This window comes from Ursus arctos, unplaced genomic scaffold, assembly GCF_023065955.2.
Source record: "Ursus arctos isolate Adak ecotype North America unplaced genomic scaffold, UrsArc2.0 scaffold_12, whole genome shotgun sequence".
NCBI lineage: Eukaryota > Metazoa > Chordata > Mammalia > Carnivora > Ursidae > Ursus > Ursus arctos.
This window is the reverse complement of record NW_026622786.1, coordinates 73,230,691-73,519,048: the sequence shown is the minus strand read 5'-3', so window position 1 is coordinate 73,519,048 and position 288,358 is coordinate 73,230,691. Positions and strand designations below refer to the sequence as shown.

Below are 288,358 nucleotides of genomic sequence, written 5' to 3'. Positions count from 1 at the left end.
CTCCAGTCTTCTGCCGGGATTCCCGTCCTGCGCTCTCTAGTGCCCCCTACGGACACAGCCTGCCGTGGAAACAAACGTCTCTGGACAGAAGAGAGAGGTGGGTTTGGGGTTAAGAGCTCACAGCTTAATAATTGGCACCGACTGGGAAGGGGCGGGACGTGGCGTGGAGCTGGGCAGAGTGAATGTGAGGTCTTCTCCCTAAAGAAGCCTCGCTGCCTTTGCACAAGCACGGCTTCCATGTGGGCCCCGGGGCCCTCTGTGAGGCCATGTCCTCTCCTGCACCAGGGGAAGCCTCTTGGCTCTGGGCTCTTCTATCTGCTTCCACTGGGTGTTCAGCGGGGCAGAAGATTCGAGAGGCCGGCTCCAGGCTCGAAACCCATGCTCTTGCTCTCCTGCCTCTCAGGTTTTCAGCCCAGATAGGAAGAGCTCCCTGTCTGACTCGAGAAACTGCCTGCTCTCTGACTTCAGCAAAACTTTTATTCTCTGGGTCGTCCGAGTTTTACTGAAAGTTTTCTATGAACGTTTATTTCAAGAGAAGAGTCTAGAATCCTGGAAAAAAAAATTTTCCCTCTCCTATTTATGTTGACTCTTGCAGTTGAATGCCTGGCTCTTCAAAGCAATTCTGCTTCAGACTCTTTCAAGAGTCCAATTTGACATTCAGCGGCGAACAATGACTTCTTTCTCCAAGGCTGTTCTCCGCCGCCCCCTCAGACAATGAGTGAAGGGCCGTTAAACGGCAAGAAACATTTGGGCGAAGAAAAAAAAAAAAACCTCAATTTAAAAATTCCCAATATTATCCTGCTCTAATAACACAGACTGAGCACCAACTACGTGCCTGGCCCGCGCTGAGTGCCGCCGGCGGCCTCCCGCTAGTCCTCTCAACAGCCCCGGGAGCAAAGTACAAAGGTTTCTCTGACTGCAGAGCCTGAGCCTTTCCCCTCACCGCGCTCACCGCCCTCTGGGGCCAGTGCTACCCTCTCACCTCAGGGAAAACGGTGACTGGAGGGGGGGGTGGCTGAGCAGACCGGGAATGAACACAGGTCTGGAACAGTCTAGCCCTGGGCAGGTCACGTAACCTCTCTGCATGTAAAGTGGGGATGTTGTCAGGATTTAAGGTAATACCTGGGAAGTTCTGGGCCCAGGGCTTACAAAACAACAAGTATTTGATGAATGGTAATGGCATTACGACTGCTACTAATAAAAACAATAATAAACAGTGTTTCCTGACACAGGGCCGAGCGCTTAACATGTGTAATTATTTCAATGCCCGCCATCTCCCTCCATTCACGCTGGCAGACGCTCCCTCCTTCCCACCCAGCCCCACTGGGAAACCTCACAGTTTCCGCGCTCGTGCTGGGCTCCAGCCCGAGGTCACAGCTCGGAGGGGGACTGAGGCCAGCCGCAGGAGGACACCAACCGTTGCGCTGGCCTGTGCATCCGTTGGGATGGTTGGAAACATGGACGCAGCCCATGGTGTTTCGTGAGTGGTTTTTCTTTCATTCAGCTCTCTGAGTGCTGTGTAAACTACAGCTCCCAGTCTTCGTGAGGGGGCACTTCTGTTGTGTCACTGAGCAATTGGAAGGCTTTGTGAGTTTTGTTATTCTGTACACCAGTATTTTAGACCTACCCACGAGTTACAGAAATGGTACAGAGTTCACCAGCTTCCCTTACGTGACGTCGTGTTTCATAACCACGGCTCGTTCATCAAAACTGAGAAATTCACATTGGACAGCACTATTAATTACAGCTTTTATTCGGGTTTCACCAGTTTTCCCACTCATGTCCCCTCTCGGTTTCAGGATGCCATCGAGGGTCCCACACTGCATTTGGTCATCATGTCTCCTTAGGCTCTTTCAGTCGGTGACTGTTTCTCAGTCTTTCCTTGTTTGTTTCTCATGATGTTGGCTTTTGAAGAGCACGGGTCAGGTCTGCCGTGGGATGTCCCAGAGGCTTTGTTCCAGGTTTCTCATGATTAGACCGGGGTTGTGGACTGGAAGGGGAAGAATGTCACGGAGGTACGGTGGCCTTCACCTTGTGTGCTAGCTGGGGCTCTATGATAGCAAGGTGTCTTATTACCGGGGATGTTAACCTTAATCACTTGGCTAGTGTCACGTCTGCCAGGTTTCTCCCCTGTAAAATTGCTATTTTTTTTCTTTTCCATACTTTAGAGGTGAGTCATTAAGTCCGGTCCTGGGGGAGAGAATTTAGCTCTGCTTCCCAGAAGGAGAAGTATCATCAGAGCATCTGTGCACATCTTTTAAAGCCACTACGGTAATTAATATTTTGAAGAAGATACTTTGAGGCTTAGCAGATATTTCATTTCTCCTTAAACTTGCCCCTACTGTTGTGCCTGCACCCGTGACCTTGCCTGCAACAGTTAGTAACATGCTATAGAGGAATACTTTCAACATAAAAAAAAATACCGTGGTATCCATTGTTTGTGAAAATTTTTTAATGTCAATAAGCTATTGTGAAATCAGTTTTTATATTGTATAAACCACAAGAAAATCTACACGATCTAGCTGGATTTAAAACATATTGTATTCAGGGCTGACTCAGAGCTGGGACCCACCAGTGAGGGCACATTGGTTTGGGATTATTGAAATACTTCTGCCCTCATTGGTAAATAATGACTGCCTCCACCCTACTCCACGTCCCACCCTCCCCCAGCCTTTGGAAATTTCTCCTCATGTCTCTGCAGTTAAAAAAGAAAAGAAAAGAAAAGAAAAGAAAGAAAAGAAAAGAAAAGAAAAGAAAAGAAAGAAAAGAAAAGAGAAAAAGAGAAAAAGAGAAAAAGAGAAAAAAAGCCAAACAAACTCTCCAGACATTTCAGTTATGAGTACATATGGAAGTTTGTTATCATCTCGCTGCAAGGGGAAAAGTCTCTGGCAGGGCGATTCACAGATTCACCCTTGGGAGAGACATTTTATGGGAAAAGAGAGGACTAGCATAATTTTTGTTAGATTAGCAAGAAATAAGAAAATAGTGTCTGATTGTCAGTAAGGAGGGAGCGTGGGTTAATTGCAATGGGTTTCGGGAGGATTTTGCAGATTTGACACCATTCAGCACCTAAAGCCCTCATTTTTGCCACAGGCCTGGAGCCGTCCTCCTCCTTCATCCATAGCTCAGGGCTAGGGACCTTCCACTCCGTCCTGGGCTGGCTGCAAATACTCAGAAGAGAACGCAGGTTTTGCATATATGCACAAGCCATGTTAGATAATCAGCCTGAAGTTCGCTCCAGGTACAGTTTGATACGACTTCAAAGAAATGAACCTCAGTCTTCATAAATTAGGGGTGTTTTGAGGCTTCGAGATAATGGAGGGGAAGTTTTTAGCACCGTGCCTGGAAAATAATTTGATAAATGGGAAGGCTATTCCTAACAAAGATAAACATTTATTTATTTTTTATTTTTTATTTTTTAAGATTTTATTATTTATTCGACAGAGATAGAGACAGCCAGCGAGAGAGGGAACACAAGCAGGGGGAGTGGGAGAGGAAGAAGCAGGCTCACAGCAGAGGAGCCTGATGTGGGGCTCGATCCCATAACGCCGGGATCACGCCCTGAGCCGAAGGCAGACGCTTAACGACTGTGCCACCCAGGCGCCCCCAATAAACATTTATTGACCAGCTACTACGTCAGGCACAGGGCTCAACACTTTACATGTATTATTTATTTTAATCCCCATAATAAGTCTATGAGTTAGGTGCTTTTAGGATCACCCCCACTTCACAGATGATGAAATCCAGTCTCGGAGAATTCAAGTGACACATCTTACGTTCACACAGAACGTTGACGGAGCCGATTCAAGCCCAGGCAGCCTGACATCAACGCCTCTATGATAAACACACAGCACGCATGGATGCTCGCTAATCCCTGGCAGTAACTCGAAAGCCTTCCAGAATGCTATAGCCCTCAGGTTGGGAACTCCTGCTACAGGCCAGACAGAGACCTTTGGCTTCTTATGAAATATTTCTGACATCAGCGGGCTTTGGTACTTATTTTTATAACTTTATAGCAAGAGGAAGACAGTTTAAAAAGGCACAGAGATTCACGCAGTTACCCAGAAACAAACATGAAATAAGACACTTGGCTGGCAGAGTGTAATTGTCCAGAAACAGTCATTGGGCAATACTTCCCCCCGAAACATGGTCTTGGGGTGTCCATCGGAGAATGACTGTCCAGTCATCCATTTCTTAGATCTCACGAAACTTCCCAAAAGTCTGAAGGTAAGAAACCATGTGCAAAAAATCCCCCCAAAAGCCACCACCACCACCACCATCCACAAGAAACAACAACAAACACAGGCTTCTCTTTAATAAAAGTAAAAGTGGGAGTGAGCTGCTGAAAACTTTTTTCTGCTTTAGCATAAAAGATGCCCCAAATTTCTTCTCTCTCCTCCAAAGAGGAGGAGGGATGGAAGGGGTTTCCTCCACAGGTGAACTGTTTTGAGTTTCTAAGTTTGGGCCCCGCTTAGGGGCAATTCAAAATCTCTTTTAAAATGACTTCCCCGAATATTTGGGGCCTGGGACTGAGAATAAAGTGACGGGTCCGACAGCAGATGACCTGGGACACTAACAGGAGAGCCCAACAGGTGTCCTGGGCCCTGCCTGGTGCAGCGGTGTGGTGCCCACAGTATCTGCCTGGAGAAGGGACAGGAGAGCCGCCGTGGGGAGGGAGCACGGCTGGAGTGCAACATCCCTCGGGCAGGGTCAGGGCCCTCACGTGACTGCCCCTGGACCTCGAAACTTGTGTCCCCATCTTGAGAGTGAAAGTGAGGTAGGTTCACTTCTCTTGGACTTTAGAAGCCTTGGCTATTCTTTTTTTTTTTTTTTTTTTTTAAGATTTTACTTATTTGACAAAGAGAGAGCACAAGCAGGGGGAAGGGCAGCCATCCCAGGACCCTGAGCTGAAAGCAGACACTTAACCGACTGAGCCACCCAGGCGCCCCAAAGCCTTTGCTATTTATTCTTCAATGACCCAAAGTGGTCAGAGTGGCAGGGGAGGAAAGGCGCTGCCCATAAAAGGTGATCCTGGACTTGCTGCTAATCCGACAGCAGGTGCTCAAGACCGTTGAAATTCAATTTGGATAGAAAATGGTAACACCCTGCGAGTTCTTTCCCAGTTACAGAAGTATAACAACGACCTTCTGCCACATCCCCTCCAGGGGAGGACGACTGCTGGAAGGGGGGCTTGGCAAGACTCAGCACTCCTGGTCACCAACTTCATCTCGTCCCCATCACCCATCCGTGCTTAATTCACGGGAACCCACAAAGCCCCTTTGTGTGTGGCCAGCGGGAGCCTGGGCAGCTGGAAGGGCCTGGGCTGGCGCTGTCCTCAGAGTTAGCAGAGAGAGGTACCTCGACTGATGAGGCTGAAGCCAGGAAAAACAGGTCTAGGAGGAAAAACAACCTGCCACCAAAAAGCTCCAGTCTTATGGAAGAGGGGTATCGCGTTTGACGATCACTCAGGCAACACAACGGGACTTTCATTATTCATCGTGTTTCAAGACAAAAGATCTTTCTGTTCTGCTTCATACGGAACCATTTTTAAATTACCTGGAGATGGAAAGCAGTTTTGAGAGCCCTAGGAACAGCCTCTGTTGGCAGCTTGCACCCACCCGTAACGAGGGCCTAGCTCATTAGCCAAGACCCCCAAAGCGAATCCAAGTACTTCGTAAAGGCCTAGCGAGTAAAGCCGATTCACCGAAGATCTCATCAGAACATGGACGACAGGCTGATGCTGCGTACCCCAGAGCCCAGCTTACACAAATGTGGCTCAGACTCCTCCATTCTCTCTTCCCACCCCAGAAATCTTCTTGCCTGCTGGCTTCCCGGCTCCTGTTGCCCCCTCGCCCCTGCCTGCACCCAGCTCCCTGGTCCTCGTCTTCCCACCGCCCCCTCTCCGGGGCAGAGCCCTGTGGAGCGGCCTGGCCCTTCCACTGTGCCGACATCACCCCTCCCAGCACACAGAGGCCCCTCTTTTGGGGCTTGAGCGTCTGCTGTCCTTGGTTTTGGTTGTGGGGGATGTAGAGAAATAATTTTCCCCTCTCGTGGAGATTTTTTTCTATTCCCTTTGACATCAGTAAACACAAATGCTATTTTTCCCTCCCCCAAATCCTTGAATGTGAACCCAGTCTCTAGAATTCCAAGGCGGAAGACAACAGTGAGAGAGGCCAGGCTGGAGAATTAAGCAACAATCCGCTTCTGTGGGGCCGGCCCCCGGCTTTGGTCTGGTGGCCTGGCTTCAGCCTCGGGCTGGGCCTCATTCAGCTGTGTCCCAGGACTGCCACCCGGTCAGGTATCAACGAATGTTTGCTGGACAAATGCTCCCGGGCAGGCCACCTCACTTCTGGGCCTCGGTTTCGTCATTTGGAAAAGGAGGGCACTGATCCCTTTCCTGTCGACCTCTCAAGGTGGTGGTGAGAGCAGACAGGAATTAAAGCGGGGCGTGTCCGCATGGGTGAATCAAGCCTCGCGTGCTTCTGTCCCCTTTTTGGCTTCCTCAGGAGGGCCCCATCCTCTGGTGAGGCAGAATTGGAAACCACGTGGACAAGTAGAGGTCTGGGTAAGGTCACCTTGGCCACCTTCAGCTTGCCCTCCCAGCACCTTCCGTGGGCCCTGCTGGCCTTCGCCACAGACCTCCCCCTTCTTCCTGTCGCCTCATCCACCCCCTCGTGTCACACCCTTAGTCTGAGCCAAGTCTACTCTCCAGGGCTGGATTTGGGTGCCCCGACAGTGAAACAGGCTGCTGTCCCCCTCCCTGGAAGTGGCAGCTGGGAGGGGGCAGATTTTGGACTGGGGAGGAGCTGCATTAGTTGGCCTTGGAGTCTGAAGATGGGTGTTTCGCTCCAGGTTTGCACGCGCTCCAGCTGCACATCAGCAAGTTTGTTCAGGACTCCGAGCCTCAGTTTCTTCCTCTGTAAAATGGGGATGGCGACCAGATCTAGCTCATGAGGCTGCCATGGGGATTCCGGGAGCTCAGCGCTTACAGGGAAGCTCTGCAGGTGGTAGCTGTGGCCTTTCTCTCCAAGCCCGTGAATTTCAGTCTGGAGTAAACGGCTGGTGTAAAAGAGAAGGGATACTTAGGAGGGATGGGATGCGTGCCGGTGGCGCAAGGAGAGAAGAAGACAGGGCCAGAGAGGTGGGCCGTCTGCTGCTGCCTTTCCCCGAAGCAGCGAGCCTTCAGCAGGGCAGGGCCGCGTGGACCCCGCTCTGCCACTCGGCCGCGGCTCCCACCCTCCCTGCCGAGTCCTGCACTGACCGCCCTCCCGGCGTCCGCACGCCGCAGGCAGACACCCTGCAGTTTTCGAAGCACTTTGAACACACGGTCCCCTTGGACCCACCCAGTAACGCCTACCTGTGATGAGGGCATCATGAGTCCCATCTTCCGGATTAGGAAACTGAGGCTGGGAGAGATCCCAGAGCTGGGACTTAGGCTCTGGGCCTTCAGCTTCATGAAGTACAGTTGCGGCTGCGCTGGGTAAAGGAGGCCCTTGGGCAAATTCGACCCACCACCCTGGGAAAGTCACCATCTCTGAGCCTAAGGGCTCCCCCTGCAGGTGAAGATGGGCCTGGGTGTTTTCTGGAAGCACCCTCCCCCACTCCCCCACTGGTTGTTTTTTTTTTTTTTTGAAGCTGCTGGAAGACAAGGGTGTGGCTAGTCTGGGGCCAGAACAATGCTCCAGGCTGGCGCAGCCCAGAACTCGCCGTTCCCACCCTGCTGTCCAGGTCCCCTCGCCAGCATGCCTGGCTACTCCCCAGGCAGCAGGGCAAACAAGCCTCCATTGATTCTGGGTCGTGGCTAGAAGAATGCCCCTTTGTTGAGCACTTCCCCCTCCTCCTCTGCATCCTTGCCCGCAGGAGAGGCATTCAGGTAGGAAGCAGCCCGGCCACTGCTCCTCCTGCAGGGACCCCAGAGGGAAGTTAGGGACAGAATACCACCCCAGCCCCCCAGGGGGCCTCCAGGTCCTGCCATCTCTCCTCTCCCCTCTCTGTCATTTCCGGGGCTCTCTCCACCCTTCCCCCCTGTCATGGGTCTGCGCTGGGGGTGGGAGTGAGGGTAGGGGTGGGGGGGTGGGGGTCCAGTCCCAGATCTCCCAGGGCTCAAATCCTCCCTACCTTTCAAGGGCCTGCTCGGATGCCTGCTGCTCTGTGAATCTCTGCTAGAATGGAAGCTCGTTGGGAGGAGGAAGCATGGCTTGTTCCTATCCGTACCCCTGTGCCTAACCCGGAGCTGGGTCCAGAAAAGACACATCAGAGTCTTGAGGAACACACGAACTGATTTCTGTTGGTGGCACCAGCCGCCTCCCGGTCACCCAGACCGGAAACCTGACCAGCCCAATACCTGGTTGGTCACAAGCTCTGCTGATGCTCCTTGAAGAATCACCCTGACTTCTTAGCCTGGGCATCACAGCCCTCCCCAGGTTGGCATCAACCTACCCACCTGTGTCCTGCCGCCCCTCCCCCCCACCGCCCAGTCCTTGTGCTGGCCTGGACCTCCACTGGTCGTCCATCGCCCGACCTCAGCACAATTTCCGGAACCTATCCTGCACGCAGCAGTGGCTCTAAGGGCTGGGGGTGCTCCAGGGAACAGGAGGACTGAGTCCTCTCCCTCGAAACTCCTACAGTCTCTTTGGGGAGGACAGACAGTGCACATTATGCCAGTATTCCGCGTGGGAGAGTGGGGTCCGTGCTCTGAGGAAGAGCACGCTGGGTCAGGGGGTGGGGAGTGAGGACAGAGTGTGTGCAGCCAGGAGGCCGCCTCTGGGGTGGGGACCGAGGAATGGTGGCCACAGGGAAGAGTTTAAATCTTCCTCAGAGTGCCATGGGGAGCTGCTGTTCTGCCACCAGGTCCTGTCCATTCCTATCTCCGGGCTTTGTCCCACTGGTCTTCTGCCTGACATGCCCTCCCCAAGCGTCCCGATCTGCCTCAGTCCTGCTTGGATTCCAGGACCCAGTGCCGGTCTCACCATCATTCGAAGCCTTCCTTGTTTCCTCCAGAGTGCAATCATTTCTCCTTCCAAAATCCTAGGATGGTACTCTGGTCTTGGGGCTTAATTACCTAGACTTGTCAAGTTCAGATTCTCGAACATGTGGGTGACTCATCCAATTCTTGCCACCTCCCCATCCCCGTGAGGTTCCTACAACGCCCAAGTTGTACAGATGGGTAAAATGAGGCTCAGAGACGTTCAGCAACTTATCCGTGGCCTCACATTTAAGGGGGGGCAGGATTTGAAGGGACAGCATCTGACCCCACAGTTCAGCTGCATTCTTACAGCCGCTTCTCCCCTGAGGTCACTTGGTTAGGTATTGGGGCCCTCCAGGCTTGCCCCTGAGCTCCTTCCCCAGCTTCTCTGCCACAGGGACCCTGTCCTCCCAGGGACCACTGGGGCACACACCCTGCCCTTCTCTGCATTCCTTGCTGAGTAATGAGCACACCTACAGGTGACTGCCTGGGATGGGGGCATCCGAGGAGGGGCCCCGCCACCGCTTCTCTCTCCTCTCCTTCAGTGTGTTTCTGCCATGAGAGTCAGGAAGAGGCCTCACTCTAACCAACACCCTCACCCCAGGGCCACTCAGTCATCCGGAGAGCCAGGGCCCAAGGCTTTGGAAAAGTCGCCATATCCTAAGATTGTATTATTGGAAAGACAACTGTTTCTCCCAGGCACGAGGCATGATGGTCCTTCGCTATAGTACCACTTCACTGGCACTAACCAATCTTTTTTGGTTAAATTCAAGATGTCAAGGGTGATCGAAAGTAACAAGAAGAGGTACTTTATCGAGGCCATGCAGAATGCAAGGAGTCCTCTGGGTCCTTTACACAGACTATCCCACTGAATCCTTCTGACAACCCCAGCAGGCGTGATTCTTGTTCCCATCTTACCGATTGAGAAGCTGAGACTCAGAGAAGTCAAGCGACTTGCCTGAGGTCACAGAGCTGAGAAATGCTGAAATGCCACCCCGGCTCCACCCCTGGTTTGAGGGCCTCAGAGTCTTTGGTCTCAACCGCGGTAGCCCACCCCGCCACAGGTGTTTGGGAGACCCGTTCCAGGTGACCGCCGGAGTGCGGGCAGGTGTAGTTACTGGGGCTCGTAATTACTGCAACCAGAGATGCTCAGAAGACTGTGAGAAGCCTGGTCTTGGTGTCAGGCAGATCCCGCTCTGCCTCCTGCCAGCTGTGTCCTTGCTCATGCTGTTACCTTCTCTGTGTCTTCCTTTCCTCCCCTGCGAAATGGGAGGATGCTAAGTCCTCCGTCTCTGTCTGCTATGGGAAGGAAGCACGATGAGGCTGTGAACATGTGTTGAGGCACAAAGCACCGTGCCCTGTGTATTATGACACACTCCCCAGACTTCCAGGACGAGTGAACAGGGGGAGAGGCCGGAGCAGCCCTGGGGGGAGAGGACAGGGAAGTGCCGGATCGGGCCTTCTCTGTGTCGAGAGACACAGGTGAATGTCTTGCTCATCCAGCCTCACACGACTAGAGGAACCCGCTAACTAGGTCACCTTGCAGTAGGAAAGAGCTATTCTGGGAGCTTCCTGTCGCCTCCCAGAGCAGGAGCTGCAGAGCTGGGCTATTTCGGGGGCGGCACAGAAAGCTCATGCAACAGCTCTGTCTTGGATCCCGTCCCTGCCTTTGTGCCTTGGGCCGTGAGAGGCCAGGGCGGCCTGGCGGACACTGTGCTGGTGCCCTCTGCACGGCTGCTCCGAGGTAAGCAGTAGCCACATGGGACCATCGCACCTTCCCCAGCCCATGGAAACCACCATCCCAGGCGAGGCCGGTGGGTGAGGACAGAGGATGCCAGGCTCGCATTGCTCCGCCTGGCTGCGACACTCGGCTCTTTGGCTGTGACACCAGGCAATTTGCTTTACCAGCCTGAGCCTGTATTTCCCCACCTGTCAAGTAGGGGTAATGGTGCCCATGTCCTAGGATTGTTTTGAGGGTGAAATGAGATAATGGCATAAGGCACCACGCGTAGGGGCTGGCCAGAGGCAGGGCTCGAGAAACAGTTACAGCTCCTAACTGGACTTCTGGGGCATTCTGTGCTTCAATGGCAAACGTGGGAAGGACGGTGGATGGCTCAGCAGGTCTGAAAAGAAGGCTGCGTGTTGTGGGAAGGGGTGAGGGTCAGGTGAAGGGAGAGACTCTGCTGCAGAAGCTGGGCTTTGGGGGGCTCTGGCTCTGGCCCCATGTGCACAGGAGAGAGAAGAATCCTTTCGGAAGGAACTTGGGGCTTTGAGGCCGATGACTGACCATGTGAGAGTCGCTCAGCTCCGTGTAGCGTGTCTGTGCTCATCGGCAAAATGGGGGTGGAGACATGGATGTCCTAGGTTCTGGCGAGGAACGGATGAGGTCATCACCGCAAAGCCGTTAGCACCGCGTGTGACACCTTGGAAGCACTCAAGAAATGCCCTGAGTTACTGTTCTCTCACTTGACAGCCACAGCAACCCCCGGCAGAGAGTGTCGCTGTCCCCATTTCATAGAGGAGGAGATGAAGGCACACAGGGGTTAGGTGGTTTCCCTGAGGTCTCCCAGGAAGCGGTGTTGCCGAGACTTGAATCCAGTCTAACTCTGGGGTTTGTGCTTTTTTGCCACCTTGTCTGGCAGATGGCAAGTACGAGGTAAAGTCTATGCAGGCGATGTGGATATAGACACAGGACCAGTGGCCAGCATGGCTCAGGGGTCAGCAGTGCACCTGTTGCTATTACAATTATTAACCTCATGGTGACCATTGTTCAGAAGCGAATTGGAAATTATAAAGCTTGAGAGTGGCCGGTGAGGGTCGAGGGTGTCCTAGGGTATTAGAAAAGGCAACAAGAAATCTGTCAAAAATAAGGGGCAAAAAACGAGAGTCATAAGCAACTTCCTTGCAGCATTATCAGTAATTACAAAAAAATAGAAAAAAAATGTATGTATCATTTAGTAAATGAGTGATTTAGTGAATTATGGTTGATCACTTTAAAATGCCGATTATCTGACTTAACATGGGCAATGTTTATGATGCAGTTACTGTTGAAGGGAAAAGGCTGGGTATAAAATTCTGTTTCTGCTCAAGTTTACCTCTATTAAAACCATCACCTGCGTGTAGAGGAGTTGAGAGGGAACATGCAAACAGTTGATATGTTAAATGCTGGAATCGAGGGTTTCTTATCTTTTGCAATGGATTTAATGATTCAACCGAAATTTACTGAGCACTTACTAAATGTCAGCTGCCGTGTTAAGTATGGCTATGCGGATGATATTAGGTTTATATTAGCAGGAAGACTCAAAGAGAAAAGAGGTTTTGTTGCCTTTCAGAATATTCTGGGGGCAAGCAGTTGAAAGCTGATATGACCCCCCATCTCTGTGGCTCTCTGTCTGAGAACACTGCCATTCTAGGAAGCTGTCCCTTTCCAGGTGGTCCCATAGGACACAGCACCCTATTCAGCTGCCAGCCAGCAGGATGGGGACGGGAAGAAGAGGGCAGGAAAGGTATGACCTTTCCTTACACCACCTCCATCCTTATGCATCGGTCAAAACTTTGTCACGTGGCCACTCTAAGCTGCAGAGTAGACTGGACATGGCATTACTTTGGGAGGCCATGAGCCTAGCTAAAAATTCAAGCTAATGTAGAAACAGGGAGGATGGCAAGGGAGGACCTCTGTTGCAGCATGCCAAGCTAAGTAAGTTGAGGCCGTGTTCTTGAAGAGCTCACTGTCCAGTGAAAGGGAGACACATGTCAGGAAATGATGGAAAGAGGGTCAGAGAAGTGCTGTGATTCAGTTATGGGATTCCTGGGGACAGATTTTGCCTTCCCGGATAGCCACGCTGCTCATACCATGGGGCACCGTGCTCCCTCCCCAGGATCTGAGATCTGAGCAGGGGTGAGTGCACTCCTGACCCAAGCTGGGCACATCCAGTGCCTTCTAGGTTCAGGAGTGTGGTGGAGAGACACAGGATCTGGTCACCGTAGCCCTGTCCCCGGAAGGCAGCAGGCTTCTGCCAGACCCTGGACCTGTCCTTTCGCTTGATTGTTTCTTCAAATCCTCTTCCTTTGATCTGTGATGTGTCTCTATAGCCTCCCGAGAAATCCATCAAACCCCCTACCTCCACTTTTTCTTTTTCTTTCTTTCTTTCTTTCTTTCTTTCTTTCTGGACGTAAGGTAGCTACTTGAGGCCAAAATAAGCTAAAGTAATTCAGGGGTCAGGATAAGTTAATAAGCAGTTTTGCTGAGATCCAATTCCAAGTGGGTATTTTCCCCCAGGTGCAGTGAGAAGCCAGGAGGGTTTTAAGGAGGGCAAAGGGGAAGGTTTTCCAGACAGGGACTCAGCAGTGTATAAACCTGGAAGCCTTTTACTACTGTTAGTGGTTTATCGATTATGTAACAAAACGACCACCGGAGAAGAGGAAATACTTAACAAAGGCCCTAGAGGGATGGGGAGCTGGCAGCCGATGGCAGGGCTCTGGAGGAAGAGGCTGGAGGGCTGCCATCCAAGGGAGACCTGCTTTCTGTGGGATCCTAAGCCCACCAGGAGACCTCTGTACCTGCTTCTTCAGTTCTAAGAGAAAAATCCTTACTTATGTAAATAAGAACCACACAGCAGTATATACGAAAACTTTACACTACTATTCTCTCGGAGCCTGTCTAACCCTGTGATGGAACCGTTGGCTTTTTCTCCCCCGACCTCCCTCTGCAGCCAGTTTATGGGCAGATCTGACAGCCCAGGACAGGTGGTGAGGCCGTCCACTTCTCCCCACCAGCCCGGCCACCTTCCCCTCCTGACCAGCTGACTTGCTGTTATCTTGTCCCCTTCCAATCTGTTCTCTACAGACCAGTCAATGTGACCTTTTAAAAAGTCAGACCAAAGGGCACCTGGGTGGCTCAGTCAGTTAAGTGTCTGGCTCTTAATTTTAGCTCAGGTCGTCATCTCAGGGTTGTGAGATCAAGCCCCACATGGGGCACTGCACTGGGCATGGAGCCTGCTTAAGATTCTCTCTCTCCCTTCACCCCACCCCCACCCCCACCCCCCGCTCGGGTGTAAATGCTCTTTCTCTCTCTCTCTCTCTCTCAAAACTTTTTTAGAAAGTCAGGTCAAGTGAAAGAAACTAGTCTGAAGAGACTGCGTACTGTACAACTCCCACTACATGACATTCGCAGAACTATGGAGACAGTAAAAAGATCAGTGGTTTCCAGGGATTTCACAGGAGAGAAGGAGGAACGTGTAGAACCCAGGAGAATTTTCGGCAGTGAAATTATTCTACACGATACTGTAATGGTGGATACACGTCATTCATCACACATTTGTGCCGCATGGAGTGGTCCTTCACGTAAACTGTGAGCGTATGGTTTAATATTGGCTCATTAATTGCGTCAAATGTATCACACTAATACATATGTGAATAATAGGGGGAAGTGTGTGTGTGTGTGGTGTTGGGGGTGAGAGGGCATATGGGAATTCTCTGTACTGTCTCCTTAATTTTTCTTAAACTACTCTAAACCTAAAACCTAGAACTACTTTAAAAAGCCTATTGGGGCACCTGGGTGGCTCAGTCGGTTAAGCATCTGCGTTCGGCTCGGGTCATGATCCCGGGGTCCTGGGATCCAGAGTCCCATATTGGGCTCCCTGCTCACTGGGGAGTCTGCTTCTCCCTCTCCCTCTGCTGCTCCCCCTGCTTGTGCTCTCTCTCTGTCAAATAAATAAATAAATAAACAAACAAGTAAATAAAATCTTAAAAAAAATAAAGCCTATTAATTTAAAATGGTCAGATCATGTCATTTCCCTGTTTAAAATTCTCCAACAAGTTCTATCGCATTTTGAAAACAATAATAAATTATAAAAAATAATAAAACCCCTCCCTCCAGCTGATGAAGCTTCCACGATGTGGCCCCTGCCTCGCTGTCTCCCTTCACGGACTCCAGCGGCACTGGGCTCCCCTCTGTTCCCAAACACGCCCCAGTTTGTTCCCGCATCAGGGCCTTTGCACGTGCTGTTTTTGCCCTGATGTTCAGATAGCTGGTTTCCTCTTATGATTCCGGTCTTCGTCACAGGTCAACTCCTTACAGAGGCCTTGCCTGACCACCCAGCAAAGCAGTCACCAGTCGCTCGCTGGGTGCCATGTAACCCAAATCACCGGCTGATAGTCTTCTTGTGTGTGCATTTCTTTCTCTGTTTAGTGCCTGGATCCCCACTGGGATGTAGTTGCCATGGGAGCAGGGGGCTTCTCTACCTTCTTCATTGCTTTATCCCCAGCTCCTAGAACCGTGCCTGGCCAATCAGAGGTGCTCAATAGATATTTGTTGAATGAATGAATGAATTAGTGAATGAATGAATGAATTTATTGAAACTCATGGGCTGGGCCTGAGCTGGCTCCTGGCTCCTGCAGAAGCCATGGTTCGTGACCCCCCTGGAGGCTCACAGTCTAATCCACAAAGATTTATGTTGAACAAAATACGGAGTGGTTAGCCCGGCCGTGGAGTCAGATAGTCTGGGTTCAAGTCCTGGCTCTGGTCCATTATAGCTGAGGTCTATAAACCCCTCAGAAAGGTTCCTAGAGCGTATGATATACTTAACAAATGCTGGTCATTGCCATTATCACGCAGGCCCTATAAAGACACACGAAACAGCACATGTCTAACACCAGAGTTCAAGGACTGTAGGAAATCACTTCATTCCTTGTGTCTGGATTGGGAGTGAGCACGAGAAGGGCCGGGGTTTTGGGGGGAATGTTCATGCTCCCAGCGGCTCCATGGGGTGAGTGTTATTAGGGCTGTTTTACGGGTGATGGGGCTGAGACTCAGCATGGTGTAACATGGCCAGCAAGGGGCAGAACCGGGAATGCCACCAGCTCTAGTGGAGGTCATGGTACCCCCCGCATCTCCCCCTCACCGCACCCACTCTGGGGCACCGGCCCCAGCCCCGAGCCCATGGGCTTACACGGGCGGCAGCAAAACCAGAGTGGGCAGGCGCTGGGCTGGTGGTGGAGATGGACCTTCACCTCCCACCCAGGGCGGGACCTGGGGCAAGCTCCCACCTGGAAACGCGGGGCCACGGTGGATTCTGCCTCGCAGAGAGCGCTGGCGACTTGAAGAACGGCACTCGGCAGAGGAGGGGGGGGAAGGTGGTAACAGCGTGGAGCTGTTGTGTGGCGGGTCTGTCAGCTACGTGGTAATCGGTTCCCAAATTCCGGGCCAGAGGGCCAGAGCCGGGGTCCTGCAAGGCAGCACCCTGCGAGGGCATCCAGGGCCGAGGGGAAGGGCAGCAATCATCCTGTCGACGCCTGAGGTAAGCGAGGCCCGGAGAGGGGGTGTGAGCTGGCCCGGCCCCTCGGGTTGGATAGCTCTGGTGCGGGTCCTGGGAGAGGCCGCAGTGCTGGAGGCCTCAGCCGCACCCCCAGTGCTTCCCGCCCCAGTTTGGGCTCCCCCTTGTGCTCCCTGGCTCACTCGGTGTGGGCAGGTGGTCGATGACCTCTCTGAGACTCAGTTTCCTCAATTTCAAAGTAGGGCAAACAGCACGTAGCTTCGCAGAGTTGGACACGTGTATGTGGCAAGCGTGAGCGCAGCGGCTGGAATGTGGTGAGTGGACAAGGAATGTTCGTTTCCCTCTCTGCTCAGATCCGTTCCCCACGCGGGCATCGGAGACAGCCTCTTACCCCACAGCCGTGGGTAGGACACTGCCCTATACACGATCGCTCACTCTCCCCCGTGGCTTCTCACTTAAGGTCAAAATTCCTCAGCTGGGCATCCGGGACGCCCCAGGCTATTCTACCTGCCTCTTTTCTGCCATCTCTTTATTTTATTTATTTTTTTACCAATTTTATTTTATTTAAATTCATTAATTAACATACAGTGTGTTATTAGTTTCAGAGGTAGAGGTCAGTGATTCATCAGTTGCATGTTATGCCCAGTGCCCGTTCCATCACGTGCCCTCCGTCATGCCCATCCCCTGGTTACCCCATCCCCCCCATCTCTTTATAACGAAGGTGGTGTCAAGTTAATAAGCAGCACTATGGCCATTTTCGGAGCGGTGGCACGTGCCTCCCTGTCTGGTAGACCCCATGCACTTTAATGTGTTAAGCGTTCCGAGGAAGCCTTCAGGAAAGAAATCTGTTGAACCTTGCTCAATCCAGAATTTTCCAAGTGAGTTTGACTGTGAAGCCCTATTAATATCCCAGAGAACATGCTCGTGTTTCCTGAACACCCTTTGCGATTTCCTGCCGGCGCGCTCTGCGTAGCTGGGTCCCGCTTCCCACAAAGGCTTCCTCCCCAGCACACAGTTACTAATCCCTGGAGGCCCACATTGGAGACCTCTCCTCGGTCTGGGAGGCTGAGCCCCTCCTCGGGGCCCCTCAGCTCTGTGCACAGGCCCGTTCCCTTGGCTTCGCACCCCAGCACGTGGGTGCCCTGCCAGGCTGCCGGCTCCCAGCCCACCTCCCCAGCGTCTGCCTCCCTGCTGCCCCTTCCCCTGCGCACCAGCCTGCTTATGTCTTGCTACCTGTCCTCTGTTCTCCGAAGAACATCAGACACATCTCCCCTAAGAACCTCTTCTATTTATTCCAGTCGAGAAAAATCTCTTTTCCTCATGCTTTTGGAGCTAACGCTGAGTGAGGCTAGGGTCTGTATGTTTAATTTCTCCATCGTGTTTTGTGCTTAGTAGGTATTCGGCGAATGCCTGCTTATTCATACATCTGGCCGATATTTACGGAACACCTGTTACGTGTCCGTGCTGAGTGCTGGGGATAGAATGGGGAACAAAACGGACGTGGAGGGCAGCAAGGGAAATGGGAAAAAGCAGACAGCTTGGGTTCAAATCCTGATTCCACCATTTACTAACTGTGCCTCTCTGGGCAGGTTACTAGACCTCTCTGTGCTCCAGTTTCCTCATTCCTAAAACAGGGAAAGATATCGATCTTAAGGGGTTCTCTGAGGGTTAAATGAGATGATAAAGCGGAGTGCTTAGAACATTACACAGAGTGAGGCCCGTATATGCGGTGGCTATTATTATTGTAATTCGTGTTTTTTGCCTCACAGAGCTTGCCGACTTTAGGGAAGACAGACATTGAAAACCTAATTATACAAACAACTGTTTTTGAGATGTATCAAGGAGGAAAAGAACAGTGCACAATGGGGGTATAAAACAGACCGCCCGGACATGTCCAGCGGGTCAAGGAGGGCTTCTCAGAGGACATGATATTTAAGCCAAGACTGAGGATGAACAGGAGATGCCAGGCCGAGTGGGAACTGAAGGGCGTTCCATGCAGAGGGAACAGCACGTGCAGAGACGCAGAATCAGGAGGGAGCTTGGGATTTTGGAGGGACTCCAAGGTGGCCAGGGTAATGGAATCACAGAGAACAGGGGGCGGAGGTAGACATGAGTGAGCAGAGTGTGTGGGGGGGTCACGTCCAGTGCTGGGGCTTCATCCCAGGAGCTTTGGGAAGCCTTTGGGGGTTTTGATGAGGGCAGTGATGGTACCTGCATCTCAACAGGCCATTCCAGAGAGTGGTGGAGGACCTCAGCGGGAGACTGGTCTCTGGCACTTGGACTGGGGTGCAGGCTGTGGGGGAGGAGAGGTGCATGGGTCGAGGAGAGGTGCATGGGTCAGGGAGCGGCTCGGAGATCAAAGAGGGGGCAGGAAGGGGCGTCTAGGAGGGAGCAAGGGGAAGAGGCAGGTGGCAGACATGTCTGCAGGTTCTCGGTCGGAGCGACCGGGGTACAGAGTCTGAGGGTGCAAAGAGGTTAACAGTTTGAGGGGAGTAAAATTAATACATTATGCCAAATCGTGCCGTGTGAAGAATATAAAGGCAGGTGAAGTAATTCTTGGTTGAACAGAGACTTTGGGTTGAGGGATCTTTTCTTCTTCTTTTGTTTGTTTATGGAAAGAGGCAGCAGATGGAGATGTTTCGAGTGCAGAGATGTGCATGGGGAGCTTAGTGTAGACCACAGCAGGCTCCCAGCAGGCGGGGCCTCTGACCAGCCCTGGAAATGGGTGAAGTATCTAGAAAGGAGCCACAGTGCAGACAAGCTCTGGTGTCACTTAGGAGATTCATTCATTCACTCAGTCACTCACTCATTCATTCACCAAACATTTACTTGTTTATTTTTCTATCCACGTTCTAGAGATTAGGGGTATAACGAATGTAAAAATCCCTTAGCTTCTGTGGGGGGAACACAGACAATAAACATCAGCATATAACTGATCTCAGGTCAACTGCTATGAAGACAAAGAAGGGAGGGTCACAGATGGGAAAGCTCTCTGAGGTGAGTGGGGATACATTTGAGTCTGTGTGAGGGACGGGCATTTGAGTTTCAATAAAACCATTGAGAAATTACAGATTTCTGATTTGGAAATATATGGAAGGGTAATTTCATATTTTTTGTCATCTTTAAATGTATATTATTAGGTAACTGACATAAATATTTAAAAAATATGAAATAAAAGCCATAAAAATGAACCATGAAATCAGTGAAGAAAATTGTAACCAAAAAATTTCCTTGGGTGCCTGGGTGGCTCAGTCGGTTAAGTGTCTGTCTTGGGCTCAGGCCATGATCTGGGGGTCCTGGGATCGAGCCCCGCATCGGGCTCCCTGCCTAGTGGGGAGTCTGCTTCTCCCTCTGCTCCTGCCCCTGCTTGTGCAGTGTCTTTCTCTCTCTCAAATAAATAAATAAAATCTTAAAAAAAAAAAGCAGCAGCTATGGATAAATGACTGTAGCTGTGTTCCAATACACAGCCCCCCAAATGAATAAATCAAATTAAAAAAAAAAATAAAAAATTTCCGGCCATTCCAAAAGCAGTACCTCCCTAAGACGGATGGGTAAGTGTGAAAAGCAGGTGTGCAGAGGCTCCTGGAGTCCTTCATGATCCACTCCAGACAAAGGAGTGGGTCACATGGACACGTCGGAAAAAACACGGACTTTTTTGTGGACTCGACACAAATTACTGAACTGACTAGGACAATGTAAGAGGTATAATGCGCCCCCACGAAAGGACGTGGATGGCAAACTGAGTGATGAGTTTCATCATTTGGGGAGGATTTAGGATTAGTCATTGCACAAGAAGACGTAAGGTGTTCTGAAAGAAACCCGACAGAGGTTTTCCCGAGTTTGAGAGCAATCCTGGAAACGTACACAACGTGACCAGTAGCAAGTTGTGAAGTGGGAAGAAAGTTTTCTGAATTACCAATACGATTTTCTTCCACGCTGGAAAAAAAAACCATGCTGCAGGGAAAACTGAATCGTCCCTTTCTTCTCTGTATAGAAACACAAACTTACAAAATTTTTGTCCTGAGCGTGAAGAGGCAACCAAAGAAAATGCGGCCCCAAAGGTAGGAAACCAGAAAGGGATGTCAGACGGACAATTTAAAAAGATATTATGCACTTTTCTGGATTCTGTGACTTTTGAGGTATTTGTCAGCTGCTAAAATTTTATAATCTGTTGCGGTTTGTTCTCTCATCACAAATAAATCTTCCTACACCTAAATTCATTAGCCATGGCAGTAATACCGACATAGTACCCAAACTCAGTGGCTTACAACTGTAATTACTTATTTACATAGGTCTGCAGATCCGCTGGGGCCCCCCAGCTTTAGGCTAGAGCAGCTGAGAGTCAGATGATCTGGGACAGGCTCAGGGGGACGGCTCTGCTCCAACGGTCTCCTCTTCTACCTGGGACCACCTTCTTAAAAGATTTTATTTATTTATTTGAGAGAGAGAGAGAGAAAGAGCATGAGCTGGAGGAGTGGCAGAGGGAGAAGCAGACTCCCTGCTGAGCGGGGAGCTCCACCCCAGGACCCAGGGATCATCACCTGAGCCAAAGGCAGATGCTTAACCGACTGAGCCACCCAGGCGCCCCAGGGAATGTCTTCTTGTGGTGATGGCAAGCAAGACAGCAAGACCCAGCCTCAGAAACAGTATACTGTCATTTCCACTCTATTCCATTGGTTAAAACAAGTCACGTGGCCAAGCCCAGCATCAGGAACCCTGGAAACACACTCTGCTCTTTAATGGCCTGACCTGCAAGGTCTCATGGCAGAAATGTATACACAAGGAGGGGTGAAGAATTGGGCCCAATCATGCAATTCCCTGTTCAGAGCTAATTTTACACCTCCAAGGCCACAGTCTTTACCTGAAAGAGCTCCTCTCCCCAAACTGTGTAGCTCTCAGGCTCGCACAATCCGGACCTACCCCCCGTGGCTGAGTCCCTGGATGGTGCCCAGGGTAGCTGCGGGGAGGCTGCTCTGAGGATGAGCGTTCCACAGAGGAGAGCTTCATCGCTAGTTTGAAATACTTGATGCTGCAAAGCCCTGTTGAACTCAAAGCCCGTTTCCATCATTTCAAGCCAGTCGTTCATCAGCGACAGGAAAAGGAAGGGCTGCTGGATTCTTTAAATAAAATTTCAATTGTGGTTGCAAAAAAGTGGCGATAGTAATTTGTAGAGGTAATATGTGAAAGTTTTGATCAGGAATTTTGTGCAGCCGTTGCAAATACAAAATCTGATCTAAGAATTGATGTTCGCAGAAGCAAGTTCAAATCTCTAAGTAAAAATTTTGAAAAAAATTGTATATTAAAGTGTTTACAAAGTCAACATTTACTGTCTTTGCTAACTGTTTTTCCAGGGGATCCTAGGTGTCCAGAAATAAATGATCATAATCTTTGGTTTATGGTATACTTTTTTCAAAAATTTTTGCATTTTTATTTATTTATTTATTTATTTTTAAATTTATTTATTTGAGAAAGGGAGGAGGACAAGCAGCAGGGAGGAGAGAGAGAAGCAGACTCCCCACTGAGCAGGGAGCCTGACGTGGGGCTCGATCCCAGGACCCTGAGATCATGACCCGAGCCAAAGGCAGATGCATAACCAACTGAGCCACCCAGGTGCCTCTATGGTACACTCTTAATATTGGTCCATGTATATTACACTTGGTTTGGTTATTTATAATAACGTAACATGTTACCCAAAACCAAAGCTAGCACGTTGGCTATCATTTACAAGTAACTTAAATTTCCCCATCCCATCCCTTGTCTGACCCAGGGTCACATTTTGACTTTCATGGAACTGCATACTTCCACCTTTGTGGGGCTCTTCCTACACACAGGAAGGAAGTCACGTGGCCTCTGCTTCTGATTTAAAGGGAATGAAAACATTTTGATGGGCCCTACAAATATTACAGACTTAAGGCACTGAGTCTGCCATGCTCAATGGATAAGCTGGCCCTACTCCCCACTGTGAGATACCAATCGCCCTGGACCCTATGCTCATCAATCTCTGTTTTCCTTTTTTATATAATTGAGTGCACCTGTATGTATTCCTTTAAAGAATCCTTTTAATGTTAGTGATTTTTAACTTTACGAAAGGATATCGTATTGTATGTAATCCTTGGAGATTTACTTTTCCTGCTTAGTGTCAGATTGGTAAAATTAATTTGTATTTGAGGCATGTCCCTGGAGCTGATTCGTTTTGACTGCTGTCCCTTGTGGATCAGGTGTGAGCCTATCACAGTCTATTCATCACTCTCCCGTTGATGGGCATTTGGAATGGACATTTTTCATCATTTCCTGCAGGAACAAACAACTCCAATATTTCAATGGCCTCTAGCACCAAGTTATTTCTAGTCCTCGTTCTGGGAGGCTGACGGTCGGCGGCAGCTCTGCTGGGAGAGTGTCTGCCAAGAGGCGGACTTGGCAAGGGTGAGAAGGGATGAACAATTATGAATAAGGAATGCAATCGATCCCAGATGGTTTCCAGCTTTTACTACACGAGCAGCCCTGCTATTAACACGGGTAACAGCACAGCTGCTGGGTCAGAAGCTACGCGGATGCTCGGCTTTACGAGATAATGCCAGACTTTCCCCGGATGGCGTAACCCATATACACGCCTTCCAACGATGGGCCAACGACCCTAGGGATCCACACCCTTTCCTGCACTTGTATTATCAGAATTTTTTTTGTTTAAGTTTTATTTTTATTTTTTTGAGAGGGAGAGCGAGAGTGAGAGAGCGTGAGCAGGGGGAGGGGGGAGAGGGACAAGCAGACACCCCCCTGAGCAAGAAGCCCAATGCAGGACTCGATCCCAGGACTCTGGGACCATGATCTGAGCCGAAGGCAGACGCTTAACGGACGGAGCCCCCCCAGGCCTCCCAGGTATTATCGGATTCTTAACTATTGCAAACTGAATGGATGTAGAGCGTGATGAGGCTTCGATCTGCATTTTCCCGGTCACTAACAACATTTGCTGTTGCTTCACCCTGACTGGCTCTCTGTGCTTCTTCCTCTCTGAGATATTGTGCTCAGAGTCTCTGTCCATTTTTCTGGGGTTTTGTTGCTGTTATTGTTGTTGTTCTTACTGATTTGTAGTTCTTTATGTATTCTTCATATTATTCCCTTGTTACTTCTGTGTACTGAGATTTTCTCCTCCTACCTCATCACTTGTGTTTTTACTTCCTGTAAGGTGGCTTTTGTTGAATGTAAATTCTTGATTTTTAATACAGTCAGGTTTATCACTCTTTTATTTCGTGGTAAATGCGTTTGGCGCCTTATTTAAGAAACCTCTCTCTGTCCCAAACCCTAAAAGATGTTTACCTCTATTTCCTACTAGGAGTTTTAAGTCTTATTTGTGAAACACAAGCCCTTAATCCGTGGAGCGCTGACCTCTTTCTATGCCATGAAGTCATTTTTTTCCAGGTCCGTTGATCGCGCCCTCTTCCTTTTGTTCACCATGGAACAGACCGAAGTCCACAGACCGAAGTCCCGTGCTTGTGCAGTTCTGGGTCTGGATCTCTCCGTTCCTTCCTCCCGGCCCACCTGTCCCGCCAGATGCAGCACCAGAGGGTTTCAGGGCCCAGCTTCATAGTCGGTGCTGATTTCTGGTGGGGCCAGTCCCTCCTCCCTGCCCTCCTTAGAAGTGCCCGTTAGCACCGCAGGACACCCTGAGCCGGGGTGGGAGGGGAGCTGGACAATCTCCTCAAACAGAAAGGGTGAGGGCTTCAGAATCAACCCCCCTTGCATCCTAACTCTGCTCCTTCTAAATGAGTGGCTTCAGGCCCATCGGTTTCCCTTTTGAGCCTTGGGTTTCTGTGCATCAGCTGAATGTAAGGATGCAAAGATGTTCTGAGGGTCGGATAAAACCATCTGAACAAAGATCTCAGCCCAGCACCTGTTCGCTGACCTTGAGTGTTTGTGAGATGGAGCCCAGAGATGCTAAGTGCCGTGCTCAAGGTCACGTGACTACATTGCCCCCATGCTGCCTTCTCACTGCTGCGATGCAAAGATAATTTCTAACTAAGTCAGTCTTTCAGTTTCTTTCTTCTGTTTCCCAGCAACCCCCACCCCCCAAAAGCCCATTTCTGAAAGCTCATGGCACACCATAGTTCCCCACAACTCCATCTGTTTTGGCCCTTTCTTATCTGATGGGAACAGAGTGAACTGGATGAGTGTTTCTCTACCCGTGTTGGAGAGGGAGCCAGGTTTATTTAAAATCCAGCTTTTTATGGGCCTGTTACCACGGGCCTTGGCTGAGCCACGGGTCAGGGACATCCGAAAGCAACCGGGTCTGGGCCCGGCTTCTGGGAGGATCCCTGGGCTGACCATGAAGTGCCCCCTGGAACTCAGGAATCAGGAATCATGGAAGTCACAATGGCCTTGAGGGTTAATGGCTAAAATTAGTCCATGAGGCGGGGCCCACATCTGTGTTCTTCCCTCTGTCTCTCTTGATGCCACCACAGCCCCGGGCAGGCCGATGCTCATGAAGGAATGAATGGAAATAGTTAGGGACATACAGAGTCACCTGGAAGGGACAGTTTGACCTCATTCTAAAGACACTAATACAGCCAAGGAAAAGGTGTGCTGTTTACCAACCGATTTGGTAAAGTCTTACAGAGAGAGAGGGCTCAGAAAAGGCTATGAGTGTACCAAAAGTTGCAAGAATTAAAGTGTGTAACTGGCTCGGAAACTGATGGAGAGATGGATGGAGGGGAACTGAAGCCACAGCCAGACCTCAACATGTAAGGACATTGGTGTACGATTAAGGCGGCATTTCACACACGTGACAGGATATTACATTTAAGGGCGATTGATGGGTCATTTGGAAAAAATCTAGCTGAACCCCTAACTCATTGCATACAGTGAAGTAAATTCCAGATGAATCCAAAACGTGAAAATGAAAACCAAACCATAAAAATAATAGAAGAAACTATCAGAGAATGTTTGCTTTTGTAATCATGGAGTAGAGAAAATCTTTCTAGAACGTGACACAGATCCCAGAAGTTATCAAGAAAAAGATGGCCCCTCTGACTACAGAAATATGTTTAAACTTCTACGGGGCAGAAATCATACACAAAGCAGGTGACACACCCAACTGCAGAAAATACTGATGCCCTCTCCGCATGACAGAGGGGGGCTGAGAACCTGATTTGCAAAGAACGCTCACAAGCCAGCATTTTTTAAAAAGTGCAAAGAAGAAAAGTAAGAAAGAAAAAGATGAGTAAGAAAAATAGGCAAATCACGTGGGAAAATACATTTTATAGAAAATGACAATCGAACGGCCGAAACACACACGAAGAGATGCTTGATCTGCGAGAAACTGACCCACATGAAAACGAGGTGATGACGTTCTTCACACGTCAGACTGGCAACCGTTACAAGGCACCCAGCACGAGGCAGAGCGTCCTGGGCCCTCTCATGACCGCTGGGCAGGTGCAAGCTGGCACATTATTTGTGGAGGGAAATTCACCGATTTCTATCGAGACTGTGTAGTATGACTTTGATCTAGCTACCTCTGGCTTTGCGAATTTAGTTTATAGAAACACTGGCACAAGGGACCAAAGATGAGTACACGGGAAGTTCTCTGCAGCCTTGTTTGCAATAAGAGAAGCCTGGAAACGCGTGTGCATCAGCGGAGCATTGAGGAATTTATGGTATGTCCATACGATGCAGCTGACAAAGACCGGGAGCGGTCTAGCTCTACGTGCCTGTGTGGAAAGAGGCCCACGACTTAGTTTTCTATTTTGAAAGAAAACCAACTGGAAGGGCACCGGGCTGGCTTGGTCAGTGGAGCGTATGACTCTTGATCTTAGGATTGTAGGTTCAAGCTCCATGTTGGGTGTAGAGATTACTTAAAAATAAAAATCTTAAAAAAAAAGGCTGAACAGCATATTTATTATCGACTGTAATCAGTAATTATTTTATCACTAATCTATATTATAACATATATTCAAATGCTATGAATTTCTTAATTTATATTTTTAAAGTGATCTCTCTCTCCATATATATTTGTATAAAACACACACACATATATATAATTAAATGTGATTATATATATCTGAAAATTTACATACCAGAGCGTTAACAGTGATTTAGATTGAAGGCAAAGGTTGAAATTCACATTTTCTATATATCACTTAAAATTTGTTTAAGTGAGCGCATAATACTTTAAAGCACTGTTAGAAAACAATTTTATTAAAAACACTTTAATTGACATTTTGGCTTAATATGTCAGTGTTTGTGAGTTGGTTACTAGAAGTCTGCCTCTGAAGATGGACTCCCGACCTGCTGACAGATAGGGCTTTCTGATGGATCACGTTTCCCTCTCCTGTCTTTTCAGACTTCCCACCAAGAACCCTGGCTTCCTGTTGGAGCTAGAATTTGCAAGGATGGTCCTTTTTCTTAAGAGCCAGAGAAGCCACTTATGTTTGCCCAGTATCGCTGGGGCATAATAAATGTGGCCCAAATGCATAATACCCTTAGCATTAAGGCAAACCCTGAAAAATTAAGCAACTTTGCTGGGCTGGCCTTTCACAGCACGGTCATACCAGCCACCCCAGACTGTGAGCTCTCCCAGGGCGGACGCCACCTCCCACTGTCGTCTGTGTTCCCAGGGGCCAGCACAGAAAAGGTACCTGGACCTAATTTATCAACACAGAGACAAAGAGGACTTGCCCACCAGGCAGGTGGTGGTGATGTCTGGCTATCAAATGGACCTAAAGAAGTGAGAAAAGACATTAGCAGTGAGTCATCAATGGCAGGAGGGCAGGAGGGAGACAGGGCAGATAGAGCAAGTCAGTTTATCAAAGGGAAAAAGGGAGGAGGCAGCCAGCACGCCCCAAACATCTCAGGCAGGACTCATGGGGCATGGAGCTTGCCCATGGTAGGAACAGAGGGCAGAGCGGCGGGTGGGGTTGGAGTGGGAGGTGGGACAGCCTGTGCTGTATTCCGTCCTGCAAAGCCCGTGAGTGAGGAGAGAGCTGGTGTCGCTGCTCAAGACATCTTCCCCCAGACCTTCTCTGTGGTGGACACGGCTCGGGAAAGGTAGGCAGCGACGACACGCCATAGCCCACGTGAGACTGAGAGGCTGGTAGGAAGTAGCTATTTGGGTTGTGTCGGTATGTGCCCAGGGCCTGGCACGGAGCAGGGACTAAGAGGATGCTGGAGGAGGAAGGAAGCAAGGGAGGGGCGGCAGAGATGGGGGGGCCGAGACAGGCAGAGGAGATGGGGGATGATGGCCCATGAACCAGGTGAGCTCTTTTCTAGTGTCGTGCTACCAGGCAATGCTTTGAGGAGGTCATGGAGGGCTGTCTCCACGTCCCTGCCCCTCCTTGGGCTCCATATTCTTATCCACACAGCAGGTGTTGGGGAGAGCGAGAACGCTGGACTAGCTCCGTGATTCTGACCTGGAGTCCCAGAACGCTAGGCAGCTCTCAGGATAGAAATGGGTGCCATGAGCTCTTTTACCACTTCTAAATGCGTAACAGGAATTCTGCATTTGCTCAGGAGAAGACTATATGTGCGGACAGGCCAGGTATCTTTCTTTGGGGCTGGAACTCCATTCCTCCCAAGGAACAGGAAACCATTTGGGTCCAGCCCGCTCTGCAGGAGGGCTGACCCAGGTTAGATCATATCCTGTTGGGCCTTTGGCCAAGTCAGCCTCTCTCAAGTGTTAGTTTCCTCTTCGGTGAAAAGGGGTGATAACGGTCCCGCACTCATGACGATGGTGGCCGTGCCCTGAGTTAGCACAGGTAAAGCCCTTGGCACTGAGCCCGGCCGGGGGGTGAGCCCTCGGCAAATGGTAGCTACTATCATTATTAATTCAGGGCAGGCAGTCTGGACATCTCATGCTAATCAGAAACTCTGATTGGAGCTCTATATATTGATTAATAAATAGTAGGAGATGAATGAATGATTAATTATTCAGAGCATCTTTTTGGAAGAGAACATCTTTTAAAACACGAGACCCCTGGAGAGAAATCAGGAGCGTACTTGGGGGGGAGCAAAGATTGAACCCCTTTGCGTAAATCCCCTTCCTGCCAGAGTCTAACGGGAGACTAGGCCTTCCCTCCCAGGAGCCTCGGCACGATTGTTGTCTCTGCTGCTGGGAATGCTTTCTCTCCCGCTCTGCCTCACTGACTCCTCTGTGACACCCCCAGGAAGCCTCTGGCGGCCCTTGCGCAGCACGCGGGGCTCACACCTCCGAGGTCACCCGCCACGGTGTGCAGTGCTTTCTCAGACCAGTGGTTCTCAGCCTCGATCATGCCTCAGAACCAAACCAAGGGTTTGTTAAAACAGGGGTTCAAGGCTCTTACCTCTCTATACCATGGCACCCCGGCAGCTCCTCCGTGTCAGATAACAAGATGTGATACGGAAGATTCCCACGGCTTCGTGTGCTGACAGCCATAGAGCTGTGGTGACCCGGCCAAAAGGGTCACCGTCTGAAGGCTCAAGGTGAGGTGCCCGCCGAGGGCTCAGAGCACTCAGGAGGCCCGTGTCCTGGGTCACAGCGCCCTCTGGTGGCAACAGCTCAGCTCGGCGCCTCGAGCTGTGCGTGCTCAGGTCACAGAAGGAATGGGGCTTCCCTCTCCCCTGGTCCATGCCACCACCAGAGCTAACTTGCTGACTGTACTCCCTTTTGCTCTTCCTCCAGGTTAAACCTTCCCTACGGTTGTCTATCGCCAACTGCACAAAGCTACACGTTCAAGGTCCTTTGCTGCCTGGCCCCTCTTCTCCTGCCCCGTGCCCCTCAGTAGACTGTGGCACTCCCCAGGAACCCTCTGTTTTATCCACACAGACAAGCCAGGGATTTTTTGCCTTTCGGTATGCTCTTCCTCCTCATGGGACTGCAACCCACCTTCTCCTCCTAGAAACGGACTCTTTCTTTAATGTCAAATGCGGCCTCTTCCATGAAGCCCTCCTGGACTCCCTCAGACAGAAGTGATTGTTTGCATAGCCCTGTGCATAGGCCACTATAGAGACCCCCGTGGTGCATGTAAGTACCACTTTGTGGGGGGCTGGGTCGTCTTTGAGACCAGGAGTTTCCTCAGGGCTCCTGACTTAGTTTTGGTGTCTCAATAAATGCTTATGGAATCTGAAAGGCTGTTGTTCTAGCTCTCTCTCTCTCTCTCTCTCTCTCACACACACACACACAGCTCCAATGCTCTCTCAAACCCCTCTTTCAAAGCTGAAAATCATGTTCTAATTCCTAAGACTGCATAGATCCTTTCATATAATTCATTCATTAATTCAATCGGCAAATATATTTGAGGTGTGCCTTCTGGCAGGCATTAATCCTAGTGCAGGGCATATAGAGGAAAATAAAGACGAATTTCCTAGTCCCTGGAACTTACATTCTAGTGGAGGAGAAAGACAGTAAACACAATATATTATATACTGTGAAGTAGTGATAAATGTTGTAAAGAAAAGTAGGGTAAGAGACAAAAATTGATGGAGGGGCTCTATTTTATGTAGTGTGGTTAAGGGAAGTCTCACTGATGAGAGGCTGTTTGAGCAAAGACCTGAGCAAAGTGAGGCTCTGAACCACGCATATATCTGGGAGAAGGCATTCCCAATGGCATGCAAAGGCCCTGTGGTAGGAGCAGGCTGGGCATATTCTAGGTACAGCGAGAAGGCCAGTGTCTTAAGTCGGGAAATCCAGAAGCAGACTCTGGGATGAGGAGTCATGTTCAAGTGACTTACTAAGTGCTCCCTTAGGGGTGAGCAGCAAGGCCGTGGGGGAGGCAAGGCAGAGAAGAGGAGTCCGAGCAAAGATGTGACTTCAGGCAGAATGCTGTAGAGGGTGGGCTCAGTCTGATCCCACAGGGAGCTCTGGTGCAGGAGTTATGCCTTAGAGTTTGTCCCAACGTAAGGCAAGGTTGCGGACACTTTCATACTCCCATCAGACCTTGGTTAGGGTCACTACAGGGAGATATAAATGCTCTGACACTTCACGTGGGCAAAGTGGATTCCAGCAGCTTGAGAGCAGCCCTGCCCCCCAAAAGAGACATGGGTACTGGGTACTGAAAGCAAAAGCCTACCAAAGCTGGAGGACACATGCAAGGAGGGAAAAGCGGGTATCTGAAGCAATCTAACATGACCATTATTAGTGGGGCACTGACATTATCTGTTAAAATCAATGAGGTTGAGGAACAGAAGCCAAGGGGAAGAATTATGACATGAGATCCAAGGGTCAGCTAAGGCCAGATTAGGTAAACCAACACCTGATTTTGCTCAAAGAGGCAAAGTGCCAAGCTAAAAATCTATACTTCCCAGCCTTTCTTGCATCTACGGGTGGCCAGTTTGAGACAGATCTAAGTGGAAGTCTGCTGGAGGCTTCTGAGGAAGCACTGATTTCCTAATGGAAGCACCACTTCTTCCACCTTGCTGCTCCCTTCTTCTTACCTGGAATGTGAACCTGAGACTGGAGGTCAAGCAGCCATCTTGTAACCGTGAGGTCACAATGAGAAAATGTGATAACAAAAGCTTCACGCTAAGGCTGGTGGAGCTGAAAGACAGAAGGGGTCTGAATTGTTGGCGATGGGGCAGTGTGGCTGCACGGCCTGGGATGCCCATCTCCAAACCTTTTTGGGGAGAGGATAATAAATTCTTATTTGATGAAGTCATCGGCTTTCTGTTACATGCAGCTGAGCATCATCTCTAAGCGGCACGGCCTCTAAACAGTTGGTGAGTCTGCACAGCCTCCTACCTTCTGAGAGATCACCGGCTCCCGCCCAAGCCTGGTGGAGGTTGTACAGCGTTCTCAGGCTTGCCGATCTTCTGTGTGACTAACTGTCTCGCTTTATTGTGCGTCTGTTTACTTACGAGTGGGGCTGAGCATCTTCATATGTTTACTGAGTATTTACGTGAACTTCGTGTCTTTGTGCTTTGCCTGTTTTCACTTGGGGACCCAGAGAACTCACGCTGGGCATTGACATCTTAAAGGTTCTGAGAATTCCCATAGTGTTAAATCTGCAGCTTAACTTTAGCATAGAATCCTCTAAAATTATTTGACCACAGAACATGTTTCGTCTTGGAATCCCTTCTGCTATTAGTTAGGACAGAGCACTCCAACTGGTGTGCCACGAATGGGCTGTGGGCACGGTGATCTGTTCTGCCCCTCAGAAGGTGACCGCAGCTGAAAATGTATTTGAACGCGATCAGATGGCTCCCTCTGTAATTGGCAATAATTAGTTTCGTGGCCAAGGTTTTATGCCAAGTACCTGCTGCCAGTAGGGCTCTGTCGGGGCCACGTTATGCCACCCCCCACTGCCCCCAGGCCCCAGAGATGCCCAGCGAACCATCTCAGCTCTGCTGATGGTCACCCTAGTTCTGGTCTGCTTAACATCTGCAACATTACTTTGTGAGGACCTAGAAAGTATTGACATATCTTTAATTTTCTTATTTTTCACATTTTGCTAACGTGGAAGTATGGATATTATAGGAAGTGTTTCCATATAAAAAATAATGTATCATGTTAATTTTCTCACTTGTCGTGTCTCAATTGAGTGAATGACTATTGATTTTTAACGCTGATGTTTAACACAGTCTGATTCTTGGTAGAATTTTGGAAATGAATTGTTGTTAGCTCTTAAAGAGGAGAAAACGCTTCTAACGTTAAATATGCCTGCTCGGCCCCTGAGCTTCTAGTCCTCGGGAGTGATTGATCCAATGGCAGGGAGAGCACGTGTCCAGGAAAAGGCCTGCACGAAGAAATTGTGATATACCCACACGACAAGGATGAATTTCTCAAACGCGATGCCGAGTAAAAAAGCCAGATAAGAGAGTAGCCACTGTATGGTTCCATTTACATAAGATCCTGGAACAGGCAAATGTGACTTATGGTGATAGAGATTGGATCCGGGGTTACCTGGGAAGGGATGAGGCTGCTTCCTGGGGGGATGGAAACCGTCCCTCTCTGGATCTGGCGCACAGAAATGGAAAGACATACCAAGCAGACCCTGCAGGTGCGCGCACTGCACGCACCTCACTCCATGCATTGTAGCTCGATAAAAATAATGGAAAAGAAACAATAAAAATTGTATGTCTAGAAATGAGAGTAATTGAAAATAATCAAATCAATTATTTAAGAGACCAAGACTTTACGGCACCAGAAGATTGATTGTCGAAATATTTTCGTTATACTTGAATAGGATGAATATCTTTATGTCACGAATTTTCAGAAATTTAACTACTAAGTTAAATGAAAATTAACACGTTAATACTTCCTATTTTGTCTGCTGAATTCTTTTTAAAAAATTTAATGCAATGTGCATTAAACATTCTTAGAGATGCAGGAGACATATAGGCATAGAGGCCTACAGTAACTTTAACTACCTTTTATTTAAATAGATATAATTTAAAAATTATTTAAATTCAATTTAATTACCATATACTGTATTAGTAGTTTCAGTGATAGAATTCAGTGATTCATCAGTTGCATACAACACCCAGTGCTCAGTACATCAAGTGCCCATCACCCAATTACCCCAACCCCCACCCACCTCCCCTCCAGCAACCCTCAGTTTGTTTCCTAGAGTTACGAGTCTCTTATGGTTTGCTTCCTTCTCTGTTTTTGTTTTATTTTTTTCCTTTCCTTCCCCTATGTTCATCTGTTTTGTTTCTTAAATTCCACATATGAGTGAGATCATATGATAATTGTCTTTCTCTGACTTATTTCACTTAGCATAATACCCTCTAGTTCCATCCACATCATTGCAAATGGCAAGATTTTATTCTTTGTGATGGCTGAGTAATATTCCAGTGTGTGTGTGTGTGTGTGTGTGTGTGTGTGTGTACATACCACATCTCCTTTATCCATTCATCTGTTGATGGACATCTGGGCTCTTTCCATAGTTTGGTTATTGTGGACATTGCTGCTATGAACACTGGGGTGCAGGTGCCCCGTCGAATCACTGTGTTTGTATCTTTTGGATAAATACCCAGTAGTGTAATTGCTGGATCGTGGGGTAGCTCTGTTCCAACGTTTTGGGGAACCTCCATACTGTTTTCCAGAATGGCTGCACCAGTTTGCATTCCCACCAATAGTGTAGAAGGGTTCCCACATCCTCACCAACACCTGTTGTTTCCTGAGTTGTTAATTTTAGCCATTCTGAGAGGTGTGAGGTGGGATCTCATTGTGTAATTTTTATGGATAATTATTTTCCCGTTGTAATGGAAAGCTTTTTAATTAAAACTGGGATGTCATCAGAGCGCCTGGGTGGCTCAGTGGGTTGAGCATCTGACTCTTGGTTTCAGCTCAGGTCATGATCTCCAGTCATAGGATCAAGCCCCGAGTTGGGCTCCGCCAAGAGTCTGCTTGAGATTCTCTCTCTCCCTCTCCCTCTCCCTCCCTCTCTGCCCTTCCTCATCCCCACACCCTCTCCCGTGCTCTGTCTCTCTCTAAAATAAATAGATGAATCTTTGAAAAGAAACTGGGATGTCATCAGAATCACTAAACACAGTAGTACAAAAAAGTTTGTCATATAACAGTCAATAAATACACCAAGATAATCTCCTATTTGGACTCTGGGACCCTCCAGTTTTATCCTTGGTCCAGAAGTCTAATGTCCTGGAAAAGTCATCATGTGGTGCAAGGTGGCCAGGCCATCCCTGCCTACACCTGACTGCAAACCATTCAGCCACTGCAGGAAAACATTTGATTTTGGTAAATGTCTGTCATTCCAAAGCAAGAAACAGAGTCCTCTTATAAGCTCTCTTACAACGTTTTCAGGCAGAGCTCAAGAAGCTGGTTGCAAAAGCCTACACTTAATAGTCAAAGTCAAAATATCTCACCCATGTGCAGAATCGCTCATCTCACCAGTCCACATGAAAACGATCAGGACTGAGTTTGGGGTTGCAGAAGCAAATAGAGGTTTTGGTTTGGTCATTGAAGCCCCCGGCTTTGGGGGAGGAACCAATGTTCACGGAGGACACCACTGGAAATGTTGTTTATATTACTAAGGCTTTGACTAGAATGACATATTTGAGAGAAACATGTATTGAATCAGATATGACCAGAGAGCTTTGAGGAGATAAGGTTGACTTTACGGAGCCAAGGAAGGCCCTTGGAAACGTCGGCCTGATACCTTGCTTATGGAGTTCCCAATAGCCTTACCAGACTCCATTCACCCACTCACCAGCTGTCTCTGCAAAAGCTTGAACTCAAGGTCAACTGATAGGGTTCCAGCGGATGAACAAACAAGGGCCTGCATTCCTTCCCTGAGACAACAAGCCTGAGACTCCATTCACGTTATACCAGCTCTTCGAGCATGCCCACAGGCCCTTCTCCTAGTCCTAAGATAACCTCCTGACGTCAGGGACTGCATTTCACCTCATTCTGATGGTAAGTCTCCACCCCACAGTAGACCTGGGAATATACACTACGCATATGTTTGCTCAATGTGCTTGCCACATCTTTTCTCACGAATAATCATACATTTCCCTGTCCTTTTATCAAGATGTAGGTAAAGGATTATTGGACTTTTTTTCTGCTGTCTATTCTAGGTTGTTCCAATGTCACATTGGTTCCTTCAATTGTTCTTCTACTGTCAAAAAAAAAAAAAAGTGTATAGAAAAGCTGCCTCTTCCAAACGATCCTTTGGACCCATTGAAGCCATCTCAGGGGATGTAGAGCCGGAGCTAGTCCCCAGGCTCAGGACACCTTTCACTGCAGCGCTGCAGCTCCCGTCGTCAGTGACAGCGGTCAGCTAGGGGCAGCAGCAAGCTGAGTTCTCAGAACCCAGGGAGGGGCAAACGAGCGCCTTGGATTGTGGTCTCCTGGGGGTGGCTGCAGCCACAGGACGCAGAAGCTTGACTTCACAGTTTCGTTCCCCAAATCCTGAGACTTGAGAAGCACATTCTTTCATTCACACAAAAGCTATCATATGTAAAGATCTGAATTCCACAATAAATGATGTGATCGAAATGATTAATTAAAACCCAAGCCAGGGGGCACCTGGGTGGCTCGGTCAGTTGAGCGTCTGACTCTCGATCTCGGCTCAGGTCTTGAACTCAGGGTTGTGAGTTTGAGTCCTGCATTGGGCTCTACGCTGGGCATGGAGCTTACTTAAAAAAAAAAAAAAGATGCCCCCCAAACCTGTCAGCCCTGTGTGTTTTCAGCTTCACGTGAAGAAACAGGACAATAAAACGGCTCTCTGCTGTTTCATACAGAAATGCATTGACTCATCGAAAGAAGAGTTCTGTCCAGAGTCTGTGGGCTTAAGAAACAATAAAAATAAAATGTAAAAATTGTGAACCAGTCTTACTTTGCAATTTTTTTTTGAAGGATTGGAAGTGGCTTCAAAATCTGACTTACTTAGTTGACATTTTTGTCTCTGAATGAACCTGATCAGAAGTCGTGAGAAGGGTGCCAAAGTACATTTGTGCAGTCGCGGGTTAACTCAGCAGGTCTGGGTTGCCCAAACTCTGCACATTCCAAAGATAGTCAGGACGAGCCCTTGACCAGCTCTTGGAAGATGACCTCTGAGCCCTTGGGCCATGGACCATGATGCATCAGTTTAGTAGTTGGGGACCTGGAAATGGAATAGCGAAGGTCAGTTATGTGGGTGCTGCACCCCTAAGTGACTTAACCCAAATGAAAACCCCTGGACACGAAGGCTAGCAGAGCTTCTCTGGTTGTCAGCACTTTGCCCATGTGTTCACATATCGCTGCTGGGAGAATTAGGGCCTGTCTGGGTGACTCCATCACAGAAGGACAACTGGAAGCTTGTGCCTAGTTTCTTCTCGACTTCTTCACCCAAGCACCTTTCCCTCCACTGATGTTCCTCTATGAATCCCCTAGTGAATCAGAGCCCAGGGGCGGTCTTGGGGTTCCTCCTCCCAGTATTAATACATGTTACCAACACTTAGGGACAAAGAAAAAAAATTGCCTTTGGAGAAGTGAAATTACCAGTGAACGAACTTGGGGTTATGATTTGAATCCTCAAAAGAAACTGCTAAGACTGATAGAGCAATGTCTGTGTATGTTGGGGAGAAAATTTCATCATAACTTTAAAATACTTGACTCAAGAAAAGGACTATTGCATTTTAAAGCCCTTTATAGCATTATTGGAAATTTCAACCTTACATGTTGTCAATGAAAGAAAAAGCAGAACTGTTAGTGTTTGAGAACAATTGCCTCATTAAAGTAAAATTCAAAGGATCCTAATTCTATTAAGAGTAAGAAAGGAGTTTCTGACAGTTGAAGAGGGAACATGGTAGCTGTTGCTTCCTTTCAGAGTATCTTCTTGTGGAATATTTCTTGTCAATGGTGATAACCGTGAATTTGAAGGGAGCGTAACTGGAAAAACATAATCGGAGATATGGTGACCATTTCTGAGATAGAATCTAGTATAAAATGTTCATGAGAGCAAGCTGATTTCCTATCAGATGTTTGAAAAGAGATTATTTGGGAGTTCTATTCTAATTCAATATTTACTATTTTCCTATGTTGTATTTTATTTCCTTTCATAATTATGTACCAAAAAGAAAATATAATTAGTATTTTCACCGAATTCTATATAGACAGCTCCAAATCTTGAGTATACTCTAATACACCATATAAATACTGCCACTTCCTACATGTCCCATGACGGGGAACCTGTTTGGGAAGCAGTGACTTAAGAGTCTGCTGTAAAAAGATTCAAAATATGGGGACTTAAAAATACAGAATTGTAGGGGCACCTGGGTGGCTCAGTCGGTTAAGCGACTGACTCTTGGTTTTGGCTCAGGTCAGTCTTAGTGATCTCAGGATCCTGGGATCAAGCCCTGCATCAGGCTCCACGCTCAGCTCAGAGTCGGCCTGGGATTCCCTCTTCCTCTGCACACTCCCATGCTCTCTCTTTCTCTCTCAAATTAATAAATAAATCTTAAATACAGAGTTGTAATGCCCTGTCAGGTAACAGTCCTGGGATGGTATGTTGGCTCCTTGGGTCACCACTTGAACACAGGCCAGCCAGCAAGAAGGTGTAAGTTTTACCTTCATCATCGTTGCATTCAGCAGGGGACGGTAGTGATCTTTCCACCTGCCCCGTTCCCCTCCTGACCCCAGGCTTTCAGGGCAGGGAGCTTCTCTCATTAGATGAGCATCTGGGAGCCAGACAGACATGGGTTCACACCTCATCTCTGCTGATTACAAGCTGGGGACTTGGGCAGGTATTATCCTTTCTAAGGCTCAGTTTCCTCATCTGTAAAATGGAGAGAAGAGAATGAACCTCAAAGGGCCGCCAGGAGAATTAAATGAGGAAGGCGGGTCAAGCACTCAATATTGTGTCTGGTGGAGAGCGCGTGCCGATGGGGCCCAGGATCTGTCTATACCCCTGGCATCCAGCACGGAGCCTCGGACAGGTGGGTCTGCATCAGTGTTGGCTGAGATGAATAGGACTGAGCTGAGCTCAGGGGAAGGGTGCTCACTCTCCAGCACTTCAGGTCCGCCCCATGTGCACAGAGGCTCTGGCAGCCACAGGAAGCCCTACGTGATTTTCGGGAGCGGACAGCCGGAAGTAAGGGTAACCCCTGGAGGGCTAAGCACACGGGCAGGGCGATGACAACATCTGCTACCCTGGATGTTGCCTTCTTTACATTTTTAGAGAAAAATGTCTGGGTAGACCCTGTATTTTGCCTGGAATGGGGAAGGAATGTTATGAGAAGTGGGTGGTGATTATCCTCTAGGCCTTAGGGGACAGCCTGGCCTGGCCCCTCCTCCCCCCAGATCTAGTCTCTGCTTCTTCCTAAGTAATAAGAGCTTCCCTGTGCAGAAGGTCACCTGCTCGAGACGACATTCCGCAGCCTCCCCTGCAGCCCACACGTGGCCCTCCGGCTCCGTTCTGACCTGTAAATTGGGACAGAAGGGGTGCTGGCAGCGTCTACGTTATTGCCTCAAAGGAAATAGTTTTCCTTCACTTGCTTTCTCTCTCCACTCTTGTGACGATGTGAATACAGACATGGCACGAAGCCAGGCTTGGCCGTGCCGGTGAGGACAACACTGCGTGGGAAGGCAGAGTGACAAGACAGAAGGAACCTGGGTCCACGCTGGCTGCCTGTCAGCCAGGACCATTCACCCTAAGGCTGTTACATGGTGAGAGAGAAACAGGACTCTTATGGAAGCCACACATTTTGGGGTTTCTTCCCTGGGGATTAGCTTGCCCTGGGCTCTGGGGCAAGGTAGCCTCTGAGGAAGGCAGGAGAGCCCACGAAGGGCCCGCAGGAGCTGATCGACTGGCCGAGGCCTCTAAGGACAAGCAGGTGTTCTCCAGGGTGAGTGGGCTCTGCCAGAGCCGGGAGGCTGCAGGGCGAAGTGCAGACTGACAGCAGGTGTGGCAGGAGGCAAGAAAGGCAGGCTGGGCTCCCTACAAGGGGGGCAGTTCCTCTGCTGCCTGGAGGAAAGGCTCTGGAAGGGGTGGGGGGGTGACAGTGAGCAGCAGGCAGGGCTCAGCTTGGCCCATGAGTGGCTGCGGCTGTAGGGGCTGCCACTCAGGGTCTGGGAGAGACCTCAAGGCAGCCAGCGATCCACAATCTGGAGGGAGAGGACATTTAAAGTGACAGTGACAAGCAGAGAAGCAGAGGGGTTTTCTCTGGGCTCCGCATTCCGCTGAAGGGACAGAGCCCCGCGCTGCGGGAGCGGGCACATGATAGAAGTTCCTCCACGCAGTCATGCAGACCTGAGCAGTCCCGGCCGGAGCAGGGCTCCCTGGCGCCAGAGTCTGGCCTTTGTCTGCCTCGTTGCTCCCCTGCACTCAGAGCTCCCAGTTTCACTTTCAGCTTGGTTGAACTGCAGCAGCATTTCCCCGGCACCCCTTTCCTTGTAGGGTTCCGCAAGGGTGGCCTGCAGAGGGGCTGCTTTGAAGACCAGGCGGCGGAAGCGAAGCGGCGGCCACTATTCTTTGAAGGGAGTCCTGGTGGCCGAGGGACACCAAAGTGCTGGGTGGGTTCCAGCTCGTCCCCTGCTGCTCAGCAGCGCCTCTGCTCCAGGGCTGGCCCTGCTGACCACGGTGGCCCCGGGGTGCACCACCAGAGGCCTGGGCCCCGGGGGGGGGGGGTGCCACGCAGACCTCCCACAGACCTTCCCCGTGGCTGGGCACGGCCGGCCGGCTTCTCCACGCCCAGCCACTCCCTGGCGTCCACCTTGATGGCTTTTCACGAGGATCTGTTAATGACCCTTCTCTGATCCCCATCTCCCCACCCGGGGCTTCCCTTCCTCAGCAACTCCTGCACTTGTGCACAGCTTAATTCCCGTCATAAATCCCTCGCGCCTCAGCAAGTCAAGGCGGCTCTCCGTGCTCCCCACGCTGGCTCAGCATTCGGCTTCTTGGAGTCTCTCAGTTTTCATGCCATCATCCAGTTTCTTGCTGCCGAAGTCTTTCCTTCTGTCACATCTCTCCTGCTCTTTATATGGATTAACATGTTTTTATTTTTATTCTTTAAAGACTTATGTATTTGAGAGAGGGAGCGAGCCCATGTGTGCAAGCGTGGGAGGGCGGGGGCAGAGGGACAGAATCTTCCAGAAGACTCACCGCTGAGCGCCCCCCCCCACCCCAATGCTGATGCCGGGCTCCATCTCAGAACTCTGAGATCATGACCTCAGCCGAAATCAAGAGTCAGACATTTAACTGACTGAGCCACCCAGGTGCCCCTGGATTAACATGTTTTTAAAAACATTTCTTTGTTGTAGTTTTAACGAGGTTTCAGGGGGGAGGGAAAGCTTGGCGTGTTTGTTCAATCTAGCGTTGTAATTCAGAGGTCTTCTCACCCCAGGGTCTTCGTGGGGACCGTTCACAGCTTTCTACCAGGATCTGTGACACAGCACATGAGCCCCTCCTCCACCCCTCTCTGTCCCCCACTTCGCCAGCCTGCCCATCCTTAGAGACACTGCTCTGGAAAGTTTTTTGGACATCTGGCTGTGTTAGGTGCCCCTCCTGGGGGTTCCGAGGGGCCCCTCCACTTTCCCCCAATCCTATGCCGACCTCAGTATGGTAATTGTCTTTGACCCAGGCGCCTGGGACAGTGCCTGGCATTGGGGAGGCCAGGACGCAATTCGTCAGTGAATGAATGAAATAGATACTCATTTTGCTAACCCTTTTGTTGTTTGCATAAAAAGAAACAGAAGAAGATGACTTATTTACCTAAAAAGGAAGAGGATCTGGCATGGAGGGGGGACAGAGGAGACAGCTACAATTTGAAGGAGCCAAATAAAATGTTGATTCTTTTTTTTTTTAAGATTTTTTTTTTTTTAATTTGACAGAGAGAGACAGCCAGTGAGAGAGGGAACACAAGCAGGGGGAGTGGGAGAGGAAGAAGCAGGTTCCCAGAGCGGAGCATGGAGCCCGATGTGGGGCTCGATCCCAGGACCCTGGGATTGTGCCCTGAGCCGAAAGCAGACACTTAATGACTGAGCCACCCAGGCGCCCCTAAAATGTTGATTCTTGAAAGAAGAAGAGCTTTGGTAGATGACCATTATTCCTAGTTTAGCTTTAAGAAGAGCCCTGAGAAAACTAATCTGCCTTGTCAAAAGTCAGGAGGGTGGTTGCGGAGTGGGTGGTGGGACGTATAAGCATGAACTGGAGGGGAACGAGGGGGTCTTCTGGGGTGCTGGTCATGTTCTGTTTCTTAGTCTGGGTGCTACTTTCATGGGTGTGGTCAACAGGTAAAAATACATCAAGTTGTACGCTTACGATTTTTACAATTTTTTGTAAGTATGTTCTATTTCAATAAGTTTGCAGAATATAATTTTTTAAAAGATTTTTTAAAAGATTTTATTTATTTAAGTAAGCTCTACACCCAGTGTAGGGCTCCAACGTGTGACCCCGAGATCAAGAGTCACATGCTCTTTTTTTTTTTTTAAGATTTTATTTATTTATTTGACAGAGAGAAAGACAGCCAGCGAGAGAGGGAACACAAGCAGGGGGAGTGGGAGAGGAAGAACCAGGCTCATAGCGGAGGAGCCTGATGTGGGGCTCGATCCCAGAACTCCGGGATCACGCCCTGAGCCGAAGGCAGATGCCCAACGACTGTGCCACCCAGGCGCCCCATGAGTCACATGCTCTTTTGACCGAGCCAGCTGGGCGCCCCAAGATACAATTTTTAAAAAATATTTTATTTATTCGAGAGGGAGAGAGAGAGCGTAAGCAGGGGGAGCAGATGCAGAGGCAGAGGGAGAAGCAGGCTCCCCGCCGAGCAGGGAGCCCAATGCAGGACTTTACCCCAGGACCCTGGAGTCGCGACCTGAGCCGAAGGCAGGTGAGCCACCCAGGTGCCCCTAATTTTTTAAAAGCAAACAAAAACCCAGCCTTACACGTCTTCCTCCAGAGTAACCTCACCTCTACCACATCATCCTCATCCATCTTTCCAGTTATTTAAACCCGCAAACAGATGGGTGTTTCCCCCCCACCTCCTTGAGATAGATTAGTTAAATATGTGTTGAATGCAGGTCTTTTAAAAGGTTGAGTCATTTTAAAAATCTCTCATCATGTGTAGCAGGAATCGAAGTTGCTAATTATGCAAACGTGGGAGTCGTTGGAGATGGTATAGGAGTTGTCCCTATTTTCCCCCCAGGTTTAAAAGGTGCCTTTCAAATGGTCGTGGCACTAACGGCAGGACTATGAGTTGTTCTTGGAGACAGAAATAGATCTCTTAGATCCAAGATACAGATGTCTGGAGCCTGGCCTCAGAATCTGAAATTATAACTATGGAGTTTTATACACATACATGGCTCCACGGGGTGCTTCCTGGATGCAAATCTTTCTAAATCTGTCAATCTCCCGACTGTCCATCTTCTTTGTGCCAATTGGTTGGGTCACTCAACTCTGGCAGCTGAGAGAATGCTAGATGCTGAGTGGGGGTCCGGAGGATATTGACATACTGACCCCCTAGTGATGTGCAATCCACAAATCACCTTGAGGAAACATTGCCTGGAAACCTTTGAGTCCCTTGGGTGACTGAGTTGGGCTGAAGTGAGGGTTGCTCTCACGGTGTCTTCCCAACTGAAATACAATTGGTTTTCTTGCAAGAACACTCGTTTGTCTTGGACAAATAGGTGGAAAAAAGCCACACCGTGAGAAAGTTGACCATCCCATGGTTAATTTCATAGACTTAATCCAGTTCATCAAGTATCTATGGTGGGCTTGCTATCTGCCAAGCACTGTGCTGGGCACCATGGACAGGACCTTCTGCCTCTCGAGTTTTCATACCGGACGGGTGTGGGGCCACCGTACGGCCGGAAGCAAATGGTGGGAACTTGTCCTGAAGCTGTGTTTGCACAATGAGCACAGAGTTTTTAGGTAGATAGATGTTTGAGGTGGTTCTGGGGGGCTTGTGAAGTGTGACAGAGGCTGGGCCACCCCTTCTTGCAGCTATTGGAGCTGAGAAAAAGGCTGTTCTTTCTCTCAGTGTAGAGAGAAGCAAATCCAGATAATCTCTAGACAGTGTGGTAAATGCTAGAACAAACGCGTAAGAGAGTGCTGTGTAGACCAGAGGACTAACGGTCAACTAGATGGGAAGTGGGAGCGGCTCTTCCTGCTGAGGGTCCCGGAAACGAGTCCTGTTTGCCAGGTCTTCTGAACCCGAAAGTCAAAATACACGCTCTGAAAAGTAGGCACTTTCTCGTCTGCCTATTTATTCACATTAAAAGTCTTATACGACTATAAAAACAAAACGACATTTAGCTATACGTGTAACACATTACTTTTATTAAAAAGAGTAAAATTCCAAGAAATCAGAACTGTCCTCCCGAATCCGGGATAGGTGGTGATGTTAGCCATGTGCATGTACATATATATACATATACACACTAAGAATTCAACTAAGCATTCATTTATGTTTGCATAACAACATGTTCGTATAAAGTGTTTTTTTTTTCTTTGTCTTTTACTATGTTTTTTCCCTAAATGTGATATTGAGGTACCAGTGTATGATTATACCATAGGATTATATATAATACTAATGCATATTATTATGTGCCCTACATGAGACAGATGTCTCTACCAGATTATTCTAACATCACATCATGTTCTGGTGAAGGACATCAATTAATTCAGAGGTAGATGCGAATTTTGCCCCAAGCTCAAATATCTGTTGAAAGCCTTTAAGTGTAATGTGAATAGCTTTATTCCATGTCTCTCTCCGAGTGTAATAATCACTGCCCCTCACAATCTATCCAGCACTCAGTCTAGAGAACTATCTTTATAAAGATCGATTTTTTTTTATTTATTTGACAGAGACAGCGCGCACAAGCAGGGGTGAGGGGCAGATGGAGAGAGAGCAGCAGGCTCCACAGGGAGCCTGACATGGGACTCGATCCCAGGAATCATGACCTGAGCCAAAGGCAGACATTTAACCAACTGAGCCACCCAGGCGTCCCTAGAGAACTTGCTTTATAGACGAGCACAAGAAGATGCTTCATGATTTACTTCTGAATAAGCCAGGCCTTCTGGTGGCTTCCCTCCCACACTGCATACTGTTGGCATCCTGTTGGCTCTTAGCAGAATTGCTCTGCCTGATCTGCTCTTTGTGGCACTGCCATCAGCCTTTATTGAGAATCATTCTAGGGAGAAGCCCTGTGAGCATAGGTCTGCCGTACGGGGGTTACTGACACCATTCATCCATGCATTACACATCCCGAGTCCTCTCCATGAAGACTCCCAGAAGAAATTGATTTCTGATCTCAGTTACAGGAATTAAGGTCCTTTTAATTCATGCAGTAAACATTAACTGCAGGCAATGTGAGAGGTGCTGGGGTATACTCATAAATGAAATACAGTCCGGCAGAGAAGACAGACATCAAATAACAAATTACCCCATCAATTGTTATAGTTTTAATAAATGTGACCAAGGAAAAATAGTGTGTGGGGGGTGCTTAGGGGTGTCAATGAGGGGCTCTAGGGAGTCAGCGAAGAGTTATTTGAGGAAATATTTCTCCTGAGCAACTATTGTACAGTTTTCTGTGAGTCATATTGACCCTTCTCACTTTGGCTGCTGGGAAGTTAAAGTAAAATTTGTGACTCACCTCTAGAAAGCTTACAGGATTGGGGATCTACTTTAATTTCCAGATTCATTTATTTGCAGGGGAAAAATATTTTCCAAAGGTGCGCTATGTGCTGGGACCGGCGAGGCACTGGGCATACATTGGTAAATCAGGTCAACAGGGCCCACAGCTCACAGAGCTTAGACATAAGGGGGAGATCTGGACAAGGACACAAGCCATCAAAACACGACTTGTGAGCACTGCGCTTGGAGAAGTCCAGGCGGTGATAGCAGAATGGAGGAGAGGTGTTAGCCCCTGGAAGGCTGTCCAGGAAAGTTACTTTGGGCAAGGGAAGGCCAAGCTGAGATGCGACATTAGGAAGACAAAGGGAAGGGGTTTTCCAACAGAGGTCTGTGCAAAGATCCAGATGCGGGAAGGAGAACAAAGGGCATGTTTAGGCAACTGAAAGTGTCCAGTTTGGCTAGAGTGTGGGGTGGGTCGTATGGCTAGAGGAGTAAACTGAGGCCAGTTTGTGCATAACCTCATTAAATCAAGTTGTGGTTTTGACTTTATCCTGAAGGTAGTGGAGTGTCATTGAGGAGAAGAAGTTGCTACCCTAATTTTCGCTTTGCCTCATTTTTTTCTCTCATATTTTACACACACACACACACACACACACACGCACACACAGCTTTAAATCCCTTCACGTCCAAGCGAGGGTAACCAACTAATTCACTAAACATCATTAAAGCATTAAAGCAAGCTGGCTCAAGTGAGGGCAATCCAGCATAACACATTTGCACTAAAATAATATACAGCCAGTAAGAGAGGATACAGACTATGTACAGAGTACCTTTGAAAGACAAACAAGAAACTGGTAATACTGGTTTCCTCTGGGAGGAAAACTAGGTGGCTGGGAACTAGACACGTGTGGGAAGTTTTTACTGTGTATTCTTTTTTTTTTTTTAAGATTTATTTATTTGACAGAGAGAGAGAGAGAGCATAAGCAGGGGGAGGGGAGGGGTAGAGGGAGAGGGAGAAGCAGACATCCCGTCCAGCAAGGAGCTCAATGTGGGGCTCGATTCCAGGCCCCTGGGATCATGACCTGAGCTAAAGGCAGACCCTTAACTGACTGAGCCCCCCAGGCATCCCTGTGTATTCCCTTTTGCCTTCTGAATTTTGTACCATTTACGTATTTCTTAAAAAAAAAAAAATTTAGCTTTAGTATAAGTAGCCCCCATCTGGGCAAAACATACAAATTTAAGTCAGTACTTGTGGGCTCCTTCCTGCCCCATGGCTCACCCAGATAATCTATTAGCACACCTGGCCAGGGGGCCAGCATAGTGATGCGAACATGAAGAAAGGCACTCAAAGGAGCCTCTGTGAGGAAACAATTAGTAAGATCTGGTGTTGGGCAGAAGGTGCAGAACAGAAAGGACTCAAAGTGAACCCTCACTTGTGCTCTCAGGAGGGCATTCATCATATGGAATACAGTAATAAGCATGGCATTCGCATCACAGGGTGGTAGTGGGAATTCAAGTTATTAAAAGGTGAATGAGAATTATACCTGATAAGGAATCTGAGACATAGAAATGTGAAGTAACCTCAAAGAGATTATGATCGGGTGGGGAGGAGATGCACAAGCAGGCCTGTAATTTCAGCACCTGGTGATAAATGTCTTAGGGAAGGCAGGGAGGGCACCACGGAGGGACGTGTAGGAGAGGCCTGTCCTAGGTCATGTTCCCTAGGAACAAGGACAGAGATGGGGTTCTTGTGTAAGTGAATAATTGAGCAATGCTCTCAAGTGAAACCTGAAAGGGGGAAGCAGCATAGGGCAGGGAAGGAGCTAGACCAGACAAGAGGTGTGTTTAGTCCAGGGGTTGGCAAACTTTGGCCTTCAGATCAAATCCGTATTTCTGTTTCTGTCACACGGATTTTGTTCAGGTATTTCACTTTTTGTGCTACGAAGACAAAATTGAGGCGCTGTGACTGTACATCCCCCAAAGCCTAAAATATTTATCATCAGGCCCTTTTCAGAAAGTTTGCTGCCCCCTGCTGTAGGCCTTGGCCCGATCCCAGGGGCAGCTCCAGAGCAGACCCAGCATTGCAGAACTGTCCCACCTGGAGACCAGGTGCCTGTTTCTTCCTGCCAGGACTTTCATGCTTAGAAGAGCCCCAAACCTGGAGTTCAGGAGACAGGTCCGGGCTGGAAATATCAATTTGGGAGTCGTCAGAATATAGATGGTACTTAAAGTCTGGATGAGATCATGTAGAGAATGATTATAGATGCAGAAGGGATCTTTTGAGCCCAGGGGCATACCAATGCTTACAGGTCAGGAACAGGAACGGCTCCAGGAGAGGACACCCAGAAGGAGAGGCCTGTGAAAGAGGATGAAAACAGAGAAAATGGTTTCCTAGAAGCTCGAGAAAGAACATGCTTTGAGGAGGGAGTGACTAGCTGTGACAAATGCTGTTAGGAGGTAGTCCGTTCAGGAGCAGGGTCTGGGGGCAGCATGGCTGCACCCATAAACCCACAGGGAGTCTGTGAGCTCAGGGTTGGGGAGATGAGCAGCCGGAACATGAAAATACACACACACACTCACACCATGCACGTACAGCCACACTGGCGTCTTTATCTGGGACTCGAGTCTGGGCTGGATACAGAGGCCTGGGAACACAGAGGTTAATTTTCGACAAGCACAGTTTCAGTGGAAGTATGTGAACAATAGCCTGAACAGAATGAGCTCCAGAGAGAGGGAGGGAACTGGAGACAACAAGTGCAAACAGCACTTTCTAGGAGCTGTGTTGAAAAGCACACAGAGAAATGAGGGGTAGCCAGAGATTCATGTACAGTCAAGAGAGGGCATTTAAGATGGGAGAAACCGTGTCATGCTAGTGGAAATGGTCTGGTAGAGAGGGGAAGACTACCAGAGTGACATTCTTGAGTTGACGAGAAGATACGGCGCTTGAAACAATGAGGATAGTTTGTCCACAGCACAGGAGAGAAGGCAGAGCTTGTGTGCAGAGATAGAAACAGGCTGATGGATATGACACTGGGAGCTCAAGGCGGTTCTCCTGATGACTTCTATTTTCTCAGTGAAATAGGAAGCAAGACCAGTGCTGAGGAGGAGCATGGCGGAGGAAAAGGCAGAGGAAAGGGTAAAGTGATGAGCCAGAAAACCGAATGGCTCATCCCTGTGTCTCCCACAGCATCTCTGTTTCTTCGGCAAGTATGTTTTCAGTGTCTGTCATATCCCAGCGCTAAGATAAACACCAAATGCTTCTTGAAAGAATGTGTGGTCATAGCACATCTTCAAACACATCCCAAGCATGTTTTAGATTCAAAGCTGAGTGCAGCTTGGGTAGCTTGGCAGGGGAGGAGCAGTGGTGATCCAGATTTGGAAGGAGCCAGAAGCTCTCTTTGGGCCACTGCAGAAGTCTCCTAACTGTTTTCTTGGAAACCGTTTGTTTGAGTCGGTTTCCTGAAAAACAAACCTGATCATGTCACACTTTTCCCTTTAAATCTTTCAATGAAGACCAGAAGAGCTGGTGACAAATTGCTTCTAGGGAAGAAAACAGGAACATTGGGGTACAGAGGTGAGACATTTTTCAAGTATATCCTGTGTAGTGTTTGGAAGGGAAAAAAAATTAACCATGTGCATGTATTTACTACTCAAAGGAAAAAACAAAATCCCCTCCTCAAAAAAATTTCTATTGTATCTATGGATTTCCACTGTAGAAAGAAAATCCTTCACTTAGGCTCTAATGCTCTGCATGTATGGCCATGTCCACCTCTCCAGCCTGATCTCATAAATCTCTCTTCCTTGGGCTCTTTCCAGAGCTTCCAGGCTGGCCTTCCCATTTGGCTGTGCTAGGCTCTTCTGAGCCTCAGAGCCTTTACATGGGATTTTCTTTCTGCCTCACTCATTCTTACTCCCAGCCTCTCCCTTCCCTTTCTTTGCCAGTAAATTTCAGTTGTTAGCTTTAATCTACTTTTCCAGGGGAGGGCTTCTTGCCTGCGTCTCCAATCTACACCAGACTTGGTCAGTTCCCACGATGGGCACTTCAGCAGCAAAAACTTGTAAGCATCACCATGAAATGCAATTAGCTCATCACTTAGCCCCACCACGTCGTTACACTCAGGACAGGGTCCTCTGGAGCCCAGCACAACGTGTGGCACATATGGGGTGCGCAATGAATGTTAGCTGGACGAAAGGATGTCTCTGGAGCCTTCTCCATTCATAGCAGCCGCCCTCAGGGCAGATGCGGGACCGAGGCCGCCAGAGGAAGGAGTCAGCGCCCAGCCATCCTCCCAGGGTTTCCCGTTTAGAGGCCAGCCCGGGGTGACACTGCCGCGGTCCTTCGGTCCAGAGGGCGTGGCGGGACAGATGGACCGGGGTGGCACCACCAGTAGCCGCGTACGTGGTGCTCACGAGGTCGGACGGTTCAGAGACGTGGGGTGATGATCTAGCCTCCTCTAGAAGGTTGCTGGAGCCGATAGATTTGCCAGGTTTGAGTCCTCTGTGAGAGGGGAAGCCTGGACCACCGACTGCGGACAAAGGCTGCGAGGCAGAAAGGCCGCAACCAGCCAGGTCTCGAACTCCCGCATCTCCAAGGCGTCAGGTGCTCGGGAGCAGGGCCGCAGAGCCGCCCACCCGGACGAGAAAACGCGTCCGCCCCACGCCTGCGCACTCGGGCCCCTGTGGCCCGCGCACCCAGACCCCGCCCCGGGGAGGGCCCGTGCGCTCGCCCCGCCCCCGCCTCTGCGTGCGCACCGCCTGGAGCCCGCCTCCGTGAAAGACTGCCGGGCGCATGCGGCCGGGCTGGTTCACTGGCGACCCGGGGCCCGGCGCGCGTCGCACCCCCAGCTCCTTAGCCGAGGGCAGGCCTGGAAGCCGGCCTCAGGTAGGCTGACCCCAGGGCTCCCGGGGGAGCTGTTGTCCCGTGCGGGAATCGGCTGCGCGAGCGGAGCCCGACGCCGGACAGCCACACCGCCGGCTGACTGACACCGTTGCCGCCAATCAGGGTGAGGCGGCTCGCAGGCCTGACCAATGGGCTGCGTGCCTAACGGGAGTGGGGCGGGCGGGCGGCCAGGCCGGCGAGAAGCCGGCTCCCGCGCGCGGGGCCGCGTGGCCGGGCGCCGCCGGGAAGACGGGCCGCGAGGGGCGTGGGGCGGCGGGAAAGGCCGCGGGGCCGGCGTCCCGGGGGCCGGCGGTGACCATTTCAGCGCGGCCTGGCTCGGCTGCCGGGGGGGCCGGGGATGACGCGTGGGACCGGGAGGGCCGTGCAGAGGCGCGGGAGCCCCTTTGCTCAGCCCTCCCGCAGCAGCCCCGGCGGCCGCCCTCGGTGGGGACTGCCCCGGCCCTCGCCCCTGCGGCCCTGGCGCACGGCCTCAGCCTCGCGGGGAGGCGGTTCAAGGTCCGAGACCGCCGCCGCGTGGGGGATGGATTCGGCGGCCTGGCCACGGCCCCGCGGGCGCGCCCCGACTCCCGTGGGCGGAAGGGGCCTTGCAGCTCGCCCGCCCGCCCGCCGGGCTCCGGGTGCGGCCCCCCCGGCCCCCCCGGCCCCCCCACCCCCGGCCGCCCGGAGTGAGCAGGCTGCGTTTTAAAGACGTGCACTACGTTTGCGTGGCACACTCAAGGCCACCCTCATCATGATGTGCGGTCCTCAGCAGCCCTGGTGACAGGCGATGGGGGAGATTCTCACCCCATTTTACAGATGGGAGGACCCGGGCTTCGGACGGCTGAGTGACCTGACAGGTCTCGGTACACAAGCGGTAGGGCTGGAAGTGGATCGCAAAACATTTTTAACAAGAAAAAGGCTTTTTTTTCCTTTCCATCTTTGTCGAATTCCTCTGATGCATTTTTTTAAAAGATTTTTTTTTTTTTTTTTTAAGTAATCTCTACACCCAGCGTGGGGCTTGAACTCAACAACCCCCAGATCAAGAGTCGCTTCTTACACCAACTGAACCAGCTTGGCGCCCCCTTTTTTGTTTTTGTTTTTTAAGAATTCTTTTGTTGTTGTTGCTGTTTTAAACATTTCATTTTTAGGTAATCTCTATACCCAAGATGGGGCTGGAACTCACAACCCAGACCTCAAGAGTCACTTGCTCTACCTACCTAGCCAGCCAGGGGCCTCTGAGGCATCTTCATTTATGTGACTTCTGTGCTTGAAAACCTTTTAATGTGTCCATTGCCTTCAGAATAAAGTTCAGATAGGACACTCAAGTTTCCCCATGATTTGGTCCCTTGCTTACATTTCCAACTTATTTCCCACTGTCTCCCCCTCCCCCTCTTTTCTTGGCCCTATCTGTGTTTTCTGTAGATGGCCTTCACCTTCCTGTTCACTGTGGTCCTTTCCCCATGCTTTATGTCTTACAGTGAGTCCTCGAAGACCCACTGCAAGTCTCAGGTCAACAAAGCAGGAGCAGTCTAGATCCTCTCCCTGCCTTAATTTCTCACACCTTCTTCTGCTGGGCCATGATCTATACCCTGGTCTTGTCACTGAAAGCTTTCTGCTCTGTCTTCTCTAAGTATGCCTTTCATATGTTGTCCCTGTTTCCCACCATCACTGGATTACTCATTTATTTGTAAATGTTTTGTCTCTAACTGGACTGCCAGCAGCTTGAGTTATGAGCCCAGATCTGATTAAGTTTTGTGGTCCCCGTTCTTCCCGTAAGCAGCCTGAGGTGATCTCTGAAAATGGTTCACTATTCGCTTGACCCAGAAAACCCTACAAAACCATGCAGATCAGGAGGCTCACGTCTTCGTGTTTACTTTAAGAACACATGTGAAACTGCTCAGGCCATCACGGGTATGCATATCCGAAAAGCCACCAAGTATCTGAAGGATTTCACTTTGCAGAAGCAATGTGTGCCTTTCTGTTGCTACAATGATGGAGTTGGTAGGTGTGGCCAGGCCAAACAGTGGGGCTGCACCCAGGGTCGGGGGCCCAAAGAGTGCTGAATTTTTACTGCACATGCTTAAAAATGCAGAGAGTAATGCTGAACTTAAGGGTTTAGAGGTGACGGTAGTGTACCCCACCTCAGTGTTGTCATTGAGCACATCTGGATGAACAAAGTCCCTAAGATGTGGCATCGCAGGGCTTGTGGTTCGCTGAACCCGTACATGAGCTCTCCCTGCCACACTGAGATGGTCGTGACTGAGAAAGAGCAGATTGTCCCTAAGCCAGAGAGGAGCTTGCACAGAAGAAAAAGATATCTCAGAAGAAACTGAAGAAACAAAAACCTGTGGCCCGGTAGTAAATTCTGCGTAAAATAAATGCAAATAAAAGTAAAAAAAAAAAAAGTTTTGTGGTCCCCAAAGTGTGCAGCACAGTAGCACCCACACAGGGGGTACCCATCAGTGTGAGCGAGTGGGTCCTGTCAGCCTCTCCCCCTGGTCTTTGAGCACAGGCGCTGTGGGAAACTGCAGGAATCTTCCCTCAAGAGAGCTGTTGCTCTTAGAGCAAAATTGGGGCAAATCAAAGGCAAATGGATGAGACGAGTCTTCTGTAAAAGTAACCTGCTCCATAACCCACTTGGGATGGCAGACGACTTTCTAGAAACATCTAAAATTGAGTCTGAGACCAGGTATAGTGTCAGGGATATACCTGATTAGAACGCATCTAAAATGTAGCCACATCTGATATTCATGTGTCTGTAAGGAGCCATTTGACTGTGAGGTGACAAGCGTAGTGTCTCCCCCCCAAATATTAGGGACTTGGGATCAAACGAATTTGGGAAAACTGCATACTGTATACCCATTTGGGGAGATCACAGGGTGCATTAACTTAGTAAAGGCTACTGGAGGTCTGGCGTTAAACCAACTGACTGTTTAACAGCATTTCTCTGATTTATATGTCTGTAAAACACTTCATGGGAACCCCATATACATTTTGCAGAAACCAGGGAGCATGCTTTTGGAAATACTGTACCAGCATAGAAGGAGCAAGTGATGGTCTGGGTGTCTTCCTTGCTGTCCCAGGAGGAAGTCCTTTTAGCATTCTTAACTTTGCCAAGGGTATTCATTCCTGCCTTGGGGAGGAGTGGGGCGGGGGAATGCTTGAAGCAGAACTCCCCAGTTTCCTTGTTCCTTTCTTAGCTTATTTTTATTATAATTTGGCTTCACATGAAGTGTTCCCGGAGGAGGAAAATGTCCTGACCATGCCAAAGCAAGCATTCTCTTCTACTTGGAGATTGTGTTTCTCATTTTGGTCACATTTGGGTCTACCGACCAAGTGAAGTGTCTGGGCCTCTGAAGCTAGGGGCCAGTGATGAATCCTCCCTGGCAAGCCTGTTGCTGTCGCCTCATGTTGGGTCTCTGCTGTTCCTGCCTCCATCCACTCCTTTATCTCTCACCACATCTGTTTCCTCCCTCCCTGGACGCAGCTGTACTGCTCTTTGGATTTAATCGAATCTGTCCTCTCTTTGAGTCCTCTGCCCATGATGTGCTTCAGGCTGGTTTGGTATGTGATGTTCTTTTCCTCCAGTATATACAGTTTCTCATGGCACACCTGGGCGAGGTTGCTGACAAGGAGTAAGTTTTTAGTAAATTACAGGAGAGAACAACCTCTAATTAGAGGATTTTTAGGCTTCATTGCAACTCCTTTTAAACGTTGAAGTTCTTTCATTCTCTCTTCCATAATGTAGAGAATCTGTGTTTTCTTGGTGATGCATTGTAGGTTAGCCAGAGACATGCTCTCTTTCGGGGGCAATCGGAGTGCTCATCCAAGATTGAAATCTTTTTTTCTTTCCATGCAGGGAGAATAATGAGGAGCCGGCTTCCGCCTGCCCCGGGGTCCAGCAGTTATGTCAGCCAGCATTTGGGGCGTAGTGTTGTATCAGCAGAGCTGTTTTTAAATTTTTACATTTTATTTTTTATTAGGTTGTCTCTCAAGGTTGTTAGTTGTCAGATCTTTAAACAAAAGCTGCATTATTTGATTAGCGAGTTGTTTTTCAACTCCTGTTTGACTAAAGCCATTCAGTGATCCCTGGCAGTATTGGTTAGGGTCCCACATAACAACCTTCCAGAGTCGTGTGGCAGATAGAGAGACAGGCTCCTGGAGGGTGCAGAGTTAGCCTTTGAACCCAGATACGTGTGCTTTGTGGAAATGTATTTTATTTGTGATTTTTCCTTCTCCTACTCCCAGGTCAAAAAGTAAAATGAAGTACATACTAGTTACTGGTGGTGTCATATCAGGAATCGGAAAAGGAATCATCGCCAGCAGCGTGGGCACAATCCTGAAGTCATGTGGTTTACACGTAACTTCAATTAAGATTGACCCGTACATTAACATTGATGCAGGAACATTCTCTCCATATGAACATGGTAAGCACAGTGCATTTCTTTCTTTCATTAAAATAGTAATTGTGGAGTAGTGGAAGAACAGGTCAGCTCTTGGAAGTTGTGTGTATTTTGCAGAACAGAACTTGCATTTCCTCCCTTCCAAAAAGGTTCTTAGTGTAGCAGAATTTGCTTTTCTCACCTAGACAGAGAGGAAGCAGAAATCTAAACAGGCAACATGGTGATGAGGGTCTAGAGGTTTCTGGAATAGAATCCTCTCTCTGAGGTGGAAAACAAGACCTTTTTTCCTTTCCCATTTTGAGCTCTTCTTCTATTGTGATGGAAGGAATGAACCATCCTGGGCAAAAGTTCCAGAAGGACGTGTCAAGGAGTGAATGCTAAACAAAGGAACCGGGGAAACTTTGAGTCCACAGCTTTGTTTGGGACTAAAGTGTGCCCAGAAGTTGGCTTTTTCTAATCAACAGGACCTTAATATCCAGTGTGAGTTCTGAACGAAGTCATGTTTTTATCCCATCTGAAACCTTGTTCTGCTGAAGTAGGAGGCTTTGTTGAAAGTTCTTTCTCCTTAGGCTGCCGTAGACGGCACGCTGCTCCCCTAAAGCTCCCTGTATCCACCGTCCTTGAGGCTGTGATTTCCTTCTGCTGCGTGCTCGCTCATTACTTCCTGATTCAGACTGAGCTTTCTGATAGACTGGAAGTATGCTATTACCTTTTGGAGAATGGTTGGTGATTTGTCTTTCTTTTGTGTCATATTTAGTTTTCTAGAAATAAATTTCTCTGCTTCATATCAAGGTAATGCAGACTTTGCTCTGTCCGAGTGTTTACATTTTGAGACTCACATTTGCCCTGACATACGTTTTTCACTTACCCTGACCATGTCTGCTGTTTCCTCCCAGGTGAGGTTTTTGTGCTGGACGATGGTGGGGAAGTAGACCTTGACCTGGGGAACTACGAGCGCTTCCTTGACATCCGCCTCACCAAGGACAATAATCTGACCACTGGGAAGATCTACCAGTACGTCATCAACAAGGAACGCAAAGGAGATTACTTGGGGAAAACCGTCCAAGGTAAAACTGAATTCGCCTTCAACGTGTAAAAAATCTTAAGCAGTTTGCTTTCTTTTGCGTACAGAAATTTACTTTTGATGCAGTTTCAGCCTGAAAGTGTCAAGGTATGGTTACTGACCTATGCCTTGGGTTGAAAATTCAGAGCTGTACAGCTGTTTACTCAAAAAAATCACGTGACGGGCACTGAAGCTGTGAGCCCCTCAGCGGGATGTGAGTCCAGAGGGCTGTTGTTTTTACGCAGTGATGAGTGTGAATTGATGAAGGCAGCTAGGTCAGGGCAGCAAGCCCAGGGGCGTGTGTAACGTCATGCATGGGGGCTGACTTCAACAGGGGTAGGAAAAGAACGGCTTTTGTGCATATTGGTCTGCAGGCCAGTCAGGGGCGCACGTGAGCCTGGGGCAGTCAGAGAGGCGGGGCCCCGGGCCTCCTGCGCTTTCCCCAGCCAGCTTCACTTGTGTCTGTCTGCTGCCCTGGGGTTCCCCACAGCGTTCATTTGAGAAAATTGCCACTCTTGAAAGGTAGTGTTGGAAAACCACTGGTCTAAGGTAGTGGCAGAAGTCCGAATTTGGGGGGGGGTTGCTGAAAAGGGGCTTTTCTCTGAGTTATGAGAGTGAGTCTGCTCTTGGCTTAAGACTTTGCTGAACTGAAAGCCGAGGATCACGCTGACAGCCAGCTCTAGTCTGGGGCCGTCCTGGTCCGATTCGGGGTGCACGGGGTCATACTGAGACCTCAGCCCTGCCACTTACCAGCTCTGTGAACACAGGCGGATTACTGAACCTGGGATCTGGTTCCCTTTTCTGTCAAACGGAGACAACTACTTGCCCTTCCTGATTGTTGGGAGGGCGAGAAAGTCTCTCTGAGCTCCTGACACACAGAAAGGGGATCAGTTAGGAGTTAGGATGGTCTCAGTCACACAGTTTGTTGTTCTTGGCCTCCAGTGCATTCATTCGTGTATGCACTCATTTGCCACATATTTCTTGAATACCCAACTGCCGGCACACCCTCCCTGGCCCTGGGGCTACGTGATGAACGAGACCAGCGAGGTGTGGGAGACACAAAACAAACAGATGAAACTCTGATAAGAGCTGTGAAGGAAGTAAATAGTGAGGAGAGAGAGTGCGTGGGGACAGCCCATTTGGATAGGTGGTTAGGGGGGCGTCTCCAGGAGGGGGCAGCCCAGCCGGGGGCCTGCGGAGGAGGGGGCACAGCCCGCGTAGAGGCCGGGACTGCAGGGGCTCCGTCAGGGAGGTCCCGGAGTGGAGGGCGGTGACCAGGGGGATGCGTGGAGAGATGGGTGAGGTGGCCTGCAGCCAGGTCACACTGTACCTGCTGGGCCATGGCCCCGGAGTTCGGATTTTACTCAGAGTAGTGGGAAGCCATTGAAGAGTTTAAGAGACGGGGTGGGGGGCAGCTCTGTTTTGCATTTTTAAAAGATCCCGTTGGCTGCTGTGCGTGGAATAAATAATGCATATCCTGGTGCCTGAGGCACTGCCGGTTAAACGAGGAGCAAGTCAAACAGTAACCCTACCCCTGAGGAGCTGGCCTCCTGAGTCCTGCGACCAGGACTTTAACAAGTGTTGCACGGAGCTGGCCTTACGGAGCGCTGGCTTGTGGGGCACTCCGCTCAGCATATTACCAGCAGCGTCGTATAAAATTCCCACAGCCTTTCGAAGCAGACGCTGTTATCTCCACTGAGCGGACAGGGAAATCGAGCTTAAGACTAGTTTAGGAATCCGCTCAAGGATCCGGACCTGATGAGTGGTGAGCTGAGGTTTGAGTCCAGACATTCTGGCCCCAGATGCTGTGCCCCTGCCCACCCTGCCCTACCGTACTGTCTCTTAGCCGTGGATTGTCTATCCTTTCCTAAACTGGAACATACCAGAACAGGGGCCTGGAAAGCCCCCAGCGTGAAGCGGCTGCCTTCAGCAGTAAGTGGTGTGGGTGGCCGCGGGGTCCGTTGAGTGGGGGTGCAGCCAGGGTAGCCTCTGCCCAGGGTACCGGGGCTCTGATGTGGGTTCCGACACACTCTTGGCCTTACCCTCTTGCGTGTCCAGCCACGACTTGGAAACCTGGAAAGGAGGCCGCAGGGAGTGTGAGCCCAGAGATTTTTAAATGCCATTTAACAGTGGTCTCCACACGGGCGCCTGGGTGGCTCAGTCGGTTAAGCGTCTGCCTTCGGCTCGGGTCATGATCTCAGGGTCCTGGGATCAAGCCCCATGTTGGGCTCCCTGCTCAGCGGGGAGCCTGCTTCTCCCTCTCCCTCTCTTCCTCCCCCCTGCTCGTGCTCTTTCTCTCTCTCTCGAATAAATAAATCTTTTAAAAAAAGAGCTTTTATTAAAAAAAAAAAAAGGAAAAAAAAGAGTGGTCTCAACAGTATTTTTATGACCCCATCACTACTCCAGGCAAAGACCGCAGCACTTAATCGTCATAGTAAGCGTCGGCCCCCACCGGTGCTGACAGAAGTGTAAGGTGTGTGTTTCTTTGCTCTTTTGCAGTTGTCCCTCACATCACAGATGCAATCCAGGAGTGGGTCATGAGACAGGCATTAATACCTGTGGATGAAGATGGCCTAGAACCCCAAGTGTGTGTTATTGAGGTTTGTAGGAGTCTTTTCTGACCCGTTGTGCACATTCACCTTCTTAGTCAGCCATCAGCACCCGATACGACAGTGCCTTGCGGGGCCCTTGACCCTCCTCACTGCAGCGGGGCAGGGCTGGGCACAGTACTCGTCCTGGCAATGGCCGTGCCATCGAAAGCAATCCTCTGTGCAAGTGATTCCCTTTCCAGCGTGTGTACATTCACTCACTGAGGACTGTGCCAGTAAGAGCAGCAGGACACGTCTTCCTCTGTCTCTTGAGAACGTCAGCTGACCTTCAGCTCTCCTCTGGTAGGAACGTTCATCTCTGTGAAGGAGCGCCACTGCTTTCAGTTCCTTTATTCCTGTTCTGCTGGTCCTAGCTGTTGGATCTGTGTTCCTACAGAAATAGGAGACTCAAATTCCAGCAATTTTATAACTGATACTTTTTCAACAAAAGTTATTTACAGTGAACTAAGTATATCTAAGATTCAGGTTTCTTTGCTTTGTGACTTCGTACAAATAAAATTTCCAGTGTATCTTTCACCCGATCTTTTTCTCGGCCATATCTCTAACCTTGGGGAGTGGAGAGCCTGTCCAGAGAAGTAAGCTTTCAGCTTAAGGAAATGTCAGTTACTGCCAAGTGACATTATCCGGGCTCAGAATGTCCACGTCATGCTGTGTCTGGTCACCAGGCTGAGATGACGAGGTGCCGTTGTTAGAGAGCTAAACCACGAGAGGAAGGGTCAGTGCTTGATGTCTACAATAACTTTGTTCTTGTAGCTCGGTGGGACAGTGGGAGATATAGAAAGCATGCCCTTCATTGAGGCCTTCCGTCAGTTCCAGTTCAAGGTCAAGAGAGAGAACTTTTGTAATATTCACGTCAGCCTCGTTCCTCAGGTGAGGCACTCGGCTTCTACTTTGGGGGGAGGGAGAAGAAAGAGGACGATGGTTTTCATTCTGTATCTGTTTTACATATGTGAGGTGCGGGGGACCAAGATCTTCTTTGTGAATTTAAAATTATTGTAATCCTACTTCTTGGAAAGATCACGTGGAGAACATATAGAAGACTAGCCAGGGAAGTTGTGTTTGAAGACGGTGGGTTGTCTCTACTGTGTGGTGAAACCCTGCCACAGTTAGAGTTAAGGGAATTTTTTTTGTTTTCTAAAGAGAAGCACTCACAAAGAAAGATAATGTGAAGGAATCAATGGGCATGAAACATAGGAAGCCAGAAAGCAGGTGGCGTGCAGAAAGTGACGTAGCAGACGTGGGAGAGCGGAATCCTGAGGCTGCAGCAGGGCCGGCCAAGAAGCAGCCATGTTTGCCCTGCGCCACCCCCGAAGGCTCAGGAAGGGACAGCGCCAGGTGCATTGGGGGCTGGGGGGCAGCTCATGATAACTGCTCTTTGAGAAGCAGCTAGACCCCAGCATCTCCTTCCCTAATGTGCACACTTGGGCATCAGTCCCTTTCCCACCTTGGCTGAAGACTGAAGCTTTTTCTCTGGAGAGGGATTCTAGACAAGCAGATACTAGCAATAGTTACGAGCGGTCATACTGAAGTAAAACTGGGGGGGGTAAGCACACTTTTATGCTGTTAGGACACCCTGCCTTCTTCTGCCACTCGGTTCCCAGAATCATCACAGCCAGGCTTGGACTGTCCACACGAGGTTCACGATGGGGTGGATGACTAGCCCAGGAGAAAACACACTGCCCTCAGAGGCTCCCCAGAGAAACAGTGGGGACCCCAGGGTCCTACTCCCACCCACTCACTCAGAACTTCCAGTTAGCTTTTAAATGTCAGCTGGTGGCCAGTGATCCCCAGACATTTGGAGAAAGCGCCTAAATGCACAAGAAATCAAAACAGTGGGACAAAGGGGAACTTAGAGGAAATTTTGGCTCTGAAGGAAGCAGGAAACTTAGAAACCAGAACAGCCTGTCACTAACGTCCTCAGAGTCAGAGGGGAGATAAACTGCACCCATGAAACAAGAATTGGATCCCCTAAAAAGGGAGCATTCAGAGAACAGAAAAGAATTCTTGGAAATCAAAAATGGGATAGCAGGAATGAAAAACTTGAGAGAAAGAAGGTGGAAGAACTGCCCGAGGAAGTACATAAGAAGATCAAGAGAGGAAATGGGAGAGCAGGGGTAAGAGAATGAGAGGACTGGGCTAGGATTTCCAAAAGGTAATAGAGAAATGGAAGGGATGTGTCATCGGAACCGGGGGTCAGCAAACTGCCCACCCCTGGTTTTTGCTGTTAAAGTTGTATGGAAGTACAGCTGTGCCCATGTGTTTGTGTGCTGTCCGTGGTGGCTTCTGTATTAAAACAGCAGAGCTGGAGTCCTTGTGACAGACTGTATGGCCCATGAAACCTAAAGTACTCATTACCTGGCCTTTTACAGGAAAAGTTTTCTGATCCTTTGATCTAAAGAATTCAAGGAAATTTCAGGACATTAGTTTCTAGATTGAAAGGACCTACCGAATGCCCAGTATACCGAGTGGGAAATGACCCACAGCAGGGCACATCACTATGAGATTTCAGACTAAGGGGGCAGACATTCTAAAAGGCTGTAAAGAGAAAAACCAGAATGAGTAAGGTATTATACTTTCTCAGCAGCAATACTAGAAACTAGAAGACAGTGAAACTATTTCTTTACAAGTGCTCCGAAAAAAAATGCTTTCCAACCTAGAATTCTGTACCCAGCAAATCTGTGAAGTGTGAGAGGAGAATAGGGGTAATTTAGTACTTAGGAAACTCAGCATATTAAGAAAACAAAACAGAAACACCAACCAAGGGAAACAAACCAAATTTGGATGAAAGGAAAAGTATGATGCATGGTTTATGATGGGCAGGACTTAAATGTTTAAACACAGATGACGTTGGAGAGGTATCATGGGCTGTCGGCACAGGACAGGTGCATACGTAGTAGAGAGAGAGGGTTCCTCTGTCTGACAGTGGAATCAGTGGGACACGTCTCAAGCTACATGTCAAGAAGTGTGAAGCATACCAGGATGGTCGTTCAGGAGTGGGAGAGTGGCTGCCCGTGGGGTTTGGGGAAGGGGAGGGTCTCTGGGCACCGGTACCACTCTCCTTAGCATAGACCTTGTGGAACGCTAAGGTACATGTGCGTGCACCTTTGACAGGAATAAAAGCTAAATTAGACACTGATAATAAAGGGTTCAGAGAAAAGTCATGCCGGAAAATTCTTTATGCTAGAGAAGTGAACTTTTTTTTCCCTCTTGTAAAATAGCCAAGTTCAACAGGGGAGCAGAAGACTAAACCCACCCAGAACAGCGTTCGAGAGCTCAGAGGGCTCGGGCTTTCTCCAGATCTGGTAAGGTTTTACGATTGCCTGGTTTCATCGTGCTCTCGTATGCCTAATTAAATCTCCCCTCTACGTACCGTGTGACTTCACTTATATGGAATCGAAAAAACAAACAAAAAGCAGAAACAGACCCATAAAGGCAGAGAACAAACTGGTGGTTGCCCGAAGGGAGGGCGTGGGGGAGGGGCAGAACGGGAGCCACAGACTTCCCGTGAGGGACGTGAGTGAGGCCCAGGATGAGAGGCACAGACGGCCGTGCTCGTGGTGAGTACCGCATAGGCCGTAGAGTCCAGTCGCTATGTCGTGCTCCTGAAACCCGTGTGACACCGTGTGTCAGCTGTACTGCAGTTAAAAAGAAAGACGGACTATCTCTGCCCCCGGCAGTAAGACCTTTGTTTTGTTGGCGTGCTTTTTGATGGTGGGGGAACGGGGTTCGTGCTTTGAGCTGGGGCCTTTATGAAGATGGCCTCACGGGCACCTGTGAGTTGTGCCTTGTCTCTCCTCCCCGTCCGTCCTTCGACGTCCCCTCCCTCCTACCCAAGACTTGAACTGAGGGAGACCCTGGGTGGTTCCTGTAGTTCGCGGTCTGTGTGTTTACCTGCACGGCAACCCTCTTAACGTTTCTCCAGAGTGGGATTTAGGAAGTTCGGTTTGGAAGCAGGTCCGATTTTCAGAGTGGGCCTGCATTGTGCCGGAGTTAACGTGTAACGTGTCCGTCGGCTTCACGAGGTGACGTCTGTTCTCATCTCAGTCGGAGAATCCACAGCTTCGTGATCCCGCTCTGCTGTCTGAACTAAGTCTTACTTTGTTTACTGCTAGGTGGTGTGCAGGTGCTCGAATCCTCTCGACACGTCAGTGAAGGAGAAGATATCCATGTTCTGCCACGTTGAACCTCAACAGGTTAGTAGGGATTCCGTCTTCATGTCAGTCGTGTTTTGCTTCTGGTTACCCTTGGGTCTCCCGGCCACTTTCAGGAGGCTGGCTTGCTTCACAGTTCCAGACCGTAGACTGCTCCCTGGAACTCACGCTGTTGGCTCTGTGGTTTTCTGGACACACTTGACCTCTCTCTGGTCGCTTCTCTCCCGCTCCTTGTACTCTCTGCTCCAGCCATGCTGCATGGTGTCGTCCTCCCCGCTGGCCTGGCTGTCCCCTACTCATTTTCATTCTTCAGGGCTCAGCCTGGATACGGTATTGTCCGAGAAGTTTTACCTGTCAGACCACCTCCCCCTCAGACCTCAAGGTGGATCCTTCTTGGGTGACCTCTGTGTCTGGGTGCGGGTGGTGGGTCTGTTATACTGCCCCTGCACACGTGTGTGTGTGTCTGTCCATGTTTGTCTCTACGCACAGACTTAGCTTCTTGAAGGCAGGGACCCCTTCATTCAGCTTTGTATTCCTGGTGCCTGGTGTCTAAGGCGGTGTACGCTCTAAACTTATTTTAGTCTCTTTTGTTAACATGTGCTAATGGAGGGTACCTGTTAAATTCAAAATTCAGAATTCAAAATTTGGGGACCTGTCGTCTGTCCGGTGTGGGGCACAGTAGGGAAGGCCTGGTGGTGGTAAGTTGAGACTGTGGCTGCGGTCAGGTCGGCTGAAGGAGAGGAACAGGAAAGGTCGCACTCGTGGTGAGCACTCGTGGTCCAGGGATTTGTGATTAGGTTGTGAGTGGTTTGCTTTGCTGCTGGGTTACTGAGGACCAGGAGATGAGGCAGGAGGGCCCAGCTGGCCTAGAGAGGAGAGAAGGAAGCAGCAGCATTGAAATAAGAGCAGGTCGTTTACAAGATGACAGGGGATGTGGAAGTGAGGGTCAAAGAGTTAAAGTCACTGGCATCGAAGTGCAGAGAGCAGGACCGCCCCTGACCCCCCATCTCCGCGAGCACTCAGGTGTCCGTGTGTGAGCGTGGCCCGGGGCCTGAGATCGGTGTTCCCAGTGTGCTTCCCAAGCTGGGAGCTGTGTCTCGGGAATTCCGCTTCCTACTACATACAGATCTTCCATGACTTAACGATGGGCTAAGGCCCAGGAAACCTGTTGTAAGTTGAAAATATCCTAAGTTGAAAATGTGTCAACTCAGCTAGCCTACTGTAAATGTTCTCAGAAGACGTAAACATGAGTCTACAGGGGGCAGAATCATCTCTCACAAAGCCTGTTTTACAATAAAGTGTTGATTATCTTGTGTAATTCATTGAACACTGTACTGAAAGTGGGAAACAGAGCGGTTGTGAGTGTGTCGGTGGTCTACCCCGGCGATGGTGGGGCCGCCCACACGAGAGGGTACACGGCCTATGCGAGCCTGGGAAAAGACCAAAATTCAGAATGCAGGGTGCCCTTGCTACCGGATGTGTGCGGTTTTCACAGCGTCCTAGAGCAGGACGTCCTAAGTCAGGGACCGTCTGTACGGGGAGCATCCGCATAATTTCATTGTTATGAACAGTCTTCTTATCATGCATTTCAGTTATTCGAGATAGTTCTAACCTTAAGTGAGGGTAATTCAATTCCGTGATAGACTAGGTTATTAAAAAATATTTACTATTTTTTGTAAAATAAACGTGACAAGCGTTTCTAGATTTAAATTTGAATTCAAATCTTTCGCCTGTTTTTTAGTTGAGTTGCTTATCTTACCAAGTTACAGGAATTCTCCGTATATTCTGAACCAGTAGTCTTTTATCGGCTACACGATCCGCACGTTTTTCTCCATGTCTTGGCTTCTCACCTTTTTAACGGCATCTTCTGGAGCACAAAAGCTTTACCTTCTGAACTCCGGTGTATTCGGTTTTCTCTTGATAGGTTGCTCTTTTGGTCTCATATCCAAGAACTACATTTAACAAATGCCACAAAGATTTCATGTTTTCTTCTGGAAGTTTTATAATTTTAGGTCTTATATTTAGGCCTGGGATCCACTGTGCGTTAACTTTTATGGATAGCAACTTTCTAGTAAAAGTTGAAATTTGTCTTTTTGCCTGTGGATAGCCAGTTCATTGCAAAGACTATCCTTCAATAGTAATCTATAATTTTCTTTTTATAAAGGTGCTTTTTTAAGATTTCTTTATCTTTGTAAAGTTTTTTTTCTAGATGTATTTATAATTTTTGTAACTATATGAATGGCAAAATTTGAAAAATGACATTTCCTAGGAGCCCCTGGGCGGCTCAGTCAGTTAAGCGTCCAACTCTTGATCTCAGCTCAGGTCTTGATCTCGGGGTCGTGAGTTCAAGGCCTGTGTTGGGCTCCATGCTGGGTGTGGAGCCTACAAAAGAAAAACATTACATTTCCTAAACAGATAGGACCCATGTATAGGGACCTGTTGATTTCTCATTGACCTGCAGCCTAGCGGCCTTACTGAGATTCTGCAAGTTCTCATTGTCTGCCTGTAAATTCTCATGGTTTATGGACAAGCAGTGATACTATACGCATTTCTTGGCAGTTGTTTCTTATTTTCCAGTTCATATATACATATATTTTTTCTTATTTAATTGTAGTGGGTAATATCTCTAGGACATTACTGAGTAGAAGTAGTGATAGTGGCCTGTTTTGCCTTGTTTCAGACTTTAAAGATTAAGCATTAATATTAAGTATTGAGACCCAAATGATGTTTGCTGTGGGCTTTTTTTTCCTTAATGTTTTTCACATTTTTCCCTAATAGTCCTACTTCACCAAGAATTTTTACTATGAATTGGTTTTGAATTTTTATTAGATATGCATCCACTGAGGCGACTTTTCCCCCTTCTTTTAATCTGTTCATGTAGTGAATTGCACTGCTAAATACCCTCGTGCAGCGGTTTTCAGACTCAGCCCTGCCACCCCCAGAGGGTCTAGTTTAGGTGGGGTGGGGTGCGGGATGGGCTCGTGAATTTTTAAAAGCTCACCCAAGTGACCCTAATGTACGGGCAGGTTGGACAGCCACTGTTCTTGGGACAAATCCTACTTGGACATGAATTTATTCTTTGTTTAAACTACATTCATGGTTTGGTTTGTGATTTTTTTTTTTTTTTTTTAAGATTTTATTTATTTTGGGGCGTCTGGGTGGCGCAGTCGTTAAGCGTCTGCCTTCGGCTCAGGGCGTGATCCCTGCGTTGTGGGATCGAGCCCCACATCAGGCTCCTCCGCTGGGAGCCTGCTTCTTCCTCTCCCGCTCCCCCTGCTTGTGTTCCCTCTTTCGCTGGCTGTCTGTCTCTCTCTGTCAAACAAATAAAATCTTAAAAAAAAAAAAAAGATTGTATTTATTTTAGAGAGTGAGCAGGGGCGGGGGGGGGGGGGGAGACGGAGAGAATCTCCAGTAGACTATGTCCTGAGGGCAGGCATAGAGTCCGATGCAGGACTCAGTCCCACGACACTGAGATCATGACCTGGGCTGAAATCAAGAGTCGATGCTTAACCCGCTCAGCCACCCAGGCGCCCCGATTCTTTTTTTTTTTTTTTTTTTTAAGGATTTTTGCAGTCATGTTCATAAGCGATTAGCCACTAATTTTTTATTCTGTTTTAAGTCAGTTTTGGTAACGTATATTTTTCTAGAAGATTGCCCTTGCCATTTTCACATTTAGAAGTTATTTTCCGAAGGTGATAAATCCAATAGGAGGCTGCCAGCCCAGTTCGTGTTTGTTTTTATTAAATACCCTTTGCTTGTCTCTACGCAGGTGATCTGTGTCCATGATGTCTCGTCCATCTACAGAGTCCCCTTGTTACTAGAGGAGCAGGGGGTCGTAGACTATTTTCTCCGGAGACTTGACCTTCCCATCGAGAGGCAGCCGCGAAAAATGCTGATGAAGTGGAAAGAGATGGCAGACAGGTTTGCCTCGTGATAGGGAGCTGGGAGTCCGGGCCTTATTTCTCTTTTCCGGAGGGCCTCCGGGAGTTTGCTAGTGCTGTCAGCTCATGCTAGGAAAGGACTCGGTGGTAGGAGAGGCAGAGACAGGCTCTCAGCCCTCAGGTCATTGCATCAGGGATGAGGAAGGCCCGGCAGCGCTGGGTTCAGGTCAGTGGCCTTATGTCCCCACGACTAGGAGATACATGCGAACAGGCGTCTGGTGGCCGTGGGTGAGCGCTCGTACCCGAGGCCTGCCCGATGGCTGACCGTGGCCGCGGCCGTCCCGGGTACCCCCCGCATGGCTGAGCTGTGTTTGGGAATGTACCGCCCACCAGAAGAGGATGAGCCGGGGTTTTTCCGGTCTCGTGTTACTACTGCTGCCAAGGCTTCTCGCTTTGAGAACTGTCCCGTTCCTCTTAAAGTTCAGCAATGCGCTCTCCTCACGTCAGCTGGCCGTGCCCGCTGTGGCTGCGCGGGGCCGGGGCGCTCCTGCCTTGCTCCGTGATGCCGTTTTCCTCTTGACGTTCTCCCTGTCAGTCTGTGCATTTCCACGTCAATCCACAGGCAGCCACGAGAACGGCACACAGCACTGGGATCTTGTTTTCACACGATATTACAAACATTTTTGCTCTGTTACTAGTTACACTTTATGGTGAAGATTTTTAGTGAATATAGACTGTTGTGTTAATGTCCTGTAATTGATTTGACTCTTCCCTTCAGCACATTAACTCTTATGAATCGTCTTTTAATTTTTTTTTTTTGTTCTTTGGGATTTTAATTTTTAAAAAAAAATTTGTATGAGATTTGGAAACCATTTTTTCATGCCCGGTTCTAAAATCCTACTTTCTTTGCAAAGCCTGCGACATGGTTTTGAAAGGAGCTTCCTCTTTACTGTTCTGTCTGTAGAACTCAGATCTTACTTGCGCCCATTATATGCTTCCCAGAGATGTTTTTCTACTTTTTAGAAAGCAGTTTTGATCTCGTGGTGGCATATACATTCTAAATAATGTGGTGTTTCTTGGCCTTTGTGTGATAGATACGATCGCCTGCTGGAGACCTGCTCTATTGCCCTTGTGGGCAAATACACCAAGTTCTCGGACTCGTATGCGTCTGTCATTAAAGCTCTGGAGCATTCTGCACTGGCCATCAACCACAAGTTAGAAATCAAGGTACGGAAGGGTGGCACGTCTATACAGGGAGGGCTTCTGGATTCTCACAGATGCCGTAGGCGTATCTCCTCCATATTCTTGGAACTCAGTGTTTCTTTATAGGAGTAGAAAGGATTCATGGCCGCTCCTGGCCTTGAGAGAGAACAGTGGAACATTTTCAGGAAACAGTGAAGGGGAGAGATGGTCAGGGTAGCAGTCAAGAAAGAGCGAATGGTTGAATCTGAGTATCTGGTGACCAAGTAAAACTGCCCCCGGGCACGGGGAGCCCTGGAGGGCCAGAGGCACATTGCTGTTCCACGTAGGTCGTCTGTGAAGGGGGAACGCTAACATCCAGCCCCGAGAGCCAGAGGCTTCTCTGAAATGTGTGTCTGGTTGTCTGGCCGGTGCCTGGAACACGCGGCGCCCAGGGAATAACGGCTTGTGTTCTGCTCCGTGACAGGACGGGCAGAGCTGAGCTGACGGAGGGTCAGGGCACGGCCCTGCTTGTCTTCTTCAGGCGGTGGAGTCTTGGGGGTCGGGTCTCAGATTCTGGCCGTCCTCACCGCAGGCGTTGGGGTTGGCCGCCTCCTTCTCCAGGTGTTTCTCAGCCTCATCATGTAGTTTGCTTTGTGCCGGTGAACAGGTTTCTGTAGAAATGACCTATTGTATACATTTTAAGAATTATACGATCTTGGGGCGCCTGGGTGACTCAGATGGTTAAGAGGCTGCTTTCAGCTCAGGTCATGATCCCAGAGTCCTGGGATCGAGTCCTGCATCGGGCTCCCTGTTAGCGGGGAGTCTGCTTCTCCCTCTCCAACTCCCCCTGCTTGTGCTCTCTTGCTCTCTCTGTTAAATAAATAAATAAAATCTAAAAAAAAAAATTACAGGGTCTTATTATACTTCCCTGACTGACTTTTGCTAGTTCTTTGGCTCATTCATCTGTCATATCCACTTGGACGTAGTCTGTGTGCCTTTCGTGGTAGATGGTAGGGGCCGGGAGGTGAATGAGTCCGTGAGGTCTCGACGGTGTGAGGGGAGCATGCAGAAGAGGAGGGGACCTGTCTGCATAGACATGTGAGGAGGGCAGACTTCCTCAAAGAGGGACTCTGGAGAGTTTGGGAAGATGGGTGAGGCAGACGGGAAGGGCATTGGGAAGAAGGTAGCGTGTATCCAGGGGCTTGGAGATGGGGACTAGTTGGGAACTCAGTGGATGGAAAAGTGTGAACTGGAGGAGGTCTGGAGACAGGCCTGTGGGGTCATAAATCCTGTCAGGGGCCACAGCTGCGTCTTCCCCTGAGGTTCAGGGAAGTGATCGCAGGGTATTGGGCAGAAAGGAGTAGGAAGAAGATGAACAACATAAGAAGAAGGGGGTCAGAAGGTCTGAGTGGACACTTCATAAAAGCTGCACTGATGTATGTGGAAAGGGTGTCAGGACGGCCTTCAGCTGTCAGCAGATAGATGCGCGTGACGTTGCTGTGAGACACAGACACCTGCCGGAGGGGCCGAGCGTGCTGGCAAGGGTGTGGCGCTCCGGGCTTTGCCGGGCACTGGGGAAATGGCACGACCGTCGAGGACACAGCCTGGCGCTTTCCTACAAAGGGACACGTACAGGCACTCTGTGACCCAGCACTTTCATTCGCTGATACCCACTCTGAAAACATACGGCCACAAAAAATATTTTTATACAAGAGGACTATTATTTTAATAGCCAGAATATGGAACCAGTCCACATGTCCAGCATGAGTTAGCAAACACGTTGTGGTGTATGTCCACAGAGGGAAACTGCTCAGGGAAAACAAGGAATAAACTCGTGACACCACAGCAAAGGGATGAGTCTCAGAAACGTACCGAGCCAGAAAAGCCAGACGCGGAAGGCCGCATGCCGTGTGTGTGTTTCTGTGCGGTTCTGAGAGGGGCGTCTGTGGTGACAGAGGGCGGAGTATCCGGGGCAGGACGTGGAGAGGAGGTGGCGGGGGGGGCAGAGGGAACGTTTTGGGATGACAGTCATTTTATCTCTGATTGCGGTGGTGGCCACACCTTTGCATGTTTGACAGAACTCGTCAGAGCGTGTGCTAACGTGCTTGTACTTTATCGTCCGTAGTTGTACTTCAGGAAAGGTGGAAAGATGGAGAGCGGTCTAGGCAGACAGGCTGGGGAGAAATGCATTCTCAGCAGAGAGAACACTGTTATTTTCTCTTTCTTTTTTCTTTTTTTTCATTTCATTTCATTTTATTTTATTTTTAAAGATTTCATTTATTTGTCAGAGAGCGAGCGAGCACAAGCAGGGGGAGAGGGAGAGGGAGAAGCAGGCTCCTCACTGAGCAGGGAGCCCGATGGGGGGCTCGATCCCAGGACCCCGGGATCATGACCCGAGCCGAAGGCAGATGCTTAACCGACTGGCCACCCAGGCGCCCTCAGACAGAACACTTTAGACTCCAGTGGGCTGAGAATAGAGCCAATGGAGAGCTGGATGGGCAACATTTGTATTTTAAAATATAAGAAATAATTTAAAATTTATTTAAAAATCAGTGAGTTTAAATATAAAGATTATAATTTTAAAACTTAATTTTTAATTTTTAAAAAGATTTTATATATTTATTTGAGAGAGAGCAGGAGCAGGGGGGAGGAAGGGCAGACACAGAAGCAGGCTCCCTGCTCCCGATGGGGGGCTCGATCCCGGGACCCTGAGATCACGACCTGAGCCGAAGGCAGACGCTTCACCGACTGAGCCACCCAGGCGCCCCTAACACTTTATTTTAAAGGAGGGAAGACAGGGTATTGACGCTGTTATTTGGGAATTAGGAAAACTGCAGCGCTGGAGTCACGGCCTGCTTCTTTTCTCCCTGCCCGTGCACCCCCAGTACATAGATTCTGCCGACCTGGAGCTGAGCACGCTGCAGGAGGAGCCCGTGCGCTACCACGAAGCCTGGCAGAAGCTGTGCAGCGCTCAGTGAGTCGCGCCCCTGCCTGTGGTTTCCAGGGGTTTCTGGGGGAGGAGGGCTTAAGTGAGCACTGCCCTGTGCTTGCCTGTGCTAGTGGTAGGTAATCTGCTTTTTAAAGATCTTTTAATTATTGAAAAGGCTACAATCTGTATGATTTAAGCCTTATAAAAATACAGCTTATGAATAGAGTCGAATCGGAAGGAAACGTGTTCTGATTTTATGCACGTTTGCTGTCTGCGTCTGCTGGTGAGGCTTATGTAAAGACGTTCACCCAGAACGTTGATGAGGACCCATCAGCAGAGTCTCATAGTTTGTTTTTGGCAGCTGTTATTGATAAGAGTAAACAATCAGCAGGAAATCTAGCTCACTGGAATGTTCTAGAGCCCTACAACTACGACCGAGGCCCCCGCTCAGCAGGCGTTCTGAGAGAGCCTTCCCACGCAAGGGAGCCCTTTAAGCCAAGAAGTAAAAAGTTGGATTTGTATTAACATATATTAAAATTAGGAAAGAATCCGTGTGTGCCATCTTTTTTTTTTTTGACTTGTAAGCACTTAGTGCACCTTTTCGAAGCTCATGGTGTTTACGTACAGCTCACTGGAGTCTCGAAATCACTGTCATAGCCCCAGTAGCAAACTACACGGAGTGACTTCATGGCATCCGTGTCTCGGGCATGGCTCCTTGGGCTGGTGGGAAGGGCCAATCGCCGTGTGCTCTGCTCTCTTGTACAGCGGAGTGCTGGTTCCAGGGGGATTTGGTGTTCGGGGGACAGAAGGAAAAATCCAAGCTATCGCCTGGGCTCGGAAACAGAAGAAGCCTTTTTTGGGTAAGGAGTAGGAAAGATCAAGAAAAGGTGCTGCAGGGGAGCCTGTGAGTAAACTCAGGGAGGCTGTCGGAACCAAGCAGCAATGCCGTCTTCCTAGGTCGCACCTGAAGCGGAAGCTGCTTGGTTCTGTTTGGAAGAAATTCAGACGCTCTTAGCGTGAGAAGAGAGAGCTTATCAATCCACGCGTGGATGTCGTGGGATGCAGGGAGGGTGAAATAGCATCAGGCGGTCGTGTCCGTTCGCCGGACCCCGCTGTGTGGCAGGACGCGTGACGCTGAGTGTCACGCACATCCCCACTTGGAATCGGGCAAAGTGATTCCGGTGCTTCCTGGTGCCACAAAGTTTACTGATTTTCAGCTTTGATCGGATGCAGATGGGAGCTTAATGAGAGAGGCTAGGGAAACCTGAAGTTTTAAGTATGAACAGAATATTGCTTATTCCTAAAATTCGAATAGCTTGTAAAACCTGGAATCTTCATATGAGAAGTTTTTGAAAGCTTAGACCCAGTTTTTGAAAGCTGGTAACAGCTAAAACAGCAGAGGGTGCTTGTTGGTAGGGGGCCGGGTGGGAGGTATGAGAGTTTGTGATTGTCGTTCTGCGGGCAAGCGGGACACGGAGTCCAGGGCAGGCTGGTGGGACATGTAGGAGCTGTCTTTTCAATGGCATTTGTGTCTTCCCTCCCCCTGCAAGGTGTGTGCTTAGGAATGCAGTTGGCAGTGGTTGAATTTTCAAGAAATGTGCTGGGATGGCAAGGTAAGTGTTCATTAAAAACCTTGTTAAATTCTTGCTGAAGTGTTTCCTGGACGTCATGAAGCCTGCCACCCACCGGGTGACTGGGGACTGTGGAGAAGGCCAGGCCTGGCTTCACGGTAGAGACGCAGAGGGGAACTGCCATGTGTCTGGAGGGAAAGCGCAGCTCCTCCACGCCGACCACGGGAGGGAGGGGTCACAGCTGAGCAGGCAGCCCGGCTCTCTGCACCTGCATTTCCAGCTCCGGAGAGGCCCGCGCTCCCATCACCATCGCCACCGTCCCTGAGCTGGTGCCGAGCAGGGCAGCTCTGGCTTGTGCGAGGCTGTGCCGTTACTAGGAGCTTGGGCTCCGGAGCTGGTCAGACCTGGGCCCAACTTCTGACTCTCCCTCATTGTGGGTGATTTTAGATAAGTTCCTTAGCCTTTCTGGGCTTCTGTTTCTTCTGTAAAATGGGGTGATAATGGTACCTGCTTCTCATGGTTGTAAGAATCCAATGAAATAATGCTTGTAAATAGTCCCAGCATGGTGCCTGGCAAGTAGGAAATTCTCTGTGCCTCGCTAACCGTCCAGACCACCCGAAACTCTGTGGCTTCCAACAATGTTGTATCATGTCTCAGAATGCGGTGGGGTGAGTGGACTCGGCTGGCTGGTTTTCTGCGCCCTGTGGTATATCAGCTCACCGGGCCGTGCATTCAGCTCTGCCCAGCAGGGACATCGAGATGGTTCTCTCCACGTAGCAAGGCTCGTCATTCACTAATTCAGCCGAGGCGGCTCACAGCAAGGCGACCTGCTGGCTTCCAAAATGACAGGCCCAGTGTGTAGGCACTTAACAAGCTTGCCCATGTCCCAAGGCCCAGCGCGGTTGGTGGGGGAGGGGACCACACAGTGCGACGGCGGGGGCGAAGCTCGTTGGGGCCACCGATGGAAGAGCCCGCCACAGCCCCTGTCGTCTCGGTAGCCCAGCTGACAAACAGGAGGTTTCCAGAAAGACCTCAGAAGTTGTAAGAAGAAGAAACCAAGCATCGTGAGGAATGTGAAAAGCAGCCTGGCTCCACGAGGGACGAGTGGCTGTGCTGTGGCCAGCTCACCGTGAGGGTTGGGCTCCCTGTACGTGCTTCTGGGAGGCCGCCTCCCGGTCACGCCGAGGGCGTGGTAGCTGCTCTGTAGGCAGCATGGCCTTTCGTCCGGGCTGCCGAGCCCCTGCGGGCACTGTCCTGGCCGCCCACCAGCCTAGACCTGGCCCTCTGGGCCCTCGGACCCTCTCTCAGCCACGATGGGTCACGCACTCGCGTCCCCAGGTGGGTGGGTGACCTGGTGACGAGCTTACCTTCAGCTGGGACCTGGCCCTGGTTAGGCCTAGGGGGGCGCACACAGGGCCCCGGGCTGGACCAGGAACTGGGTTCTTTTCCTTTTAGTCTTTAGCGGTTTTGCTTATGGCTAGACCATAAATTCGGTAAGGGAGAGGAAGGTGATTGGGTGTTGAGATCAGTGAGTTCCCGATTGAGCTGCTGAGCCAGGCGGTTGGGCAGGGCCACGCGGAAGGTGCCGAGGGTGAGAGAAGTGTGTTGTCCGGCCTGGACACACTCTGACACGAGAAGGGGACAGTTGAGACAACAGTGGACGGACTGTCGTAAGGAGGCACTATCTAAATAAAGATGAGGTTGTGCCGCTGGTTTCACTTTCCCCATTTTGTGCAGCGTGGCTTTCAGAGAGCTCACGGATGGGAAATGTTGTGCATTGAGTACTTCGTATCTTCATGTTTCCACTGGCTTTTGTTCGAATCACTGAACGGTCACTTTGAACTGGGGAGAGAAATTGTAGTTTAGAGCTTAGGAATGACACTTGAAAATAATCAGTGTTGTAACTTTTCATAACATCAGTATTTGAATTTTTCAGATGCCAATTCTACAGAGTTTGACCCTAAGACCAATCATCCTGTGGTGAGTCCAGTGTTTGAACCTCACCAGGGCCTAGAAGGGCGTGGAGGGGGCATTCACGAGAGCGCTCGGTGCTCGGTGCTCAGCCACAGGACGGAGACCACGGCGTCCGTCCATGGAACCCTCAAACTGACTGGATGGGAGGAACTTTTGTTTTTCGTTATGTGATTTCTCACTGCTCTTCCCAGTTTGCCGCAGAAAATGTTTCAGACAGGTATCACCCCAGCCAACCAGGGCGGTTCCTGGTTAGAACAATTCTCCAGCCCCTTAGCCCCCAGGAGTAACACTGCTGACAGGAAACCCTGACGTGGGCCCCTACTGTGCGCCAGGCGCTGTCCTCACCACCTTACAGATACTCGTCCATTGCCTCCCCGACCACCCGGGGAGACGGGCATGTTACTCAAGACCTGCGGGATATGGTGCTGACGTGTGTAAGGGTGACTGACGCTCGTGGAGGCCCTCATCCCCCGTGGGATGGCTCCCGTCAGAGGAATGTGGCTCCTGGGGAGGGACAGCACCTTTATCCATCTTCGTATCTCCCGCCCGGGGGTTGACAGCTGTGTTCTCGATACCAGAGATGCTGTGATAAACAGCGGACGAGCTCTTGATCTCAGGGCATTTAAACGGCATCGGTTTACGCTTGTTGACTTGAAACGGACTTCGCTCAGGTGATGAGCTCAGGAGGGGAGAAGTGAAGGGTTTGAAGGGTGCGTCCTCACAGTGGTGGGAAAGCAGGGCGCAGAGACGGTCCTGGAGGCCAGGAGGCGCTCAGAGGAGCCTGGGACTGAGCAGTGCGCTGGGCTGTCGTGGCTCGGGGGCCTTGGCCTCTCTGCGGCCCACACGTTCCCCGAGCTCCGGCCGGGACACGGTAGCCCTGAGAAGTATCCCTTTCTTCTGAGCAGCGCATCCGTCCAGCGGAGGAGACGTGTGTTCTAACCTATCCTGTCTCGCATCCGTGCTGCTGCGTTAGTCTCCAGAGGTGCTGTGGCCCAGCAGCCCTCATGATCCCAAGCGCTGGGGACAGCAATGGCCAAGGGTGGGGGCAGCTGTGCGTTCCTGCAGTCAGGACAACAGGCGGACGGCTTAAGTCCCTGCCCAACACAGGTTATCAACGATGAGAGGAAGACCTTCCCCCAGCGGCGAGCGTCTCCTCCGAGCAACGGCTGGGGGTTCGAGCTTCTCCCAGGCCCTCGTCACCCCACGCAGCGTCTGCTCGCGGAAGCAGAGTGTGGCAGTGTGTGTCTGTTTTGAACCCTGCAGGTCATAGACATGCCGGAACACAACCCTGGGCAGATGGGCGGCACCATGAGGCTGGGCAAGAGGAGAACACTGTTCCAGACCAAGAACTCAGTCATGAGTAAGAGCTGCCCCCCCGGCCTGCCTCCAGCGCGGCACGTCCAGGATGCACGTCTCGGGCTGCTGCTGGGGCTCCGCAGAGCCAGGCCGGCGTTTTTGGTTTTGTTCTTGCTTTCCAGTTCTTTTTTCCCTTCCTACTCACGTTCTGTTAGGGCGTGTGCGCGGTAATAGCCGAGAAACCACGTGGCTCTTGGAAAAGCCCTCAGGTAGTGCGCTCGGGGGCTGGGGGTCTCGGGGGCTGGGGGTCTCGGCTGCGGGCGGCTCACCGGAAGGAGGCAGTGAGGGGCCGTCCGCCGCAGTCCTTTCCCTAGGCCGTTCCCGTGAACCGAATTTGACCACCGATGTTGGCACGTGCTGTCCCACAGGCAGTTAAAGTACTAATAGGCGCTAAAGATTTAGGGAAATTGGGGGAGGAAAATATTGAGAACGACTGCGGTCAGTCTCGTTCTCTTGCTCACTGGGAAGATTCTGTCTTTATATAAGCAGGGCCCCTCGTGGCTCTCATCGTTTGAATCCCTGGAGTAGGTGACCGGGCAGCGCTCTGCTGACCGTGACTTAACTGCACAGCTGCCCCCAGGGCCAGCTCTGTAGCTCTGGAAGTGTCTTTCTCGGTTTAGCTGTTTAACGCGTCCTGGTGTGTTTTCCAGGGCAGTTTCTAGCAGAAAGTGCTTTGTACCGCAGTAATCACGCGTTTGGCGGGGAGGGATGGAAATGCCTGTCTCTGTGACGGTTGTTCTGGCGTGGTCAAAAAAGTCAGAGCCCAGGGGCGCCTGGGTGGCACAGCGGTTGAGCGTCTGCCTTCGGCTCAGGGCGTGATCCCGGCGTTCTGGGATCGAGCCCCACATCAGGCTCCTCTGCTAGGAGCCTGCTTCTTCCTCTCCCACTCCCCCTGCTTGTGTTCCCTCTCTCGCTGGCTGTCTCTATCCCTGTCGAATAAATAAATAAAATCTTAAAATCAGAGCCCAGGAGCGAGTTTCCACTGCGCTGCTGCGGGCAGGTGGCCGGGGTTGGCGGGAGAACCCCAGAGCCGGCCTTCAGAGGGCCGGGCCGCGTCGCGGTGGAAAGTACACTGGGAAGCGGGATGTGGTTGTGAGTGGATTCTTCCGTGCATCAGAATTCTTGCCTCAGCGTGCCTTCTCTTGCCAGGGAAGCTCTATGGAGATCCAGATTACCTGGAAGAGAGGCACCGCCACAGATTTGAGGTGAAGAGTTGAGCTTAGTGACCTTTCCACTTTTCTCCTTCCGGCGACTCTGGAAACACAGCAAGCTGAGGCTTACTCTTGCCGTGTCCGCAGGTGAATCCAGTCCTGAAGAAGTGTTTGGAAGAGCAAGGCCTGAAGTTCGTGGGCCAGGACGTTGGGGGAGAGAGGATGGAGATCGTGGAGCTGGAGGGTGAGCGCCGGGCAGCCGTGGGTGGGGGCTGGGAGCGCTGACCGGGCGGCCAGAGGGAACAGCCCTGCCCTGCTGGGGGTGCTCTTGGGGAACAGGCGCCCGGAGCCCCGGGGAGCCCATCCTCCCACGGGCAACGCACTTCTGGCCTTGGCCCTTATTCTCTAGAACGAGAGCTCGCCCTTGGTCCTTGAGCCCCGCTTCTGATCTGAGGAAGCCGGGGAGCAGGGCCGGCCAGGTGGGAACCCTGTACAGGAGGCCCCGTCAGCCAGCAGGCGACAGCGTGCGGGGCCAGGACGTCTGCTCCCCCAGCTTTGTGGCTGCCTTTACTCAGGTTCTGATTAAGACGCTATCTTTAGGTAACTGTAGGGACTGTAGAAACGTGAGATTCTGGCAGCGCTTGCTCTTCTGTGTCTTATGCACACAACGAAAGTGCTGCTTTTGCGTTTGTTTCAGACCACCCCTTCTTTGTTGGGGTTCAGTACCACCCTGAGTTCCTGTCCAGGCCCATCAAGCCTTCGCCTCCGTACTTTGGCCTCCTGCTGGCCTCCGTGGGGAGGCTCCCGCATTACCTCCAGAAAGGCTGCAGGCTCTCACCCAGGTGCGGTCACTCTTCTCCAGCTCGTCTCAGCGGGCCTGCTCTCCTCCCTGGGGTCCCCTCGGGCTGCTTGTCTGCTGCCCCGCCTTCCCCTGGCACGGGGGCCGGGCCCTCACTGTGGCACCTGGGCCCTGCGCTCCCTGGGGTGCTGGCTTTCCCGAGCTGGTGGCCACAGCCCCGCTGGATCCCTGCCTCGCTGCTGCCTGTCTCCGGAACCAGTCGCTCACGCTGAGTGAAGTATATACCCAGCGTTTATCCCTACTAACTAGAAGAGGAGAACCCCCTACAGCTCTGTGCCAAATACATCAGGCTGAGTAGCGCCTCCCTGATTCCCGCCGCGTGCGGACAAGGGTCCTGTGGTGATGGTGGCTGGGAAACCAGAGCAGGAAGGCGGGTCTGTGGTGGGAGACGATGAATAAACCATCCGAATTCCACAGGGACACCTACAGTGACAGGAGCGGAAGCAGCTCCCCCGACTCTGAAATCACCGAATTGAAGTTCCCGTCAATAAATCACGACTGATGGTAACGTAAGTAGCATTTCTCAGCTCTAGTATTTTCCTTTCTTTGTTTTAATGGTGATAACGCTAGAATTGTAAGGTATCATGAATGTTTGGTGGCGAGGATTTTCTCTGCCAGAGAATGTAAGTGGTGAGGTCGGCGTGGGCACCAGGTGGGCGAGGCCCCTCTCAGGGACCGCGTCGGTGTCCCCAGGGCCTCGGGGTCTCCAGTGCGGGGCGGAGGGGACACCAGCCACTGGGCAGTTGTCTTGTTGCCGATAGTGACATTCAGGTGCCAGTCTGACCAGATCTGGGGGAACTGGGCTCTTAGACCCTGTTGTCTCATGGAGCCATAAACTCGGGCATCTTGAAGGTGGTGACCAGTGTGACAAAATGGGCGTGTTTGCAAACTCAGGCTTTCGCCAGGAAGTGCTTTAAAATTGACACAACATTCAACACTTACGTTGATTGCTGCTTATTCTGGAAATCCTTTAAAATCTGAACAATTATCGGGCAAACCTGGAATGTCGGCCTTTCCGGTGACGGGGTTTGTAGGTTTATGACGTGGGGTGGCTGCGGGCACTGCCGTAAGTTATATTCAGTGTTACTGTGATAACCGAGTGAACTGTGTTCACCGCCTGCTGGGGGGAGTATCAGGAGGGGCTTGGGGGGTCAGGAATCCATGGGGCCCGGAAGGAGAACCAGGGGTGTGCTGCGGTCCCGTAGGTGGGGGCCCCAGCACGGGGGGAGAGCTCCCGCTGCGCGGCATGGGCGGGCGGCCCCCCGAGCCCTGCACACCTCTCGTTCACCGCAGAGGCCTCTGGGCTGCGCGGGGTGGTCTCATGGGCGCGCGGCGGTGCCCTCCTGCCCTGGACGCCCAGCCGCCCGGCCTGGCCTCCTCCATCTCTCCGGTTGGCCGCGGGCTGCCTGCTCTCTGAGATGCCGCCCCAGAGCGAAAGCAGAGGTTCAGTCGGGGGCTGGCTGTCGGTGAAGTCTGGAGTCTCCCCCTGCCGCAGGCTCTCTGGGGAGGCGGGGGCACTGGCCAGAAGGCTCGTGCTGGGGCGGAGGAAGAAGCCTCGTAAGGTCTGGAAAGTGTGGGATTGTGCAGGGCTTGCGACGTTAGCTTCTCGTGATCCCCGTCGGGCTCCTGTGCTGGTCGTCACGGGAGCGGCCGGTCCGCTGTCGCAGCCGGCTGCTAACTCTCCCCCCGCTTGCGAGCGCGTCCTGTAACCGCTCTCGTGTGTGTGTTTGTTTTCAAACAGGGCGATTCAAGGGAGCCTTCGGACTGTGAGAGTTTACAGCTTTGATTTTACACTCAGCTTTTGACACTTCCTTTAAATTATGTTTTTATTAAGATTATTTTATTACGGGGGAAAGGTATTTGGAAGACTTTGTGACTCGCGTGTCCCATCCTGTGTGTCGGCCCCTCCCCAGTGCCGCTCCGTGTCGACACCCCACGGGGTCCCCGCCGGGCTCCACCGAGGAGGGGGGCCTGTGGGCGGGGGGTGGATGACGCACGCGCCGGGGGAGTGCCCATCGATCACCTCGTTTCTCCAACTACCTCCCATCCTCGTGGATTCAAGTGTGTAGCCCGTTGCTTCCCCTGGAATGCCTAGACCACAAGACGTGCGTCCTGCCGGCCGAGCGCGGAGGGATCATGTTAGCGAGGGCTGACGACACTTGGTGCTGGTAACCCCGGGGCACTGCCTGCCACCCGGAGTGGCGAAACCGGAACGGCCTCGGCGCCGCTCGCTCTGCGGGGCCTCCCGGGGCCCATGGCGGCGGGGACGCGGTGGCCGAAGGGAACGGCTGGTTTGGTGTCACGTGGAATGGCGAGCAGTCGGTCTCTCCGGAGTGCGGTTTCAGAGTCCCTGTCCTCTGGCCGCGTGGCCCTCCCTGGAGCTGGGAAGTACTCCTTGCATCAAGGGGTTGCTTAAAAAAAAAAAGAACAAAGAATCTTTTGGGGAAACTGCCTCTCAAAGCCTCTCCTATATAGACAGCTTTGCCCGAGGGGAGTTTTTCCTTCCAGAACGGTGTTACTGCAGGTGAAATGCAATACGAAAAGCTATTTTCTTAACATGGTGTAACCATAGGCACCGCCGCGTGCCTGCTGTCCTCTGGCTAAGACCCCGTGTATACTCTAACTTAAATAAAGAACGCAGAACGAGCCACGCTTGGTGTGTCGTGCTCTTCCTGTCGCGGCTGGGTGGGCAATGTCTGAGTGCGGTCCCACGTGCGCCGGGGTCACCTCAACGGTCAGCACCTGGCTGTCCTCCGGTGGGGCGGCCTTACGTGGATGAGCTGACCGTCCGCGTAAAAACTGAGAGGAGCCTTTCTTTTTGGTGGGAAACCAGAATTTCCCCCCCAAGCCTTCAAATTTAGGTTCCCGGCACGTAGAGATGCCAAGAAGCGTGGGTGCTGTTTGATCTGGGGAAAGGGGGAGGGCCGGGTAATTTATGGGGGTCCCTCCCTCTGCGGGCGTGGATGGGGCACCTTGCGTGTGACCAGGGAGCAGCAGACAGCCGCTGTCAGACAGCAGGACGGCTTTATCCGCCGCGGTCCTCCCGCTCCTCGGCCTTCCGCGCCCAGGGCAGTGTCCTGAGTGGTTTCTCCTCCGGAGTGAAATTAGCGGTACTGGCTACACTCCTTGTGGCCTGTTGCAGCCATGGGTCCCCACCCACCCTCTGCTCAGCCCCCCTCCTCGTGAGCTGGCTCCCCTGTACAGTCTGACGCGAGGCTCAGGCTGGGTTGCTTGTCAGCTGCCTTTCCTCACTGACGTGAGAGAAACCTGAAGCTAGGGTTCCCGCCCTGACCAAGCGAGAGCAACCGCGCCGCCTTTGTCTGCGTTTCTCGCGGACCAAGCTAAAATGTGTCACTTATAGAGGTCCTCATGCTTGTCTTGGAACTTTCAGTGTGGCTGATGGGGTGGGATTCTTTTTTTTTTTTTAAGATTTTATTTTATTTATTTGACAGCCAGCGAGAGAGGGAACACAAGCAGGGGGAGTGGGAGAGGAAGAAGCAGGCTCATAGCGGAGGAGCCTGATGTGGGGCTCGATCCCAGAACGCCGGGATCACGCCCTGAGCTGAAGGCAGATGCTTAACCGCTGTGCCACCCAGGCGCCCTGATGGGGCGGGATTCTAACCACTGTTCCCACTTGGCGGTCTCATCAGACAGTCTGAGTCCTTTTTGTAAGAGCCATTCCCCAAACTGAGTGCTCTGATGTGCCCAGTGGTGACGTCAGTGCTCCCTGCGACAGTGAGGACTCAGTTGGGTGTGGGATGGTTCCCGTGTTCCCGGGGCCTCAGCCGACCTGTTGATAAGTGCTGGCCGCTTGGATAACCTTTGTGGAAGAGGGACGCCCGCTGGCTTTCCAGGACTGGTAGAGCCTGACCAGCGCTGCCACCTGGGCTGTGGCAGTGGGGACCGTAGCACTTCAACCCAGCTGCTCCGCGCCGGTGCTCAGCAGCCTGGAGCAGCTCACGACACGGCTGCACCTTCCCTTTGTGGCCACGGGCTGTGTCCCAGGACAGGCACTTCTGAGGCTCGTGCTGCCTGGACCAGCATGTAGCCTGTGCTGGGCCCGTGGCAGCTGCTCCCGGATGCCTCCTCTCGGACTTCTGAGCAGCACACCCTCTGTGCGGCTCTCAAGGAGCCTTGTAAACTTGGTTTAGGCCCTGTGTCTGGGTGACCGAGGAGCCCAGCGGAAGAGGGGCAGGAGTTGGGTAGGTAACGTGTCATGAGACAGGCCTCCCTTATTAGTGTGTTTGGTAAGTGGGAAGAGCAAGTCCCAGCCGCTGAGCCCGGCGCGTGGGGGGGGGGGGGTCTACTGGCTGATGCAGCAGGGGCTGCTCTGTCTACTCCGTGCATGTGACCTGGTCTTTAAGGCCGATCTGGAATGGATCGCAACTGTCAGGGCCCCACAGCTCTGGGTGGGAGGAGCCGCTGGCTGGCTCCGCCTCCTGGACAGGTGGGCTGGGCGTGGTCTCAGGGCTCAGCTGCGCCCAGCTGGCTGACCGAGCAACCTAGAAAGAACCATCCTTGCCCCAGGTGCATGTAATTTATTCAAGAGCTTCGACAATCACAATTCCAGAGAGCCCAGGGCGGGGGCTGCAGGGTGGCCTGTCTGCCCCATAGCCACGGTGGCGGCGTGTGCCTTGCCATCAGCAGAAGGACTTTCCCAGGAGGACACATTCCTTTCTGGCCTGTCTCGCTGCTGGAGTCGGAGACCCCAGCCTGGGCAAATGAGCATGTGAGGAAGCAGGCCAGTCCCTTACAGCTCGGCCCGAGGATGGCTCTGGCCGAGTGTTCACCAGTTCTTTCTGGAAGGTGCCTGGGGGATCAGGCTGAGAGCAGTGCCTCAGCTCCATAGACGGGGGTTGGCTCAGGATTGAAGCCCACGCACGGGCGGTTGAAGGAGCGAGGACGGACGCTCTGCCATCCACCTCCGAGCAGCCCAGACGGGTTTTCATGGGAGGACGTGGGCTCAGGTAGGAAGTCCCGCATCTGCCGGTGCCGCCGGCCTCCCCGCGCCGGGCGCTCACAGGACACAGCAGGTGCAGGAGACGGGCGCGCGCTGCTGCAGCTGCTGCTGGAGCTGCTCCTTCTCCGCCGTCAGCACCTGCAGCCTCTGCTCCAGCTTGCGCAGCTCGGCCGCCCACTTCTGCGGGCGCCACGGAGCCAGAGGTCCGCGTGGGGAACGCCCGGGGCCGGGCCCCTCCGCCCACAATTGAACCGATGGAGGAGGACCCGGGGTGGGGGGGGCGGGGGGGAGGGGGCGCTACTCGAGGCCACGAGGAGCCACACAGGCCCCACGAGGTGGGAGCCCGGTCCCTGGCCGCGACGCCAGCCCTGGCGAGCCAGCCCTGGGTCTTGAGGGAAGCCGCCTGCGCCGAGGCCTGCCAGCATCCCAGAGCCCGGGCTGACCCACCCTCTGGAGCCTCCCCAGGCTCCAGGGGCAGACCCGGGTTGGCGGCCACCGGCCACGTCCTTCCCTCTCGCCTGCAGCGCCTGTCCTGCTCTGCTTCTCTGCCACCTAATGTTGTCCTCGAAAAGGCTTTTTCTTGGGACTGTGTCCAGCACTAACTGCCCCCTCATCGTAAGGGTCTCCCCCCAGACGCACTAGTCTTTGGGGTGGTCTTCAACCTTCTCCATATGCCCCTCGCTCTCCCAGCCACATGATGGGGAACACGGAATGACTGGGGTTCCTTCAGTCCAGCCCCTTCCCTGTTCTCGCCGGTGATGGAGCACTGGGGGGCAGCGGGGGCTGGTGGCTTGTCCCCGGCCTGTGCACGAGGGTCCCCACCCCAGCCGCTCACCTGCCTGCACCACTCCTGGATGGCGTGGCCGGACAGCGGGCCCTGGATGCTCCCGTCCCGCCGCAGGAACACCTCCCCCTGGTCGGTCTCGTAGAGCTGCGGCTCGGCCTGGGCCCTGGGGGCGTGCACGCTCAGGCGGATCACCTTGGCGAGGGCGACAGCGGCAGCGACTCTGGCAGGCACTGCGGCCCCCGCACATCCCGCCTCGCTCACTCCTGGGGGCTCCTGGGGCAGCCTGGGGGCGGGGATTGGGAGCGGGCGGGGGGGGGGGGGGCTCCCAGCCTCTCCTCCCATCACTCTCCCTGGTCCCCTTGGCCCCGTCCCAAAGCGGCCCAGCTCAGCAGAGTAGAGGCCGGCTGGCCCTCGTTGAGCGCGGGGGACAAGACCTGGAGACCTTCCTGGCGGCGGCTCACCTTGAGGGTCGTGCTGGGGGCAGAGGCGCTGACCACCGGGATGAAGGAGAGCGAGTAGGCGTCGGGGAAGACCTGGGGCTGGAAGCCCTGCAGGATGGAGTCCACCAGCAGGCGCACCCGGTCCTCGTCGCGGTGGCCGCAGGGGACGCCCTGCACCAGGCCGCTGTCCTCGACACCCACGAGCAGGCTGCCGCCCTCGCTGTTGAGGAAGGCGCATGCGTAGCGCCGCAGGTGGTGCTTGAAGGCCAGGCTCAGGTACTCGCCACTGCCGCGCTTGAACTCCACGCCGCGCGTCTCGTTGCCCAGGAAGGCGCCCTGGAAGAGGCGCTCCTGGCCCAGGATCTCCTGGTGCACGATGGCGCTGTCGGAGCGCGTGCCCCCGGGCTGGCCCCGGGACCTCTGCGGGACCCTCACTGGGGTGCTGTGGGTGGGTCTGGGGTTGGGGCGGGGGCTCGGGCCGCTGTCCTCCTCCTGCTGGGGCGAGGGGGGAGTCAGGAGCCCTGAGGCTGGCAGCAAGAGGGACAGGACACCTCCTTCCGCCTGGGGCCCAGCCGCTCAGGCATCCTGACGCCCCCTCCCAGGCGGAGGGGCCTAATTCTGCCCACCGTCCTGTAGCCAGTGCGGGGAAAGCCGCTGAGGCAAGGGTTTGAACCGCCACCGCTCCTTCCTGCTGGGCTGTGGGATGCATGGTGGGTACGACGAGCTCTCCTTCCCGGGCTGGGAGCTGGCGCTGCTGTGGCCATTGTCTTCCCGCTCAGTGACAGACAGGCCTCTGCGGCCCAGGGCCAGATTACTCCCCGAGACGGCTCAGCACCCTGACGTCCCTCGTGACTGGTCTCTGAATGGATGGGGGGGGTCCCCAGAAACCCACCCCTTTCCTGGTCTCCCTGAAATGCCTGTCGCTTCCTGGACCACTGACCAGTCCTCCTGAGTCTCAGCCCTCCTCCAGCCCTTCCGGGAAACCCCTTCCATGGTTTCTGCTCTGTTCCAGGGCTCTGCGTGTGAGCAGGCTCACGACCACTGGCCTAGTCTGGGCCTCATCGCGGCCTCCCTACCTCCGGGCTCCTCCCATCCCATCCCCCCTCCTCGCTGACCCTGGAGGCAGGAAGACTCTCACTCCTCCCTTCCTGGGTTCTCTGCTGCTGTCCCTGGCTGCTTGCCGCCTCCCGATCTCCAGCAGTGGTTTCTGGGGCCGGGAGTGCAGTGGGGCCTGGGGCACGGTGGTGAGGGGCACATCCCTACCAGCCCCACGGCTCCCAGAGAAGACAGTTTATCAGAACCATGAGGCAACTGTCCCACTAACGTGGAGTCAGGCTCACAAAGCTGCTTAGTTCTGGAACAACTGAAACACCGCAGAGTTTTCATCCCCAGAGAAAAGGGAAACCAGGACCACCTGTCTCACGGAGTGCCCAGCCTCAGCCGCGCTGAGTCGATGCTCCCGCCCAGCCCCCATAAAGGCCACCCCCCCGCCCCCCGCTCTGCTGTGGTCTTGCGGCCCCCTTGGGGCCCGGGCCCTGCCCTCTGGCCCAGCTTTCTTCCTAGCTCCTCGGCAGCCTTCAGCCGGAGCTCCAGGGCCACCTAATGGCTTGCCCTTCTGCAAATGGGACATTCCCCTCCCGTGTCCCCTGCCTAGAACGTCCTTCCACTTCCTAAATCCCAGCTGGGATTTCAGTTCTTCTGTGAGGCTGCCCCACAGCCGGGTCTGGCTCTGCTCAGAGATGAGGACGCCGCGAGGGCAGAGCCCAGCCTTTGCTCTCCGCTTTCCCGCCTGGCCTGGAGCCGACGCTGATGGCGTTCAACTGAAGGAACGAGGTGGGCCAAGGGGACAACACGCTTACCCTAGGGCCCGGGCTGGCCCGGCCCCAGAGGATGGAATGCAGAAGGACCTGGGGAGGAGGCCCCGTGCTTTGGCCTCTCTTCACGGGCTTCCAGGCTGGAGGCAAACGAGAAGCGCCGCGGCTTCTGGGAGCGAGCGGACGGGGCCAGCCTCAGGCTCTGTCATCTGAGTAGCAGCCCGCCAGGTTGCAGATCTGTTCCTGGATCCTCCAAGACACACCCTCACCCCTGCCCTGCCCCCCAGCACAGGCCTTCCACGCCCGGCTCCGTGAGGCTCTGTGGCTCGCGGGCCTGGGGGCTGCGGGCAAGCATCCCTTACCTCTCGGCAGCTCGAGGGTCCCCGGCCGTCGCCCAGCACCAGCTCCTTCCCGCGGGCCGCCAGCTCCTTGGGGATCCGGTGCTCCTCCAGGGCCGTTTGCAGGCGCCGGGGGAGGGAGGCCAGCGTGTCCTCATGGGCGGTCACCTGCACCAGCGCATAGGCCTTCCGTGGCCGCCTCACCACCTCGACGTGCTCGCGTGCCACCGGCAGCCCCAGCTGCTCCAGCGTGTCCCGCAGCAGGCAGGTGAGCACAGGCACCGAGAACTGGGGGTTCAGGTGGCCCACGTGGAGAATGTGCGTGCCGGGTGCTGGCTTGAGGTCTGAGCCCTCAGGCGGGGACGCTTCCCCCGGCGGCTCCTGCAGGGGCTGCTTGCCTGGGGGCTCCATGAGGGGCTGCCGCCCCTGTGTTCGCCGTGATCTCTTCCTGGGGGTCTCTGGAGAGGTCTCCCTCTGAAGGGCTTCTGGGATTCCTCACTGCTGGCTGTTCCTCCCAGGGCCTCCCAGGGGGCTCAGGGGGTGCCGAGGCTCCTGGGAGGTTCACAGATGGGCGGGGGCTGGGCAGGGCCAGAGAGAGGGAGGGAGGGTAGAGGGCCAGCCGAAAGGGGCCTGCCACCCACCCAAGGCCTAGGACAGGAAAGAGGGGAGTCAGACGGTGCTGAGGCAGCCAACAGAGCGTGTGGGCCTGCCCCTCCGTTCCACAGAAGGGAAGACTGAGGGGATGTGCCTCGGGAGGGGCCGAGGGGCCCAGAACTCAGGTCTGAGGGGCCCATCACATCCCTTTATGGGCCCCAGGCCTCCTGTCTTCCCCCCACCAGTCCGCAGGCAGGAGGAAACGCTTCGGATTCCCTGCCCATCAGGGCTGACTGCTGCCTCCAGGCCCCAGGGAAGCCTTTTCAAGGGGCCTTTGGAGAGGAAGCCGTCACCCAGGGCTCTGAGGACCGGCAGCGGCCGTTCTGCTGCTTCTCCTCGCCTGGTCCGAAGCTGACGTGAGCCTACCCGAGGCTCGAGCCAGTCAGGGCTGGCCCTGAGGGTCTTAGAGCAGAGGCACCCTGACTGATGGCGGCTTCGGCCCCTCCCCAGAAAAATGGCCTTCGCACATCTACGGCTAATTTGAGGAGGCTCACGGCCTGGTCTAGACGGAGTCCGGAGAGCCACGGTGCAGAGGGGCAGAGCCGGGGCCCTGACGCACGCCCCCTCCCGCCAGGCCGGGGGCCTCACGCCTGAGCGGCGCACCTTTGGCGCACAGCAGCCCCCCCACTCGCCCCCACACACCCGGCCTCCGCTCTGTGGGGCAGCTAGCCCTGGCCTGCATCTTTCCAGATTGGCTCCTTGGGACAGTCAGGGCCTGGGGACCAGCACGGCCCGGGTGGGGGCATTCAGGACAAACAGCAGGAGGAAGAGGGAGGCCTCATGTCCTGATGGTTCCTGGGGGAGCGTGGGAGGTGCCAGCCCTCAGCTCCCACGGACCCCTGACCCCTGGCCAGCAGCTCGGGGGGCACCTGGGGCCTGGCACTGGGCAGCCAGCGGGCAAGCTGCGGGGAAGTGGGCGGGGCCTGTGCAGCCACCTCTGTGATCTCACCGGAGTGAACAATGCCTTCCTGGACCCGGCCTCAGGCCCAGAGTTGGGAAGTCATCAATTGGAAAACTGCCCCATTCCGACCCCCCGAGGTAGAGACGCACACTGCGCTTGGCTGTGTGGCTCCCTCAGGGCCGCTCCCAGAGCCCAGGGGCCGAGGACATACTTCCTCCTTCTGTAACGTGTCTCCTGGCCCCTGTGCCCACACAGGTCCTCTGGTGCCACCAGTCCCTACCGTCCCCTTCAGTCACTGATCCCAGGCTCCACTGAGCACCACCAGCCTGGCTGAATCCGGGTGCACATGGTTGGTTCCAGGGCTGCTGGGACAGCAGGCCCTGCTCAGGGCCAGCGATGGAGGTTGCTGGCCAGAAGGGCCCTGAGCACTCGGTCAGAAACTGCCATCCCTTTCCAAGGACAGGGCTGTCACCTGCTGTTTGACAGGGACCAGGACATGGGTGATATGCAGCCTTTATTAACGCAGAAATCTGTTCTTGGGCTGGGGGGGGGGGGGGCTTTGATAAATGCTTTCATTATGCAGATGGAGGGAGCTCGCTCCTGTGCAACTTCTGGAAGTCCTGAGGGGCGGGGAGGGCGGGTGGAGGGCAGAGGCAGATGCTTCAGACCGGGGAAGCTGTTGGGGCCGTGGAGGCTGCCCCCCTTCTCTGGGCAGCCATCCTGGGGATGCTAAGGGAGTTGTTTCCCTTAGGGATGAGGGAGAAGCTGGGGTGGGGAAGCTCCGAGCGGTGGCGGTGCGCGGCTGTGGGAGAGCCAGTGGGGACGAGGGCTGTGAGCTCTCCACGCACCCCCCCTCCCCCAGGCCTGCCTAGACCCGGCCAGCACGGGCCGCTCACGGCAGCTGCACAGCGGGGACTGTAGCTGCCCAAGAATGAAGGCCGCGTGGAGCTGTGCTGAGTTTTCCGGAAACGGCCGCCAGGAGAGACGCCCTGACAGACCCAACACGCAAGCACCGCCAGTGAACACGAATCACTTCCCGAGAGGCCTTGTTGTGAGGCCGCACGAGGCCGTCCACGCTGATCTGACTGCCCACACTCCCTCCCTCTTACTGGGGGTCTCTTCAAGCCACCCTATCACATCTGTCTCCGGGACCTCTAACCACCGCCTGTGGAACGCACGTCAGTCCCACTTCCTTCCGCAGGGAGGGTGAGAATGGTCCCCGTAAGCACGACACACATTTACACAGTAGCACTGCAAACACGGACATGCCTGCAGTGCAGCGGGCTTACTCAGGGCAGCAGGCTAACGGGCGGCCGGGCAGCGGCAGACACGGGCTGTGTTACGGGGTAAGCAGCCCCTTCATCCCCTCACTGGATGTCCGTGACCTGCCCGACAAACTCTGCGCTAGAGGGAAACAACTCTTGAATTTGAAGTGAAGAATGTGAGGTGGACCCAAAGGTGAGGGGGGAGAAGGAGGCTACGGATATGGCTCTTTCTTGTCATCTGGAGTGTCCACTTAGTGGCCTCATGGCCGTGATCACCAAAACCACGTCAAGGATGGGTGTCTGTGCGAATTGGCCTGGGAGGCCAGGCGAGGAGCCGAGTGCAGGGGCAGAGGTGGGGACTGAGCTCAGCCACTGTGTGGAGAGGTCAGGAGAGCAAACTCTGGAACTCAGGGGAGAAGTGGTGTGGACGCAGCCTTTGCCCTCTGGGCCCCATGGTGCTCCCGCCTGTCTTGAGCCCTCCCCTGGCACGTGGGCATCTGCCTGTTGACTCCCCCCGACCTCCGACAGGGTCCAGCCCCAGTCTTTACAGTCTTTGGGGTCGCAGGCCGGGCATAAATGCATAGCTGAGACGCTTGGCTGGCATGGGCCCTGGTTGGAGGTTTCCGGCTGTAGAGCTTCCCGGGTGAATGGGGTGACTTGGGGTAGGAGGGTAAGGAGGTTGCAAAAAGCTGAGGGATGATGAGGGGAGGGGTGTCTGGGCTCTCCGAGGCAAGAAGGTTCTTCAAGTTTTTAGCTGTGCTTGCAGGGAGGAGGGGGGAAGCCACCTTCCAGCTCTTCCTGAGGAGGGATGGTGGCATCGGTGTGAGGGCAGACATCGTGTCCACGTGGACCACTGGAGCCACAGCCCACAGAGATCTCAGGTGGTTTCCCAAAGATGCCAACAAGGAGGGCTGTGGAGTCTGACAAGGCAGAGGTGATGGGAAGCGCATGGCCGGCAGCAGGCAGGGGTCCCAGGTGGAGGGAGCAGATGGTTCCTGAACATGCAGCCCTAAGTCGAGCCTGGACTCTTCTGTCATCTCCTCAAGTGCACGGGCTGCCTGACGTTCCTTGGCACTGGAGTCAAGGTCCTCTCCTTGTCACAGTACTGAGGGGAACGTGTGAGGCTGGTGCCAGGGGGCCTCTGTCCCTCAGTCCCCGATGCCTTCCCATTCTGTGGGGGGTTGGACTACTGGGGTTCACGGAGTGGTCTCCCCTGCACCTCGGCTGGTGTGCACGGGCCTGCCAGAGGCCTTCAGCTTCTCTGGATGACTGTGGGTCACTATAAGAAGGCTTGGCTTTGGGAAATAATTTCAAAAGGTTTTTTTTTCTTCTTTCTTTCTCCTGAGAAGACATTCAGTTCTGACCCCAGGGGTTAGGGCAGTAAGAGTGAAGGGGGAACAAATCCTCTCCCCTCCTACAGAATCTGACACTTGGTTACCTTTCTAGCTGTTCCCTTGGAAACCAGATAAAAGTGGAATGTCAGCTGTTTGAAGGCAATGTTGCTTATGGTAAGAATGAACCCGGATTGTAAATTATCCAGACTAGGAACATCTGCTTAAAAGCCACAGCCCTGGGCCGCCTCAGCGCAGAGGCTCCATGGGGCACCCCCTGCAGGACCTGGAAGCGATGCCTGCAGCATCCTTACGCTCTGTATAACTGGGGAATTATTGCTCCCTCGGGGCAAGATGCTGCGAAGCCAAGGGGAGCCCTACTGCTCCCTGATATGTCCCATCCCCTTGTGCCCGGGCTGTCGCCCAGACGGCCGTGCGCTCTGCAGGGACTTCCCCACAGAAGAGGGCTGCTTCACGCTGTCCTGTTGGCAGGTGTTTCTGTCTGACAGCCGTCAAGGTGAATGCCACCCCAGGGTAGCCTGTGGGTCTTGAGTCTGGACGGTCAGCAGGAGCTGGGACAGCAGCCCCCGGGAGGGTGTTACAGGCGCCCCTGACTAGCTGTGGAGTTGTGGGGCAGGTACCTCCACTCTCTCCAAGCTTCAGTTTTCTCACTTGCGAGAGAATGCACGTAAACAACTCCGCACAAATAAGCCGGCAAACCGTACGCTCTGGGTGACAAGGGGGTGAGCGAGGGGGATGCTGACTGGCTCCACAGGCGCCTCCCTGCCGTGTGTCTGGCCCGTCTCCATGAGCTGGTGTTACCTTCAGTCCCTGCGTCTGTCTCTTGGGTAAGGATCACATCCAGAAGTTCACTGTCGGTTCCGCAAGGCCCTCTTTGGGACGACTGTGAACGATCGGCACAGCCTACTGCACCCCAGTGTCCAGGAGTCTGTGGAGCACGGAGTCCTGCTCTGGTGCGGCAGGCCTGACCCCGACTGCATCACAGCGACGTGGTGAGAACCCCACAGGGGCCAAGGGCAAAGGACGTTATCCATTAGTCACCATGTTGGCATCAGCCAGGGTGAGAGCTGGCAGGGCCCTCAGAAGTCTCCTCATCTGAAACCCTCACAGCCACATGGGCCCGAAGAAGGGAAGTGACCCCTCCGGAGCCTCACAGTAAATGGACGGACTAGGGCCGCCTCCGCCTTGGCCGCGGTGTGGGAGCGCTTGGCTCCAGAAGCCGGCTTCGGGGGCTCCTGTGAGCAGACCTTGCATGTCCTCCTCTATCAGATGGGCTTGCCGTGAAGGTAGCCAGCGGATTCTCACTGCCCTGGGGTGGTTCACGGGGCCACAGTGACACAAGGGTGTCCGTTATTACCAGACTTGCCCGCACGGTGCTGCTGGCCCTACGCCTTCCGCAGCCCTGGCAGAAAGAGGCCGTGTGACCCTGGCCTGGAGCGTGTGGCCCCAGGTCGGCGCCAGGGGTACGATGCAAGCCGGGCGAGCCTGCGTCTCTCCTCACCCCATGACGGTGGGGACCAGGATGAGCCCAGTCACGGAGGCTCTCGGAGCTGCGGACCCAAACACTGCTCTTCCAGCTCAGGCTTCGCGCAGCTCCTGCGCTCCCTGCTGTCTCACTGCACCAGAGCACAGCCCTCTGAGGGCAGAGAACAGACTCCACGCTGCCTTCCCAGTGGGCATCTGGCCGCCAGCCTGATTTTTAGGAACTGCTGGAATCAGAACTCTTGGGGCTCACCTGGTGTACACGTCTCCTTTAAGGACGAGAAAACTAGGGCCAAGAAAGGGGAGCGCTGTGCCAAGGGAGGTTCAGTGCTCTGTCGACTGATTAAAACCACACTGGCATCTATATTGGTTTTTATTTATAAACAAATTGACATAAAAGAAGTCCGGATGGCAGTGGGGGCGGCTGTGCTGCTGACTTGCTTATAAAGGAAGCATCTGGACAACGGAGAAGGTACCACCAAATTCCAGCCTGCAGGCCCTTCCCTCCCATCCACCTCATGGCCTTCATGGCCTAAAATCATGGGGCCTAACCTTGGGCAGTAGTTCCGGCCGGGGCAAGGAGCTGTGGGGGACGGTGTGGGGCAGGGGACTCCCATTCCCACAGATGAGGCCCCGGGGCTGCAAACGGCCCAGTGGAAGAAGAGGGCAAGGTGACAGGAACGCTCTCCTCCCCATGCTGAGCGATAGTCAAGGCTCCAAGGATCTGTCCACCCCACAGAGAAAGTGCCCTCGGGTGATGTCCTTGAAAAGGGCCCGCCTCTCTGGGACCAGGGTGGGGCAGTCTCTCTCCTCCTGAAACCCAGTGTCTGCAGCGAGAGGAGAATGAACTGGAGGGCTTGCCCAAGTGCCAGAAACAACAGATTTAAACAATAAGATCTTTTTTAAAAAAAGGTAGAGGTTTGCACCATGAGTTTGGAGTCTGGAGCTCTTGTGAGGAGGTGGCAGGAGCTGTGGGGCAGTGGGGTGCCACACCAGGCCCAGCAGGTGGCAGGGGGACTGGGCCCAAGTGTCAATTCAGGGCCCCATCCTCTGAGGCCTCAGGGGTCGTCCCTTCCTCCATCACCTGAAAGGTGTTCAGTCTACACGCCCAGTGAGAGGCCAACCGGGCTTGAGAAATAAATAGGGAGGGACCTCAGAGCCAAGGCAGGGCTGAGGGAAGAGCCGCGCCAGCCCCGGGCCCCGCACCCTCCCCTCCTCAGTCCTTCATGGAAGGACATACCACGGCAGGAGGGGAGCAGCGGGGGCTCCACACAGCCTCTGGAGTCCTGAGGCGGCCCCGAACCCCACGGAGGAGCCAGCAGTGGGCTGCTCGTTCCCCCTTCTGGGGAGAAGGCGGCTGACCCCTTCCGGCGGACCCCTCCGGGGTGTGGGCTGCGCGTCCCGGCTCAGAACTTGCCCTGCTTCAGCCGGTCGATGTGGAAGGAGAGCTTGAGCGCGGGCCCCAGCTTCAGCCCCATGTACTTCATCATCACGTCGCTGCGCAGCAGCAGCAGGGCCTTGCCGTCAATCTCCTGGGGGGGAGCGGCCGTCAGACCCTGGCTGGTCGCACCACCCAGCCCACCCGCTCCCCGCACCTACTACTGAGCCCAGCAGGTGCTCTTCCCAGCGCCTGTCCTGCTGTCCCCCTGCAGCCTGAGGCAGTGTCCCCCCGCCCCCACGTGCTCGTCCCCTCTCCCAGACTGGCTCCGAGCGATCCGATCCTCAGCTGTTACTCCGTGAGTCCTCTTCCTTCCTGAGCGCCCAGGCCCCGCGTGAGCTGGGCTCAGAGCAGGCGCCCACTGAGCAGCTGTGAGATCTTTAGGCCTGACCCGACAGCACCCCAGACCCACCAGCATGAGAGACTGAAATGACCCATGGAAGGCAGCAGATCTGTTCTGAGCGCCCAAAGGGCAGAACAGCACCAAGCAGCAGGGGCTGCGGGAACTGGGTCTGCACCCCAAATCAGGAGTGGGGTCACCGCAGGTGGGTCAGAAGCAGTGCCTGGCCACCCAAACGGTCACTTGAAGAGAGGCTGGAAGTTCACAGAACAGCAAGGACAAGATGGGGGCTGATGAGGCTGGAGAGTGGGAGCCATCTGGCTGAGGACTCTAAGTTGGGCCCAGGCCCCCGATTCTCAGGCCGAGGCAGGCAGATGGGAGAGTGAGCACTTCTAGGAAAAGAGGAGAGTCCTTCCCCTGGGCCTGAACCCCCCCAGCCATGCACCCAGCAGGAATGTGACTGAGTCAGACCCACCCTATAGGAGTGGGCTGAACTCAGAACCCAACGAGGGCTGCTCGAGACCCAAGAGTCTGTGTTTTCAGGGTGTCTCCTGTGCTCAGCTTCAGGGGACCTTTAAGAGTCTACAAGTTGCGGGAGCAAGACTCCCAGGGGACACGGGAGAGGTCAGACAGGGGCACATACGTGTTTGCGAAAGAGGTCAGCGTGCGGTCCAAGCTGAGGATCAGCTTCCCGGACAAACTGCATCACGTCCTCCACTGTCCATGAGGAGGGGTCCCGGCCACTCAGTCGAGAGGCATCCCGGCTTTCCAGGTATCGATCGGACCCTGCAGGACAGGAGGGAACCTGCCATAACGGGTGGGGACTGGTTTGTTACGCCCCACCACTCTCCTGGGCATGTCCCCATGGCCCTCTGTGTGAGGCTCACAGCAGTGCCAGAGCGGAGGAGCCGGAGGTGGCCGAGGGAGGGAAGGGTTTTCCACAAAGGGATGAGGGTCTGAGACTCTTCTGAAGTCAAACTTTTGTCCTTTAAGAGTAGATCTGATTCTGGAGAGGGTCAGAAGGGATTTTACAGTAAGGCTGTGGTTCGGCCTGGACTTGAGTCAGTGGTAACAATGAGTAAGGGGATGACACGGGCTCTGGGGACCATTTCCAGAGAGACTTTGGGAGATGGGCAAGATTAGAGCCAAATCCTTGGGATCTAGGGAGAAAAAAAGTGGTGGATGATACCCTGTGCCTCTTCCAAGGCCTGGAGAGTAGCTAACCGTGCGACAGCTGATAATGCACAGAGGCGGAAAAGAGTTTTGCCTGGGCTGCCGGGAGTCTCAACGTTAATTTAGCTTGCGGCTTAGAGCTTTTATGCCCATCTTGGCTCCAATACAGTCCCCCCATCTCCCCTGTGGGGTCTGGGCTCTCTGAAATCTGAACTCCTCGCCGTGCACGGTCTAGAAGGTACTCCATCATGTGACCCTGTCTACCTCTGACCGGATCTCAACCCCCTACCCCCACCCCTTCCTCGCCCTGCTCCAGACACACGAGCTTGCTTTCTGCTTCTTGAATAGGCTCTGCTTTATTCTTTGACCTTCAGTCTCCTCTGTTCTTTTCTCAGGGCTTTCCATATCTGATTCCTTCTCAATATTTATCTCAAACATCAATTCCTGAGAGAAGTTCACTGACCTCCTAGTAAAAGTACCCCATTTCCCACAGAGCCGCTCTCAATCTGATTACTCTCCCCTGTTCCCAGCACATATCACTGCCTAAAACAACTTCACGTATTTATGTTGATTGTATTCTCCTCTTTTCTGCCCTATTTCCTTGAGATATTGTGGTTTTTAATAAGAAACATACATATGGTCTTTGTCCTGTTTCTGGCACAGAACTCCTAAAATTCTTGGAATTTCCTAAATGGCGAGAGAAATAAAGGGGTCTTTTGTTACTTATAACAAGCCCTTTTCAGCCACACCTGAGTATGTTCCGGAGGTGACTTCTGGAAAGCCCCTAAGGGTGGGGGCTGGTTGCCAATCTCCCTGGGACGGAGAGTCGCCAGTGACTTCATCAATTGCTCCTATGCAATGAAGGTTCCAAAAAAACCCCCAAAAAGATGGGGTTTGGAGAGCACCCGGCTGGTGAGCACATGGGGGTGTGGGGGAGCGGCACCCCTGGATAGGGCGTGGAAGCCCGTGCCCCCTCCCACAGGCCTTGCCCTGGGCAGCTCTTCCATCTGGCTGTTCCTAAGTTACATCCTTTCATAAAAAGCTGGTCACCTAGTAAGTAACCGTTTTCCTGAGTGAACCAAGAGGATCGTGGGAACCCTTGACTGACAGCCAGTCAGAAGCACAGCTGACAACCTGGACCTCCGACTGTCACCTGAAGTGGCATGCGGGTGGGGGGCAGGCTGGTGGGACTGAACCCTTCCCCATGGGATGTGTGTGAAGCTCTCTCCAGATAGGGTCAGGGCGCAGTTCGGTTGCAGGCCCCCCCGGGGGTGTGGCACAATTGCTCAGTGTGTGGAGAAGCCACTTGCCGGGCGTCAGGGGTGAGGTCCTGGTGAGTAGAGTACTGGGCGTAGGGGAGACACACGGCGGGGGGGGGGGGGGGCAGGGTTTTCCTTTCACAGTCCCCAACGTGCAAAAGACGCCTGGTCTGCTGCAGATGTTCCAACAGGTTTGTTCCATGAATGACCACACATCGTAGTTACTTGTGTGTCTTTCTGTCTCCCCTGCCAGGCTACGTCTGTCCTGAGGCAGGGACCTTGGCTCGCTCCTGTCTGTACCCTCACCACTCAGGAAGGGCCAGGGACACCGCTGAGATGTGAGCTGGAACACACCTATGAAAGCAGAGCGGTGTGCTCTTCAACTGTCTCTTGCAAAGGCTAAAAGTCTCCATTTCCCACCATTGCGCTCCATTCCCGCTGTTGGTAACAGACCCAGACTCTGGGCGAGGGCAGAAGGGAGACCAGTCCGCTGCTACCACGGTCCAAGCAAGAGACGGCTGTGGCACGCACCAGGTGGCAGGGGTGAGTGTGGGGAAGGGGGGGGTCTGGCATGTGAACCTTATAAAGAACCCCCACCCCCACCGCCAGCTTGTTTGCCCCTTAAAACAGCCCTTGACGGAGGCAGCAGCATCTTCGCTTTAGAGATGAGGGAACTGAGGCCCAGAGAAGTGAAGTAACTTTCGCAAGACCACACAGCGAGGAAGGAGCCCAGTCAGTGCCCTGATTCCGGCTTGTCCTCTCCCGGTTTCTGCACACAGTGTACACCAGGACTCTCCCCACCGCCCGGTGAAGGCAGCTAGGCAGGCGGAGGGGCTCGGTCTGAGAATGCCCGAGGCAGGTGGGACGCATTACGGCAGGAGGCCAGGCTAGCGCACTGATGCCTCCTCCTCCGTTCGTGAAGTAAGAGCGATGGACTCAACAGCCAAATACTTTGAGAGAAACGATGCTAGTGCCAAACAGACGGGTCCTTCGTAGCCTCAGGAGGTTCTTTAGGATCGAAAGAGATTTAGACCGTGACCTGGCCCACAGACTCACGCATTCCAGAGGGAGAGCGGAGGTGTCCCGGAGACCACAGTGGCTGAGGCCACAGCCGCACGCGGCCGCAGTCAGCAGCACTGCTGACAGGGCCTTGGGAGGCAGGGCAGGGACGGTAATTCCCTCGCAGCCTCCCAAATGACCCCATACCCCTGCTTCCCTCTGAGCCCTGTCACAATCCTGTGGAAACACGATGTCCCCCGGGCACAGGGGGATTATGGGGGCCTGAGAGGTGAGAGGACTCCCCCAAGACTTGAGGCCAGGAATCAACTCGCAGCTCTGCCTGGACTGCAGGGCTCCCCACGCTGCTCGCTGCCTTGCTGGGGTCGGGGCCAGGGCGGGGTATCCCTGCCTCTCCCCACCCCCTCCTCCTGCTCAATCTCCCTGAAAACTGTCTCCCGAGGCCACCTCTCTTCACCGCAGGCCTGGTCAATGGAATCTTCTTCCCCTTCCACAGCCTGGGGCTGGGGGAGGCCATGAGGGGGTGTGGAGGTGGCACTCTCCTGTCTCTCCACGGCTGCTTTTAGGCCATTTAGGCCATTTTCTTACGAAAGCTCATGCTCTTCAGAGGCCAGACGTGACCCCAGCCGTCGGCTCTTCCTGGTCACTGACGCCTGTGGACCTCTGGGCTTCTGCCCTTGTTACACGAAGACTGTCTGCTACGCCGGTCACTGCCTTGTGCTCCAGCCAGGTCCTGTCATCATCCTCAGGGGCACACCAGTCAGCCACCTTGCCTTCAGTGACCTTCACCTCCACTCTACTTCAAAACCTCCTGCCAAGGCCACTGTCTGCTTCTTGCCATCACTTGGAACGAATCCACTTCAGAACTTTAAACATCCCTTTCTCTGACCCTACCCTCCCATTTCTGCAACTGCCCCGGACCTAAGTCCACTAAACCCATCACCTCACAGAGAGACTGAGCACATCCGACTTACAGTCTCCCCCACCCTTCAGCCTTGTCCCAGCCGTGCTCCTTCCCTGCCTGCCCGGATCCAGTGCTGATGACCCAAATGGCTGACCCCCAGCTCCATCACTCCTTCACATGCTCCCCTGCCCCTAGCCCTCTTGCCCTTCTAGCTCAACAGAAAACTTTAATTCTCAGTCTTTTCTCACCCCACATCTAGGTTTCCAAGAACCACAGAAGAAAACCCCATCTCTTGCAAACTGGCAGACTAGTCTCCAAGCACAGCTAGGCCTTCGGTGTTCCCCGCAGACCATTCCCTTCTCCTCACTCCATTTCCCCATCTTCTCTTGAGCAGTCCACACTGGGAGCACCCCTAAGCCCTTCCCTACTTGGCCCTCTCTCCTTTCACTCATGGCCACCATCAATCTTCCCTCCAGTCTCAGAGAATAAGGCTTAAGATGGACCCATCTTTCTATGCCCTTGATCGCTAACCCTTCCCACCACAGCCATGCCTTACTCTCTCCTCTCCGACATTCTTCATCTCTTCTTCTTGAAAGGCTCAGCTTGTCTGCTGATCAACACGCCCAGGGCGCTCCTGCTCTTGAAGACCTTCTTTTGAAGGTCACTATTGTTTTCCCTCAAACCGTCCCTAAGACCCTGCCATGCAATCCGTGCTCATTGCCTTCCGCCACCACTGGAGCTGCTCTTGCTGAGGGCACGTTACCCACTAATCACCACATCCCACAGACAGTCAGTCCTCGTTTTACCAACCAAACCTTTGTCGTGCTGCACTGCACTCTCCTTGAAATACTCTCTCTAATCCTGGCCACCACAATATCATATTCTCTTTTTCCTCACATTTGACTACTCCTTTGGCTCCTTCTGGGATCCTCTTCCTGTTCCCACCTCCTGAACTCTGTTGGTCCCCAGGACTCCATCTTTGGAGTCAGTTGTTCTTTTCCTTCTACACATACGCTCCCGGAAAGTGGCTGCCATTCACCTGACAGCTTCAACTACCATCTGTATGCTGATGACTCCCACATGTTTGTCTTCAGCTCAGTCCTCTTCCCTGAGAATCAGCCCTGCAGAGCCAGTGCTTGTGGGGTTATCACCTAGATGCCCCATGGTCTCCTTGCCCTTCTTTCTCTTCTATGGTTGGTCCCCTCTCTCAGTGAATGGCACCACCATCTCCCCTACCACCCCATCTAGAAACTGAGGAGACATCCCTGCTCCCTTCCTCACAATCCTCAAATCTGATTAAATCTACCTCGTGAATAGTTTTTTAATAGATTCACTCTCCCACAAACCTCCTACCACTCCCCCAATCCAGGCCTTTATCTGTTCTGGTCTGGCCCACTCTACAACCTCCTAACTGGGCTCTCTGGTCAGTCCTTCCTCAGAGGCACCCTAACACAGTCGTCAGTGAGCTACACAAAGCACACACCTGTTTGGGTCCCACCTCTAATTAAAACCGTTCAGCAGCCCCACGTGGCCTACAGGACGCACTCTAAACTCGACCATGGCATTTGGGTCCTCTGTGAAGTAGCCCTGGACCTGTCCAGGCTTTTCTGTTTGAAGCCCCCAGGATGACACTTTATGTTCAGCAATAGCAAGGTGCATGCAGTTCCGTGCACACCCTCCGTACCGGTTCTCGTCTTTGCCCTTATTCCTGCTGTGCTCTCTTCCGGGACAGCTCTCCCTCCCTACTACCCCTGGTATTGCCACTCATACGGTCAGGCTTTTACATCGCCAACAGGGTGTCACTTCCTCAAGGAAGCTTCCCCTGGACCCCAAGCTTGGGTCAGGTGTTCCTTCTTGCAGTTTTCATACCACCCAAAGCATATCTCTGTACTCAAGACGATGGTTTACAATTACCTGTTGAAGTGTTCATCTCTCCCACAAGACTGTGAGCTCCTAGAGGACAAGAAGTGATTGATTTTTGCCTCCCCATGCCAAACGCAGGTGGTGTTCAAATAAATGGCTAATAAAGAATGGGTGTGTCCTTCCCTGTCCCTTCGGCTCCCTGAGGCCCTTGGCTCTCAGTTTCCATTATTCTCAAGCCAATCCCAGAGCTTCAGTTGCCTCCCGGGTGCCTAGCCAGACACAAATGTAAGTCTAGACCCCAGTGCAACTCCCAGGCGGGGGCAAGGAGAGCTCGCTGAGGAAGGCAGGAAGAGGGAGGGAGGGTGGGAAGGCCAGGGCTTGTGAGCTTACCCCTGGGGCACAGCCTGCGGACCGCTGAGGCACTGCCCAGCGGGAGGCTGCAGGAGGGAACCAAAGGCCGGTACCCATGGGTTCGAAGGTTCTGGGAGCTGCTGACAAGGTTGGTGGGATTCAAGGCAGAGTCCATTGAGTCTGAGTGTGGCTCCAAAGACCGGGTCAGACTACTCCCCAGGACAAAGCTCTCACCTGGAAAACAGTAAAACCGGAGTTAGGGCAGGAACTAGCCTGGAAGGACTGCCAGGGCGCTGTTTGGAGGGAGCAAGAGGCAGCAAAAGAGAGAGCTCTGGGCCGTGTCTCAGGACGCCTGCGTACTAGCCATGGTTCTGGCTCTCACTAGGTGGCCTTGGTCAAGCCCAATGCCACTCTCTGGCCTTGGCTCTCCTTAGAGACTCTTCCTTTTAGACTAGATGGTCTCTGAAGTTTCTTCTGGGCTGGATGGCTTATGCTTTTTCTGGATAAGGAGAACCTTAAAACAAATAGAGCTGTTTTAGGAAGAGGCTGCCTCTTTACACACGAGATGCCAGCGCAGGGGACGGGGTGCTGGAGCAGAGATGCACTTGCTTAGATGAGGGTACTTTAGAAAGTGACCCTCTCAGCCAGCAGGACATTTCAGAAATGTTCTTTGATGCCTGGCTAAGGGCCTGTCTGAAGGGTCTGCTCCTATGTTCCCTCCGTCCTTGGTCAACAGAAACGCCCCAAGGAAGCCGTGGGTGTACAGTGGCGAGAGCGGGGCCCCGGAGACAGAATCGGGTTAGAACTTGGCTCTGGCACTCAGTGGCAAGATGCTTCTCTAAGAACCACTCTCTCTTCATTCAGAACTCAGGAAACCCCCGTCTTCTGAGGCCCTGCACCAGGCAGCTTCTGATAGAGCCCTCCAGAGCCCGAGGCAGGCTCCCTCTCATGACTGGGCTCTACCCTCACCGGGTCAGTTCCTCAGCCCGGTCACAGCGTCTCCACCTGTGGAGGGCGTCTGCGGTTCTGGGCCGCACCACCGTCCTTTGCGGTTTTTCTTAGAGGTCGGCTGTTTAGGTAATGCTTGGGGCTCACTTTGGGCTTGTGAGCAACACTACAGTCAGGCACACCATCTGGCACACAGTAAGACCTCTGTGGCAAGATGGGTTAGGATTTTAGGACTACTTTCTAATACCCACCTGAACTTGCTTGGTAACCAGGAGCGTAAAGGCAAATCTAGCAGGAGAGAGCTACTGGCCCTTCTCTCAGGCAGTGGGACTGATGAAGCCCTTCCCCAGAAACGGTTCTGAAGGGAGCAGCTCTGGGCACTTGAACCTCAGCCCCCCCCCCCCCCCCCCCCCCGCTTTCTGCAGATGAACTGTCCATTCCTGTTTTCCAGAAGACACGACCACAGCAGCGTCCCACTTTCGAGACAAGAACAGGCGCTCAAGCCAGCAGGCAGGAGGCCTGCGTTCTAGGCCTGGGCTCCTGCCTTTCACTAGGTATTTGATCCCAGGCAAGTTGCTTGTTTTCTCAGCACCAGCTCCCTCCTCTGTAAAATGGGGGGAAAAAATCCCCCTCTGTCTTGCTGAGAAAATCACATGAGAAGACAGAACAGGATGGACTCTGCCAAGGTGGGGAGTTGTCCTTTTATTTCTTCTTCACTCAGAGTTAGAGGGCAAAGCCAAGTCTTCCGCAGTAACTCAAGAAAAAGCTGAAATCTAGTTCCTGCGTGTGCTGGCAGGGCGGCCTCCCCTTTCCAGACCTCATTTTACCTGGCAAAGACTGGGGACAGTATTGCGAGGCTCACCTGAGCCCACGGACATGAAGAGTAACTATGACAGTACCAGGGGCTCCCCTGCTGCTGACGCAAGTCAGCGTGTCTTCCTCTCAGCGATGCTGGGAACAGCAGCTGAGACCTGGGGTCTGAGTCGAGGGGACTGGCCATCTGGGCGGATGGCACCCACACGGGCAAGGTCAGCAAAGCTCTCCTAATGAGACGCAGCGGACAAATGAAGCATCATGCCCAGCACTCTGGCAGGTCGTCGTCCCCTTGTGGCCCACCGGCCGAGGCTCCGGCTGCATCAGTGAGACAGGGCAGTGCGGGAGCCTGCCGTGCTATCACACTGGGCTCCACGGCGCCCCGAGGGCCTCTGCAGGGAGGCCCAGTGAGGAGGGCTCTGAGCCTCACGCCGGCTTCTAGCAGAACAGCTCTGGTTTTAACTTTTACACCCCAGAGTTTTCATATAATCTTACCTTTGTGACAAGGAGTTCTGCTATTAAAACATAAGAAACTTTGCAACCACCGGCCCCGGGGTCAGAAGTTAGGGCTGAGAGACTTGAGTTCTATTTCTGGCATGACCACCGCTCAGTGATCGCTGCCCGTTTTCTGGGACTCGGTTTGGCCATCTCTAAAAAGACGCTTAACCTCACAGGGTCAACGTAAATCAGGTTTGCTGTGGATGTGCTAGAGACACGAGAACAGTCAGCAGGAGAGGGGGCCCATCCCTTTGTTAAACAAGCATTTGTGCACTAGCTGCTATGCTAGGGAGGGGTACACAGCGGTAAACAGACAGGTAAGGGCCTTTCCTTACACACTGAGTTTCAGTGAGAAGCAGATTTTCTCTGAGTATCACCTTGTAAGGCTACCTTAAAACTAGAGTTCCCGGGGGAGGATGGCAAGACCGGTAGGGAGAAGTCTAGAAATCATGCAAAGGAGAAAGAGCCTGGGAATGTACAGTCTGGAGAAAAGATAGGGGAGACAAATACCCTAAGGGCAGTCATAGGAAAGGAAGAAAACCGGACTGTAGGTTGGGTCTTTCGAAAGGCAGAGAGTAAAACAGAGGGGAGGAGTTACAAGAACACAGATTTTGGCTCAAAAGAGAGGGCATTTTAACAACCAGAAGTGTCCAACAAAATCGACTGCCAAAGGTGACAGTCAGCAACCTGTCACTGGGAGTATAAGCAGAAGTCACATGAGCACCCTTGTCTGTTGGGCTGGACACGAGATCACCTCCAGAGCACTTTCCACTTCTGAGAGCCAAGGAGTGCTCTACACTTTCCCCTTCCTGGGGTGAAATGAATGAAAGAAACTAGTGCTATGTATCTAAGAAAATTCTTCCACCAACACAGGACCCAAAGACTAGCACAGCCCTTGTGTATCCTTAAGTCTGTCTCATTAAAAAAAAATCTGTCTTTAGGGGCGCCTGGGTAGCGCAGTTGTTAAGCATCTGCCTTCGGCTCAGGGCGTGATCCCAGCGTTCTGGGATCGAGCCCCACATCGGGCTTCTCCGCTGGGAGCCTGCTTCTTCCTCTCCCACTCCCCCTGCTTGTGTTCCCTCTCTCGCTGGCTGTCTCTCTCTCTGTCGAATAAATAAATAAAATCTTTAAAAAAAAAAAATCTGTCTTTGAACTACATGTCCCACATCCCCTACTGTACTTTCATTCAACAAATATTGCTAAATACTTGCTATGTGACAGGGTGATAGATACTGAGAATGATGAGAAAACCAGATATTGTCTCTCTCCTCATGGAGCAACTAATAATCTAGTGGGAAGGATGACAAGCGCAAACTTATCAAAATGAGCAGCCACTGTAAATATTCCTAAGCAAAGGAGCAGGGTATTCAGACGAAAAATAACAAGGGGAGCTTCTTTGGATGAGGAGACCTTGAGAAGTGTCCCTGACAACTTGACGTGTAAAAGCTGTGGTCTGAAGAGTCCAAGTGGAGGTGTGCTAGACAATGTGTTTGGTTTTAGGGTTCATTGGTGGCCCTACTGAATCCCAAGCATTATCTAAACATTCGGTCTCTAAGAAAAATTGCAAAGGATAGGAGCTTGACCCAGGACGCCTCCCCACCCACAGAGAATTCTGTGGGAAGGGCCAAGGAGCTGGCTTGGCTCGGGTGGGACCTAATCATGGAAAGGATCTGCCGTAGGCCCCCTGGTGCAGTGGCTAAGGGCTGCTGCCTGGTGGCTTACAGAAAGATCCTGAGGTGGAAAACAGTTTGGAATATTTGGGGAAATGAGGAAGAACAGTGTAGCTAAAATGTACGGAAGGAAGGGATGAGTTTGGAGAGGTAGGCAAGGACCAGATCATGCAGAATACTGCAAATGAAAGTAAGACACCTGGCTCTTCCAAGAGTGCCACCACAGAGTTTAGCTGGGGGGGGGGGGGTGCCACAATCTCACTTATGTCTGAAGAACACCATTTGGGCTCTTAAGTAGAAAATGGTGCAGAGAAGAACAAGAGAGGTAGTAAGGAGACCAGGCAGGCCAGAAAGGACCTCTCAGGCCAGGAGAGGATAATGGCGAAGGCAGCAGAGATGGTAAGATGTACACGGATTCAGGATACATTTGGGATTTCCACAGCACGGGCTAGTTATATCTGACTGCTTGAAACAACTAAAAACAAAATGACAAAATACATGAAATAACAGTTTTCAGATGCTGGGCATCAGGTAGTGCAGGACAGTGATTCCTGAAAAGGGGGAACAAACAAGGTGAGCCCTAGGCTTGCTCTTAGCTGTCTGGAGTCTCCAGGCCATGGGGTCGGGAGGGGAATATCAGACAGAGCCCAGGGAGTTCCCGGAGCTGGAGATGGGGCAGGGTCTGGACAGGTCAAGGGAGCTACAGTTCATGGACCAGAGCACTGCAGAGGTGTTTATAACTGTATTTCAAATGCTCGAGAAGGCAGAGCAAAGAGTATGCAGGTTAAGCAGAAACGAGAAGATATACAAAGACCCAAGTCAAACTTGTAGAAATGAAAACACAACGTCTGAGATGAATACCTCGAGACGGATTAAGAGTAGGTCAGACACTGCAGATCTAAGAAAAGATGAGCTAACTTAAACCTAGCTCTAGAATTTATCCAAAATAAAACAGAAAAAAAGGCTAAACAAATTTTAAAAAGCCTCATTAAACTGTGGGAAAACTTCAAGAAGATTCATATATGTTTAACTGGAGTCTCCAAAGGAGAGGTGACAGGAAATATACATGGAGAAGGAGTGGTAGAGATTTTCTCAAATCTGATAAAAACTGTAGACCCACGTGTCCGGGGAGCTGAGTGGACGCCAAGCACAAGAGGCATGAAGAAAACCTCACCAGAGCGCAGCATAATCAAATTGCTAAAACCAATACTAAACAAAAGACCTTCAAACCATCCAGCAGACTTCTCATCGGAGACAAAGCAAACCAGAATACAACGGAGTGACATCTTTTAAAAATGCTGAATGACAAAAAAGTCAATTCTAAACTCAGCAAAAGTATCTTTCAAAAGCGAAGGTTTAAAAAAAAGACTTTTTCAAAGATACAGAAGCTGAAAGAATCGGTGTCCAGTAAACCATAAAAAGGAGAAATGTTAAGGGAAGTCCTCCAGGCGGGAAGAGGATCTGAAACTCTGGCTCTACGCTGACAAAATGAGGAGTACCAGAAATGGTAACTATGAAAGGGTACATAAAAAAAAGAATCTTTCCTTTTATATTAAAAGACTGTGTTTTCCTCTATGTTAAAAAAGTCTTTAAAAGATAATTAATTCTCTACCGGGGCGCCCACCTGGGTGACTCAGTCGGTTGGGGGACGGACTCTCGATTTTGGTTTGGATCGTGCTCTCAGTGCTGTGCGATCGCGCCCCGCACTGGGGTTCTGTCTCTCCCTCTCCTCCTGCCCCCCTCCCCACATCTCTCCCTCTCCAAGAAAAAAAAAATTACGTATTTAAAGTAAAATAATAACCATACAGAGTGGGATTTACAATATATGGAGCAGTAAAATGTACAGTGACAACAGCACAAAGGGCAGGAGGTGGGCGTGAAAGCACAGTGGTGTGAGGTTCTTACACAATACGTAAAGGGTATGATTACGGCTTTAAGGTAGGTTGTGATATGTAAAACATGTATAATATAAACTAAAGCAATCACTAAAATGAAACAGAGTTATAGCTAATAAGTCAACAAGGAAATAGAACAAAACCATAAAAAACAAAAACTGTATAACCCACAGGAAGGCAGAAAAAAGAGAACAGAGGCAAGATGGAACAAATCTCTCCACCAATAGCTTCTCTTTGTTCTCTGAGTTGCTGAAAGTACAGATCTGGGTGGGCTACATTCATTTACATAATTACACTGTTAAATAATTTTGGTTATGAAAGACAAGGTTGGGGAAAGCTGAGACCAAAGGAAATGAAATTATTTTACACGATACAGTCATTTCGAGTTACCTGCTGATAGCTGGGAAAGGAGGAGGTATGGGATGGAAGGAATAGAGAACAGAGAAGAAAATCCCCCAAACTCAGAGTGGGTCCCCGAAATGGCAGCAGGCTGAGGCCTAAGATGAAAGAGGCCAGTACGATATATCCTGTAACAGCTGATAAACATTAACACGAAGGTTTTTTTAAGAGAGAGTGTGTGTGCGTGCGAGCACAAGTGGGGGGAGGGGGAGAATCTCAAGCAGACTCCCCGCTGAGAGTGGACCCTGATGCAGGGCTGGATCCCACGACCCGGAGCTCATGACCTGAGCCGAAATCAAGAGTCAGACACTTAACTGACTGAGCCACCCGGGCGCCCCGCTGATAAACAAGATAAAACAAAACTGTTAAAATGCTTTCTGTTCTTTGTGACAATTCTTTCCTTTCCCCCCAAACTTCAGTACAAGTTTATTATACTCAACAGCCTTGCATTCGCTTTTCCTTAGGGAAATGAAGGCTGAGGAACTAGATCAAATGTTTGGGGCAAAGGAGCTCAGGGAGAGACTGTCAGCTAGGACAGTGGTCGGGGAAAGAGGGGCTATGGACTGAGCCAGAGCAGGAGAGCTAGTCTGAATGATGTGGGGTGGGGATTCATTTTATGTCATGTAGATGTGGATACTGAAGGGAAGGATTATCCCCAAATCGAAGAGGACACAGAGTCCTCGCACACAAAGCTCCCGGCTAGTCCCCCTGCCTACTGCATCACTCCACACCAATCCATTCTCCCGCCCAGGATCCTGAGCGACCTCTCGGAAGCACAGGCCCGACTGTGTCCCTTCCCCGGGTCCTCGCTGCTCAATGACATAAAGCCGCTGATGTGGTCAGTTAGCTCTTCCAACTGGGCCGCTGCCTCCACTGTGCCCCGTCTCCCACACGCCTCCCTGCCACGGTGGATCTCAGCTGTGCCAGACATCCGGTTCCTCTGACCCGGGTCGTGCTCCCCGTTGTCCCTCATGGTCTCACATGCTATTCAGGCAACTGGAGCATTCTTCATCACTCCCCTCCTCCATCACCTTGGGTCTGTGGCATCTTCACCTGGTTATCCTGCTCCTTCAGATCCAAGCTTAGATATACCATTTCTTCTGGAGACTCTTCCCTGACACCCGGTTTGAACTTTTGAACTCTGACCTTGTCCTATGAAAGTACATATCACCACAAATGAACTGTTTGCTTATTTGTTCCTCTTCTCTACCAGGCTGTAAACTCTGGGGGTAAGGACCTGGACTCCTGTTGACTGTGGGACCCTCTCTGTGCCTAAACCAGAGCTTGGTGTCGTGCAGCCAATAAATTCTGGGTTGACTGACTGACTGAATAATGGACTCAGTACAGGTCCAATTAATTATGTACATTTGTGTATCTTAGAACTCTGATAGTTCTATGAGGAAACCCTGCAGGGGGTTGAAGGGATATCCTAACAGATTTCACAGTTATTTGGCTTTAATCCTATGATTTTTAGGATTTTGGTGGGAGAACCCCTTTATAAGCTCAGAAGACCAGGATGGCAACTAGAAAGACAGGCACAGGGAACTTACTGCCATGAGACAAATGCACCCCTTCCTCTTGCACAGAGGAATCTGGGCAATCCCCAAGCAGCAGACCTAGAAGCGAATGCTGGGTGGTTTCTGTTACAGCTGAGATGAAGAGTCCCTGGGACCCACTAAATGAGCCGTCTCCTGTCTCACGCTGTCAGTTCTGAGGGCCGGAAGGAGCTCTCTCTCACCTAAGTTCACAGGCCTCTTACCTCACACAGCCGTGTGGGGAGTTCTGAAGAAGCGACCCTAATCTGACACTGCCTCCCCCAGGAACCCTTCTTGACCTCTTCTTTCAGCTTGCTTGTCACTCGTCACTCCCGGCTCACGCCACACGCCTCTCTCCCTGGGCCCCTCTCTCGGCGGGCACGCTTGCAGTGCGGGGAGGGAGTCGGTCTCGCCTCTGGCTCCCCAGAGGCCAGTACAGAGTCTGGCACAGAGTGTCTGACAACCGGCCTGAACTTTTTAAAATGCCCATGTCATATCATGGAAGGTAGAAAACAGTCTGGAAAACTGCTGCAGATAAAAGGGAACTAAGGAGACAGAACAACTACATCTCGTGGATGGTCCTTCACTGGGTCTTGGATTAGGGGAAAAAACAGCTAAAATGACATTTCTGGGACCACTGGGGAAATCTGATATGGACTATATATATCAGCTGGTAGATTTTATTAATGTTCAATTTCTCCGGTGCGAGAACAGTATTGTGTTCCCTGCTCCTAGGAGATACGTGGGAAAGTTTAGTAAGGATCAAGTCTCTCATCTGCAGTTAATTCACAAATGGTTCAGTAAATAAAAACACACAGAGGACAGGTACAGTAAATATTGCAAAAAGTGAAGTGGTAAATCTAGATGAAGAGTCCATGGTTGCTCACTGTACTATTTGTACAACTTTTCTGTAGGTTTGAAGTTTTTCAAAATAAAACAGTGGAGGAAAAAAGTCAAGCCTCCACTTAGGTGAGGAAATCTAATGGGATCTGCATTTGGCGACTATCTGCTATGCCAGAAGTGCGTGGTCGGTCAGGCCAAGACTAAGGCTAGGGAAGTGTGGAGACGAGCTGCAGGGCAGGGGAAGGTGAGGCTCCGTAAGTACCTAGATAAGAGGTGGTAGCTTTGGATGCCGAACTAGCAGAAGTGTGTAGCCGGGCAGAAGGGTGGGGGTGACAAACCCCGGATCCAAGGGGCAAAAGCAAAAGACAGCACTGTGCAGACCAGGCTCTTTGGCAGAGGCGGGGCAGGTAATCAGGAAAGCACAGGAAATGACAGATGATCAGAGGTGAAGCGAAGAGTTGGGCAGGCAGGCGGGCGGGCAGGCGGGAAAGATAAATGAAGCAGTACAGAGGAGTGAGAGATCTGGGCAAAGCTCTGGCTTGTCTGGGCACAATTAGAACGTTCACTTCAGGGAAGCAAGCAGAAACTGGGGTGAGAGCAGCCAAGTTGCTAAGCAGTCAGGAGGGGCAAAGAAGTTAGAGAGAGAGCACAGGAAGGCCCAGAGAGTTGGCTGAATCTGTCTGAAAATGAGGGCAGCAAGAGGGGCAGCCAATGGTGGAATGTGATAACGTGGTCTTTGTCTCTTAGCTGGTGAGGAAGAGGGCAGAGTGGCTGACGCTTGCTTCCTCCTTTCTGGCAGCTGAATCAGAGAGATGCAAAGTGGAACCGAATTCCCAGGCAACCTCAGGCCTCAGTTCCAAACTCCCTCCATGACCGTAGCCCTAGCATGCACATCCCCGCCAGTCTCGGACGCTGCTCCCAGACGAGTCTCTTCGTTCTTCCTGCTGCCGCTTCACTGAAGAATTCTCGGTTCCTGGTTCTTGGAGAAATCTCTCTCTAGACTAGCAGCTACCCCCTTTTGTGTATCCATTCTTCCGGAAGCTCAGGGAGGCCTCACGTTCATTACTCAGCGCAGTTCCCGAAGGCCAACAGCTGCTGCCTTCGTCTGCCCCACCGCCACCGTGCCCGGCCCAAACCCCCAGCGCAACATGCTAAGAACGTTTTTTTTCTGTTCTCAGATTCTGATGATGAAAGCAAGCAGGAGAGCAGGTTAGAGAAGAAGTTCCCTCCCAAGAAACAGAGCAGTGAGAGGGGGCACAGACATGTCTGCAGGGACCAGACCGGTCTGGCCCTCCCAAGGAGTATTGGAAATTCGGGTTGTCTTTCTGCCCTGCATGCAAGTCACAGCAGCAGTGCTCACTGGGGGACAGAGGTCTAGATGGAGGCAGGGCTGGGGGTGCTGGGTGAGCAGTCAATTCCTCAGGCATGTTCTCGAAAGTGGCACTTTTATCAGGAGTGAGTTAAGTCAACGATAAAAAGACGCTGGGGGAGGCCATGTGGGAAAAAGACTTGGGCAAGTCAGGGAGGGCACCTTTTAGACTTCGGCTCCCTCACCGATGGACAGCATGGCCCAGCACTGACCGCACTAGCTCTCTGCTCCTCTGCCCAGGATGAGGTCCGAGGGACTCTGCTCACAGGCCTGTGCTCCCTCTCTCCACAACAACCTACCTCGCTACGTGTGGGGCCGAGCTCTGCTCCCCTCCCTGTCGTGCTGGGTCCCCGGCTCCAGATGAGCGATGCTCAGTTCCCTTCCCTCTGTAACCTCTCTCGGAAGTGCTTAGTCACTGATCCGGCCCCGGCCACGTGGCCTCCGCTTTCCCGCTGTGGGTCTGCTCTGCTAACTGAGAGAGTTATTTTCCAGCTCAGGTCACGATGGCAGGAACTTGAATTGACTTGCTAGACAGGCAGTGCTGGAGGAGCTAGGGCCACACGCCAAAGGAAAGCGCGCACGGCCAATCACTGGGGAACACATTTCTCAATCTGTAGCCTGAGCCTAAACCTTCCTGTTGGCAAGGGGGAGCTCCCTGAGGCGTTTGCTGCTGGCTTCACACAGGGAGGGGTGCTGTGACTTCAGGGTGGCTCCACAGGCCACATGGGGATCAGAAAGGGAACTGGGAACCACCGTTTTCTAGGGATAAAAATCCAGAGGACAGAAGGTTAACCCTAGAGAGAGGAGACAAAACCCTGGAGAGAGCAGAGTTGGGCAGAGACCAAGGAGTCCCGGGCACGGCAAAGGCGAGGGACGGAAAGCCAGATCTCGGGAGCGTGGGTGCCGGGCTGGCAGGGGTAAGGGCCGGCCCCGGGCCCCGGCTGGCGCTGCGACTAGCCCTGTGCCCCGTTCTTAGCCCAGGCCCCATCCCAGCTCCTACCTGGTAGGTACCTGTCGTGGCTGTGGCTGTACTCGGTGGTGGTGAGTGACAAGTGAGTCTGTGTAAAGGGCTGGTTGCCAAACAGATTGTCACTGCGAAGGTTGTGGCAGAGTTTCTCCAGGAAGCGCAGGACGTAGGTGATGCTGTTGACTGCTGGGAGGTTGAGGGTGTGCTGTTCACGGTCAAACACGGCTGTGGAATTAAGGAAACAGGGCTGAGCACGTCAGCCTGGCAGTGCAGGGCAGCGCGGGGCAGGAGGAGCCCAGCCTACTGCTTGCCTCCGGCTTACCTGGTTACACAAAGCAATCAGTGCCCAGGTTTTTCCCTCCCACCCCACCCCTCCCTTCCCTCCCTCAAGGGTTTGATTTTTGCCTCCAACTCCAAAGGGCTTGCTGTAATGGGAGTGGCCAGGCCGTGCACCAGGGCTCTGAAGTGATTTTACTCAACTTGTGAAAACAACTGTGAACATAACTCTATCTGCTCCATCAGCTGGCTGGGCCTCCTCCAGGAAATCTGTTCATTTCGGGTTCTCTTTCCATAAGAAGTGCCCAAGAACAGAGAAGCTGGGCAGACGGGGGAACACGGCTGTGCCCAGCAACGGTTTAGGTGCACGACCCGATCTGCAGGAGGGCACTAGAGTTCCCAAGAACAGAGAAGCTGGGCAGACGGGGGAACACGGCTGTGCCCAGCAACGGTGTAGGTGCACGACCCGACCTGCAGGAGGGCACTAGAGTGCCCAAGAACAGAGAAGCTGGGCAGACGGGGGAACACGGCTGTGCCCAGCAGCGGTGTAGGTGCACGACCCGATCTGCAGGAGGGCACTAGAGTGCCCAAGAACAGAGAAGCTGGGCAGACGGGGGAACACGGCTGTGCCCAGCAACGGTGTAGATGCACGACCCGACCTGCAGGAGGCACTAGAGTTTCAGCAACATTTGGAACCATTCCACACTTGGTTTTATTTTACTTCCTATCTATTTCTATTCAAGAAGTGTCCGCATAACCCTTACAAAGCAGAAGGCCTTTGCATTTGTCTCTGAGGGCAGCAAGGAAATGGGGAGATAGGCCATTCCCAGGAACCAGTTTCAGGGCAGGAGAACCCTAGAAAAGGTGTGGGCGACAGCAACTCCACACAGGCCACAAAGAAGGCTGGGTCCCCACAGATTACCGCACAGAAGCCTTGGCCTCAGAAGGGAAGGAAGGCTTGATTTCCCAGCAGTCCTCAGCATTCTAGAACAATGCCTTCTACGCCTGCCCTCATCCTCCACAGACAACTGCTCCCTCGCCTGGGCTCCCACACCACCCTGTACGCATTTCTCACACATTAGAACACCTCTCACCCGTCATCTCTCCTCCCCCTCCCCTCACTAAAGGTGTGCTAACAGAATAAGTTATTTATGGGGTCTTCTACAAGAATACAGGTACTCCTGGGGTCTTCCACGTCAGCTGGGCCTCCTGAGGCCAGACACTGCAACCCATTAGAGGGACAGGACCATGCAGTACCATGCAGCTGAGACTGAATGGCTCCAGGTCAAGTCTTCTTAGGTTTGGTGGGTACGGAGTGGGGTTCTGGACTGGGGAACATTGAAACAGAACCAGGGCACAGCAGGAAAAGTGAATATTCTCAGTGAAAACAAAAAACACAGTGCAGCTGAATCAGATAGAGCAGAAGAGAGAGAGGGAATGGTTTTTCCCACTCTGCCCTGGGATTCAACTCCCTTGTAACAGGGCTGCCTTAGGACAGGGCAGCTAAGGAGTCAGAAGAAGATGACAAGAGTCCCGTGGTCCCCCGAGGCCAGGTGGGAGGCTGTGGCAGTCTGGAGAAGCGCCTGTCGCCACGGTACAGCCCCTCTGGATTCTTTCTCCTGGAATGCCTTTACAGCAACACCCATCTACTTCCGGTATGCGGAGGCCACGCAGGTGCACGGACAGGGGCTGCCTGGAGGCCTGGCTGAGCAGAGTCCATGTGGGCACTCTGCTTGGCAGAGACATGCACAGGGCTCACAGGGGTTCCGGGAGTTGAAAAGGAGGACTCTCGGAGGGACGGAATCCCTTCCCGTTTCTCCAGAGCCTATAGGCGTAAAGTAGGAACCAGGAGGCCTTGCCAGAAATCAGCCAGTGGAGAAGGTCTGCCCCTCTGGCTAGGAGGCCACATCAGTCCCAGGGTGCTTACCTGAGATCACTTCACCACCGTGGCCCTGTTTGAGGAAGCTGAAGACGGTTTTCTGATGATACGCACAGTCGATGCAAGCCTGGACGGCCTGCTGCAGCACCACGGAGGCGCGGGCTGGCCCGAAATGGTCAGGGAGCAACTGGACCTTCTTCTTATCTAAGTGGGGGCCGGGGCTGCCATTCTTGTTCAAATAAATACAAACTGCAGGAGACAAAGAGTCAAAGCAGCTTAAAGAGCGGCCGGGGTACAGAAGTGACAGAACAGTGCTCTCTTCTGTCTCGCACACTCTGGGCTCTGGTCCCTAGCAGGATTCTCAGCTGCTAGGCTGGTGAAACACTGGGAGGGGGCAGAGGGTGGCTGTGTCCAGCTGCAACCGGCCCAAATTGCATGACCAAAGGCTCTGGGAACACAGCCTGCTGGAAGGACAGCCCAGACCAAAAGCCAAGGCACAGAACTTGTACTCTGTCTTCTGTGTGCCAGAAAGGGAATCCAAACAATTCTGCAGATGTATGTCCTTTCACGTCCAGGACTCGGTCACCTCACACAGTCTTCGTATCTCTCATGTTGTAGGTGTAAGGAGTGGTAGGGGCTATGGCGATGTCAGCCGGAGCGTGCTTGTGTGTGTTTGGCCTTGCACTTAGAACGGTCACACCACGGGTCACCTGCCTTGATTTCTGCTCTGGGCCTTGGAGTCCCTTCATTATCTCCTGTATTAACACTCAGGCCCAAAGAAAGTACTAAAATAGACAAATATGGGAATGAAGAAAACCACAGAAAGGGCCTGAGGGGCCCATCTAGAGAGTGCTGTGTGTTTCAGTAGTTGCTCCTGTCACGCCAGCCGGGCCCTCTCCTACTGCAGCCCCCCAGCTGGCACGGTGCTAGGGAGGGAACAGAGTGGGTGCAGGATTAAGAGGCAGTCTGCAACAGAGGTGCTTCCTTGGTCTCCGGAGAGGACCCACGGCAGCCTGGTCAGCTATGACATTCTGTCCTCTGATGTGCCTTCTGGGCCCCACCTGAGCAGGGTACTCTGCTTTCTCACGCTGCCATGGATCACTACCTGAAGGAGGAACAGGTGGGCAAAGATCTTTCTTGCTAGTAAAGGCGAAAAAGCTAAGAGTGGTAGCTGTGTTGGCTGTGGACGGATCGCTGTCCTCATTCAAGGGGCCTCAGCTTTAGCCTCGGTAAAGTGAGGCGGCTGAGCCACATGCTGTGTGAGGACTCCTCACCTAACTCAAAGGGAAAGCAAGATGGAGACAAGGAAATGGAAAATAGTAAGAGAAAGGCAGGATGTGGAAGGTGAGAGGTGGAAAAGAAAGTAGGGAAAAGGTAAAGGGTAAGTAAGGTAAACTGAAATACACATTCAACTCTGTTCTCTCCTAAAACCCTCCAAAATGAGTCAGACAGCTTAAGATTTTGGAAGCTGGAGAGCAGATAAGCAAAGTAGCAACGGACGGAGCAGACCCAAGAAAGCTGAACCCTTAACCAAGAATGGGCAAAGACGAGAACCCAGCTGTTTCATCTTGTAAGTCACAAAAGGCCCAAGAATGGGCAGGTGTCTCTGGAGGTGGGTGTGAAGGCAGAACTAATGAAAGAAGGATTGGGCGATGTCTGTTAAGAAACAGCTAGGATTTGCATGTCATGGTATAGGACTCCTTCACTGAAAACAAAACAAGTAAAAATGTAGGAACTCAAAGAGGTAAGAAGAGTAGTTAAAATAAACAAAGACCTCGATCTACGAAAAGAGACCCACAAGAATATTCATAGCAGCTTGGTCACAACAGCCTAGAACCAGAACCAACCCAAATGTCCGTCAACAAGAGAATACATACATAAATTGTGGCATATTTACTGGAATAGCACTTAGTGGTACAAAAGAATGACCTTGATAGGGTGCTTCTCAAAAACATTATTTTTAGTGAAAGAAACCAGACACAAAAGGTACACAGAGTATAATTCCATTTATATATTAAGTTTAAAAACAGGAAAATCTAATTCACAGGGATAGAAATCAGAATAAAGGTAGGAGAGAAGGCTGACCTTAAGGAAGCATGATGTAACTTCTAGGGGTGGTAGAAATGACCTTTATCTCGAGTAGGGTTGTGGTTACATGGTGCTTACACAGATCAAAACTCATCTGATCGTACGTTAAAACAGTATATTTCACACACATGAATTTTACTTAATTAAGACACATAAAAGGGAAAAAATATAAGCAGTCCAGTGATGACTACAAAAAAGAAATTCTACATGGATTAAAGGGTGAAATGTAACAGGTAAACTATAAAACCTTTTATTTTTTAAAAGATTTACTTGTTTATTTGAGACACACAGTGAGAGCGAGTGAGCATGAGTGCGGGGAGGGGCAGAGGGAGAGGGAGACAGAATCTCTAGCAGACTCCCCGCTGAGCAGTGAGCCTGATGCGGGGCTCAATCCCATGACTCTGAGATCATGACCTGAGACAAAGGCAGACGCTTTACTGACTGAGCCACCCAGACACCCCTAAACTATAAAACCTCTAGAAGACCTGGCAGTTTAAAAATGTGGCTCTTCCCCCACCCCAAAAAACCTCTCTAAATAAATAAATAAATAAATAAAAACAAAGCTCCCAAACCTTTGACAACCCTTCCATCGACCTCTGTGCTACTTGACCAACAGACTATGTAGAAATGACACTGTGCCAGTTTCTGGGCCCAGGGCTTAATTAAGAAGCTGACAGTTTCATTTCTTCTGTCTTGGGACATTCACTCTTAGAGCCCAACTAGCATGTGTGAAGAGGCAAAGCCACCCTGTGCTGTGGTCTATGTGGAGAGAAATCAACAGCCAAAACCAACTTGTCAGCCGTGTGGTGGAAGGGTCCTCTGATCCTAGTCAAGCCACCTCAGCTGACACTGCATGGAACAGACCCAAGTGACTGCCACCTAGCCCTGCCCACACTGTTGTTTTCAGCCACGAAGTCTAGTGGTGGTTTGCTAAGTAGCAGAAGATTACTGGAAAGGGTTGTGGTACCAGAAAAAGGGTGCTGCGGTAACAAAAGCCCAACACACATGGCACTGGCTTTGGGGCTGGGAAGCAGAAAGAAGCAATAAAGGGCCCCAAAAAGGGTCGGAATGAAAGCATAAAGGGGCTTGAAGAGAAGCCTGCAAAAGGTTGGGGGTCAAAGGATTCTTTTCATTTTGTACCATCTCTATTTCCATTAGTCCAACCTGACAAGGCTTCCACCAGAATGATTCTCTTAGCAACCTGAGAATGGAGGCCTATAGGTTTTGAGGAGGCTGCCAGTGAGAGCTTAAGGCAAGTGAGGAAAATCTTACTGGAAGAAGGAGGATGGGAGACACTTGCGAGGTAGTGACGTAGAGTCTGACAACACTGTCACCTACAGTAACGTGGAATCAGGAAGTAAATGTACCTGGGGGACTCAGTGAAACAGCTAGAGATTTCCAGACAAAGTAATGAAAGTGCCAGGTGGCTTCTGACTGCCTATGATAAAAACGCAAAATGAGAGAGATCAGATTAAAAAAAAACCATAAAAAATAAAAAAGCCCAGGACTCACAGAGTTCACAAATAAAAGTGCTTTTCATTTCCAGTCCTTTCAGAAGGCAAACAGTTCTAAATTAAGAAAGGGTCAAATCCAGAATGGGACAGTAAAATATTTTATTAAGGGGTCAGAATGATTTAAGACTATGCTTCATAGACCCTTTCTGACCAAAAGGCCCTCTAAGAATCTTATAGGCCAGCTTTGCAGATTCTTTCCCTTAAACAGTTAAGTTTTAAAGAATCTTAAGGGCATTGTCTCATAGCAGCCATATAGGAAGCCCAAAGTAGAGAAGGGCTTACTTATCTTCAAAAGATTTAAGGTTGTGCCTTTTGTCTAAGGAAGGGAATCTCAACAGCATTCATAGAAAACCCCTCAAGTTTCTAAGAGAATCATTCTGGTGGAAGCACTGCCAGCTCTGCCTAAAACGGACAGAAATGGTACAAAATGAAAAGAATCTTTTAAGACCCAAACTTTGTACAGATGGGACAAAGACCAAGAATGCAATCTCAGTTTTCTTATGGAAAAGGAAGGATGATTCAGAAGACAAAACCAAGACCCATGGAAAACAACCCTAGGAAAGTAGTATTGGATCTAATTAAGGGACTGGCAACATGTGCCCCGCTGGATATCAGAATTTCTATAGACCAGTCACTACTTCCTTTTGAACGGGAGTATCTATAAGTTATCCTATACCATTGTATGTCGGGTATGTGGCGAGCAGACAGTGTTTTTCTTTAGTTCACAGGTCTCTGGATTGAGAAGAACTACACTCTAGAAGCTACTACACTTGAGAATCTGCACCTGAGAGGTCTCATTTGCACCTGGATCTGATTTAGATGATGAGATTCTAGGATCAAGACCCCGTTGTTGTTAAGGGATGGGACATTTAACGGAGACTCTTACAAGAAGAATACATTTCCTAAGTGGGAAAAATGTAAATAATTTATGTCCAGAGAGTAGAGGGAGGCGGTTTATAAATATGGCCCATAATTCTTTGATCCTCTTCTCATTGAGGAGTAGGGTCTATTCTTCTCTTGAATCTGAGCTCTATGACTGCTTAATCAGTAGAATATGGTGGAAATGACACTATGCTAATTTTGGGGCTTAAGTCTTACGAAAATGGAAGCCTCCACTTCCTGTTTCTTGGGACACTTCCTCTCAGAATGCAGCCCCCATGGTATGAGGAAGCCCAAGCTACCCTTTGGAGAGGTCCATATAGAGAAGAACCAACAGCCAGCACCAATTTTGCTAGCCATGTGAATGAACCATATTGGAACTTGGTTCTCCAGCCCCAGCTGAACCACCCCAAACGATGCCATGTAGAAGAGAGATGAGCTGTCTTCATGTTAATATAGATGAATATATTGATATCACTCTTTTCTAGTATATAAAAGGTTATATAACTTTTCTTTTATAGTTTATGCTTTTGTTTTGTTTTCAAAATCCTTCCTAATCTTAAGGTTGTAAAGATATTTATAACTGTCATGTTTCAGTTTTGTACTGCATCCATGAAATCAGAGGTTGTTAAAACACACACACACACACACACACACACACACTGGAGAAGGGTCAAGTATGTAAGGCGCTTGGAAGTGGCCACTCCACCCTAACAACAAGTGAAAAGCTGAACAAATGGAAAGATTAACAATCTTTTTTAGATCCGTCAGAGAAGTGAGGTCACAGGGTAAACTGCTGCTACCCAAGTGTGGAGAGATAGGTGAATACAGAAGATCACATTTTACCAAGCAGAAACCCATGAGCAGAAACCTCCACAGTAACCAGAGCCAAGGTAGGAAAATCTAAACTGCAACTGATGAACTGCTGGAAGTTTAGCGTGGACAAGTCTAAGAGTTAAAGACTCCAGGGGGACCCAGTCATGGGAGGAGGGTGCCACCCTTTTCTGAGTTTTACCTTCAGGAGCTCAACCAACGTTCTCCTAGTGAATATTGGAGAAAAATCCCCTCATGCTTCCAGCAGCGAGTGCAGAAAAGGAACCATTTAAAAACATGCCAGAGCGTTCTACTCTTCCTAACAAGGCCTGCCCTCAGGAAAAACTACTTTACCAGAGCTATTTTACCAAATCCTGCCAGGATTTATCAGAGCCTAACCTATCCGGGAGAAGGGAAATACCCAATTCCAGCCCCCTCCAGCCATCCTGGACCACCTAAGGGCAGGGAGGATAAGAAATACTGGTGAAGTTCACAGTTTAGGGGCATGCCCCCCCCCCAAAAAAGACTGAGACCTAATCATAGGACTATAGAATACTTCTTCCTTCCCAGCACCTTACCATCACATTACTAAAGGCCTATTTACAACAACTCCTTTTACCTAGTACATCATGTCTTGACTCTCAAGAGAAAAATTACAAAGTACACTAAAAGGCAAAAACTGCAGTTTTAAGAGACAGAGCACAAGACCAAAGCACATGCATAAGAAACCAGTCTTAGACTAGAAATGACACTCAGACACGGCATGTTGGAATTATTAGACTGGGAATTTAGAACTATGATTACTATGCTAAGGGCTCTAAAGGATAAAGTAGACAGCATGCAAAACAGACGTGCAATGTAAGCAGAGAGATGGAAATTCTAAGAGAGAATCAAAAAGAAAAGCCAGAGATCAAAAACACTGTAACAGAAAATAACGCCTTTGATGGACCATTAGTAGACTTATTAGTGGACACGGCTGAGAAAAGAATCACTGAACTTGATGATACTCAATAGATATTTCCCAAACTGAAAAGCAAAGAGAAAAAAAGACTGAAAAAAAATACCAAGAGACTGTCTAGGAGCTGTGGTAACACTACACACAGTAGGACTACCACAAGGAGAAAAAAGAAAGGAGCAAAAGAAATTTTTGAAGACATAATGACAGAGAATTTCCCCCAAATTAATATCAGACACCAAACCACACATCCAGGAAGATCAGAGAACACCAAGCATGATAAATACCAAGAAACCCCCTACAACTAGGCATATTATATAAAAATGCAGAAAATCAAAAATAAAGAAAAGAATCTTGAAAGAAATCAGAGGCAAAAGCCCCCTCACCTACACAGGAGCAACACTAAAAATTACAACCTTAGAAACCATGTGAGCAGGAAGAGACTGGAGTGAAATACTTTAAGTGTTAAAGGAAAACACCCACCAACCTAGAATTCTGTGCCTTGCAAAATTATACTTCAAAAGTGATAGGATAAAGGAAAAGGATAAAGACTTTCTCAGACAAAAAAAAAAAAAGAGGGAGTTTGTTGCTAGTAGATTACCTTGCAAGAAAGGTTCAAGAAATTCTTTAGAGAGAAGGAAAATAATATAGATCAGAAACTAAAATCTACATAAAGAAACGAAAAGCACTGGAGAAGGAGCAGACAAAAGCAAAACAGAAACTTAATTTTCTTCTTTTTTTTTTAAAGATTTTTAAAAATTTACTTATTTGACAGAGAGAGACAGCCAGCGAGAGAGGGAACACAAGCAGGGGGAGTGGGAGAGGAAGAAGCAGGCTCCTAGCGGAGGAGCCCGATGTGGGGCTCGATCCCAGAACGCCGGGATCACGCCCTGAGCCGAAGGCAGACGCTTAACCGCTGTGCCACCCAGGCACCCCTGATTTTCTTATTCTTAGCTGATCTAACAGATACCAGTTCTTTCAAAATAAAAATAACGACAATGTATTTGATCATGTATGCTTATGCATATATACACATGCTTATTTACACTTATGTATACGTGAAATGAATGAAGCAATCATACAAGGGATGGAAAGGAGGAATTAGGGTTACTGGTTATTATTTCTGTGAAGTGGCACAGTGCTGTTTGAAAGTAGACTTGGATTAGTCATAAATGTATATTGTAAACTCTAGCGTAATTACCAAAAAATAAAAAAGAAGTATAACATACACTAAAAAAGGAGAAAAACTGGAATCATATAAAATGCTCAGTTAAAACCACCAAAGGCAGAGAAAAAGTGGAAGACAAAAATAGGCACAAAGAATAAAGGCAACAAATAGAAAACTGAATATATATGGTAGATATTTATCCAACTATATCAGTAATCACTTTAAATATCAATGATTTAAATACACCAATTTAAAGGCAGAGATTCTGGGGCACCCGGGTGGCTCAGTCAGTTAAGTGTCTGTCTTTGGCTCGGGTCATGATCCCAGGGTTCTGGGATAGAGCTCTGCATTGGGCTCCCTATTCAGGAGGGAGCCTGCAGCCCCCTCTCCCTCCACCTCTCCCCTGACTTGTGTTCTCGCTTGCTCTGCTCTCTCTCAAATAAATAAATAATCTTAAAAAAAAAAAAAAGACAGATTCTGAGAATGGATCAAAAAACAAGATTCAACTATATGTTGCCTACAAGAAACCCATTTTAAATATAAAGAGAGATATAGATTAAAAGTAAGGGGTGGAGAAAGATATACCATGCTAACACTAATTAAAAGAAAGTGGGGATAGTTATATTAATTTAAGATAGAACAGACTACAGAGCAAGGGAAGTTACTGCAGATAAAGAGGGGCATTACATAACGATATAGAGGTCATTTATCTAAGGAGATATATCAATTCTTACTGTATATGCACCTAACAACAAACCATTAAAATACGAGAGGTAAAAATTAATAGAACTCCAAGGATAAACAGACGGATCCACTATTATAATTGGAGACTTCATCATCCCTCTCTCAGAAATGGACAGATTCAGCAGGCAGAAAATCAATAAGGATGTTGTTGAACACAACAGTATCATCAATCAACTGGATATAATTGATATCTATAGGTTACATCACTCAACAACAGCAGAACACACATTCTTCTCAAGCTCATATGAAACATTCATGAAGACAAACCACATACTGGGCTATAAAACATACCTTAACAAATTTATAGGGAATAGGAATCATATAATGTTTGCTCTCAGACAATGGAATTAAATAAAAAATCAGTAACAGAAAGATAGGTGGAAAATCCCCCAATACTTGGAGGTTAAACAACATATTTATAAATAATAGATGGGCCAAAGAATAAATCTCCAGAGAAATTTAAATATATTTTGAACTAAATGAAAATAAAGATACAACTTATTAAAATTTCTGGGATGCAGCAAAAGCTGTGGATAGAGGGAAATATGTAGCATTGAATGTATACATTAGAAAAGAAGAAAGTTCTGAAAAAAATAATCTAAGCAACTTTAGGAAACTAAGAAAAAACAGCAAATTAAACTTAAAGTAAGCGTAAGAGAAGAAATAATAAAAATTAGAGCAGAAATCAATGACAATTTTCTTCAATAGAAGAAAAAAAAAATCAATGAAACCAAAAGCTGGTCCTTTGAACAGATTAACATCAACAAGCCTTTAGACAGGCTAAATTTTTTAAAAAGATGATACAAATTACTAATATCAGAAATAAAAAAGGAGACACCACTATAGATCCATGGTCATTAAAAGTTAGATAACACAGGAATACCATGAATAATTCTAGGTCCACAAATTTGATAATCTAGATGAAATGGACCAATCCATGAAATCCACAATCCGCTAAAACTCACACAAGAAGAAAAAAATAATCTGCATAGGCCTATATCTATTAAAGAAACTGAATCAATAATTCATAATCTTCCAAAATAGAAAGCACCAGACTCAGACGGACTCATTGGTGAATTCTACTAAGCATTTAAGAAATACATTTTACCTATTATTTAGAATCTCTTTTAGAAAATAGAAGCAGAGAGAATATTTCTTAATTCATTCTAGGAGGCTGGCATTATCCTAATACCAAAACCAGACAAAAACATTACAAGAAAACTACAGACCAATGTTTCTTATAAACATAGATGCAAAAATCCTCAACAAAATATCAGTAAATCAAATCCAACAATATATAAAAAGAATTATATACTACTATCAAATGAGATTTATCCCAGGTATGCAAGGCTGGTTCAAAACATTTAAAAATCAATTAATTTAATCCGTCACATGAACAGGCTAAAGAAAAGCTAGCACATGATCATATTAATAGATGCAGAAAAAACATCTGACAAAATCCAAGACCCATTCATGATAAAAACTCTCAGCAAACTAGGAATAGAGGCGAACTTTCTCAGTTTGATAAATATCTAGAAAAACCTTCAGCTAACATCACACTTAATGGTAGGAAACTAGAAGCTTTCCCACTAAGATCAGGAACAAGGTAAGGATGTTTGTTCCCTCTTACCACAACTTTTCTTTTCTTTTTTTTTAAGATTTTATTTATTTATTTTAGACACAGAGAGTGAGCAGGGGGAGGAGCAGAGGGGGAGAGAGAGGTGGGGAGAAGAATCTCAAGCAGACTCTGTGCTGAGTGCACAGCCTGATGCAGGGCTTGATGTCACGACCCTAGATCATGACCTGAGCTGAAACCAAGAGTTGCTTAACCGACTGAGCCACCCAGGCGTCCCACCACAACTTTTCATCATTGTACTGGAAGTCCTGACCAATGTAATAAGATAAGAAAAGGAAATAAAAGGTATAGAGATTGGGAAGGAAGAAATAAAACTCTCTTTATTCACAGATGACACAAATGTCTATGTAGAGAATGTGAAAGAATTGACAAAAAAAATTCCTGGAACTAATAAGCAATTACAGCAAGGTTGCAGGATACAAGGTTAATATAGAAAAGTCAGTTGCTTTCCTATATAACAGTAAGGAATGAGTGAAATTTGAAATTAAAAACACAATACCATTTACAATCGTAGTTCTAAAAATTAAATACTTAGGTATAACTCTAACAAAATACCTACAGGACTTATATAAGAGAACTACAAACTCTGATGAATGAAATAGTAATAATAATAATAATAATAATAATAATAATAATAATAAACCTCTTAACATACAGACTCTTAACTATAGAGAACAAACTGAGTTTGGTTACCAGAGGGGAGGTGGGTGGGGGGATGGGTGAAATAGGTTATGTGGATTAAAGAGTACACTTATGATAAAATAAAATAAAATAAAATAAAATAAAATAAAATAAAATAAAATAAAGAGAAAACTAAATAAATGAAGAGATATCTCATGTTCATGGACAGGAAGACTCAATATTGTCAAAATGTCAGTTTTTTCCAACTTGATCTACAGATTCAATGCAATTTCAATCAAAATCCCAGCAGGTTATTTTGTGGCTACTGATAAGCTGATTCTAAAGTTTATATGGAGAGGCAGAAAAACTCTGAAGAGTTCACACAATATTGAAGGAGAAGAACAAGCCTGGAGGATTGATACTACCCAACTTCAAGACTCACTATAAAGCTATAGTAATCAAGACAGTGTGAAAGAATAGACAAAGAGATCAATGGCACAGATAGAAAGCTGAGAAATAGTCCCACATAAATATAGTTAACTGATCTTTGATAAAGGAACAAAGGCAACACAATAGAGAAAAATGTAGTCATTTCAACGAGTGGTGCTAAAACGGCTGAACAGCCACATGCAAAAAAAAAAAAAAAAAAAAAAGGGATCTAGATACAGACCTTAAGCCTGTCACAAAAATTAACTCAAAATAGTTCACAGACCAAAATGTAAAATTCAAAACTATAAGACTCCTAGAAAATAAAAGAGGAGAAAAACAAGACACCTTGGGTATGGCAATGACTTTTTACGTACAACACCAAAGGAACCATCCATGAAAGAAATAATTGATAAGCTGGACTCATTAAAATTAAAATCTTCTGCTCTGTGAAAGACACAATCAAGATAATGAGAAGAAAAGCCATAGGGTGGGAGGAAATATCCGCAAAAGGCACATCTGATAAAGAACTGTTTTCCAAAATATACAAAGAATTAAAAAAACCTCAACACTAAAAAAATGAACAACCCAATTAAAAACTGGGCCAATGTTGTTAAATAGGCACCTTGCCAAAGAAGATACACAAACAGCAAATAAGCATATGACAAGATGCTCTCCCCTATATGTCATCAGGGATATGCAAATTAAAACAATGAAATACGACTACACACCTGTTAGAATGGCCAAAATAGAGAACATTAACACCACCAAATGCTGGTGAGGATGTGGAAAAAGGAGCTCTCACTCATTGCTGGTGGGAGTGCAAAATGGTACAGCCACTTTGGAAGACAGTTTGGCAGTACCTTACAAAACTAAACACTCTCTTACCATATGATCCAGCAATCTCATTCCTTGGTATTTACCCAGAGGAATTTAAAATTTATGTCCACACAAAAACCTGCACATGGATGTTTACAGCCACTTAATTCATAATTACCCAAACTTGGAAGGAACCAAGACGACCTTTAGTAGGTGAACAGATAAGCTATGCTATAGCCAGACAATGGTATATCATTCAGCCCTAAAAATAAATGAGCATGAAAAAGACAGGAAGAAAAGTAAAATGCATATTACTAAGTGAAAAGGCCAATGTGAAAAGACTACACGCTATATGGTTTCAACTACATGACATTAGGGAAAAGGCAAAATTATAGAGACGGTAAAAAGATGAGTGGTTGCCGGGAGTTAGGGGGCAAGGACAGATGAATAGGCAGAGCATGGAGGATTTTTAGGGCAATTAAACTATTTTGTATTATCCTCTAATGGTGGATACATGTCATTATACATTTGTGAAAACCCATAGAATGTACAACCCCAAGAGAGAACCCTAATGCAAACTATGGACCTGGGGTGCTAAGGATGTTTCAGTGGAGATGTTCATCACTTGAAACAAAGGTACTTCCTACTCTGGTGAGGAATGTTGATAATGGAGAAGCCTATGCATGTGTGGAGGCAGGGGTATATGGAAAATCTCTGAACCTTCTGCTCAGTTTTGCTGTGAACCTAAAAAAACAGTCTAGCAAAAAATTCAGAAAACAAAAAAGAGCTCTTCATAGCGGATGCAAATATCCAAGAGTGGGGAAGTAGAGTATAAAAGCCTTTTCTAAATGTATGTGATAAATTTCCTAAATGTATGTAAAATTCTTTCATGCAGACCATTTTGCAGGACTGGTTTTCCACCAAACACTCTTTGGGAAATGCCACTAGAGTAATGAATAATGATACTTTAAGTTGCTGGACACAAGAAGCTCAAAACAAATCTTGAAAGATAGACTTGAGGAAAGCTTTGAAAAAGTTGAACAAAAAGTCAGTGAGAATAGGGAGAAGAATACTGAGGGTTAAGAACACTACAGAGTGAGTTCAAGAGGTTCAACACGTGAATAATATCTGCCAGAAGGAGTGCAGAGAGACAAAGAAGTGGCAGAAAATCACTGAATTAAGAATTTAAGAAAATTTCAAGAGACTAAAGAATGGATGGGCACACATAGGGTCCAGCGTGGCGGTGTCTCATCCTAGGTGAGACTGCAGAACAGCAGCCACGAAGAGAAGCTTCACGGAAAACAAACAGGCTGCATGTAAAGTAAACATGCAGTCTAAGATTTACATGGGAAGACAGGTGGGGAAGGAGCAGACTGGGGATAAAAGAAAGGGAGGTGAAGAAGATGTCAAGGGACTCAGAAGGCTTCAGAAGACTTCTTTTTGAGAGTGTGATATGGATAGAATATACATCAGGCCTGAACATTAAGAGATGTATGTAGTAGTAAGAGAGCTTCGGTTGAATTAATAAGTACTAGCAAAATAAACACCTAAAGAAATCAACAAGATTTACTCTAAAAACAAAATGTGCAACAAAGGAGAAGTAATCATATTGCACTACTTGGCTCAATTAAAAACAGCATTCCACAAACTACAATGACAAAATACTAAATTTCAATCTAATCAAAATGATAATATCATGGTGTTAAGACAGGGAAGTATGTGTGGGTGGGTAAGGGACAAGGAGATTAACAAGAGTTAAATCTTCAACTTCTAAAGTGGGTTGTCAGTTAAAAAATGCCTGAAGCATAAAAAAATGCATAAAATATAAGCAAAAAAACCAACATATGGAGGTAAATAAAAGTGGCTGAATTAAAAGTGATTGCGTTTGATGAGAAGTAAATGGCAGGGGGAAAAGAGGGCCAGTTTGTTTTGTTTTTGTCATAATTCTTAAAAACCGATTGTTCTTTAAATTATGAGCATGTATATAACTCTGATAAAAAGAAAACTAACAAAAAGTGTTGTGCAGGTAAAAAAAAAAAATGAAAGGGAAGTATAAAGGATACAGTGTGGCATGCAGCTTTCAATCCGTGATAGCTTTTACCGGTAACATTTGAAGGGTCTGTAAGAGGTAACTTCAGCTAATCCTTCTACTGCATTAAGTGTGGAAACTGGGGCTCAGAAAGGGAAGTGAGGTCAAGGTCACACAGAATGAGCAGAGACCCAGGCAGAGAATGGCCACACAATGAAGAGTCAGAACTGCTATAGTCTGGCCAGGAGCAGGAAAGAGAGATGCGAAGTAAGCTCCCACTTTTGCTAGGCTCTGAGATTCAGCCTGAGGGAGGGATGCCAGCTCCGGGACTGCCAGATTTAAACGGAACCTGCATCATTTAAATGGAACAGTGTGGCACAGTCATGAAGCTCCCACTGCTGCGGGTCTTCTCGGTACTGTTAAAAAGGCACACAGGCGCCTTAGTGGTATCTAGAATGATGTGGGGAAACCGAGCAAATATACAGGCATCTAGGGGGTATGCCATGAGGTTGGAAAACATACATAATGAATATTTCTGCCGACGTGTTTATCTGTTTTTTTTCTTCCTCATCCACAGAGCTTTGGGACAAAGGCCACTGTTCATTAATCTAATGACACTCTTGGACTAAGCAAACCCAGTAACTGGCTGGAACTGGATGCAGATGATGTATTTGGAGAAATCATGTAATAGGACTCTGACTAGAGCTGGACACAAATACCACCGGCAGGCTCTATGTTGTCTTCCAAAGCTTATGTGGAGAAGAAACTAGAGTTAGCCTTCCCTTCAAGCTCTAATTCTAGGATATGGGTGGAGACATACTCAACTCCTAAGAAAAAGACTATGCTAACTTTCCTGAGGACCATTCCAATTGCTTAAACTTCTCTAAAGAAGGTAGAGGATCCGCAGAGTAACCAGAGAAGGTTTCACCCACGTATCTCTACTTTACACATAAGGCATGAGTACTGTTCTTTCTAGTATTCCCATTGGGAGACTGTCTATTCCAGTGCTGTAGCTCTTTTAAAGTTATCTTCACAGATGGCTGGTTTATGAAACGGAAACAGATATGCATAGCCCTGGTTGACTACCTGCCCACTGCAGCCACCGCATTGTGCCTTGAATCAAATGTTCATTGGGTGGTCTCCAAAATCAAGTTCACTCTCACAGTACCAAGGTTTGCCACTGCTGATAATGTTAAAAAAAATCAGCCAGGGCTTTGTTTGTTTGGGATTTTACAGGTTAGTTTTTGCTCTTGTCAGTCTCCAGCTAGAGAGGTCCTAAAAGGAAGGAGAAGGCCCTCCCTAGAAATGAACTATAGCTCTGGGTTTCAGTCTTGGTGGACGTTCTCTCCAGCTTTCAACAGACCTTGCTGAATCCCATTCTAAAACGTCAGCCAGCACTCTGCACCTTACTGTCCCATGACTTCTTCAGGAATGATTTTCTACAAGTTGTGAATTTCTTAAAAAGTTTAACATTGAAAAGTAAAGACAAAAAAAAAAAAACCCCAAACTGAATTCTTCAAATTTCATCTACTTGTGAGAGGAATGAATGACTTGAGGCGTCATGGTTGGTGCCTCTTCTGCTTAATCAGTAGGTGGGTGTAGGGCCAGTGGCCTTTAAGAGTTTTCTTCCTCATCTGCTTGGCCCCATATAAACAATGCACAGGGAGAAACCCAGAAGCCCCTTGCCTGCTCTTGCTGGCCCTGTTCTGGTCACAGGTGACCCCCGTGCCTCTCCAACTGTTTCAGGTTCACAAGGAGCACATGTGGACGGTGCTGCTGTCTCATCTCGAGACCTACATGGAGCACTTCACTCAGAAGCAGTTGAAGAAAGTCACCTTGCCACAGGCATCACCAGGCCGGCATGATACCAGTGATTCCATTATGGCCGTTACTCTTCACAGCCTAGCAGTGCTGGTTTCTCTAGTCGGACCACAGGTGGTGATGGGAGGAGAAAGAACCAACGTCTTCAAACGCACTGCCTCAAGTTCTATGAAAACTACTGACCTTTCCTCAGAAGGTGACTGATCTTCTCAGCCTATTAAATTTCCCATGAATGGAATCTCAGATGTAAATATACCTCAGAAGACAGTGAAAACTTCCCATCAAGGTCTAAAAAGGCTGAAGAGTGACCTTACTCGCCAAAGGGGTCTGCAAACAAAACTGTCAGTGTACATATTTGTCCTACAGAACCCTATGCTGCTGTCAAGTCCCTGCTCACTAACTAATACAGAGGAGGAGACGTGGGATGACTTTGAGCCCAGCAGCTGAGATACTGAGCTAAACCCTGGAGGTAGAACCCCAGCTGCAAGACCTGTTACCTCAGGGGAGCAAAAGGCCGTTCCTACTCCGCTTCCACTCATTGAAGAGTCCAAGCCTTTGAAATCAAGCCTACCCCAAAAGACCAGTCTTGCACAAAGTGGGGAGGAGCCAGACCAAACCAAGCCACCAAAAGTGTCCCAAGGAAGGAGGCTTAAGGTTCCATCAGAACTGCGTTTAGGAGAGTTTACCAATTCAGGTAAAAAAGAAGCCACTACAAGATCCTGAGTCAGCCTGGTTTGTTGATATGATCCCAGAAATGAAGCCTGCAGCTGCTATTCTTATTTTACCTGAACTGAGGGCAGAGCTGATGGTTCCCAAGGATGACGTCTCACCACTGACGCAGTTTTCCTCAAGATCTGCTGCGGCAGAAATTACTGGGAGAGTCTGAAGGCTGCGAAGGGGAAGGGGGGCCAAGCTAGGAAGACAGTAACTGGTGACAATGGGGGGCAGTTACACTATAGGAAAAAGGATTCCTTTAAGAAAAAAACCATATCAAACTAATACCTCAAAAGCAGGCTCTGCAGAACCGCCCCCCCCGCCCGCCCGCCCCCAGCGTCCTGTTTTTGCTATGGCAGGAGCTCTTTCCCAGTCTTCGCTAACTGAAGTGTGTGCCCTTGAGGGCCCGCTAAGAGCCCCAGGCGGTGAAGAGTCTCAGAGCTCTGGTTTCTCTGAGGAAGAGCTGTGTGCGTTTGTCTAAGAGTTCTGTGAAACTCAAGTGGGTGTGGAAAGGTTGAATTTACTGCTCTTTTTTCCCCCCAGGAAAGAAAGAAAATAAAGACAAAAAGCCAAGCAGATTAGCTTAATTTTGTGCCATTTCTTTAACTGTCAGAAGAGTAAGCTCTACTATGAAATAGGATTTACAGAAAAAATTCTAGCTATAAAGTATCTAAATGATTAATTGCCAAGGTTTTCTTAGGCAGCTTACTGGTGTATAGCTGTGTTGTCTGAGCGAAGAGCCCTGTGGGAACGGAGGCAGTTACTGACTGTCCCACACGTGTTACATTGTACCAAAGGAGAATGTCTCCCACAATCCTGTTTCCCAAGTATCCAATAAAGACTACTTTCACTAGAAAAAAAAAAAATCAGAGCAGTTGCACACGTATTTCAGTGGTGGCAGGATTACTGTAATGCTGGAAGGATTCCAGAAGGGATCAGTAAAAAGGGGGCACCCGGAACTGGAAAGGACACATATTAATACAAACTGGGTGGGGGCGGGGGAGGGGGCGCTCCTGGTGCTAGCCCCACCTCCACCCCACCCCCACGCCCCAGCTCCCCAACTCTGAGTTCACAGGACATCTACCCAAGTTTGTTCCGTTGTTTTGAAAGGATGAAGGTTTCTCTGAAACTTTCAAATGTCAAAGATAAAATATTTGTTTAAAGATTTGATTTAGGTTTACAAATGGACGCAGTGTTGGGGGTGTGCTAACTGCTGGTGCAAGACAAGAGAAAGGACAGATGGGGGGGCGCCTGGGGCTTGTGGCAGCTAATACCATGATCTGCTCTTACCTGTGGGGGCCTGCATGGCTGAGCTGGGGATGGTGGCAGCATCTTGGGGTACAGTGCTGGTATCCGGTTCAGGGGTGCTGGTTGTTGGTGAGGTGGGTGGTGGGTTCAGCAAAGTCCGAGGCTTCCTCTGTCAAAATGGATGGGGAGAAGTTTGCTACCTGTGACAGGTAACTTGTCTTCTGATTCCTCTATTTCTAGTCCTCGATTCACCCATGAGATGGAAATATCTCTGTGGATGGGGTTATGTTTTATCTTTGTTTTCCACACAGAATCTTGCCGAGAGCTTTACCTATAGTAGATGCTTAGTAAGTATTTTCTGAATCTATGCGTAAGATTCTGGGCTCCTATTAAGCTGGAGCTTAATTCACAGTCTTTTATACTAGATTCAACATTATCATTTGAAATTCCAGGTTCTTTATCAGTTGGGCAGACAAAAGCAAAAAAGGAAAAAATGCTGAGGCTTAAGTGTCCTTTGACATTATTCTGTAGTTTGCTTCTCTTAAAAAATGGAAACGCCCCTCCCCTAACTACAAACTTGTTCCTCTGCCTACCTCTTCAGCTCAACTGATATTTTGCATCTTAAACTTTATACTCTGAGGTCTAAATCCCTAACTCAATTACTTCTCTAAAAACCCTGCAGTTTTACCTGGGCCACGCCTTTACAGTAATAAACTGTCCCTTCTGCCTGGAATGCCCTTTCTTTCTTTTTTTCACTTTATAAATATCTGTTTATCCAGGAAACTTTTCTAGATTTCCTCTGGTTACTGTCTCTTTTGTGCTATCTCTGTACTTTGTGTTGCATCTGGCACAATGTATTGTTATATATATTTACATACTGGTGTCCTCTATTAGCCTGGAGCTCCTTGAGGGTCTGATTCTGAGCACCGCTCCTAGCATGGCAATTGCCATATAATAAGTCTCAATAAATATTTTCAATGAAGCACGCAGTATAGAATACCAATAATGGGGGAAGTGATAAAAATGATTTGAGAAAAATCTAGTATCTTCTCTAAGCTGTTCAGGGCTGTCTCCAGGGGAGAAGGATCTCAGAAAGTTCAAGAAATAGTTTTCTAAAAGCCTTTCTGAATGCAAGGAAAATGTAATTATCACTGAGATCCAGAAATCCCTTTTTTTTACTAAATATCCCATGTAGGGTCCACCACTGGGACCTATATAAACCTGTCTGTCTTCAGGGAGTGTGTTGTCTAAAGCAATAGCACCAGCGACAGCTGGTCTGTGGAAGTTTTCATGCAAACACACGAAACATTCAAAGCATACGTGGGGCATGGACATTTCCTCATTTTTGTTTGATATTGCTAAAAGTAAAAGTCTACATAAACAAGGAGTCAGGGAAGAAAGGAAATAGCAGTTCAACTTCATGGAGTTGGTGGTAGGATTTCATGGGGTCCCTGAAGGAACAAGCCTGGCGAGTCTGGTGCCCAAACATTGTAGCAGAAAGCAGAGAGATGGAAGGCATTTGTTTGAGATAGGTGCATTTACATGTATTATATCTCTTCATATATTACCTCACCTCTATTTTATTGGTGAGGAAACTGGGGCTGAGCCTTATTCAAAGTATCCTACAGTCACACAAGTGGTAACAAATGGAGATGAGACATAAAACTACTTGTCTGGCTTTGAAGCCTCTGCTCTAGTCATGAGCCCACTTTACTTCAGAAAGGAACAGAAGGGTCAGGGGTAAGTGGGAGGCACATACATCTATAGAAGCAGGCAAAAGGACAGGGGGGGAGTTAGTGAGTCAAACGCCAGCCCATAAAATACAGGATAAGATGAGAATTATTGTTTTCAAGAGGGTTGGAAAGAAAGGGGACTTTGGTTATTACTATGTTTAGGACTGCCTGAGTAGGCAGAGCAGAGGCAATCATAGAATCACAGCGTTCAGGTTTTGGAGGGTCTTAAAGGCCACTTAATCCAACCATCCCTCTCCTACTTCCCTCTTCTTGAAAACATCCATCATATATGAGCCATCCAGTCCCTGACAAAATGCCTCTGGTGATGGCATATCACTATTCCTTCCTCCCTCCCTCCCTCCCTTCTTTCCTTCTTCCTCTCTCCCTTTTTTCCTTCCTTCCTTCTTCCTTCCTTTTCTCCCTCCCTCCCTCCCTCCCTCCCTCCCTCCCTCCCTTCCTTCCTTCCTTCCTCCCCTGCTTCCCTCCCTCCCTCCCTCCCTCATCTTTCTTTCTGCAGATCACTACATCTGTTTTGGGACAGATTTAACTGTTCCTTTTATGTTGAGACAAAGCCTGTCTACTTGAGTTTCTACTTTTTGGTTCTGGTTTTGTCTTTGAAACCTTACAAGTTTGTTCCCTCTTTCATCGGATGTCCTCAAAATGTCTTCACAGTATCAAAAGCATGGCTTCTCTGGCCTTGGAATCTTTAGAGCCTTCAGTGTCTCTCCACAGCAGAAGAACAAGAACACAGTAGTGGAGACAAAAATGAATCAGGACCTGGGTTAGGGTTAGTGTAGACAGGGCAGGAGCATGTGTGATACACAGAAAGATCAGGACATGACATCAAGAACTCAAAGCCAATAAACAAGAGATGATCTCAGTTAGAACATCATAACTAAAATCATCTACCCATCCTGAATTTATTGAACATCTCCGAAGAGACTGAGATATAAGGCACTACAAGAGAAAAAGAGAAGAACAAGATTAGGTTCTTGACCTTGAGAAGCTTATATTCTAGAAGAACTGAAGTCAGCTGAAGTTAATAAACAGAACAAAACCAGTCAACCAACCAAACAACCAACCAACCAACCAAACTTAGGGACGAACTCATGAGATTAGAATGGGGTGCCCAGGGAGAACTAGGACTCATTTTCACATTGAAACTCAGGTAGTCTAGTTCAGGAAGGAGCTGCAAAGAAATCCCTTGACAAAAAGTGAGCGGAGAAGGTGATGCTAACGGAAGCCGGAGAGAAGCAGCTGAGGCATTTCTCATCAATGGTCTCCCGAGGGAAGACACGCATGAAGAACTGGTCATGACTAAAGGTGGCACTTGCAGTTAACAGTGCTCGGTGAAGCTCGGCTCGGCAGTCTTTTCCTGCACAAGACGGAAGTGTTATCTCCTTCAGGAAGTGTGGGAGCGTGCCCGTGGTGCCCGTGGTACCCGTGGTGCCCGTGGCAGGGCAGCAGTGACCCTGAACTAGAACATCTGGAGCCCCATCTTCGGAGCCTTTGCCATTTATTAGCTATGTGACCTTAGGGAAGTCATTTCACATTTCTAAGTCTCAAATTACTTAACTATTAGATACTATTAACACTACTCATCTCCTAGGGTTTTGTGATCATCATGTGATATGTATGTAATGGTGTCTGATTCAGAGCCTGATACTTACTAGGTATTCAATAATTTTCTTTCTTTCTTTTTAAAAGAAGGGGCAGGGATAGAAAAAGAAATACATTTATAGAGTCAATCTGCTCTTTCTGTTCCTGTGCCCGGGCATCCACTCTGTTAGGCTAACAATCAGCAGCAGGGTCTTCCATCTAGGGAAGATGTTAGACCAAAATTCCCTCAAATGTGCGTAGCCTTCAAAGTCAAAATTTGTTTCTTGTCCACACCATCCTATCTCTAATATTACCAACTCCCAGTTAAGTAGCTAAGCAGGGATGACAATCTAGGAGATTCCTGTTAAAAGCATACACAAGGTGGAAAACAGGGCCAGGCATGCCCCTTTCCAAGATGGATGGATATGGGTGAGTTACCCCTTTATAACCCTTTATCCCTTTCTAGGAAACCCACGTTTTTACCTACCTTACTGCCAGGTTTGGGACCCCTCTTCTTTGGGAATTTCAAAGGTTCAGCTGACTTGGATGGGGTAGAGATGGGGTGGGGAATTAGGGGCTTGGGTGTCCGGCCCCGCTTCTTTCCTGGTTTACGCCCCCTCTGCCCTGGTTGATGGTCCAAGACAGTTTTGGTGCTGCTGTGGATGCTGGCCTTCTCAGTGTTCACATCAGATGCAGGATAGGGATTCTTTGGAATCACAACTGCAAGAAAAAGACTCATTCTATCACCCCCTCCTCCCACCTGCATTCCCATCCCAAACAGCGGGGAAAAAAAGATTTGCTACTTCTGCTTGGGTAGGTTTATCCCAAGAAGCTAGTTTCCTGGCATCTGACCTAAATGTTAGAAAATCTCAGAGGAGAACTGAATTTAGATTGGTTAGAATTGGAAGTTTTAATTATTTCTGGCAGATGCAGAGAAAATATTAAATTTTTCTCCCCAAGGCACCTAGTTAAAGCACATAAACAGAATCACAGGCTCAGAGATGGAATGACTTTAGAAGCCTACAATCCCTTCCTGCTAAGAATGAAGACCCAAGGCTCAGCAGAGGAAATGACGCCTTCCCCGGGTTACACAGTGAACTGGGATAAGGACTTATGTTTTGAAACTGGGCCCTGACAACCAAGTTAGGCATTTTCTACATCAATCTACTTAAAGTTTTGGTGTGATTATTGCAATGAGGAGTAGTGAAACACATGGAAATACACACATCTGACAGCATCTCTTCTTACTTTAAAAATCTTTGCTCCATATTACCTTTAATGTAAAGTCCAAATTCTTTATCCTGATATCCAAGGACTTTTGTGACTTTATCCCTGCCTTGCTCTCTGGTTATACCTGATGTCATTTCCTGACACACATCCCTGCTATGCTCTAACCCACTTGTTTTCTGCACACCAGTTCATTCATATATGTTGAGTTTCCTATTCTTCCTAGTCAAGTAAATATCAATACTCCGATTCCAGCACTCAGCTCCAGCGCCACCTCCTTATTGAGGCCCTGTCTGACCACTCCCCAACTAAGTCAGTACCACTCCACCCCCAAAGCATACTGGAGACATCTATGTTAGGGTACTCTCAATTTTACTCCAACCATTCATCTTCTCCTTAAATTGAGAATGCTTTAAGGTAAGCGCATCTAATTCATTCCCAAATAGTTACTGAGCACTTACTACAGGTAAACAAAACAGTTTCCACTCTCATGGAGCTTACCTCCTAGTTGGGGAGATAGAAAACAGACAAATATACAGTATAATGCCAGGTAAGTGTTATGATGAAGACTAAAGGAGGGTAAGGAGAGAGAGGGGTGAGGAAATTTCTCTTTGAGAAGGTGACATTTATACAGAGCTCCCAAATGAAATAAAGGCAAAGCCTTATGAAAATCGGAGAAAAGCACCTCCCAAAATAGAGGGTGCATAACAAGAGCAAAGATTCTGAGATGGAAACACGTCAGCGTGTTTGAGAAATGGCAAGGAGGTCAGTATAGCTAGAACTGAGTGAGCAAAGAGGAGTGGTGGGGAATCAGGTTAGAAAGGGAGTAGCAATAAGATTGTGTAGGACTCTGCAGATGGTGAAAATGAATCTGAACTTATAAGCATGAAGGGAAGCTGCATGAGTAGAGGTAGGGAGACTAGTTCATAAACTAATCACAGTGGACAGGTAGAGGGTAATGTTGTTTATGCTTCTAGGGAGGATGTAATAGATTATGGCAATGTGGTGTTCCTGATGCAACAATTAGGAAAAGCCAGACACACTGTTTGAAGAGACACTGCAGTATTGTAGAAATCACAAGGATTAGATGAACTGGAATTCCAGACATGAGTGGGGAAGGCTTCTGAGGTAGGTGACACTGTTTTCTTTCCTGAGGACATTTGCCAATTTGGGGCATGAACTGAGGATAAGGTGTGGCTCATGCATGGTACCTCTACTGGAGGAAAGAGAAATCCAACAGGCTGCTGTGACAGATTGGAACTTGAGGTCCATGTGTGTGGCCAGTTTTCCCCATGGGACATTTGCTGAGTTCTGAACCTGCACATTGGACATGTGAAGCTAGGCTGAGAGCTTCTATAAGGCAGAATGAAATCTCCCATAATCTTGTGGTTTTAGGGGATAAATAAGGTCCCACTAGAAGGAGGAGGTCTACTTCAAACACATATCTCCTCTTCAAGATAAATGCCATATTTTGAAATCTTAAGGAGTAAGAGGTTATAGAACTAAACCCCTAACCTCTAAAGGTAGGAAAATCTCTTGCAGGGCTGAGGAGATAGAGAAACCTATTAGGTTCTTAATCAAGAGCCCAGGAGGACCCATATCCAAGAAACAGGTATAAACCACAGGTATAATCCAGACCTGGACTAGCTCAATCCATGATTACATTGAGAAGATCAGGCTCTTATCCTATTAGCTTAACAGAGGAAAGGAAGAATTCTTTCTGATGGAAGATACTAGCTGGAGCCTCAGCAGTTCTTTTATATAAAATATCCAGAATATCACAAAAAAATATTAGATGTAAAAAGAGGCAGAAAAAAGTGATTGGTAATCAAGAGAAAATACAGACAACAGAAGGAGATTCACATATGATTCAGATAATGGAACAGAGACTTTAAAATAATCATAATTAATATGTTAAAGAAAGTAGAGGAAAAGGTAAAATGTAAGAGAAGATAACACCCACAGAAAACTGGAATCTATATAAAAAATTAATGGAACATCCTGGAATTAAAAATGTAACATGAGAAATTAAAAACTCATTGGATGGATTTAAGAGAAGACAAGATCTAGCAGAAGAAAGGATTAATGAACTTGAAGAAAAATCAATGGAATACATCCAAAGTGAAACAAAAATATGGGGAAAAAACCAGATTAGAGCATTAGAGACATGTGGGCATAGTCAATAGATCCAAAATATGAGTAACTCTAATTCCAGAGAAAGAAGACAGAGAGAATTAGGCAAATGTAATATTTAGAAACTAATGAAAGAAGAGCTCACCAATCTACAAGCAGCAAAAATCCCCCCCAAATCCCCCAAACTAAACCAAGACACATACTGTTAAACTGCTGAAAATAAAAGATAAAATATAAATGAAATGAAAAATGAGATAAATTTTTAAGATGAGTCAGAGAAGAGAAGTATCACTCTTATAGGAGCATCAATAAGACTGACGGCCAACTATAGAAGTTGGAAGCAACAGAATGATATATTTAAAGGGCTAAGATATATAAACTGCCAACTTAGAATTCTATACCCAGTGAAAATATCCTTCAAAAATGAAGGTGAAATAATATTTTCAGACAATCAAAGCTGAGAGAATTTGTCACCAGCAGACCTAAACTACAAGAAATAAAAAGGAAGTTCTTCGAGCTGAAGGAAAGTAATCCCACATAGAAAGATGGAACTGTAGGAAGAAATGAAGAGCGTAAGAAAGGGCACATATGTGTGAGATACAAAAGAATTTAGAATAAGAACTTACTATTTAGAACAAAAACTTATAAAATGGTTTGTAGAGTTTATAATGTATGTATTAGTAAATTATATGAAAGCAACAGCATGAAGGATGGAAGGAGGGGATAAATGGAGCCAAACTTTGTTAAGAATTTTGCATTATTTGAGGAGTGGTTACAAAGCACTTATTTAAAGAAGACTTTGGGGGCGCCTGGGTGGCGCAGTCGTTAAGCATCTGCCTTCGGCTCAGGGCGTGATCCCGGCGTTCTGGGATCGAGCCCCACATCAGGCTCCTCCGCTGGGAGCCTGCTTCTTCCTCTCCCACTCCCCCTGCTTGTGTTCCCTCTCTCGCTGGCTGTCTCTATCTCTGTCAAATAAATAAATAAAATCTTTAAAAAAAAATAAAGAAGACTCTGGTAAGTCCAGGATACATATTTGCACAGAATAACTAGTTAAAAAATTAGTAAGAATATATCACTAAAAGCTAAGGAGAGAGAAATGGAATCATAAAATATACCTCATTAATCCAAAAGGCAAGAAAGGAGGAATAAAGTAATGAGAAAGAACTCAGACAAAGAGAAAACAAAAAGCAAAATGCAAAATGGTGAACTTAAATCCAAATTAACAATTATATTAAATACAAGTGGATTAAGTAAAACAATTAATAGGAAAAAATTAACATACTGCACCAATCCCCCCACCCCGGTACTCAACTATATCTGTTTATAAGAGGGCCTTGAAATGTAAGGACCCTTGAAATATGACACAGATAAAAAGATAAAAATAAATAGATGGAAAAACATATACCTTGTAAACATTAACCAAAATAAAGCTCATGTGGCTCTATTAATATCAGACAAGTCCATCTTTAAGGCAAGAAGTATGACTAGACGAAAAAGGAATATTTCATCAAGATTAGTCAGTTAAATTTATATATACCTGATAACACAAAACATATAAAGCAAAAGTTTAGAGAACAAAAAGGACAAACAGACAAATCCAAATTATGAGTTGGAGATTTTAACATATCTCTCTCAGTAACTGATCGGTTAAGACGTTGAAAAAAATCAGTAAGGGTAGGAAAGATGTGAATAACTCAATTAACTGACTAATAACATAAATAATCAATTAACCAACTAACTTAACTGACATCTATAGGACATTATACCCAATAAATATAGAATGCATTTTCTTTTCAAATGCTTATGCAATATGCTGGGTGAAAAAGCAATCCTGAATAAAGTTCAAAGAACTGAAATCATACAGAACATGTTCTCCAAGGCAGCAGAACTTATTTATTTATTTATTTAGTCTCAGCCACCATCTTCAACAACATTTATTTTTAGAAAACACTGTTGGTTTGGTGTTTTAGGAAAACTTTTATAAATCACTCTGTATTAATAAATTCTAATGCAGCAGGAAGATAAGCAAGTTAGTGGGTTCAGCTCCACTGCCAGTAACACAGAAATATTTACAGCTCTAAAAACAAAGACGTGCAGGCAGGAACTTGAGAATTTGCAGATTCTTTTGTGCCAGCTGATTCAATTTATACATTTGCATTCATTTGCTTATTCTAATCACTGCTTAATAACTTTATGTTAATATAGTTAAGCATAAACTATGTGTCTGTTTTATAAGAGAAATCCAAAGTGTCAAAAGGAAGAATCTTAATATTTTTTTGCTTTGCCATCTTGAGCCTTTTCCTTTTTAATTTTAATTTTTTGAGATAGTTGGCGCACAGTGTTGCATTGGTTTCAGATGTACAACACAGTGATTCCACACCTCTATATGTTATGCCATACTCCCCAAAAGTGTAGCTAACATGTCACCGTACAACACTATTATAATACCATTGACTATATTTCCTATGCAGTAGCTTTTATTCTCATGACTTATTCATTCCATAATGAAGCCTGCACCTCCCACTCCCACTTACCCAACCATAGTGGAATTTAAATAGGAATCAGTACCAGAAAATTAATTAGAAAAACCCCAAATGCTAAGAAATTAAGTAACATATACTTGTAAATAATTCAAATACCAGAGAAATAAAAATAGAAATAAGAAAATTCTTGGAACTTAAAATTCATGAAAATATGACAGATTCAAATGTGTGAGACTTAGTTAAAGCAGTGCTCAGAGGAAAATGTATAGCTTTAAATGTTCGTATTAAAAGAGAAGAAAGGTTAAATATCAATGATCTAAGCTTCTATTTCAAAGAGGTGGGAAAAGAACAGCAAAATAACCTCAAAAAAAGTACAAGTAAGGAAATTACAGAGATGAGTGGATATGTCAATGGAAAAAAGAAAGCAGACATACTACAGAGAAAATCAACAGTCAAAAGTTGGTTCTTTGAAAAGATAACCCTTTAACAAGCCTGATTAAGAAATATAAAAAGAAAAGACAAATATCAAGAATGAAAGAGTGGATTTCATTATAGATAATTCAGGTATTAAAAAGATAATAACAAGACATCATATATAACTTCATGCAACTATATCTGAAAATTTAGATGGAATGGGCAACTTCCTTGAAAAAATAGCTTATTAAAACGGACAGAAGACCAAACAGAATATGAAGAGCTGTATACATAATAAACAAATTGCAATTGCAATGGAAAACTTTTCTACAAAGGAAATTCCAGGCCCAGATTCCTTCATGGGCGAATTCTAGGAAACATTTAAAGAAGAAAAAATAATAATAATAGATTGTACAAAATCTGTTCAGATAAACGTAAGAGGGAACACTCCCCAACTCATTTTATGAGGCCAACATAATCCTCATGCCAAAACATTACAAAGATAATCCAAGAGAGCAAAACTATAGGCTAATATCCTTCATGAACATAGATGCACAATCTTTAACAAAATATTAGCAAATTGAATCTGGCAATATATAAAAAGGATTACATATCATCACTAAGTGCGGTCTACCCCAGAAATACAAAGACTGTTTAACAATAGAAAAAAAAAAATCAGCTGAACTTACCACATAAACAAAATAAAGAAGAAAACCCATATATCATCTCAACAGATGCAGGAAAAAAGCATCTGACAAACTTTAATACTCATTCATCATAAAAAATATGAGCAAATTTGGAATTTCCGTATGGAAAAGGTCATTGATAAAAAAATCAATAGAAGCTAGCATACTTAATGGTGACATATTAAACACTTTCTTACTGAATTACGGAACAAAATAAATATATTCACCATCACTACTTCTATTCAACATTGTACTGAAGGCCAATGTAACAAGGAAAGAAAAAGAAATAAAAGCTATAAATACAGGTTGTAAAAAAGAAGCATTATTTGCATATGACATGATTTTTTTCATAAACTGTACCTCCTCCCACCTACAAAATCTATTAAAATAAAAAAAATGAATTTGGGAAGGTCACTAGATGTAATTCAATATACAAAAATTTATTCTATTATAACAGTTAGAAAATGAAACTTAAAAACCCCAAATCAAATATTCAGTGAAAGACATGCAGTACATCCATCCACACTAAAACTGTAACACATTATAAGAGAAATTAAAGAAGATCGCGATATTACATGGCCATGAAGAGATGTATCACATTCATGGATCGGAAGACTCAAGTTGTGCTCTCGATTCTCATCAAGCTGACTTAGAGTCGATGCAATTCCAATCAGAATGCCAGCAGTTCTTCTTTAATGTGCATGTGTCCAATAAGTTAACTCTAAATTTTATTAGGAAATGCAAAGGTTCTAGAAGAGCCAAGTTGATCTTGATAAATAACAGCAAAGCTTGAGGGAGTATTTACATCATTAGATACCAAGACTCATTATCAAGTTAGAATACTTAAGACATGTAATATTGGTGGTAAGGATAGTCAAGTGGATCAGTGGAGTAAAACAGAGTCTAGAGATAGGCCTACATATACACAGTTATCTTATTTATAATAAAGGTACCCCCGTAACTCTGTGGTGGTGGTGAAGGAGGGGAACACTTCTTCAATAAAATTGTGGTGAGTCCAACAGATATCCATATGGAAAAAAATGAGACTTGAACCCTACATTTCATATCAGATACATCCAATTTTTTCCAAGAACATAGAGGGGAAGATCTTCAAAACTCCAGGGTAAGCAAGATTAAACAGGACAAATAGGACAAATAGGACACATAAAGCATTAATTATAAAAAGATTGACATATATGACTTCCTTAAAATAAAAATTCTGTTCACCAAAAGACAACATTAGGAAAGTGAAAAAGAAAAAGAAATCTAGAAAGTGGGAAAGGATACACAAAACACATATGTTGGAAAAGTAATATCCAGAAAATATAAAAAAATCCTAAAATATGTAATAAAAGGAATGACAATCCAATTTTCAAAAGATGAGACTTGAAGAACCAGGTCACAAAACTGAACATACAAATAGCAGATAAGGATATGAAAAGTTGCTGAACATTATTAGTTATCAGTAAAATGCAAATTAGAATTACAAGACACTACGTCTCCACCAAAACTGCGAATGTTCAAGGGCTGACAGTGCCTGTACTGGTGAGGAATATGAGGCAACTAGAACTCTTGGGCATTGCTGATGGGAATGTAAATTGCTTTGAAAAGCCACTTAGCTTTATACTCTCACCCAGCAATCCCACACCTTGGCATATACCCGAGAGGAACGAGGGGCATGACCATCAAAAGACGTGTACAGGAATGTTCGCAGCAGCATTTTCCGGAAGACTCCCTGGGAGTCATTGCAGGCATTATCTAAGAGTCTGAAGATGTCACACACTACGACTCGGCAATTCCAACCCTAGGTATGAGCTTCAGAGAAAGTCTTGAACACGTACACGTCGGACACGTGCAGAGGTATGCTTACAGCAGTGTTACTTGTAGTAACTGAAAACTTGAAATGATCCAATGTTCATTATTAGTAAAATGCACTTAAAAAACGTAGTTTTCAAAGTATGGTCTGGGAACCTCTTCGGGACCTTGAAATCCTTTTGGGGGTCTGTAAGATGAAAATTATTTTCACGATACTAAAACATTATCTCCCCTTTTCACTCTCATTCTCTCACAGTGGAGTTTTCCAGAGATTATATATGTGATATCATCATTCTGACAGCTAATGGAATGTGTACTTGTATATTCTTATGTTTTAAGAAATTCTAAATTTTCATTTCTAATACAGTGATATGGGTAATCCCCATAAATAAAAGTTCTTTAGGGTCTTTAAGGATACTAAAGTTTCCCGATACTGAAGCGTTTGACAACCACTGACCTATAATTATAATCACTTCCTTGCCCTTCTTTTCCCAACACGCTTGCCTTGAAAAAAACCCAGTCTAATTCTTTACCTATTCCACACCCAAACCTGAGTATTGAACATGCCCAATATTTAAACTGATTACTCTAAACCCTAAGATTGGCCCCTGTATCTCTAGTAAGACCAGGAATCCGAGCTGGGCAGGGAGGTGAGAGACTTATTTTGGAGTTCCTGCCATCACATGACAAGGTGCCAAGGTCTTAGCAGGGACCCAGCATGTGTTTGTAGAATAAAAAAAGAAAACAGTTATAAGAGATGAACTGAACAGGTCTTTATGTGGCCTTCTAACAGTCAGAAAATAGTTTTTCCTCTTTCTTCTCTTTTCCTTTAAAGCTAGACATAAATGTCCATGATGCCAACTGTCAAAGAGGTTGTCCTCTCTGGCCTGAAAGATCTGGGCAGAAGAAACTAACCAATACATTTAACAGTTCAGAAAAATCAGAGCATGCAGGTCATATGTGAGAAGCTAGCACTGAGATTAAGCTTCATACTAATTTAAAAGCTTCTTAATAATGGATTTCTGAAGCTATCCTAAGGGATTCCAGGATTTGGAAGTTCTTCCCACCAGGAAGCCCTATTCTGCCACATTCTAACTTAATTATCCTAGTTGGGGGGAAAAATTGGAGGGATATCAGGGGACTGGGGATCTAATTGTAGTTCTGTCCCTTATGGTGTGACCTTGAGTCTGTCATTTAAACACAATCTTTTCTTATTTTTCCAAATGCAAATAATTAAATAATTTAATGACTGTCCTACTTCAGAGAGAGATGAAAAATCAGAATATTCTCTAACACATTTTGACACTACCAAGTTTGACAGAATTACATTCTTCATCAACAATACTTTGACAAAATTCTTGCACATTCATGTGGCCTTCATAACAATCCTATGAAGGTGACATATCATCCTCCTTTGACAAATACGGAAAGCAAGCCTTAGAGAAGTGAAGGTGGCAGAGCCTGGCAAGATTCTAGTCTTTGGTGTCTTCAGTGCACACATTCTGTCATGTAGCCCAGGAGGAAGGAAGCAATCTGTCTTCCTTCAGGAGGCCAGGAAGGGGTGATTCTTACGTTAATTTGTTTGACCACATCAGTTGAAAATTTAGTAAATGCTAAGTATCAAGGTTTGCCAGTTATGTAATGTGAAAACCCAACGCGACTGTTGTCCTAGAAAAGCACAATGGTGAGAAGGTTAGTAATCCTTACACAATTAATCACAATTCAGTGGGTGTACACTGGGGTACAAGACGAACCTGGAACACACTGGTCAGAAAGTAATGGGGATGCTCAAAGAGCGATGGGGACATGTCAAGAGGACAGGAGTCAGCTTCAAGGGGCTTCCACTGGCGAAATCTGGGAAAGTTTGAGCATCCAAACAAATAAGTGGGGGACCCTACTGATGTAACTAATGCATAAATAAAAAAAACAGAGAGAAGGGAAAGCTGTTGCTTATAGTAGAACCCCACCTAATAAATATATAAGAAGTGAGAGAACTAGAAAGTAGCCATTTGGGTAACAACTCATTCAGGCGAGACTCATTAATAGATGCTAAAACTACTGGGTGGAAATTTGGTGAGACACAGGATATTTACAGTCTCAAAATATTTCTCCACAAGATGATTAATTAATTACAAAGGAACAAAGTGAAGAGACTTGGTCAATACTGCCTGCACCAAGAAACCAAAGTTACTGCAGTAATGGGACAGATATCATGCGTCTCCAAATGTGATGCTTTGAGAAGAAAGTCACTTCTAAACATTCATGTCAAAAATGTATGACCTGAATTTAATCATGAAGTAATATCAGACAAACCCATTTGAGACCCAGTCTATAAGATAACTGAACAAATATTTATAAAGAAATAGTAAGGTCATGAGAGACAAGGAAGAATGATGGAAAAATTGTTCCAGATAAAGGGAGACTAAAAAGACATGACAATTAAGTACAACTCATGAACCCAAATTTTCTTATCCCAAAAGGACATTATTGGGGCAACTGGCAAAATATGAGCATGGTTTATAGATTAGCTACTGGTATTGTATCGATATTAATTTTCTGGTTTTAATAACATTAGAAGGTCTACAGATTAGCTCTAAATAATATATCAATATTTATTTTCTGATATTTAAAAAGATTTTATTTTTAAGTAATCCCTACATCCAATGTAGGGCTGGAACTTCAACTCAGAGATCAAGAGCCCCATGGGTGGTGGGGAGGAACATGGGGTCTGTAGACCTTCTAATGTTATTAAAGCCAGAAAATTAACATCAATACAATACCAGTAGCTAACGTATTGCATGGTGCACTGGGTGTTGTAGGCAACTAATGAATCATCGAACTTTACATAAAAAACCAGGGATGTACTGTATGGTGACTAACATAATAAAAAAATATTATTATAAAAAAAAAAGAGCCCCATGTTCCACCAACTGAGCCAGCCAGGAGTCCCTAATTTTCTGATTTTCAATAATAGTACTATGCTTATAGAAGTGCATGCCCTTGTTTTTGGAAAATATACACTAAAGTCTTTAATAGTAAAGGGACATTATGTATACAAGTCATGTGTTAGATGGTTCAGAAAAAATATGAATTATTTATTGGGAGAGACTACTAATGCAAATGTGATAAATGTTAATATTTAGAGAATTCTTTGTACTCCTGCTGTAATTTTTCTGTAAGGCTGCAATTATGCCAAAATAAAGTTTTAAAAGAGATTCATGAGTGTGGTACCAAAATGTATACATACACAGGGGTTATCAGAACCTGGAGGAAGGAGTGACTATCTCTGCAAGGGAAGGGAAAGGGTGCAAGGGAGTCAGGCAGGTGAGACCTGTTAGGTAAGATTTCAAAGTGACATTTAAACAAATCTTTGAAGAACAAATAGATCTTGCATTAGGAAAAGGGCAAAGGTGGAGGGTTAGCAAGTGTACTTCAAACAGAGGAGACAGTACATAGAAAGGCACAGAGCTGTGAAAAAGCATGGTTACGTGAAGACTCATGGGTAGTTCTGTGTGGCTAAGTCCAGAAGACGAAGAAACAGATAAGGTTAGAGAGAGACGCTGAAGCCAGCTTGAGAAGAGTCCATATGACAGTTAAGGGGCTCTAACATACGAAGACTCTGCCAATAGACGTCGGGTGGGTCCTCTGGTCCTACATACGGAAACGGAAACGGCGAGGTTCATTGTAAAGGCAAAAGCACACCTAAGGCAGTAGCACATAAAGTTGTGTAGAACCGGTCTCCCCTCCTTGATAAACTCGGTTTGATCTGTGCACATATGTGTGTATCTAATCCTTATTCCCTTGGCCAAAATCACGACTCGTAACGATGCTAAAAGGCAGACAAAGCGTTAAGATCGAGAATGGAGAAAAGAACTAGTTTACAAATGGGTGTCCCCTAAGGATGGAGTTAAATTTGCTTAAAAGGAGCTGGCATTTACTTATTGGGCACTTACTATGAAAGAGGCAGTATGGCAATGCAGACAACCATCATCATCCACCAAGTTTACTAGGGTGCACACGACCCAGCATACACTGGCAGTTAAAACAATGGGCTTTGAAGCCTTGCCTAGGAAGTAAATATTATTTCTATCTAATGGATGAGGCTACCGAAACTTGAGTAACTTGGCCAAGGCCACGTAAGTAACGAGGCAAGGCTGGAATTCAAATCCAGAATGTCTAACTCTAAAATCCTTCTCTTTCCATCATACCATTCATTCATTGGTTCACTCATTCATCCAACAAACACTCTGTATGAAGAACAGATTATGTGGTAGGCTACACAGTATGAACCAGGAACGTAAGTGCACAAATTAGATGGTAGTCACTGTTATGAAGAGAAAACGGAACAATGTGACAGAACATGACAGAGAATGACAGATAATTAAGAACAGCTCTTGAGAAGGTGACATGTGACCTGAGACTGGCACAACAAGAAGGAATCAGGCATATGAAGTTCTAGGGCAGGGTGTTCCAGCAGAGGAGACAGACAGCAGGTGTAAAGGCCCTAAGAAAAGAATGAGCTTGACTTAAGAAACAAAAAGAAGGCCAGAGAGACTCCAGTGGGGTGAATAGAGGAAATAATGGCACAAGAGGGAGTCAGAAAACAGATGGGGTCAGACCATGCAGGGCCTTTTGGATCATGGTAAGAACATGATCTAATTTACTTCTGAGAAAGATCTCCCTGGATGCTCTGTGGAGAATGGATTATGGGAAGACAAATATGGAAGCAGATACATCACTTAGGATGCTGACTGTAGAAGTCCATGTGAGACGTTAACAGTGGTGGAGATTAATGTGATAGCTGTGAAGGTGCAAAGAAATGGATAAATACAACACAGGTTTTGTAAGCAGACCTGACAGATGGAACAGGGGGAGGGAAAGAATGATTCAGGATGAATTTTAGGTCTTTGATCATTTACCAAATAGGGAAGACTAACGGAGTTTGAGGTTTGGGAGGAGGCAGATTGGGACTTGAGAATCCATTCTGGCCATATCATGTGCTAAATGACTTAGATAGTAGAGATAACAAGTAGGTAGTCAAATAAATGAGTCTGGAGTTCTATAGAAAGGTTAAGGGTAGAGCTAATTTTGGTACTAATTGGCATATAGACAGTATATAAAGACAGGGGACTGACTGAAATCACTTGGGAGGAGACAGAACATAGAATATATAGAATAGTATAGGAGAGGGCCTAGGACTGAGTCCTGGAGCCCTTCACCAACTAGAGGCTGAAAAGTGGAAAAGGCCAGCCAAAGGAGACCGACAAGGCATAGTGAGTGGAACAGGAATTGAGAGTCTAGAGAGTGTTGGGGCTCCTGGGTGGCTCAGTCGTTAAGCATCTGCCTTTGGCTCAGGGCGTGATCCCGGCGTTCTGGGATCGAGCCCCACATCAGGCTCCTCCGCTGGGAGCCTGCTTCTTCCTCTCCCACTCCCCCTGCCTGTGTTCCCTCTCTCACTGGCTGTCTCTATCTCTGTCAAATATATAAAATAAAATCTTAAAAAAAAAAGAGAGAGAGAATCTAGAGAGTGTTAACATCCCAGGAGCCTAGAGAAGGTAGTGGTTCAAGAAGGAGGGAGTCTTTTTTAAAATTTTTAATTAAAAAAATTTTTTGAAGATTTTTTAATTTATTCATTTGAGAGAGAGAGAGAGCACGAGCAAGGGGGAGGGTTGGAGGAGAGGGAGAAGTAGCTCTGCACTGAGCAGCGAGCCCGACTTGGGGCTCAATCCCGGGACCCTGAGATCATGACCTGAGCCGAAGGCAGACGCTTAACTGACTGAGCCACCCAGGTGCCCCCAAGAAGGAGGGAGTGATCAATTGTGCTGGAAGTTACAGAGACACTGCAAAATGAGGCCAGAGAAGGTTTTGTCAACATGGAGGTCAACGTGTTCTCGGTAAGAGCAGTTCACTAGAAAGTGGGGGCTGAAGAGCAATTGGAAAGGGCTGAGAAGCTAATGGAAGGTAGAAATAGAGCGATTATAGATCTGTTTTTTTTTTTTTAAAGAAGTTTTACTGTGGAGTAGGCAGAATGGCCCTCAAATAAGTCATATGTTAATTCTGGAAACTGTAAATATGTTACATGGCAAAAGAAATTGTGCAGGTATAATTTAGGTTAAATTCTTAAAATAGGGAGATTATCATAAATTATTCAAGTGGGCCCAATCTAATCACATGAAGAATTCTTAAAGCTGAGGACATTCTCTAGCGAGAAGCAGGGAGATGAGGCAGAAGGGGATCAGAGTGATTCAAAGTGTACAAAGGACTCAAACCTCTGTTTTGACTTTGAAGATGGAAGGGGCCACAAGCCAGGGGATGTAAGAAGCCTCTAGAAGCTAAGATTCTCCCCCTCCCCACCTCCCAGATACTAGCCAGCAAGGACATGGAGATCCAAGCCTACGAGTGCATGGAATGGAATCCTCCCAATTCAACCAAAATGCGCCTGGAAGCGGATTCTTCCCCAGATACTCCAGATAAGAATTCAGGCTGGCTAACACCTTGACTCTGGCTGTGTGAGACTGGAGCAGAGAACCAATGACCTCACCCAGACTTCTGACCTATAGAACTCTGACATAATACATTTGTGTTGTTTTAAGCCACCAAGTTTGTGGTCATTTGCACTAGCAACCATAGGAAATTAATACACTGTGAAACTTCGGAGACACAGGGCAGATGCAGTCAAAGGAGAGTTTTCAAAGATGGGGGTCATCAGAACATGTCTGTATGCTGATGAGAATGTTTCAGAAAGGAGGGGCTGGAGGAGGAAACCAGTAAGGTAAGATGAAGGAGAGGCAAGAGAGGATGCAATAAAGAGAACAAGTGGAGGGCTGGCCTCTGATAGGGGCAGGGGCCCTTTGTCTATTATAGTAACAAGCAGGCACCATAAACCATGCCACGGCCTCCCTATGCTGCTCTGCACAAGCCTGTCGCTGGGCAGTCAATGGTGATATGACTCTTCTCTTCCAAGTGTTCTTTTGGCCCCTTACGTAAATGTAATTAATTCAGGTCCAAAGACCTCTTTGGGACATGGTATGGGAGTATACCTGACATTTCTTTGGGGCTTTCCTCATGGTGAATCATTCCAATTTAACCTGGGTAGAGGGCGAACGCTTGTGCTTTGGTCATGAAGACCTGGATTTAAACCTCAGCTCTACTACATAGTAGGTGTAGGACACTGGGCAAGTCAAAAACACTGGGCATTTTTTTTTTTAAATTGGGATTATAATATCTACCTCACGACACTGTAAGAATTAGGGATGATGTAAACTACCTTATACAGTACCTATCACACAGCAGATACTCCTACTCAGCCTGTTCTTTTAAATGTTAGCTGTACTCTTCTATGGTGCAAAAATACTGGCAAACAATAAATTGACGGATAGAGCCCAGTAAGACTGGCCTGATTCACAAGTCAGACAGTGAAAAGTTCATGAGTTTTGGAATCAAAATGATCGGTTTCCACCTTGAGTCCACCACCTGCACGTGGTATGACTTTGTACAGGTCATCTCCCATTTCTGAGCTTACTATCTCCTTTGTAAAATGGGGATAATCTCACTCACAGCGTTGTCTGAAAATCATATGAGCAGTTGTAGTAAAGTGCCCAAGACATATGAGCTCCACAACCAATGCTTGTTTCCTTCAGTTCTCTCAACCCTCAGAGCAACTGGACAAGCATATATATGTTTTCATTAATTATCTCTTGAGGTCCTGGACTTCTGATGAAATCAAGTTGGTGTTTTGTTTTTTGATTTTTTAAATTGCTAGTACTAGGCATTTCCTCTAGGAGGAGGGAAGAAATGGCAGAAGCAGACAGTGCAGATCTCTTCATTCCTTATCCAATACTCTTTTCCCACTCACATGTGTGCATACACACACGCATTTCTTCTTTGGTATATTGGGTCTAAATCCACTCTATTGCTTATTTTTTTTTAACTTCCCAGCTCTGTTTCTTATCAATCAAACTCTTAACTGCTCCAAACTTTAATTTGCATGATGGCCTCATTAATCTAGTAGTGTTTTGGCTAAATACCACATTAACATAACTTCACATCTTGGGGGAATGGCGGGGGGCTGTTCATTCTCTAATTACTTTCACTATTGTAAGTCTTATCTTTCCAACTAGCTATAGAATTTAACCAGAGCATACTTTTTAGTGCTAGGAGCACCCCCACCCATTTCAAACCTGCAACAGCAGGCCCCCTGGACCCATAGCAGAAGAACAATGTCTGGGAAATATCATCTGGACTTCTTCCATGTTTTATGTAATCTTTGAAATTTGTCATTAGCCCTTGGATTCTAGGCCTTGCTGATGCCTGATTCATGCACTTGGCTTGCTCTCTCACCTACTCTTCCACACAGCTTTGGTGACCGGCCTAGAATTCCTAGGGTCTGATTTTGGCCTGTATTTTGTTTTTGGCCGTACCACTCTCTTGTTTATGTTGATATCCCAAGAGGACCCTATGGCCAAAGTTACATGGCATGTAACCTAGCACCCTGAATTATGCCAAGCACATAGCAGTAGTTCATTAAACTGTAAACTGGTGGTGATGGGGAGCGAGAAAAGGTGTACGCATTAGAGTGGTGGTTGCCCAGCCTCTCAGCAATAGGACAATGTGTAAAGTCAGTGTGTGAATCAGCCTAAAACTGGTCTAGAAACTGGGAAACTAATCACAAACACTTTCCTGAGGAATAAGACACAAGGAATGAAAGCTTATAGCTGTTTCCATGGAAACATGTGATGGCTCTCCTTAGTATTATATAACCAACATATTAAATAAAGCCAATTCTATTGGCGAAAAAGACCAAGAGAGCTGGGGTGTTAGGAAAACTATTACGTAAAGCCAGTATTCTGGAAGATCCCAAACCAAAAGATGAAAAGAAATCAGGGAAGGAAGGAATATAATAAATCCCCAGCATTCACATTCCAATGAAATGTGGGGCAGTAAAAAGAACAGTGGCCCAGGACATAGCAAACGTAATTCTGTTTCTGCAAACTCTGCTGCGCGCTCCATTTTTATGGTTTGCTATTCCTTCAAAATGTGTCTCCTCAGGATCAGGTAAGGGTTCTACATAAGCATAATAAACTTGGCACACTGAGTCATAAATACTTCTATACCCCTGCCAAAACAGTGAGGAGAAACTATAAGAAATGCAAGGAGAGACAGAGTAACACTAATAATACAATACTTTAACACACCATTTTCAGAATAAGACAGGTCGAGAAGACAAAATATAAGTAAGGATAAAGAAGATCTAAACGACACAATCATCTCAAAATCTATTGGTCATTCGGAGTGTATGTCCATAGCTAACTAAGTCCCTGATTCTCCCGCCTCTTGCCTTCAAACTGTTCTTCTCAGTCTTTTCCACCTCATTCCATCTTCTCAGATGGTTCATTCCATCTTCTCAAATGACACCTGCAGTCATCCTTGACTCCTCTCTTCTTCTCACTGATTTCATGTCCCATTAGCAGTAAATTCCATTGGCCATAACTTTGAAATAGGTCCAAATTCAGGCCATTGCTCACCACTCCCTCTCCTACTTCCCTGGTCTAAGTCACCATCACCTCTAACCTGGGTTATTGTAATCGCCTCCGAACCAGTTTGTCCCTGCCCCTCTAGTCTAATTTCAAAACAGCTACCAAAGTGAGCCTTTTAAAACATGTCTCAGGTATCAGCATTCCTGTGCTCAAAACCTCCAATAGCTTCCAGTCTCACCAAGAGTTAAAGCCAAGTCCTTATGCAGACCTACTGAACCTGACATGACTTGATTCCTCATTATTTCTCTGACCTAATTTCCCACCGCCCTCCCTCAATTACTCTACTCTAACCTAGGGATTTTCACTGTTTGGTCTTGGGACCTCTTTACATGCTTAAAATTTTGGGGGATTGTGAGGAGCTTTCGTTTATGTGGGTTATATCTATCATATTAGAAATTAAAACAAATTTTAAGCATATTAATTAATTTTAACTTAATAAAACACATGTTTAGATAATATATTTTTATGAAAATTAATGTGTCTTCCAAAAGAAAAGAGCTTAGTGAGAATGGAATTGTTTTACATTTTTGAAAATCTCTTTCATGTCTGACCTAATACAGAAGACAGCTGGATTCTCCACTTCTGCATTAATTTGCTGCTGTGTATGCTTTTGGCTGAAGTATATGAAGAAAATATAGACTCACGGAGATACGTAGTTGGAGAAGGGAGGTGTGTTTATTTTTGTTTTGTTTTGTTTTTATGTTTTTAGAATTTTCAGGTAATTGTGGATATTCTCCTTTAATATTATACCAAAACTCAACAAGTGGTAGCGTCTTTGAAACATGGAATCTGAAACCTTACTTTTCATATTCCGTTAATGTTAAAATCCATTAGTCAACCTTATACTTTGAATGGGTCTTCCATCCAGAGTATGCATGCATGATTTTGTAACATCATGCATTGGGCATTTGGAAAATATTGTCTCGCTGAGTTATGCAGACTTCCCAATGTTGGCACATTTATTATGCAATATCAAAAATTCACAATACTTGACATCATCATAATTCTATCAGAAAAATCTGTATTAAGTACTGGGAAACTGTCAAGATCATGGTGGCAGATACACATTTTCCAAAATTCAAATTTACATCTGAAAGCTTGAGTTTTATCACTGTCAACAAATGCTATTAGTCAATTTCCTTGAAGTGGCAGGCTCCCTTAGTTCATTTTTGAGAAAATGTCTGCCAAATACCAAATCTGAATAACCACAGTTTGCCTGTTAGTCATTCTTTCAAGGAAAAAAGGTGATCCATAAAAAAAAAAAGTAAATAACTCAGCTGACAGCTCAATTTTACAAGTGCTTTTTCTAGAGGAAACCAAGTACTTTGGTGTGCAGCACAACTGCTTTCTTCATACTTCCCATTTGCCCATACAGAATATTAAAAAGATATGTACTGACAGATTAGAATGTGATAAAATTAACAAATTTTATTGTTCTATCAAGAACACTCTAAGTGAACCTGTCTTCTCCCTGCTGCCCCAATGGGTGGTCATTGCCTGAATTTGTGCCAAGGTGCCAGCAGTTTTACTCTTACTCACTGTTGTGTTTGCACCGTCAACACACATATCAATCTAGTGAAAAAGGCAAATAGTGTCAGTATTATTATGAAAATACTTTTGACCTCAGATCCCATGAAAGCATCTCGGGGATACTAAGGATCCAAGGACCACGGTTTGAGAACTGCAGCACTAAACTCTATTGCTTTTGTGCACTTAAATTTCCGGCTCCCTTGGCCTGGAAAGAATTTCTTTTGCCCAGTTATCCATAAGGTACCTTTCAGTGAAGTTTTCTCTGATTACCCTATATAAAATAATACCTCCACTCACCCTCTGCCTCTCCCCACCCTCCTGGCACACTCCATTTCCCTCCTTCCCTTTTCTCAATTTTTCTACAGAGAAATTATTATCACTTGCTATTTATTTTCCGTTTCCCCTAACTAGCACAGAAATTTCTAAGGGCAGTGCTGTTACTGCCACCTCCTAGAATCGTCCTTTATACTTGGTAGGTACTCAATAAGCCTTAGTTGAGGAATTAATGTAACTCATAATCCAGCATTTGATTTGAGGATCTTGGTTGGTTTAGATTGCTTTTTCAGTGGTTCATATCTTATTTCCCTAGCAGAATACAAATTCCAAGAACAGAGCATTCCATGTAGCCCCCAAAGCCTCTGGCACTTGTCTTGGACATCCTATGTATATTCCCTTCCCTAGTGAATATCTGTAGTCCCATAGGCAACTCTGGGTATAGCCAGTATACATGTGGAATGGTAAAAAATTGGCAAAAATTTTACCTACTTTTTCTTTTTTGCAACAATTTCTATTATGGAAACACTGTAATTGGTATATAGCAATGATGACCTCAGCTCACTGGCTCTGTGTTTCCTACCCCAAAACATGTGGGAAGCAGGAAAAAACTGCCATTCTGATGCTGTCTTCTGGTTGGTGTTAAGCAGAAGGTTCTTGGTTTAACATGCAAAGGTTTATTTTTAAAATGATCACACTTGACTCTGGGCAGCCAAGATCTTGAAACACATTCTAATTCTTTGATTTAATCTTGCATTTCTGGGAAGCTGACTTAAGGATATGTTCTGCAGCACTGAAAAAAATGCTTACATGTTTAACAAAGCATTATTATAAAAGAAAATCTGGGCCATCAAACTAGGGGAATAATTAAGCAAAGAGCCGCCTATCCATTCAATCAAATTATGTAATCACTAAAAATGATGGCTATAAAGATTGTGTAATAACACAGAACCAGGCAGATGACACGTTAAGTGAAAAACCATAAAACTGAATATTGAGCATGATTAAACTGTATTTAAAAAATTATTTATAAAGAATAAAAATCAGGGGCGCCTGGGTGGCACAGCGGTTAAGCGTCTGCCATCCGCTCAGGGCGTGATCCCGGCGTTATGGGATTGAGCCCCACATCAGGCTCCTCTGCTATGAACCTGCTTCTTCCTCTCCCACTCCCCCTGCTTGTGTTCCCTCCCTCTCTCGCTGGCTGTCTCTGTCTCATAAATAAATAAAATCTTTAAAAAAAAAAAAAGAATAAAAATCAGAATAAAATATACAAGTTGTTAACAATGGAAAAAGAGAGGAGGAAGATGGGAAGCTCAGGTGAACAGTCCAGGTCCAATAACAAACCCAATTATATGAACAAATAGACACTAACCTATTATGCCTTACTCCAATTATAACTGGATGATTTACCCAAAACAGAGTCTTAGAGTATTTAAAGTTGGTAGGGACTTTACATATCATATAGTTTAATCTCCTTTTTTTTAAAAAAGGAGAAACTAAAGATTATAGAGAAAAAAATACTTGCTGAAAATCTCCCAGGAAGTTAATGGCAACACTGTTACACCTAGCATCCTGGACAAAACACAGTAGGAACTCAATAAATATTTTTGAATTACGAATTTTCAATTTTTAGCATCATGTATTACACTAAAAGCCAAGTACAGGTCAACAGACGTTACTGGGAAAGATAAGATTAAGAAAATCCAATTATTATTCAATGTTAATGTGGAAAATAAAATTCACACTTTTTAAAGATTTCGATGGGGTTGGGGATTAGTTCCTGCCAAGTTAATCAAGACGAGACTATTATTTTATTTGAGATATGTTAACATAATTCTGAAAACAAAGACATGCATAAACAAATGAAAGCAAAAAGAAGAGAAGTGCGGTGATACACTGTCACTAAAAAGTACAAGTAACTAGACAGGCGCCATCAGCCCTACCCAAATAGGCTTCCAGGCGGTATAAAGCAGAAACAGGCTACCGACAGCTATAGCAACAGTAGAAAGAAGAGACAGAGAGACTCGCATGTACTCAAAATATCCTTGGGGGATCCTACCCAGTGTCCCTAGATGGCTTTCTCCTTCCCTTTTACTTCCATGAACATTTAATTTCCTCAGAATATCTCAACTGGCAGAGCTGACTGCACAACTCTATCATATATACAGGTGGCTCTACTCAATTATGAATGACTTCCCCTGTGAGAGCTACTGTATTTCATTTTCTATGGCTGAACAGCTGCTCGTGACTTGTCCAGGTGTACAGTAACTACCTATTGGTGCTTTGAAGGGTCTGTCTCCCACTCTTGATCCCTCTCACTCTATCCCCAGCACATATTTCAAACTCATCTCTCACCCCAGCTGCTGGCGTGAAAAAGGGCCCTGGAGTTCCTGGTTGATTTCACCATTCATCTCCAAAATCACTGATGGAAACCTCTCACATGAGAATCACACTTGACAATTCTTTTTTTTTTTTTTTAAAGATTTTATTTATTTATTTGACAGAGAGAGACAGCCAGCAAGAGAGGGAACACAAGCAGGGGGAGTGGGAGAAGAAGAGGCAGGCTCCTAGCGGAGGAGCCTGATGTGGGGCTGGATCCCAGAACGCCGGGATCACGCCCTGAGCCGAAGGCAGACGCTTAACGGCTGCGCCACCCAGGCGCCCCCACACTTGACAATTCTTAAATGACTTTAACATTCATTAACTCAATCTTATTCACACTTATCTCAGATTTATTTACCTAATGGGTATCTCTAAACTTCATCTGAGGCATAGAGAAGTGTGGTGTAGTCGAAAGAACATGGATTTTGAAGTTAGAAACCCAAGGAGCTAGGTCCAGGTCCTTGCAAATCATTTAACCCCTTTGAGCTAGGGGTTATTATGAAGTTTAACTGAGATAAAGCTTGAGGACGTGGATAGCATAAGCACCGTGTCTGAGAAGATCTAGGAACTTAACAAATTTCACTTCTTATTCCTGCTGGTAAACTTTGAGGCTCAGTTTCTTCATTTGGAAAACAAGGTTAAATACAGTAGTTCCCCTTTATCCACGGTTTTGCTTTAAGAGCTCCCCATGCAGTCTGGAAGCCAAGATCGTCCTGAGGTAGTTAGAAGTCGACCGCCTAACGCTACATCACGATGCCCGCCTTGCTCCCCTCACCTCCTCTCATCACACAGGCATTTTATCATCTCATGTCATCACAAGAAGGGTGAGTGCAGAACAGTAACATACTTAGAGAGAGACACCACATTCGCATAGCTCTTATTACAGTATATTGTTATAAGTTCTGTTTCATTAGTAGTGACTGTTAAGCTCTTACTGTGTCTAACTTATAAATTAAACTTCTATAGATATGTATGTACAGGAAGAAACATTATATATATGGTTCAGTGTCACCTGAGGTTTCAGGCATCCACTGGGAGTCTTGGAACATACTCCTTGCGGATAAGGAGGGGACTGCTGTACTATATAAACCCTGCAAGGGGAGGGGGCTTGCGAGATTTACTGAGATGATGTGTCAAAGTGCTGGCTGTATTGGGGACCTTGTATGGGGCATTGTAAAGATTAATTTCCTTTCTTATTAAAACGGTGCGTAGGAAACGTTCTTCCAAACAACATTATCAAGCTGGTTAGTTGAAGGCACAGCACTAAAACAGCAGGTACACAAAAAGTTAAGCATTTTTGTGATCTACATTCTTTTGCATGGAAAGTTACAACAAGACTGCTTTAAAGTGTACTCTATTGGCCATGGGTACATGGGTGAATTCAGCTCTAAGGCCAGCTTCCATGTTTCTACACAGCTGATACAATATGATCCCTACTGGTTTGAACGAAGAAAAGCTATCCTCGAGAAAGAGGTGCCTGAGGAAAATACTCAGGTGTATCACAAGCTGGACAGTGTGATAAAAAAGAATTGAAAAAGTACGTTCCAAATCTTGTATTCACCATCCTTACCCTTTAGTAGCAAAGAAAAAAAAAAAAAAAAAAACCCAAGCTACCAGAAAATCCCTTTCTCCAAGATAGCCATTGTGTCCTGAAGTTTGCTTCAACTCGTGCTGAGACTAGATAAGGGGTTAACATTAAGCATCAACTACAGCCATTTTAAGTATATAAAAAAGGAGACAATGCAATCCCTTATCTTCAACAGTATAGTCCCCTTTTAAGGGAAGTGAGAGTGCCACCCCATTCTGTACTAGTCAGAGCATCCCTGATGCGTTGGAGTTTGCTCTGGGCACAACAATGTAAGCTGAAATGGGTCCAGAAGGAAGTCTAAGCTGATGAGGGGGTTAGAAACTATCCAATTTCAGAGATATCTGGAGAAAAAAGGCCTGGAGGAACAAGAGTATCAAGAGCTATCTGAAAAAACGTTTCACACGAAATAAGAAACAAAATTAGAGCCAATAGATAGATAGTGGGGGAAAACAGATTTCAGTTCAAAATTTAAAAAGAATGTTTTTAGTCATGAGAGCTACCACAAATGGAAAAGGTTCACCTCTGGGAGGTTACAATCTCCCCGTCTCTGGAAGAACTGAAGTAAGGGCTAGACACGTAGTTATAGGGGATGCTCTGAAGGAGAGTCCTGAATCAGGGGGAAGTTGAATTTGATGACTTCTTCTTCTTCTCCTTTCTTTTTTTTTTTTTTTTTAAGATTTTATTTTATTTATTTGACAGAGAGAGACAGAAAAAGAGGGAACACAAGCAAGGGGAGTGTGAGAGGGAGAAGCAGGCTTCCCGCTGAGCAGGGAGCCCGATGTGGGGCTCGATCCCAGGACCCTGGAATCATGACCTGAGCTGAAGGCAGATGCTTAATGGCTGAGCCCCCCAGGTGCCCCGAATTTGATGACCTCTGAATTCCCTCTAACCCTGAGATCCTAGGCTTCTATGCCTTTTTGCCTCCCTGACACGTCGTATTTAATATTAAGGCAAATAACTGAATCTTCACCAAAGCAACTTCTAGATGGAAGAGAACACGACAAAGAGTGACTCTGAAGCCTTCACATATTGGGAAGATAAGCTCACGTTGGGTATAAGTTGGTGGGTATAAGTTTCCCTCAAATCTGATTTTCACTTGAAAGTTTACACTTCTCATTTACAGCAAATGCTTATAGGTTGTCTTTCCTGAAGTGACCAGCTCACTTAATTTTGAGAAAGAGTCTGCCAAATACCCAAGTCAGTTGTTCTTTTAATTAAAGACAGTGTTCCATGAAAAAGTGGCTACTTGAGATTGCAACTCAAACAAGCCCACAAATGCCTTTTCCTGAGACAACCACTAGACCTGAATATCTTAGAGATGGAGAAACTGAGCTCACAGAGGTGGCTAAACACAGCTAAAGTGTGTTTTTAAAGTTCCTGCTCTTTCCACTATTTTACCCTGAAACCAATAAACAAAACAAGAGTGTATCCCCGAATAAAGGACGGAGGACAAAGGGCATTAGGGTATTGCTGATTTCTAGGTTTCTCCAATAACCCTTAGTTAGAAGTCCCAGCTGCCCAAAACAATTCATTGTCAGGTCTCTCCTCTCTCCAGCAACAGCGCAGTATATGGAATTGGAAACTGATCGGTAAAATATAAGTCAGCTTGTGTGTGTGTGACCCAGAACAGGAACAGTGCAAAAGGAAAAAGGGACAGGGGGAAACCCATTTGGTTTATCAGTGTGCTGGACTGGGATCTTGTTTTCATTCATGGCCGTGTATCGCTGGCCTTGGCAGAGTTACTTAGAGGATGTGTTCTTTATTAGCTTTGCTCAGCTTGGCTGGGTTTAGCTGTGTGCTGCCAGCTGGGCTGATGCCAAGGCTGAAACTCCACTCCTCTAAATTCAAGTTCACGTCATAAAGTATGGATTGCCTCTTGCTCTGATCTAGCTCAGTTAACACTTTCAGTTCTCCGGATCTGGCTTCTTCTCTCCCTCCTGACTCTAATCCCTACAGCATGGAGAGAAGACCTCTGCAACTGTAAAGACTTTTCATGTTTTCCTGGGGACTTCTTAGGCTGATAAGTCTATAGAGAGTGGGGAAAAGAGAGGATGACAAAATCATGCATGATGGGACCACAAGCCAAACTTAAGAACCTTCTACTACTGACATTCAAAGGAGTGACTGACCTTAGCTGTCTAGGGCAATAGGTAAGAGGATTTGGGAGCAGTTTCTGTAAGTTTAGGGCTATGTGTTTTCAGAAGATGACCTGTGAATGGGTCTGAACAGGGCCCTGCGAGAGGCAGCGTGAGAGCACAGTGTGAGGAAGCACCCGCCGCTCAGCCGCAGTCACAGCGGCACGTTCCAGCTGTCCTTAGCGGGAGACAACGCGTCCCAGAGCTTAGCGCCAGCTCCTGCCTTCTTGCTGCAGCACCCTCAAAACCTTGTTTTTCTTTGCTCTGTTGAAGAGTTTGCCAAGTTTTCCTCATCTTCTTGATGTACTTGAATGTTTATGTTTTTCATACTTAGTAAGTCATTATTGAGATTGTAACTGCAATATTTCCTCAAAAAACCATCTATTTAATTAAGGGAGAGAATATAATTACATAGACTTTATATTACTGGTTTCTAGTATGGCTTTCCTAAAAACCACACACACTTATTTAACACAGTGGATTCTGCAAGCTGATAGGTACTGATGCTGGCACGCAGTAGGTGCTGGAAGAAAAGCTGGCCAAAGAAAACTACACGGGTCTAAGAATTCTGAAGACAGCAGCAGGTGTGGTCAAATCTATGAACTGCTTAAGTCACATCTCACTATTTCCAGGAGTTTGAGAGATGCCAGTTGTTTCATCACATGTGCCAGAACATTGTTACCATTCTCGGGCATCTGCGGCTGGTAAAGACCAGGGAAGTGGGCAGAGCCAAGGGGCAGCTTCAGGAAGCTGGAAGAGAGGCATGGGACAGGACTTTTCTGTCCCTTAGGCAGATGTCATTAGAATCAGAGGGAGAACCCAGATCCCTGCTTCCTAATCTAGTGTTAGTCACGTCATTTCCCCGTTTTCCTATTACTACTTGTGTGCCATGAGCATATAGTCAAGAGAAAGCCAGTTACAGGAGTCTTGGTTCACTGCACAAACCTCATCTCCTAAGTATGTGTATCTTTTCTGAAAAAAAAAAAAAAATAGAGCATTTAAATGCTTCTGTGCATAGTTCCCTCTTCTTGGGCCGTCCAGACACAGAGAGAACGAACATCCAGGGGCTCTGCCGCGCGCTGCCCGGTGCTATGCATGTGCTCGCCCATTCTCTCGTTTCCATTACTCGCTCCACCTGGGAGTGGGCGCTTCTCTATCACCTCCACCGAGCCCCGCGCTCCTGAAAGGGGGCTGCTCCACAAGTGTCGGACCCATGGATGAAGGAAGGTCAGAGCTCCTCAGTGTGAGTCGAGTACAAGACCAAAGCTGGAGTAATGACCGAAACTGTGTGCATGCAAGTGTGCACAGGGAGGAGTTGGTGTACGAACGGAAGTTGAGGCCTGGAACCGGAGTATCTGAGGGTAAAAAGGAGAACAGCCAAACAGCCAAGAGGCTGTCCTCATTGAAGGTACCAAAGAATTTGTTTTGCCCGCACCTTTTCTGACATGGTTAGCGAGCACACCTTCTCAGGGGACAAGTGGGGCAAATTAGTTGCCACAAGTTTCCTAGAGAGGGGACATTCTCCTGTTTGCTGTGGCTTAGTAGCAAAAAAAGAAACGTTGGATGGACGGGCAGGTGTACAGCTGTACGAATGTTTCTAGAGATGAGTGCCCTTTGCCTTTTTTTTTTTTTTTTTTAGAGAGAGAGAGACAGAGTGAGAGGGTGAGGAGGAGGAAAGGAGGAAGAGTGGGAGAGACAGAAAATCTGAAGTAGGCTCCAGCACAGAGCCTGACATGGGGAACCATCCTGTGACCCTAAGATCACGACCTGAGCTGAAATCAAGAGCTGGTCGCTTAACTGACTGAGCCACCCAGGCACCCCTTGCCACTCTTACTTTCGGTCAAACGGTTTCCCAAATTTAAAAAACAGAACATTAGTTAAAATAGATTTTAATCTGCTGTTAAAATGAGAGTCATACTCTTGCTTTTATAATTAAGTGAATAGTGGCTTTAGATGTTGATGAATAGAAATGGAATCAGAAAACATAGCATGATCTATTTCACTCAACAAATTATTATTGAGCCAAGTGCTGGGGATAGAAAGAGGAAATAAATAAGTTATATTTATTCCATATAACAAGGACTCCAGGCAGTAATGAATCCTAACCTCCTAGACAAAACAAAAAGAAGAATTTTAGCTCTCTCATTAATGCTTCTACCGAAAAATTAGCAATATTTTGCATGTTGTACAAGTAACTATTATATAAATAAAACAGCTGCGACAGGTGTTGAACTGTAAGAATGCATATTTTGGTTTCTTTATTCAAAGAATATGCCCCCCAGTCTTTTCATCCTTTTTGCCACAATGTCGCTGCCTCAATTCCTTCACTGGAATATTTTAACAGCTCGTTAACGGACATCTCCACCTCCAGCTTTTGGAAGCCACCTGTCCTCTCACTGCTGCCACAATGGTTCTTCTAGAACACAAATCTGACCTCTAACTCTACTAATGAGTGCCCATTGATGGCTCTCATTGCTTTTAGGACAAAGACCCCGATCTCTAAACTGGTCTAAAAGGGGACCCGTGCACTTCCTGGCTACTTGCCTAGCCTTTCCTCTTTCTAGTTAGTCCTCTTTTACACTCTACAATCTAGTTGTTTAAACATTTTTTAGGTCCTCAACACATTTTTTTTTTTAAATCTTGGGCCTCCACTCCTCTGTTTCCACTGCTAGACTTTTTCTTCCATCGCCCCATTCTTCTGGTTTCAGCTTAGATGTCACTTCCTTTGGAAGCCTCCTCTGACCCCCACCTTCTAACCTCCAAACTAGGTTATGGGCTCTTCTGTACTTCATTACTTCAAAGCTATAATTCTCTATTTGTCTATATGCTCCCCAAACTGTAAATTCTATAAAAGGAGAAGCTCCATCAATTAGGCCAGTGACTAGCACTCAGCTGTGACTTGATAGAACTTAAATGAATGGCTAGATGGTTGAAGAAAATCGGCTGTGACCTACGGTGTAGCCTGAGTTGTGTTATTCTTGCCTCTACCCTAGTCTTTCCCTGAATAGTTTAGGATTACAATTTAACCAACCCTTTTTCTGACCCAGACCCCCAAAGTGACTACAGTATAGTTTCCTATGTAGTTTTACAAGAGGAAGAGGTCATCCATAAAGTATGGGAAATACTTTGTATATGTTTCATAGAAAAAACTGGAAGAGAAATTCTGAAAGTTTTGTTTTTAAGCATCAAATTCTTACTCTCTAGACCTGAGTAACATTCCTGCACCTCAACCACAGTACTGAGTCAGATCTGAAGTGTTCTCTTGGTAGGACGCCACAGGTAGAAAGGGTGGAATGAAAGGGCAGAAGAGGCCGGGCTGACCTTTTCCTCCAGCAGGTGTGCCCAAGGGCAGCACCTCTCGTGGACTCCTGTATTTGTTTCAGCATAGAGACAGCAGCCAGACCAGTTTACATTCTGTGAAGTCATAAGAGACTGAAGTATAATCCAGATAGCAATATATTAATTTATAATAAAAATGTAAAGATGAAATAGCTCTCATCTCACGTTCTCTTCCTATTGTAAAACTGCATAGGAAGCTACGCTCTAATCTAAAATGGGCTCGCACACTTGAAATCAGTGTGAGGGGGACTCAGGTGGATGGTTATGACAGTGAAAAGCCTAACTACGCATCAGAGTCATGCCAAGTGGACTGAACTCTTTTTTAAAATTTAAAAAGTAAAGTTTGCCTCTGTTTCAGTTTGATATTACGTCACACACACAAAAAGCGAGGAGTTCAAAAAAAAAAAAAAAAAAAAAGCTTCTGCCTTTTATAACCAAGTACCCTGGATTAGTTGCAAGCTTGGTATTTGCTGCTTACAGGAGCTGGCTGGGCCCCAGGAGTCCAGGAGCTCTAATAAGGATACTGCTTCTTAGCAAGGGAGAAACAGCCAGCATGCAGGAGTCAGAGAGGCAAAGCCCTAGGCAGGTGGAAGGCAGAGCAAGGTGGTAGGTGAGCTGGACCTGGAATCAAGCCGGAGATAGTCACAGAAGTCACCTGTCACCCATATCCAAGAGCAGGAACGGACAGTATCACAGGGTGGGAGGGCCTTCAAGGGTTGCCTAGTTCGACCTCTCACATAAGGACTCACTTGCTCAAAGACATAAGACAAGTTTGTGGCCCAGTTGGGACGAGACCCCATTTCAAAGCTCTCACTGTATACAACACGGCTTCTTTCCTATTTCGTATCAGGATCCGGAAGCCAAAATCCAGGGTCTCAAATGAAGCTTTGAAGAAAGCCTGAAGGAGAATGGGGAGAGTACAGGGGAGACATGTGAAGGCAATATGGCTCGAAAGGGCCCTCCTGGTAGATCTCCGTGACTCCTCCCTCTAGACTCAGATAGTAATAGAACTAAGTCACTTAATGCACTGCAGGGCTTGTAGAGGGACTTCGGTTTCCTCATAAATAAAATGTATCTGAGAATAATTAAATCTAGTTCAGAGACACCAGGAAGATAAAATGAAATAATGCATGTAAAAGAACATTAAATAAAATCAGTATTTTCCCCCTACTCATTGTGAGCAAGAAACTATCTCATGTTACTTTGAGTTATTTAACATTTGCCCACTACTGACCGGAGGTAGGAAGGGAGGAGGAGTCAGTAGCCAGTATGATTAGAAAGAGAACAGGCTCACACAGAGAGAACATCTTGTTTTGAGAAATGAATTGAGTAACTGCATTTTTTCCACACTGGATCACTTGCTCCCTAGCCAGGACACCGAGGTGGCTGAAGTTCCGCCGTTACTGAAAGCTACACTCTAAAGCCTACTGAGCACATGAGGAGGGGGGCGAGGGAGGCACCGGAGGAGCCCTGGCTGCTGCAATGATGACCGAATGACCCACTCTGGAAATGCCAGCTGGAAGGAGGTCTCTCCCCCTCTTCTGAGCCTTCTGGTCACCTTTTGTTACCAATCGAAGCTATCCGCGGACACACAGAAGAGGATGGAAACAGTCAGCAAACACCTCTGGAAGTATCAGCCACGTAGCGAGTCATATTTCTTATCATCAGGGTGCACAGTCAGGAAGGACACCCGCCCAGCAACTCCTGGGCACGAAGGCTCTGGCTCTCCCGGCTCTCAAGAGCAGCCTAACGGCTCTAAGAGATCTACCAATCAAAATAACACAGTTCTCCAGGCAGGAGACCGAGAAAATCACCCTACTCCCTGGACACAGCCTGGAGCACCGAGGGTTATCCTGTTTGTCTCAAGTAAACAAAAAGGACGCCTACCACCTCCGAGGCACGTCTCTTCCTGCTGCTTCCCCAGAGATACTGCCTCCAGAGCGACAGCAGTGGATTTCTCACAGCAACCTCAGGGCACTTGTTTCTTGAAGCAGAGAGACGAGGAGCGCTTTCCTGAGGCAAGAAGTGTGTCTCCCCGCTGCCCTGCCCCCATCGCAAGGGCTCGCCACCTCAGTGCCACCCACCTAATCCCAGCAACCCTCAGCTCTGCCTCATCCAGTTACCAGGTGTCACCCATAAGCAGCGCGAGTGATTTTTTAAATAACAGCTTTATTGATAGATACTTCACGTACCGTAAGACTCACCCAATTCAGTGTTTTTAGCAGATACACGGAATGGCAAACATCATCCCTATCTAATTTGAGAGCCCATTTATAACCCTGCACTGATCCAAGTCACTTCCCATCTCCCCTCTCCCCCAAGCCGCTGGCAACCACTAATCTACTTTTGTCTCTGTGTTGCTGCCTCTCCTGCGCATCCCACACAAACGCAGTCATGCCCTGCGTCCGTCTTTTGTGACTGGCTTTTTTTCTCTTAGAATAATGTTTTTCAGGGGCGCCTGGGTGGCTCAGTTGGTTAAGCAGCTGCCTTCAGCTCAGATCATGATCCCAGGGTCCTGGAATCAAGCCCCATATGGGGCTCCTCGCTCAGCGGGGAGCCTGCTTCTCCCCCGCCTGCCACTCCCCCTGCTTGTGCTTGCTCTCTTCCTCTCTGTGTCAAATAAATAAAATCTTAAAAAAAAAAAAAAAAGAATAAGTTTTTTCAAGGTACATCTGTGGTGGAGCGTATTTTGGGACTTCATTCCTTTTTAATGCCAAACAGTATTTCATATGGAGAGACCACATTTTATTTGTGTTTTGGTCACATGATGGACACTTGGGCTACTTAGACTTTTTGGCTACTATGAATAATGCTGCCATGAACATTCGAGATACGTTTTTCTGCAGAAAGGTTTTCTATTCTCTTGGGTGTATACCCATGAGTGGTACTGCCAGGTCACAGGTAACTCCATGTTTAACATTTTGAGTAACTTCCAAACTGTTCCCAAAGTGGCTGCACCATTTCACCCTCTCACCAGCAATGTCTGAGAACTCCAACTCCTCCCCATTCTCGCCAGCACTTGTTACTGCCTTTCGATGACATCATACCCACAGGTGTGAAGAGGTGTCTCCTTGCAGCTTTGATTTGCATTTCCTTAATGGCTCATGATGTGGAATATCTTTGTAAGTGCTTATTGGCCTTTTATATACCTTTTTTGGAGAAATGTCTATTCACACTCTGCCCATTTTTGAACTGGGTTGTTTTTTTCATTGTTGAGTTGAATTCTGGATATAAGTGCAAGTGACTTTTTAAAAGTAACCCAGATCTTGTCACTCCCCCCCCAGAGTGCCCTCTAACAATTCCACACTATGTTTAGAATAGAATCCAATTCTCACGCTGGCTTTCGGGGTCCTACCGGCTTCTGCCACTTTCCTCCTCACACAGTGCATTACGGTAGGAGCAGGCTTCTCTCTGCCCCTGAAACACATATGCTCATTCGTGTCTCAGCACGAGGATATGTATGTCCCCTCCTTCCCTGGAATTCCCTTTCTTGTCATTCAGTTCAAATATCACCTTTTCAGACAAATTTTCCTGAAAAGAGACTATATCTAAACAATCTCCCCTCTCCCACCAAGAGGAACAAGGAAACTTTTGGGCATGATGGGTATGTTCATTATGTCAACTATGGTTACGGGTTCATGGATGTACATACGTCAAACCTTTCTAAACGGCCAACTTTAAATACGTGCTATTTGTTTCACTCAATTACACTTCAATGAAGCTGTTAAACAAAAACTCCCTTCACGATCACTCCTTCACTGTCACTACCTCATCATACTTTATTCCTGAGGAGAAACGGACAATCTGAAATCACCTTGTTTATTTCTTGATTTCGGTGCTTATCAACCGTCTCATCCCACTAGAACAGAAGTTCCAGGAGGGCAGAGACGTTTTTCATCTTTGTAACTGCTGTATTCTCAGCTTGGCTCACAATTAAGTGCTCAATAAATATCAGGCGCCCTGAATGAGTGAAATTGACAGAGGCTTAGAAAAGAGACTGAGAGGGGTGCCTGGGTGGCACAGCGGTTAAGCGTTTGCCTTCGGCTCAGGGCATGATCCCGGCGTTCTGGGATCGAGCCCCACGTCAGGCTCCTCCGCTATGAGCCTGCTTCTTCCTCTCCCACTCCCCCTGCTTGTGTTCCCTCTCTCGCTGGCTGTCTCTCTCTCTGTCAAATAAATAAATAAAATCTTAAAAAAAAAAAAAAGAAAAAAAGAAAAGAGACTGAGAGACAGCAGGAAGGGTGGCTTTCGAATTCCTCAGATTAACTAGCACCTTTAGACTTCAGGGATGAGACGCAGCTATCTCAAACTCTACCCTAGATGATGTCCAACATCATCATCATTAGAGATAGAATTTACTATTCAACTACTCTGTGGTACTCTTCCAGTATTTTATATATACTCTTCCATTGGGAGTGGTTATTTTTATAATAATAATGTGGCATAATATAATATATATTATATAGTAATTATAATAAATATAATATAGCCTATAATAACTATAATAAGAGCAACAGTAATATAATAAAAACGTTTGTTTAGCACTGGCTATTTGTCAGGTATTATGTAAGCATTTTACCCATGTCATCTCATTTATTCCTCACAATAACTTTATGAAGCAGGTGTTCTCTTATGCACGAGGAATTTGGGATTTAGAGAGGTGAACTAACTGCCCAAAGCCACGTGGCTGGTAAAAAAAAAAAAAAAAAAAGGCAGAGCTGGGACTCAAACCTACGTCTGTCTTGCTGCAGAGCTCATGCTTTTCCCATCGTGCTGTTCAAGTGCTCTGATGACACGGTGCTACCCCAGCTCACAGACACAGCCCCTGAGACCTGAGACAGAGGTGCACCTGGAGACGGTACTACTCAGACTCTGGAACAGGTCAGAAACCAAAGTCACAGAGAGGAGAGGCTGGGTGCGTGAGAATAAACCAGGATATTTACAGGAGGAACTTTTACTTTATAAACAAACTCCACATCTCACTTCCCCTGACATTTAAGTCTTACTGTTTGTGATTACTCTAGGGTAGACCTAGGTTTTTACCTCAGTTGCCTACTAGTGAGGTTTATCGAAGAGATGCTGCCCGTGGGAGATCCAGGCAATCCCCCTTCCCGACTCGGGTCCTGATTTCCAGAGCTCACAGATGAGCCTTTACCTTTCGTGCCCGGCGGCTGTAGGTTGTCTCCGGTCAAGGAGCACCAGCCCACAGGGAAGATGTCCCGGGAGTCGAAGCGGCACCAGTAGTCAAAGGCCCCTCGCCACCCGTCAAAAGTGACAAGCACCTCTGAGCCCCGCACCTCCCCAATAGTGGCTGGGCAAATGAAATGAGGGTTCTTCCTGTCCACAGCTTCTAGCTTCATTCCCATTTTGAAGAAGTTGTGGGAAGGCGATGGTGGTTCCTAGATGAGAAACAGAAACATGCAGACCTAGATGCAAAGACAGAGGCTTGTGTGTGCCAAAAGACTGCTACCAAATTGGATGATGACAAAGTGACCGGCTGCTCTATAAGATTTAAAGCAAAGGTGTAGTTTTTGTTTTACATGAATTTCAAAGGTTACCAAAGTATTATTTCTTAAGCCCTAACATTTTACCATTTTTGATCCAGACTTTTTTTTTAAGAAATAAAAGGTAACAGATAAAGTGGAATCTCTTTTGTGCCCACTCCTCATGCATGTTTTCATATTTTACGATATATATAGACATCTATTTGCGTACTTTAAAATTTTATATAAATGACGTTATACTGTACATATTCTATGACTTTTTTTGTGGTTAACATTACGCTTTTGAAAATTTACCTATGTTGATAAATTCAGCTCCAATCCATTTCAAGTGCTAATAGTACTCCATTATATGTGTATATCACTATTTAATCATTCTCTTCTGACGGACATTGAAGATGGTTTGTAACTGTTCACTATCAAGAGTTTTAATGACCACTCTTGCACCTGTTCCTCCGCACACATGTGGGAGGGTTACTCGAGGGCACATACGTGGGAGAATTGCTGGATTACAGGACAGATATATACATCTTATGCTTTAATAAATACTCTCAAATTGCCCTCCTAAGTGGTTGTAACATTGCTCGCTCTCTAGCAATGTGGATTCGCAATGTAGTTGCAAAGATAAAGTTCCCAAGAAGTGTTGTACAGCTCTGTTCTTTCCCTGGTCTTACACTCTGACCCTGCACAATAACACCGTCTTATTGAACGGACATGTGGTAGAAAAAGTCCCCTACTTCGTCACTTTTTAGTATGGCTTTGGCTCTTCTTTCTCCTTCATCTTTCACATGAATTTCACATGATCCTTCATAAGAAAGCTGATTTCATAGAATCAGCTTTTCAAGGACACAGAAAACCCCTATTTGGATTTTGACTGGAATCCCAGTGAATTTATAGATTTAGGAAGAAATAACCCTTGTATAAATGATATTCAGCCTATCACCATGAACATGATAGTTTTCATTTATTAAGCATTTTTTAATGTAGATTCCTTCTTTAATACAAATTTTTAAGTTTTCTCTATAAATATCTCATGCTTTTTAGTAACGTTCTTCTAGGCATATTATAATTTTATTGCTATCATAAGTGCTACCTTTTAAAATTTTATTTTCAAGCCACTTGTTGCTATTAAATAGAAATGCAACGGATTTTTAAAACCTGATCAGCCAATTTAATACTGAGAGCTTACACTGATTGATACGTCAATTTCCTCATCTGCTTGATTTATCAATTGCTGAGAGACACTTACTGAAATATCCCGTGGCAATTGTGGATTTTCCAATTTGTCCAAATTCTGTCAAATTTTGGTTTCATATCCGAGGCACTGTTTTCAGGAGCGTGTACTCTTTTATCATTAGACAGTGGCCTCTTCAGAATGTCTTTCAGCCACAGACTCTCCTTGCCGAGTGTCAGTATGGTTAGCACCGGCTCCATTCTGACCAAGATTTGCCTAGTGCTATCTTTGCTTTTCCTTCCAACATTTCAGCGTCCTACTGTAGCAGTGTCTCTTGTAAACAGCACGTAGTTAGATTTAAAAACAATCTAATGTATGTCTGAACTGACGAGTTTAAGCTCATTTTTGTGATAACTGATGTATTTAAATTACAATTATCATACTGCCTACTTTCTATGTAACTTGATTGTTCCTTTTTCTCCTGTACAATCAATGGAGTTTGCTTCCCTCTCCACTGCTCCACTGAATGTTAACCATTCTATTTATAGTCTTTCAGTGGGTCATCCCCGTAAGATTCTAACTGCAGAGTTGACATAATTAATAATTAAATCTAAAGTCACCTTTATGTACAGTCCCAGAAAACAGAAGGGCCTTAGACTATTTTACCTACTCCTGAGTTAACAGGTATTTCATAATTCAGCTCCACACTGTTATTACACTTCGTTTATACAGTTTCAGGCAATGCTTCATTAGCTTTACCCACATGTCAAGCAACCTTTCCTCACCACTACTTCTTCCACTCTTACTTTCTGGGTTCAATTATCTTCTTCCAGATATCTATTTTCAGTCATTATTTTAGCATCTATGTTAGTAACTACTTGTATCGTTTGTTTGGAAACGTCTTGATTTTACATGCTTCTGAAATAACAATGTAGCTAGGTATAAAACTGTAGGTGGACAACAATTTTCTTCTCAGTGCTTGGAAGGCACTGTTCTACTACCTTTTGGCTTGTGCTGCCACTGTCCAGAAATGTGCTGCCAGCCCACCCGTGACTACTTGTTCAGATCTTTCCTTTGGACTTCCGTCATATCGTGACGTTTCAAGCTATGTATTTGTCTTATTACGCATTCTGGAAAATTCTGTTATTATCTTCTTGGATATCTCTATTCTCTATTCCTTCCAATTAATCTTTCTGAAGTTCATGTTCAGCATATATTGGACCTTCTAATACTATTCTCCTGTCTCTTCTCTTTAATATTTTCCATCTCCTTATCTCTCTGCACTGCATTCTGGGCAAAGTCCTTACACATGTCTTTCAGTTAATTCTTTATGTAAATCCTGGTTTCTTATATACTTGCCCATTAATTTGTTCTTTTAATCATTAAGTTTCATTTCTAGATGTTTGCTTTTTTTCAAATATTTTTAGAAATAGGGTTTTGTACTTCTCTCAATTTTTAAAATCCTTCTTTTCATTCTTTAATCATTTTTAAATACTTAATTTATAATCTCTATCTGCTGTTTCTATTATCTGAAAGCCCTTGGGTTATAGCCTTACTGTTTGTTGGGTCTACCAATGTCCCATCATGTTGGATTTATTTCGAGAGTTTTTGAGGGCTCTGGAATTCTGAAATGAACACTCATCTTTAGTGTGCTTCACTTTTGGGACTTCTATGACATTGGGTTGAAAGCAACTAAACCGTCTAGAGAGACTTCGGGTTTGCCTCTGCAGGCACTCAGAAATATCTCCATATAGCTCTGAAGTTCTCAGACAACACAGGCACTATATCTGTACCATGAACTTGCATGGGCCAAGACAGCTTTATCAGAGAAAGTGACTCTATCTTCACCCCTCCGTAGACCCCAGGCACAGTCTTTCCACGAAGGAGTAACCAGCTGAAGGGCCTGATCTGGTTGTCCGTGTGGCAGTCTCAGGCCCGTTTTCCTGCCTTGCATGCGGCTAAGTGCTCACCTATCCTACCCTGGCTGTTAAAAGACAAAGATCCTTAGAAAGTAAGACTGGCAACGCCCCTTAAGGCATTTACAGGTGCACAACATACACTTAACACTGGTTCTCCTTCATTCTGGCCTCTGGAGAGTTTTCTAACTTTCTGGTAGCTCGGCAAAGCACGTAAAAAAGTATTTGTTGGTCTCCCTTCCCCGCCAGCCCACCATTTTGCTATATTCTGTAGTGAAAGGGTTTTTAAGTTGCCCAGTACACTACATTCTGGGAATCACATAGTGCTCTTAGGGTTTAATTTAGACTTTACTAGCAGCATAGGCAACTCTAATTCAGCCCCCTTTACCTCATTACAGAACTCAGCTGCGAGCAGACTGAGTGCTTCATGCCTTAGGAAACAAGCAAAAATGGATACAGGTGTTACATCCCTCTTCCACCACTTACTAGCCATGTGATCTTGGGCAAGTTCTTTATTCAAACGTATTGTTTGCTTAATTATTAAATGGAAATCGTAACTCTTGCTTCAGAAAGTTAACTGTGGTTATTAAATGAGATGGTGTATATCAACTCCAAACATGCTACAGACATTCAGAAAATAGTCTTCCTTTCTCTGTTTAGCATATGGACCTTGGGGAATTCCAAGATCTAGGATGAGAACAGCTCCTTCAGATTTATATTATATTTTATATGTTTTACTGATAAACACATTTTAACTTCTTAACAACCCAGTGAGACAGAACCCTACTCACAGATGAAGACAAAAGGATACTGCTTATTGTTGGCAGAGCTGGGACCCAAACCCCAGGAATCCTGACTTTAGTGAAATTTCCTCCAGGGACAGTTGCTGCTTCCTAAGGTACTAAAAAATCCTCCCTCTGAACTAGTACTGAGAAGGCATCCTCAGGCCATAAATATAAAGTAGACATCAGGGACTTAGTAAATGAAAGAATGTAAGCATCTGACCTTAAGCAAGTGGTGATATCTGAAGGACACCATACCTTGTGGAAAATCCTGATGGGAGCCATCTCTGCTCCATTTAGTGTCTTCAAAAGGAACATGGGCCAAGAGGAGGCATTCAGCCGAAATCCTGCAGCAAACATAATGGACAACAGATAAAAAATATGTTTCAAAAGGGAGTGGTGATATCAAGTTTTCCCTTGGGAATCCAGCTACTCCTGCCACAACCTATGCTGTGATAGTTACAGAATCACAGACTGTTAGGAAAGGACTTAAAGGTTAAATAGAAGAAATGCCTCATTAGTCAGCCGAGGAAATGAGGCACAGGAGAGGGAATGTAACTTGCCCAAGGTAATGTTGCAGAGTAAGCAATGGAACAGAGTCCCCAGCCAACTTTTCTGACTCTATGACAAGTATTATAAAATATATATTATAATGTCTAAAAAGCTTTCCTTGAAAAGTACAAAATAGATGTGAGATAGGATTAACCGATACTTGGAAATGATCTAGACAGTAGAGTGTGAAAGGGGAGACAGGATAATCTCTTAAGAAGAAACCAAATATGTCAACTGATACACCCAATATACAAGTAAATCTTTTTGGTTTATTTCAATATAAACTAACTCACTGTTTCTCTGTCTCACTTTCTCTTCCTTTCTCACACACACACACACACAGAGTACAAAACACTTTCTGATACTCATTTTTACTTAAACAATTAAGGATCAGACAATGATGAAGATGGAAGGGATAATCCTATCCCAAAATACACATTTTCCAGAAAAGTAAAAAGAAGCCTAGAGAGATTAATTGTCCACTGTTGTTCAGCAAGTAAAAGCAGTAAGAACGTACCATTTAATTAATAAATTGTAAAAATAAGATTGTTATCGTAGGTAGGTCTTCCAATTACAGCACTGAATGCTTCTTTCTACTTGGCTTCAACTCTCTATCCTGAGGTACTCAAAACCAGTGCTTTTTGATAGTCTCTCCATCCACCTCAGCTTTCCCATTCCTGACAAAACAACAGACAGGCTGCATCAAAGCTGCAGGGCTGGAAATAACAACTATTATTACTGAGGACTTTACTGCGGACGCGACACTGTGCCGATTGCTTTCCACAGACCATCTACTCCTCCTCCAGACAACGCAGGGAGGTAGCTACCACCTCCATTCCATAGATGAGAAGAGAGGTATAAAGTAAACTTAAGATTTCGAAGTGAGCAAATGAGAAAGATAGGATTGAAACCCAGGCCATTGGACCCTTCAGTCCACACTGTGGACTATGCTAAACTATCAATGTGTAGGTAAAATGAAAAAGGAAGAATCAGCTCTGGGGATTAAGTATTAATTAATAACTACAATTACGGGGGAAGACATGAAAAGAGAGAAGAAAATGGAAATAAGAGAGTTACCACCCCATATGATAGAAACTTTTTGTCTCAAAGCTGGCTAGGCTAATCCGAGCTCCCCAAGGTCAGGAGAGGTCCTGGGGCAGCTCACTATGCCAACAATAGTGACAGTGATGCACGTTCCTGTCACTTCATCTAAAACTGCTACTGTTTACTTTTTTGCTTGCCTAGTCTTTTTTCCTTCTGAAAAATTCTATGTGATTTGGTGGGGGTGTCTATTGCATGACTGTACCAACCTGGCCATGGAACAGAAAATAATGTCATTTGAAGGCATCAGACTCCCCCCACCAAGAGTGTGTATGTATGTCCCAAGTTGGGTCAACTGTTTTCTGACGTGATAGGCATGTTGAAGGAGGGTTCTTCTTTCCCTGAGATCATGGCTAGGATGTCTGTAGGTCTGGCACTGCCCTGGAGGACATAACTGAGAACGAAGCCAAGGTGGAGCAAGAGATGGGGAGCCCTGAGAGCGTTTAAAACCCTGCGTCCAAATGCCTTAACTTCTTGTCATAGAGTCCGTAATTCCTGCTCCCTCCTTTCCCTCCTCTGACTTGGTTTGAGTTTTTGCACTCACAGCCAAAGGAGTCTAGACTACCGCTTTACCTTTGATTAGGGTAAAAAAAAAAAAATTAAATTTCTTCAGAAATTCAGGCCTGGTCTGTGTGTGAGGAAAACAACGCTCCTTAGGTCAGGCAAGGGCTGATGCAAGTCAAACCTAGAGCAGATGTGCCGTGAATTGTTCACTACACCTCCGGGCAAGGTGAGGCAAGACACAACTGTTCTAGGGAAATGCTTGCTACACCTTGATAAAAGAGAGGGGCAGGAGGAACGACTGCACGATCAGGACACTCAGATTCATGTCCTCGGTTCCCAACAAGCGCCCTGCCACGCAATCACCAATTCCATTTTTTTAGGAATGGGTTACTCTGGAGCTTCTATCTCACCCAGAACTTGAAGAGATAAAAAAAAAAAAAAAAAAAAAAAAAAGTCCTCTGAGCTCTGGGAACACTTATAATAATAATAATATAATAGCTAATTCGTATTGACTGCTTATTATGTATTAAATACTTCACATGCAATTTCTTTCCAGATATCTGAAATAATACCATGACGTATGCACTATTATTATCCTTGGTTTGCAGAAGAAGAAATGGAAACTCAAGACAAACATCTTGTCCAGGGTAGTAAGTGATGAAGACTGCAGTACATGACGGTCTCCCTCCAGCCCTCCCGGTTCTGAACGATTCTGTGTCACTACCTCCTAGCAAGTTCCTTCAAGAGCAGCAGGGCAACACAGAAAGGTTACCAACCCAAGGAATTACTGAGGTACATTATTCCCCAACCCCCGAGGCGATATGGGACCCCCCCTCCAAATTCAAATGCATCCATAGTCTGTCTTGGGCAGTCATCACAGACAGCATTTTAACACAGAAAGGGCCCTCAGAGACCATATAGTACAAAGATTTTATGGTGCAGATTATAGAACTGAAGTCCAGACAGGCTAAGAAACTTATTTGGGGTCCCATAAGTTGCTCTTGTAGAATCAGGCTGGAGCCCCAAGGCTCTTCAACTGGCTCCCTTTCACTATACCATGCTGCCTTCCAAAGAAAACATTTATCCTGCACATAACGATGTGCTAGGCTCTGTGTGCTACGCACTCTTTAATCACTACTACAACTCTGTGAATTAGATACGAGAAAGTAGCACTTGTTCAGGAACCAGGCTGCACCGATTCAAATCTAGCACTGCCACTTACCTGATGTGTAACTTACGGCAAATTACGGAAACTCTCTCTGGCTTTAGTTTCTTTCACAATAAAGTGGGATAAAAATGGTAACTACCTCAATGGGTTGTTCTAAGGATTAAAATAGGTTAAGACATGTGAAAGACTTAAAACGCAGCCTGGTATATAACAAGTGTTAGATAAATGTTGGCCATTACAGACGAGAAGACTGAGCTTAGGAGAAATGAAGTAAAATATCCAACGTTACTATGCTAGTAAATAGCAGAGGCAGGATTTAAGCCCAATTCCTCTGTCTCCAGAACCTTCATTATCAATCAGCACGTTAATGTCTTCAAATATTTCGTCACTTAGCCCTACCATACTGTTTTTACTATAAAAGGGGCTTAGGTCATAAATTTGTATAAGAGGGAAGAGAAGAAGAATAAAAACAGTAATCTGAGGATCTCCTTGAAATAAACAATGGCCTGGGGTGCTTGTGAGGAAAAGAACAGGTGGATCAGAAATCTCAACCTCTGAAAGTGGGAGCACCTCAGTGCTTGGCCACTCATTCTTTTCTTCTTGGCCTCCAGTGTCCTCCTGGAATACAGGACTGCCAATTTATATCCCCAGCTCAAACCTCTGCCCTGAGTTTCATGCTCGTATTTCCAACTGCCTTGTTCTGTAAGTCTCCATGGATGCTAAGAGGTCTCAAAATGAGTAAGTTTCAAGCAGAACTCCGAATTCACTGCCCGCCCCCAACTTGCTCTTTTCTCCAGTCATCTCAGCTCACTTAATGGCACCAGTTATTTAAACCCAGGTGCCTCAGACTCACCTCTGATCCCTCCCTTCCTAGAACCTCTCAAATACAATTAGTCAGCAAGGCTTGACAGCACGTGGATCTTCAAACCGTTTCTCGCCATGCAAGAGATCTCACCCGCCAATGACCACTCCTGAGCTAAGGCACAGCCGCACTCTGCCTAGAATGCTCCAAGAGCCTTCTAGCTGGACTCTCTGCCTCTACTTTTGCTTCCCTACTGTCTGTTCTCCACGTAACAGCCAGAATGATATGTTTGTGCTTTTTAAAAAATATAAATCAGATCACATCACTGTCATGCACATCCCACAACACAAAATAAATCTACGGTCTTCAGGTATGTTGACAAGGCCTAAATGGTCTGGAACTTGCTTACTTCTCATAACTCATCTCCTGTCACTCCTCTGCCCCCCATTCACTGGTCTTGCTGTTTCTCAAACACACCAAGCTGTGTCCTTCTGCCTCAAACATGCTTCACTTTCTCAAATCTTTGTTAGTTCTTTGCTGAAATATCATCTCCTCAGAGGGCATTCCTAGACCATCTTACCAGCTTCCTAAATCCTGCTCCCTTTTACTTGTCCTTAGCCCTTATCATTGTCTGAATTTTCTTTCTTTTTTCTTTGTAATGTGTATGTCTTTTCCAACTAGAATATAAACTCCATGAGAGTTTTTACTGAACAAGGAAAAATCTCCACTTAGTAAACAGGTACCAAGAATTGATGGATACTTTACCATGTTATTCCATTTAATACTCACAAAAACCAGGTGTGGCAGTTTATGAATGATCTGGCAGGTGAGGCAACTGACATTCAAGGTTAAAAGTCAAGGAAGAGCAACTCACCATTGGCCACATAACTAAACTTGTAAGTGGCTGAGCTAATATGACAAAGCCAGGTCTCTTTAATTCTAAACCCGGGCATGCTGCCAAGTGTTCTGTGCTTACCTAGGATTTCTTTTAAAAAATATTTATAAAGAATCAGTTATAAGGAGCTTCCAGATATTCCCAAGACAATGGGACTACTGAATAAGTTAGGATCCAGCTGTTTCAACTAACCTTGACCTGAGGAAGTTCTGGACTTCGATGCCCATCAGCAGGTCTAAGCGTTAATCAAAGTTCATGCCCTCTGGTGGCGAGTAACAGAACAGCACTTGCACCAGAAACCGCGTGGTTGTGGGCTCCATTCCAAACCCTCTCCATTGTCCCATCTAATAATCCCAAGCTTTGTGAAGTTATTAGACTCTGGCTGTCAAGATGATTCCCAACTCATTCTCTTCTCCCAGGGAAGCTTTACATACATGTACATCTACAAATTCATGCACAGAAATATGCCACTAACTCACTGTACAACCCTAGACAACTTACTTCCCTTTCCTTGTTTCTGTATTTGTCAGATGACACTGAACTAAAAGCTGTGCTTCCAAACTGAGGTTGAGTGGACTATCTCAATTTTACCCCACGCATCAAAGAAAGGAGAAGTGAAACTTGCAGAGAGGTGCTGAACACACTGTCTTCCCTGAGGAAGAAGTGAATATCCAGCCTGACTATTTGGGAAGACTGGATTCCTTTTAGTTCTGACAGGACCCTAAGCCCATATTGCTGTTATGCTGCCACACACACTCTCAAACACAAGTTAATTCAGGCTGATTTAACTGGGGGTGGGGGTTGTGACTAATCTTGACGTAGGTATATGTATACGTGGGTCTGGCAGGGTCCTTGCTGTAGAGAAGAGCGAGTTTAGTCAATATTTTTAAGACACCATGATTAAAGTAACTTCTAAATTTTGGGGTTAACCACCCCCAGAGGTTCTTATAAAGAGTTCAAATTCTCTGATCACAAAATGAGATGTGTATCTTTTTAAAACCCCCTTTCTACTGACAGGCCCTGGAGGCTACTTAGCAAGTAGAAGACTGATCAGGGACAGGAATATATGAAGCGTCCTTTCAAGTCAAGGTACCACATACACCCCAGAGCATGTGACCAAGGTTGCTGACTAGGCACTTTGTACTGGGATCCGGATCACTGACCAGTGGCCTCACAAGAAGCCAGCTTCTGTTTTAGACCAGGGACTCTCAAACGTGGACACTGGAATCCCCTGAGGGAGGATAGAAGACTACACTGGTCCCACCCAGAATCAGAAATTCTGATTTAACTGATCTGAGGTAAGGCCTAAATACTGAAATTTTTAAGAGCTCTCTGGGTGATTCTAACTGGCAGCCAAGTTTGAGAAATAGTGATCCAAACAGTCTTGTCTAGAAGAAATAATCACAGTCTTGAGTAGTAGAACAGGTCAGTAAATAAAACAAGGGAGTGTGAGGAAAAGGCTGGCAGCATTGAATTGACAATGTCACTGAGGATCATTCTACCTTTCCACCTTCTCCCCTGGAGGACTCTGCAAGGGAGTATGAATGTTCCCTTTGTGAACAGAAAACACACACATACACACAGAAATCATACAAGAAGAACGCTCTTCTAGAGCAATGTTTCCCAAATATAGACCAATTTCGTTAGAGTCTCGGGAGAGTCATTTCACCATGCAGAATCCCAAGCCCCATTACCTAGAGATTCTGATTCAGCAACTCTGGGGAGAGGTCCAGAGGAGGCCTGGGGAACATGAACACACACACATATATATGTATAATTATATACATAACTTATTTAAACTTATTTTGAAAAATCTTAAACCTAGAGAAAAGTAGCAAAAACAGTAAATGAACAACTATGTACCCTTCACCTAGATTCAACAACTAGTAACATTTCACCATATTTGCTTTCCATCTATCTACACACATTTTTTCATCTGAACTGTGAGAAAGAGACACAGTGACATTTCACCCCTAAATACATCAGTACATTTGTCCTCAGAACAAGGATATTCTCCTTTAAAACTGTAATATTGTCATACCCAAGAAATTTAATTAAAAATATCCTCAATTGTCCCCAAAATGTCCTTTATAGCTGTTTAATTTTTTAAGTACAGGAACGGATCGAGAATTACATATTGCATTTGGTTGTCATGCTCCTTTAGTCTCCTTTAATCTAGAACAGTCCTGTTGCCTTTTGTTTGTTTTTCATGAAACTGATACTTTTGAAGAGTGTGGGCTAGCTGTTAATAGAATATCTCACAACTTGGATTTCTTTCTGATTGCTCCCTTATGATTACATTCATACTAAACAGTTTTGACAAAAATACAAGTGATGCTGGATACTTCTCTTTTCATTACTTTAAGAAGCACATAAAGTTTATCTAATTATTGATGATACTAAATTTGATCACTTGTTAAGGAGTGGCTAACAGATTTCTTCATTATAATTTCCCTTTGTAATTAATAGGTAACCAGTGAGGAAAAACACTGAGATTATGTGAATATCCTATTCTCCGATAAGCTTTTTTACCCAATGGTTTTATAGCCATTGATTATCCCTGCCTGAATCAATTGAAATGGTGGTTGCAAAATGGTAATTTTCTAGCATTCTTTCTCTATTTATTAGCTGGCATTCTGTAATTAGACCTTTCCCTGCAACTCTACAATTTTTTTTTTTTTTGTACACTACAGACCCATGGATGCCAATACCATTGTTCTTTTGTTTTCATTATTCTGATATTCATATTGCTCCAATTTTGGCTGGTCAGAGCCCCTTCAAGCTGGCTCCTGTGTCCTTCTGATATGTCCCCATCATTCTTTGAGAATACTTTTCTTTCTGGCATAATAGAATGTTCCAAATTCACGTTACATTTTCTCTTTTGCTTAACATTGAAATCAACCATTTCTCCAAGGAGCCATGAGTCCCTCTAGTGAAAAGTGGGATTTAGAAACCACACTGCTACTGAGGTGTCATTACTTCTAGACCTTTTCAATGAATAAAGCTTATGTAATTATAGTACAAGTATATATAAAATTATATACATTTTTTTAAGTGAAGAGTTCATATAGACACCTCCAATTCAAATTCTACACCACAGGGTTCTTCGTCTTCCCTGTCCCACATTTACTCATTTGCTCTATCTTCAATGCATGCAAAATAGCTTCAGATAATTAAGGGAAACCCACTAAGATTAAGAAAACATCAGAATTTATTTGACGTTCCATTTTTTCTTTGAAATATGTCCCATTAAGGGTATACCGTGAAGGTTCTGGGCTCAGGTTATTTGAATTCTTTTTTCAATGTTGTTATGATATCTATTTGATACTCAGTTTAATTTGTTCCCGTTTGTCATCAATTTTAGCTTACGATTTATTCTTTTTTTCTGGTTTAATTTTATTTTTTGAGTAAAATATTTACATAACACAAAAGTTAAGAGAATATAAGAGTATTCACAGAGAAGTCTTACTCTCATTTGCTATACTTTCTACCCTATTCCCCGACACTCCCAATAGGTAAACTTTTCATTATTTTCTGGTTTAACATTTCTGTATTTCTTCTTATAAAACTAAGTATGTAAGATATGTAATTTCGTGTATAAAATGTGCATGTGTGTGTAAATATATTTCCCTTTCTCTTTCTCAAAAGTAAGTGGCATTAAGCACATTCACACTGTTGTGCAACCATCACCACCACCATCCCTCTCCAGAACTTCATCTTCCCCAACTGAACTCTGTACCCAATAAACAATAATTTGCCATTCCTCCCTCCCTACCAGCTTTTAGCAACCACCGTTCTATTTTCTGTCTCTACGAGTTTACCTAAATGAGGTATCTTGTATAAGTGGGATCATATAGTGTTTGTCCTTTTGTGACTGGCTTATTTCAACTTAGCGTAATGTCTTCAAGAGTCATCTACACTGTAACGTGGGTCGGTTTCCATAATACCCCATTGTATGCATATGCTACATTTTGTTTAGCCATTCTTCCACTGACAGACATTTGGGTTTCTTCCACCTTTCGGCTGTTGTGAATAATGCTTCTAAACACAGGTATACAAATATCTGCTTGAGTCCCTGCTTTTAATTGTTTTGTCTATATACCCAGAAGTGGAAATGCTAAATCATAATGGTAATTCTACTTGTCATTTTTTGAAGAAACGCCAGATTGCTTTCCATAGTGGCTGCACCATTTTATATCCTCATTAATAGCACAAAGATTCCAATTTCTCCACATCCTCCCCATACTTGTTTTCTATTTGATAAAAGCCATCCTAATGGATGTGAAATAGTATCTCAGTGTGGTTTTGATTTCTATTTTCCTAATGATTAGTGATGTTGAGCATCTTTTCATGTACTTATTGGCCATTTACAGAAATGTCTATTCAAGTTCTTTACTTTTTTTGGGGGGGTGCTGCTTGGGTCATTTGCTCATTTTTAAATCAGGTTGTTTGTTTGTTTTTAGGTTGTTTTTTATTGTTGTTGATTTGAAGGAATTTTTAAAAATATTGTGGACATTAACTTCTTATCAGATGCAAGATTTGCAAATATTTTCTCCCATCCTGTGGGTTCCCTTTTCACACTGTTGATATTGTCCATTGATGAACAAAAGTTTTAAACGTGATGCAGTCCAATTTAACTATTTTCTCTTTTTGTTGCCTGTGCTTTTGGTGTCATTTCTAAGAAATCATTGTCAATTCCAAGGTCATGAATCTTTTCCCTATATTTTCTCCTACTAGTTTTACAGTTATAGCTCCTACATTTAGGACTATTATCCAGTTGGAGATAATTTTGTATATAGTGTGGAGGTAAGGTCCAGCTTCATTCTTTTGTGTGTGCATATCCAGTTGGCCCTCACCAGTTGTCGAGAATCCACTGAACTACCTTGGTACTGCTGTTGAAAATCAATGGAGCATAAACGTATGAGTTTATTTCTGGACTCTCAAACCTAATCCACTGATCTATGTCTATCTTTATACCATTACCACATGTCTTGAGTATTGCTGCTTTGTAATAAGTTGTGAAATCAGAAAATATGAGTCCTAGGTAGAATGCTAATTTTTGTCAAAGGTCAGATGACTTTCTTCCTTAGCTATCGTAATATGGTGAATTTCACTAATGATTTTTCCAAAGTTAAATCTTCTTTTCATTCCCAGAAAAAAACCCACTACTTTGCTTTGACAAAATATTGTTTTAAATATGTTGAATTCTAATTCCTAATATTTTAAGATTTTTATAACAATATTCATACATGAAATTGTATGTACTTGTGTAATTTAAATCAGGCTTAGGTATCAAAATTCTACCTGCTTCATAAAAAGAACCTGCACGTTTTCCTACTTTTCTATGATCTAGAACTGCACTGTCCAGTAGAGTAGCCAGCAGCCACATGGGCTTTTTATTTTTTACTTTTATGTTTTGTTTTGTTTTTTTTCACAGATCTGCCTGTTTTTTTTTTTTTATGTTATGTTAGTCACCATACAGTACATCATTAGTTTTTGATGTAGTGTTCTGTGATTCATTGTTTGCATATAACACCCAAGTGCTCCATGCAATATGTGCCCTCCTTACTACCCATCACCGGGCTAACCCATCCCCCCAACCCCCTCCCCTCTAAAACCCTCAGTGGGCCATATGCACCCCAATGTTCATAGCAGCAATGTCCACAATAGCCAAACTGTGGAAGGAGCCAAGATGCCCTTCAACAGACGAAAGGATAAAGATGTGGTCCATATGTACAATGGAATATTACTCAGCCATCAGAAAGGATGATTACACAACATTTGCATCAACATGGATGGAACTGGAGGGGATTATGCTAAGTGAAATAAGTCAAGCAGAGAAAGACAATTATCATACGGTTTCACTTATCTGTGGAACATAAGGAATAGCAGGGAGGACATCAGGAGAAGGAAGGGAAAAATGAAGGGGGTTGGAATCAGAGGAGGACACATAGGCTTTTTAACTTTCAATTACAATTAAGCAAAATTAAAAATGTAGGTCTTGGGGCGCCTGGGTGGCACAGCGGTTAAGCGTCTGCCTTCGGCTCAGGGCGTGATCCTGGCATTATGGGATCGAGCCCCACATCAGGCTCCTCCGCTGGAGCCTGCTTCTTCCTCTCCCACTCCCCCTGCTTGTGTTCCCTCTCTCGCTGGCTGTCTCTATCTCTGTCAAATAAATAAATAAAGTCTTTAAAAAAAAATTTAGGTCTTTAGTTACAGTAGCCACATTTCAAGTGCTCCATAGCCACAAGGGGCTGGTGACTACCACACTGGACAGCACAGATGCAAAACATTTCCATCATCACAGAAAGTTCTTTTGGGTATCACTGACTTACAACAACTTAAGTAGAAGGAGAAAATCTGGTTTTTAAGGTTTTGTAGGATTCCTGTTAAATAACCTACACATAGTGCTTTTCTGTAGGTGCAATTTTTTGAAAACTTTTATGTTTTCTATGTATCTGTTTAAATATTATAATGCTATTGGGGTTAATTTTGACAAAGAGTATTTTTTTATTTCACCTCGCTTCTCTATTTTATTTACATAGAGTTATTTCCTCCCTTTGTCATCTCTACGTTTGTGTATCTGTGCTTATTCCTTTTTTTCTTTCATAGGCTAACTAGTGGTTTGTGTATTTTGTGTATTTTTTCCCCAAAAGACGAGTATTTTGATTTATTGCTTTTTTTCTACCTCATTAACTTCTGTTTTATCTTTATTTTTCTTCTTCCTTTTTATTTTCTTTATATTGTGACTCTTTCTCTAGTCTTTTGAATTGGGAATTTAAATCCTTATTTTTATCCTTTCATTTTTATTGATGTCAGGTAGTTAAGGCTATCAATTTTCTTCCAACCACTGTTTTAATTAATCTCAAAATTCTGATACGTGATGTTTATTGTCATTACTCTTTAGGAATTTTGCAATTTTGGTTTATATTTCCCTTTTCAAACAAGAGTTGTTTAGAGTTTTAGATTTCAATTTAGATCTCCAGGAACAGCTAAATGTTTTCACCATTTAGCAGGGTATAGAGTTTGATACGTATACACATACATGATCTACCTTATTCATTCCATTTTTTTTGGCACCATATTACTTTATTTCAAGGAATGGTACAAATGAAAGAAATAGATGTTTTGGTACAACTTACAGGAAAGTCTTTAATACCTTTACTTTTTGTCCTCTTGGCCTGCCTTGCCTTGAGAGGTGTGTTAAATTTATTAGTGTGTCTGTCTCTATCTCCTTGCACCTATAATAATTTCTGTTTTGTGAAGACAGATGCTTTGTAACTTGGCTCTGAAATGTTTTTAACTATTACACTTTCATTACGACTTGTGTCACCATTAAGCATTATAAAATAAAGTGGCTTCTTTGTCTTGTTTAATGCATCTTGGTCTGAATTCTACCTTGTCTAACACCAGAACTGCAATCTCTGCTATTATATTGTTTGACTTTCCTCTGTATACTCTTGGCCATCCTTGCATTTTTAGTCTTTCTCATTCACTTTATTTTACATATGTCTCCTGCACACAATATAAAGCTGGGTCTGACTCTGAGCACCATTCTGAGAATGTTTTTCTTTCAACAGGTAAGTTAAAACCATTTACATTTATTAATGTAAATTACACATTTGGTCTCAACTCTCTCACATTATGTTTTATTTACTGTGCTTTCCATATTTAGTTCATCTCTTTCTCTGTATGGTCTGTTCCTTGATCTTTTTGTTCCTTTGTTAATTAGGAAATTTTGGAATTTTGTTTTAGTGGTTACCTTTAGCTAACGTATTTGCAAATGTCCTTAATTTACCTTTTCCTCATTTAGGCTTCTCCTATTTGGTTTATCAGTTTCAGGTGATATCCTTTGATCCCATCTAAGGATATTATAGGAGGAAGGGGGTTTGCTTCCTGGTTCCAGTGTGTTTGCGTGGCGGGCTCCTGCAGCACTCCCATCTTCTCCATTGCCCATATCCTGAAGAGCCAGACAGCCAGTCGTATCAGTAGCCAGCGCTGCCACCACCCTCCCCCACCTAGGTGGTTTTGTAGCACTCTAGAGAGACAGTTCTCGGGGAACAGCTTTCCATAGAGGTACCCTAGAAGGCAAATTTCTAGCATGTTCCACTGCGTGGTACCACAGTGACTTCTCTCATTCAGTGAGCCACAGCTATGCCCCCTCCAACAATATCTACCCACATCTCCACCTTGAGGATGGGGGAGGGGAGGTCCTTCCTTGGGTTCTCTATCTTAGCTCCAGTGTAGTGGCTTCTCCTTATGTCTGCTCTTATATTCTTTAGAGTTCTCTTTCCTTTTGACTAGCCAATCCCCAAATACTCTAATCCTGTATTACAGTTAACAATTATATTACACTTTCAGTGTTCAAATTACTGTGTGGGTTCTCGCTCTTCACTGGATCCAGACCGATACCATACTATTCTACTCTTGTCTCCACCTTTGCTTTTTGTCTTAGATTGATCATTTCTTGTTTGGATGAAGCTCTTTCTGTGATGGATTCCTCAGGTAGGGCTTAGGGTTATAGTATTTCCTGAGTTCTTGCATGCTGAACACTGTTTCAGTATAATCTCAATACCTGAAAAACAGCTTGTATAGATATAAAACCCCCGTTCTTATTTTCTTTCTTTGTACTTTGCTGTAAAGAAGTATGATGCAAACTTCACTTTCTTTCCCTTGTAAATAACTTGGCCTTTTTTCTGGAGGCTCAGAGGGGTTTTTCTTTATTCTTAGAGTGTAACAGTTTGATTAGAATACATCTTAGAGTAACCAATCTGAATCAATTTTTCCAGGAAAAAGGTAGGCCCTTTCAATATGTAGGTTCAGGTCTTCTTTAATTTTTGGAAAACTTTCTTATAATTTTAATTATTAATTGTTTCATTATTTTGTTCATCTTCTTCAGAGACTCCAATTATACATGCATACATAATTCGCATATACATACTGAAACTTTATTGACTATGTTCTATAGCTAACAGTTCCTTTCTGATACTTTTTAACCTTTCCTAATATTTATTTTTATTCTCTTGGCTGTTTTTATTTCTCTTCTCAATGTCCCTTATTATATTTGCAGTTAAACCTGTGGTCCATCGGGCGCCCTGGAATTGAGTCTGCAATTGAGATTATTTTGTTTTTCTTCAATTTTTTCTTGAGTTTAGGCAATTCTATTTTCACATCTTCCTGTCTATTGTGCATTTCTAGTCTGACTTTTAAAATTTATGATTCATGGGTTTTTTTGCATATCTGTCAATACTCGTTTAATTCAAGTTGGGTTGTTGTGTAATAGTTTTCTTCTGGTTAGTCACTGATGTTGGAAGAGTTTTCAGTAGTTAAAACAGTTTTATCCTCATCTTTGGTTTTTCGTCATATAGAAGCTTTTTATAGAGATTGAATGCTGTTTCTTAATCATTTGAAATATCTTATATTTACCTGGACCAGCAAAAACAGGAGGTCCTACTTTGGCAGGAATCTTGGGTTATGAATTTTCTGTTGACATAGTGAAACATGGTTTCTTTAGTAGATGAGCCTGTTGCGATGGGATGGGAGACTGGTGTGTCTTTTGACTGCTTCTCTTCTGTTTCTGTATAATTCTGAATTACAACCCCCTCACTTCCTTCTTTTCCTTCAACATATGTCTACCCTCCCCCAAAGGTAGTTATCTTCTCAAGAGTGCTATCTCTAGTCCCTCACGCTTTCAATCCACTCTCTTCCTTTGGATTCCCCAGTAGTCAATGTTCTAATCAAGTAGGTCTTAGCTCTGTTCTCAGTATTTCCCACTCTAAATTGAACTATCTTTTCCTGGAGATGATTCTGACTATGTTAGGCCCCCACTGCCTTCCCCTTCCTAAATGTAATTTCTACTTACATAAAACTATTCATTCTGTATGGGTCAGGTACTAGCTCTAATGATTTCGGGTCTTTATATCTGAACATGTAGACAACATATAATTGAAATCTGTGGTATTCTTGACGCCCAGTTATGTTTAAACATGAATTATGGGTGGTTTGGTTTGGTTTCCTTTTTGATCTATATGTTTCTAGAGAATTTATTGAAAGATTGTGATTTAAATCATCACCATTATCCTTGGGAGCTTATATAGTTGACCCCTGAACAATGCAGGGGTTAGGGGTACCAACCCCACACACCCCATGCACTCAAAAATCATGTGTAACTTTTGACTCCCCCAAAACTTAACTACTAACAGCCTACTGTTGATCTGACGCCTTAATGATAATGTAAAGAGCTGATTAACACATATTTTATATGGTATATGTATTATATAGAGTATTCTTATAATAAAATAGGCTAGAGAAAAGAAAATGTTAGTAAGAAAATAATAAGGAAGGGAAAATACATTTATAGTAGTGTACTGTATTTATCGAAATAAATCTGTGTATAATGGAGCTGTGCAGTTCAAACCTGTGTTGTTCAAGGGTCAACTGTACTTTTTAATAGCATACCAAGATGTTTCTAAATAGTGATTCATAAAGCAGATTGAGAATTATACAGTACTAAGCAGCTATAAAAAGGAATGAGAAATATCTTCATACTACTAAGAAATCAACTTTAGGATATTTCATTAAATGGAAAAAAGCAAGGTTAAGACAAATATGTACAGTATACTGTCATTTATATAAGAAAGTGGGAAATACTTATGTATATATGTACACACACACAGACACATGCATACACATAAATATATTTGTATTTTTAAAAAATGAAGTACAAACTATAAAATTAAGAGAAAGTGGCTGCCTATGGCAGAAGAAAGGAATAAGGTGAAGGGGATTTCTCTGAATATATTCTGTTTCATAGATCTGATTTTAAGAATGATGTGTATCACACACATATTTATAAAGGAACATTTCTAAAAAGCAATCTCTAAAAATAAAAAAAAATACAGGGGTGCCTGGGTGGCTCATTGGTTGAGCATCTGACTCCTGATTTTGGCTCAGGTTCTGATCTCAGGGTCCTGGGATTGAGCCCCACATTGGGTTCCATGTTCAGCAAGGAGTCTGCTTGAGGATTCTCTCCCTCTTCCTCTGCCCCTCCCCCATTCACATGTGCGCGCGCTCTCTCTCTCTCTCAAATAAATAAGTCTTTAAAAAAATACAAGTGAACCTAAGTTTATATCAAGTTGGTAGCACTGCCTCCCAGAGAGAAACCAATCCAAACAACTTGTAGCACATTATTGACTATACTTCACTTTAGGGTAAGAAAGAAAGAAATGCAAGTATCTCAAACGCTGCCGGTGACTATGATGGTGGTGAGTGTTACTGCTATTCTGAGACTGATGGGTGTGCTACATGATAAAACAAATGAGCTACTGTATTAGTGGTATGGACAACCAGGGTTTTGTTGTGGGACGAAGGAGATGCAGATTTAAGACAGCAAAGATAAAGTAAATTAAAACACCATTTATCCTGAATTTTAGTAGGAAGTATCAATATGAACTAATGATTTTATCTTTAATAATAATAAGGCAGTTCCTATCTATGCCAAAGAGACATAGAAAGAACAACCAACCCAGTAGCACTGAGCCCTCTAGTGTTCAGATTATAGTCTCTAAATATCATTTCCCACTAAAAGGAACCCAGGCACCTAAAAGAAATAGCCGATTTCATATTTGGGGCAGATAATATACAAGATGAGCCTGGAACATTTTGAAATTTCGAAAATCCAAGAGAGCAATCAAGCAATAAAGAGTCAGGAGACCATCTGATTAGGCTCCTACACAGCCAAAGATGGGACAAATCAAGAATCAATAGGGACGATTAATGCAATGAAATGAAACACGTCAAATATGTATGAATTCTTAGGTTTATGATACTAAACAGTAACAAAAAAACTGTCCTTAAATAGTTTTGGAGGATGGCAGCAAACCAATTCATCATTTTGAAAATTGGTAAAGAATCAAGCACTTAAGCTTTCTTCCATGAATGATATCCTCACAATAGCCAAATAATTGATGGAAATTTATTTTAATAGACATATTCCATTTAATTTATGTGGATGGAATTATAAGATTAAAATTTCCCATTTTGCAACCATAATGAATTGATTGATCTAAGTCAGGGGTCAGCTAATTATAGCCAGCAGGCTGGTCATCTGTTTTTGTAAATATAAGATTTTATTGGAACACAGCCTTGCTCATTTGTTTATGTATTGTCTGTAGTTGCTTTTGTATTACAATGACAAAGCTGACTAGTTGCCACAGAGAATGTATGGCCAATAAGCCTGAAAGTTTTGCTGTCTAACCCTTTTAAGAAAATCAGTCAACCCTTGATCTAGACCACAAGCAGTAATGGCTGCTTCATTATAAAAATGAGAGGCAACGAGACCATATATGCTTCCTAAAAGAAGTAAACATCACCACCTATGAAATATTCTTATGAAAAAACTGAACCTGAACCTGATCAAGCCTCTAGACCTAGCTGCCTATTTCTAGGAAAGAGAGAACAGAGAAACATGTCAAATGATACCACGGAGACACAATTGGCAAAATCTAATTGTGGGGGATATTAAAGATAAATTATTTAGGTTTTTTAACAAATAAATTGTGAGAAAAAAATAAGAGAAGGAGAACCCATAGATTAAAAGAGACTCAAAGGACATATCAACCAACTGCAATATGTGGATCTTATTTAGATCCTGATTCAAGGAAACTAATAGAGAGAGAGAAAGAGACAGACAGACAACAGGGAAAAACTTAAACAGCGAGTAAATATTTGTTGATATTAATGAATTATCATTAGTTTATTTACATACGATAATATTATGATTTGTTTAAAAAATATTAACTATGAGACACAGATACTAAATATTTAATGATAGAATGATACAATGTTTGGGCAACTGGGCAGGAGGGGGCAGGGAGTATGTGTAGGTGCAAATAAAACAAGATTGACTATGTGTTCGTAATTATCAAGGATAAAGAACAAATGGACATTCACTGTGCTATTCCTTATACTTTTGTATATGTTTGGAATTTTACATTACGAATAAATTTTTTAAATGGGGGATAATATTCAGTAACCACCTTTGGATCTCTTGCAAATGATACCTGTCCTCTAATGCTCAATTAATTTAGTACAATCTTCTGAGGGGAACATAGCCCATAGCTCATAACCCTTCTCTCTCTCTCCTCTGTTGAGACTCACTGCAATAGTGATTGACAGTAATTGATGACATGGGCTAAATCACTGAGGTGGAAAAAAAGGATAAGTTTGATCTTGAGAAGAAAAATATAGTGGGGTTATTAGTTTAAATAAAATAATGCAAATGAATTCGAAGTGAGAAAATTACAAGGACCAAGTGAGAATTTAGGGGAAAGGAAAGAAGGAACCCTTGTAACAGTCATCCTTTCACTGGGAAATTTTCTCTCACCTCTTGTTATCATTGTAGGATTTGGTAAAAGCTCTGTAGTTTTTTGAGGCAGGTTAAATGTAAGATCTCCTTCCATTCACTGTCAGGGTAAATGAGAACTGACAAAGAAGGATGAAAGGTGTGGTTTCTAGCTAGAAAAAGGAGAGCTTAAGAGAGGCCTGGATATGATAAGTTAATGTCCAGATTTTACAAGTCATTTCATTTTGGGTGAGCCTTTTCTTTTGGCCACATGAAAAAGAAGGAATAGGCAGGGGACCCAAGGCTTTCCCATAATAGGATGTACAATTTTGGAAAGATAACTAATTGGCTAAGGAGAGCTTGGGTCTAGTTACTCACCCAGAGGGGGCTGCAGCATACCCCCATTCTTCTCACAATTCCCAATAGGCTGGATTTCAGCTGAGTCAACCAGCCGCCAGAAGTCATTCTTGTTGTCGCTGCCATCAAGGCGGAGGCGGAGGCGGGCACCTGTCAGTCCAACTACTGTGGCAATACACGTGGATGTGGTGTTCCTGGGGTCCTGTGCTTCCAATTTCATGCTGATCTTGAACTCGTTGCTTGGAGGTGTGTAGGACTGAGAAAAACAAGCCATGGGGATTAGGAAGACTAAGAGTAAAGGGCATTTTCACTAAGGATGTTAAGAAATGGAATCTGACAACTTATGCTTTGGACTGAAATTGGTTATAGTTGGGCCCAAGGCAACTGCCCTGAACTCTTCCCTAATTCTTAGGAAGGGTTTCATGTGAAAGAAACACCGGAAGGTAAGATGAGAGGGAAGAATTACTCCCACAGAAGCATCAAATATTGACTCACACCAGTAAGAAAAGCACAGCAGTGTCTCAAACGGTCCTGATTTAAATGCTTTCTCATCCCATCTTCTCCAACATCCTAAATCTCCAGGTATTGGTAACATTTTCTCAGAAATCATCCTATTAAACTTACATATCCTTAGTGTCTCTTCATGGAGCATTTCAATGTATTGGTTTGTATATTCACCACACACACTATTGGGGGTTAATATTTTTCTTATTTTGACATTAACTTATAAGTCGAGTCATATTTAAAAACAACTTTAAGTTAAACTGACATACCATTAACTATACACTTTGTTAAATCTTGACATATGTATATACCCCTGACACCATATAAATCACACACGCCCTTGAAGCCATCACCACAATCCAGATAACGAACATGGACACACTCCCAAGTTTTCTCATGTCCCTTTATAATCCCTCTGTCTAGCCCTACCCAGACCCCTGGCCCCAGGTAAACCCTGATCGCTTTCTATCACTGCAGATTGATGGTGTGCATTTTCAAGTCTGAAGGGAATCACAGAGAATGTACTCTTCGTATGTGTCGAGATTCTCAGCATAATTATTCTGATATTCATCCATATTATTGAAAATGTCAATAATTCATTTCTTTTTTTTAGAGACTTTATTTTTTAGAGCAGTTTTAGGTTCATAAGAAAACTGACAGGAAGGTGAAGAGATTTCCCATATACACCCTGCCCCAACACATGCACAGTCTCCCCTATTACCAACACCCCCCACACCACAGCGGTCCATTTGTTACAACTGATGAATCTATACTGACACAGGATAATTGGCCAAAGTCCACACTTTGTGTTAGGGTTCTGTCTTGGTGTTGTACATTCTGTGGGTTTGGTCAAATCTATGACAGGTATTCGATCAGGATAAAACAAAATAGTTTAACTCCTTAAAAATCCTCTGTGCTCTGCCTATTCATCCCTCACACACTCAACCACTGGCAACCACTGATATTTTTAGGGTCTCCATAGTTTTGCCTTTTCCAGAATGTCATATAGGTGGACTCGTACAGTATGCAGCTTTTTCAGACTGGCTTCTTTCCCTTAGTAATATGCAGTTAAGTTTCCTCCATGTCTGTTCATGCCTTGATAGCTCCTTTCTTTTTAGGGCTGAATTATATTCCATTTAATGGCTACACCACAGCTTTTTCATTCACCTACTGAAGGGCATCTTGGTTGCTTCCAAGTTTTGGCAGTTTTGAATAAAAGTTTTTGTGCAGGTGTTTTAAGTTTTAAAATCCTTTGGGTAAATACCAAGGAATATGACTGCTAAGATTGAATAGAAAGAGTATGTTCAGTTTTGTAAGAAATCACCAAACTATCTTACAAAATGGCTGTTCAATTTTGCACTTCCACCAGTAATGAATGAGAGTTCCTTTTGTTCCACATCCTCGTCAGCTTTTTTGGTGGTATTACTGTTCTGGATTTTGGCCATTCTAACAGGTGTGCTGTGGTATCTCACTACTGTTAATTTGTATTTCTCTGATGACTTATGATGTGAAACACTTTTTTTGTCATCTGCATGTCTTCTTTGGTGAGGTATCTATTAAGATTAAGACCTTTGACCCATTTTTTAATCAAGTTGTTTTCTTTCTTATTTTTGAGACTTTAAGTGTTCTTTGTATATTTTGAATAGCATTCCTTTATTAGATATGCCTTTTGCAAATATTTTCTCTCAGTCTGTGGCTTGTCTTCTTATTCTTCTGACAGTGTCATTCATAGAGCAGAAGGTTTTAATTTTAATGAAGTCCAGCTTAGCAATTACTTCTTTCATGGATCATACCTTTGGTGTTGTATCTAAACAGTCATCACCACATCCAAGGTCATCTTGTTTTTCTCCTATGTTATCTTCTAGGAGTTCACAGTTTTAAGTTATACATTTAGTCTGTGGTCTGTTTTGAGTCAATTTTTGTGAAGGGTGTAAGGCTTCTGCCTAGATTTTTTTTTTTTTTTTTGCATGTGGCTGTCCAGTTGTTTAATAAGCACTATTCATTGAAAAAACTATCTTAGCCCCATTGTATTGCTTTTACTCCTTTGTCAAATATCAGTTGCCTTTACTTATGTGGGACTGTTTCTTGGCTCTCTATTCTGTTCCATTGATCCATCTGGCTCTCCTTTTGCAAATACCACACTGTCTTGACTACTGTTTCTTTACAGTGAGCCTTTAAGTTGGGTAGTGTCAGTCTTCCAACTTTGTTCTCCTTCAATATTATGTTGGCTATTCAAGATCTTTTGTCTCACCATATAAACTTTAGAATCAAATTTTCCACAAATGAACTTGCTGTAATTTTAATTAGGCTTGCATTTAATCTATAGATCACATTGGGAAGAACTGACATCTTGACAATACTGAGTCCTCCTATCCTTTTTTTTTTTTTTAAGATTTTATTTATTTATTTATTTGAGAGAGCATGTGCAAGCAGGAGGACAGGCAGAGGGAGAAGAGAATCTCAAGCAGACTCCACACGGAGCCATGGAACCTAATGTGGGGCTCAATCACATGACCCTGAGATCATGCCCTGAGCCAAAATCAAGAGTCAGATGCTTAACTGATTGAGCCACCCAGGTACTCCGAGTCTTCCTATTCTTGAATATCACTCTCTATTTTTTTTAGTTCTTTGATTTGCCAGAATTTTGTAGTTTTCCTCATATGAATCTTGTATATATTCTATCAGATACACATGTCTAAGTATTTCATTTTTGGAGGTGCTAAATGGAATTGTGCTTTTAATGGCAAATTCCACTTGTTCATTACAGTATAAAGGAAAGTGATTGATTTTTATACATTAACCTTGTATCTTGCAAACTTGCTATACTTGCTTATTAGATCTAGGAGGGTTTTTTTTGTCAATTCGGGTTTTCTACAGAGACAATTATGTCATCTGCAAACAAAGAAAGTTTTATTTTTTTCCTTCCCAATCTGTATATCTTTTCTTTTCTTGTCTTATTACAGTATCTAAAACTTCCATTATGATATTGAAAAGGAGTGGTGAGAGGAGACGTCCTTGCCTTGTTCCTGATCTTAGTAGGAAATCTTCTAGTTTCTCACCATTAAGTATGATCTTGGCTATAGGATTTTTTTAGATATTTTCACTCCGCATAACTATGTTGATATTCATCCATACTGCTGAATGCATCAATTATTCATTTCTTTTTATTGCTGAGTTCATGTTGATAAACATTTTGTGTGTTTCCAGTTTTTGATTATTACAAATAAAACTTCTATGAACACCCATGTATGAATCTTTGTATGGAAAAAAGAATTATACATATTGCTGCTATTGTAAATGAGAGTTTCTCTTCCATTATGTCTTCTATTGAGTTACTTTTAACAATAGTACTGAGGTATAAAATTTTTTTAAAGTTATTTTTTTAAAGATGTATTATTTAATTCCTAACTTAGTGATCTTTTTTTTTTTTTTGGCTCAGTAGTTTGTTGAAGTTTTTTGCCAAACTATATTTTGAAGTATTTGAATCATTTTATGTTTTCACCAGTAGTTTATGAAAGTTCCATTTACTCCACATCCTTGCCACTATTAGGTATGGTCAGTCTTTATGGTTTTACTTTGTATTTCCCTAATGAAAAAATGTTAACCATCAATTCATGTACTTACTTGCCACCCACATATTTTATTTGGTGGTTGCTCTAATCTTTCAATCTGAATCCCTTTCCTTCATCCCACACCTCCAGCCTCCCTTCCTCCTTTCCTAATTTTTTTTTTTTTTTTTTTGGCCTGGTCACATTGGTAATACAATGTTGAATGGAAGTGGCAAGGGCAGACATCCTTGTCTTGTTCCTGACATTAAAGGAAAAGCATTTATACTTTTACCATTAAGTATGATATCTTTAAGTTTTACATAGACGCCCTTTAGGGTTTAGGACTTAGGAAATGCCCTTCTATTTCTTGTTTGTTGAGAGTTTTTATTAGTAATGGACACTGGATTTTGTCAATGATTTTTTTGCGTCTACTGAGATGATCACACTTTTTCTTCATTAGTGTGTTCATATGGTAAAACACTGATTGACCTATGAATGCTTAATCAACCTAGCATATTTGGAATTAAGTTCCACTCGGTCATGATGAATTATTATTACATATTGTTAGAATCAATTTCCTAGAATTTTTACATGTATTTTCATGTGAGATGTTGTTTTGTAGTTTTCTTTCAGTATTTTTACCTGATTTTGTTATCGGAGTAATACTTGCCTCATAGAATGAGCTGGAATGTATTCCCTTTTCTTAAACTTTCTGGAAGAGTCTGTGTAGAATTTGCATTACTTTTTCCTTAAATGTTTGAAACAATTCACCAGTGAAGTCATCTAGGCCTGAAATTCTCTTTGTGGGAAATTTCTTAACTACAAATTCAACTTCTGTAACAGAAATAGTGTTATTCAGTGAACTCTGGTAACCTGTGTTATTCATGAAAATTATCCATTTCAACTAAGTTGTCAAATTTATGTCAAAGGCATAAATTTGTTCGTAATATTCCTTTATTATCCTTTTAATATTTGTACAATCAATAGTGATGGTATCCCTTCCAATTCTGACATTAGTAATCTATATTTTTCTCTCTTTTATTGCTGATTAATCTGGCTAGAGGTTTATCATTTCATATTGATCTTTGCAAAAATCAGCTTTGGCTTCAATGATTTTGTCTATTATTTTTCTGTTTCTTCTATTATTGGTTTATGTTCTGATCTTTATTATTTCCTTTCCTCTGCTTACTTTGGGGTTAACTCAGTCTTTTTCTCCCCCTCATTATTTAAAATGGAAGCTGAGGTCACTAAATGCAACTCTTCTTTTTAGTATCAGTGTTTAGTGCTATAAGTCCTCATGAGGATGGCTTTAGCAGCAATGCACAATTTTGAAATTTTCATTTTCGTTTAGTTGAAAATATTTTCTAATGTCCCTTTTTTTCCCTCCAAACCCAAGAGGTATTTAGAAATGTGTTACTCAGTTTCCAAATATTTGGAGGTATTATTTTCCAGATAACTTCTTGCTATTAATCTTTAAATTCAATATAACCTGAGAACATACTTTATATTACTTATGTCCTTTTAATTTTATCAAAACTTACTTTATGGTCCAGAATACGGGTCTAACTTGGTAAATAGTCTGTGTGCACTTGAAAAGAATGTACATTCTACTGTGGCTGGGGGTGCTCTATACCTGTCAGTTAGGTCCAGCTGGTTGACAGTGTTGTTAACGTCTACTATTCATTTGCTGATTTCCTACTACTTGTTCTTGAATCAGAGGGGAGTATTAGTATTCCATCTATAAATAAATTTAGATTTATTCATTTCTCCTTATATTTCTATCATTTTTTGCTTCATGTAAAAATGTCTGACCCTTTTTCATGATGAAATTACCTTTTTTATCCCTGGCAGTGTTCTCTACTCTGAAATATACTTTGATATTAACATAGTCATTTTAGTTTTATTGTGGCTAATGTCAGCAAGCTATATTATTTTCTATTAACTTGTTTGTATTTTTATATTTAAAGTATAGTTTCTTGCAAGCAGTATATAATTGGATCTTGTTTTTTTATTCAATGTGACAATCTCAACCTTTTAACTGGGGCATTTAGACCATTTATAATTAATTTGATTACTGATATGGTTGGATTTAAGTCTACCATCGGCTATTTATTTTCTACTATTTTAGTGGTTGCTTTGATGTTTACAGTAAACATGTTTAATTTATCAGTCTATCTTCAAGTAATGTTATACTACTTCACGTATAAGAATTTTACAAGAATCTTTCAACAGTGTATTTAAGGTTTCTCCTCTCCTGGGCATATATGTTACACATTTTACTTAAATATCTGTTATCACCTCTACAATATGATTATTATTGTTAACATGATTTTCTTTTGTAGAGACTTAAATAATAAGGAAAAACATCTTATGTATTTGCCCTTATAATTACAATTACCAGGGACTTTCATTCCTTCTTATAGATCTGTAATTCCATCTGGTATTGTTTTTGAAAGAACTTTTTACTGGGTATAGAATTCTAGTTGACAGCTTTTGCTTGTGGAACTTTCAACATGTTACTCAACTTTCTTGTTCACAATGTTTCTGACAAGAAGATATAATGTTGTTCTTACATTAGTTAACCTGTAATGTAAAACGTCTTTTTTCTCTGGCTGCTTTTAAGATGTTCTCTATTGCTAACTTCCAGCATTTATGATATGTGTTAATGTAGTTTTCTTCTTGTCTTTTATTTGGGGGGGATTCATAGAGCTTCTTCAATCTGTGGATTTACAGTTTTCCCCAATTTTGGAAATTTTTTAGCCATTATATCTTCAAACTCTAATTACATGGTCTATGAAGTTATCTCATGGAAACTGAAGTTATCCTTTGGCTCACTGGTGTTCTTTTTCATCTTTTTAAGATTCTTTTCTCTCTTTGTGTTTCATTTTGGATAGTTTCTACTGCTATGTCTTCAAGTTTACTGATCTCTTCTGCCATTAATCCCATCCAGTGTATTTTTCATTTTGCAAACAGTTCAATATGGGTCTTTTTGTATCTTCCATGTCTCTGCTTAACTTTCAAACACATGGGATACATTTAAAATACATGTTTTAATGTTTTTGTCTGCTATTCTAAGATCTATATAGGTTCTGAGTCTGTTTCAATTGGTTGATTATTCTGCTCATGACTGATTATGTTTACCTGCTTCTCTACATGCCTGGTAATCTTTGACTGGATGCCAGACACTTTGACTTTTACCTGTTGGTTGCCAGTTATTTTTGCATTCCTTTTTGTGCTATGTTCTTAGATGCATTATAAGTTACCTGAAAACAGTTTGATCATTTTGAGTCTTGCTTTTATGATTTGTTGGGCAGGTCTCAAGAAGTGCTCATTCTAAGGCTAATTATTACCCACTGCTGAGTAAGATCTTCCCAAGTTATCCACCCTATGCCACATGAATTATGAGATTTTCCAGTCTAGCTGGCGGAATCAGGCATTATTCCCAGCCCTGTGGCAGTGTGAGGCTCTATTCCTTCCAATCCTGTCCAATGGTTTTTCTCTTGGCTTTGGGTAGTTTCATCATCTGCATACATGAAACAACATCACTTTGCTGAATACTTGAAGACGGTTTTCTGCAGATCTCTGTGGTTTTCTATCTGTGCAGCTCTCTCCTCTTAGGCACTCTGTCCTCCAAACTCTAGCCACCTTGGTTTCCCCTCTCAGCTCTATCTCTTCAAATTAGGGAGCTGCTGGCTCACCCTGGGCTCCTCTTCTATGGGCCATGGTCTCAAAACTCTCTTAAGCAGTAAGCTGGGAAACCATAAGGCGCTCAACTCATTGTTTTTGATCTCTCAGAGATCACTGTGCTTGGCTGCCTGACCTTCAGTAACCTGAAAAACACTGTTTAATATACTTTTATTATTATTTTTTCCGGTGGGAATATGAATTTAGTCCCTATTATTTCAAATGAGCAGATGTCCTGGATTTGTATTTTTATTTAGAACACAGACACAATTCAAAGTGAAATGTTGACAATTTGAGGAAATAAACACTTGAATAATAAAGGAAGGAAGGTAGAACTAACTTCCTGGTGTTTAGCTCTGTTTAGCAGCAGTGTACTTTTTTGTTCACCAGCCTTATTGTGTGCTGATATAGTCAACATTATGTGTGCATTATGTGGGACCCTTAATCCTATATGGGAAGCTCTGACTGACCGCTAATAAGGTCCTGACATACTCTCCAATGGAACGTGGTGCCAGTATTCTTATGGAAAGGTAAGACTGTGGCTGGGGTGTTGCATAAAGAGAAATGAATACTGCTCCACTTTCAAGCACTGTCTACGGGCTATAACTCTGTTTCCTATCTGTCTGAATTAAGAGCTATCATAAAAAGTGGGTATTGTTCCCAGTAACAAAACACAGCCTTGAAGAGGTTAAGAAAGGGAAAAGGTGTTACTTGGGATGAAGTTGGAGAGACTGCCTGCTGCCAAAATTCATGAATTTTGAGCCTTGAGCTGTATTCCTCCCACAGTTTATTCTGGGGCCTTCAGGGGAGAAGTCCAAGGGCTTGTTTTGCTTGTCTAGGACCAGAACAAACCTACTTGCCTCCCACCTACTAAAGATGTTGAGAATCAATTACCTGCTTGAAGCAATGGACAGGCGCTGGGACTGAACATGTTTCTTTTAGGTATTTGTCCCAGGTAAAATGACCTGTAAAGGAAATAGAAATCTCTATCACAGTCAACTTCCTAAAAAGTGCTTTTGGGATGTAATCTACACTAAACATTAGGCCATTTTTGGACAGTTGTTTGAGTGTAAAAAAAAAACTTCTTTTTCCTTATTGGGCTCAAAAGAGTATTAGGGGTAAAAATCAAGGTGACCCGAGTGGATCATTTTAGATCAATGTTTTAAAATCATGGTCTGAAGATGACCTCACATGGTTTTCATGTTAGTCCCTCAAGTGATCCAAAATGCCAGTGTGAGATATACCAATATCTCACAGAAGTGTCCAGGAAGCTTGTAGACAGCAGAACAGAAGACATAGAGAGTGGGTGAGGAGAATCCTTCTGAACACCCTAACTCCTGAAGAGATCGCTTAATAACATCAAATGACAGCTTTTTAACACCCAATATGGTTGCATCCCACCATCTCAGCTTAGAAAGAATAAAGGAGAGACATAGGGTAAGATGATTTGATGGCAGGAAAAAATGGAATGAGTGAGATTATACTTGAATCCTTGCTCTCTCTCACCCACCCCTAACCCACTCTCATTCCTGCCACAACTGTATAGCTTTGAGGTGCAAAATGACAAAGATCTGGTAATTTATAGAAAAGTGGGTCCTCGGTAGCATTTCTGATGAGAGTAACTAAGAATAAGTTAGGGAGTCTACAGGATCTTTCAGCCTCTTGAAGTGGCCTTTAGAGGAACACTGTGCTAGAGAAGCAGTCTCAAGGTGATGCTGCTGGGGGTCAGGGAAAACATTTTAAGGAATAAGCTGTTAAATATATATATCTTATTAAATCACAAAAGATGACTAAGTTCTTTATTAAAGGTTAAATCAATTATCAATCTTCCCCTAATAACCCCCTGGAGGTGACCCCATGATGGTACAGGGAAGATCCCGGAGACTCTCACAAGCTAAAACACTGCAGCAAACCAGCATTTCTTAAAGTTTCCTTTGCAGTGGAGCAGCACAGGGCCGCTTTGGACCATGTAAAAAGCACTAAATGCTGGGAATAAAAATGATTCACTGAATGATGCAATCTAAATCACTTCAAAGATGATGCCAAGACTTTATACTCTATTGACTTTATAGCTTCTGTTTTAAAACTGGTCCCTTTCCCACCAACCTTAAGCAAGCCAAATAGATTTGGCCAGAAATCACAGTCAGTTCTGAACCACTTCATGAACTGGCCAATGATTAACTATCTTGAATTCAGAGTCCATAGGGTAAATGGACTCCTGGAATCAAGATTTAAGGAGCTTATCAGAATATAATAAAGAGGTTGCTCTTAGCTGAGACATCCCTAAAGGAAGGAATGAATACATTTCATCACTATTTGCTGTTAGAAAAAGAAAACATTACAAATCACTATTCCATTCTTACAAATAAAGGATTAAGTCAAATAGCAAGTCTGGAATTTGAGTGAACTGCAACTCTTGAAAGTCCAGCATCTAAGGCAGCACTGTCCACTAAAACTTTCTGTAATGATAGAAATGTTTTGTGTCTGTCTTGTCCAGTAAGGCAGCCACTAGCCACATGTAACTACTGAACACCTGAAATGTGTGAGTGAGGAGATTACATTTAAATTAATTTGATTTTATTTATTTATTTATTTGAAATACTATTTTTTTATTATATTATGTTAGTCACCATACAGTACATCCCTAGTTTTTGATGTAATTTGAATTAACTTAAATTCCTACATCTCGGTAACAGCTACTGTATTACACAGCGCAGGTCTAGAGGTCTGGTCAGTCCTGGGTAGTAGCTTGAGCTTTGACCACAAGCACCCAAGAAACTTTGGTTTTAAAAATTATGGCAGCATCAGGGGTACCAAAATAATTAGGATATTAATTACAGTTCTCTATTACACATCAATTATGGTAATCAATCCCTGTTATATAAGCAAGAAACCTCACATCTTTCTCCATTTAGAGAACACCCTATTACCAACTGAATGAAAAGGAATCTCTTTGTTAAAAGCAGTTCACCCACTGTGACTGAACCATACCTAGATTAGGATTTTTCTTAAATTTTACTGCTTAGACTTCCTAAGGCTTAGTCTCTTAACTTCAGGTAGATTGCAAATAAGTTAATTTTTATTGACTCAATAAGAATGTGTCAGCACCTGCTGTAATGCCCATAATGGAGCCAATGTCATGTCTACTACGTCTCCAACTACACACACACATAGGGACAGGCAGCAAGGTACAGATCTGGGAGGGCTGGCAAACTTTCTGTAAAGGGCCAGATGGTAAAAATTTTACCTTTGTGGGCCACACAGTCTCTGTCACAAATACTCAACTGTGCACTGTAGCCTGAAAACGGCTACAGACAATATGTATATGAATGAACATGGCTGTGTTCCCCTAAAACCTTATTTATAAAAATAGGCAGTGGGCTGGATTTGCCAATCCCTGGCATATATCATTGATTCCCAAATACTACTGATCATCAGAATCTCCTGAATAATTTTTTCTCATTTATAGAGTTTTGGGCCCCATCTTCAGAGGTTCTCATTCCATAGGCTTTGAGTGTGGTCTGAAAAAACTGTATTTTCAAAAGTTCCCTAAGTAATTCGGGTTCATATCTATGTCTAGAAATTACTGGTGTAGTTAAAAGAACATAATATTGAGAGTCAGAAGATGCTGGATAAAGTCTTGTTGCTTTCTTTCTTTCTTTCTTTTTTTAACATTTCATTTATTTATGAGTGAGAAAGAGAGAAAAAGAGAGAACATAAGCAGGGAGGAGGGGCAGAGGGAGAGGGAGAAGCAGACCCCCCTGCTGAGGAGGGAACGCAATGCTGGTCTCCACCCCAGGACCCTGGGAACATGACCTGAGCTGAAGGCAGGCGCTTAACCAACTGAGCCACCCAGATGCCCCTAAAGTCTTGTTTCTATAATTACCTTGGATAAGTTATTTAATCCTTCCAAGCATCAGTTTACTCATCAGAAGGATGGAGATAATATCTATCATGCAAAATTGTACACACACTCACTCATTCATTCAATAAATATTTATTAAACTCTTTCCAAGTACAAAAGCATTGTGTTAAGTGTAAGAGGAACAAGATAGACATGGCTCCTAAATTCATGAAGTCTGCAGTTTAAAAATAAGCAGTGATATTGAATAAATAATAACACAAATAATCTGGTACAATTACAATCAATTTAAGTTAATGAGGTTGCCTTGAGAATGCGGAACAGGAAAATCTAATCGGTTACTGGGATCAAGGATTACTGTGAAGATCAACATTATTAACTCCTATAAGTATAATGTTTTATAATCTACAGAGTGATTTCAATTATTCATTCAACTGATGTCTGAATACTCCTCTAGTGCCAGACAGTACCCTCGGAGTGCCGGGGTAAGACAGGAGGCCCTACCCTCACGGAGCTTACATTCTGGTGCGTGATGAGGCAGTTAACATATAACCAAATAAATAAGGTAATAAGTGGTAAGTATGTGAAGGAAATAAAATAATGTGATAGACAGAGGCCGGGAACTATCTTAGATGAAGTTATGGACAGATGCTCTGCAGAGAAAACACCGGAGTTGAGACTTCACAGTTAAGAAAAAGCCAGTCAACTCATTGATATTACTGAATAATGCTTATGAAAGTGTTTTATAAACTCTAATGCATACCACTTGATAGTTACATTTATTATTAGGAAGTAAAATCCCTGCCTTGAAGAGACGTACACACTACATAGAAGTACCTTTAAAAAATGAAAATTTCCAAAAATGTAAAGCACAAGGATCCACCAAGTTGAATGCAGGAATCCCTTTCTCTAATACTCGTTCATTCAACAAATACTTATTGCACACCTACCATGTACCAACCCTAGTTCAAGGCACTGGTGATATATAGCAAAGAATAAAATAGCCAAAGTCTCTGTACACATGGAGTTTACTTTCTAAGGGGGAAGAAAAACAATAAACAAACAAATAAATATATATCAGTTAGTTTAGACGGCAAAAGAAACACATTTTATTTGGCCTCTATTCGGCCTTTTTCAAATAAAGAAGAAAGCAAGGTAAGAGGGAAAGAGTGCCAACGGTATGTGTGTGGTATTTTAGGCAGATGGTCAAGAAAGGCATCTTGATGCGGTGATATAAAAGTTGAGACCTGAAGCTCCCTCCAGCCTCTACTTGAATACTTCCAATGCTGAAAAACTCCTTATTCAGTTATTATTCAATAGTACAAATGGATAGACTTTACCCTTTATACCTGGCCAAAGTCTGCCTTCTTCTAACCTCTACCCATGGTCCTGGACATAATAACGTACAATCTCTCTTTCTAAACATGTCCCAAATCTCTCAAAGGCTGCTAATTTGACCTGGTTACGTGAGACACCTTCACTCATGCTGGCTACTGTTCAGCCACATTTCTCTACAATAACTCTACCCATTCCACCTTAAGTGCGGAACCCAAATTCCTAAGAGAAATAAAGACAATCATAGTCTTCAGATCAGAAATTCTACTCCGAGATTACTGTCTGAAAACTGTTCCATTGTATATATGTGCAATAATTTACATTAGTTAACAAAAGTATTTGTTAAATACTCTAGACGGTCATGTAAATGTTTTCTAATTTTTGATGAGTATTTTTGTTCACACATCTTTTAACACTTTTAAGATTATCACTTTAGGGCAAATTTCTAAGGGGGGATTAGTAGACAAAGAGCAGGTATGTTTTATATTTTGATACAATATAATTCTTACCAGTAGAACATAAGAATATGTTTCTTATATCCTTGCTAAAACTGCTTTAAGAATCTCTATACTTGTGTTAAATCTTACCAGAGAAAAAACAAAATACTGTTATACTTTTATATGCAATTCTTTGCATATAAATTTCTCTTACCAGAGAAAAAACAAAATACTGTTATACTTTTATATACAATTCTTTGATTACTAATAAAGTTGATCTTAAGCTTATTAGTCTGTTTGTATTTTATTTTATTTTATTTTTTAAAGATTTTATTTATTTATTTTGACAGAGAGAGACAGCCAGCGAGAGAGGGAACACAAGCAGGGAGAGTGGGAGAGGAAGAAGCAGGCTCCTATCAGAGAAGCCTGATGTGGGGCTCGAGCCCAGAACACCGGGATCACACCCTGAGCCGAAGGCAGACGCTTAACAACTGTGCCACCCAGCCGCCCCTGTATTTTATTTTTATCATTTTTCACCAAGGTATTCTTTTGTTTTCTCAGATTCTAAGAGTTCCATGTAGATTAAAGATATTAGTCCTTTGCCTGTCATGTATGTTGCAGACATCTGTCTCAGTCTGCAAGGATTTGCCCTTCAATTTCTCAGTCTTTTTTATGACTTCTGGCTTTCACATCATGCTTTCTTCACTTCAATATTATAAGAAATATTAACTCATGTTTTCTTCTAGGATTTCTCAGGTTTCTATTTTTTCACATTTAAATGTCTGATCTATTTTGAATTTATTTTGTCAGACAGGCGAGGCAAAGATGTTGCTTTCCTTTTTACTTTTACTCAATAAATGTGCTCATCACCATTTATTGAATAAATCACCTTCTCCCCACTGATCTGAAATGTCACCTTGATCACATTTTAACTTCTTATATACATTCAGACCTATCCTGGCATCTGTGTTCTGTTCCCCTCATCAGTCTATTCCAGCATGAGGAACAGTTTGTTTCACGTAATTTCAAAACCAATCTAAATAGAGGAAGTATTTTCATAGGCATACCCTCAACCATGTCTTCTTGGCACTTTCAACTGATTAATAAGTTATGGCATATCCAGCACTAATAAAACCCAGTTATTTTAAAATGTCCAAAGCTTAAGTTTATGAGATACATAGTGGTTCATTCTCAAAACAGTGTCCGTAGGCCTTTTAGATCAGTAACTTGATAATTTTTAATGAATCAAGTAAAGATAAAACACCAAGCCAAAAAAAAAAAAAAAAAAGTCTGAGTCTCCATTTCTCAGAACAAATCCCACCATTTCCCAGCTCCTGTGACATCCTGTTCACACCTTTATTTTCATACTTTTCACATCGTATCATCATCATTATTTATTTAAGCTCTTTACAGATAGGAGCTATCTTTATTACTATTTTTTAAATCTTCACGGTTAACACAGTGCCTGAAATTTAACACAGGCTCCATAAAAGTATAGCAAATGAAAAGTGAGTGAAAAGAAGAAGCAAGCATGTCACAGTGCTACTCTTTTCTGGACTAGTGAAATCACATCTGGGATATTAAATTTAGTTCTGGGAGCTATACTTTGAGAGGGACAGAACAAACCAAAGCCTAAATGGTGACCTAAGTGGTGAAGGGACACAAAACCATATCACCTGAGGAGCAGCTGAAAGAACAACGAACATTCAACATGAAGAAGAAAGGAAAGTCTTGGAGCCATTTTTCCATCTATCCATCCAACAAATATATTTATCGTGTGTATCAAAGCATTGTGCCGGGCGCTAGAAATACAACCGCGATCACAATATTGTTCTTGACCCCACAGAGCTTCAGGGAGGGCCGGAAACTAAACAGCCAACTATAGTAAATTACCATCGGTGCTATGCTTGGCTCAGAGGCTGCTACAGGAAGACTTGTGGAAGGGTTCCCAGAGGAAGGAACCTCTACACTTCTACGTTAAAGTGTAAAAGGATAAGTAAGAAGTCAGCCAAAAAGAGAGAAAATTCTTTTTTTTTTTTTTTGAGATTTATTTATTAGAGAGAGAGAGAGAAGGAGCGGGGGGTGGGGAGCAGAGGGAGAAGGAGAAGCACACTCCCCGCTGAGGAAGGAGCCCGCTATGGGACTCAATCCCAGGACCCTGGGATCACAACCTGAGAGGAAGGCAGATGCTTAGCTAACTGAGCCACCCAGGTGCCCCGAGAGAAAATTCTTTTAAGAATCTTTTTTTTTTCAGACTGAAAGAAAAGCATGTATAAAGGCCCAGAAGTGAGAAAAGGTACTTTTCCAAAACTGAATATTTTGGTATGGCTAATGGGTAGAGTTTTAAAAAATCCAGCAGTTTAGAAGAGAGGTTTCAGATCAAAGTGGTGTTCAAGGAGCAGAGACCTCCTACGCCACACGAATGAGGAACGGCAGCACTGGGGGCCCCAGGAAGGGGGGGCACTCCGACTGCGGTGTGAAGGACGGAGTAGGGCAGACAAGGCTGGAGGCAGGAAGACCAGGCAGCACGCTCTTCTAATAATCCCGGTATGAGATGATGGCACTTCAGCTCGGAAGGTAAGAGTGGCAGTGAGAACGTAGTCCCTAATAACTAGAGGCCGGTGAGTGAAAAACTGGCTGAACTATTCTGTATTGCCCTAAAAGTTGTATGTATGACAGACAGAATTTACAAAGAAACAGATTTTGGCCCCATAAATATTTGTCTGAATATGAAGCGAGTTCCTGAGGATGCTGTAAGTCCCCGGTAACTTTCAGGAGTTCAAGACAAGGCATTTTATAAGATACTCAAAATGTCGAATTTTGAAATGCTGAGCCAAGTTCGATTATTTTAAGGCCTCTTCCTTTAAGGCCTCTGAGATTCTAGAAATCTACTGAATTTCATTCCACTTTGATATTCAGGGTTGCTCTCTATGCTTGTTGGGCAAAATGAAATCTGCAGGATTAACTCGGCAGAGACTGTGCCTGGCTATGATTGTGCTATGTTAGCACAGCCTCTGCTCCTTGCACAAGGAAAAATATACTTTCAGATTTTAACATCACTTTAAGTACTTTATGCTACATTGAGTAACCACTTTTTACAATTCCCTATCAACAAAATAGATTGTTCACAGCATCCCTTGTCCCTGAACCATATGTAATTGTTATCACTCACGTTAGCAACAAAACCAAAACCAACAGCAGCTCTCACTGAGTACCTTCCATTTGCCTACACCATCCCACACAGTGATCAGTATCTCCCAAGTTCATTATTCCCAGTTTAAAGATGAAGAAATAGGCTCAGAACGATTAAGTAATTTTCCCAAAGTCAAAAAACTGGTAAGTGGGGAATAGGAATCTGAACCAAGGCCTATCTGATTCTTATGCTCATGATTTTTCTACCCTACACCAGTGCCTTAGAAAGCTTGAGGCAAGTTTTAAGTCATTAAAAAGTGACCTCATTTATTGTGTATTAAGTGCTAGGCCCTTTACCTGCATTATTTCATTTCATTCATTTCTTCAGCTCACATTCATAGAATGCTTCACTTCAAAGCATATTCCATGATTTGACTTAGAGTAATGTCTGAGGATAGTCCCTCAACAGAACGAAAATAACAATCCTCTACAGCTGAAAAGTATTTGAGAGGTTTTAAGATGCTTTCACATCCATTAGCTCATGTAATCTTCTTAAAAACCCTGTGAAGTAGGGAGAATGGGATTATTACCCCCATTTTCCAAGTTACAAAACTCAGGACCAGCACCACAGAGTCCCTAAATGCAGCCGGCTTTCAGAGGGCCCGGGAGTTCCAACTCCTGGTCTAGGGCTCTGTGCTATCGTCTTTGTCAGCAGGCAATAAAAGTAATGTTTTTGGAAGAAAAGGCAAGAGGGAGCAAAAAGACAATGATAATAATAGAGCTGAACACGTGAAGTCACAGTAACAAAATATACAAAAATATCTGAACAAAAATTGATAAAGGCATTAGAATATTAATATTTATGTAACATACAGAAAGACCTTAAAGGACTAAGAAGACTGACGTTTATGTAGAAATCCTGAAGGCTGATTAAGAATTTTTAACATTGACATTATTTTTCAAATCCTAGTCCTGAGGTATACCCTATAGGGATGAAAACTAAACGTAGCAGCTGTTTGACTCTTGTTATTTCAATTGTTAATATTTCTGATTGTATTTAGTTACAAAATTTAGAAAATCTTTAGATTAAACTTCAGTTCAATATATCTCATGACTAATTTCTTTTTGGGAAATCCCACCAAATTCTGATTTATGGACAGTTGGGGTTTGTTTCAGTTCTGAATTCGGTGAATGAAGAGTAGCTTCCAGTTTGGGTCGGTCCCCGGTCCCCCTTGGACTCTGTGAGATTAACTACTCTCCCCTCCCCATCTTCGTTAGCTGGGTCTGTGCCTCCTGATAAGGAGGGTTTGGCCTGACAGCTGAGACGCTGGCTGCACGTGACTCACTAGTCCATGAGACAGACAGCACGGCATTCTTTCCCTAGTCACACTCTAATCTCTGGTTTGGTTAGTAACCCATATTTAACAGAAATACAAGAAAGAAATCTTACCTAGTTCCAGGATGTCAGTAGCTTCTATTAAAGAAAAAAATGTTACAGCATAAGTCATTGTGACAAACATACCAAAATGACAGAAAGGTGATGTTCTGAGGTAAAATGAAGACTTGAGAGTTTGTGTAATTCAACCCTCTCAGTTTAAAAGATAACTCAGTGGTTATTAGTGTGTTACTAGTAGTTGTGGAATATACCACCGAATTCTGCCTCACTCCCAAGGCGAAAGTCTTAAAAACTGGAAATGCAGAGACGCCAAGCGATCAGGTCTAAAGCTGTGAAGCTAATTTGGAATTACCTGTACTCAGAGTCTAAGTTTCCTGATTTCTGGTTCAAAACGAAGCAAACTGCTTTTGATCGATACCTCTACAAACTATAATATTTGCTTCTGCTTTAGCCAGTGAGTTCTTTGCACCACTGAGAACCTCTTTGCACCTCTAAGAACAAAGGTTTCTTTGCACCTCTAAGAACAAAGGTTTCTTGGTAAGGATGTCAAATTAAATTTTTCCATGCTACATAGAGGTTTTTGTTTTCTTACCTTGATACTGGGATGCAGACTCTGAAAGGTGACCATACTTGTGTTTTCTAACATCATTCCAGTCTATTACTGCAGGAAGAGAGAAGACAGTCATGTGAAAAGGAAATGCAAGATTCAATACTTCTCTAAGTTAGCAGTATGTATTCACAGTTTTTGATAAAGTAATCCACTTCTTAGATTGTATTTTAAGGAAATGCTCCCAAATACAGAAAAAAGCTTTTATTTAAAAAGCATTAGTTTTTCTTTTGATAATAACAAAAAAGGGGGGGCACCTAAGTGTTCAGAAGACAGATTAAGATATCACAGTACATTGATTACGTGACGAAGTATTTTGCAGCTGTTACATTTTTACAAAGGCTACACAACAAAACAGGAATATGTTTAAGTTATAATGTTATCTGCTAAAATATCAGATCAAAAATTATATTCATGGAATAATTGCAATTATGAAAACAAAGAAAACCCCTGTTATGGACTGAATTGTGTCCAACCCCCCCCCCCCGCATTCTAATGTGATTGTATTTGGAGATATGGCCTATAAAGAAGTAATTACATTAAAATGAGATCATCACAGCGAGCCCTAATCCAATAAGACTGGTGTCCTTATAAGAAGAGGAAATTTAGACATATACAGGGACAAGAAAAGACCATGTGAAGACAGGGAGAAGACAGACATCTACAAGCCAAGGAGAGAGGCCTCAGAAAAAAACAATCCTGCCTGTACCTTGATCTCTGACTTCCAGTCTCCAGAATTATGAGAAAATAAATTTCTGTTTAAATCACCAGGTCTGTAATCTTTACAGCCCTAGCAACATTTACAGCCCTAGCAAACTAACCCTACAAAGTTATCACTAGGAAAAAAAAAAAAAAAAAAGCAGCAGCAAACACAGCAAATATAAACATCTGGTAATCATTAGGTGGTGGTCGTATTTCCCCCCCTATTTTCTAATCTCATATATTTTCAAATTTTTTATAAAGAGGATAAGTTACTTATATAATGGAAATATATTTTCCTTGTTTGAAAATTTAGATTAATCTACTGACCCTACCACTTTCTCGCCATCAATTACCCATTATGTTTTTACTTCCCTTCTTACCCAACTCAGATTCCATCGTCCCTCATTAAAAACACTCCTAGGCAAACACTCTTAACTCCCTTCCACTTCTCTTTTGTCAAATTTGCCTAGCAAAGCCTTAGTCTTCACTCTGATTAAAGCCACTTATTCACCTATATACCATGCCTACCGCAATTGCTCACAAGGGCTAAAGAAAAACAAATGGAAGCTTACTGGTCTCACTTTAAACTCATGGCCATAATTCTCAAATGCCACCTAACACCATTTAGAGATAATACTACATTTCTGTACTGTGTTTGCGTTTCCACCTTCAAAAAAAAATTCATATATTTTTCTCTCTCTACATACTCCAAATATTCCCTCCCTCACCTTTACTCTCAGGGATGACGTTAATTCAGTGTTCACTGAGAAAACAGAAATAAGGGATAGGCACCTTCTCTATGCCACTCATTTCAGGAAGGTACCGACCTGATCCTGGTTAGTGGTATATCCGCCATGCACAGCATAGTAGCAGGTGCTCAGGCCGGTGTTTGGTGAATGAATGAATCTACTCACTCATCGTTCTGTCTGACTGCTCTCCTATTGCTGTGGATGAGGTGTCTGTTTTTATCAAAAGGCAACCCTCCAGTTTTGCTCCACATCCCATTTCCTCTCATCCTCTCAAGGACTTTGCAAGTATTCCTGTTCTAATAGACCATTTGCATCCGCATCCTTACTGCTCCATCATCTCCTACCAAAACACACAAACTGGAGGGGATTATGCTAAGTGAAATAAGTCAAGCAGAGAAAGACAAGTATCATATGGTGTCACTCATAGGTGGAATATAAGGAATAGCGCAGAGGGTCATAGGGGAAGGGAGGGAAAACTGAATGGGAAGGATTCAAAGAAGGTGACAAACCATGAGAGACTCTGGACTCCGGGAAACAAACTGTGGGTTACAGAAGGGGGGTGGGGGAAGGGGTAGTCGGGTGATGGGTATTAAGGAGGGCACATGACGTGATGAGCACGGGGTATTATACGCAACTAACGAATCTTTGAACACTACATCAAAAACTTATGCTGTACTATATGTTGGCTAATTGAACATGATAAAAAAATTAAAAAGAAAAACAAAACAAAACAAAAAAAACCCCAGACAAACACACAAAACAAACACCTCCCCTCTCTTAATCCCACATAGATCCCTCCTGCTATATCCTTCTATTTCTCAGGGAAATTTATTTTAAGAGTTGTCTATAGTCATTGCCTCCTCGCTTCTTCACATTATCTCCTCATTCAGACAGGGTTTTTCTGTTTACTACTCCACTGAGATCACTCCCAAATTCATATTCCTAGCATTGGCCTCCTTTTGGAATTCCATGCTTACATATGTGACTACCTACAGGCCATCTCTACAAGGTTATCAAACCAGACATTTCAAACTTAACATGGCTAAAACAGAATGCCACCTCTTGCCAATCCGTTCCTCTTTTTTTTTTAAGTTTTAATTTAAACTCCAGTTAGTTAACATATAATGTAATATTAATTTCAGGTGTGCAGTCTAGTGATCGGACACTTCCATACATCACCCAGTGCTCATCAACAAGCGCCCTCTGTAATCCCCATCATCTATTTCACCCATTCCCCACCACCTCCCCTCTAGTAACCATCACCTTGTTCTCTATAGTTAAGAGTCTGTTTCTTGGTTTGTCTCTCTCTCGCTCCCTTTGTTCCCCCTCTGCTTATTTGTTTTGTTTCTTAAATTCCACATATGAATGAAATCGTATGGGATGGAGATGCCATTTACTGGTTTGGGGAAGACGATCTGTTCCTCTTTTTGTCTTCTCCAAGCCACTAAACAGCATCTCCATCACTGAGTTGCTCAAGCCAAAAATCCCTGAAGTTATCCTTGATGCCTCTATTTCCTTCACACTCACATCCACTCAGTAAGCTCCTTTGGACCATGTCCCCAACCCATTCCCCACTCTCATCCCATGGCTCACAGTCCAGTTCCAGTCACTGTCCCTCTTACCTGGACCATTATGACAGCCTGCTAACTGGAATCCGTGCTTCCACTCTTGGCCTACTCCAACCTACTCATCATACAGGGCTTAGAGTGAGCATTTTATTTATTTATTTTTAAAGATTTATTTATTTATTTTAGAGAGCAAGCAAGACAGAGAGCATGAGGGGAGGGGAGGGGGAAGAAGGAGGAGAGAATTTCAAGCAGACTCCCCACTGAGCACAGTCTGATTGGGGGGGGAGGCTCAATCTCAGGACCCTGAGATCATGAGGAGCCAAAATCTTGAGTCAGATGCTTAACTGACTGAGCCACCCAGGCACCCCCAGAGCAAGCACTTGAAAACACAAAACAGATAATGTCATTCATTTGCTTAAGGATGGCTTCCCAATAGCTTCCCACTGAGTTAAGGGTGCCTTGCAGAGCTATGCAGGATTGGGCTGCTGCCATGTCTCTGATCTTATCCTCTATGACTTTTCCCTTGTCCACTACACTCCAGTCACACTGGCCAGTGTCCCATCCTAAGTGTTTGCCTTCAGGCTAAAAAATTGCTGACAGAGACAAAAGATATTAGGATGTAACTGAATTTATATTTAAGTTTTCACAATTTTTAAAAAATTATTTTTTTAAAAAATTTTTATTATGTTATGTTAGTCACCATACAGTACATCATTAGTTTTTGATGTAGTGTTCCATGATTCACTGTTTGCGTATAACACCCAGTGCACCATGCAATTCGTGCCCTCCTTAATACCCATCACCGGCCTATCCCAATCCCCCTCCCCCCTCCCCTCTGAAGCCCTCAGTTTGTTTCCCAGAGCCCATATAATTAGAAACAATGTATTCTTAAAAATTAAATATACAAGATATATTCCACTTATGTACAAGTTTTCACTTTCTATCGCTTACATAAAGATGAGCTACCAGTATACACAAAACAGATTCGGGAAGCCACAATAAATAGAAATCAGGCTGTAAGATCACTAATAAAACTAATAAAACAATTCAAAAGCAACCAATACAATTTAGGAAAAAAATACTCTAGTAAAGAGAAAAAATAAAGCCAGACTCAACAATGAAGCAAAATGAACAAAATAATTAACACAATTAACTGGGAGAAAGGCGTCAAATAAGGCTCCACAAGACAATGAAAAAGGAACTTCTGAGAAGAAATATCTGAACCTCCTGGCACAAACAAGTGGAACCTGGAAAGCAGTCCCCAAAGAAGAAAAGGAGGCAACTTCTACATTCATTACAAACTGCTTAATTTTTAAGCATCACCACAAATTACTCAGTAGACTAGGGAATCATTCCTGTATCAATTCTTAAATGAACAAAATGCAGCCTCTGATAGAATTCCACACATTAAAAAAAAGGGGCTAGTTATTTTTCAAAGCATTCTAAGATTAATGGCCATGTTTCAGAATACATAATCGTATGTAGCTACTATTTTTAAGTAATCAGGGTTATTTTATTCTCTCTCCTCAGGCAGTATATTTCTTCTCTGGTCATCCCTCTCCCAGTTAACAGCAACAAATCAGAAACCGAGTCCTCCTTAACTGTCCTCTCTTGTCCTGCAGATCCAACCAGTTACCAAAATCTGTCAATTCTCCCTCTGAAGTGACCATCTCCTCTGCTCCTATTCTGAGTTTAAGGTTTCATTCTCTCTCCCCTGCCTGACAGAAACAATTACTTCAGTCACGTGTGGGACCCCATCCCTCGCCAATCCATCCTCTAGCACTCACTTTCTAAAATACACAATAGATAAAACTTGTCGCTACTCCTTTAAAAGTCTTCAAAGATCAAAACCTAAACTGTCTCCATAATAAACATGCCATACCGTTTTCTGCGTCTAGACCCCCCCCCCCAACTTCTCTACTTGGGAGATTCCTATTTATTCACCACAGTCCAGAATAAATGTTACTTCATAATAGCTTTCTGGCAAAATCCTTAAGCAGAGCGCCATCTCTACCTCCCACTTCTATACCTGCCCCACAGTGTCGGAGCTAAATCCTACTACCCAGTCAGTATCCCTGGGGCTTGGCACACAGCAAGCACTAAAAAAAAAGAAAAAAGGAAAAACAAAAAAACAAAAAAAAGGAAAAAAAAACCAGTTTGTCTTTTTACCAAACTCAGAAACAGTTATGTAATTTGAGAAAATCACACATGTTAAGAAGTCAATGTTTAAATTCAAGCTTTCATCAAAACAATTCTGACACATAAATGGATACTTACATACAGAATCCACTGTAATTAGATATCAATTATTCATGTTAAATAAGGAATACTAAAACTGTAGATAATAGAGAAGTCATTTATATATTGATTTTGGAATTTTTTCTATACAAATTTCAATACCTAGGCTAATATTAAAAATGTGCTTGCTATCGTTTAATGAATACAGAGTTTCAGTTTCAGTTTTGCAAGATGAAAATGTTCTGCAGATGGATGGTGGAAATGGTTGCACAAGTATGTGACTGTACTCAATGCCACTAAACTGTACACTTAAAATGATTAAAATGGTAAATTTCAAGTTTATGTCTTTTATTACAATTTTTAAAAAGATTTTATTTGAGAGAGAGAGAGCAAGAGAGAGCATGAGTGGTGGGGAGGGGCAGAGGGAGAGGGAGAAGCAGACCCCTTGTTCAGCAGGGGCAAAGCGGGGCTCGATCCCAGGACCCCAGGATCATGACCTGAGCAGAAGGCAGACACTTAACTGCCTGAGCCACCCAGGTGCCCCTTTTATCACAATTTAAAACATTCAATTAATGAAAAAATGGACTTGCATTTCTGGGCTATCAGGAGGCTCAGAGGCTGCCGTGCTGATGCCATTTCAGATTCAGCTAACATCTACCATTACCATAGACCGGGCCCTGCACCAGGCATTTTCACATAGATCATCGCAGGTATTACCAATACCTATTTGCAGGTGAAGAATAAGAATCTGGGGCTCAGAAAGTTTAACAGTGCCACGGAGGGGGAAGGGTTGGTCGGGCAACAGCAATGAAAGATACGTAATAATAGTTCACAAACAGAAAACTGAATTAACGCCCGAATCCTGTTTCTACAGACTTCTTAATTCAATAAACATTCATTATCTGCTATTTGTCAGGCAAATGCCTAGAATAGCACTGAAGATAGACCACTAAACAGATAAAAACGCCTGCTTCTCATGAAGTTTAAATTCTAAACCAGAGGTCCACAAAATGGGGTCTTTGACTGGAGGCATCTGCAACAGCATTCACTGCAGGGAGGCAGAGACCTCCTGGCAATGAGAACCACCCTGCAGAGGAGCGTTACTCATTCCCTAAAGTATAAGCAGAAAGGCTGGGTACCACTTATCACCAAAGATGCTGAAACTTTTCCAAGCTGAGAAGGAATTTATGGGTTGGAAAGGGATTAATTACATAAACTTCTAAGATCCTACTCAACCTTGGAGTTCTATTTCACTAAGCAACAAACAATATTATGAGACAGCAATGCATCCATATCTTGTGTGTGTGTGTCTGATCACATGCACACATCCCAACTATGAACTATTTAGCAGTATAAATTATGTCTTATTCTCCTTTACATCTCATGTGTTCAAGTTCATGAAATGAATGAATGAATGCAATGTTATAGGCTTAAAAGACAGTGGATTGACTGAATCTTGTTCTGACATTAAATTTGACATTTAAATTCTACTTCCGATTTGCTATTTTCTTTTTTTAAAAAAAGATTTTATTGATTTATTAGAGAGAAAGAGCACAAGCAGGGGAGAGGGAGAAGCAGGAACCAATGCAGGGCTTGATCCCAGGACCCCGGGATCATGACCTGAGCCAAAGGCAGATGCTTAACTGACTAAGCCACCCAGGTACCCCTCCAATTTGCTATTTTCAAAATAACCCTCTAAAGCTTTTCCTATTTCCAGATTGAAATTATATTCATTCACTCTTTAAACAAAAATTCTTTGACTACACATAGGTTCCAGCCCTGTGCCAGGTAATGGGGGATTCAAAAAATAACAAGGTACTCTCCCTTCAGTCTAGAAGAGGGAGTAAGATACCTAAGTAAGTGTGATAAAGTATTATAGGGGCCACATTAAAAGTATACAGGGGCTCAGAAGGTAGAGGAGAGGGTAGGAGCCAGTTCTATCTGGGGAGAGGGTGGGAGGAGAAATTAAGACCATGGAAAAGGAATTGAGTCAGAATGGAATAATAAGAAAAGTATATCACAGAGACAGAATAATGTAAAGAAAGAAATGGTGCCATGAAGCATTATGCTAGACTTCCTCTGTCCAATATGGTAGCCACTAGCCATATGCAGCACCTGAAATGTGGCTAGTATGACTAAGGAAGTAAATATTTAATTGTTTTAACTTTTTATTAATTTAAATTTATAACTGACATTCAGTACCGTTATAGGGAAAACTTTTTTTTTAATTAGTTGCATAGGTAGAATTCAGTGATTCATCAGTTGCATATAACACTCAGTGCTCATTACATCACGTGCCCTCCTTAATGCCCCATCCCCCCACCTTGTTTGGAATAAAACTTGGTATGGGAATCTACTTTTTCAATTGAAAATTGTTGAAATCTAAATGCAGATCAAGTATTTCTGACAAAACTTGGTGTCCACACTGAGATGTGCTATCACTGTAAAACACACACCAGATTCTGAAGACTGAATATGAAAAAAACGAATGTAGAACAGCTCATTATGTATTTTTATATTGGTGTCAAAATAGTATTTTAGATACACAAGTTAAGTAAAATATATTATTAAATTAATTATTAAAATTAATTCCTCTGTTCCTTCTTTACCTTTTTCAATGTGGCTACTAGAAAATTTAAAATTACATATGTAACTTGCACTCTATTTCTAATGGACAGTGCCATATTGGGCCACTGTAGTTCAGAGCAGGAGGCATGTTAGAGAGTAGGCTAAGACAAGTAAAATGTGGCTGTATTTTTTACTATAATGGAGAAAGCAGATCTAAAATGAGCAAAAAGCAGCCCATGGGCAGAGAAGTAGTGAGGGACAGAGGAGAGAATATACCAATGGCCTACGGGACGTTGGCTCTGGAGGCTCATTACACTCTTGCTTTTCACACGGCTTAGTTGTAGTCCTAGTAATTAAAGGGACCCTAACTATTTCCGATGTAGAGATAGAAGAAAAGGCTTTAGAGAAACTCTCATGATTTTAGTATCAAGTGGAAGAACAAGTTTACCTTAATCTCAGATAAGACAAATCATCCCACCTCAGAAAATCCCAAGCAAAGGATAAAAAAGGGATAAGACATAATAAACCAGAAACCTATGCTTAAAATAGATTTTATATTTAAAGATTCTTGATAAGGTTCTTAGTTTCTACAAAGCTAAAATTTTCTTTAGAATGTAAACTCTGAAAGTTATGAAATGTTTTTATTAAATTCAACTAATACTATTAAAAATGGTGCTATAAAAATGGCAAGAATACATACCTTCCTGAAATGGCTATAAGTTTTAATGACAAATAATATTTAAAAGCTAGACAAAGCATCTAACATGGTGCCTAACGTATAGAACAAATTCATTAAATAATAGGTTCTTCTTTCTTTTCTTAATAATAATCTCAAGTGTGGATGAACTGTTACAGAAATATCTTTAGGAATTTAAAAAGCGAAACTTCCAATTCCTTCCACGACCTGAAAAATTGATGACAAAATGACAAAAGAGACATCATGGCTAAAAGAAATGGATAATGAATGATATAATTAGTAATGAGGAATTCCCTAGAGTCAGCCCTTGCTAAATCTCCTAATCCCTCTTACCTCCAGAATAGGGTAAAAAGATACTTACCACTAGGCTGCATAGTCAATGGACTTAACACAGGTCAATGAATTAAGAAGTTTGGGATTTATCCCTGGATCCACCAATACCTTACTCTGACCTCTGACAAGTCAGTTTTTCTGTATGTTAATTTCTCCATCTGTAAAATGGGGGTGGGAGGAAGGAGGACACTTATTACCCCTTAAAGTACTGAGACTTAAGTATTAACAAACTGGCTACATTATTTAAAAAGTAGGACATTTAGATACATCTTTTTTGCTTATTAGAATATCTCAGGGTTGGGTAGTAACTTATAGCAAGTACCACAGGTTTAATTTAACTAAGCCCCATAGTCACAGAAATCAAGAATACAGATATTTTCTACATTTGGTCCCATGTAAATACTGAATATAAATATAATTTCCAACTAACCAGGTTAAGCCAAAAACTCAAAAGATACTAAAAATCCATTAACACGGTATTATGGACTCTCCCACAATTCCTAGAACATAGTCCTAACTCCCTATTAATGAGATATTTGGAGATAGGACTTTCAAGGAGGTAACTAAGGTTAAAAGAGGTCATAAGGGTGGGGCCCTAATTTGTCCTTGTAAGATGAGAAAGAGACATCAGAGATCTCTCCCCCTCCCTCTCTCTCCACAAACACACACAGAGAAAAAGGCCAGGTGAGGACGTGATTGTCTGTAAGCTGAGAAGAGGCCTGACCAGAAACAAGCCCTGCTAGCCTCTTGATCTTGGTGTTCCAGACTAGAAACTGTGAGAAAATTAATTTCTGTTGTGTAAGCCACCCAGCCTGAAAGTCTGAGCAGGCTAATACACATGGTCATAGGACAAACGAGGCCATAGTCATTCTTTTAGAGCACCTGCCCCATGCAACACTACTCAGTTTCCAAGTTGCCCTAGAGAATCTTCACTCTTTCTTTTACCATAGTCTGACTGGTAGTAAAATAAAGCAAAACAAAATAAAGACAAAACAAAACAAATAGGAAATTGGAAGTTAAAACTGTATCATTTTGAATGTCAACTGTACTCTCCCTTAAAGAGTTTAGGCAACTAATTGAACTACACTGAGCCTCAGTTTTCTTATCAGCAAAATAGGGATGATAATCCCAATGCTACTTGCTTAACTAGGTTTTTGTGAAGAACAAATGAACAAAAATGGCTTTAAAAGCACATAATACAGTTAATAGGGATTATTAAGGAAAAACTTGCTGTTTGCTACCTTGATTCTCAGAGGGAAAACTGAGATCCTGAAATCTTACAAAGAGGACACAGGACATTACAGCCTCCTATTACTAGTTAGCCTCTAAGGATTCAAATACTCAGTTTTTGAGTAACAACTCTAAGGAATATCTGCTAGAATTACTTCTACTTTGGCTCTTCTCCCTCTGGCTTCCTCCTACTGTGGACCGGAACCTTTAAAAGATTATCATAATGCAGTCTTCTTGGGGGCAGTGGAAGTGCCTCTATGTATTCCAAAAGACTGTAATGACACTAAGAGGCAGGAATAAGAAGAGTAACCTGCATCCTCCAAATGCAGTCTGGAGCCTGAAACATTAAGAGAGGAATCTGTGGAACATCCTAGAAAATACAGCCTCTTTGAGTTCTGAGAAAAGAGCACAAGAGCATAGACCAGTAAAATAAAGCGGTGCTGTCCTGTAGAACTTCCTCTAATGCCAGAATGTTCTGTACCATCTAGTGGGCGGCCATTAGCCACATGTGGCTCTTCAGCCCTTGAAATGTGGCCAGTGTGACTGAAGAGTTCCATTTTTGTTTGCATTTAATTTTTATTAAATTTAAATAGACGCATGTGGCCGGTGGTGACTGAACTGGATAGTGCAAGACTTAGAGGATGTAAGGGTTCTGGTATTTCTGGAAACCCTTGAGAGAAAAATAATATGTAGCAGAAAAATTTACAAGGCTATGGAAGCATCCTTTTAACACGTGGCAAAACAATCATAACAGGCCATCCCCTGAAGCAAGGAAAAGTAGAAGAAATTCTTCATATATTAAGAAAAAAATTTAGTTATAAATTATCACTTATATATTAACAATAATAATTATTTTTCTTAACATTCCATAGCTATTATTTTTAAGTGTTTACTATGTACCAGATATTGTGCTAAATATTTCCATAAAACCATCTTGTGAAATCTTCACCAGTGTGAGACCACTTAGTATGGTATCATTATCCCTTTTTACCTAATGAGGAAATAATACCCAGAGAGGCTGAATAACTTTCTAAAAGGTTAGTCAGTAGAAAAGCCAGTATCCCAAACTATGCTCTTAACTACACTGCCTCTCTCTCAAAAAAAAAAAAAAAAAAAAAAAAGACAAAAATACTCACAAGAAAGAAACCCTACAAATGCTTCTAATATAAAATAGCCCAACTTAGACATTCTACCCACTTTGCTACAGTGAAAACTGAAGCACGGATGCTTATTAGCTTGATCTGGACACTGAATTAATATTAAGCATAGTCTGGGATTTAATGAGGCAAAACTAGATTAAATGGAGGATGTCCAAAGGTACCATGTTTTAAATATTCATAGAGCTTGGAAAACACAAAAGAAGTAATGCAGGCTTACATGCACATATCAATGAGAGAGAGGGGGTGGGGAGGAAGGGAAGAAGGGAGAGAGGAGGAGGGATGTTTTTCTCAGAAATAGAAACTGGAAAATAGAAAAAAGAAGCATCAAATGTACTTCTGAAAACCCATTAAGACAGAACTCTTTCAATGTTACAAAGCAGTTGTGATTTTAATAAACCATAATCCTATGCTGAGAAGCATAGCGATCAAAAAGGAAAAGCTGGGAGAACACCTGCCCCACTGTGGCCATGGAGGACAACCTACAGAGGAGGCAGGAGACGGACAAGGGACTAGTCTGGGATGTACCACTGATTAGCCACTCTCTTATTAGCAACTATTCCTAGTGCCTTTTAGCTGATTCTCTGCCTCCAGCTCTCCTGCATTTACTTTTACTCTGTTCAGAGAGAAGCGTGATGAGATGGTAATATTCCTCTGGGATGATCTGCCAGAAGAGGGGGAAGGGGAAGCAAGCTAGGCAATCCCTTTCTCGAAGAGAGCAATAAATCCTGTCTTGTGCATGCAGCAGATGTGAACAAAGAAGATGGAACAGATCTCTCCTTGGCAATCATCCCTGCCCCCACTCCCTCTGTAGCAATTATACATCTCTGCACGTGCACACAGAGAGAGGAACCCCAGAGAACATCAGTATTTCCTTTAACAAGCAAAGCAGTTAGCAATGAATAGCTAATGAAAATGCAGAGAAGCTGTAACTCCCTTTGTTTTGCAGGCAGTCCTAGCAGACTTCAACTACGTATAATGTGTCCCCTTTCCAGAGGCTTACAGAGGTGTGATCCAGAGCCTAAGAGAGGCTAATGCTTTCTGCACATCTGGCTCATGTTTCCTGAACAGGGAAGAAGTTTAGTGGACCAGAGGTGCCGCATCATACTTCCTGGCAGACATATATGGCTCTGATGTCATGAACTAAGTAATGCACCACCACCACCATCATTTCCATCAGTATCCAAAAAAAAAAAAAAAAAGAGTTAACAGTACTGGATGATCTACTCCGCCAGTCAGGAGACTCTGGAGGTGAAGTTTTATGTTCAAATCTAGACCCTCTACTCTGAATGAGATACAGGCACACAATCCTATTCAAAGGAAAGCAACAAGGAGAGTAAAGGTTTAAGAAACTGTGGAGGTTTAACCAGGAGACGAGAAGACTCAGGGGAAACAGGAGAGCTGTTTGCAAATACCTGACATGTTCTCATGTACAGGAGGGATGAGATTCGCTCTACTTGTTCAATAGTACCCCAAGGGACAGAACTAGGACTAGTGAGTGGAAGCTACAGGTAGACGGGCTTCAGCTCATTACTAGGGAAAACTTTCTGGCAGTCAGAAGTATCCAACCATCAGATAAACTCTGGGAAGGAAAGGTATGACTCTACCATCATGGAGGGTATGGAAGCAAAGGTAAGATAACTTCTTGGTGGAAGTATTAAATCATGAAAAGGAAGAGGAATGTTGGACTAGGTAACCTTAAAAGGCCTATCCAAATCTGAGATCCTACAATTTTATGGGGGTATGGACCTCCTGAATTCATCATACTGGGTTTGCAGCATGGACGGTATGTATTTCTACAATACCAACTTCTCCTCTGAAGGCCCACAGAAGTCTGACATGGGGGCAGAAGAAATAACAACATCATCATCATCATCTTCTTTCCCTTCTGCTTCTTCACCTACCATGTACTGGCACCATGGCAGGCACTTTTTTTTTTTTTTAAGATTTATTTATTTATTCGACAGAGATAGAGACAGCCAGCGAGAGAGGGAACACAAGCAGGGGGAGTGGGAGAGGAAGAAGCAGGCTCATAGCGGAGGAGCCTGATGTGGGGCTTGATCCCACAACACCGGGATCACGCCCTGAGCTGAAGGCAGACGCTTAACCGCTGCGCCACCCAGGCGCCCCTCTCTCTAATCTTTGAGAGTCAAGTTCCAGCTAGGCTACCGTGAGACTGAGCCAAGAACACATCATCTTTGGTTTTTACTTTCCTCATTTGTACAACAAAGGGGCCGAACTTCATTCATGATCTGTAAGATCCCTTTTAAGTTCTATCATATTGTGAGTCTATGGACAGCAGCATCAAGGTACCAGCCCAATTATTTCCTCTGTACCTGTTACAACTTAAAACCAGGCTGGATAACCTGAAATATCCTCTTTCTTTGAAATAATGAACAATGTGTGATGCTTTTATTTTACACAAATACAAAATTTAGTGTAAATGGAATTTTTAATAAAAAATGAAGTCTATTTTGAGCACACCAAGATGGTTAGTTAAAAGAAACCTTCATTAGGGGCGCCTGGGTGGCACAGCGGTTAAGCGTCTGCCTTCGGCTCAGGGCGTGATCCTGGCGTTATGGGATCGAGCCCCACATCAGGCTCTTCCGCTATGAGCCTGCTTCCTTCTCTCCCACTCCCCCTGCTTGTGTTCCCTCTCTCGCTGGCTGTCTCTATCTCTGTCGAATAAATAAATAAAATCTTTAAAAAAAAAAAAAAAAAGAAACCTTCATTAAAGTAAAGCTCAATGTTTTACTGCAAAGTAACTTGTTCTATAAATTTGGATTTTATACATTGGATTTTCTCTTATACTATTTTGTTGTCCACTCAAGTCATCCATGCCAGTCCTGATGGCGTCTTGTTCTTTGTGCTTGGTAATCAGTCAGATGGTATAATACAGAACTACAGGTTTGGAAGGAACAGTAAAAGCCATTTAGTTCAATGCCTCCTCCTTCCTTGCCTCCAATTCCACCAACCCCAGCCAGTGTCTGAATCTTCACCGAGTCTCTTCTTATACCCCCACTGATGAAGATCCCACATCTCCCCAGGAAGTGCCTTCCATTCTTGGCTGTGCATCTTGGCCTTAGGAAAGTGATTCGCAGTATTTTTTTTTTATTTATTTTTTTATAATAATTTTTATTATATTATGTTAGTCACCATACAGTACATCCCTAGTTTCAGTATTTTTTTTTTTAAAGATTTTATTTATTTATTTGACAGAGATAGAGACAGCCAGCGAGAGAGGGAACACAAGCAGGGGGAGTGGGAGAGGAAGAAGCAGGCTCCCAGCGGAGGAGCCTGATGTGGGGCTCGATCCCATAACGCCGGGATCACGCCCTGAGCCGAAGGCAGGCGCTTAACCGCTGTGCCACCCAGGCGCCCCTCAGTATTTTTTTTTATCTCAATAACCATGAGGGAATCCCAGCATACTTCCATTAGTAATAGTAGTTTCATCTACAACTGAACTTTTAAAAGAGGTCTCTCAAGACAACAAGATAGTAACAGGAGGGAAACTTTGCCTTTTCATTCGGTATACTTCTGTTGCCAAATTTTTCACAGTGCATATACATAATTTTAACACATACATACATTAAAAAGAAAGTGGTCCAAGGGGGTAAATGTTTATCACAGTAGTGGTAGGGAGTTAGACAGGAACAAGGCTCCTCAGGGAAACAAAACAGAAAGGGAGAGAATGGCATGTGTCTGATGTGACACCTCCACCGACTCTAATATGCTTGGAGGGTGTTGAATGTCACCTACCTCTTGGAAAATCACTGCTCATCTCTATCTCAATTGAGTATGCCCGCTCTTTAGGCTTTTGGGGCCGTTTTCATGTGTGCAGGGAAAGTTAACTGCTTTCTGGTCTTATCAAGGTGAAACGCAATGACTAACTATATAACGTGTCTAACTATATAATGCAGCTCCTTCTTGTTCTCTCCCATTCCACCTAATCCACAGTATATCGTTCTGCCTTCCAACATTACACCTCCACGGTCTGTTTATTTTCTCTTTACCATGATGGGTTAGCACACTTCCTAATTATTCAGGCTAATTACCTTAGTCCAAGCTCAAGGGTATTTTTACCAAATATCCCTACATTTCCCTCCTCTATTATGAAGATCCTGCAGCGATACCGCCAGGGTTTGCATCTGGTTCTATCCCTTACTAGCTGTACAACCTCGGCCAAGTAACTTAACCCCCTGTGCCTTGGTTTCCTTATCTGCAAAGTAAAGACAATAACAGCAATTAGCTCACTTAGGTGCTAGGAGAATTAAACAGGATACATAGAAAGCACTTAGACCAGTACATGGGCACTGTAGACAATCCATGTTACTGGGCATTGCTGCTTCCTTCTTCTCTGTCATCATCATCCTCATGCCCTGCTATTCATCAGGAAACTGTCTTATTACAGATCCAAAGCGTTAAATTCGTAATTTCTTTCTTGAATTTCTTTTTTTTTTTTTTTTTAATTTTTTTTTTTTTTTTTAAAGATTTTATTTATTTATGTGCCAGAGAGACAGCCAGCGAGAGAGGGAACACAGCAGGGGGAGTGGGAGAGGAAGAAGCAGGCTCACAGCGGAAGAGCCTGATGTGGGACTCGATCCCAGATCGCCAGGATCACGCCCTGAGCAGAAGGCAGACGCTCTAATGACTGCGCCACCCAGGCGCCCCTCTTTCTTGAATTTCTATGTTCCCTCTTTCTCAATCTGAAGCATTCTTGACACTTCAACATAGCTCTCTCTGACAAACCCGATTAAAGTGAAACTTCCTCACTTAGCATACCTACTCCTACAGCTTGTTTTCATTACGATACACACTCATGCTTCACCAATTCACGTTCCTTTTCTTTTCATACCTCTATTCAAAACCCACCTCCTAAAGCAGGGTTTGGAAAACTTCTTCTGTAAAGAGACAGAGGCTAATTAATTTTTTAATTAGTTTTATGGGACATACAGTTTCTTTTGCAACTTCTCAACTCCACTACTGCAGCATGAAAGTAGCCATAGGTAACACATTAACAATAAACATGGCTATGTTCCAAAAAAACCTTTACTTACAAAACAGGCAGCCAACAGAATTTGACCTATGAGCCCCAGTTTGTTAATCCCTGATCTAGAGGAATTCTTCCCTAAATAATGCAGTTTGGCTGTGATCAACCCTCTGTTCTATTTCAAGCATGGACCATATTTACTTAGACGCTTCTAAGTGTTTGTACGTGGTCAGTCTCCCACTAAGACTGGTGCACACGTTCTTTAAGGGGAGCTAGTCTTTAATTCTTTGAACACAATGTATCTGACCAGGAGTAATGTGGGGCGTTAAGGACACAAAGACAAAGTGCAAGCCTATGCTCACGAAGAACTCACAGATTAGTAGGACAGGTAGCCATTCAAATACACCACCGTAACACAACGTGATTCTTGCTCTCATAGAAATTTGCTATACAAAGTGCCCTTGGAAAACAGAAAGGAATGACTGACTTTGCTTGGGGACATGAGGAAGCCTTCACAGAGATGAAGTTGAGCCAGGACTGTCAGAACAAAGATGAATACGCATTTTAGACAAAGGGAATATAGTACAAAGATACTAAGGCACGAACATGGCCGTGTGTTTGGTTAATAGCCAGTAGTTTACTACAGATAGAAAAGGATAGGGTAAGCTACAGAGATAAAGGGAGAGGAGAACAGAAAAGTAGGTAGGCAGCAAACGAAGAGCCTCATCTGCCTACTAAGACAATGGTATATTATATACTGAGCCATCTGGTGTCATCTCATACATTGTGTTAGACATTCAATATCAAGATCTGACTTATTAATGATAGTTTATATCCATAAAGGGATTTTAACTTTTTTCACAGACTTTTATGTACGTTACTCCCAATGTCCATACAGCTGCCGTACTGAATGCTCACACGCCTTCTAAATTCTGACACTGATCTTCAACTTGTGACGCAGTGAGGAGAAAGAGATTTAAAGGCAAAAGATCTAAGACCTAGAACTAGCCGTACAGCACATAGTAACATGATTTTGAAGAAGTCTCTTAAGCCCTCGCTGTTTCCATAAAACAGGATCAGCAACTGTACCTACTTCACAAGATGACTGTCAAGACTGTGCAAGACGATTATGTGAAGAGTACTGTGCACACCATCAAGAGCCGTGTAAATGACACGCAAGAGTTGTTAAAACTGCAGGATTAAATTGGCAAGAAAGGGTGAGGTTCTTTTATTCGCTCTAATCGCTTTTTGTGACACATACATTCATATACAACCTAACAGGGGAAAACTCTCTATCTCTGTTACATATAAATACAGGCTCTGACCTTTCCGAGGATCCGATGTTTGCATGGTACCATCAGCTATATCAAATAGGAAAGCGTTCCTCCTTAGCAAGATGGAGAAATCTGGAAGCAAACAAGAGAAAAAAATTAGAAATGTGAACTACTGTAGATCAAAGAAGACATGCAGTGAAACTAGGTTTTTCTCGGTGGACACCAACAGGCTGGACACCCAGACAGGGCTTCCCAAAGGCAGCAATTCAGATAGGTTTTCAATTTCCAGGATCCTTCCCTCAGCTTTGTGGGTTCAGAACACTGAGTCTGTTAAAAACAGAATATATTCTTGAGGGCAGTTCTATAGATCATTAATCAATGATGGATAAATAAGAATGTTAACACATTAATTTATTGTGAGAAATATAACAGGCACATGAAATAAAATATCATATGCTGAAAACCACAAAACACTGCTGAAAGAAATTTATCCCAATGATGTCTTTTGCAGAAATATAAAAAGTCATCCTAAAATTTATGTGGAATTTCAGAGGACCCCAAATAGCTCAGACAATCTTGAAAATGAAGAACAAAATTGAAAGATTGACACTTCCTGATTTCAAAACTTACTACAAAGCTAGAGTAATCAGAACAGAGTGGTACTGGCATAAGGACAGACTTATAGGCCAACAGAACAGAATTAAGGGCCCGGAAACAAACCCTAATATATACAGTCAAACGATTTTCAAGAAAGGTGCCAAGACCGTTCATGGGAAAAGGATATTCCTTTCAACAAATGATGTTGGGAAAACTGGATACTCATATGCAAAAGAATGAAGTTGAACTTTTACCTTATACTGTATACAAAAATTAACTCAAAATGCATCAAAGACCTAAACACAAGAGCTAAGATTATAAAACTCTTACAAGAAAACACAGGGGAAAATCTTCATGACATTGGACTTGACAATGATTCTTACATATAACATCTAAACCACAGGCAATGAAAGAAAAACAGATATACTTGATTTCATCAAAATGAAAAACATCTGTGCATCAGAGGACACTGTCTGAGTGTGAGAGACAACCTATAGAGAATAGGAGAAAATACTGGCAAATTATAAATCCAATAAGGGATTAATATCTAGAATATGTAAAGAACTCCTACAATTCAACAACAAAAAACCCTCAAACAACCCAATTAAAAAATGGGCAAGGGACTTGAATAGACATTTCTCTATCTATACAGATAGCCAATAAGCACACGAAAAGATACTCAGCATCATTAATCAATAACGGAAATGCAAATCAACATCAGAATGAGATACCACTTCACACCCACTCAAATGGCTATCATAAAACAAAACAAAACAAAACAAAAATAACAAGTGTTGCCAGAACGTGGAGAAATTAGAATCCTTGCGAATAGCTAGTAGGAATGAAAAGTGATGCAGATGCTGTGGAAAATCTCAAAAACATAAACATAAAATTACCATATGATCCAGCAACTCCACTCCTGGGTATGTATCCAAAAGAACTGAAAGCAGGGACTAAAACAGACACTTGTACACTAATGTTCACAGCAACATCATTCACCACAGCCAAAGGAAAGGAACAATCCAAGTGTCCATCAGGAAATGAATGGATACATAAATGTCCTTTATACACACAATGGAATATTTCTTCCATAAAAAGGAATACAATTCTGATACTTGCTACAACAGAGACACATCTTGAAAACATTACTCTAAATAAAATAAGCCAAACACAAAAGGACAAATATTGTATGATTCCACTTATACTTGGTAACTAGAAAAAGCAAATTCATGGAGATGGAAAGTAGAGGTACTAGGGGCAGGGCAGAGGAGGGAATGGAGTGTTATGATTTAATAGGTACAGAGTTTCTGCTTGTGATGATGAAAACATTTTAGAGATAGTAGTAAAGGGTACACAACACTGTAAATGTACTTAATGCCTTTAAGTGGTTAAAATGGTAAATTTTGGGGCGCCTGGGTGGCTTAGTTGTTAAGCGTTTGCCTTCAGCTCGGGGCGTGATCCCGGCGTTCCGGGATCGAGCCCGACATCAGGCTCCTCTGCTGGGAGCCTGCTTCTTCCTCTCCCACTCCCCCTGCTTGTGCTGTCTCTCTCTGTCAAATCAATAAATAAAATCTTAAAAAAATAAAATAAAATAAAATGGTAAATTTTACGTTACATATATTTTACCTCCTCCCCCAAAAAAAGAAAGAAAAGAAACAGGTAACAGGTGGACCTGTATCACAGTCCCACTGAACCACCTCACAAGAGAAATATAAAAAGCTTCACACAGATTTAAAAGAAACTAAGTTCTGGAGTCATAGCATTCTCTTTCCTGGGTAATCCTAGATGCAACCAGCCGTCAATTTTGTTTATGACCTCTTAACAACCATTCTGCAGGTTTCCAAGCTATCTTCTGACAAATCCATCCTTTCTTTGGATAACATTACTATCTATATAAAGCATGAGATGGGCTTTGAGTCTGAATAACAATTCTGTCACTAGCTTTGTAAACTTGGACACATTACTAAATGTCTCTGAGCCACAATTTCTGCATCTTTATTTTTTTATTAAGATTTTATTTATTTGTCAGAGAAAGAGAGAGCACAAGCAGGGGGAGCAGCAGGCAGAGAGAGAAGCAGGCTCCTCACTGAGCAAGGAGCCCGATGTGGGACTTGATCCCAGGACCCTGGGATCATGACCTGAGCCGAAGGCAGATGCTTAACTGACTGAGTCACCCAGGCATCCCCAATTTCTGCCATCTTTAATGTGGGAATAATCGTGTCTACTCCAAAGGGTTTGTGAGGGTTGAATAGCATTATCTATTTTAATGAATGGATATAAGTAAGTGTGTGATAGGTAGGGGTCCTTCTCTGCCTCCCTAGCTTTCTGTCACATTACTAATCCCTAATGAATGAAGTCCGTCAGGTCCCTGCCTCTTGGTTCCACTGGCATTCACACAATCCTCACCACAGCTCTCTGTGGATTAAATGGCCTTGCTAGTATTTCTCTCAGAAACCTTCTCTTTGAAAGTCCAAGTCCAAGTCTTCTCTCCGAGACCAACAACATCCAAAAGACCAAAAGTAAATGTAGACAAATTCATTTTCTGCTCATCTCTCAAACCCCCCCTACAGGAATCGACCCTCCCTGAGGGCAGAGGCTGTCATAGGCTTATTTTATATCCCACACATTGCCTATAGTAGAAAAAATAACTTTCTGAGTTTTTTTAATTGACTTTTCAACAATTCTGAGTTTTTTATAACAGGACCTTGCATAAATAAATTTCCAAGTATCTAAGTTCTGTTTCTATACTTGTAGTACAAAGCAATAAGGTAAAAACAATACCTATGGTTCTCTTTCAGTGATGAGAACTGAAGCAAATGATATGAGGTGTTACAGGGTGTGACCGTGACTATTTCACAGCCTGCTATACTATAATTGGCTTGTACTAAAAGTGACAGAAATAAGAGAATACCCAATGTCCCACCATAAAAAAAACTCAATAATGAAGTTGATCTGATATCAGGCAAAATTTAAAAATCCATTTAATCTCCACTTAAAAAGCAAAACATCAAATCAAGTAATCATCAGAGAATAACACCAAATCAGAATTCATATTGCTGATTTACTCCTGAATCACAGGGGTGAGACATTCAATTTCACCTTATCTGACTGATCTAAACTCCTTCAGCTACACCAATTGGGATTCCCACCGTATATATTTATTAAACATGCCTAGGTATAAAAGACTGGAATCAGGAGACAGAGAACCCAACGGAACAAAGAAACTGAGAGGTTACAAGGAAAAGAGCTGGGGTCATTTTGTTAAATATACTTTTCATATTGCTAACTTATGGAACCGTCATAGGAGAAGGGAATCCACTATGTGCTAGTTTCTGTGCTAAGCACTTTAAAAATGACTTTTTAATAAAGTATAACATACGTATTGAAAAGTACACAAATCATAAGTATAAAGGTCATGAACTTTTACAATGTATCTCCAAACCAAGAAAGGGATTGTTACTAGCACCCAAAGAAGTACTCCTTTGTGTCCTCTCCCAGTCATTACTCCACCCAGAGTAAACACTGGCTTGACTTCTAGCATTGTAGAGTAGTTCTGCTTGTTTTGGACTTTATATAAACAAAATATACCGCATGTGCTCTTTCACGTCTACTTCCTTCCAGTCAACATTTTGTTTGTGAGGGTCATCCCTGTTGTCCCTAGCAGGCACTTCTACCTTCATTACTTGATTTAAAGAACCCAACAATGGGATTTCCCATTTAGTTAAAAGAAAAAAAAGAGCTGAAATTCTGAAGTTAACTCAGTGAGATTAATTAAGGCGTCCAAGGTCACATAGCTACTAAATTGAAAGGCTAAAATTAAAGACTGTCTAATTTGAAAGTCCATGCTCTTTCTGGTTCCATTATGCTTGCTTACTGTATTTAAAAACACCAAAAAATTAATCCCTTTCCTGGTTTACTTATCATAGGCTATATATATATATACACACACACACACATACACAGAGGCTTGGCAAAAAATCAAGTACTATGCAAACATAAGAAAGTATTGTTAAGTTCTTTGTAGATCTTGGATACCAGTCTTTTATCTTGTAGTGTCATTTGCAAATATCTTCTCCCATTCCCTGGGCTGCCTCTTAGTTTTTTTGACTGTTTCCTTGGCTGTGCAGAAGCTTTTTATCTTGATGAAGTCCCACAAGTTCATTTTTTCTTTTGTTTCTCTTGCCTTTGGAGATGTGTCATGAAAAAAGTTGCTGTGGCCAATGTCAAAGAGGTTGCAGCCTATGTTCTCCTCTAGGATTTTGATGGATTCCTGTCTCACATCGAGGTCTTTCATCCATTTGGAGTTTCTCTTTGTGTATGGTGTGAGAGAGTGGTCAAGTTTCATTCTTTTGCATGTAGCTGTCCAATTTTCCCAGCACCATTTATTGAAGAGACTGTCTTTTTTCCACCGGATGTTTTTTCCTGCTTTGTCAAAGATTAGTTGCCCAAAGAGCCGAGGGTCCATTTCTGGGTTCTCTATTCTGTTCCATTGGTCTGTGTGTCTGTTTTTGTGCCAGTACCATGCTGTCTTTGTGATCACAGCTTTGTAGTACAGCTTGAAATCCGGCAACGTGATGCCCCCAGCTTTGTTTTTCCTTTTCAACAATTCCTTGGTGATTCGGGGCCTTTTCTGGTTCCACACAAATTTAAGGGCTGTTTGTTCCAGCTCTTTGAAAAAGTCATTGGTATTTTGATCAGGATGGCATTGAAAGTGTACATTGCTCTGGGTAGCATAGACATTTTAACTATGTTTATTCTTCCGATCCGTGAGCATGGAATATTTTTCCATCTTTTTGTGTCTTCTTCAATGTCTTTCAAGAGTGATCTGTAGTTTCCAGAATATAGATCCTTTACGTCTCTGGTTAATTCCAAGATAATGTGTGATTTTTGGTGCTATTGTAAATGGAATGGATTCCCTAATTTCTCTTTCTTCAGTCTCATTGTTCGTGCATAGAAATGCAGCGATTTCTGAGCATTGATTTTGTATCCCGCCACATTACTGAATTGCTCTAGAAGTTCTAGTAATTTGAGGGTGGAGTCTTATAGAGTATCATGTCATCTGCAAAGAGAGACAGTTTGACTTCTTCTTTGCCAATCTGGATACCTTTTATCCCTTTTTGTTGTCTGATTGCTGTTACAAGGACTTCTAGTACTATGTTGAATAATAATGGCAAGAGTGGGCACGAGAAACAAATAATCAAATCAAAAAATGGGCAGAAGATATGAACAGACACTTTTCCAATGAAGACATACAAATGGCTAACAGACACATAAAAAATGTTCAAAATCATTAGCCATCAGGATAGTCAAATCAAAACCACATTGAGATACCACCTTACGCCAGTTAGAATGGCAAAAATTGACAAGGCAAGAAACAACAAATGTTGGAGAGGATGTGGAGAAAGGGGATCCCTCTTACACTGTTGGTGGGAATGCAAATTGGTATAGCCACTTTGGAAAACAGTGTGGAGGTCCCTTAAAAAGCTAAAAATTGAGCTACCCTGTGATCCAGCAATTGCACTGCTGGGTATTTACCCCAACAATACAGACGTAGTGAAGAGAAGGGCCATATGCACCCCAATGTTCATAGCAGCATTGTCCACAATAGCTAAATTGTGGAAGGAGCCGAGATGCCCTTCAACAGATGACTGGATTAAGGAGATGTGGTCCATATATACTATGGAATACTACTCAGCCATCAGAAAGAACGATTTCACAACATTTGCAGCAACATGGACGGGACTGGAGGAGATTATGCTAAGTGAAATAAGTCAAGCAGAGAAAGACAATTACCATATGGTTTCACTCATTTATGGAACATAAGAAATAGGAAGATCAGTAGGAGAAGGAAGGGAAGAATGAGGGGGGGTAAACAGAAGGGGGAATGAACTATGAGAGACTGTGGACTCTGGGAAACAAACTGAGGGCTTCAGAGGGGCGGGGGGATGGGGGACTGGGGTAGGCCGGTGATGGGTATTAAGGAGGGCACATACTGCAATGGTGCACTGGGTGTTATACGCAAATAATGAATCATGGAACATTACATCAAAAACTAAGGATATACTGTACGGTGACTAACATAACATAAAAAAAAATTATTAAAAAAAAAAAAAGAAAGTATTGTTAGCAGGAGGAAGGAGTTACCTAGTGCAATGGTTTTTAAACCTTTTATGACTGTGACCCACAGACTTAACTCCAGGCATTTATATACAACAATATGGATTCCGGAAAACCGGCACTTTGTAAAAATCATGCACTAAAAAACGGTCTTGTGGGAAAAACGGAGTTAGGAATAGACTAAAAAGCCCATGGAACTTTGTATCCTTTACATACAGAGACACACACACACACTCACCATAAGGATCTGCATCATTAAGAAAAGGTTAAACTAAATTAAAAGGAAGAAAGGCACAATTTATTTTAGAATAATTTCCAACTAAAATGATTTTTAAAAATAAAGATTTAATGTACAGTCGAACAAACCTGTAGCCATCCAGAACAATAAGCTAAGAGTGACTTATTTCCCCAAGGTTTCCCAGAGTGAAGATTTGAATGCATGTCACCATCTGCAGACAGGAACCACTTAATAAAAGCTTTTCATGGTGACAAAATTAAAATCTGAGGTCAGACTCATATGGCTTTGGGGACCAGTAAGAGACTATTAACCCGTTTACCATTTTTTATCTGTTCATACTGCCCAAACAGACCTTTGAAAAATGTCTATGCTACCAGGTACCAGATATCTCAAGAGCAATTTAGAATCAAGTTAATAAAATTAGAGTCTAATAGGATAAAGTCTGGTATAGAAAACTACCTCCTCAAACATAGAGCCCTGAGAGTAGATTAAATCCTCACCTGCTTAGGTCACTAAGACAGGTACATAAAGTAATCTGGGCTCATCGACAGAGTGGAATCTATAAATCATTCTATAAATCCCCCCAAAGTCTCAGGTTCTTAGCCTAAAAGAAGTGAGTTATGACTCCCTGGCATTATCCAGGGTCTTGTATGAATCTTACACAATTACAAACTTGGGGGCAATTATGGTTTCTTTGTAAGAAGAAACTAAGCTGCAACTTAGGCCTAAACTTGGCCTGATTCATTCCAGGTCACCAAGGAGTCACTTCCTCAGGCTTCAAATTCTTCACCAGAAAACTAGGAGGTGAGAACTCGACAGTGCATTCCCAGGCAGGTCTCATATTTACTACAGACAAGCTGCACTCCTGTTTCCGCATCATCCATCGCCACAAGTGTCTGATTTTATGGCTTCATAGAAAATCCTACAGTTACTGAAATACGGGAACTTCATCGAGTGATACCAGTTGTCTTCCTGCAAGCGACTCAGGCAATCGCCCTGACACCCATTTCTGGTTGGGAGTCTTTGACACTACCTCTTTCTTCTCTGCCATCAGAAAGACCAGAGACTACAAAGGGGCCTCCAGTGAAACGTGTCCTGTGTGAGTCTGAAGCAGTACAGCAATCTCAGGCAAGGGCTCTCTTCTCTAGAAGACGACCTGACTGAGAGGGCATGGATAATCTTTGAGATGTGGTATTAAGCTAAGGCAGATCATAGATTTTTTTTAATTATTTGGGTAGGATAAAGGATATAAACATTCCAAACAGCGAAGGCAGAAGAGTGGTGCCATCTGCTAACAGTCATTCTGTATTTACTAGGAACCTTCTTCACACTCTCAAGTCAGAAAACCTTTCTATAGAACCACAGAACCAGCAGGAACCAAGAGGCATGAGGAAAAAAAAAAAAACCCAAAAAACATATGTCCAGTTTCACTTCAGAGAAAAGTTTCTGCTTGCTTATTAGCTTTTTGAGTGGTGTTGTTGTTGTTGTTTTTTAATCCTGGAAATTTAGCTTTTAGGACACAAGATGCTTTCTCAACTTCCTCAGCTTTTGACCCAGCAATTCATTCCTTAATTAAAATCTACTTTAATTTTTTCCTCATTTTAAGTCTCTGGGGTTCACTGGGCCAGGATTAGTGGTGGATTTTATTTCAGAGAACAATCTTATATGGTGATACTAGTTCAGAGAACCCCAGAAATGTATTTCATCAAAATCATTGATAGGTATAAAACCTGTGCAATACTCTTTAATACAGAGCAGTGATTCGTAACTTTTTTTCCCACTCTGAACACCTGAAGAATACAAAACACTATCAGTGACGGCAGGCTCATTACACGAACTGATACTCAGGAAGAGGGTAAGAGGGAGGGCTCATTTGATGGGGAGAGAGGCTGCACTGGATGAAGGTGTTTGGGAATCTTCAAGGGCACTTGCGTAATCAGGAAAAGCACCTACGTCTGTCCGTACGCTTCTTCCAACACTCTCCCCCTGACCCAGAGTCCAGAGCAGTGCTGCCCAACAGAAATATAATTCAAGGGGTGCCTGGGTGGCTCAGCTGGCTAAGTGTCGGACTCTTGATTTTGGCTCAAGTCATGATGTCAGGGTTGTAAGGCCAAGCCCCAAATTGGGCTTCACGCTGAGTGTGAAGTCTGCTTAAGATTCTCTTTCTCCCTCTCCCTCTCCCCCTCCCCACCACTCTCCTTCTCTCAAAAAAAAAAAAAAAAATATATATATATATATATACACACACACACACACACGTAAGTAAAATTTACAATTCAGTACCTCAGTCCCACTAACCACATGGCTATCATGTTAGACCACCCATATCTAGAGGAAATAAATTATAAACTTAAATATTAAGAACTTAATATGTTCTAACCACTTTACCTGCATTAAGTTGTTCAATTCTCACAGCCCAGTAAGGTAGGTACTATTATTTTATTTAGTATTTTATTTATTTATTGAGAGAGAGAGCACATGAGTGGGAGGGAGAGGAAGAGAGAGAATCTCAAACAGACTCCCTGCTGAGCACAGAGCCTGATACTAAGCTGATCCCACAACCCTGAGATCATAACCTGAGTCGAAATCAAGAGTCGGATGCTTAACCAACTGAGCCACCCAGGCGCCCCACGTGGGTACTAATATTATCTTCATATAGAGGAGAAAATCCATACAGGGAGATGTCTTAGAATTTGCCCAAAAATAGTTAGTAAATGGTGGAGCTGGGATTTAGAGCAAGGTAATTTGGCCGATCTCTTGTCTCTGAGGCTTGGGTTTTATCCAGGAAATCTAGGCCATTTAGTATGCCCTAGGAGTAAATACAATCTTCTGCCTCTGGTTAGAGGCTCTTAGCACTGGGTGATTTTCTCCACCATATGACCCTATCCTGGTTATTTGTTAATGTAAGTTAGATCATGCCCCTCCCCTGCTTAACATCTCCCAAAGGCTCCTCATAGCTCTTAAAATTAAATCCAAGTCCTTTATTAACATGACCCATATCATCCTACACGATCCGACCCTTCCCTCTACCCCTCCTCTCCTACAGCCCTCATCATTCCCGTTGTTCAAGCCATGCTGTCCTCTTTTGCTCCAGATGCAGGCTAAACTCCTCAGTACCTGAGTGCCTTTGCACTACCTGGAATGTTCCACCGCATATTCACATGGCTCACTTCTTATCATTTGGGTCTCAGCTTAAATATCATCTCCCCAGAGAAGCCTTTCCTGACCACTCTATCTAAAATAGTCACCCAGTCTCCCTCTATGATACCACTCTTAGTTCTACTAAGACTACTTTCTGAATTTAAAAAATATCTGGGTGGTTTGTAAGTAGAACTCACAGGTGATTTATGAGAGACAAACAGTTTAAGGCAAGTATCTCAAAATGGAACAAAACGAGCTGGGTCCTTTAGTATCTGTAAGTCTCAAATCTCACAGGATCATTACGAACAGGTAATGAGAGGATGAAAGGAATTGAGAGACATAATTATGAATATAACTTAGCTTTTCAAAGACTTTTCTGAATACAGTCCTCATAGCTCATTAAGGAAATCCACCTAACACTTGGCAGCACTGGAAAACAGGGAAGAGTACCATCAGAGAATCAGAAACTTAGAAGAATTTCTGTCAAATATAATCTAAATAAAGCTATAAAATGGAGAAAATCACTCAATGCTGAGAGCCTATAACCAAACATGGGTAAAGGGTTGTACTTCCTGTTAGGGCATACTAAAGAGACCAACTGTCTTGGGAAAAAGCCCACACTCAGAAACAAAATGTGGGAGTTGAGGGGAAGTGCTGAGCTACCTGAGCTCTGAAGACCTGTGCAGGCGCCCCTCTCCACGCCAACAAAGCTTCCAGCTGCAGTGGTCGCCAGCAGGCACAGAATGCACACTACTGTTTCTTATCAATTTTTAAGGATACTTTCAAAGGAAAAGAGACAACAAGGAGGACTATAAAGAGCCTACTCTCAATGTGACACTGAAAGAAAGATTAACTGAAGGCATTCTCAGGAAAATGTGATGGGACAATTTAAGGTTGGAAACGATACTGTAGGAGCACAAATAGTACAGATAGATTCAAATAATGAATCACTCAGTAAATAAAATTCTTCACAGCAGCAAACAATGTAAATAAGAAAACTGCCATTTAAGTACAAATGTCTGAAATGTATTTGCACTCCTGGCTTCCAAATTAGTGAAAATACCCTATCTTGTTTAAAAAACCTCCTTCAGAAAAGTCCTAAGGAATCACTAGAGAAATCTCAATACGGCCGGGTGGGTGGAGGGACAGGTAAGTAGATATGTGACATTTACAAGCAATGGCAAAATTTAGGTGGTGGACATGAGTTTTTCATTGCAAAAACTTTTTGGTTTTGTTGGATTTTTGAAATTTTTCGTAAGTAAAAATAAACTTGAAAATATCCCAAAGAAGCTGCTGTCTCAAAGCTTAACATCTGACAATAGTGAAAAGGTGGGTAGTGTAATGGAAGGAATGAACATTGTTTTCTTTAGCACTTTTACATATAATGACCATTCATCACAACAAACCTGAGAGGTACGTGACATCATCTCCATTACACACACTACATGCTACACCCTCCCCACCCCCCCCAAACACACACCTGAGGCTCAAAGAGTACTTTAACAAAGTTACTTGGATATCAGTGAATATGAAACCTGGGACAAAAATATGCATATACGTTTAAAAACCTACCTAAAATCTTAATCCGTCTTTATCATTCATTTTCCACAGGTTTCCAAGAAAGTGACCCTATTTCATCTTTGCTTGGAGAAGCACCTTACAAATAGTGAGAACATGTAAAATGCACTTTATAAAACAATATTTTTTACAATGTATTACACAAAATATAAATGACTTCCAGTTTCAAAGTCCTTTATAATTTCCAATGCTATCTGACTCACATATTATCTTCTTCATATTAGTTATTTGTAGATATCTTTTACAGTTCTTTTAATGCTATGATTCCCTTGATATTAGGATCCATATCTGATTCATTTCTACATTCTTTGTAATAGTAACTTGAATAGTAGTTTACTGAGTGCTTACTTATGGAAAGGATGTGATCCTCACAACAGATATACAAGGTAGCTAGGACACCTGTTCACATTATTCTTCTTAAACACTTGAAGAAACAGAGGCAGAGTAGACTCTGATGCTATTTCTTACCTAAAAAGCTCACTTGCTGAACTAGGGCTGTGGTCTTTTCCTATTGCACCACTGACTAAAAAGGACATTAGGCCTGATTCTCCAACTCAGAGTCTGGCAGGGTGTCCGAAGGAAAAAGCTTTAGTTATGTTATTTTTCAAATGTTCAAAAAATCCTGAAAGATGAATCCTAATGTAAGTAAAAAGGTTTGTAAACCTCTTGATTTCTTTGTTTTATTGGGAGACTGATAGAAAGAGAATACAAGTGCTTCTTGAAAACCCTAACTTGGTTACAGGTTACCTAAAACTCTGCAAAACCAGAAGCTGATATATAACAGCTAATATTTATACTCAGCTCTTTGGACCAATTCCATGTATACACGTTATTTCATATGATTTTCCATAATACCCAGTGAGAGATTTCTATTACTCTCATTTCACTGATGAGGAACTTTCAGAGTTGGAGAGCTAGTAGGTGGTTGAACTGGGACTTAAAACAATCTCAGTCATGCTCTTTGCAGTATACTGTGTTGTTATTTGCTTGTACAAAACTAGTCAAGCCTTCTATCTGGTTTCGCTCTACTTCAGTTCTATCATGTGTACGGCAACTGGAGTAATCCTTCTAAAATAAAAGTTCCATCATGTTGCTTCTCTGCTTAAAATCCTTCAATGGATCCATGTAGCCTGTGGAATGAAATCCACCAAAGTCCTTTGCATTGCATACATAGTCCCTCAAAACCAAAATTCTTTAAGATTTGGCCCCTGACTACTTCTCTAGCCTCATCCTCCCATCTTCTCCTTCTCTTTACCCTCTTTCCTTAACTTACTCTAAATGATTTGCACTCCCTCAACTCATCTGCAAGTCCCTCTTTCCATTATGCACTCAACTTGTCAACTCAACAACTCATCCTTCAAAACTTAACTCAGAAATCAATGACTCTCCTCTTCCTAAGCCCTCTTAGCTCTTTCCCCTAGATAATCATTGCCTTTTCCATTCTGTTTTATATCTGGTTCATACTTACAGCATTTAAATACTGTATTACAATTATTTGTTTTTATACCTCTCTTGCCTGTTTGACAGCAAAGCCCTAAGTGTTGTCTTAGTCATCTTTACAAATCCCTAGGGTCTAATACAGTGCCTGACAGTAGCAGGCATCAGATACATACATGTTTGTTGAGTTGAATTTAAATAAACTCACTTAGAAAGTACAAAAATGTTAAAACAGGATTTGGATTTTGCAAAATATAAATGTTTCAAAGGAAAAAAAAAAAGTTCTTTAACAGAACTGTGTATAACAATGGCAATTGCCCTGAAGGTCCCTGCTAGCACTCTGTGCCCCAGCTGGGCCTCCAGAAGGTTCATTACTTTCATATTATCACTGTGGCAATTTATTAATGAGCTCAACACTAGCAAGACAAATTGAAATGACAGCCCTGGCAACTAACATCTCTTATTTATCACTACAGCTAGTCTCTCACTAGCAGTGCCATGGATTAGCCTTCTTCAATGCAAAACAATATTTACAGAGTATCTTCTAAGAGACCTGCAAACACTGTGACTGGCACTAAGGGGAATCAAAAAAAAAAAAAAACAAAACCTATCAGTCCTCATTACAACAGGCAAAGAATGTGTTCTTGAAAAATAACTCAAAACTGAAAAACACAGATGTCCATTAGAAGTAATGGTAAAGGACTCATTATGCAATTCATCACTTATGGGTCAAATATCTATCCAAGGGCTAACTGAAGTACCACTGGGGTCCTCATGCTTCACCCTGATGGAGGCAGTATGCATGAGAGCTAAGAACCAGTACTAGGCATTCTGGCAGAAGGAAGGTCTGTAAAACTAAAGCCGCCTCTCCTCCAAAAGTTTGAAGGCTTCTTGGTACCACAGCATTCCTACCAATGATTTAAAGTTGCTCTCCGGAGATAAAAAAAGGGAAATCATAAGCCGTTAACATACAAAAGTAAACTTTAAGTGCAACTGGACATAAATATGCTTTACAAAAGAGAGAGAGAAATAGCAAGAAACCCTGTGGATACAGGCAGATGCTCCATGCTCACTGTCTTTCACTAATGACTACAGTACCTCCAAGTAACGCCCGTTTTGGCTTCTTAATCTGCTATAACAAAGTACCACCAACTGGACGTAATAAACAAAGGACATGTATTCTCTCCGTTCTAGAGACTAGATGTCTGACATCGGGGTTTTGGCAGAGTCAATGCTCTCTCTGAGCCCTGCAGGGGAAGATACCTTCTTGCCTCTTTCAGCTTCTGATCGCCTCAGGAAACTAACAGATTTGGTACTGGTGAGAGTGAGGTGCTGCTCTAAGAAATAGTTCAACATGGGGATGTGCCTTTGGGCTTGGATATGGGTAGAGGCTTAACTGAAAAAACCTAGACTGCCTTGAAGAGATGTTTGGTACAAATATGAACATTAAAGATGCTTCTGCTGAGGTATTAGAAGGAAACAATGAACACATTATTGGATACTGGAGGAAAAGCAATTCTTGTTATAAAGTGGCAGAAAACTTGTCTGAATTGTGTTCAGTCTTTGGGTGAACTTGTGATAAACTTGGATATTTAGCTGAAAAAATTTCCACACAAAGTGTTGAAGTATGGCCTAGTTTCTCCTTGGTGCTTACAGTAAAATATGAGCAGAGATAAATTGAGGAATGAACTGTTAAGCAAGAAGGAATCAGCACTTGATGATTTGGAAAATTCTCTGCCTAACCAGACTACATGCTCTAGAAATAGGGCCAAGGGTGTGGCTGGACAATCGTTTGCCTGTGACTCATGGATACAATCAACCATCTCAAAAGCTAGGAATGGAGATATGGTTATCCAGGAACGATTTGGAGCCTCTTGTCAGAAGGTCTGGATCCCCATCAACTACATGAAAGACTGATGAGGTTTTTGAGAAGTTTAAACAAGCAGAAGTGCTGCTGGTCTGGACTGAAGGGAACAAAGATGGAATAAAATGAAGGAAGAATAACACGAAGGGGAAAGCCACACATGTAGAGGCCTGGGTCAGTGGGACCCTCCAGGTGTAGAAAGGTGGAGGTGTCCTATCACACCAGAGGACAGAGCATCAGGTCACAGAAAATTACTCTCAGGCCTTGAAATCTAATGGAATTTGCCATGATTGTGAATTTGCTTTAGACTGGTGATCTTTTATTCCCTCCATTTTCCCTTGGTAACGGAAATGTCTTTCCTATCTTGGAAGCAGATAACTTGTTTTCTAGGTTCCACAGGTCCACAGATGGAGGATTTTGTACCAGGATGGACCATACCAGAGTCTCACCCATACTTGATTAAGAAAATGAGATCTGGGACTTTTTTTCTTAGTATTTTTACTTTTATTTTTTAATTATTTTTATTATGCTATGTTAGTCACCATACATCATTAGTTTTTGATGTAGTGTTCCATGATTCATTGTTTACGTATAATACCCAGCGCTCATTGCCATACGTGCCCTCCTTAATACCCATCACCGGGCTAACCTATCCCCCCAACCCCCTCCCCTCTGAAACCCTCAGTTTCCCAGAGTCTGTAGTCTTTCTTGGTTCGAGGTCTCCCTCTCTGATCCCCCCCTTCATTTTCCCTTCCTTCTCCTAATGTCCTCCATGCTATTCCTTATGTTCCACACATAAGTGATATGATAATTGTTTTTCTCTGCTTGACTTATTTCACTTAGCATAATCCCCTCCAGTTCCATCCATGACGATGCAAATGGTGGTATTCATCCTTTCTGATGGCTGAGTAGTATTCCATTGTACATATGGACCACATCTTCTTTATCCATTCTTCTGTTGAAGGGCATCTTGGCTCCTTCCACAGTTTGGCTATTGTGGACATTGCTGCTTTGAACATTGGGGTACATGTGCCCCTTCTTTTCACTACATCTGTATCTTTGGGGTAAATACCCAATAGTGCAATTGCTAGGTCATAGGGTAGCTCTATTTTTAACTTTTTGAGGAAACTCCAAACTTTTTCTGAAGTGGCTGTACCAACTTGCTCAACACCCAAAAAAACAAATAATCAAGTAAAAAAAATGGGCAGATGGGGCACCTGGGTGTTGCAGTCGTTAAGTGTCTGCCTTCGGCTCAGGGCGTGATCCCAGCGTTCTGGGATCAAGCCCCGCATCGGGCTCCCTCTCTGGGAGCCTGCTTCTTCTTCTCCCACTCCCCCTGCCTGTGTTCCCTCTCTCACTGGCTGTCTCTCTCAAATGAATAAATAAAATCTTTAAAAAAAAAAAATGGGCAGAAGACATGAACAGACACTTCTCCAAAGAAGACATATAAATGGCCAACAGACACATGAACAAATGTTCAACATCATTAGCCATCAGGGAGATCTGGGACTTTCTGAGCTGATTATATTTACGTGAAATTCTGGCCTTACAGTTGATGCTGGAATGGGTTATGACATTGGGGGGATTTTGGAAGGGGATGAATGTATTCTGCACAATGGAAGGTCATGAATTGAGGGGGGGCAGAGGGTGGACTATTATATGTTAAATTCACTATTGATCATGTTATGAGTTGTGTTCACCAAAATTATGTACTCCTGGTACCTCTGAATGTGACCTTATTTGGAAACTGGGTCTCTGTAGATATAATCAAGCTAAATGAGGTCATAGGGTGAGCCCTCATCCAATCTGTCTGGTGTCCTTAGAAGAGGAAAACATGTGAACAGAAACACAAACAGGGAGAACACCACATGATGACAGGCAGAGATTGGAGTGATGCAGCTGCAAGCCAAGGAATGTCAAGGACTGACAGCCACCACAAGCTAGGAAGAGATTCTACTCAGCCTCGAGGGAGCATGGCTCAGCTGACACCTTGATTTTAGAGTTCTGCCCTCCACACCGTGAGAGAATAAATTTCCATTGTTCTAAACCACCCATTTGTGGTACTTTGTTACAGCAGTCCTAGGAAACTAAAATACTCCTTAATACTTACATATGTCCAAGATTGACTAAGTACCAGTACTGTGTTAAATGCCTTGCACCTCATGAGGAAAAGAACTGAAATAACCTCCCACTACACTACTCCTAACCACTATACTAAACTTTCTCTCATGTACCATATGCTGTATAAAAATCTGTCTGGTCTTTGTCACAGGTTCCTAGCACAGAGCTTCTAAAACCCTTGGGATTTTCCAAGTGATGGGAATATCTTTGTTATTCATAAACCCCTTGGATCACGCATGAGTTTGTGCTAATAAGATGGCTCAGGATGGGGGCCAGTTGCTGGAAAGACCAATCATGGGATTAGAGGATTCGGGCTTTGGGTCAGCCCACTGTTGGGGCCTATATAATAAAGCCCCAATCAATACTCTGGACACAGAAGGTCAGTGGAGCTTCCTAATTGATAAACACATCTATGTGCCAGGAAGATGCCCTGATTCCATGGAAGCTCTGTGTTTGGGAACTCATCTAGACCTCACCCAATATGTCTCTCCATTTGGCTGTATACGATTTGTATCTTTTATAATAAACCTGTAATCACAAGTATGGCCCTTTCCGGAGTTCTGAGTTGTTCTAGTGAATTACTGAACCTGAGAGGGAGGTCCCAGGAACCAGCAGATTTGCAGCCAGTTGGTTAGAAGTGCAGATGGCCTGAGGACCTCACTTGAGGCTGGCGTCCGAAGTGGGGGCAGTCTTGCTGGGAATCGTGTTCCCTTAAACCTATGCAATTTGATACTAACTCCAGGTGGCTAGTGTCAGAATTGAACTGGATTATACCAGGTGGTGTCAGAAGAGTTGGGTTAAAACAGAATACCATAATTGAGTCCTATGGTGGCCTGGTATACCCAACAATAATCAATGATAGAAAATAGGAAATATGCTATACGAGAAAAAAGTCACTTGGTCTCTCAGCTATTTGACTTTCATATATCATTCCCTCACACGTTATATATTAATCAATACTCTTTAAACTTTTTCTCATATGCAGAATCAGGCTTTTCATTATTTCTCCTAAGAAATAATGGTTTTGAGCTAATGCGTAATGGAATGTCCACCAGGGAAAAGAGCTGGGGCATTTGCGAAGTAACTGGGGTTTGTAGCTCATGTGCTCATGCAACACAAGGACATAACCCTCAGCTGGAGGACCCCTGCCTGACTCAATCACTCCTCACTGACCCCACAGAGTGGCAAGCACCACTGGGTTGTCAGCAGGCAGCAGTTGGGGGAATTTCACAGGGGATATGTGCATGTGTTTGGAGGGACACTTCCAACTCCTTGACTCAGGAAGCAATGGTCATTAATTTCCCCCAAAATGTTTTTTATATGAACTAAGCCTCATAAGTAACTGAAATACAACATGACTTTTTTTTTTTTTTAATGAGCCGCTTAAAGTCAGCATGTGTAATAACTGATTCTACTAAGAATCTATTTTGGTGATGGTAATTTTTTATATGTGTCATTTCCAACTAGACTCTAAGCTCCTTGAAAGCAGGCACTGTATTTATAGCTGTCTCCATGTCAGAGACCAACCTACTTGAATAGGAAGGAGGGGCAGGTTGAGAGCATACGATTTGTTAGCACACGTTCTTGTGACTTCTAAATGCCAACCCTATGTTAGATGCTAGGAAAATAAGAAAAGATATGACTCTTGGATAAGAGCTCATAATCTAAAGCAGTCTAACTTATATAAAAGTTCATGTCTTCTTACTGGAACTTTCTTTGCACTATTTTTTAGAAATCTGAACAAGGTAAACCGGTATATAAGAAGAAAAGGAGGCCATGACACATACTTATGTCCTTTCCGGCGCTGTCTCAATGTGGGCTGGAGTCAGGCCTACTTCAACTTTCGGTGTAGTAGGCGTAGCGGGAGCCTTAGTCAGGAAAACACAGAATAAATTCTTCATCTGATGTTTCACATACCTGTGACCTTAGGTAAATGATTTAATCTCCTTAGCCTCACCTTCTTCAAATGTCAAATGAGGATGGATAGGTCATTTGTTGGCCAGTGCTGCAAAGATTAAGGAAACAATGTGCCTAACCCCAAAAGTAAATGGTAATCATTAGAATTATCATGACAATTAGCATCATTATTAATACTGTACTTTAAAATTCAAAAGGGCATGCAGTTACAAGAAGACAAATACTGCTTGATTCCTCCTATCTGAGGTTCCCAGACGTTAAATTCATAGAGTAGAATGGTAGTTGCCAGGATTGGGAAGGGAGGTATGGGGAGTTTTTGTTTCTGGGGACAGAGTTTCAGCCGGGAAGATGACAAAGTTGTGCAGATGGACGGTGGCGATGGCTGCACAACGAATGAATGTACTTTATGCCACACTACATACTTTTTATGAGTATCTTAATTCTCACAATTAACCTAATGATATAGGTATTATTATTCCCATTTTATAGGGGAATAAGCTGAGGTACAAAGGTTTTAACTTCTCTGAAGTCACGAAGCTGATAACAAACAGCACATTTTCTGGGGTTTACCTGCACTTTCATATTATCTGTTTCATTTGGTCCTCACAAGCTTGCGAGGCACAAATGGCAAATACTAGTATCTGCATTAGAAATGAAAACAAGACTCAGAGAGTTTAAATAACTGGTAAAAGTTACACAGCTAGTAACTGCTAAATCCAGAATTAGACTATCGAGGTCACGTGACTTCAAATCTTGCATTTTTTTCCATAGGCCAGTCTTTCTTGCCGGTAAGAGGTTACTTAAAGGTCACTCATCAAACTGCAAGAACACACAAATGCAATTAAGATAAAACAAAACAAGAGTGCTATTTAAAAAATCAGATTCCAAACTTTTCGATTAAACCAATTTCGAGGCTAATTCAGTTTTAACCTCCTTCTCTGTATACCTCCCACCCTCTGCCCTGAGGCTTTAAAGCATATCCATACAAGGTGTCTGGCCAGGAGGTTCTTATTTGTATCTTTTTTTTTTTTTTTTTTTTAAGTAGGCTACCCAGTTGGGGCCCAACGCACAGCTTGAACTCACGACCCTGAGATCAAGACCTGAGCTGAGACCAAGAGCCGGACACTTAACTGACTGAGCTACCCAGGTGCCCCTGTATTTTCTAAGACATATATTTCAACTCTTATTATATATGTCAACATACAGGAATACGTTCCCTAGTGAAGAGAAAATCATGCAGCTTGTCTAAGACCAAATAAAAAGCTTCTCTGACATATGTACCAAATATTGACGACTTTCCCAATTTATCCAATCAATACTTACTGAATACTCTATGCATCAGTCCCTGGGCAAGGGATATAATGATGGATAAGACCTTATTTAGAAGTGGAGATAGATAAGGAAAATACATTACAAAGGAATGTAACATGTAGTCATTATGGGTATATGAAAAGTAGAGACCAATTTTGTCTAAAGGAATTGAAAAAGCCTGCAGAGGAGGTGACTTCTGAACTAGAATTTGGAGAATGCATCTTATTCCAGGCAGAGAAGGAAATTTAGGAAGTTCTAAATAAGCAAAGGGAAGTAGAAAAGTAGTAAGTAATGAAAGGGCTTGTACGATGTTCTGTAGAAAATGACAGGTAGCTCGAGCATAGGACATACGGCAGGAGGCAGTGATGAATTAGAAAACCAGGTTAGAATCAGATAAAGATCCAGGAATATATTCTGCAGCCTAGAGGTTTTCAGACCCTTTTTAGTCAAAGAACTATCTTCAAACACATTTTTAGGCAAAACACAATATATAACTACAGAGCTTATCAGATAGAAGGGAAGCAAGGAGTCCGTCTACACAGTCTGCCTCACCTTGACATCCCGTTACCAGTGTTCCCTACACAGAGACCTAAAGTGGTGCTAGCTAGTATTCAGTGTGTAGGCCTCACCAGCAAAAGGCTACCAGTTTGTAGGAAGTAAAGAAATTAAAAGTAAGCACTCTGAAACTTTGTACTACAATTTGACAGAATAATTTTACGTTATTCAATCTAATAACATTTTGAAGTTTATACTTGGACTTCAAAAAATTTCATCTAATAATTTATTTTTATTGTATTTAAAAACTTATTAGTCTAAGATGAATGTGCTCCCTCACATCTGGTGTCGTATGTAAACGCTGAATCACTAAATTTTACACCTGAAACTAATATTACCCTGTATGTTAACTAACTGGAATTTATCTATTTTTTATTTATTTTTAAAAGATTTACTTATTTATTTGAGAGAGAGAGAGTGTGTGTGTGCACAAGTGCGCAAGCTGGGGGAGGGGCAGAGGGAGCGGGAGAGAAGCAGACTCCCCGCTGAGTGCAGAGCCCCGAGGAGGAGGGAGGGCTCCATGCTGGGGCTCCATCTCAAGATGGCCCTGAGATCATGACCTGAGCAGAAATCAAGAGTCTGATGCTTAACTGACTGAGCCACCCAGGCATCCCAACTAACTGGAATTTAAATAAAAACTTGAAAAAAAAAAAATGGCTCCTTCAACACGTGTAGTTTAAGCAGCACTGCTCTAGAGGTTTCCCAACTGATCAGCTCTATAATCCTGAAAGTTAGAAAAGTAACTCCAGTGGCTGTTTAGAGGAAGAAGATCAACTGGTAAATATAAACCATAAATAATACAAAAAAATAGAACATTCCAGATGATATAAGGATTACCTGTGTAAATGTTAAGCATCTGGCAAATGAATAAGGACATTTAAGTTCACAGAAAGGGAAGATCTCTGCAAACTAAAGCAGTTAAGGAAGGCTTAGACATGGTAGCAGATTTTTAGAGGAAGAAAGGCCTTAAGCCATCAATTTCCAGACCTAAATTCATTAATTCAACAGATTTTAATATTCTTTATTACATATGTATATATGTATATCTAGTGAGACATCTACTATACACTAGGTGCTAGGGACACCATACTGAACAGAAGGTATGATCCCTGCCATCACGACAGATAACAGTCTACCAAAACATACAAACAGATGTGTCATTTAAAACTATTATAAACACAACAGGTGGCTCAGTCAGTCAAGCATCTAACTCTTGATTTTGGCTCAGGTCATGATTTCAGGGTTGTGAGATTGAGCCCCATGTGGCTCGGTGCTTAGCGTGGAGCCTACTTGGGATTCTCTCTTTCCCTTTCCCTCTGCCCTTCACCGCCCCCCCCCACTTGCATGCTTTCTCTCTCTCTCTAAAAAATAAAAAAAATAGAGAACTATCATAAGTAGTACGAAGACAAGTCACATGGCACCATGAAATCATCAACACAGAGATTAAAGAGATTCTGGGCAATGAAGGCAGTAGGTGAAGGACGTGATGTCTTAGTTGAAATCTGAACAATGAGTGGAAATTAACCAGGCAAGAAGGGGAAAGAGCATTCCTGGCAGAGGGAACAGGCATGAGAAAAAAACTGTGAGGTGAGATGGGTTACTGACAGCCCACAGAACAGAAAGAAAGGAAGTATCACTGATGCAGCAAAAGCAAGGAGCAAAGTGAAAAGAGGTTACATAGGTAGATGGGCCAGGTCAGTAAAAGTTCTGTAAACTACAACATAGATGAATAAAGACACCATACTAAGTGACATAAGCCAGTCACAAAAGAACTATATGATTTCACTCATAGGGGTACGTGGAAGAGTCAAAATACGTGCTGCCACAGAGACAGAAAGTAGAATGGTAGCTGGAGGGGCAGGAGGGAGGGAGAAGCGGGCAGTTATTGTTTAACGGGTATAGGGTTTCAGTTCTGACAGATGAAAAAAATTCTGGAGATGGATGGTGGTGAAGGTCACGTAGTGTGAATATACTTAATGCCAAAGAACTGTACACTTAAAAATGGTTAAAATGATAAATTTTGTTATGTATATGCTACCATAATTTTCAAAATAATTATTTTTTAAAGTTCTATAAGCTACATTAAGATCAACAGGAAGTGTGAAGAATTTTAGTACAATTGTTAGACTTCCAGGGTTTTTTTTTTTTTTTCAGACTTCAAGTCTTTAAAAAATTAACCCTAGAAACAACATGGAAAATGGATTAAAGGGAGCCAGCACCGTCGTAGGTAGTTAGAATGCAACTGTAGTAATTCAGGGAAAAGAGCACAGAAGCTTGGACCAGGATGGTGGCACTGAAGATCCACTCATTCATTCAACAAATATTTAATGAATGCTATTGTATGCCAAGCACTGTGATAGATGTTATATATAAGAAGACTGGATCCCACTTCCATGGAACTTCATAAACAAATAAATAAATAAATAATTACCTTTCGTGATTCAGTACTAAAACAGAAATAAACAGTGACCGGGGAAGGACAGTCAGGGAGGCCTCTGTGGAGATGTGATTTCAAGCTGAGAAAGAACTAACCAAGCATCAAGGGAAGACTTCCCAGGCAGAGAGAACAGCGTGCGTAAAGTCTCAGACACAGGAAAGAGCTTCACATATTTAAGGAAGAAAAAGGGTGCCAGTGTGACTGGAATGTAGCCAGGGGATGGTGGCACCCTGTGAGACGGGCTAGGAGAGTAGGCTTCACATCATGCAGACCGCAGGGCAGACACTGTATCTCCAGCACAATCGGAAGCCACTGAAAGATTTTAAGCAAAGAGGTGGCAGATCTGTGGTGACTACACCGACGGCGGGGAGGGGGTAACATGCAAAAGTAGAAGCAGGAAAACCATTTAGGGGTTTAATACGATGGTCCAAAAGGAATTATGACGCCTTAGGATAGAACAAAAGATACAGGTGAAAAGACTCATTAGATATTTAGGATACAGACCTAATGGGTATTATTTATGAACTGAAAATGGAGAAAAAGTCATTTCAGAAACAAGTACCAGTTTTCAGGCCAGGGCAAATAGATGAATTTGGAGGTTGTTCACTGAAATAGGTAACAGTGGGCAAGCATCATAATCACCTAGAAGGCTTTTTAAAGATACTAATTTCTGTGTTCCATTCCTTTGGAAATCCTAATTTAATCTTTGTGTTTGTTTGTTTGTTTGTTTGAGGGGGTTGGGTGGTGTCCATGGGATTTTTAATTTAAAAATCTCTCCAGGTGTTTCTGATAAGCAGCAAAGTTTGGGAGTCACTGCTGTAGACAAAGTTAACCAGAGTTGGTTTCTATTGCTTGCAACCCTTAGTACCCATATGACACCGAAACTGGTATTTGGAAGAGAGATCCCTAAAATGTAGAACTGACTGGATTAAGGTTAGGAACAGAACAGTGCAGACCTCTATCTCATGCTGAGAGTTTGGCCATCCATATGTGGCATGAGAAAGCTGATCACACTGTGGTCTGTTTTGTATCAGGACTCACTCCTATCAGGTATACTGCAAAGACACATGGTAGGGAAAATGCAGGATGTGATGTGTACTGGCTATACAGGTGGCTTTCAATCAGTTCCTATAAAAAAGAAACTGCTTAACATGAAATAGGGGAGACATCCAAAATACTGAATAACCTGTAAGGCCACACCAGTGCATAATGGGGAATATCAATCCTGAGTTAAGGTGGACAATCTGAAAACACTGGGTACGAAACAGGGCTTTTCCAAAAAAGTTTCTAGAGCCTGCACAGGAGGCTTGCTGAACTGGAAAATTACCCAGGGCTAAAAATGGTACCAATAAAGGCAGAAAGGCAGGACCTACAACTATGGATAAGACTGAGACATAACAGAGTCTTATTCTCCTAGGGTCCTTTCAAGCACCTCTGTTATGCACTCCTTGCCTGATGAAGTTGGGATACAATGTAGAAGCAAGGAGAAGTTTATTAATAATTCTCTTCACCAGGCCCTGTTTCCAACTAAGTAAGTCAATAAATTCCTTCTTCGCTTCAATCCATTTATGCTGGATTTCTGTTCTTTACAACCAAAAAGTGTTAATATACTACCAACATTTAAAAAAACTAGAGCACTGCTTTTTTTCCCAAAAGGGTCACCAGAGGCACTACCGCAAATCTACAAAAATACAATCTCCAAGTCAAGGTCTCTGTTATTCTTAATATGTGTTCCAGATGATCAAGCAGATTGGGAAAACAAAAGTCTGGTTGTCTCCTCCCATACTGATGAAACAGTAATTGTTATTTCCAGCAATACAGAGGAAAAACATTATAACAATATTTATTTAAAACATACCAAGAGCCCGCCACCATATCAGCATCCATCACAGTATGCATATAGTGGGGAATGAAAAGTGTAAGACATTGCCTTGCCTACCAGGATCCCATGGCCTTTAATTCATGGAAAAGGCAAGACCTACAAATATATCAGGGATTGCTAAACGTGTCTGATCAATGGGATAAACTAAGTATCATTTTGCTAGATTAGGGGTGAAAGACATAATATTTAAACCCCTTTCTATCACACAACAAATCTATTTCCAAAATCTGGTCAGTGTAAAATACATTTCCCTCTTAATATAAGGTGAAGGAGCACAAAAAAGAAAAAAAAATATGTATCATGAAAATAGTCCATTAATTCAAATTTGGATTTAACCAACATGTATTTGAGTGCTTACTATGTAAACATTTACTGTATTAGGCACCTAAACATAGGTTTTCATTGATTACTAATATTCAGAAACACCAGCAAATCAGTAAATTGTCTGAATTGACATTTCTCTTTTCAGCCTAAGAGTTTATTTAAAGACCATCATTAAGGAATTTAGCATATCAAAAGAGAATTGTTAGTGTTGAGAATAAAGAAGTCAACAAAAACATTACATAACGTTATAACAAATTCAAATAGTAGTTCTCAAAAAGACAACTCTGACACGTAAGTGTCCAAGTCAGCATTAAAAAAAATCTACTCATTGTTAAGGCAGTTAATAGCATTCAGCCCAAACCACCAACCCTTGTTTATTCACTAGGTAAAATTGCCTTAGGTAATTAAGTCAGAGGGATAACAGTTGGATCACCTGGAGAGTAAGTTCTGGAGCAAGAAAAAAGCAAGAGAATTGCTGGCTCTGCTGGTATTTGTTCAGTAATATTTTCAAAGCTTTTATATAGACAGAGGATATCTAGGGTCATTAATAATTATTTACAGAATGTCCTTGAAGATAGATTTCTAAGAATGGTTTCCTTTAAATGTAGGTACAACTACAACTGAGGATGAAAATACACTTAGTCGAAGAACTATAAACTCCGTTAAGAGACTTCTCAAAAAGTTTTTTCTTAAAAACTCAATCAGGACTTCTAAATTAGTATAACTCTAAGAATCATATCAAACTTATAAAGCATTTGCAGAAAAAGTAACTACGCAACTCATATGTAAGGGCGGTAGGTATTAGCACTATTTTAGGGTCACACAAATAGCTCCAATGAAATAACACTCCTGTACGAACGGCATCACTTTTGTTCAGAAGCAAATATGGCAACATAGCTACAAAAAACCTACCAAATAATGGCATGGTGCTTCCAGTGAACAGGCAATATTACGTGGTAAGAATCTCTTACATTTGTCTGAGTCCTCTCTGTTGCGTAGCATTTGGCATATTTTTGTCATCTACATGCATGAGGCACCGAAGTGAAAAAAGTTTATAGGGATAGTGGGCATCTCTGAATGGGAAGGTAGGGGAGAAAAGACTGGAAATAATGCTGGGAAGAGCACACAGAGGGCTTAAATTACATAGTAGTCCTCCCTTAACCATGGTTTCAGTTAAAAAAAAAAAAGTCAATTCTTACAAGTCATCCTTGCCTCCTATACAGAGAGTCTCAGAACTATGTAACGCTGCTGGTGGGGAGAGCACAAGGTGACATATGAAGGGGTCTAGGGTTGAAGTCAGGCTGGTCTGGGTTTGAAAGAGTCCTACCACTCATAAATTGTATGATTTTGGCCAGATATCCTTCAGCCTCCGTTTGCTTATGCGTAAAGTGGAGCCAGTAATACCTTTTTGCAGATGGGTGAGAACATATATCTGCATGTTGCAATATGCCTGAAAGATACTCAAAAAAGTTATTCCCTTTGTTAGTATGGCACGTTCCACAGAGTTGGTATGCTTTAAATATGTTCTGGAAAAAAGTGGGATATGTATAAACAAACACAGAAGATGCTGGTTGTTACTTTTATATTGCATAAATAAATCCTTAAACAATTTCACATGCCTTCATGTTTTTTTCAGGTACCTATTATGTGCCTGACATAGAGAAGCCACTCAAATGTTTGGTGATCCCTCCATTAGATTTCTTGGGCCAAGAGTTGAGAGAATGAGATTCCAGTTTTATGACCCTGGACCAAGAATTGTTGGACTACAGGTTATATGTGCTTTAGTTTTAACAGATATTGCCAAATTGTTCTTCGCCATGATTGTACAATTTCTATTCCCATCAACGGTATCTAAGAGTTCCCTCAACTCTACATCCTAACAATATTTGATATCATCAGACTTCTTAGTTTTTGCCAGTCTAATAGGTTTGAATAACATGTCCTTAGAGTTTTAATTTGCCTTTAATTACTGGTCAATGACCAATAAATATTTAGATTGCCTCCTTCATGCCTTGTTATTTTTCTATGAATCTGTCTTTTTCTAATCTATCTGTAAGAATCCCTTATTATTACAGATAGGGTATTTGGCTGACACATGTACCACATATATACTCTTTAATTCTGTGGCTTGTCTTTGCACTTTAAAAATTATGGCATTCATCTTTGTCACTGTATGTAGCAGTGTCCGGCAGTCAGTAGACATTAATAAACATTTGTTGAACCAATGAATGAAAAACTGAACAAACACACAAAGAAATTGGGTGTTTTAACTATATTCCCTTAATCTGGAATTATGACTCTCTATGCCTATTAGGCCTTATAAACTTTTATACTCCCAGGGCACTTGGGTGGCTCAGTTGGCTAAGTGTCTGCCTTTGGCTCAGGTCATGATCTTGGGGGCCCTGGGACTGAGCCCTGAGTAGGGCTCCCTGCTCAGTGGGAAGTCTGTTTCTCCCTCTCCCTCTGCCCCTCCCTACTCCCCACTCGTGCTCACTCACTCTTTCTCGCTCTCAAATAAAATCTTTTAAAAAACACACACAAAAAACTTTAACACTCCCAAATTCACCTTTAAAATTCACTGATTTTTAAAGAAAAAAATTTAATCTGGTTTGAAGACTTTCTGATAGTCCTTGGTAACTGGAGGTAACTGGAGACAAGACAGAACACCAAAATATCAAGGTTGGAAGTCTAAAATTCTAAATCATCTAAGACAAATGGTTGTCTGCTCTCTTTTTAAATCTCTCCAAGAACAAGCATATTGGCTCTCATGTTTTCTATTACTTTACAGGACATAATGACTAAAATAGCCTTTATTTCCATCAAGTTTGAATGTCCCAGAGGAAAGTCCACATAAGCATGAGTGTAAAGCAATTACAATAAATAAGAAAACACTTGAAAATATGCTATAATATGCCAATGAGGAACAGACATAGCAATTAAAATGAATATACAATAAAAATATACTTTAATTTAAAAAGCTAACAATTGTAACATTTACAGTAAATGTAGAGGGAAAAAACAATGCAGCAGCCGTTATGTGTTTCAAAATATACAGAAATTAATACATGATGACTTGCAATAGAAACAGTAAGAAGCTCAGACAGCACAGAGTCTTAAAAAGGAGGTCACAGGAGGCAACGGATCATTCTGGACAAAATACAGGATCTGTGGTAAGATGTAGTTTTGAGTTGTTCTGACACTGTCTAGCTGTTTGATATTGGGCACATCATATACTCCACCTGCACCTCAATTTCTTATCAGTATACAGAGTTTATAATGATCTGAAATCCTACCCAACAGGGTTATTATGTATTTCAGATTAAATAAAATGTGTGTGACACCCTTCAATAATAGGCAACAGTAACTGTCTATCCTTCCTAACCTTCCCTCATCCCAGTGTCATCTATAGCATCCCTGAAACTCCCAGGCAGAAGGAGATATAAAGTCCTCTGGAACGGATATTGTAAATTTGTGTGCTCAGGCTGCCCTAACAGACCACAGACTGGATGGCTGAAACAACAGAAATATATTTCCTCACAGTTTCACAGGCTAGAAGTTCAAGATCAAGGTGTCAGCAGGGTTGATTTCTCCTGAGACCTCTCACCCAGGCTTATAGCGATCGCTGTTTTCTCCCTCTCTCTTCACATGGTCTTTCCTTGGTGTGTATCTGTGTCCTAACCTCTTATACTATGACACAAGTCATAATGGATGAGGGCCCATCCGTATGACCTCATTTTATCTTAATTACCACTTTAAAGGCCCTACCTCCAAATACATCCACATTCTGAAACACTGGAGATGAGGACTTCAACATACACATTTTGAGGGGGAGGGGAACAAGAGACATAATTTAGCCCACAACAGATACACAGAAATCCTTCCATACCACCTACCACGTTTAGCACTTACTGTACTGTAATACAATTATTACTTTTGTCTCCTCTAGTAGACTACGAATGCCTGCACAGCACCAAATATTTCCTCTACTTTTTAAAAAGATTTTGTTTATTTCTTTATGGGGGGGGAGCAAAGGGAGAGAGACAAGCAGACTTTCCACTGAGTGCAGAGTTCGACGCAGGGCTTGATTTCATGACCCTGAAATCATGACCTGAGCCAAAATCAAGAGTCAGGTGCTCAACCAACTGAGCCACCCAGGGGCCCTTGAATATTTCTTATTAATCTCTGTCTTTCAAGCGTCTAACACAGAGCATGTGTTTAATAGAGCGCACCACTAAACTGCTGGTATCTGAACCAATGACACCTTGTTCTGTCAAGGAACAGTTAGAACTAATTTATCCTATGAGAACGTTTTTAAAATGGAGTTTGTAATAGACCAGGGATTTAAGAGAAAGGACAAATTTTTCACTTTTATCTTTCCAAAAGGAACTCTGTTCTCAAACTCTCATCCTTTCCATCTCAGGCTCTATTCTCAGATTATATATGTGGAGCTTCCCTTAAGCCAAGAGCCTAGAGACTTTACGTGCCCACTGCAGAAGTCAGTGACCTCTCTTCCACTCCACTGAATTTCTGGAGTGTTTATAGAGTTATGTATTAGAGTTGGTTAAGTATGTGTCTTACCTTCCCCTCATCAACAGTGAGCTCCCTGAGAGAAAGGACTATGCCTTAAATATCTCTGCATGATCAACAATAACTATTTACTGAATAAACATAAATTTCTCTAAACCAGAATCACTCTTGAGGAAGAGAAATTTTCTTAGACAAAGAAGGCAGGGCAAGAAAAGTAGCAAGGATGTTGTGTTCAGTTTGGGGCATACTGACTTTGTTTTAAGGAATATGTCCTAAGGAATATCTTTTTATTAGGTTCATTTCAATTTCAGAAGTTTTTCACATAGTATATTGGGACCTGTGGTGCTGGGACATACTGATTCTAAAGTAGACAGGATACCTAGCTACTTGTAAAGCTGACTATAGGTAGCTAAATACACAGTTCTAACAATCCGAAGAGAATCCTGACTATAGACAGAAATTTGAGTCATGAGCATAAAGATGTTACTGTACGCCAAGTGAGTGGATGAGATTGCTAAGGAAATGTACAGAAGGTGGCTTAGGACCAAAGACAGGTAAGAGAAGGGAAGCTCTCATCCAAAAAACACTTAGGATGAAGGGGTCAGGGAGGAACCAACACGCTGAAGTGCACCAAAGCCAAAGGAAAAAGAATGTTTTGAGGAAGCGGGAATGATCATGAATGTGAAATGCTGCTGCAAAGGCCTGAAAATCGCCTGCCTCCCCCTGGCATTGGCAACAAGGAGAAGGCCGATGACCCTGACAGAGCAGTTCGGAGACTCTGTATGATTTGGGCACGTTTCTAAAACTTTAAATCTCGTTTCCTTTCTTTGCAAAATAAGGAGACTTATCTCCTCATGAGTGTTTTGAAGATTAAGTAAAAAGCAATAACAAAGGTAACATATATGAAGGTGACATACATAGCATTGCTACAATGTCCTGGACACCGTGGAGAGCTCTTTCATACAGATTCCCTCACTTTAAAAAATCACACACACACACACACACACACACACACAATCACAAAAATCTTAAGGTACTACAGTACTTAACAGGTACTATTATCAGTCTCATCTTCAGATAAGGAAACTGAAACTTATTAAGCGAAGGAGACTAAAACCAGAATACAAGGAAGAGTTAAGAATGAGAAAGTTTAGGGGCGCCTGGGTGGCTCAGTCGTTAAGCATCTGCCTTTGGCTCAGGGCGTGATCCTGGAGTTCTGGGATCGAGCCCCGCATCGGGCTCCTCCACCGGGAGTCTGCTTCTTCCTCTCCCACTCCCCCTGCTTGTGTTCCCTCTCTCGCTGGCTGTCTCTCTGTCAAATGAATAAGTAAAATCTTTAAAAAAAAAAAAAAAAAGAATGAGAAAGTTTATATACTAAATGTATATAACTCAAGAAGTTTGAGTAAAGGGTAGGAGATTAGATGTTACCTTGAGGGAAACATGGACTTAAGATTTTATTTACCAGATTTACTTGAAGATGGGAGACTTCAAAGCAGATTTAAATTTAAAAAAAGGAGTCGGAAGAGAGAAAGAGGTTGAAGGAAATGAAAAGATGGAGGTCAGAGATGTAACCTTGGGAAAGAAGAAGAAACAAGAAAATACAGATATAGTTTTAAGAAACAGGTTTGACATAAGACCTCATGGAGACTAGGGCAAAGAAATGACTACGTATTGAAAGCCCAATGGCAGTAATCTGTAGGAGTGTGTGATTTTCTCCAGCAGGGCTCAGAGCTACTACCGCCAAGAAGAAACAGGTTTGACTCAGCAAGGTTTTGAGATTTTGCCCAGCCAAGGACAGAAGAACAGTGGAGCAAGGGGATAGAGGATTAATGGCAAGAGAGTGAATGAAATAAATTATAGACTAAGGAAATTAAGCTGGATAGGGAAGGAAGTGAAGATAGGCCTCAATGAGATAAAACAACAGAGCTGACGGTCGCAGGCAAAGGCCAGGTAGAAGACATTCTGAACAATGCTGCATGTCTTCATTTATAATTTCAGAAGTGGGCCACCTCTGGTGATAAGGCCCATGGTGTAACTGTGATGATCACTTAAACTGAAGAAGCTATTGTGTGGAAGAAACAATTATCTGTGTGAATACTGAAGTTACTAAGGGTGAGGATGGAAACTGAGGTAGAAAGAAAGACTGCACATGCTAGGTCCTAAGTGATGGAGAAGATCTATATACAAGAAGACAAGAGTGGTATAGCCCCTGTACCACAGAACACAGCAATTTGAAGAAGATCGACAAGTAATGGTCTGGAAGTCATGGTACACAGGAAATTGTGGTCATCCTCATCTCTCTCATTTTGCACAGTGTGGGAGAATGCGCTGCCCCATGACTCCTCAGGTGAGAGCCTGACTTCCGCTTAAGGCCACAACACACACACAAAATCTAGGAAGATGGTTAATAGGGTGGGAAATAGGGGTTTCAGAGAGCAGATGGAAAGGTATGAATAGGGAATAAACAAGCAGGGTTGGGAGAGAGGAGGAAGAAACCAAGTCAGCACAGGAAAAGCAGTGTAAAAGACAGGTGAGTGGAGGCAACAGGACAGACAGAAGATGATAAGACTTGCTGGCCTTATGTGGCCATAAGGTCATCAAAATAATTAGCTCTAGCAGTGCCCTGGTGGCTAGGGAGTTAGCACTAAGGCCTTGGCAATGGTTTGAGGGGAGGGGCAACATCTGAGTGCCTATTATGTAACTGACATTATGTAAAGTGCTTTACACTTCTACCTTAGTTAAACCTTACACCTAACACAAATGAGGGAACTGAGGACGAGAGAGGCAAAGCGACCAGCCCAGGCTGTACAATTAATATTTAGTGACATTTAGCATAAAAAAGGCAGATTTTGAAATCAAAGCATCTTGTCACTTTCTACCAGTAAGATCTTATACATTTCTTAACTCCACTAAGCCTACCTACCAAGCAAGCTTATCTCGGAGATTAAACTACAACTATAAAACAAACCCTAACAGCTATTTTTTTAAACTAAAACTGGCCTTGTTTTCAAATGTGGAATTTCTTACTTGGTTTACTTCAAACAAAAATCCCAAGTTTCTGAAACTATAAATTTTAGATAGGAAACTGAGGTAGGCAGACAGGATATACAATCTATGGTTCCCTAGGCTATGTAGCATCAAGTCCAAACTCCATAGTTTCAGGTCTTTAACATTATGGCCCCAGCCCAACTCTCCGGCCATATCGCTCACTGCTGACTCACACCAATACCCAGACCTGTGGCAACTATCCATTTTTAACAAACAAACTCTATACTTTTCTCCCTTGGTATCTACACCTAAATTATTTAATGTACTGAAATTTGTTCTCCAGTGCCCAAATGAAATTTATTTTGAGTGTGAAGCCTAACCTTGCTTCCAAATACTGAGAAACGATGGCTCCCTCCTCTGAACTCTGCACCCCTTTGCTCTTCCTCTTTGAGTACTTATTCCCTTATAATTTGAGTAAGCATGAGGAAAGTTCAGCCAGCAGAGCTTAAGTCCCTTAAAGGTAGCTAAAAGAGAACTAACACTTCCTTTGAATTACTTTTCTGGTGATTTTATACACATAATTTCATGTAATCTCTGTGACACCTTATGAAATAGGAATTTATTTTTTACAGGTAAGGACACTGAAAGTAACACAGGTTAGACAATTTGCTTACAGTCCTAAGGTTAATAGGTGACAGAGTCTAAATTTGAATCTTGGTCTTTCTAATTCAAAATGTAGGCTCTTCCCAGAAACCGTGGGTATAACATCTGATTGTTTTATCTGATTGCTTCCCTGTCCACCTACTAATCATCAGTGGAGAAACCTCCGTTGACTTTCTTGTCATTAAATATCAGCAGAAAGGATTTGATATAGGGTACTCGCCCTTTTCAAGACTAAGAACAGACTCTTCAGAGCCAAAAGTGATTAATATGAGTCCTGAATAAAGATGAACAGATCAGAACCCTGCTCCCAAGAAGGAAAAGTGAAAAACCACTACTTTTCCACTCTTCCATTTAAAAACTCCTCCTCCTTTGAGGTCCGCCATCTGGCTATATCACTCTCTACCCCCCCTCCTCATCTGTCATCTGCCACCCTTCCGATTAATCCCCTCCATTCACCACCGCACCTGGGTCACAATCATCCTCTCCTCCCCACAGCCTAGCATCCTAAATCACTTCACTATCCACACAGATGACCCATTCAACACAACAGCCTCGCAGCTCCTGTCATACTCGGCTTCACCGACCTTCGCCTCTGCTGTACCTCAGCTACCCACACACAGAGACCTAGCTGTCACCTAGAAGAGCTCCACACCACACAAGTGAACTCCAATATTTCACTTTCAGACCACAACCTCCCTTTTTTCTAGCTTACTTCCACCACATCTGTTCACTGATTTAATTCAAGCTACTGAAAAATCTTCAAGTCCAAAACCGAATCCATCATCCAGTGTTTCCTGTCTCAGTTAATGTCACCACCATCCCCCTAGTCACCCAAACCAAAAATCTGAGCACCGTGCCGGACTCCTGGCCCTCTCATCTGCACATCCAGTCAATCATAAAGCCTCACAGATTCTCGCAACTTCATCCCTTTCTTCTCATCCCTATGACCACATTTTAAAACTGTATTCTACCGTGTCTCATAAAAACTTTTCAGTGATTAAAAACATCACCCACTGAATTAATTTCTAGATACCTATGCATACAAGTACAAGGTCTACTATGACAGGGTCTCTGCCTATTTGCAGCCTTACTACTTACCATTTGTCTTTTTTTAAAAAAAGATTTTATTTATTTGAGAGAGAGGAAGTACACAGAGGGAGAGTGAGGAGAATCAGACTCCCCACTGAGCAGAGAGCCCGATGTGGGACTCGATCCCAGGACCCTGGGATCATGACCTGGGCTGAAGGAAGACACTTAACCAACTGAGCCACCCAGGTGTCACCCGCTTGTGGTTTTTTTATGCAAGCCATTCCTTCTCTCATATTGATGCTTTTCCTTGAGCTGTTTTCTCTGTTGGAAGCACACTTTTTACCCTTCTCTGCCTGTCTTCTTCTTACCATTTATTATTTGGGTCAGGTGTCACCTCTTCCCCAAGCCTTCTCTCAAGTCCTAGGCTAGCCTAAACGTCCTGACCTTGGGGCAACCACAGCATCAAATGCATCCCTCTCACCTTTTATTCTAAGAGAACCTATTTGGGCATTGAATTTACCAGCTCCACAAGGATTGAAACTGCAGCTTATTCATCTTTGTATACCCAGCTAAACACACATATAAACATAGTGCCTGACACAAAGTAGATGGTGAGGCTTAAAGTTTAGGACGTGATGACTTTAAATTTGCAGTGGTATATTCACACCAGTTCTTTTTCAGAGTTGTCAGTATTTCCAACCGTTAACTTCAAGTTCTTTGAAGGGAAGGAACCAGAGCCTTTCCTGAGCCTGTATAGTTCCGTACAGAATGGTTCTATACAAATTTTTACCCAACTTACGTAAAAGGGAAATAGCATTTGCACAAACAAACCAGAAATCAAAACTTGACATGTGTGCTGCAAACTTCAAAACCACTGACCAATTTAAAAAATAAAGACACAAGAACAAAGATAAATAACCAATTCTGACTGCTGGCATGTGCTTGCCTATGTTATAAAAACAGTGAAACTTTGCTTAGAATTTGAACAGGGTCCCAGATACAGGAGTTTGGCATTTTATCTACAAGGCCATCACATCTCTGCTGGGCTTAAAAATTACTAACCTGCAGGGTTGCTTAGGGTAGTTTAGGATGTTGGTAAAAGACACTTTTTAAAAACTGAACCCTCACATACCAAGGCTAAGTGATGAAAAAGCAAGCAAAAAATAATGCTGGTAAGCAAGCAACAAAAAAATGTTCTTTTTCATAGTAATTTTGGGCCTTCTGCTGGCAGTTAGAAACAGAGCAAAGAGTTCAATGTAATAAGCATTTCCCTCTCCAACTAAATATTAAATTGCAGTCTGGCCCCAAACTGAGTCTCAATCGTTTTTCAGAGTAAAAATAATAAGCTCTCCTGTTTGCACGGTGCATTGCCACACTCTGATATACACCAGCTCATCTGATGAAGTGTTCATAGATATTTTTTTTAAAAATGAGGGGAAACCCAAACATCTTCACAAAACAGGATCTCTTTCAGTTCATTTGGACACAGTACTGGACTTTTTTTTTTTTTAAGTTCAAAACACAGCACAGAAATGAGGAAGGGAATACTTTTTATTTAAGCAGGTCAATCTTTGGAACCAAGGAACTTCTTGGAGAAACTTAATAGGTTTTGTCTCCTCACACACATTACGAAGCTCTCCTTTAAAGAGGATATGGTCAAGCTCATTCAGAGAAGGGATCAGAGAACCTCAGCATTTAAGAAACAACTGAAGGACCTGGAATTAGTGAAGAGAAGACTCTTGGGGACATGATGAGTATCTTCAGATATCTCAACCGCCGTCCACAAGGGAAAGGAACTAGGAAAAATGGGAGGCAGCGGTTTCTTCCAAACAAAAAAATATTTCTAAAAACCAAAGCCGTCCAGGAACAGAACGGGTTTCCTTGGAGAGAAGTGGGTTTCCCATCACTGGAGGAGGTGTTCAAACAGGTTAGTTCAAATGATGAGGGTGGATTTGGGGATTTTCAAAGGGACTTCGGTATGCGATGGGAGAAAGGAACCCTAGATGACTTTAAACTCCCTTCCAGTCCGAAGATGTTCTGGGGTTCGCCCGTCTCCCGGAAACCCCTTGCATTCCTCTCCTGCCGGCTCTCAGCTGTGCCCCGGGTCCAGCCCGCCCGGCCGCTCGCCCTCCGCGGTGCCCGGCGGCTCCGAGGTTTGAAACCTGCTCTCCCCGCCCGTTTCCGGCGGCCCACGTGAGGGGTCCCGGCGCAGCTCTGGCCGCGGGAGCCAGCCCGACGTCCGCGGCTGACAGCTCCGGGCGGGCCCTCCGCACGCCCGCCGACCTCGGTCCGAGCCGCCCCGGCCCCCAAGCATCCCTCGGTTCTCGCGTCGGAGCGCAGCGACAGACGCGCCGCAGACTGACAGCCGCTCCGACTCCGGCCTCCGCGCCAAGCCCGCCCCCGCCGGCCCGGACAGGGCTGCCGCCGCTCGGACCCGCCGCGACGCCGACCCTCCAGACGCGCCCCCGCCCTCGGGGCTGCGCCGCCCGGCCCCCGGGGCGCCCCTACCGCGTCACGGCCGCGGGCCGGTCACTGGGCCCCGCCGCCCGGCCGCGGAGGCGCAGCGGGCCGCCGGGGCCGGGGGCCGGGCTGACACGGCTGCGAAGGGCCGCGGCCGCGCTCGGACCGCGGACAGGCCCCCGGCCCGACAGCCGGCAGACGGACGGACGGCGGGCCCTGAGGGGCGGGGGCGGCGGCCGGGCAGGTTCCGCCGCCGCCTCCTCGCCCGGGGCGGTCCCCGCCGGCCCAGGCCCCTCAGGGCGCGGGGAGCGGAGGCGGCGGCCGAGGCGCTTACCTGCGGGCGCAGCGGCGCGCGGGGCGGCTCACTCCCTTCCCGCCGCCATGTTTCCGCTGCGCAGGGAGCCCGAGCGGACGCGCGAAGGGGGCGGGCGGGGGCGGCTCCGGAGGGCGGCGGGCGGGCGGGCCGGCGGGCCGGCGGGCTGGCGGTGGGGGGCTCGACCGCGGCGGCGGCGGCGGCAGCGGCGGCGGCTCCCCGGCCCCGCCTCCCCCTCCTCCTCCTCCTCCTCCTCCTCCTCCTCCTCCTCCTCCCGCCGCGGGGTGGCGCGCGCCTCGGCCGTTGGGCCCGCGCGCGGGGGGCGGGGCGGGGCTGCGCGGGGAGGGCGCCACCGAGCGGCCCGGCCTCGCTTGCCCCGCCGCCTACGTGCCCGGGGCCGGACCCGCGCCGGGCCCGGCTCTCCGCCATGCATCTCCCGGCGGGTAAACTGAGGCCTGGAGAAAGCTCGGGGTCGGGTTCGAGTCCCGCCGCCGGTCACCCACTCCGAGGGCGAGACGGCGGAGCCAAGAGCGGTCACGTCTCGGCCCCACAGCCCGGCTGACGCCGGGCGCCGCCTCGGGCGCAGAGCGGGTGCTCTGGGGCTCGAGTCCCCGCCCCGCTGCTGACCCGCTGTGCGATGGACGACCTTGAGCAAGTGACCTCGCTCTCTCCCCCAGGGCCCTCGTCTCTCCCGTGATAGTACTTTATCCCAGGGGCTGCTGTGAGGTGAAGTTAATGCTTGCAAAGCCCACGGAACAGTGCAGGGACCTGGTAAGTAAATGCCCAGTTAAGTACGAGCTCCCGCGGTCCCTCCGTGGCTCACCCATTCAGCAAGTACGCGGTGAGCCCTCTGCGCCAGGCACTGTACACGAGGTCTTTCCGTGCCCGCTAGCGCTCCGTTACACTCCTCTGGATGAACCGCCGCATCCACCGCGGATAAGCCCTAGCAGAGGGATGAAACCCCGTGTCCAAGGTCACCCAGCCAGGAAACGACTGAGTGGAAAAGATGGATCTCCAGCCTGTTTGACTTCTGCCTGCAGGGTGGGGTCAGCTCTGTTAGGGTGGGTCAAAGGAGGCACCCGAGAGTCCAACACGGTCAAGCTGGCTCTTGAAAGAGCCTGCAAGGGCGAAGCTAATTTCAGGCAGAGAAGGATGGCTGCAAAGACATGATACCGTATGGCTGGCTGGTGTGAGTGGTGTGGCGGGAGTGTGGGAGACACGTGCATATGGCGATGATGCCGCTGAAGCTATACAGGGAGAGGAAGCCAGAACCTGGGAGGAGGTGTTTGTAGGGTCTAGAATGACACTGAATGTCCTTGTATGTCTACCTTAGAATTCACCTTGTAGGCCAGTGGTTTTCATCAAGTGCTCCTGGGACCCGTGGATGTCCCTCGGATCCTTTCAGGGGTCAGTGAACTCCAAATTATTTTCAGAGTAATGCTGAATGTGGTTTGCTTTTTTTTCACCCATTCTCTCACGAGTGTACAGTGACGTTTTCCATAGAATGTAGGACATACGATATTGCAACAGCTTAAATGCAGAAACAGATTTTAGGATCCAGCTGTCTTCTTTTAAGCCAGGCGTTGAAGAGATTTGCACAAATGTAAGACGCTACTCTTTAACATTTTGTTATAGAAAATATAGATATTTTTCATTGGAAATGTGTTCATGTTGACATGTAATGAGTTTATTATTGTAATTTTTAAATCAATAAAAATTTAGAACTTTCTCAGTTTTAATTTCTAATATGGTAAATATTGACAGAAGTAACAAACTGCATGGAAAGGGGTCTTAAGACCAAAGGGTTTATGAATGCCCCTGCTTGGGCACTAAGAAGCTACTGAAGTGTTAAATGGGGAAGTAACTTGATCAGATTTGCGTTTCAGAACACTCTCAAGACCCAAGCCAGGACTTGAGGGATATGTTCACAAGGCTCCAGCATTCCAGGCAGAGGGATAAAAACAGTAAAGTGCAGGGCAGGTAAGCAACAGCGCTAGGACACAGATGATGTTGGTCTTTTTATTCCAAATTTGGTATGGCCTCACCACCTGACAGGTCAGCACCAGTGCAAGTGTTTTATTCCTTTGTTTCCACTGGCCCTGTGTACTGAGGACTGTGCTCATGTTTGCTGTGAATGCTGTTTCTCCTTCTGACCCCAGCACACTGTTACCTCTTACTGCCTGTTTTCAGAGAAGCAAGTCAGGGAGGCAGATGAGAGGAAGGGAAGAAGTTACCAATGACAGCCTGAGTAGGCCTGGGACTTCTGGTGCAGGGTCCTTTAAAGCTACACAGCCCAGGCTATCCTCCACAGACTTCTAGGGCTCTATAGGCAGTGAGGGGGAAACAACTGAGTCAAAATTTCTGCTGTCTGGAAAACCGCTTTTGAAGAGAAGTTCCCCCAGAGTGCTGAGTGTCTGTTCCTTTAACATTAAAATAATTATCCATACCAGGTGAAAATCTTTTCAGGGTATATTAGGAACTTCCTAGCTATCTGGAACTTCCAGAAATAGATTTATTATTTTCTTCATTCGTTATGAATACGAACTGGTAGCAATATCGGGCTTTATTATGAAGAAATCCTCTTGGGCTGTTGAAGAGTGAAGGACTCTATTCCACCTTAACTAAATGTCCCCAGAATGCCATGCTTTGGGGTTCTCATGATGGTTTCTTCAAGTTTCTGGTTGTTAGCTGCCACTTACCTTGCTGTCGTTATGCCCAACCCCTTCACACCTGCTTCTAATTTGCTAATGCCAAGAAGGTAACTAGTCCAAGCTCCCCAGAGCATCAAATAGTCTGAGCAAGGGTCTGAAGGACTGTTCTGGGGTGAAGCCCTGAGAAGGCCAGCTGCAGAGGCAGTAGAGTGGAGTGGTTGATTATGAGCTGTGGGGTTCGTCTTAACTTCTCTGGTTTCAGTTTCTTCCTCTCTAGAATAGAGGGAGGATAATCATATACCTATCTCATCAAGTTGTTGGAAGGATGAACTCAAAGCATGTAGTCTAGGTCACCAGCCCACTCCCCAACCCTTTTTCTTCTTAGCTCCAGTTCCATTAGACAATTCCATACAGTGTCCTTAAACTTCATGGATTACAAACCAAAATCATGACTCTCCATCCTAACCCTTCTCTTTCTAGCTGTGTTCCCCATTTGAGACAATGGCACCGCCATCTTCCCAGTCACCGAGTCTTAAAGCCACGGTGGTACTTTTTAAGATGCCTCCCTGTCCTCCGCATCCAGTCCGTTTCCAAAGCACTCTGCCTTTTCCCTAATGAAGTCCCCATTCCCTGGACTGTTGGAGTTTAGCCTAATTCTGACTCTTCTCTCAAACTTGCCTCCCACAGCTGCCAGGAGCTGGAAGCATCATGAGAGTCCCCACTTCCTAAAACTTAGTAAGTACCTACAGGACAAAGTCCAGCGCCTTAGTCTCGAACTCAGGGCTCTCCATGGTCAGGCCATGACTTTCCTTTCTAAATTCATTTCTCTCTATTCTCCTTTACTTGGTTCACTTGTACTTTTCTACATTTGTCCTTTGCTACTCTGGGCTTTTCTAGAGCCTTCTAGAATGCCTTCGTCTCCATTTCTATATGTCCTAATCCTACCCATCCTTTAAAACTCTGATTTCATACTGCCTCCACAAAGCCTTCCATGATCTTCCTTTCAACTTGAATAATAAAAACCAACATTTATGTAATGCTTACTTTGAACCAGGTACTTTTCTACATGTTTTGCATGTACTATCTTAATTAATTCTTGTGACTATTTCACTTTCATAACAAACTTATGCAGTAAGCGTGACTCTGATCTGCACTTTACAGATGAGGAAACCAAGGCACAGGAAGGTAAAGTAACTTGTCCGAGGTCACACAGCCAGGAAATGGTGGAGTCTGAATAGGAAGCCAGGCAGCCCAGCTTGACAGCCCATTTTCTCAACCACTGGGCCAAAATGAAGTGAGCTCTCCTGCCTCCACTCCTGTTCGCTCGCACCGCAGGCCAGTTAGGGTCTTTACCACTCTCACCTCATCATTGGTTAACATGTTCTATCTTGTCTACTTACACAGTATTCTTAAGAGCAGGACCAGTGTCTGATCCAAAACAGTGCCTACTAAATTTCTTGAGCCTGCGAATATTTAGGAATGTTTTTAAATGTTTTTAAAGGGTGTAGAATGAACAGAATATACTATAGCAATAACAACGAATGATCTAAAAAGCAAGATTGACAAATCATGGGACCTTTGGCCAAATTTAGCCCGACTCCTATTTGTATATGGTTCAGAAGGTAAGAATGGTTTTTACATTTTAAATGGCTAAAAAAAATCCAAAGAAGAATATTTCATGACAGATGAAACTTACATGAAAATAAAGGTCTCTTGGAACCCAGTCAGGTTATCTATGGCTGCTTTTGTGTTACAATGGGCCTTATGACCTACAAAGCCTAAAGTATTGACTATTTGGCCATTTATAGAAAAATCTGTCAAACCCTAATCTAGAGCCACATGTAATAACATGAAAATATCTGTGAAGTAGCATTGAACTGAAAAGGGTAAGCAGCATGTTGCTACTTATACAAAGTTTAAGAATAAGCAGAGCATCGTCTGTTTTGTTCGGGGACATGCATACACATGTAGGAAAACATGTAGACCAACATGGAAGCAATAAGCTTAGGGAAGCTGTTATCTCTAGGGGCGTGGGGGTGGGAATGCCATCAGGGAGAGCAGAGCACATAGGGAATTTTAACTATTTGCAAGCAAGGTGGAGGGTACACAAGTGTTCATTGTGTAATTTTTTAAATTTCACATTAAAAACAACAATGTTTCACAAGAAAAGAGTAGATGAGATTCAAGGACTTGTTTACTTTTACTTTGGCTGGTCGAAAATATATTCAGCTTTCACATGTAGTTAAGATCTTCCGTGAACTATAAATCCCAAGAGCCCTACTGAGATGGGTGTGGTATTACTTAAAACATGGTGCCTCTCAGGTCACACAGGGACCCTGATTGATGATGCTTCCGTGAGTAGTGCCCCCTTGAAAGCTAGTCCACCTAAGCCAAGTTTGGGGCCGCAGCTGGGACAGCTAAGGCCAGGCTACTTGCTTTGTCTGTGGAAGATATTGGCCTTGGAGCGCTGGACTGAATGGGGGCCTCTTCCTCTTGTCTGAGCACTGGGCTCCATGTCAGTCTCCCTGCCTTTGGGAGGAGGGGATGGGCAGAGTGTATTCAGATCCTGAACTGCACCCAGGCCCTCATCTGTATCCCTGAGTCTCCTTTGAACATTCATTTGATGGAATTTTAGGGAGTACCTGTCTTACGAGTAGCCTAAGGTTACGAGGATAATTAGATACGGCCTGAATCCACGGAGCACGCAGTTGGGGACATTGATATGTACACAGCCAACAAGAGGACAGTGTTGTGAGTGCTTACTGCTTCATAACAAATTACCACAGATTACTGCAAATTTAGCACCTCCGTTGGGTAGTTCTGTGGGCCGAAGTCTGGCGAGGCATGGCTGGGTTCTCCACTTGGTATCAGACGGCTAACGTGAACGTGTTGGCCAGCTACCTTCTTATCTGGAGGCTTAACTAGGAAAATGTCTGCTCCCAGCTCCTTCAGTTTCTTGACAGAATTCATTTCTCTATGGTTCTGGGACTGAGATCCCCATTGCCTTGCTGGCTGTCAACTGGAGACGACTTTCAGGTCCTTGCCTCATGGCCCCCTTCCATCTCATCGACAGAGAATCTGTCACATCAAATCCTCCTCACTCTTAGAATCTCTCTGATGTCTCCTTCTTCAACTGTCGGAGAAAACGCTGAGCTTTTACAAAACTTGTAATTAGGTCAGGTCAAGCCAGGTAACCTCCCTACTTGAGGGCAGCAGTGCCATGTTACGTAGACCTAATCCCGAGAGTAAACTTCATCATATGCACTGTCTCAGGATTATGCAGGATGCATAGACCAGGGCCAGGAATCTTGGGGACCTTCTTAGAATTCTGCCTACTACACCCAGAGAGAAGTGTTCTCTATCACAGTCTCTATGGACTGCCCTGGCGGTTTGTCCTATAACTCTATGGCTCGATATGTGTTGTCTTGCCATTATTAGGGCACATTTTTAAACTCCTTTTCTAGGCTGAAAGTTTCTTGGGATCAGGAACCTTGTTCACACCTGTAGCTCCAATGTCTCAGACAAGGCTTCTTCTGCAGGAGATATTCCTCCAGGTTTGCTAAGAAAATAGACAAAGGTATATATTGTCTTTTGGATTCCTGCTTCTCTTTTATCCCCAGGTCAGAATGTCTCTGACACTTCTCAGGAAGAATTCGTTGCTCCCTCCTCTGTGCTGTCACTTGGTAAATATCTCTGTACGAAGTGTATCACATTGTAGTATCTTAGCTTAGTCTGTCTCTTCCTTGAGGGGAGCACTTCCCGTTTATTCCACTTAGTATCCCAGGGCACAGCGCATCATAGATGTCATTGTTTAATGTTTGAATTTCAAAAAAGGAGACATAAGGAGTTTTAAAACCAAGAAGCGGATGGAGCGTGGATTTGGGCTGTGAGCAGACCCTTGGAAAGGACTGCAGAGGAGCAGAAGCCCAGAAGCGCAGAGGCAACAGAGAGGGAAGAAAGTAGGCGAAAGAAAGAAAGAAAGAAAGAAAGAAAGAAAGAAAGAAAGAAAGAAAGAAAGGAAGGAAGGAAGGAAGGAAGGAAGGAAGGAAGAAAGAAAGAAAGAAAGAAAGAAAGAAAGAAAGAAAGAAAGAAAGAAAGAAAGAAAGAAAAAAAAGTTTAAGAAGGAATGCTGGCAAACTCCAGGCCTGCTGTTTTATTTATTACATTAAGGACTAAACCTGGCAGAGCCCTCCATAAGGGACAGCAAGAAAGAATGATTATTTCGGGACTGACCATCAAGGAAACAGTAGTTTACTTTTATGGTCTAACATTTCATTTTCACTTTTGGGTGGACAGGGACCCCAAGGGAGAATTGGTGAAAGAAAAGGAAAATATGGCTTCTGGAGCTTAAAACAAGTGGGGGTGGTATGGGGCGGTGGCCCTGAAGCCTATCAGACTCTTCACCTCCATCTCGATGTGGATGTTTGCCCTTTCCCACCTTCTGGTTGTTGACCTTTTGTGACTCCTTTTCCTGCTTCAAGGCTGCCTAAGATCGTTAAGCAGGCAGTTTAAACAGATTTCGTCTGTATACTAAGTTTGTCATCAGAAGAACGGTTGGAAATTTCCTGATTGGATTCACCAGGAGTCCTAAGCCTCCTAGAAGCAATATGAGGATGGGATAACAGAGTGTGCTGCAGGAGCTGGAGGTGAGCTCCATACCTCCCCTGAGTTTAGGGCAATGAGGCTGGATAGCCCACGACGACGACGACAGAGCTCCCCTTCTCCTTCCATGACGGTCGAAGGGCAGGCTTGTTTACCCTCACCCTCTGACCACTTTGCTTACAGCCCGTGTGTCTACTGGGGAGCTGACCATCTGCTCTGTTACTAAGTGCCCTGTGCGAGACCCTTGGGAGAGACACCCACATAGCATGGCATTCTGCTCACAGAGCTTACAGTCTCATGAGGAAAGTCCAGTGCAAGGCAGGAAGCTCTAAGTGCCAGGAGGGAAATGAAGTCAAAATGTTGCTGTGTTTGGAAGAGATTCAGGGAGGGTTTTATAGAGAAGGTGGTATTTTAGGTGGACCTTGAATGATGGGTAAGAAAATTGGGGAGGGGGAGCAGGAGTATTAGGGGAACGGGGCATTTAATGCTTAAATGCTGAGGGAGCATTTAAGAAATGGTGGGTAGCTTTGTGTGGCTGGAGCAGAGGGTCCACACAGGAGCAACATGGGTCAGTGAGCTGGACAGAGAGAATGAGGCTTAGCTCTGGAGAGTCTCAACTGTCAGCTAGGAATCCTGAGAGTGGGCAGGGTGGGGTGAGCAGAAGACGTGCAGCGGGAATGGGGCCACAGGTGGGGGGGGGGGGGCAGAAGCACAGTTTTTGATTGGTTAGCCAGGCTCCTGCTGCTTCCTCTGCCTGGAATGCCTCTGCTCAGCCTCTTCCCCGACATTCTGCGCACCCTGTGCCCATCACAAATGCCTTCTCCTCCAGGAAGCCTTGCTCCAGCCTTCCAGGCTGGCTCGGATCTCTCCCAACCCTGAGCCCCCCACAGCTCACTGTCTGACCCTTGCCCATGGCATTTATCATCTCCCGCCCTGCTGATAGCAATTTCAAGCTGTGTCTTTTCTGAATCCTACACACATTAGATGCTTGATAAACATTTTCAAGTCTAACAGAATTCATTTCCTCTTGAACACTCTGTCTGTAACTTGGGGAAGCAGGGCCATGCTGCTCCATCATTCTGACTAGCATTTCTGTAAACATGGTAGACAGAGCATAGATTAGAATGCCTTCCCCTTGCTTATGCCAGAGCTGAGAGTAGATGGGACCTTGGAATTCATCTCGTCCTCATTTTACTCATGAGGCCCAGAGAAGTGCCGTCACTCACTCAAGGTCACACAGTGAGTTGATGATCTGAAATAAGGTGTGTTGTATGTGAGTGTTTTATCACAGTACCTAACACACAACACGCACTTGATAATCCTGTCTACCTCCCCAGCCTCTTGAAGTGTAATTAAGTACCAAACTGCCTGTAATTTTTTCCATACTCTATGGGAACTTTATGCCTCTGAGCCTCTGATCATACCTGGAATGTTTTCTTTTTTCTGTTTCTTCCTCTTACCCTCACAGGTTAACTCCTGCTCATCCATGAAGCTGCCTTTTCCCCTGATCCCTTGTCTTCCACCCTCGCCCAGGACAGGTTAAATGCCCTTCCTCTTGCTCCCCTAGTAGCCTGGGCACAGCCTTTCATCATTATACTTCCCGGGCCGTGTGCATTTCATCTGCTTCCGCACCTGTCTTCCCGCTGATGATATGCTCCAGAAGGTTGGAACTGACTCTAGAATTTTCATTAGGTGCCTAACACTTCACACCATACCTGGAACACAGTGATGCTTGGTAGATGTTTATGGAATGATGTGTGCAGTGGGGTCCTCGCAGGCCCAGGCTACAGAGCAGAGGGGCAGCCTCCTTCTTGCCTACTCTGTAACTCACAGGGCCCCGTCTAGACTGGCTCCTCAGATTCTGATGGTCTGAGGGCTTTGCAAAGGAGAGCTGAGCCCAAATCTCACTGTTTATTAAGACACTTCTGCTCTTTTTCCTTCTGTAAAATACCAAATAAAAACAGTTCCAGGAAGCCATGTGGCTGAGAAATTCCAGACCCTGTCTGAGGTCCTAGATAAAGGCCATTATTGTTAGGAAGTTGGTCATTAACCCAACCTGCCTTTTCTCTACGCTGTGGCTCCACACCCTTCTAAAGGCACGGATTCTTTTTGTCCTCAGTTACTCTTAAGCCGGTTACTAGCTGGTAACAGGAAAAACATAACCTGACAGCAGTTGACGTCAAAATGAGCTCGAGGTATCAGGTAGCCGCAAGCTCACTTTGTGCTCTGGCATGTGACTTTAAGTTAACTTGCTCTCAAAGTACCTTACCAGAGGCTAGTATCCTCATCTATAAGGCAGGAAAAATAGAGCCTACCTTGCCGGATTCTTGCAGGAGTGAAAGAAGATAAAGTAGACAGAGATGATGGGCCCGCAGACATGGTTAAAGAAATGTTACCTCGGTATCAGACGGTGGAAACTCTTACTTCGTTCAGACTTTATCCGGGCTCCTAAATTTCATCCTAGGCCTCATATTTTAAAAAGAGGGATATTGACAAATTGTCACCCAGAAATGAATGACCAAAATGATAAAAATCTAGAAATTAGTCTCTCTTTTTTTTAAGATTTTATTTATTTGAGAGAGAGAGAGAGCAGGAGCAGGGGCAGGAGGGGCAGAGGGAGAGGAGAAGCAGACTCCCCACTGAGCAGGGAGCCTGACACGGGGCTCAATCCTGGGATCACGACTCAAGCTGAAGGCAGATGCCTAACTGACGAGCCACCCAGGTGCCTGAAGAATCTGGAAATGAGACTTTATAAGAAACAGCTGGAGGAGCTGGGACTCCCTGGCCTGGAGAAGAAATAACTAGGAAAAGAATGGCATAGGCAGGCCTCAGAGAGGTCTTCAAGTAATGGAGGGACTCGCATCCAGAAAAGGATTAAGCCTCCGTTCTATTCCATAAATATTTATAGTATTTACTATTACGTGTCAAGAACTGAGAATGCAAAGCAAAGTAAAATACAATCCCTGCCCTGGAGGGCCTTGGACTACGCAGGACAGGAACAGTGCAAAAGCAGGTGCGTACGATGTGCTGGGGGAGGACAGAGAGGAATGAATTCTGCAGAGAGCCTGGAAGGCCCCAACAAGGAGGTGACATCCGTGTGGAGTGTAGGCAGAGAAAGAACGGAAGGGCGTTCAGGCAGCAAGTGCAGATAGAAAGGCATCCTCCTGGGAGACCTCAGATGCGCTGGCAGGGTAGAGGGAAGCTAGCCTGCAAAGTCCGGAAAGAGCCAGGTTGTCAAGGGCCTTGGATATTAAGGTAAAGAGCTCGGACTATTTACCTCGAGTGGGTACTGAAGAGCCATCAAAGGCATTTAAGCAGGGGATTTTTTTACTTTGAAAGGATGCTGTAGTGTGGCGTGTTGCAAGGCTTTGTGGAAGAGAGACAGAAGGCAGGGGAGGCAGGACATTCCAAAGAGTTACACGTGGGCTTGAATCTTCCACTTATTGTGGATGAACTTGAGCCCATTATTGAAGCTCTCTGAGTCTTGTCCCCCCCCCCCGTTATGTATTGGGATGATCACATCTACTTAGGGAGACGTTCTAAGAACCAAATGAGGTGATCCATCCAAGCCCTTCTTCACATGTGCCTGGTTCCCAAATGGTGATCAAGAAGTGAGCACGCTTTCCCTCCTTCCCTTTCTCTTAATGGGCAGAGTAGACAGACAGAATTCTGCTCGCTGAAACGTGGAGTCCTGGCCACGCAGTGGGCTAAGTCCCCTTGGGAGAAATGAATGCATTACTGGATATGCGCTTTCTGTGGTGGAAGGGGAGTTGAACAAGATAAACCTCCAAAATCCCTTTCTACTTTAGGGTTCTATCACCTGCGGGGCCTAAGTACTAAGGGCATGGTCTAAAGCCTGAGGTTTGATAAAACATTTTGGTATTGACCTTGTTAAAAACGGCTGATTGGACGCAAAGGAAATGAATCCTTTTCAAAATGTACGGAAGTATACAATGTGAGAAGACCCACCCTAAACCTTTAACAGTCCCTCGGGAGTAGGTAACCGTCATACAGCAGAAAGAGCCGCGGACTTGACATTGACAGGCCTACATCCCAGAGTCAGAAATTAAGGATTTTGCCGTATGGTCTTAGGCAGTTCATTCACCACGTCTTGGCCTCAGTTTCTCCATCAGGAAGATGCAGAGGTGGAACTTCTGCAGGGTCCTCCATAGCTAACATTCTAGGATGTGGGGAGTTGAAGATACTAAGACCATGCAATCACAGATGTAAACTCTTAGAAGGTTCCGAGAGCTCCCACAGCAACTCTATCACTCTCAGGTCGTAATAAGTCTCAATTTGATAGCCTCACACTCCGTAAAACATGTTTTAAAATGTATCCCATTTTAATGGGAATGAGACTCATTTGACATTCTTCTTAGAATCAGAACTTTAGAATCCAGTGCATTTCAATTCTCAGCATTAACTCAGCTGCAAGTTGGATTATTTCGTATTTCTGGTTGAGAGAGAAGGCGCTTTCTCCGGTATGACAAAGAAATAAAAATGGCAGTCATTTGTCACAGAGGGAAGATGCTGTCTTATCTCTCTGTTAAGTTCAGGGCCTGGATGACACCTAAGCTGGAAGCGGACGAAATGAAAACGAGGTGTGAGGATGGCCTGTTTTTGTGCTTCCTGGTCCCTCTGCCTGGAATGTTCTTCTGGCCCTTCCTCCTTTTCCATACAATAGAATGAGCCCCTCCACTCGCCCTGCTCTCCCCGCACTTCCTGTCCGTGACAGCGTTCGTTGGTCACAGAGGATGAGAAGTATTGCTGCGTGACTGGTGATTCCCTGTGGATGGGGCAAGGGCACAGCCCCTGCCATGGGCCAGGCACATACATCCTCTCACGTAACGTGCACAGTGACGCTTAGGAAACAGACATTGTTATCCCGTTTAGCAGAGGAATCTGAGGTCAGAGAAGTTAAATGACTTGTTCAAGGTCATAGAACTCATAAGTAGCTGAATCTGGCTTTGAATCAAAATTTTTTGGTTCTAAAGCCCATGCACTTTAGATTTTTCATGCCCTTGTCTTATTTGTCTCCGTAACCTGCAGTCTTAGAATAGGCCGGGCCCTTGGTAGACATCAATTATGATTGTTGAATGACGGTCCAATTTCATTCACTCAATCAGTAAAGATTTACTGATCAGAGCAAAGGGCTAGGGAACTATCAAGGAGAATGTAATTGAGTGGGGATCTAGCTAGCCTTTCCTCAACTTGCAGTGATGTCTTCTGGAGACATCTACTTTGAAATAAATACTCTCATTAACCTTGGTGGTGTCTCAACTCAGCAGGAGAGGCTGAGTGGTGGTCTCTTGACAAGGCCAGTGGACAGGATAGACTTGTTTAAACCAAATGAGTTTCTCATCTTTCTAATAACCTTGCTCTAAGGTCCTAGTTTCACAGGAGAAACAGAACTCAGAATCAACTATCTTACATATGAAAAGGGGTATATAGGAGACTGAAGGAAATCCTAAGAGAGCGATTGGAGGGAGTGATTGGTTCTGCCTACAAGAATTAAGGAGGGTTTCACAGAGATGGTGGCATCTGAGCTGGGATTCAAATGATAAGTAGGTTTATTTATTTGTTGATTTGTTTATTTTCTAGGCATAGAAAGAGAAAGGCATTCCTGGTGGAAAAGCTGAATGTAGTTCTCTGTGATGGAACGTATGGGGGAGATAGTAAAAGTTGAGACAAGAAAGCTTGGTTGGGCCAGGCAGTCAAAGGGCCTTGAGTGTCATGCTAAGAATTTGGGTTTATTCTGTAGGTATTCCAAGACATTCCAACGTCCACTGAGCTACATCTTCAAAGTGTCACCTAAATTTTTGTCTGTTGGCCCCTAAGTCCTGACAGTAAGCAGGGAGAGAAGCAGTAGAGTAGAATGGAAATTGGAAGACAGGGGGTCTAGATTCCAGTCTGATTCTGCCATATACTAATTGGTGACTCAGTCTCTCTGGGCTTCTATTTTCTCCTGTGGAAAGTGAAGTGGTTAGAAGGTCTCTCAGACCTCTGCCATCCCCCAAATCTGTCTGCCAGCTTTACAAGGAAGATCCTTCGTGAGGTTCATCTGAGTTCCCATGGTGGGCAGACCCGCTGGCCTTCATGGCTTTGTGTAAGTCCTTCCACGTAAGTGTGGGCAGGGTCTGGGACTTGCTGCTAGCATAGAATATAACAAAGGTCATGGAATGGATGGGCTATACATTATTACATAAGGGGTTACATGGTTACATGACTTAAAATTGGAGGACTCATCTTGCTGGCATCTCTCTCCTAAGTCCCTGGTTGGCTCTGAGGAAGCAGGCTGCCATCTTATGGGGTGCCTATGTTGGGAGGCGCATGTGGCAAGGAGCCATAGGTGACTCTAGCCGCTGAGGGCAGCCTCTGACTGACAGCCAACAAGACAGTGATGTTCTCAGTCTTACAGCTGCAGGGAACTGAATTCTGTTAATGACCTGAGTGCAGAAACAGATCCTTCCCTAGTCGGGCCTCAGATGACACCGCAGCCCTGACTGACTCCTTGGCTGCAGATTTGTGAGACATTAGGCAGAGGGCTCAACTAAGCTACACTGGATTCCTGCTCCGTAAAATCTATGAGCTCAGCAAGTTGTGTTGTTTTAAGCCGCTACGTTTGTGATAATTTATTATGCAGTTGTAGATACAGTTTCCCACCCTAATACTTGAAGCTCCTGACCCCAATCCCTGTGCTCTATTTACAATTCCATGTCACCACTCTGTGAATAATCCCATCCCTGTACCTATGTGCATCTATGCAGGGGTGGCTTTATCTGTCTATATCTACATGTAGGTCATACATTCATATTCAATCACAGACCTTTAGGGAATACTTAGTACGTGTGGGACACACACAGATGGGTAAACCCAGGGCCCTCTCCGAGGTGCTCACAGCCCAGTGAGGGCGACAGTCCATGGTGCTAGAGGCGAGGAGGGCCCACGTGCAAAGGTGAGGAGCTAAGGAGGTAAATGTATGTCTAGCACCGTATAAGTGAGCCTGCCTTCCCAGTGTTATTTCATCTGAGTCTTATAAACCTCTAGGGAAGATGCTAGTTTCAGGGGAGGCAGCTGAACCCCAGAGAGGTTAGGGGACTTGTCTTAGATCGCACACCTGGTGGAGACCATATCCAGGACTCTAACCCAATTCTTCTGCTTTGAATTGTTTAGATAATTGAAAATTAGCTACACATTTTCTAGATTTCTACTGGAACTTCCCAGCAAGTAAACTTATGTGGAACTTTCTGGGAGGTGACATGAGTGGAATTCTGCCTGATTCCGGTGTCAATATACCGATGAACTCTCTATATCACCTCAGAGACAGGAGAAAGAAGCCAGAGGCAGACCCGGACCTGTCTTCATCCACCCTCAGCCAGCACATGGTGAACATTCAAGAATAGAGGCTGGGGGCACTTGGGTGGCTCAGTCAGCTAAACATCTGCCTTTAGCTCAGGTCATGATCCCAGGGTCCTGGGTTGAGTCCTGCAATGGGCTCCTCGCTCAGCGGGGAGCCTGCTTCTCCCTCTGCCTGCCGCTCCCCCTGCTTGTGCGCACTCGCTCGCTCACTCTGACAAATTAATAATAGTAATAAAAAGAAAGGAGGCTGAATTGCATATTTTTGTGGGCCTTAACTCTGCCCTGTGTCTGAGGCATCGTGTGATATGGCAGTGAGAATGTAGGGCTGTGATATTCAAACTCAGGAACCGAAAAAAACCACCTAAGGAGACCTATCGAAATGCAGATTCCAGAGCCCTACCCCCAGAATGCCTGATTCAGCGGGGCCCAGGAGACATCATCCTTCGGACCCTCAGATTATTCTGACACAAGTAAATCACGAAGCGTATGGCCATTAGTGATGAAAATCACAGCCACGCCCCGTGCGGTTCAGTTGGCTGGACTCTGGGGGGAGCTGTTCCCAAACACCCCCAGTACTGTTCACAGTTCCTTTTCCTTACAGGAGGGAGGAAGCCAGGGGTGTGCTGGGAAGTGTTTTAACCGGCTCTCTTCAGAAGGAATAAAAACAAACCAACACTCTGGTTTGTAGTATTCGCCTATGTCCATGGTGTAAATACTCACATGGTGGCTGAGAGCAAACCCCCAAAGGGACAGCACCGAACACGGAGTTGGGGAGTTGGGAGGGGCTACGCGGCGTTGCCCTTGCAAGCCGGTAGGAATCAGCTCCAGCAACTCTTAGGAGGAAGCCCAGGCAGGGGAGGGGACTTACTTCCCTGGGCCTCAGCGTCCCCATTTATAAAATGAGAATGCATGAAGGCCTTTTGATTTCTAATGGATTATGCTTTACTCCTGACTAATTGTTAGGCCTTACGCAGGTCTGTGGTTTAGAGAAGTTGGAATTCGGGGGCCTGGTTTGCCAGGGTGCTCAGGGACAGGGGGACAGAGTGGGCCCAGCTCTGCTCATCCCTTCTTCCTTGGGAGGGTAGAGGAGCTCACAGGCTGGGTGTAAGGAGCACGGGCTTTACGTCCCGGCCAAACACTTACCAAGCTTCTGCAAGCCTCAGTTTCCCTATCTGTAAACTGCAGGAAATAACACCATACCTACCCCCACAGAATGACTGTAAAGACCAAATGAGATCAAGTCTGGCATGTGGTAAGATTTCCATAAATATTAATCTCTCTCCTTGTCTCCGTTTCTTCCCTGGCCTGTGATGGTTATTTTCCAAATTTTAATAGAGCCTAGTTAGACCAAATGGCCGATTTCATTGACGAGCAGAATAGTAAGTCACCCGTACTGTATGATTTGAGGGAAAGACCCTTCAGACAAAAAAATCCATATATTATAATGTATATGCAGCTACATACGTGGTGTGTGTGTGTGTGTGTGTGTGTGTGCGTGCGCACTACTCTACTGCAGGGGCTGAACTCCCATCATTTAGATCTTTGTTAATGGCCCACAGCAAAGACCGCGAGGAGCGCACCCGTTGTGAAACGAGCTTGGGTTTGCTGCTTGCTGCATGGACACGGCGCTCCGTGAGGCAGCTGGGGTGGGTGAGGGGTGCCAGGAGGGGCTGGTTGTGAGCAGGCGTTTGCCCTGCATTAGGTGTTGTCAGAAGGCAGAGGCGATCCAGCGGCTAGGTATCGTTTTATCTAAGACAGGGAGGAAGGGAGAAGAACTAAGTCTGTAATTGGTCAAGAAACCACCACCATCTCTCCTGTTCCCGAGAGAGGGGGTGTGGGTCATTTTTACGATTTTGCACAGTGCTCTTGTTTTTGTCTGTAGTCAGGCGTCATTATGGAGTGGTGTATTTTTGCCTTGTCACGTCACGATTACAGCGACCTTGTCTGGTGTCGGTGTTCTGTGAGCCTGCTGGTGTTCGGCAGAAGAATGCCACGGCCTTGCTGGGAGTGCCACGCCAACAGGCCACTGACAGGGCTGCTCTTTTCCTTCTCCTTGTATTTATTCACAGAACTTTTGCTGAATCAGTCTTTTAGGCATGATCGCACATACCATCTCATTTAAACCTCACCACATATTCCTGTGAGGGATACTTATCTCCATTTCATAGATGAGGAGACGGATTCTGAAAGATGAGTGACTTTCTAAATTCATCCAGAAAAAAAAAAGTCTCTAGGAACTTGAATTCAGAACTGCCTGGCTCCAAGTCCAAGGCTCATCGAATGAAGCCACTCCATGAGGAGTGAGGCCCCGAGGAGGCCAAGGACCACTGCAGTCCTCTTGTGTTCCCTGAAAGAGATTGCAGTTCCCGGCAGGACTGACAGGTGCTCCAGATCCCCTGCGAAGGAGGGGACAGCTCAGAGGGAGTGCTGGGCAGGCCAGCAAGGAGCCCAACTGGCTGTCAGTCCTGCAGTGGTTTGGTATAGCTGGGAAGGCCCGCACCTGCGCTGTGTGTCCTGGACTTGCCAGTAATTCCTGGAGTGACCTGGAGTAAGTCATCTCCCGACCTTGGGCCTCAGCTTCTTTGTCCAATGATCTAAGAGCTCCCGAGCTCACGAAATCTATGAATAAATATTGAGCGAATGTGTGATATGAAGGAAAGAAGGAAGGAAGGGCGGGGGGGAGGTGGAAGGGAGGGGAGACTAACCAGACACAGATTTTCTACAATCAGTATTTTGTTTTGTTCTGTCTTTCTTGTCTTTCTGGTTTGGACAGTTTCAACCTCTGCTGCTGTCCCAGTCCTCCCTCCACCCTGTCTAGGGCTCCATCCTACTCTCCCAGCCCAGTGGCCCAGCAGCTGCTTCTGACGCGTGGTGGCGTCTCCTGGCAGCCCCTCAGCCTCACTGACCTCAGCCCTCGTTTCCAGCAGCTCTTGCTACAGTCTGCAGCCCCCTCCGACCACTGCTTCCTGCAACCCCCTCCAGTTCTGCCCAAGTTACTGAGCCCAGAGCCCCTCAGATTCAGACCCTTGGAGGGGGCTGGGTCCTGCCCTAGAGATGACCCAGTCCAACTCCCTCAGGCCCAGAGAGGGGGCACAACTTACCCAGGGTCACCTAGCAACTGAGCCTGAGTCACAAACAGAACCCAGGCACCCTGATCCCTAGTTCTGTCTCCTTATCTTCTGGGAAAGTCTGTTTTTGTTTGAAGACTGCCAATCGTAGTACATTCAGTATGTTGAGCCCACACATATTTGTTGACCAGTCTCTTGTGCTGGATTCTGGAGACAGGGCGAAGAATAAAACACGCCTGTGCCTCTAGGGAATTCTAGTCAAGTCGGAGACAAATAAATAGCTAATTACATCATGAGTGTTCTGGAAGCTATGTAGACAAAATGCTGCAGGAAGATGGGGAGGGATCAGGAACTGCCAGAAAATGGAGAGAAGGTCACGATCTTTGAATTGGATCTTGGAGAATGAGTAGGAGTTTACCATTCAGAGAGAGGATGTGGGGCAGAAGGGCACCGTGGTCATGGGTAGCTACTTAACCTGCAGGAGGGCGTGGAGCCACTGAAAAGCATGACAGAGGTCGCCAGTGGTGATGCAGGAGAAAATGATCCCAAAACAAGAAAAAACTTAGGTTCTGGTTTCAGTCCCGTCATGGAGTCACTGGATGCCTTTAAGAAAATCCCTCAGTCTCTCTGCGTCTCACCGACCTCCTCCTGTCTCCAGGAAGATGCCCGTAGGCTGTAGAGCTGCTTTATCCAATATGGTAGCCACAAGGCACTACTTAAATCTAAATTCATTAAAATTAAATCAAATTTAAGATTCGGTTTCACATTTTAAGTACTCGAAAGGCACTGGTGGCTAGGGGCCACCATACTGGACCTCGCAGTGACTGAATACTCCTATCGTGTCAGAAAGTTCTGTCGGTCAGCGGTGCTACAGAGGCCTGCGGTTCTGAGAAGGGAGGGACTCATCCTGTCACAGGGCAAACTCTCTAGCCTCCCCACTTGCCTGTTCAGAAGGAGATCCCCAAAAATAGGATAGAGTGGACATACCATTCCACTGCCCAGGCCTGGTTCCTGTCACACGATGACCCAGCCCGAGAAGATAAGATTTCTTTGTCCCTTTGTCAATACACACTATGTTCTGATTTAACTATGTGAAAAACCTCTCCAGCGCCTGGCCCGAAAGAGAGGACTTCATCAATGTTCAGCAAGCCCACCCCCAGTTTCCTCCTGAGGATACTAAAGCCCAGAGTAGCCTTGTTCAGGACTCAGACGTCCAGATCTCCAAGCTATCTGGAAGGATGAGAGTCAGTGTACTCCAGTGGCTGTAGGGCCTCATTCTGTGATGTTACAAGGAAACCGTATGTCAGAGGGATGACCTTGAGTGCCGCTTTATCTGTGGCTACACGTGTGACCGGGTGCTGGCGCTCGCAGGAGTCAAACAATGGAAAACCTTGTCCGCGAGGCACGAGACTGTTACGTGATCTGGTTCAACGGTTAACAAAAAGAACTAAGCAGCAGGTAGAATCCATATTTTGTTAAAAGCACGGGAATTTACCACCTAGTTTGTACCACGCACTGTCTGAGAGGGTCTAATAGATAAGTCGACCATGCGTGAGGCAGGGAGCGAGCAGTCTCATTGTCCTCACTCCGGGGACAGCGACGTGGAGGCTGGGATACATGACTCGTCCAAGACCTCACACTACCGTGTGGTGGAGCCGGGTCTCACTCAGGCAGTGGCCTCAGCGCCCAGAATGTTCACCTGGACCGAGAGTGGTGTTGAATATCAGGACTGAGGGAGGCTCCCGGTCCGTTTCTTGAATCACGGGGACCCTTGAAGACCACACGGGGCCTCCATCTGCCCAAGGTTACTCTGTACCTTTTTATGGCCGACTTTGAACCTGAGTGTAGCTCTCCTGACTCCTGTTCGGTGTTCCCTTTGTTTCACTACTTTCAGAGAGCCTGATAATTAAAACGAGCCCTGAGTCTGGGTGCCCAACTTGTGCTGGATGCTTTTGTGGGAAAAAAATCCCCAAAACCTTGGACTTGCAGAGAAAACCCCTGGCATCAAAGCTGACCTCAGTTGCTTACCCAGGGACCTCAAGGCAGTCAATTACGTCTCAGCCTCAGTGTCTCCAGATAAGGAATAAAGATATAGGGGCGCCTGGGTGGCACAGCGGTTAAGCGTCTGCCTTCGGCTCAGGGCGTGATCCCGGTGTTACGGGATCGAGCCCCACGTCAGGCTCCTCCGCTATGAGCCTGCTTCTTCCTCTCCCACTCCCCCTGCTTGTGTTCCCTCTCTCACTGGCTGTCTCTCTCTCTCTGTCAAATAAATAAATAAAATCTTAAAAAAAAAAAAAGAATACAGATATAATTCCCTTAAGGATTGAAGCAGAGTGCTTGGCACTAAGTAATTGCTCAAGAAATGGGAATGGGTGCTGAAGACACAGGTCCTGCCCTTCACAGTCTGGATACGGAGGCAAGACTAACACGCCAGGAGCGATTGGGGGACAGCAGAGAGCAGGCTTGCTGGTCAGGTCAGATGAAGAATGTTAGGACAATTAAGGGGCTGCTGGCTTGTCTGGCACAGGAGTCTTTATTCAACCTTGAGCTGATACCTGACTAAGAGATCCTATGGAAAAGGCTGGCCTGTAGGAACCAGACTGGACACTAGGTGGCACTGGTGGCCCACCTGGGAACTGAGAACCCAGCAGGCGTCAGGGAACCTGGTCGCCAGTGTTTTCATATTGCTGCTTCTAGGACTCAGCCTGTAGAGGGAGGGACCCTGGGTGCTGTGCTGAGGCTGAGGGTGCTGTGCCCCAGGAAAGAAAGACAAGCAGGAATTTCACACTCTTTAGCAGCCACTCTGTTCAGGTGTTATCTCAGCGTTACTCATAAGGCACTGCGACTCAGAGAAATTGAATAATTTCCCCGAGGGCTCCAATTAAGCAGTGGATCCAGGATTTGAATCCAGGCCCGCTGCTTTCAAAGCCCACCCTCTTTCTAGGAAAATACGTTGCTACCAGCCCGTGGAATCACTCTACTGAAAGAGGCTCAACACTGGGAAATAGAAGGCAGAATTTAACTGCCTCCTCTCCTGTGATCTTTCCACACAAAGTCCCCATCCCTTTCACCTGGTCTGCTGCAACAGCTTCCTAGTCCACTTCCCCGCTTCCATCTTACACCCGACGGACCCTTCTCCAAGTGATTATATTAAAATGAAACCACATCACAGTATTCCCCAGTTCGAAACCCTCCAATGGCTTCTTACTCCAATTAGAACAAATTTCTCACCGACCCTACAAGCAGTGGCGTGCTGGTAGATGCTCAACAGTGGGCTCTCGGGGTGGGGAGCCCTGATTGGGAGCATTTGCTAATTGTAGTGTACCTTCTCCCTCCAAAGCCAATGTCAAGCCCCCAACATGACATCACTGAGCAACAAGTGCTCCAGACCCAGTCTGAGTCGGCTCCAGCACGCTGCTGCTGAACCAAGTGGCCCCAGACCACTTCTCCGGAGGAACTTCTTATCCCTCTCCGTCTGTTCCCTCTGCTGGGTCCCTGGAGTTCTTGTTATTTCTTGAATGTAGCAAGCACGCTTCTACCTCAGGGCCTTTGCACTTACTCTTCTCTCTGTTTGGGATGCTCTTCCCCCAGATCTGTGCATGACTTGCTGGACTTCATCCAGTTCTCTGCTCAAATGTTACTGAGAGGCCTTCCCTGAACAACTTACCTGATATATATGAACCCCCACCCTCCATCACTTTTACTCCCTTACTCTGCTTTATGTTTCTCTAAGGGCACCAATCCCTAACTGATAATAAATGATAGACCTTTTTATACTTATTTGTCTAGGTCATTATGGTATTCCCACCCCTACAACAGGCCAGACTCAAAGAATGCACTCAATAAATATTTATTGGATTAATAAATGAGTAACTGTCTTTCTTCTACATGAAAGGAGCCCCACTTGAGGCCGGGGCCAAACCTCACTCAGGTTCAGTGACTGGACATGTGAAACCCCACCAGCATCACAGGGTGGGAGCCTTGAGTCATCAGCATGAACTGTGGTGCTGGGTGAGGCCCCAGAGGCCCTGGGAGAAACCATCAAACCACAAGACAGAGTGATTATGTAGAGAGAAATCAATCCCACTTACGAAAAGCCTACAAACTAAAATTCCAAAAAACACAAGGAAAACTAAAGCTGGTAATGCCAACAAAATCCGTAGCTGGCAGAATGACTCTGCTACAGACAAAAGCAAAATAATAGAATTATCTAAAAACGACTTCAAAATCAATATTGAAACTCTTCAAATTACATCCACCCATAAAAAGAGAAAAATAAATTATAAATCTAAAATAGGCAGAAATGAAAACCATTTCTAAACTCTGGGGATGAGAAATTCATCAAAATAAAGTGAGGAGACAGAATAAATCTGGATTGGACATAGTAGAAGATAGGATTCATTATGTGGAAGAGAGGATTGGGGATTTCACCCAGGTTGCAACAAGAGATAAAGGGCAGCGGAGAAGTCGCAGGGGCTCTAAGGCAACAGAGAGGCCGTGGATAGGGTTGACGGCTGCCCACATCCCCTGGGCGGATCCCCAGCACTCGCCTGAATACAGCTCTGTACAGGACAACAGCTTCCTGCCTTTCTCCCCGGGGGCGGGGGGGGGTTGTCTGGCTAAGGAGCTTGCCTAGCTTGCACAAAGGGTGGGCAGAGTCCTGGGGGAGTTAGCCCCAGGAAAGACCCTCCAGCAAGAGGGGACATCAGTTCATGGATAAATGCTTCACCTTCCTCGCCCATTGGCAGGACAATTACGCGGCCCGTTTCACACAGTCTCCCACAGGCCCCACAGTGGGATAGAGCCTCAGTCACCCCCAATAGGAACCTGCCTTTGATCAAATCCTTGATCTCTTCCCTGGCTCATTTCCCCACTTCTTCACAGTGCTCCCTGGCATCATTGCCCAAATAAACTACATGCATTCAAATCCTTGTCTCGCGATCTGTGTTTGGGAAATCCAAACTAAGACGGATAGGAAAATAACCACGGCTTACACAAGATACTAGTCCATTTCTCTCTCATGGAGTGGTGGTCCATCATTAGGAAGTTTAGGGCAACCTCAGAAAGTCATGGAGACTCCTTCTATCTTGATTCTACTTTGTGGTCTAAGATGGCTCCACCACCTCCAGCCATCCCTGCCCTTTCCAGATAGTAGGAAGCAAGAGAGTAGCACGCTCCTTTGTTTTAAAGACATTCCAAGGAAGTTCCACAAGACTCATGCTTATATCCATTGTGCAGAACTCAGTTATTTATCCATATGTAGGCAAAAGGAAGACAGAGAAGTATAGTCTTTATTCCAAGTGGCTATGTGCCTAATTAATAGTCAGAGATTCTCTTTCCTTTTTTAAAAAATATTTTATTTATTTATTTGGCAGAGAGAGGGGGGAGAGAGAGAGAGAGAGAGAGAGAGAACAAGCAGGGGGAGCAGCAGAGGGAGAGGGAGAAGCAGGCTCTCTCCACTGTGCAGAGAGCCTGATGTGGGACTCGATCCTAGGACCCTGGGATCATGACCTGAGCCAAAGGCAGACGCTCAATGGACTGAACCACCCAGGTGCCCCAGAGATTCTATTTCTAAGGGAAAGGGGGAAAATAGGTACTGGGGAACAACTAGCCTTTTAAGCCCCCAAGCAGTTAAGAAACGTGGAGTATAGGTTGACAGAATGCTATATAGCAGTTCCAGGGAAGCATAGGGGGTGCAGAAGAAGCAAGATTAAAGAATATGGGCTGAGAATTTTCTAGAATTAAAGACAGACATGAGAGCTCAAATTCACCGTGCATACTCAGTACTGAACAGAGCAAATAGAAGTAAATTCACACCCAGGCACAATGTAGTGAAACTACAACATATCAAGGATAAAGAGAAAACATGAAAGCTATGGCAAAGACACCCTGGCCTCCTGGGGCCTCATCCAGAAGCAGGTTTCATGCTGATGGCTCAGGGCTCTCATCCTGTGACGCTGGTGGGGGCCTCACACGTCTAGTTACTGAACCTGAGTGGCGCCTGGCCCCAGCCTCACCTGGGGCTCCTTGAGCCCCTTACCCCCCAAGGGAGTCAAATTCCTGGCTGTTCCCTCTGCTTCTGCACCCACATCTCTAGCTTCCATGTTATCCAGCCCTTTGTGTGTCTCTTGCACTTCTGGACCATGAAAATGTTTATCCTGGATTGAGCATAGCTTTTCCTGTTTTGGATTTATCTTTTTTTTTTTTTTTCTTTAAATCATCGCTATGGCTTTAGTGCATGGAGGTGGGATTCAGAACGTGAACTTACAGTACCGTCTTGACCAGAAGTCTCTGGATCCTTCAGATCTCCCCAGAGTGGAGAGCCTCTGCCTGGGATAGGACTGTTTCCAGCAGCCAGGCACACAGATATGGGAAAGGAAGGAATTTGCCCTTCTGGAGGCTTCCGTTTTCTTCTCCAAGGAGACACAGGCTCTGGAGGACCCAAAGAGCCCCCCCCCCCCACCAACCGAATAAAGCATCTCCGGGCCTCCTGGCCTCCCAGCCTCCGGGTTCATTGCTCCCTGACTCTCCCAAGTCATTCCATCACAGGGCTCCCTGCCAACACTCCACCTCAAAGGTCTTCACTGACGTGGGGCTTTAGGTGTTCATGGCCATATTTGAATTTCAACAAGGGACTCATAAAGATGTTTTCATCTTTAAAATGTACAGGAATGGAATTCAAATGGCGGAATGACAGGCTGTGTGCGGGGTCGATTGGCTGGGTCAGAGACATCACACCTGGCTGGCGGGGAGAGCTTTCTGACGACAGGAGCTGTCCAACAAGGCGTGGGCTGCTGTCACTGGAGGAACTCAAGCGGTGGACGGCTGACCTTCCACTGGGCGCCAGGCGGGGCCCTGGATGGAGGGAGTCTTGGAGCCAGCGGGAGGCTTCCGGGAGAAGCAAAGGAAACGTCTCCACAAAAGCACTTGTACATCGAGAAGAGTCTCTAAGGTGTTCTTACAGTTCTGAAGCCAGCCTGGCTCCCCACACTGATGTGTTCCTGAAAGCGTACGCTACACTGCCACCCTGAGAATTAGGCGCTTAGGTCACCCTTTTGGGGTCTCGCCTGTGAATGA

General features: G+C 45.2%; 3 protein-coding genes across 18 annotated transcripts; 1 reads left to right on the top strand and 2 right to left on the bottom strand.

Annotated features, from left to right (window-relative positions):
- Window positions 1–48,953: 48,953 nt before the first annotated feature.
- Window positions 48,954–78,870, top strand: CTPS1 (CTP synthase 1). 4 transcript variants are annotated; one of them, XM_026498371.4, is made up of 19 exons: window positions 48,954–49,093; window positions 53,339–53,517; window positions 54,390–54,560; window positions 57,056–57,156; window positions 57,919–58,035; window positions 60,384–60,467; window positions 61,278–61,358; window positions 65,086–65,237; window positions 66,292–66,424; window positions 69,265–69,353; window positions 70,074–70,168; window positions 70,859–70,921; window positions 72,816–72,859; window positions 74,117–74,213; window positions 75,359–75,414; window positions 75,508–75,604; window positions 76,058–76,202; window positions 76,637–76,728; window positions 77,961–78,870. In XM_026498371.4, exons 2-18 carry the CDS (start codon window positions 53,352–53,354, stop codon window positions 76,719–76,721), a joined length of 1,776 nt encoding a protein of 591 aa, XP_026354156.1. In that variant the 5' UTR covers window positions 48,954–49,093; window positions 53,339–53,351; the 3' UTR covers window positions 76,722–76,728; window positions 77,961–78,870. The 4 variants fall into 4 exon arrangements, with proteins under 4 accessions (XP_026354156.1, XP_026354155.1, XP_048076669.1 ...); XM_026498370.3 differs by having other exon boundaries at window positions 48,954–49,214; XM_048220712.2 differs by lacking the exon at window positions 77,961–78,870 and having other exon boundaries at window positions 48,980–49,214; window positions 76,637–76,733.
- A 1,707-nt stretch (window positions 78,871–80,577) lies between these two features.
- SLFNL1 (schlafen like 1) lies at window positions 80,578–88,214 on the bottom strand. The gene is made up of 5 exons (XM_057310256.1): window positions 87,927–88,214; window positions 84,573–85,032; window positions 82,428–82,903; window positions 82,015–82,158; window positions 80,578–81,359 (listed from the first exon to the last, which is right to left on the bottom strand). The coding sequence occupies exons 1-5, from the start codon at window positions 88,212–88,214 to the stop codon at window positions 81,237–81,239; spliced, it is 1,491 nt and encodes a 496-aa protein (XP_057166239.1). The 3' UTR covers window positions 80,578–81,236.
- Window positions 88,215–90,567: 2,353 nt separating this feature from the next.
- Window positions 90,568–263,718, bottom strand: SCMH1 (Scm polycomb group protein homolog 1). Of its 13 annotated transcripts, none has more exons than XM_057310723.1 (17): window positions 263,623–263,718; window positions 226,154–226,234; window positions 208,582–208,650; window positions 208,044–208,067; window positions 198,722–198,792; window positions 190,113–190,347; window positions 171,629–171,717; window positions 167,153–167,396; window positions 132,944–133,176; window positions 129,167–129,293; window positions 127,948–128,019; window positions 111,698–111,898; window positions 109,528–109,719; window positions 98,597–98,791; window positions 98,258–98,296; window positions 92,634–92,776; window positions 90,568–91,744 (listed from the first exon to the last, which is right to left on the bottom strand). In XM_057310723.1, the coding sequence occupies exons 2-17, from the start codon at window positions 226,176–226,178 to the stop codon at window positions 91,619–91,621; spliced, it is 2,085 nt and encodes a 694-aa protein (XP_057166706.1). In that variant the 5' UTR covers window positions 226,179–226,234; window positions 263,623–263,718; the 3' UTR covers window positions 90,568–91,618. The 13 variants fall into 13 exon arrangements, with proteins under 13 accessions (XP_057166706.1, XP_057166707.1, XP_057166708.1 ...); XM_057310724.1 differs by having other exon boundaries at window positions 127,948–128,016; XM_057310725.1 differs by lacking the exon at window positions 263,623–263,718 and adding an exon at window positions 217,480–217,609 and having other exon boundaries at window positions 226,154–226,237.
- Between the last annotated feature and the right edge of the window lie 24,640 nt (window positions 263,719–288,358).

Bases quoted from the DNA above. Each gene is read 5' to 3' on its own strand.
- CTPS1 (XM_026498371.4), top strand. From the start codon at position 53,352: ATGAAGTACATACTAGTTACTGGTGGTGTCATATCAGGAATCGGAAAA. The intron at 69,354-70,073 runs GTGAGTCGCGCC...TCTCTTGTACAG, and splicing joins CAGAAGCTGTGCAGCGCTCA to CGGAGTGCTGGTTCCAGGGG. The intron at 70,922-72,815 runs GTAAGTGTTCAT...TGAATTTTTCAG, and splicing joins AAATGTGCTGGGATGGCAAG to ATGCCAATTCTACAGAGTTT.
- SCMH1 (XM_057310723.1), bottom strand. From the start codon at position 226,178: ATGCAAACATCGGATCCTCGGAAAG. The intron at 129,294-132,943 runs GTAGGTAAAAAC...CCATTTTGACAG, and splicing joins GTCCCAAACCTGGCAGTAAG to AGGAAGCCTCGGACTTTGCT. The intron at 128,020-129,166 runs GTAAGAGCAGAT...TTTCTGCCGCAG, and splicing joins AGCCATGCAGGCCCCCACAG to CAGATCTTGAGGAAAACTGC.
- SLFNL1 (XM_057310256.1), bottom strand. From the start codon at position 88,214: ATGTCTGCCCTCACACCGATGCCACCATCCCTCCTCAGGAAGAGCTGG. The intron at 82,904-84,572 runs CTTGCCCGCAGC...CCCCCTCGCCCC, and splicing joins CTGCCGAGAGGTAAGGGATG to AGCAGGAGGAGGACAGCGGC. The intron at 82,159-82,427 runs GTGAGCCGCCGC...GCCCTCGCCAAG, and splicing joins CCCCCAGCACGACCCTCAAG to GTGATCCGCCTGAGCGTGCA.